Source organism: Lynx rufus, unplaced genomic scaffold (genome assembly GCF_022079265.1).
Source record: "Lynx rufus isolate CCGP_SWC_20201006 ecotype Redwood Valley unplaced genomic scaffold, mLynRuf1.p SCAF_10, whole genome shotgun sequence".
Classification (NCBI taxonomy): domain Eukaryota; kingdom Metazoa; phylum Chordata; class Mammalia; order Carnivora; family Felidae; genus Lynx; species Lynx rufus.
The window spans coordinates 87,315,876-87,522,991 of NW_025814824.1; the positions used below are offsets into that span (position 1 = coordinate 87,315,876).

At 50.7% G+C, this 207,116-nt stretch overlaps 9 protein-coding genes and 1 non-coding gene across 18 annotated transcripts; 5 read left to right on the top strand and 5 right to left on the bottom strand.

Annotated features, from left to right (window-relative positions):
- Nucleotides 1-11,917: 11,917 nt before the first annotated feature.
- Nucleotides 11,918-29,176, top strand: TBC1D13 (TBC1 domain family member 13). Of its 2 annotated transcripts, XM_047070535.1 has the most exons (12): nt 11,918-12,019; nt 12,983-13,056; nt 14,604-14,644; nt 15,226-15,287; nt 15,439-15,538; nt 16,307-16,389; nt 18,912-19,071; nt 21,943-22,153; nt 22,739-22,902; nt 24,996-25,156; nt 25,572-25,629; nt 26,494-29,176. In XM_047070535.1, exons 1-12 carry the CDS (start codon nt 11,997-11,999, stop codon nt 26,557-26,559), a joined length of 1,203 nt encoding a protein of 400 aa, XP_046926491.1. In that variant the 5' UTR covers nt 11,918-11,996; the 3' UTR covers nt 26,560-29,176. The 2 variants fall into 2 exon arrangements, with proteins under 2 accessions (XP_046926491.1, XP_046926499.1); XM_047070543.1 differs by lacking the exon at nt 26,494-29,176 and having other exon boundaries at nt 25,547-25,630.
- Nucleotides 29,177-30,428: 1,252 nt separating this feature from the next.
- Nucleotides 30,429-33,535, top strand: ENDOG (endonuclease G). Its single transcript, XM_047070584.1, has 3 exons — nt 30,429-30,947; nt 31,991-32,100; nt 33,253-33,535. Exons 1-3 carry the CDS (start codon nt 30,429-30,431, stop codon nt 33,533-33,535), a joined length of 912 nt encoding a protein of 303 aa, XP_046926540.1.
- Nucleotides 33,005-41,388, bottom strand: SPOUT1 (SPOUT domain containing methyltransferase 1). 3 transcript variants are annotated; one of them, XM_047070569.1, is made up of 13 exons: nt 40,891-41,388; nt 40,291-40,336; nt 40,180-40,213; nt 39,876-40,001; nt 37,577-37,736; nt 37,253-37,342; nt 37,083-37,132; nt 36,760-36,890; nt 35,741-35,813; nt 35,537-35,635; nt 34,986-35,088; nt 34,647-34,794; nt 33,005-33,735 (listed from the first exon to the last, which is right to left on the bottom strand). In XM_047070569.1, exons 2-13 carry the CDS (start codon nt 40,327-40,329, stop codon nt 33,601-33,603), a joined length of 1,188 nt encoding a protein of 395 aa, XP_046926525.1. In that variant the 5' UTR covers nt 40,330-40,336; nt 40,891-41,388; the 3' UTR covers nt 33,005-33,600. The 3 variants fall into 3 exon arrangements, with proteins under 3 accessions (XP_046926525.1, XP_046926511.1, XP_046926518.1); XM_047070555.1 differs by lacking the exon at nt 40,180-40,213 and having other exon boundaries at nt 40,891-41,387; XM_047070562.1 differs by lacking the exon at nt 40,891-41,388 and having other exon boundaries at nt 40,291-40,879.
- A 4,664-nt stretch (nt 41,389-46,052) lies between these two features.
- On the bottom strand, nt 46,053-80,010 carry KYAT1 (kynurenine aminotransferase 1). Of its 4 annotated transcripts, none has more exons than XM_047070604.1 (14): nt 79,734-80,010; nt 55,694-55,906; nt 54,519-54,577; nt 52,510-52,657; nt 50,238-50,387; nt 50,071-50,157; nt 49,716-49,844; nt 48,718-48,838; nt 48,297-48,373; nt 48,071-48,160; nt 47,775-47,961; nt 47,588-47,667; nt 46,743-46,829; nt 46,053-46,641 (listed from the first exon to the last, which is right to left on the bottom strand). In XM_047070604.1, exons 2-14 carry the CDS (start codon nt 55,787-55,789, stop codon nt 46,576-46,578), a joined length of 1,377 nt encoding a protein of 458 aa, XP_046926560.1. In that variant the 5' UTR covers nt 55,790-55,906; nt 79,734-80,010; the 3' UTR covers nt 46,053-46,575. The 4 variants fall into 4 exon arrangements, with proteins under 4 accessions (XP_046926560.1, XP_046926553.1, XP_046926570.1 ...); XM_047070597.1 differs by lacking the exon at nt 79,734-80,010 and adding an exon at nt 77,590-79,692; XM_047070614.1 differs by lacking the exon at nt 55,694-55,906.
- TRNAG-UCC (transfer RNA glycine (anticodon UCC)) lies at nt 47,490-47,574 on the bottom strand. The gene has a single exon. It is a non-coding gene; the product is annotated as a tRNA-Gly (tRNA).
- A 207-nt stretch (nt 80,011-80,217) lies between the features above and the next one.
- Nucleotides 80,218-109,309, top strand: LRRC8A (leucine rich repeat containing 8 VRAC subunit A). Of its 2 annotated transcripts, XM_047070634.1 has the most exons (4): nt 80,218-80,313; nt 83,505-83,611; nt 100,961-103,125; nt 108,404-109,309. In XM_047070634.1, the coding sequence occupies exons 3-4, from the start codon at nt 100,969-100,971 to the stop codon at nt 108,677-108,679; spliced, it is 2,433 nt and encodes an 810-aa protein (XP_046926590.1). In that variant the 5' UTR covers nt 80,218-80,313; nt 83,505-83,611; nt 100,961-100,968; the 3' UTR covers nt 108,680-109,309. The 2 variants fall into 2 exon arrangements, with proteins under 2 accessions (XP_046926590.1, XP_046926598.1); XM_047070642.1 differs by lacking the exon at nt 83,505-83,611.
- Nucleotides 109,310-113,715: 4,406 nt separating this feature from the next.
- On the top strand, nt 113,716-124,661 carry PHYHD1 (phytanoyl-CoA dioxygenase domain containing 1). 2 transcript variants are annotated; one of them, XM_047100219.1, is made up of 11 exons: nt 113,716-113,748; nt 116,302-116,457; nt 119,278-119,353; nt 119,494-119,541; nt 120,571-120,626; nt 120,737-120,799; nt 121,490-121,511; nt 123,022-123,150; nt 123,250-123,366; nt 124,387-124,513; nt 124,616-124,661. In XM_047100219.1, exons 1-11 carry the CDS (start codon nt 113,716-113,718, stop codon nt 124,659-124,661), a joined length of 873 nt encoding a protein of 290 aa, XP_046956175.1. The 2 variants fall into 2 exon arrangements, with proteins under 2 accessions (XP_046956175.1, XP_046956183.1); XM_047100227.1 differs by lacking the exon at nt 120,737-120,799.
- A 3,070-nt stretch (nt 124,662-127,731) lies between these two features.
- DOLK (dolichol kinase) lies at nt 127,732-129,785 on the bottom strand. The gene has a single exon (XM_047100239.1). The coding sequence runs from the start codon at nt 129,501-129,503 to the stop codon at nt 127,887-127,889; it is 1,617 nt and encodes a 538-aa protein (XP_046956195.1). The 5' UTR covers nt 129,504-129,785; the 3' UTR covers nt 127,732-127,886.
- A 118-nt stretch (nt 129,786-129,903) lies between these two features.
- On the top strand, nt 129,904-183,854 carry NUP188 (nucleoporin 188). The gene is made up of 44 exons (XM_047070655.1): nt 129,904-129,950; nt 139,710-139,764; nt 141,482-141,555; nt 144,099-144,183; nt 146,521-146,601; nt 146,903-146,947; nt 147,940-148,032; nt 148,417-148,536; nt 156,312-156,523; nt 158,027-158,141; nt 158,788-158,988; nt 160,140-160,229; nt 162,755-162,820; nt 163,785-163,904; nt 164,401-164,527; nt 165,482-165,634; nt 165,809-165,935; nt 166,144-166,231; nt 166,325-166,401; nt 166,977-167,091; nt 168,740-168,860; nt 168,987-169,053; nt 169,747-169,875; nt 170,200-170,339; nt 171,166-171,272; nt 172,931-173,137; nt 173,251-173,420; nt 174,225-174,294; nt 174,696-174,763; nt 175,191-175,386; nt 177,294-177,371; nt 177,630-177,715; nt 177,933-178,078; nt 178,387-178,568; nt 179,757-179,957; nt 180,144-180,236; nt 180,671-180,829; nt 181,048-181,185; nt 181,865-181,939; nt 182,022-182,252; nt 182,388-182,519; nt 182,786-182,859; nt 182,993-183,122; nt 183,234-183,854. The coding sequence occupies exons 1-44, from the start codon at nt 129,919-129,921 to the stop codon at nt 183,408-183,410; spliced, it is 5,253 nt and encodes a 1,750-aa protein (XP_046926611.1). The 5' UTR covers nt 129,904-129,918; the 3' UTR covers nt 183,411-183,854.
- A 10-nt stretch (nt 183,855-183,864) lies between these two features.
- Nucleotides 183,865-203,413, bottom strand: SH3GLB2 (SH3 domain containing GRB2 like, endophilin B2). The gene is made up of 11 exons (XM_047070667.1): nt 203,313-203,413; nt 199,008-199,149; nt 198,048-198,176; nt 191,514-191,647; nt 191,167-191,259; nt 188,926-188,988; nt 187,339-187,362; nt 186,750-186,839; nt 186,338-186,438; nt 185,752-185,992; nt 183,865-185,465 (listed from the first exon to the last, which is right to left on the bottom strand). The coding sequence occupies exons 1-11, from the start codon at nt 203,373-203,375 to the stop codon at nt 185,358-185,360; spliced, it is 1,188 nt and encodes a 395-aa protein (XP_046926623.1). The 5' UTR covers nt 203,376-203,413; the 3' UTR covers nt 183,865-185,357.
- Nucleotides 203,414-207,116: the final 3,703 nt, after the last annotated feature.

Here is a 207,116-nt window from a genome sequence, read left to right on the forward strand (position 1 = left end):
ATCTGGGAGTCGGCCCTGGCCCCTGCGTTTCCCTCAGTTCCAATTCCAGTCGCCAAGTCCTGGCGATCGCTCAGACCCTCTGGTTTGGAGCCCCCCTCCTCCCCCCCAGTAGTGCCCGACTCTGTCCACATCATCTCTTCCCTGGATTTCGGCGGCAGCGTCTTCACGCGCCTTCCCCTCCTTCTCCCCACAGTCCCGGAGGGGTTTTTCCCAGACTCGGAGCTGATCAGCTCACTCCCCTGCTTACAACCCTGAACGTAGATGACTGGGGTCATCTGTCAAGTGTCTCCCTCTCCAGCCTCTTGTCCCCCTCCTCTTACTTGCCCTCCCTTCCATTCTCCAATCCACACCGTTTAAAACATTTTTGGTTCTTTTAATGATTCCCCTTCTCTCCTGGGGCTCAAATAATTTCTTCCCAGCTGCACACTCTTCTCGCCGCATCTACATCCAACACAGTTCTTGCCGTATCTGGAGCCAACACACTATTTCACCTTCTGGTCTCAGGTTAGAGGCTACTTTCTTGACATGACCCCACACTCCCACACCATTCTAATGCCCTAGGTTTGCACAATTTTTTTTTCTTTTGCGTAGTACTTTTTAGTCTGTGACCATATGCGATCATGTTTGCACGATTTTGAATCCTTTGAAAAGTCTACTGATGATTTCAAATTACCAAAGTACGACATGCCTGCAAAAAAAAAAAAAAAAAAAAAAATCCAAACAGTACAGAAACACATGGTGGGGAAAAAATGAAAATCCCCATTCAAACCCTAACCCAACCCCAATTTCATTCCCTTCCCCAGAAATGACCACTCTTAACAGTTTGGTAAGTATCCCCCTTAGTCCTTTATGTATACATAAAATATGCCTGTGTATGTAAGAGCTGAAACAATGAGACTCTGAGGAGAAAATGTAGGAGTCAGTCTGTGCCTGGCAATGGTCTCTTAGATACAACAGCAAAAGCATCAGTGAAAAAAAAATACAAACAAATTGAATTTCATCAAAATTGAGAACTTTTAGGGGCACCTGGATGGCTCAGTCCATTGAGCGTCCAACTCTTGATTTCGGTTTGGTTCACGATCTCATCATGGTTCATGAGATCCAACCCTACATCAGGCTCCATGCCAACAGTGTGGAGTGTACATTCTGTCTCTCTCTCTCTCTCTCTCTCTATCAAAATAAACATTTTAAAAACATTTAAAAATGTTATGCTTCAAAGGGCAACATCAAGAAAGTAAAAAGATAATATCCACAGCATGGGAGAAGCTATCTGCAAGTCATATATCTGATAAAGTACTAATAATCCAAAATATGTAAGGAATTTGCAACAAAATAACAAAAAGGCAAATAACCCAATTTACAATAGGCAAAAGAGCTAAATAGACATTTCTCCCCCCAAATTATACAAATGGCCAGCAAGCACATGAAAAGATGCTCAACATCATTAGTCATCAAGGAAATGCAAATCAAATCCACAATGAGGGGTGCCTGAGTGGCTTAGTCAGTTGAGGGTCCAACTCCTGATTTTGACTCAGGTCATGATCCCAGGGTCATGGGATGGAACCCCGAGTTGGGCTGAACGTGGAGCCTGCTTAAGTTTATCTCTCTCTCTCTCTCTCTCTCTCTTTCTCTTTCTCTTTCTCTCTCTCTCCCCCCCTCTGCCCCTCTTCCCCACTTGCATGCTCGCTCTGTCTCTCAGATAAAAAAATAAAAACCACAGTGAGGTATAACTTCATGTTCTTAGGAGGGATGTGATCAAAGAGACAGACAGTAACAGGTATTGCTGAGGATGTAGAGAGATGGGAGCCCTGGTAAGTTGCTGATGGGAATTTCAGAAGGGTTAGCTCCTTTGGAAAACAGTTTGGCAGTTTCTTAGAAAGTTAAACAGTTACCATATGACCTAGCAAATCCTCTCCTAGGTGTATACCCAAAAGAAAATGTTCATAGCAGCATAATTCATAATAGTCAAGAAGTGGACACAACTTGGGGCGCCTGGGTGGCTCAGTCTGTTAAGCATCTGACTTCGGCTCAGGTCATGATCTCATGGGTCATGAGTTCAAGCCCCACATCAGTCTCTGTGCTGATAGCTCAGAGCCTGGAGCCTGTTTTGAATTGTGTTTCCTTCTCTCTGCCCCTCCCCTACTCACGCTCTGTCTTTCTCTCCTTCAAAAAAAAGTAAACATTTAAAGAAATATTAAAAAAAAGGAGTGGACACAACCCAACTGTCCATCAACTGGTAAATGGTAATGATATGGAATGATATGTTCATACAATGAAATATTATTTAGCAATAACAAGGAACGAGGTGTTGATATGCTACAACATAGATGGACCTTGAAAACGTGCTAAATGAAAGAAACGAGTCACAAAAGACCATACAGTGCATGAGCCTATTCATATGTTGAAATAGACAATTCTATAGAGACAGAAAGTAGATTAGTAGTTGCCTAGGGCTGAGGAGATGGGGGAAATGGGAATGACTGCCAGTGGGTACAAGGCTTCTTTATGGGGTGATGATAGAAAATAGTTATATGTGTATAACTGAATATTCTGAAAATCACTGGTAGAGGCCAAAGGAAGGCAGCCCCAAGATAGTGCACATTGGCATGAAGATTATTTTGAATTAAAAAGCAGTTGGAGGGCAGGGTGCCTGGATGGCTCAGTCATTTAAGTATCTGACTCTTGATTTCTGCTCAAGACATGATCTCATGGTTCATGAGTTCAAGCCCCATGTCAAGCTCTGCACCGACATCAGCGAGGAGCCTGCTTGGGATTCTCTCTCTCCTCTCCTGCCCCTTTCCCACTTGTGCTCTCTCTCTCTCAAAATAAATAAACTTAAAAAAAAAAGCAATGAAAGCCCAGCAGATTCAGGAAAAGCTCTATAGTTCCCCTCCCTGCCCTCAACTGCTTGAAAAGAATTGATAGAGGGCCTGCTCCAGGAAGAGAGCTATCACTATAGACAACTACACTATATTATGAGCTAGGTGTAGTAGACAGAGAGGAGCCTAGCAAGGCCCCCTTGATCAAAGTCCTCTGTGTCCCATTGTTTCTGGGTGGCCCAGCAAACACGTGTTTACCAAACATTTACTCTTTTTCATCTTCCTATGAATTAATTTTTTTCTTTTGATGTCTCAGACTCCTACCCCCCTTCTCCTTGGTTCAAAATGACATACATAGCTCCCTTTGCCTCATTGTTTTTGGAATTTCCACATCTGTGTGGATTCCTTGCATGTACAAAATGAAATCTGATTTCCTCCTGTTAATGTGTTTCATGTCAACTTGATTCTTAGTCCAGCTAGAAAGACCTTGAAGGACAGAGAAAATTCTTCCAGCCACACCGAATTGTTCATTTTATTTATTTATTTATTTATTAAAAAAAAAAAATTAGCGTTTATTTTTGAGGAGGGGGGGGGCAGAGAGAGGGAGACACAGAATCTGAAGCAGGCTCCAGGCTCTGCCTGAGCTCTCAGCACAGAGCCCGATTCAGGGCCCTAACTCATGAACCGTGAGATCACGACGTGAGCCAAAGTGGGCTGCTCAACCAACTAAGCCAGCCAGGATCCCCTGGGTGTTTGTTTGTTTGTTTGTTTGTTTGTTTGTTTTAAGTAAACTCTACACCCAACATGGGGCTCAACCTTACAACCCTGAGATCAAGAGTCCCACGCTCTACCAACTGAGCCAGTCAGGTGCCCTTGAATTGTTCACTTTAAATGTACACTCTAGGGGCACCTGGGTGGCTCAGTCAATTATGTTACCGACTTTGGCTCAGGTGACGATCTCACAAATTGTGGGTTTGTGAGTTCAAGCCCCACATCGGGCAGCACAGAGCCCGCTTCAGATCCTCTGTGTCCCTCTCTCTCTGTCCCTCCCCTGCCCTCTCTCTCAAAAATAAATACAAATAGGGGCACCTGGGTGACTCAGTCAGTTGAGCGTCCAACTTCAGCTCAGGTCATGATCTCCTGGCTCGTGAGTTTGAGCCCCGCATTGGCTCTGTGCTGACAGCTCAGAGCCTGGAGACTGCTTGGGATTCTGTGTCTCCATCTCTCTCTGCCACTCCCCAGCTCATGATCTGTCTCTCTCTCTCTCTCTCTCTCTCTCTCAAAAATAAATAAACATTAAAAATAAATAAATAAATTTACCCTATAAATGTATAGTATATTAATTATATGCCAATAAAGCTGTTAAAATGCATTTATAAACGTGTATATATAAACTCATAATGCAGGATGAATTTAAAAAATATAAATGGGGGGCGTCTGAGTGGCTCAGTAAGTTGAGTGTCTGACTCTTGTTTTGGGCTCAGGTCATGATCTCACAGTTCGTGAGATTGAACCCAGAGTGGAGATTCTCTATCTCCCTCTCTCTCTGCCCCTCCCCCATGCACTCTCGTGTTCTCTCTCTCTCTCTCTCAAAATAAATAAATAAACTTAAACAAAAAGTAAAGAAAAAAGTATAGTGGTTCCTCAAAAAATTAAAAATAAAATGGGGGCACATGGCTGGTTCAGTCCAAAGAGCATGTGACTCTTTATATCTGAGTTGTGAGTTCAAACCCCAAGTTGGGTGTAGAGATTACTTAAAAAAACAAAATCTTTAAAAATAATAAAGAAAAATAGAATGGTAATTCTACATATGGCCCAGGAACTCAACTTCTAGGTATCTGCCCCAAAGCATTGAAAACAGAGTCTTGAAGAGATATTTGTACACCCACATTCATGGTAGCATTATTTACAATAGCCAAAAAGTAGAAGCAACCCATGTTGTGGCAGATGGACGGATAAACAAAATGTGGCACATACATACAATGGAATAGTATTCAGCTTTAAAAAGGAAGGACATTGTACCTCATGCAGCAATGTGGATGAACATCAAAGACAGCACGCTAAGTGAAATAAAGCAGTCACAAAAAGATAAATACTATATGATTCCACTTACACGAGGTATCTAGAGTGGTCAAATTCATAAGACAGAGTAGAATGGGGGTTACCAGGGGCAGGGGGGAGGGGAGGAAGGAGAGAATGAGTTGTGTAGGGAGTATACAGTTTCAGTTTTGCAAGATGAAAAGAGTTCCTGAAAATATTCTCAAAACTCAATTTCAGTGAGAAAGCAGGCGATTCAATAAAAAATGGGCAATAGATTTGAACGGATAACTTTTCCAAAGAACGTATATGAATGGCAAACACATGAGAAGATACTCAACATCATTAGTCTTCAAGGAAAGGTACAGTGAAACTACAATAAGATATGGGGTGCCTGGGTGGCTCAGCCAGTTAAGTGTCCGACTTTGGCTCAGGTCATGATCTCACAGTTCGTGGGTTCAAGCCCTGCACTGGGCTCTGTGCTGACAGCTCAGAGCCTGGAGCCTGCTTCAGATTCTCTGTTTCTCTCTCTGTCTGAACCTCCCCCATTCACTCTCTGTCTGTCAAAAAATTTTTTAAAAATTACAATAAGATACCACTACCCACCTACTAGAATGTCAAAATTAAAAAGACTGACCATACTAAGTGTTGGTGAGCATGTGGTGCAACAGGGACCCTCATACACTGCTGGTGTGGGTATAAAACGACACAACCATGTTGGAAAATGGTTTGGCAATTTCTTAAAAATTCATCTAGCCATTCCATTCCAAGAAAAAAGAAAGCATATATCCTATTTTTTTTAAGTTTATTAAGTTAGCTAACATACAGTATAGGCTTGGCTTCAGGAGTAGATTCCCATGATTCATCACTTACAACACCCTGTGCTATTCCCAAACAAGTTCCCTCCTCAAGGCCCATCACCTACTTCTCTCACCCCCATCAACCCTCAGTTTGTTCTCTGGAGTTAAGACTCTTGGGGCACCTGGGTGGCTCAGTTGGTTAAGTGTCTGACTTTGGCTCAGGTCATGATCCCATGGTTTGTAGGTTTGAGTCCTGCATGAGGCTCTGTGCTGATAGAGCCTGGAGCCTGCTGCAGATTCTGCGTGTGTCTCTCTCTGCCCCTCTCCCACTTGTGTCTGTCTCTCTCAAAAATAAATATTAAAAAAAATTAATATGTATTTATTTTTGAGAGAGACACTGTGCAACAGGAGAGGGGCAGAGAGAGGGAAACACTTAATATTTATTTATTTTTGAGAGAGAGAGACAGATAAAGTGCAAGCAGGGGAGGGGCAGACAGAGAGGGAGACACAGAATCCAAAGCAGTCTCCAGGCTCTGACCTGTCAGCACAGAGCCCAATACGGGGCTCGAACCCATGGATTGAGAGATCATGACCTGAGCCAAAGTCAAATGCTTAACCAAATGGGCCACCCAGGCGCCCCTAAAAAAAATGTTATTTTAAGTCTCTTGTGGTTTGCCTCCTTCTCTGTAACTTATTTTTCCTTCCCTTCCTCTATGGTCTTCTGTTAAGTTTCTCAAATTTCACGTATGAGTGAAATGATATGATTTTTGTCTTTCTCTGACTGACTTATTTCACTTAGTACAATACCCTCCAGTTCCATCCATGTTGTAGCAAATGTCAAGATTTCATTCTTTTTCTTGGCCGAGTAGTATTCCGTTGTATATATAAACCACATCTTCTTTATCCGTTCATTAGTTGACGGACATTTGGGCTCTTTCCATAATTTGACTATTGTTGATAGAACTGCTATACACATTGGGGGTACATGTGTCCCTAAGAATCAGCCCTCCTGTACGCTTTGGATAAATTCCCAGTAGTGCTATTGCTGAGTTGTAGGGTAGTTCTATTTTTAATTTTTTGAGGAACCTCCACACTGTTTTCCAGAGCGGCTGCACCAGTTTGCATTCCCACCAACAGTGCAAGAGGGTTCCCGTTTCTCCACATCCTCGCCAACATCTATTGTTTCCTGAGTTTTTAATTTTAGCTATTCTGACCGGTGTGAGGCGGTATCTCAGTGTGGTTTTCATTTGCATTCCCCTGATGATGAGTGATTTTGAGCATCTTTTCATGTATCTGTTTACCATCTGGGTGTCTTCTTTGGAAAAGCGTCTATTCATGTCTTCTGCCCATTTCTCCACTGGATTATTTATTTTTTGGGTGTTGAGTTTGGTAAATTTCTTATAGATTTTTGAAACTAACCCCTTATCTGATATGTCATTTGCAAATATCTTCTCCCTTTCTGTCTGTTGCCTCTTAGTTTCATTGTTTCCTCTGCTGTGCAGAAGCTTTTTATCTTGATGAGGTCCCAGCACTTCATTTTGAAAGCATATATCCTTATAAAGACTCGTACATGAGTGTTCATAGTAGCTTTAGTTGTAATGGCAAAAAATCGAGACAACCCAAATGCTCATCGACAGGAAATGGGTAAACTATAGTGTATTCACAGGGCGCCTAGGTGGCTCAGTTGGTTGAGCGTTTGACTTTGGCTCAGGTCACGATCTCATGGTTTGTGAGTTCGAGCCCCGCATCAGGCTCACTGCTGCCAGTGTAGAGCCTGCTTCGGATCTTTTGTTCCCTTCTCTCTCTGCACCCCGCTTCTCTGTGCCCCTCTCCCTCTCATGCTCTTTCTCCCTTTCTCAAAAATAAATAAAACATTAAAAAAAAAACTATGATGTAGTCATATAGTGGAATCTACAAAGCAATAAAAAGGAATCAAGTGATAGGGTGCCTGGGTGGCTCAGTTGGTAAGTGTCTGACTCTTGATTTCGGCTTAGGTCACGATCTGGTGGTTCGTGACTTCAAGGCCCTCATCTGGCTCTATGCCGACAGCGTGGAACCTGCTTGGGATTCTCTCTCTCCCTCTCTGCCCCTCCCCTGCTCACTCACTCTCTCTCTCTGTCTCAAAATAAATATATAAAATTTAAAAAAAAACATTTAAAAATAAATGAATAAACTTAAAAAAAAGCAATTGAGTGCTGATACAGGCTATAATAGGCACGAATCTCAAAATAATTATGCTGAGTGACAGGAGTCAGATAAAAATGAGTATACAGTATATGCTTCCTTTTATATACAATTCTAGAAAGTGCAAACTAATTTATAGTGACAGAAAGCAGATCAGTGGTTGCCTGGGTTGGGGGTGGGGGGAGGGTAGAGTGTACCAAAAGAGGAAGAAGGGAGAAGATACAGAAGGGCAGGAAGAATCTTTTGAGGGCGAAGGATATGCTTATTATTTTAAGGATATGCTTGTTATTATTTTAAGGATATGCTTGTTATTATTTTAATTGTGGTGATAGTTTCACAATTATTTATATGTATGTGTGTATATATACACACACACACACACACACACATATATATGTCTAAACTTACATAAGGGAGCACTTGAAATTTTTTTTTAATGTTTATTTATTTTTGAGAGAGAGAGAGAGAGAGAGAGAGAGAGAGAGGTGGGAGGGGAGGGGCAGAGAGAGAGAGGGAGACACAGAATCTGAAGCAGGCTCCAGGCTCCGAGCTGTCAACACAGAGCCCGACACGGGACTTGAACTCACAAACCGTGAGATCACGACCTGAGCCAAAGTCGGACGCTTAACCGACAGAGCCACCACGCAGGCACCCCAAAGGGAGCACTTGAAATATGGGCAGCTTATGGAACATCAAATATGTCTCAAAGCTGGTAAAATTGTATAAAAATGAAACCCGTGGGGAAACTGAGTGAGGAATACAAAGGATCTCTCTGTACTATCTCTGTAGCTTCCTGCGAACCTATAGTATTTCAATATAAAAAGTTTAAAAAAGTACAAATTAAGACCAATTGCATTAGTGCTTGTCAAAGTGCTCTGGGAAAGAGCTGTACCAATTTAACTCACTTTAAAGCTGTTTGAGAGAGGGCCTGTTTTCCCACATCCTAGTGATGGCGGGCACAATAAATGCTGATTACTTTTACCCACCCAAGAGGCAATATGGTTGTTCAGAATCATACTCATCTGAGCATAAGCCCAATTTAATGGCATTTCAGGCTTTGGTGAAACATTGTTATTTCTTCTTTGAAGTGCCTGCTTATGAGCTTTACTGTCTTACCTCCTTCAGATGTTAGTTTATTTGTATTTATTTGTATTTTTTTTAATGTTTATTTACTTTTGGGGGGGAGGGAGGGGCAGAGAGAGAAGGAGATAAAGCAGGCTCCAGGCTCTGAGCTGTCGGCATAGAGCCTGACACGGGGCTAGAACTCATGGACCGAGAGATCATGACCTGAGCCGAAGTTTGATACTTAACAGACGAGCCCCCCAGGCGCCCCACATATATTTTTTTAGATATTACCTAAGAGCAGCTTTCCAGACTCCACTATTTAAAATTGCAACACCACTCCACTACCCATCTCTGCTTTATTTTTCTTTTCAGGGACTGTTCATCATCTGACTTATTTGTCTTATTTATTTACTTATTTAAGTGTCTGTCTCACTAAAATGTCACTGCTTCAAGGGCAGAGAGTTTTTAAGTTTATTTATTTTGAGAGAGAGAGAGACAGAGAGACAGAGAGACAAAGAATCCCCAAAGTAGGCTCTGAGTTGTCAGTGCAGAGCCTGACTCCGGGCTCAAACTCACCAATTGTGAGATGGTGACCTGAGCTGAAATCAAGAGTCAGATGCTTAACTGACTGAGCCACCCAGGCACCCTAAGGACAGGGATTTTTTTTTGTCTGTTTTGTCCATGTCTAAATTCCAAATACTAGAAAATACTGGCACATTGTAGGCACTCAATAAATTTCTCAAATGAATGAATGCCTACTTCCTTCCCAAGGGGGGTGTTTTTTCTTGTTGGTTTAAGAACTCTGTATATGTTAGAAAAATTAGCCTTTTATCACAGAGGGTATATATGTTTTCCCCTATTGATGCTTGCCTTTTACTTTGCCATATAGAGATTTTAAAATTTATGGGGCGCCTGGGTGGCGCAGTCGGTTAAGTGTCCGACTTCAGCCAGGTCACGATCTCACAGTCCGTGAGTTCGAGCCCCGCGTCGGGCTCTGGGCTGATGGCTCAGAGCCTGGAGCCTGTTTCCGATTCTGTGTCTCCCTCTCTCTCTGCCCCTCACCCGTTCATGCTCTGTCTCTCTCTGTCCCAAAAATAAATAAACGTTGAAAAAAAATTTAAAAAAAAATAAATAAAATTTAAGTAATTATGTATCTGTCTTATCTTTCATGGCTTCTGGGCCTTGTATTTTCCTTCTCCAAGATTATAAAAATATTTATTTTTTATTAAAAATGTTTAAAATGTTTATTTATTTTCAAAGAGAATGAGAGACAGAGTGTGAACAGGGGAGGGGCAGAGAGAGAGGGAGACACAGAGTCAGAAACAGTTTCCAGATTCCAAGCTGTCAGCACAAAGCCTGACATGGGGCTCGAACTCAGGAACCGTGAGATCATGACGTGGGCTGAAGTTGGATGCCCAACCGACTGAGCCATCCAGGTGCCCCTAAAAATTTTTAAATATATTTCTTCTAGTCCCATAGATTTTCCTATTGCAGCGCTTTAATTAATCTACAATTTATTTTTCTGTCAGATGTGAGATAGAAATAGAACTTTAGGGGTGTCTGGGTGACTTAGTTGGTTAAGCGTCTGACTTTAGATCAGGTCATGATTTCACAGTTAGTGGGTTCGAGCCCGGTGTCGAGCTCTGGCTCTGTGCTAACAGCTCAGAGCCTGGAGCCTGCTTCAGATTCTCTCTCTACCCCTCCTTGACTCGTGCTCTCTCTGTCTCTCAAAGGTGAAGAGATGTTTAAAAAAAAAAGAAAAGAACTTTTTTTTTTTTCAAATGATAAGTCAAATGTGTTTCTTGTTTTTGTTTTTTTTTTATTTATTTTTGAGACAGAGACAGAGCATGAACGGGGGAGGGTCAGAGAGAGGGAGACACAGAATCCGAAACAGGCTCCAGGCTCTGAGCTGTCAGCACAGAGCCCGACGCGGGGCTCGAACTCAAGGACCGTGAGATCATGACCTGAGCCGAAGTCGGCCGCTTAACCGACTGAGCCACCCAGGCGCCCCAAATGTGTTTTTCCTAACATATCATTTGCATTTTTCCCTGTCTCCTAACCAACATTTTAAAGGGCTGACTGATATTCTTTTTATCTGGAAAAATATTCCTTTCCTATTGTGCCATTAAGAGAGCATTTATTTATTTCTTGTATTTCATACAAGAATGTAACCTTGGTATTCTACAAAAACAGCTCAGTACCTAACACGCAGTGGGAGCAGAAATCATGGGATTAGTGAATACAGGAACAGGTACCTGTGTCCCTACTTCATGGAACAGACAAGTCTTGAGGGCGGAAGGGGAGGTTTTGAGGCTTTCCAGTCCAATGACAAAGTTTTCACCCATCAGTGGATAAATTAAAAGATAAGGACAATTATGCACTTGTGCACACAACTATGTAGAAAAAATCATTGTAAGGCTGCCAACCATCTCTTAAGAAGGATCCTGAAACCTTGGCTTTCTTTTTCTATTGTTCTCATAAAGTAAATTTCATGTTTGTCAACTCCAAAAGCCAAGGAAACACTGAACTGTAGTCCGGCTCTTCCATCTGATAGTTACTGAACCGTAGTCACTGAGCCATCTGTTTGGTGCGGGCGCTGCTGTCATAGGCGTCGAGGATTTGGAAATGAAAAGACCCGCCGGGAGGCCTGTATAGTTGAGCTAGGAAGGTCCACATTCTTGAAACAATGACGTAACCGTTTACTGCCGTCGAGGAACGGGTAAGGAAGGGGTCAAGGTGACAGGTAAACTGCATAGATATAAACTGAAGCCCAGGGAAGTGCAAAGAGTAGACACAGGGAACGGTGTACCTGGGCAAAGGTTCGTCCTCAGTCTCGCGCGCGCGTGGGCCGGGTGGAGACGGGGGCGGGGCCGCGCTCCCGGCGTCCCCGTGGCCCCGCCTCGGCAGTGGCGGGGAGGGGCGGCACGTGAGTGGGGCGGAGCCGGGCCGAGCGGGTGGGGCGGGGCGAAACGGAACGCGCGCATTCGCGGCTTCGTTTCCGGCCGGAGGCCTTTGCAGAGAGCCCCGCGTCCCTAGGGGGCGGCGGCGGCGGCGGCGGCGAGGGCAAAGGGGGGATCCGGAAGTCAACACCATGTCGAGTCTGCACAAGAGCAGGTAAGGGCCACCGGGGCCGACCCGGGCGGACCACTCCTGGCCAGGCCGCCCCCTCTGCCTTGCATGGCGGGACGCAGGTGCGGCCAGGAAGCGGGAGCCCAGTGTAGCGGGTCTCGGGCGCCCACTTTCCAACCTCATTGCTTGTGGGCCTGAGGGTGCCCGGAGCGGAGGCACCTCTTCTGCTCCCCGGTGTCACCCCATGTCTCTCCCTCATCCTGGACCCCGGGTTTCCCCCTTCCCCTGGTGTCTTCCTCATCCAGGGCCTCGATGCCCCGTTCTCCAGCTCCCCATCCCCTCCCCACCGTTTTTGTCCCCCTTGTTAATCCTCTGCCCCAGTACCGTCCCCTCCAAATGCTCCCTGTTCCCCTCGCCAGGTTTTTACATGGAATGCTGGAGAACCTGGATTCTCCAGTCTTCCTTCCCTCAGGCTCAATCCCACAGCACTGGCCAAATTTTGTTAAGTCTTCAGTTTTTCTCCAGGACTCGCTTGTTCTTTAAACCTTTTGTCCTTGCCTACTGTCTAGCCCAGAGGTCTTCTAATGGTTGTATTTTTGAGCCTGGGGAGCTGCGTGCAGGTTACATAGGTCCGTTGTCTAGGGATCACATTACTTCTGGTTCCTAGTGGCACTATGGGCTGGGCCTGGCCAGCAGGAAGTGCCCAATAAATGCCAGCTCACTAAATGTTAGAAATGTGTCTAATTTCATGGTGTTTGCTTGAGAACCTCTAGAGGAATATCTCTATGTTCCTGGGTTTGGAGGAAGAAGTGATCTGTAATTCTGTAGTTCCCCTAAGGTGCCTTTGGCCAGGACCTAGGCTGAGCTTTGCTGTCTTTATGTCCTGAAGGGGTGGGAGGAACTGGTTGAAGACTGGTGATATGAGAGCTCTGGGCTTCAGAAGTGATCACTAAGTCTGTCACTCTGGGGTTTGGATGTGCTTCATTTGCCTTCCTGTCCGACTTCTAGGATTGCAGATTTCCAGGATGTCCTGAAGGAGCCCACAATCGCTTTGGAAAAGCTTCGGGAACTCAGTTTTAGTGGTAAGCAGCAGCTCTCCACGTTCAGGGTTTCCTTAGAGCAGCATTGTGGTTAGGACGGAGGGGAAGGTGCCCAGAGCCACACCTGGTCAGTTCTAGGGCGGCCAGCCTGCCTCGTGGGGCCTTCTGCTGATTCTGGGACTCTCAGCCACCCCTGACTGCCCTGACCGCCAAGAGCAAGCCTGGGCCTTAGGATGCTTCCTGGGGTGTAAGCGGTGCTTGCTGCTGGCTGAGGGTTACTGGAGAGGATCGAATGCGGGAGCCTGGAGCGGGGAAGAGACTCGAGCCGCTTCGGGGTCTGCCTCACTCCTCAGCAAACTTCCTGTGTTGTAGAATTTGGTTAGCTGCAGAGCAGTTCCTGATTCTCTCCCAGGCTTGGGGATTACAGCTGACTCAGGCAGTGGTGAACTTTGGTTAACGGTAAAATTCTAGCCTTGAGACCCTGACTTTAAGGAGCTGAACCCCAGCAGTGTTTGACTTTGCCCTCCCTGGCATGGTTAACCTTCCAGCACAGAGATTTTTGCTTATCTTTTAAAATATCCTAAGGTGTTCTGTGTGGATTCTTGTTACTGCTCTGCCCTTGTGACTTGGTCAGCAAGGAGTTCTTGTAGTTGCTTTTCTTGTCCCCATGCAGATTCTGAGGGAGGTGGGCATCAGCTCCCACTCACGGTATTAGGGGTACCGTAGCAGCAGCTGCTTTAGTGAGGCTCCTGACAATATCGCAGGAGACGTTTGTCTTTTGTTCAAGAGTGATATTTAAACGAAGATCTTGAGGGGTCATGGGGTGTGTACTGAGCTGAAGAATCTACCAGGCCTCGGGGAAGCCATTGTGCGTTGAGTTTGGGCTGTAGAGTTAAGACAGACAGACCTGTGTTGGAGTCCCCGATTGCTCTGTCATTACGGATAGGTTTCTTTATCTGGAAGGTGAGGATGAGAGTGCTAATCTTCTCTACTTACTAGGGTTGTAATGAGGGTCAAGTGAAGTAATGTCCATAAGGCACAGAGTGCTTAGCATTTATAGCTTAGTTTATATTCCACAAATATTTACAGTGTCCCTGCTGTGTGCTGTGCCCCACGCTAGGGGCTGGGAATATAAGGCAGATTTGGTTCTTCTCTTTCGGGGGCTCACCCAGCTGTCGGTGTTACAGAGGTTAAATAAATCCGCAAACCATGTTATACAGTCCCAACTGGGCTGGATGCTATGAAGGACAGTTCATGGAGCCATTATCGTTTATAATGAGAGACCTGACTCCAACTGGGCAGAGATGGTGGTGGTGGGTAAGTGCTGCTCTGAGGAAGAAATACCAAGGGTGAGAAGGCGTTATCCTCAAAAGAACATTCCCCACAGAGGGAGCTCTGGGGTGGGGGCAGGGGTCATGGAGAGAAATACACAGGATTAGCCTGTAGTCCAATGATTTTTCTGACAGGAGATGATTCTTGAGGAAGTACTTCTCGCACTCCATTCCTTGCCCACTGGCTCTGAGGTGGAGGGCTGGGGGGGGTCTGGGGGTTCTGGCCTGGGGCGTGACTCTTGCCTGCTGTGTCCACAGGCATCCCCTGTGAGGGCGGACTTCGGTGCCTCTGCTGGAAGGTGGGTGTGCCTGGGGTGGGGTGCCTGCTCTGCCAAATGTCCTTGGGTTCCTGCATGGCCTGCCCCCGCCCTGGCCCCTTCCCCTTCTTCTGCGCGCCTTTCCTTGCTTGTCCGAGGAGACTTTTCTGGGAAGTTCTGGGTTTCTTTTCCTCTTGGCATCCCCTCCAGGATTCCCTTGGGGCAGGAACACGTAGTAGTGGCAGTGAAGCTCTCTGCTTCCTGGTCCGCACAGAGCAGTAGAAGTGATGCTTAATGGGACAGAAAGAGGCCACGCTTTGCCCAAAGCTATTAGCCGAGGTGGGAGCAGAAACCCAATGTCTTGGTTTCCAGCCTCTTGAGCTCCAGGTTTCCTTATCCTTTGCGAGGGTCTCTGTGAGGACAAGCAGAGGAAAGGGTGGGTTTGGGATAAAGTGGAGAGGAAAGGGGAGGCTACCCCCAGCCCACACCTGCACGCGTGAGTTTCAGCCCATCTGGTCTTCTGGCCTTTATTAGACATTTTTCTTGAGGCCTGTTGGCCTCCACCTACTGTCTGGGGTTGGGCGCAGGAGTCGACAGAGCTTTGTTCCTCTCCCTCTGTGCAGATTCTCTTGAACTACCTCCCCTTGGAGAGAGCCTCATGGACCTCTATTCTGGCCAAACAGAGGTGAGACCACGAGAAAGGGGGGTGACGGGAGGGCCTTCCTATCAGACAGCAGGTGGTGCTGGGCCTGCCTTGCCTCCTGTTGCTGCTTCTCTGGTCCAGGCTCCCTGGACGAGACCCTTGGGATCATCCTCTCTCCCCTTCTCTCCTGCAGGGAGCTGTATTCTCAGTTCCTGAGGGAAATGATTATCCAACCTGGCATTGCCAAGGCCAACATGGGTGTGTCCAGGGAGGATGTGACCTTTGAGGACCACGTGAGTAAGGGTCTCAGCAGGGGCCAAGGCTACAGAGTAGGGAGGGATGCAGGCTTTGGAGCCAGAAGTTCCGTCTGCCCCAGAGGACAGATGTGGCCAGTCTGGGTCCCCTCTGGACCATCCAGTACCTCCTCTCTGTGTTGGGCCGCTCAGCCCCTGGAGGCCGTCATCTCTCCCTTCTCCTTCCCAGGCGCTGGGCCTGGTCAGGAACGTAGGCCATGAATTGGGGTCTTAGTGTGTGTGTAGAACTGAGCCAAGTCCTCTGTGTGTGCTGTGTCTCCTTTCCTCCTCGCCTCTGTTCCCTGGGGAAATTTCTGTGATTTTTATAATTGAAGAGAGAGCAGGGCAGGAGTGAGAATAAATGGTCTTTCTGTGGCCTGGAGGGAGCCTCATGCTCTCCTCAGATACTGAGCCCCTCCCCTTGTGCAGAAAGTGGAGATGGATGGACCCGTCCTCCAACGTTTAGACTTGATGATTCCGAGCAAGGTGAATTAGATTCGAAGAGACCTGATAATACAACATGCGTTCATTCAACAAGCATTTAGTGAGCACCTGGTATATGCGGCATTTGAGACAGAAAGGGTGGTCCCTGCCCAGCAGGGGTGTCCTCAGAGCAGAATGTGATGTTGGAGGCTCCCCAAGTAGCTCACAGGCTGTCTCAGAGCCCCCGCTGGGCCTCTGCTCAGGCCCCCCCGCCCCCCAGACTGGAATCTGCCCCCTGGGGCCCTGGCTGGACCTGGGACAGAGCAGCTCATCCTCTCCCCTCAGCCACTCAACCCCAACCCCGACAGCCGCTGGAACACATACTTCAAGGACAACGAGGTGCTGCTGCAAATCGACAAAGACGTCCGGTAAGCAGGGCACTGGGGGTCAGGAGCTGGCCCGTGGGACTTCTGGGGGGTTTCCCAGTCCTGTCCTTTCCCTTTGCAGCCCACACCCACAGGTGGGTGTTTGAGGAACGGCTGGAGGCTGGTCTGGTAGGTGGGTCCAAGCCCCAGTGATGTCGGCCTATGAACGGGGCCATTGACCGAGTCGAGTGCCTGGCTCTCCTTTCTCCCTGCCTTAGTTTCTGTCGTGCCGCAGGTGTTTATGGGTTCATTGGATCCTTCCTGCGACAGATACTGAGATCCCACTCTATGGCGAGCTCAGTGCCGAGCTCAGGGTTGAGCATGGAATTGACAGACGTGGTCCCCTTCTTAAGGAGCTTAGAACCCGGTGGGGAGGATGGTTAGATAGTCCTTCAGCAAGATGGGTCTTCCGTGTAATTAGCATTTGTGGTCAGTGCCCTGAGGGAAGAGTTCAGGGTGCTTTAAGGGTTGGGGGGAAGCCTCGGCTGAGGTCTCAGGAGTGAGAGGCCTCGAGGGAGGAGGGAGGGAAAGACCGTGGTGGTGGGGAGCTGCCTCCGGGAAGGCCCTGAAAGCGCATGGAGGCACGTTCGAGGAGCGGTGGTGGAAGCCACACTGGAAGGAGGCGGGGGTTGGACCTTGGACTTGATCCCAAGGGCATGGGGCAGTCATGCAGAGGTTTTGAGCATAGGAGTGACAGGATCAGATGAGTGGTTTTTGAAAACTTGTGAGCCTCAGTGTGTGCCTGGGCGTGCTTTTCCGCTTGGCAGAGAGACGTGGAAACACGCTCCTGCTTCCTGTGGGGTTGGCGAGTCTGGCAGTGGGTGGGATCTCCCACAAGGCTGTGTGAGGAGCTGGAAGGGAGGCCTCCCTGCAGTGGGGCTGAGTGGTTGGAGCTGGAGATCTGCAGTCAGTTGGCCGGGTTTCAGTTCCCCTTTCACCGGGCGCCGGCCGTGTTTCCGGGCCCTCGTGGCCCCGGGCGCTGCTCCTCTGTCCGTGCTCAGCTTGTCCGGCCCCATCTTCAGATGGCCTCAGGTGGACACCCAGCCCAGTGCGGCTCAGCCAGGATGCAAAAGAGGGTCTCGCCTCCTGCATTCTCAGGGTGGAGTTGGGGCGGCCTCTGTGCACGAGGTGTCTTAACAGTTTGCGTCAAGAACCATGTCTTGAACCCGGTTCTAGAGAAACAGGTTCTGTCTCACACTGGTAGCGATTGTAGCATGTCATTCAGTGTTTCTGGGGGGGCAAGTTTGCAACGTGCTGGGTGTAAGAAGTCTGGAAAGCGTGCCTGTGCTGCAGTAACGTGCACGAGAAAAACTTTACCTGTTGAAGTGACGCGGCGATGTGGGTCCATTATATCTCAGTAAAACTGGAAATGAAACGAAACCAAACCTATGTGATCGCATCGTAGAGACTGTCTCCCACCTTGAGTTTTCTTCTCCCTCTGTCCTGGACATCTTCCTGTGTCAGCTGTATACTATCCTGTTACACAATGTGCAGCATAACCATTTTATTTAAGTTAGTTTATCAACATAACCATTTTAAACCACACTGCACTGAACACCCTATATGTATTAGATAATTTTTTTTTTTAGATAAATATTTTTGACATGGAAAGATGGTTGTGGTTAAAGAGGAGAGTTGGATTATAAGACCATAAGGACACTTAAAAAATTTTATATGTGTGTGTACCTATATGGAAATACAAATCAGAATGTGGGTATATTAGGGACACGTGGATGGCTCAGTCAGTTAAACATCTGACTCTTGGTTTTGGCTCAGGTCGTGATCTCGTGGTTGGTGGGTTCAAGCCCCACGTCGGGCTCTGTGCTGATGGCTCAGAGCCTGGAACCTGCTTCGGATTCTGTGTCTCCCTCTCTCTCTGCCCCTCCCCCGGCTGCACTCTGTTTCTCTCTGTCTCAAAAATGAATAAATGTTAAAAAAAAAAAAAAAACAACAACTAAATTCTTAAAAGTAAAATGTTACAGGGGCGTGTGGGTGGCTCAGTCAGTTGTGTTCGATTCTTGATTTTGGCTCAGGTCATGATCTTGCAGTTCATGAGTTCAAGCCCTGCATTGGGCTCTGTACTGATGGTGTGGAGCCTGCTTTAGATTCTCTGCCTCCCTCTCTCTCTCTCTACACCTCCCCTGCTTGCTTTCTATGTCTCCCCCTCCCCCAAAAATGTTACTAATTTTTTAAAATTTATTTTTTTATTCTTGAGAGAGAGAGAGAGAGGGCAGGGGAGGGGCAGAGAGAGAGAGGAAGACAGAGAATCTAAAGTGGGCTCTGCTCTGACAGCAGAGAGCCCGATGCAGGGCTCGAACTCACCAATGGTGAGATCATGACCTGAGCTGAGCCGAAGTCAGATGCTTAACCACCTGAGCCACCCAGGCGCCCCAAATGTTACTAATTTTTTAAAAAACACAAAAAATGCCTTTTGGAATAGTGGAGCACCCGGCAACAGAGTGCTGATGAAATGCTCCAAACTTTCATCCTGAGTAACAGTGCTCTCTCCTGTTCCCTCTTGACAGGAGGTTGTGCCCAGATATATCTTTCTTCCAGAGAGCCACCGAGTACCCCTGCCTCCTTATCCTGGACCCCCAGAATGAGTTTGAGACCCTTCGTAAACGGGTGGAACAGACGACGCTGAAATCGCAGACAGTGGCCCGGAACCGGAGCGGAGTCACAAATGTGAGAGCCAGCCCGGGGGCCCCAGGGACGCCCCAGGGACGCCCCGTGACAGGCTTTTCCTTCCTGCTTCCCTCGGAGCACTGACCACCGGCCATCTGCCCTGACAGCTACCCAAAGCGACCTTGGTCCTGCCAGGTCTACCTCTGGGGCTCTTCTGCAAGTCAACTATCAAAGTCTGGGGGTGTGGGGGGCCGGGGGAGGGTCCTCCCGTGTGCTGAAGGAGCAGCAGGGGAGATGGCTCTTGAAAAAGCGATTACACACTGATGAGAACGTGTGGGAGCAGTGAGGCAGTGAGGAGTTGACCTGGCTTTGGTGTCCCGGAAGACTTCCCCGAGGAGGTGACATTTCAGCTAAGAGGCCAGGAATTAGCAGGAAAGTGCGTTCCAGGTGGGGAGGAGGGCATAGTGGAGGCCTCAGGCAGGAGTGAGTATGGTGTGTTCAGGGAATAGCAGAGTCCAGCCAGGCAAGAGGGGGGCACCGCCAGAAGATGCTGGCAAGGTCAGCGGCCGTGAGGCCACCTAGGGACTCCTGAGCAATGCAGGGACGTGATTCCGGTCTGCTTTTGTGAAGGATTGCCGTGGGCAGTTGCCGTGGGGGTGTTGGAAGGGCAGGAATGGAGGATGGGAGGCGGCCGCACCATCCAGGCACAGGCAGGTGGGGGCCGGGGTGAAATGTGGGTAGACTTGAGAGATCAGGAGCTAGAATTGCTAGGGCTTGTGCTGGCCAAGTCACACGGAGGGTTTGAACCCCAGTCTTCTAGCAGATTCCTGTAACTCTGAGAAGCAGCCTGTAGCCAAATGAAGCGTATTACCTTCTTCCTGAACTTACACCTATGTTTGAGTACATGGAACTCCCGCTTTTTCCTCAAAACTTTTCATTGTCCTCCAACAGTAGAAAAATCCTTCTCTGTAACCTCCAACAGACTCGTGACATATAATACTGCAGAAGCTTTCTTTCCTCAGGTAGAATGACTGATCACATCTCTGTGTCTCTCGGATAGCAGCCATTTTCTGCAGCAGGGGTGACACGGGCAGTTAACAGCTGATCCCAGGGGCCCATGTGCCCGGGACAGAGTGACATGTGCCAGGGGGTGCAGAATGCTTGGCTGGCCACGTGGGCGACCCTACTTGCCGCTGATGTCCTGGCTACAGGGCAAGGTGCGGACCTGGCTTCACTCATTTCACTGCAGTAATTGGGGTCTGAGAGCGGAGCTCTTCCCCATTTTAGGTCTTGATCTGGTCCTGGTGGCAGAGAACCTGACCAGAAGCTGCATCCCTAGACCTCGGGACCTGCGGTTGGGCCATTTAGTTCAAGTTGAACATCTGCTTGACTTCGGGGGAAGTAACACCAGCCTCACCTTCCTGGGCCTCCACCTTCTCCCCTGTAAACTGGGCAGGATCATTTCCACCATGCTGGCTTTTGAATCACCAGGAGGTTGAAATGAGGTCACGGCTCTGCAGATTTGGGGAAGGCTGCAAGGCATTTCTCTGAGGCCTGGGCTGCAGGCTATAGAGTCAGCCAGTCTGGGCTCAAGTCCTGCTGTCATCACATAGTGCGAGACTTTGGTGAGTGACCTAACATTTCTGAGCCTCAGTTTCCTCGTCTTCAAAATGATGTTGAGCAGGCATTCTAGATTGTTCAGAGGACTTCATGGAGGAATGCTTGCAGAGCACGGTCTTGCCCATGGAAAGCCGTCAGTGAATGTTAGCGATGTGTGCGTGTGAGCGCACGTGTACACACGTGTATATGTTTGCACGTGTGTGTATGATGGGGGAGGGACTTTGTCTTCAGGATCCCGTGCTTCCCGGATGGCTTCATACGCTGGCCCTGCCTGCGTTTGCCTGCAGCTTTCTCACACAGGGAACCCCCGGCACCTGTATCTTTGCGGCGCCCCTGGGGGCTCCTGCCAGCACCGCTGTTGGAGACCTCTGCTCTGTCGCAGGAGGAACCCTCTTCAGCAGGGATCCCTCTTCTGTTTATCTCCCAACTTTTTCTTAATGAAAAATGTGAAACGTTCGCAAAAGTTGAAAGAAGAGTATGATTCCCAACTGTATACTTTCCACCTAGATTCAACAGTTGTGAATGTTCTGCCATATTTGTGGGTGTATTATATGTAGAGAGAGTAAGTTGCACACGCCCCGACCCTTCATCCGCGAGTACTCTTGTGGGCGTCTCCTGGGAAGGAGAACATCCTCCTTTGTCACCATCCTCACATACGAAGATTAACAATAATTCCACAGTAACACCCAACTTCCAGCCCGTGATCGGATGTCCTCAGTTGTGCCAAGAATATTTTAGTTATTTGACTTTGCATCCGAGACCCATTAAGGTGTATGTGTGGGATTGAGATGTTATATTTCATTAGTCTCTTGATCTCAGGGAGGCCTCCACTTCCGCCCCCCTCCCCCACAGCATTTGACTTTTTGAAGGATCTTGGCCAGTTGTCTGTTTTTGACACATTTACAGGTTTTTTAAAAAGTAAAGGATAACTTACATGTAGTAAAATGCACAGATCTCAAGTACGCAACTAGATGAACTTTTAGTTACGTATTCGCCCAGTCAAGACACTGAATGTTTCCATCATCCAGAAAGTTCCTTCACGCCCCTTCCCAGTCAGTACCCCTCACCTCAGAGGTAAGCGCTGTTCTGGTTTTTAGCACCATAAATTGGGCTTCGGCCCCGCTGCCTTGTGGAATACTCCACATTCTGGGTTTGTCTGCCTCTTTCTCCCTGTGGCGTTGGATGCGTTCCGCTGTGCTGTGTATTCCCCATAAGCTGGAAGTTGAGTCTTGCCTGAACGGCAAACATTTCTGGCGGGAACGCGTTATCTCTACCGTCGCCGCCTTACCGGCTCCTCCCCTCTTTCCCCAGATGTGCTCCCCACACAAGAACTCCACGCCCTCTTCCCTGAACGAGTATGAGGTGCTGCCCAACGGCTGCGAGGCCCACTGGGAGGTGGTGGAGCGCATCCTGTTCATCTATGCCAAGCTCAATCCTGGCATCGCTTACGTGCAGGGCATGAACGAGATCGTGGGGCCCCTCTACTATACCTTTGCCACCGACCCCAACAGCGAGTGGAAAGGTAAAAGGCCTCTTGGCTGCCCGCATCCCTCATGCGGCTCCCTAGAGAGAGGGGCCCGGGAAAGCCTGGCTAATGGGCCTTATGAGGCGCTGCGACTCGCGCCCCACCTCTGGGCCTCTTCTTCCCTCTGTCAGAGGTGAGAGGTTAGCCTGGATCATCTCTGAGGTCCTTTCCAGTTCAGGCCTTCTAGGATGTGGGGAGTGTGTTGAGCTCTCAGCGCGGGTAACAGAAGTTCTGATAAAGGAGATGACCGGTACATTCCGGAAGCTGAATGACAAGGCTTCAAGTAAATGGTTTGAAAAGTGTCCTCAGAAGAGCATGTAATCAGTTACTAAGTGAAATGCACAGTGTTGCCCGAAGGTGTGAGAAGAAAGACGAAGGTGTGAGAAGAAAGACGTGGTGTCCTTAGTCTGGGGGCGGAGCGTGGTCAAGGATAGAGGAGGGCCCGGGCCGGACCAGGAGGGTGGGCGGCCCGGAGGAGCTCAGAGGCAAAGGGGGAGACGTCGTGCACGGGAGAGGTGGGGTGCGACGCGGGAGGGCATCAGTTCCCTTGCAGCTGCCCCCCCTTCCCCCACCCATCGCCAGAGCATGCCGAGGCGGACACCTTTTTCTGCTTCACCAACCTCATGGCTGAGATCCGGGACAACTTCATCAAGAGCCTGGACGACTCACAGTGTGGCATCACCTACAAGATGGAAAAGGTGTACTCCACCTTGAAGGATAAAGACATGGAACTCTACCTGAAACTGGTGAGGACCACGGGGCCAAGGCAGACGGACGGGAAGGGGCACAGATAGCAGGCCTCCTCAGCACCCCAGGCCCGGGGCAAGTTCTGGCTTGAGTCCGGGAATGGAGAGTGGCTGCTCCCGCTGGGGAGTGCTGGTCTGAAAGCTGGGGCTCGACCGGGAGACCGAGGCAGCAGTTGACGTGGGAGCCTAGCAGGCTGGGCACGAAGAGGAAGTTGATAGGGTGCCTGTCGTGGGCCAGGCATGATGCAGTGTGTTCACTGTAGACTGAATGACTTTAGCTTGGTAGCAGTCCTCTGAGAAACAAAGTGCAAGCTTAATTTTTATTTTTATTTATTTTTAAGACGTTCATTTATTTTTGAGAGGGAAAACACAAGCGGGGGGGGGGGAGAGGGCAGAGAGAGAGAGGGAGACAGAGGGTCCGAAGCAGGCTCTGTGCTGACAGCAGCGAGCCTGATGTGGGGCTCGAACCCACGGACCGCGAGATCATGACCTGAGTCGAAGTGGGACGCTCAACTGACTGAGCCACCCAGGCGCCTCTGAACTTCATTTAAAAAAAAAATTTTTTTTTTTGGGGGGGGCGCCTGGGTGGCTCAGTCGTTAAGCGTCCCACTTCGGCTCAGGTCATGATCTCACAGTCCGTGAGTTCGAGCCCCGCGTCGGGCTCTGTGCTGACAGCTCAGAGCCTGGAGCCTGCTTCAGATTCTGTGTCTCCCTCTCTCTCTGACCTTCCCCCATTCATGCTCTGTCTCTCTCTGTCTCAAAAATAAATAAAACATTTAAAAAAAAAATTTTTTTTAATGTTTATTTTTGAGAGAGAGACAGAATGTGAGCAGGGGAGGGGCAGAGAGAGAGGGAGATACAGAATCCGAAGCAGGCTTCAGGCTCTGACCCGTCAGCACAGAGCTGTATGTGGGACGTGAGATCTCACGAACCATGAGATCATGACCTGAGCCGAAGTGGGACGCTTAACTGACTGAACCACCCAGGCGCCCCTGAACTTCATTTTTAAAAATTAAAAATAATCTAAAAAGTTCTTGGAGTGTCATTCCCCATTTATTTCGGAAAACAGTTTTGTGAAAAGAAACTATATAAAAACAATTTTGTGAACAAGAAAATACATATAAACAGATCCCTTTAAACAGATTTGGAATTATGTTTTTGTTATTTTGTAACATGGTTTTTCAGTTAGTAATACTCACTGGCTGACCAGACGGCTCATCTCTATGGGGAGTAATTGTCTTACAAGATGTTGTACGGAGAGTAAATAAATGAAATAATATATTTCACATGTGAAGTACAAGGCTGGGCTTATCATAAGTGCCCCATAATAGTCTGTCCATAAATCCAGGGTTATAATCCGTACTGCATTTAAAAAAAATTTTTTTTGGGGGGCGCCTGGGTGGCGCAGTCGGTTAAGCGTCCGACTTCAGCTCAGGTCACGATCTCGCGGTCCGTGAGTTCGAGCCCCGCGTCGGGCTCTGGGCTGATGGCTCAGAGCCTGGAGCCTGTTTCCGATTCTGTGTCTCCCTCTCTCTCTGCCCCTCCCCCATTCATGCTCTGTCTCTCTCGGTCTCAAAAATAAATAAATGTTAAACAAAAAAAAAAATTAAAAAATTTTTTTGTTTTATTATTTATTTTTGAGAGAGACAGAGACAGAATGCAAGTGGGTTGGGGCAGAGAGAGAAGGAGTCACAGAATCCGAAGCAGGCTCCAGGCTCCGAGCTGTCAGCACAGAGCCCGACGTGGGGCTCGAACTCACAAGCTGTGAGATCATGACCTGAGCTGAAGTCGGACGCCCAACCAACTGAGCCACCCAGGCGCCCCCATACTGCATTTTAAAAGAATCTGAGCCATTTGTAAATCTAGAGAGCTTACATAAAAGCACGGATTTCTGGCTCCTCTTGAAAAATCGAAGATCTGACAGCACCGGCCGGCCACAACAGCAGCCGTCCCTCTGGTTGAGCGCGGCTCTCCGGGCGGCCCCAGTGCCGTCCCGCCCCCACAGCATGCCCGGCGCAGACGCGCGGCCAGTCTGATAGGCCACATGACACTGCATGGCAGCTGACCGCCATGCCCACGCCTTGTCTCCCCAGCAAGAGCAGAACATCAAGCCCCAGTTCTTTGCCTTCCGCTGGCTGACACTGCTGCTGTCCCAGGAGTTCTTGCTGCCTGACGTCATCCGTATCTGGGACTCCCTCTTCGCCGACGACAACCGCTTCGACTTCCTCCTCCTGGTGTGCTGTGCCATGCTCATGTGAGTAGACGGCGAGCAGAGGGCCGGGGCTGCTCGTGGGGAGTGAGCCTCTGGATTTCTCGGGCGGGTGTCACACTGCGGGTGGTAAGGCGGGAGCAGGAAGGGGCCTGCTGGGCCCACGCTCGGTGGCCCAGGGCTCTAGCGCTTTGCTGCTGTGTTCTTTTTTTTTTTTTTAAAGTTTATTTATTTTGAGAGCGAGAGCGAGCATGTATGCGCATGACAGGTGAGGGGCAGAGAGAGGGAGAGAAATAGAGAGAGAGGGAGAGAGGGAGAATCCCAAGCAGGCTCTGTGCTGTGAGCGCAGAGCCTGACTCAGGGCCTGATCTCACCAACGGTGAGATTACGACCTGAGCTGAAATCAAGAGTCGGTCGCTTAACTGAGCCGCCCAGGCGCCCCTCTGCTTGTTTTCCTTAGACTGATCCGGGAGCAGCTGCTGGAAGGGGACTTCACCGTAAACATGCGGCTCCTGCAGGTAATGGGGTTCGGGGGGCCCAGCTCAGGCTCTGGTGGTGAGGCAGGTACTTACCAATCACCCACCGCTGCCAGCCGCTGTTTCAGGCTGGGGTCAGGAACAGGGCAGAAGAGTCCAGACTCCTGAGGCAGATCTGGGTTAGGATCTGGGTTTGAATTCTGGTCCTGCCACTTGAGTGGTGTCGCCTTGAGTGAATGACTTGGCGTCCCTGACCCAAATATTCTACCTGAGTTCATCTTACCCGGGGCCCGGTGGCGCCCAGTACATTGTGGTGCTTGTTGGTGAAAGCGCTGAGACCTGGGGGAGGAGGTTGGGGCGCAGTGGTTCAGAACGTAGGCTCAAGAGTAAACAGCTCTGGGTTCACATCTTTGTTCTGCTGTGGTAGTCATGTGACCCGAGCCAAGCGATCACCTCTCCAGGCCTCAGTGTCTCCAGTGCCTGGCCTGGGGTTGGTTTTCAGTAATTTGACCAGGTCTGTAAAACGGACACAGTCACAGTAACTTTCTAACCAGACTGATGAGGTGACCCACTGAGCTAATGCATGAGCAGCATCTGGTCCACGACCAGGCTCGGGATGAACGGTGCTTGGGATTCGATGGCAGGAGGGAGGGGAGGGAGGGTGGCCCGAGTCCTAAGGAAGGGGCTGTGGCACTGGTCGGTGCTGATTGGGTCGGGTAAGCTAGTGCTGCAGCGGGTGTAGCGTTAGCAAAGGTTTGGGCGACATGCAGGTGTCTTTGGCCTGTGGCCCCTGTCCCTCCAGCCCGGGGCCCAGCATGGTGACAGGGCCCAGTGGGAAGGAAGGGCATGTAGTGGTGAAAGGTGAGCTGACTTAAGAGGCATGTTGTTGACCTTTCCCCTGCCCAGGATTACCCCATCACAGATGTTTGCCAGATCCTTCAGAAAGCCAAGGAACTCCAAGACTCCAAGTAGCCTCCTGGCAAGAGGCCCAGGTTTGGGAGAGAAGACACCGACCCCTGTGCCCTGGCTTCTGGGACACGCAGAAGCCTGTGGGATCCCAGCCAGCCTGAGGGGAAACTGCAGGATTGGCCCACTCCAGGCCTCCTCACCCGGCTCCCTCCCCCTCGGCCGCTCCCGCTGGGGGCACACTGTGCCATGTTCCTTCCATGTTCCTATCCATGCAGCCCTAGCTCTCTCCCTGCTCTTCATCCTGGGGACCTTTTGCCCAGGCTGCCGAGCAAGGCTGGAGCTCATGGGGTGGTTTTCCGGGGCTGGGGCACACTGGGGGCACTGGGGGCCGGCAAGGGTCCTTCCCTGCCTCTGCTCGGCTGCTCCCTTCCTGTTCTCCTGCTCTGGTCTTCTGGGCTCTGGTCTCGGGAGGTGCTTGGCAAATGAGCCAGAAACCACTTCTTCTGGGGGTTGGTGCTTAGGCTTCTCCATGGGGAAGGTGACACTGTGAAGGAGCTAAGAAGCTGCCAGGCCCAGGTCAAACTCTCTGTCCTCTCCCCGCGAGTGTGTGTTTCTGTCTGTAGTCCTGGGTGGGCGTGTGTGTGTCTCTTCATCTCCCGGGTGTCTGCTGCTCCTGTGTGGTGTGTGTGTGTGTGTGTGTCCATGTGTATATGACGGGGGTGGGGTGTCTTTGGTCCCTCGAGGGCTCTTTCTCCTCCCCTTCTCCCTCTGCCTCTTTCACAGAGGGGATGTGTGACTCACTCTCGCTCTGTCTGCCCCTCTGTTCTTCCTCTGCCCTTCTCTCTTGGGGTGCCTTATCCCCAGCTCTTCCCCCTCCTCCCCTCCACGAACCCCAGAAACAGAATGAGGAGTCTGGCTCAGCAAAATCCCTGGGGGTCAACCTTGGCCTTTGCACCCTGTTCACATTCCCAGCCCTGGGCCCCCAGGTCGCACAGACGGGGAGGGAGTCCACAGTGCCTCAGCGCAGGGTCCTGAATTGACTCCCAACAGAAATGTTGGAAACCAAAAGCTGCTGAGAAATGATGGCCCGCAAGGCTTTGGGCCCCTTACCCTCCTTTCTGCCCAGGGGATGGAGGAAGGAGAAGAGGGAGAGCTGGGGCTTCCAGAGATTCCCCCAAAAGGCCCTTCTCTCCCAGAGGAAAAGGACCTGAAAGCGATAGTGTACCAGGGGTTGGGATCCAAGTGTTTCAGAAGAGTCGTCATTCTTGTGGCTCCCAGGTCCTAGCCCAGGGCAGTGAGTCCCATAAAGGGCAAGTGGGACCAATGGGAGTCTCCCTGGGCCAGGTGTAGCTGAGCTTAAAGGCCCTGGATCCTCTTGGTGCCGGGAGAGCCACGTCTCCCCCAGGCAGGCTGAAGGAGGTGCTGGCCCTTCCCTGGTCACCTGCTTGGGCTGTTCCCAGGATCTGGGGCAGGGACACTCGGAGCAGGAGCGGCTGGCTACTCTTGCCGCGGGGCTGTGGGAGGAGTGGGCACATTCTGACCAAGGCCCGCCCTCCTGTGAGGAGACAGGTGGTTTGGATCTGGAAGGCTGGGCGATACGGCAAGCGGCCTCCGCCTCAGACTGGCCAGCAGTGGCCCTTTTGTCCCCAAAGCCTTCCCGAGTCCGGCAGCCAGGACTTTGTGCTGCCTTCCCGGGCCCGGCTGTGGGGCCCAGGAAGAGCTGTCCCCAAGTGGCTCCTGTACCAGGCTGTACCTTGGATGCTGCTGGGACTTTACGCACTTGCCTTTTTGCCGCCACCCCTCCCAACATACAGTACTTGGGAGATTTTTTTTTACTGTATTTATTCAGACTCCTAGTTATTTATTGCAGACTGGCAAGTGCTTGGTTTGGGGATGAAGGGTGGGGCTGGGAAAGTATACAAGCAGTTGGAGGTCTTCCTGACCTTCCAAGGTCAGAGTCAGCATCCTCTCCACCTGTCTGTGGGACCTTCCTGGTTTTCCAGCAGGTTCTGGCTGGGAGGGCTCTGAGCTCTGTACTGCAACTGAGTGTAAGGGATACAACAGGGTGGGTGTCGTCTCCAGACTGCAAGACCCCAGCATGGCACAGAGACCCTGCTTCCCACCAGCCTGGCTCAGCCTCTTCCCAGAACTGGTCAGCTGGTGGTTCAGTCCCAACTTTGAGCCCTTCACAGCCTGAGGCTTGGGCCACAGCCTGGGGCCCAGCAGCCTGCTCAGGACACCTGATGCATTCCCTCTTGCCTGTCCCCCGCCTACCCTCCTGGGGCCATACTACTTGAGTCGCTGCGTCTGATTTGCCTCAGTGGCAGACTTAGGTCCAGTGCTCTTTCCTTGACCTTGGGATGGGGATCGGGAGCACAGGGACCATGTCCAGATTACACGGCGCTCCCCAGTGGGATACTGCCTGAGGAAGGGACAGGCCCTTGGTGATTTCCCCTCCCCAGATTCTCAAGGGAGGTGCCTTGAGAGCCAGCATGCCCAGGGCTTCCTGGTTGGGAGCTGCCCCCAGGACTTCGGACACTTAGAGATTGGGCTGTAAGAATTCTGCAGGTCTCACTCCAGGGTCAGAATGGAAGTCTGCTTTTGTTTTTTCATCTGTTTTATTCCTTGAATCAATGCTGTTGATGACAAGTTGTCTTTAATAAATCATGTGTTCTTTGCATTGGGCATTGGTGCTGTGACGGGCTGACACCTTTGAGGCCTCAGGGGAAATCTGAGTGGGGGTGGAGCAAGAGGCTCTTGAAAGTGGGCAGAGAACAAGGCCAGGGACCTCTTGTTGGAAGAGTCCGTTCAAGTCTTGTAGTTCAACCACCTGCAGTTTGTCGCTGAGGAAAAGGCGGGGTGCCAGGGAAGGGGGTACTGCACAGTGGATGACACAGCAAGTTCTTTTTGAGGTTGACAAAACCTCAAGAAATAATTCATAACCACAATGTAGAGACATCACTGGGAGCATGTTTGTCTTTGCTACATTGTTGTCACTTTCTGATAGTTTTGTGTACCCTCTCCCCTCTCATGTTAGGTGGTAAGCAAGTTGCTGTATGATTTTAAAATGTATTCGTGGGCTATAGAGTATTCTAGTATGCTAAGCATGTCTGAAACCCCTGTATTTTGCTTATTCCAGCCTCCATTACGAGTAATACTGTGGGGAAGTTTTCCTGTTTAAACTCCTTGCACTCCCCATTCATTTCCCCAGCTCCGTCCTCTAAGTGGGTTGAAAGGTATGAACCTTTTTAAGGCGTTTATACATACAAACTGCCCTCGGGAATCACCAGTTTCTGTTCCAACGAGCAGTTAGCGTCAGCCGCCTGCATCCTTGTCCTGACCCGGGCTGTTAAAACATTTGCCAGTGTCCTAGGACTCCTGACTTACGGTGTAATGGTTGGGAGGGTAGGTTTTGGTGTCAGGCAGACCTGGGGTCATGGCCCTGTTTCCTTGTTCTGCCAACTAGGAGCTTCCTCTCGTGAAGATTAAGTCACTTCGCGATGGAAGCTGCCGGACACTTCCTAGGCGCTAAGTGGGAGCTCCTGCGGCTCGCGCGGAGGAGGGTCCCTCGTGGCAGCCATGGGAGGGGGCGGAGCGGGGCGGGGCGGAGCCGGGCGGCGGCAGCCAGTCGCGAGCCAGGGGAGAGGTGACACGTGCCACCACCCCCCGCCACCCCCCCCCCCACCTCCTGTGCACGTCTTAAAAGGGCAAAGAAAGGACGCCAGGACTTAAGCTACGCGCCGGTCTGGCCCGCTCTGTTGGGGGCCCTGTTTCTCGAAACGTTTGTGAGTGGACGCGACCGGCATCGCACCCCTCCCTCATTCCCCTACCCGGCCCCGCCGTGGGCCCCGCAGGCCGGCGCGGCCCCTTTAAGAGGCTCGCGGGTCGGCCGCCGGAGGTCGCGGGGTGCCCCGTGGGCCGCGCTCCCCGCCATGCGGGCGCTGCGGGCCGGCTTGACCCTGGCGCTGGGCGCGGGGCTGGGCGCGGCGGCCGAGGGCTGGCGGTGGCGGCGGCGGGCGGACGCGAGGGCGGCGCCGGGGCTCCTGGGCCGGCTGCCCGTGCTGCCCGTGGCGGCGGCGGCCGAGCTGCCCGCGGTGCCCGCAAAGCCCGGGACCCCGGCGGGCGGCGGCCCCGGCGAGCTGGCCAAGTACGGGCTGCCGGGGCTGGCGCAGCTCAAGAGCCGCGAGTCGTACGTGCTGTGCTACGACCCGCGCACCCGCTGCGCGCTCTGGGTGGTCGAGCAGCTGCGGCCCGAGCGGCTCTGCGGCGACGGCGACCGACGCTCGTGCGACTTCCGCGAGGACGACTCGGTGCACGCGTACCACCGCGCCACCAACGCCGACTACCGCGGCAGCGGCTTCGACCGCGGCCACCTCGCCGCCGCCGCCAACCACCGCTGGAGCCAGAAGGCCATGGACGACACCTTCTACCTGAGCAACGTCGCGCCCCAGGTAGCGCCCGCGCCCCGACCCGCGCTCGCCTCGCCTCTCGAGCCGGGGAGCTGCCGTGTGCGCGCTCGGCTCTGGCGCCTGGCTGCTCACCCCGCGCGCCCCAGGCGGGAGGCACCGAGCACGGGGGCGCCCAGCACCCGCTCTGCAGTCTGACCCTAACTGTGGGCCTCTGGGCACCTCCCTGGGCTTCGGTTTTCTCGCAGTAGCGCCGAGGAACCGAAGACAGTGCAAACAAGAGTATTGAGCCCGCTTCCTGGTCCATGGCAAGCAGTACTATCTGTAATGAGGGAACTGAGGCACAGAGAGGCAAAGCGACTGGCCCACTGTCACACAGCAGGAGACCCTGGCAGTCTGTCTGGAGGAACCTGGGTTTTCAGCCATTGTCCCTACCCTGCCAGCCTTACAGGAGTCTAAGGAAAATAACTAGCATAGTCAGTGGTTAGCAGTCACTGTGTGCCCTGCCTCTAGGCCTGTTCCCAGCGGGGCCTGGAGACTTGACCTGGGGCTCTGCGTGAAGTCCCTGGGGTCTGAGCCTCCCTTCTGACTTCTGCTCTTTTAGGGCCGCAGTCCCCTGCTCATTTAGGACGTTGGAGAGCTCGAGGGACGGAGTCAGGAGCAATCCATGACTTCCGGCCAGGCTTTGCATGTGGTTCAAACTGGCAAAGGAGCGGGTAGGGTTGGAGAACTGGCCTTCCCATGAGCCCCTGGGGACTGGCCGGGAGGCTTGTTTCTCTGAAGAGGGAGAAGTGCCCCTTTCCTTAGCAGAGCCCTTTGCAGCTGAGAAGCATTTCTGATCCTGGGATGCTGGTTGTCCCATTCCAGACAGGGGCAGGCTGGCACCCCCCCCCCCCCCAGCTCTCTCTAGCTCCACCCTCATGGCCAGGTGGCCTCAAGGAATCTCTCCTTCCTTGAACCTCATTTTCCTCAGCATGCTTGCCCACCCCACTCCCCGCTGGACTGTCCCAGCCTGGTGTCAGTTCCCGCCCTCTGACAGTGGGGGAAGGGCTCCAGCCCCAGCCTCTGAGCCCCACGTCTCCAACCAGGTGCCCCACCTCAACCAGAATGCTTGGAACAACCTGGAAAAGTACAGCCGCAGCTTGACCCGCACCTACCAAAATGTCTATGTGTGCACAGGGCCGCTCTTCCTGCCCAGGTAAGGCTAGAGCTGGAGTGGGGGCTGGGGATGCCAGGGCCTCCCGTTCCCTAGAGGCCCCTTCCTGCCACTCTCACCGTTCAGGCTTGCCTCAGCCCCTGGGTCCACACTCAGTGCCAGGTCACGTTATCTGGTTTCTTCACAAGCCTGTCCGTTCCCTACTTTAGGCCCCCTAATTCCACTTCTACAGCCAGAGACCTGTTGGGTACCCACCTAGACCGTGTCTCCTCTGTGCATGGCACCAGGCCCCAAATCTGCCTCTGTTCCTCTCTCCTACCTCACCTCTTGCCATGTGCACCCGACTCCGTTCTACCCAGATAGAAAAGCCTTCGTCAGGTCAGGCTCTTGCCTTCGGTCTCCTCTGCTTGGAACAATCCTCCTCACCCTCCTCACCCTGGAGCCAGGGTTAGAACTCCCTCTCCCTGACCCTGAGCCTCCACTCTGGGCCCTCTGTAGCCCTGCCTCCCAGGTGGAAGGGACTGAGCTCCTCTGGGCACGCTCAGTGATTTTCCTGGCATACTGAAGATCGAGATAGAGGCAAAAGGTTACGGCAAGGCCCACAGGCCTGAAAAGGAATCCAGGGCCTATCACCTGATCTCTAGAGGAGTGGGCAAGTGACTTCAATATCCTCTCCTGTAAAATGGGGATAATAGCCACTACCTACCTCGTGGTTGCTTAGGAATCAAAGGGGGGGGGGGGATGGTCACTGCAAGTGCCTTCGACGGCCTGCTGACACGAGGAAGACCGGAAGTCACCCGGCCAGTGTTCCGGACACCAGTGCCTGTGCTGGCACAGGGGATTCAGGGCTCATGGGCCTTGCCCACTTGGTGCTCACCCTCCACAGGGGTAGGTAGAGCGTAAGCACGTGTCTGCAGGAGCGAAGGTGAATGTCCACAAGGCCCGATTCTCTGAGTAACGTTTACTGCTGTCACCCGTCCTGCCTGACCCAGTGCTGGGCACGAGGAAAATAGGGTAGGAGAGTGTTCACCCTGCAGGGAGCCTGGGGAGCCAAGAAGGGCACGGAAGCCTTGCGCTGAGGTGGCAGTCCTACAGGCTGACACAAGTTGGAAGTCAGGTCAGGGCAGCAGCCGTGGGTCCGACCAAACGCCCTGGGAGTCCTGAAAGGCCATGTGTGCCCGGCTCTGCCCACAGGACGGAGGCTGACGGGAAGTCCTATGTGAAGTATCAGGTCATCGGGAAGAACCACGTGGCGGTGCCCACCCACTTCTTCAAGGTGCTGATCCTGGAGGCCGCAGGCGGGCAAATCGAACTCCGCTCCTACGTGATGCCCAACGCTCCCGTGGACGAGGCGGTTCCGCTGGAGCGCTTCCTGGTGCCCATCGAGAGCATTGAGCGGGCTTCGGGGCTGCTCTTCGTGCCAAATATTCTGGCACGGGCAGGCAGCCTAAAGGCCGTCACTGCAGGCAGCAAGTGAAGGCCACAGCCCTGCCAGACTGCGGGGGCGGGGCTGCATTAAAGGTGGTGATTTCTGGAGGCAAGTCACGGCTGCGTCTGTCCCGGGGGAACCCCAGGAACCTCTGGCTTCCCTGCTGCTGCTTTGCTGTCGTAGGCCTGACGGGCCCCCGCCTGGGTGAGGCCAGGCTGCAGGGCGGCCAGGGAAATGAGGATGGCTTCCTGGAGAGGAAAGCAACAGGCTGGGGCCCGGGAGGCTGGAGGGAGCCCGGCCCCCAGCCTCGCAGTGCCCAACCCCCCAGGGCCTGCTGCCCTCAGCAGAGCCCCGAGGAAGTTCAGAGCAGGCTCAGCTTCACCCTGCTGATCTGACCCCGGCTGGATGCATGCCCCACCAGGGAAGGGCCTTGCCTCTCTGTTCCTCAGTGTCTCCCTCTAAAGAGAGGATGGTCAGAATAATACCTGCCTCCCAGGGTCAGGATTAGTGGAGGCGACAGGCAGTTCTCAGCCCCTGGTACAGGGTGGGTGTGGGGGGTTCCTGCTGGGAGGGTGTGGCCCCTGCAGGACCCCTGGGGACAGACTGAGGCAGTCCACCTGTGTACTCCCCACCTTTGACAGTAATGGAAGCCAAGTGCCTACAGTGTGCTGCCTGTGCTGGCCTCACAAGTGGGCCCACGGGTTCCACGGATGCTCAGGACTGAGGCTCCCAGAGCTAGCTACACACTGCGCCCCAACAGGACTGAGGTGCCAGTGAGGCCCAGTGGGAAGGACCGCCCTGCCCACCACCGTCACGCGTGAGGAAGTGCAACACAGAGAGTACAGCTGGGGAAACCGAGGCCCAGGGTGGGGGTGGCCAGGGTCTCCTGGGTCACCCAGCCTGGGAGCAGCTGGAGGGCCACGAGCACCCAGGGTTCTTGACTCCCTGCTCACTCATACGCGGTCCCTGCTGGAATCTGCTGTGGTCAGAGACTGAGGTAGTGAGGAACCCATCTCCAGGGCAGGCTGGCTCGAGACAGCCTTGAGCAGGGTGGGCGGGGGAGAGCCGCACTCCCGTTGGACACACCCCTGGCTGGTGGCAGAACCTGGAGGACAGCCTGGGGCTAGAGCGGGGAGGCAGACGGGCTCACCGGGCTCACCTCGGTTCGGATGGTGCGGCTGCCCTGGCCGGGGCACGTGTTGACATACAGATCAAAGAGGACGCTGGGTTCAGCCACCTCCAGATTGGGGTCCGCGTCCACTCCAGCTTCCAGCCCCTGGAGGCCCCCGAACACCACGAGAGCATGCCTGTGCCCATAAGAGGGGATCAGTGACTGCTCGCTGAGGCCACACTGCATGCAGCTCCCCAGAGCACTCAGTCCCCACCTCCTGGTATGCAGTAGGGGCTCGGCCCATAGAGCTCTGCACATCACCCCCCCACCCCAGACTGTTTCCAGCTCGTTCCTCCTTCCCCGGCCCCTGCCCCAGGCTATACCCACCTGAAGCTGGGAAGCTGGGCAGACGCCACATCTGAGCCTCTCTCTGATGTCCCAATGGTCAGGTCATACCCGTCCTGGAAGGGAGCCTCAGCAAACACGGCACCTGGGGGAGAGACCCACAAAGCCACTTAGCTATGTGTATATGTATACCTGGGGGAGGGATGGAGAAGGGGACTCAGGCAAGGGAGGCATGCCCAGGCCCTCCACTGTTCCTGGGAAGTCCAGGAAACCATGCCTGTGCTAGACTGGGGAAACCAAGTGGAGGGTGGGGAGGAAGGAGCTCTCAGAACTCCTATCTGTCCTTATGTCCTATTCCCAGCCCCACGGCAGACATTACTAATCGATCACAATCCTTTCTCTCAGAGGTCCTTCACAATATTCCAGGCAGCGCACTCAGGGAGACGGAGGCCCAGAGAAGGAAAGGCATTTGCCTAAGGTCACACAGTAAGGTGGTAGGACAAAGCCCCTAGTCTGCCTTTTGGGTCAGGCAAGGCTCTCTGTAGCCTCCCAGAGAGAGGCCAGATATTCAAATGAGGAAACTCCATCCTTACTGAGGCAGGAAGCCAGCCGGACTGTGTAGCCCCAGTAGAGACCGGCTTTGGTGCGAGGGTCCTGCGAAGACACGACTTTCCCCCGGTAGGTCTTGCTTTCTGCAGATGAAGCGGAGAGGCTGTGAAGATGGGGTGAGGGACAAGGAGGTGGAAGGAGGCGGCTCCGAGCCCAAATGCTGGCCACGCTGGGAACCTTCCAGATACCTGGGAGCTGCTTCTGGTTCAGCTGCACGGTCACCCGAAGTCCAGGCTCCAAGTTCTTGTCAATCTTCACCTCCTAGGGAGAAGCCAGGAGAAATGGGTGCTATTCCCCACAGGACCAGCAGGGGTCACTGCTCTCCCCGGTGTGGGGGCATGGGGGCGGGGGCTGGCCAGGTACCTAAGGGGTCCAGGTCAAACTCCATTCCCTTTCTCCGGCACCTGCGCCAGACCTGCTCACAAGAGACCATTCGTGCAAGATGACTACCCCAGGGCACTGGGCAGAGATGAATGCTCTGGGCCTGGCACAGAATAGGCAGTGTTTCGTGAGATGAGATCCCAGTCTTTGCTTTGAACAGAAGTGGCCATGCCACTTACTAGCTGTAGCAGTTTGAGCGGGCCACATAGCCTCTCCGAGCCTCGCTCTCTTCATCTGTCAATCAGGAAACTCTCCATAAACAGCAGCTACTGCTATACTGCCCAAGGCCGGGCATGAGGTAAGTGGGAGATGTGATGGAGAACAACTGATGTCTGCGTCTCATGCCAATTCTGAATTCAGGACACGGGGCACTTTCTTTCCCTTTAGACGCTTCTCGTGTTTTCTCGTTTCGTCTGTGGTCAGGGTCTGGGTCATCCTGGTCTGCTCTTTTTGTGGGGAGAGGGGACCCCACACATGGAAGTGTTTCTGCCTCTGACTCCAGGAGAATTGAGCGTAGCCAGGCGGCCCAGGGTGGGTCTGCATCCTCGCTGGAGCTGCCCCAGAGGGATTCTGGACTCGCTGCTGCAGGGTTGGGCTGGGTTGGGTTTGAGCATGAGAACTATCTCCTGTTCATTTAGTTTTCAAGAAACAGTCGATCTGTTCCTGGCTTGATCTACTGAGCCCTGTTGTGGGGCACTTCTCTGGCCGAAACCTGCATCAGTGGAGGAAGACCAGGCACAGATGCCTGGGTCCAGGGCTCCCCACTGCCTTCCATAGCCAGGGTATGTCCCCAATGTATGTCTCAACCCACCCTCCCAATTCCTACCTTCTTCATGCCACAGTTGACAAAGGACCCGTGGCCTGGCCGGGTGGGCCGGTCCACCACGATGCCTTCTCGGAACTCGGACTCCTCATCCTGACGCATGTGGTGAGGGCTGTCCAAGGGGTTCAGAAGCCCTGTGGGTAGAAGGGGTGCAAAAGCACACGGTGGTATGGAGTCCCAAGCCTCAGGTCTGCCACAGACCTGCCGCTTGCCACCACGCACAGGCCTTGCCCTGCCTGGGCCCGTTCTCCCGCCGGCACAGCAATTTCTCGGGGTCTGGGGGGTGATCCATGGGAAATGGGGGTCAGCCCCCACTCCGGCCTTACCTGCAAACTGGAGATCCTGGTGCTTGGGGAAGAACGCCTTTCTTAGGTACCTAGCAAAGAACGCAGATCTCAGAAAGTTCCCGGGGGAGGCCACCTCCTGCCTGACCTGCACCTTCACCACCCTGCCCCACCCCACCACGCGCAGGCCAGTCTGCCCTTCACCCCCTTACTGCGGACACTCCAGGTACTGCAGGATCCGGGCCAGCTGCACGCACGCCTGCCCCTTCTTGCCAACGCCCCTGAATTCACCCTCCACAGTCCTGGAGAGAGAAGGACAGGCCTTCCAGAGCCTACTGCCCTCCCTTCGAGAGCTCCTCCACCCAGTCTGACCTCTGTGGTCCCCTGCTTTGCGACTCTTCCCGCCAGATTCACTGGGGGCATTTCAGACATTTCTCTGCCCAGGCAAGCAGGAGGCAAAAAGAATGCAGCAAAGCCAGTCCTAGCGGCCCCTCCCCCCTCCCTGAGCCCGGGTGCCCTGTTGGATGGCTCCTCACTTGGCCTCTTGGCCTTCTTCATCAAACACCACAATCTCATCCACACAGAAGATGGTGCAGGCTCTGGCAATCTGGCCAGCCAGGTAGGTGCGAAGCTCCGGTGACTGGGCGTTGTCCAGGATGGAGCCTGGCAGGGCCACGCTCAGGGTGTAAGGCCGACCTGGGCAGGGGAGGGTTGTCCGTGGTCAGAGGGGCCAGGGCTGTGCTGTCCCTTCACTTCCTCTAATCCCAGGGCTCAGAGTTAGACAGTTTTCCCTCTGGGAGGAATTTTGAGGTCAGCAAATCAGATCCAACTCCCCTTTCCAGGCCTCAATCTCCCCAAGAAGAAAACAGACCCAGTGGTCTCCAAGACTCCCATGAGCAGGGCACACCCCTGGGTAAGACTGGGGAGTGGTTAGAGACATTGGCCTAAGTTCATATGTTGGCTCTGCCCCTTACCGCCTCCATTACCAGCTGTCAAATGGGGATGATAAAGAGAGCTATTATTAGCGTCTTTATATGTGTGCATTTACCCAGTAACCCTAAAAAAGTATTACCATGATACCCATAGAGACATGGAGAACCTGTGGCCCAAGGTCACACAAAAAGCAAGACAGCGAGATCTGGGTTCAGGCTGTCTAGCTCTAGAGGGACCACCATACTTTCCCTCCCGTAGTCGTCCAATGGGAGCTACAGGAGGGAACACCCATGAAGGGCTTCCCTGGTGTGTAAAACAGCTGACATGCTCAGTTTCTGTCTCCATTGTCACCGTCACCACTGGTCACCAATGGGCTTAGAGGTTATGATGTCCTAACCCTCCTGAGGTTTGGGTCTAGACGAGGAGAAAAGACACAATTTGTTAGGGTAGATCCAGATGTACCGATGTGCAAGGACACCCAGGGTTCAATGTGGGATGAGAAAAACCAGGTCCAGAAGCTCACGGATAAAGTGGTCTCACTTTATAAAACTGTATCTGTATGTTCTCTGCATATGTATAAGTGGGTACAACATAATATCTGGAGAAACTTTCACTGCAACGTTTGCTGGAATTTTTTCTTTCTTCTTTCTAGTTGTCTATATTTTTGTGGGGAGGGAGATTTTATTTTTAAGTTCATTTATCTTGAGAAAGAGAGAGAGTGAGCTTGCACAAGAGCAGGGCAGGGGCAGAGAGAGAGAAAATCCCAGGCAGGCTCTGTGCTCACAGCACAGATGTGGGGCTCGATCCCACGAACCGTGAGATCACGACCTGAGCTGAAACCAAGAGTCAGATGCTTAACCGACTGAACCACCCAGGTGCCCCAGGAAGGGAGACTGTTTTGAGCAGCTATTATTTAATGATATAAAAAGACAAATCCTTTTTTAAAGAAATCGTTTCTTTTTTAAAAATGTTCATCTTGAGAGAGAGAAAGAGAGCACGAGCATGAGGGGGGAGGGGCAGAGCAAGAGGGACAGAGGGAATCCCAAGCAGGCTCTACGCTGTCAGCACAGAGCCCTCACAGATCGTGAGATCATGACCAAAACGCAACCAAGAGTCAACTGATGCTCCACTGACTGAGCCACCCAGGCACCCCCTCTCCCCCCAAAAAACCCCCAAATTCTATTATAAAATCAAAATAAAGGACGCCTGGCTGGCTTAGTCAGTAGAGCATGCAACTCTTGATATCAGGGTGGTAAGGTCAAGCCCCACGTTGAGCATAGACCTTACTTTTAAAAAAATAAATAAATAAATCAATAAATAAAGTAAAATAAAAATAAGTAAATGAAAAACTAAATTAAAGCACACAAAGTGCTCGGTAAAAAAGTGAAAAACCACCGTCATGATGATGATGAGTTCTGGAGATAGAAAGTTATGATATGTGACACTTTCCCTCCACAGGATTTTTTTTTTTGTTTTGTTTTATAATTTTTATTTGTTACTTATTTTTTATTTTTTTAATTTTTTTTTTCAACGTTTTTTATTTATTTTGGGACAGAGAGAGACAGAGCATGAATGGGGGAGGGGCAGAGAGAGAGGGAGACACAGAATCGGAAACAGGCTCCAGGCTCCAAGCCATCAGCCCAGAGCCTGACGCGGGGCTCGAACTCACGGACCGCGAGATCGTGACCTGGCTGAAGTCGGACGCTTAACCGACTGCGCCACCCAGGCGCCCCTCCTCCACAGGATTTAAACCTACCTAAGTAGGAGGTTAGGACTCAGTTTTCCGGGTCTCTCCCAGTCTCTGGGCCTCAGTTTCTCCATCAGGACGTCTACACCCACTGGTCTCTAAGGCCCCTCCCAGACAGGACACTGGCTGCCCCGCCCAGGACCCAGCCTGCTCACCCTGGTCCTCCCTCTGTGCAGCAGCCTCTTCTTCCTGCTGGCGCTTCGCCTGTTCTTCCTGGGCCCGCTGCCGCTCCAGTTTTTTCATCAGCTTGAGGTCCTTCCACTTCTTTTTCTCCTCTTTCTCTGGATGGGAGGACATCTGGGTTGGTGGCGGGGAGAGGGCTTGGAGGGAGAGCGACGCGGAGCAGTCCGGGAGATGGTGCCGTCTCAGTAGGGCTCAGCCTGGGCTCTCCAGCGCTATTTAGTGAGCAGCCGCCCTTCTTTCCCATTTTGGGTGCTGTGGGACCCAGAGCGGACAGACCTGGTGGCTCTCCACAGGGTTCAGCAGTGCACTGCTGGAGTGGCATTGGGCAAGGTTCAGCGGATCCCCCGTCACCCACCCACCCAGCCCCCACCCAGCCCCCTTACTTACTCTGTTGCTTCCATTTTCGCCACTCGACCCTTTGGCCATGTTCACCCTGGAGAAGAAACGGGAAGAGGTATAGGAGTGAGGCTGAATGATCACAACTGGGGGGGGGGGGGCAACTTTCTGCTCCGAAGTTGCCCCCTGCCTGTAAAATGGGGGTGGTGAGGCACACCCCCCCCCCACTGCCACCCTAGGGAGAGCGTCGGGGGGAAGGGACCCGCTATACTCTAGGGCCTAATACCAGGTCTGGCACATAGTAAGCATCCAACAAGTTGTTGAATGAGGTGTCAACGGAGAGAAGACGAAACAGGCTCAGGGAAAAAGAACCTGCCTGCTGTCACTCTGGGAGTCAGAAGCGATACGCCACGAAAGGACTCGAGTTACCTGGGTTACCTGACGCTGTCCGGGCCCTGCACCCACCCTGGGTGCTCATCCAGGCAGGGGCGCACGCGGCCACGAGCATGCGGCACCTCGGGGCTTCCGGCCTCGGGTCAGCGACAAGCAGGGAACGGGAAACACGGCACTGCCCCGCCACGGGCCCCCGCGCGGCTCGTTCTCGCGCCCCCGCGCCCCGTCCTGCCCGGGACCTCACCTCCCGCCACCTACCGGGCCGCAGGGCCTCTTCTTGACACGCTCCGCCATGTTCGCCGCTCACCGTCGGCCCCGCCCCGCCAACCAGACTCACCCCTTCCGGCCACACCTCCTCCCAGCCGTCCAATCGGAGAGCCAATGGCGCGCGGGGGCGTGGCCCGGGCCTCTGCCTGCTCCGCGAGCGCTTGGGCTGGGATGAGCCCCCGCAGTGAGTTGGGGGCCGAGGTCTGGGGGCCAGTTGCGGAGGGCTCGGGGCCCAAAGGGCAGGTTGTGTAGTGCTGTCCTGGACCCGTGGACGGCTCGAGAGTCGCCCGCCGTTTCTGCACGAGCGGCACTCAAAACTCATCTTGATTTTATTCTACCTGGGGACCCTGAGGCCCAGAGCTGGAGTGTGAGTCAGAGTTGGAAATGACCTTGGAGATAATTTAATCCAACTCTTTTATAGATTCGTTCGTTTACTCTCTTTTAATTAACAGACTTGTTAAAATTTTTTTAGTTTATTAATTTTTTTTTTTTAATTTTTTTTTTTTCAACGTTTATTTATTTTTGGGACAGAGAGAGACAGAGCATGAACGGGGGAGGGGCAGAGAGAGAGGGAGACACAGAATCGGAAACAGGCTCCAGGCTCTGAGCCATCAGCCCAGAGCCCGACGCGGGGCTCGAACTCACGGACCGCGAGATCGTGACCTGGCTGAAGTCGGACGCTTAACCGACTGCGCCACCCAGGCGCCCCTAGTTTATTAATTTAAGTAAGCCCTATGCCCAATGTGGGGCTTGTACTCCCCACCTGAGGTCTAATGCTCTACCGAATGAGCCAGCTGGGCACCCATAAGAGACTTAGTTTTTTAGAGGCTTCTGAGTGGTTCAGTTGGTTAAGTGGCCGACTTCCGCTCAGGTCCTGAGCTCACGGTTCCTCCCTCCTTGGGCTCTGTGCTGACAGCTCAGACCGTGGAGCCTGCTTGGGATTCTGTCTCCTCTCTCTCTGCCCCTCCCACACTTGTGCTCTGTCTCTGTCTCTCAAAAGTAAATAAATGAAAAAAAAAAGAGAGACTTAATTTTTTAGAGCAAATGTAGGTTTACCAAAAATTGAGCACATGGTACAGAGTTCCCATATAACCCTTCTCCACCACTCATTCCCCCCATTTTAAAACAATTTTTTTTAATATTTGCTTTTGAGAGAGAGCGAGAGAGAGCGAGAACGAGAGAGCGCGTGCGCGTGCACGCGCACGGGGGAAGGGCACAGAGAGAGATACAGAATCCAAAGCAAGCTCCCAGCTCTGAGCTATCAGGACAGAGCCTGACGCAGAACTCGAACTCACAGAGCACAAGACCATGACCTGAGCCAAAGTCGGATGCTTAACTGACTGAGCCACCCAGGTACCCCTCCCCCTATTTTTAACATCTTGCATTAGTGTGTACCTTTATTACAATTAATCAACCAATACTGATGCAATATTATTAACTGAAGTCCATAGTTTAGATTAGGTTTGTATTGTACATTCTATAGGTTTTGACAAAGGCATAATGTCACATATCTACCATCACAGTATCAAACAAAATGAATTCACTACCCTAAAAACCCTGTGTTCCCCTTACCCTCCTCTAAGCCCCTTGCAACCACTAGTCTTTTTTTTTTTTTTTAATGTTTATTTCTTTTGAGAGAGAGAAGGAGAGAGCTGGGGAGGGGCAGAGAGAGAGGGTGAGAGAGAATCTCAAGCAGGCTCCACACTGTCAATGCAGAACCTGACACTGGGCTCGAACCCATGAACCGTGAGATCATGATCTGAGCCCAAATCAAGAGTGGGACCCTTAACTGACTGAGCCAACCAGGTGTCCCAACTGCTAATCTTTTTTACTGTCTCTGTAGTTTTGTCTTTTCTTTTTTTTTTAATTTTTTTTACGCTTGATCTTAGCCAAAAGGCCGAGAAGCAATATTTTTAATTTTTTTTAATGTTTATTTATTTTTGAAAGAGAGACAGAGTGAGAGGCGGAGGGGCAGAGAGAGAAGGAGTCACAGAATCCGAAGCAGGCTCCAGGCTCCGAGCTGTCAGCACAGAGCCCGACGCGGGGCTTGAACTCACGGAGTATAAGATCATGACCTGAGCTGAAGTCGTACACCTAACCGACTGAGCCACCCAGGCGCCCCATAGTTTTGTCTTTTCTAGAATGTCATAATAGTTGGAATCAGAAAGTATGTATCCTTCTCAGGCATCCTTACACGAAGCAAAATGCATTTCAGTTTCTGTCATGTTTTCTCGTGGCTTGATAACTCATTTCTTTCTGTTGCTGGAGACCATTTCGTTGCATAGATATGCCACAGTTTGTTTATCCATTCCTCTTTTGAAGGACATTTGATTGCTTCCACCGTTTCATTTTTTTTTTAATGTTTATTTATTTTTGAGACAGAGAGAGACAGAGCATGAACGGAGGAGGGTCGGAGAGAGGGAGACACAGAATCCGAAGCAGGCTTCAGGCTCTGAGCTGTCAGAAGGGCTCGAACTCACGGATTGTGAGATCATGACCTGAGCCAAAGTCGGACGCTTAACCAACTGAGCCACCCAGGCGCCCCTCACCGTTTCATTTTTCAAGTAAGCTCTAGGCCCAACATGGGGCTTGAACTCACACCCCCAATGTGGAGAGGCGTATGTTTTGGGGCGCCTAGGTGGCTCAGTCGGTTGAGTGGCCCACTTGAGCTTGGGTCATGATCTCGCGGTTCACGAAGTCGAGCCCTGCGTTGGGCTCTGTGCTGACAGCTCGGAGCCTGGAGCCTGCTTCAGATTCTGTGTCTCCCTCTCTGTCTGCCCCTCCCCTGCTCATGCTCTGTCTCTCTCTCTCTCCCAAAACTAAATAGACCATTAAAAAAAAGAAAAAAAAGTTGTATGTTTTGCCAGGTGCCCCAAGGAAAGACTAATTTCTAATTCAATGTATGTGTTGACATTACAAGGGTTGTGTTTATTCCACCATTTCCTCCCTCCACCCTCTGGTTCTGCGTCTAAGTCCGATCTGCCTCCTCAGGCTGGCTGAGGTTACTCAGTCTAAGATCTCAAACTTCTGTAGAATCACAGATTTCAGCTTTGGGCAGATTTTGGATTGGCTTGTGAGACATGGAACCTTTGGTTGGGATGGTTCTCCCCGTGAGATCCGTGGGTTTGCCCCACTGGGGACTTTCTTACCGTCAGGCTATGTATGTGCAAAGGGGCTCCAAGCCTGAGCCTCTGAGCTGGTATTCTGTGTCACGATCTTGACTTTGGAACTGTGGTAGTACTAAGAAGCCACAGCTTGGATGGAGAAGGAGGGAAGTGTATTATGTCCTAGCTCAAAATGTGTTCCAGCAGCAATTCTCTGACACCACGTGGGTGTCCTACTTTTCAATTCAATTCTGATAATAGGTACTTAGAGGTGGCACAGATCCTATAGGTTAAGGGCTCAGTCCCACAAGAATGCCCCCCACTTCAAATGCCATCAGCAAGTGGGGGCTCTAGGCTACTCATACTTCTACTTGGATGACTACAAATTTGGGCATTTCCACCATTTGCCTGGAGTTCAGTAATTCCCTGAAATGATTCATAGCACCCAGGAAGGTGCTATACTTAACAGTCACGGTTTCATTATAAAGGATACAATGTTGGGACACCTGGGTGGCTCAGTCCGTTAAGCGTCAGACTTCTGCTCAGGTCATGATCTTGTGGTTTGTGAGTTCGAGCCCCACATCAAGCTGTCTGCTGTCAGCACAGAGCCCACTTCTGATCCTCAGTACCCCTCCTGCTCTCTCTCTGCCCCTTCCCTCTCTCTCTCTCTCAAAAAAAAAAAAAAATTAAAAAAGAAATCATCTGACTCTTGATCTCAGCTCAGGTCTTAATCTCAGGGTTGTGAGTTCAAGCCCTGCATTGGGCTCTGCACGGGGCATGAAGCCTACTTTAAAAAACAAAAAACAAAACAAAGCAAAACAAAACAACAGATACAACACAGGAACAGCCAAATGGAAGAGGTACACAGAGTAAGGTCTTGGGGGAGGAAGAACTTCCATGCTCTCTCCTGATGTACCCCCCTCCCAGCTCATCAGATGTGTTCACCAACCCAGAAGTTCCTTGAGCCTCACTGATTCAGGGTTTTTATGTGGGGTTTCATTCCGTATGCACGATTCATTACATCATTGGCCAAGTGACTGAACCCAATGTTTGGTCTCTTTCTCCTCCCTCAGGAGTTAGTATTGAAAGTTCTGACCCTCTAAAGACATAGTCAAAGGGGCTTATTATGAATAATAATTACGAACAAAGGACGAGTCCTATCTCTCAGGGAATTCCAAGGGTTTTAGGAGCTCTGTGCCAGGAACCAAGGACAAACACCAAGTACATTTTATTGTATCATACATTCCCATTACGAATACATGTATCACATGAGCAGACACCTGGGCCTGCCGTGTAATGCAGCTTCAAGAGTTCCAAATGAACTCGGAGCTACCGTGACTGTGACTTCCCAGCGAGAGGCCCACGCCTGGGAGCAAATTCGCTTCTACCTTTGCCAGCTCGATGGCTTTGGGCAACTCACATCACCTCCAACGTGGCTTCCTCATTTGTAAAATACAGAGAGTAACTCCTATCCTGAAGGATTGTTTGATGAGATGGTGGGCATCTAGGCTCCCAGCACACAGGAGTACAAAACAAGAAGCTACTTCCTTCCCCTTCTGTCTAAACTCCCTGGCCCTCCTGCCCTGGACTCTGACCCCTGTGGGGTAGGACTGTATCTTCCCTGTGAGACACTCAGCTGGGGCCCCTGTCTCCCATACACATGCACGCATACCCCAGGGACACACAACCATCTGAGCCCTGGGTTCCAGGCCTGGTTTTAACTAGGTTTTGACTAACTGGTTTTGACTGGTTTTGACTACCTAACTGTGATGTCAGACAAGTCCCCAGTCTCTGCCCTTCTCTGGGCCTCAGTTTTACTCCACAAAACACATTTGTACAAAGAGGGGCTGGGAGCTAAGGTTCACTGGGTGCCTTCCTATTTTTTTTTTAATTTTTAAATAGGCTCCATGCCCAATGTGGGGCTTGAATTCACAACTTGGAGATCAAGAATCACATGCTCTGCTGACTGAGCCAGCCAGGTGCCCAAGGTGCCTTCCATGCTGACCAAGTCGATCAGCACCAGGGTGTGAAGCAGAGAGAAGCAGGAAATAAGGGTCTAAATAACTTGAAACTTTATTACGGGTGAAAGGTACCGGCTTGAGGACTCAAGCCTAGAGACCGCTTCCCAAAGTGAAGGTTAAATAAGGAAAGGGAGGGATGCTAAAGCCTTGGCTGGGGCCAGTGCAGGGCTGGGGCCAGTGCAGGGCTGGGGCCAGGGCAGGGCTGGGACTCAAGGCCAGTACCCTGTTGGACTCTGTCCACTGAGCCTCAGACAAGATTGGGAAAAATACAGAGGGGGCCCAGGACTGTATCACCCCACCCAGGGAGGAGCAGGGAGAGGCCTGGCTGGGGTACACCTCACCACCAGGACAGGAATATAGGCACTGTAGTAAAGTGCTCCCGAATCCACCAAGATCAAGAAAGAGGGCTCTGCCAGGGGGACATCCTGTGTCCCAGAGAAGGGCCCCCCCCACTCCATCTAAGCCCAACCTGGGAATGGCTGAAACCCGGACAAAGGCAGAGCCTGGCAGAGCCCGCGGGAACCAGGTGGGGCAGGGCCGAGCAGGTGGTCTCAGGGCCTGAGCTCCTTCTTCCATTTCTGCAGCTTCTCATCCATGGCCTGGAGTGTGGACTCATCCTGCACCAACACAGATCGGTCCAGCCCCTCTCCCCACACCACCAGTGGGCCGCGGGGAGCTTGAGGGGGCCCTTTTTCCCCTCAAAAACCCCGTCCTTTACCTTCACGAAACAGAAGCGGACATAGTGGTCAAAGATCTTACGATGAGGCACGCTGTAGAAGGTGGAGACCGGGATGGCCACCAAGCCCTGGGGAGGAGGAAGCCCACGTCTCAACACAGCCCCATAGCAGGGTAATCCTTGGCTCTGGGGACAGAGAGCTTCTCTCGATGGGGTGGAAAGAAGGAACATTCAGTGGAGCACCTTCCGGTGCTGGGTCAAGGTCAGAGGCAAAGAATCCCAGAGCATGGTTCTCGGTCCCTCCCGGTAGTACACAGGGAGGGGAAATGGAGAGGGGAGCATCACGTGGCAGGTTAGGGCAGAGCAAGAGAGGAAATAAAACTTAGGGTCAGAGCTCGGAGCTGGCTGAGCTCGTAGTTAACGAGCCAACTCTGCACCCACTGCACAGATGGGAAGGCTGAGGCCGAGAGAGGGCAGGGATTCCTGCCAGCCCGCACGGTGTCTTTTTGCAAATTCCAGACTCCCCATTCCTTGACATAGACACACTCCTGTACCAGGGCTGAGGGCAGAGGCTGGGCTGGATTTGGGCCCAGCCTGTAAAACCACACACAGGTGCCCTGGCAGAGCCTGGCCCACCTTGTTCTTTTTTTCTTTTAAGATGTTATTTTATTTTATTTATGTTTACTTATTTTTGAGAATGAGAGAGATAGAGCACAAGCAGGGGAGGGGCAGAGAGAGAGGGAGACACAGAATCCGAAGCGGGCTCCAGGCTCCGAGCCGTCAGCACAGAGCCCGACGCGGGGATTGAACCCACAGACCGTGAGATCTCGATCTGAGTGGAAGTCAGAAGCTTAACCGACTGAGCCACCCAGGCGTCCCAGACCCACCTTGGTTTTGATCATCCACTTGATGAAGCGTCTGTCGTAGGGCTCATCCACGTCACCAGGCAAGTCGGGCATCTTGCTCTCTGGGGGACAGAAGCCACGCTGAGCCCTGGGCAGCCTCCAGGGCCGCCTCCCCGCCCCCCCCCCCCCCCCCCCCCCCCCACCGCCCAGCCTGGCCAGTCTGGCTCACTGAAGTCTGAGATGTCTGTCATGAAGAAGTAGCTGCCCTGGGGGACCACGGGCTTCAAGCCCACAGACTGCAGGCTGCATATCATTTGGTCACGGGTGCGCTGCATGGCCTGCGGGAACCGCGCAAAGTAGCTGCTGGGTTGGCCAAAGTGAAGCTGCTCGTGCTCGAAGCTCTGGGCCACTGCCGCCTGGGGAGGGTGGACGGACAAACAGGTTGGGGCCGATCCCACCCTTGGGCCGCCTGGGGCCTGTCGTTGCTCCTCCCCCCCGCGGCGGGGGTCCCCTGCCTCTCCTCACCTGACCCTGCGTGGGACAGTGGTAGATAGAGTTCTGGTGCACTGTGCGCAGGTGTTTCATGAGGCTGTCCGGGCCCAGGACCCAGCCCACCTGGCCCAGGAACACGAGGAGGCGGTGAGGCCCTTCGGGGCCTCACCACACCCCTTCTCAGTCCCCAGGGAGGGCAGCCTCACCCGGCCTCCCAGGATCACGGCGGGCGGCGGTACCCCTACCCTCGTCGACTCACCTTCCAGCCAGTGGCGCTAAAGGTCTTGCCAGCGCTGCCAATGGTCAGGGTGCGTTCCCACATACCAGGAAGACTGGCTGCTCAAGGTCAAAGAGAGCGGCTGCTGAGCCCGGGGGGAGGGGCAGGGGAGGGGCGGTGGCTGGGCCCCGGTGGGCACGCGGGCTCGCAACACTCTGGACTCCACGTGCTAATAAGCTATTTACCGAACTTAGCGCATGTCTCATGGCAGCCCTGGAGGCGGCACCACTGTGCCACCCCGTTTTCAGAGAGGTGAGGCCGCTGCCCCAGATTACCTGACCGGTGGGGCTCCAGACCCACGGGTCCGAACTGGCCGGGCTGGCACTGACTTCCGGGTTGGGCTCCGGGGCCCAGCCACAAAAGTCCAGGGGGAAACGCGGGCACCCAGGTCGGCTTGGCTCACCGATGCTGACGTGCTGGTACCCGTCGTAGACCAGCCACTGGTAGACCTCGTCGGCGATGCAGATCACGTCATGCTGCTGGCACAGGCTGGCCACCAGCTCCAATTCCGCCTTGGAGAACACCTGTGGGGACCGACCCCGAGCCGAGAGGCCTGCTCAGAGGGATGAGGAGGTACTGCCAACCCACGGCCAAGGGCCCTTCCACCCCATCTCATTGAATCCCGGCAACTCTCACCCCGGGAGGTCTGTTGCCAGATGACGGAAAATATACATACTGGTCTCTGCACCAGGTTCCTGGCTCAGCGCTCCTAAAACCCTCGTAAATCTCTCAGTAACAAGAGCGCCAGGAGCCTATCTTGTCCTAATATTTGATCTCGGACCCCCATCCGTCCCCGACACAGGGCTCCCGAAACCCTCCCAAATTCCCAAGTGATAAGAGCACTGTTTTTTGTTCTAATGAGGCAACACCCTGGGTAGGCACCAGGGTGGCTCTGGGATGGGGCCGGTCACCAGAAAGATCTGTGATTAGAAGCTTGGGATTTTCAGCCCCATCCTGAAGGGTGGGCAGCCCTGTGGGACGGAGCCCTAACCTGCGGGACCTGACGCTACTCCAGCTGGTGTTGCAGAATTGCTGCGCGTGGGACCCCCCTCTCCCCCAGTCCGAGGTCAGAGTGTGGTAAGCACAGTGGTTGTGTGAGAGGAGAGACACCCAGTTGGAAGACTGGATTTTCCTCTACATCGGTTCCGTCACGTTCCCATTTTACCCGTGAGAAGACACTCCGAAAGGCGAGTTCACGGTCCCAGGGTCTCAGGGAGGTCATGGAGACACCCAGCCTGCCCCACTTCCCTGGGGATTCCTGCCCCTGTCCCTGGGACCTCGGTCCTCAGCTTACATTACAGGTTGACCTCCCATCTCACAGATGAAGAAACTGAGGCGCCTGACACAGCAAAGACATGAACCCAGTCTGGAGGGGCCCCCGGAAGGAGTTCTCTCAGGTACCTTTCCCACAGGGTTGTTGGGTGTGTTGAGAACTAGGGCTTTGGTATGAGAGGTAAACTTGCTGGCCAGCTCTGTGGGGTCCAGCTGCCAGTTGCTGCTGGAATCCAGTTCCCCATCCCGAGTGGGGCCCTGTAAGAGGAGGTGGGGTGTGGTGGCAATAATTACCAACATGACATTCAGCTCCAGGGATCTGACCCTCCTTCCCACAGTCCTTTTTTCCTCGGGGACTCTGGATACGCCTCCCCCATCCTGGAGAAACTGGCCTCCTTTTCTTCCTTCTCTCCCACCTCCCAGGAGCCAACACAGCACACCCCTGGGACCCCTCCGCCTCCCACACCCCAACCAGCGTCCTCACCGGCTTCAAGGTCACAAACACAGGATGACCCCCCGCCATCAACGTCATGGGTTCATAACAGTCAAAAAAGGGCTCAATGATGATGACCTAGCGAAAGGATCTGATTAGCTGGGGTCAGTACGGCCCCCGACCCTCATCCCCACCGGGCCCGAGCCTCGATCACTCACCTCGTCTCCTTCTTCCACCAGGGCCTGGAAGGCTGTGAACAGGGCCCCATAGGCACCCACAGTCACCAGCACGTTCTTGAGTGGGTCTATCTCCTGTCCCAGCAGCTTCCCAAAGAAACTTGCCAGGATCTTTGTCAGGGGTGGGTAACCCTGCCAGGACAGCAGTGGTCAGCCCCCTGGCTCGGCCTGGGCCCACCCTCCCGCTCAGCTGCATCCAGGCGGTTCTAGCACTTTCTAGCAATAGGCCTGAGGCAATGTTGGCTCAAGTTGGGTGAGTTCTTTTATCTCCCCTACCAGTGCTTGTCATCAAGCCTGTTCTGTGCGGTCCCAATGCCCAGGGCTGGCATTTGGTGGAGACCCAGACAGAGCGCGTGCCTTCGCGGAGCACAGTCCAACAGAGCCCCACAGTAGCGGCAACTCCACAATTTCAGTTTAAGAAGGACATTCGTGCCATCTGATCATCCCAGCAGCCTTGCAAGACATGATTCCCACCATTCGACTGGTAGAAAAACAGAGACTCAGAGACAGGAAATGACTTGCTCAAGGTCATGCACAGTCGAGGTGCAGGAATAGGCCTTTACATCACGGCTTTGGAAGCACCCTGCTTTGAGAGGAAGGTTGGATCTGTACGCTTGTTTGCTGAGGACACTTATAAAACACTCGAGGCTAAGCCAAGTGACTGAAACCCGCGGTCTAGAACTTAACTAAATAATCCACTAAACCAGATTTGACCACAGAAAATTTTCTGTACAGGAAAATATACCATGAGCAAAATTAAAAGACAAACATTGCAAGTTAAGAGAAGGAGGTAAGATGTTTAATATATAAAGAGCTCTTACAAAACAACAAGACAAAGATACATACCTAAACGAAAAAAATGAAGTAGGTCATGAAAGAAAAAGTGTTGATGCCCAATACACACATAATTGAGGAAAAGCAAATAAAAGCAACATTGAAAGATTGCTCTAATATTATAAGAATATAATATCAGTATTAAAAAGATTGGCAAGAGTCTAGGACAAATGGGTGGTCTCTCTACAGAACGAACTTTCCTGCCAGGTCTGTGACCAGTCTGTTGGTGGGGATGTAAGCCTTTTTGGAAGGCAATCTGACAATGTCTACCACATGTTTACATGCTTAGACCCTTTGATTCTCTAGTTTTACTTCCAGGGATCTAAGAGAAACACTCACACGGGTGTGCAGAAATATTCACTGTGCCATTGCTTATAATAGTGAGCTATCCAAGCCAGCCCATCAGTGCAGGGCTTGTTAAATAAATTATAGCACAGCTAAGCAATGGAATACCACGTGGCCATTAAAAAGAATGAGGGGGGCGCCTGGGTGGCGCAGTCGGTTAAGCGTCCGACTTCAGCCAGGTCACGATCTCGCGGTCCGTGAGTTCGAGCCCCGCGTCGGGCTCTGGGCTGATGGCTCAGAGCCTGGAGCCTGTTTCCGATTCTGTGTCTCCCTCTCTCTCTGCCCCTCCCCCGTTCATGCTCTGTCTCTCTCTGTCCCAAAAATAAATAAACGTTGAAAAATAAAAAGAATGAGGCTATGCTGGCTATTCTGACGTGGCAAGTTGCCCATGACACGATGTTTAGTGAAATAAACAGGTTACAGAATATTACAGTATATGAGTCCATTTGGATTAAAAAAATGCAAACCTCACATGTTAGGGGTGTGTGTGTGTGTGTGTGTGTGTGTGTGTGTGTGTGTTTATATAAGCACTTTAAAAAGTTAAAAAGTTTAAAAGTCTAAACACTCTTCAGCAAAGTAGCAAACTGTTGGGCGTGGTTATCTCTGAATGGTGGAGCCAGAGGGACCTTTACTCCAAGAACTGGTGGATATTTTACTCTGTGACCTTGACCAGAAGAGTTTGGACTTAGAGTCAAATCAACCAGCAGCGTGCCTTTCAGGATTCAGCTTATGTGTTACCTCCTCCAGGAAGGCTTCCCTGATCTCCCCCAGATTTCCTTGCCTTCTTTCTGCTCCCACAGTATCCTATCCTCCTCTATCACAGCGTATCAACTGCCTGTTTTCTGCTTTTGTTTGTTTGTTTAATCTGCTTTTCCCACTAGGCCATGAGGTCCCGGCTCATAGTTTTTTGTCTGCCTTTCCCTAGATCGTGAGCTGTCCCAGGGCCTGGAACACAGGAGACACTCCGTGAACACTGAACTGTGGCCACATTCAATTCCCTGGGCTCTGCCCCTTCCTCCCGGGGGCTTCCTTGAGACCTGTGTCCCGGGGCTCTGGACGGGGCTGGGAGACTCACAAATGCCCTGGTGTACTGGTTCAGCATGAAGTCGCTGCTGAGGGCGTGCCGAAATGCTTCCACAGCGAAATCTGGGGGTGGGAAGTCGGGGAAGCCTTGGCCCAAGTTCACAGCATCGCATTCACTGGCCATTTTCACAAACTCCACCCTGAGCAACAAATGGAGAGTCAGCACCTGCCCGCCTGGACCTGCTTCCAGGACAGGATGATGCACTGGGCTCATTCCAGAACAACCGGAGAGCTGGCACCTGCCCCAGCCCGAGACCTGCGTGAGGGTCCAAACCCACAGGTCCCTGATCTGAGGTCGGGTGGGCCAAGCACTGTACCAATCCCACATCTCAGCCCCCCGGGATTTCCAACTTTCCGACCAAGATCCATGGTAAGAAATGCTCACATCACAAACCCATGGAGCACAAACATGGAATCAGTATTCTCCTTCCGGTGTGGTCAATCACAGGACTCCCCAGCCTATCCTGCCCTGCCTCATCCCACTTTATTCTTTGGAAATATTTGTGTAGTCTCCGCAGGTGGATTTCACACACCATTAGTGCATCTGTCGGCACCACAGCTGGACCACCAGGCCTCCCATCAGCCACTTCTGGCCTCCGACAACCTTTCTTCTGGCCCTACCTGGTGGCCACCTCTCCAGGGAAATGGAGGGAGAGGCTGAGAGGCTGGATGAGGAGGCTGGTGTGTGGTCTGCAGGTTGGTTGGGAGCAGAGGAGTCAGGCTTGGCCGAGTTGAATTTGCATAACAATAAATAACTGTTCCATCGAAAATCCGTCCTTTTCTTCCCAGAGCCCCACAATGCCTCTGAAGATACACAGAGCTGCTGAGGCTCAGAAAGGCTAGTGACCTGCCCAGAGTCACACAGCAGCTAATAGCAGAGCTGAGAGGCAAAATCAGCTGGTGGACATTCCATGGTGATTGGGTGATGGGGACAGGGGACAGCCAGGCTCAAATGCCCTACAGAGTCCAGCTGCCCTCTGGGTTGGGTCTCTTAGGTCCTGATCCCCAGGCCACCACCCTCGGGTCAGCAGGAACCTGGGACCCTTTTTTGTCCTGACTCTCTTGGTCTCATCCTCCTAGCACCCGCCCCTCCCCTCCCCCCCCCCCACCTGCCCCATATGTACCCCCCAGGCCCGCTCCTGCTCTGCCCTGCCTTTGCATGAGACTTGACCTCTCCTGGCCTCAGTGGGGGTGTTGGGTCCAAGAGTCTGCCGGTCTGTGAGCCAGGAAAGAGTACTGCCCCCTCTCCCATCCTGCCTCCTTGTCATTTCCTCCCTCCAAGTTGGACTCTACCCTACCTGCCAAAGCCTGCGAGGCTGCCCAGCCTCCCTCAGACAGAGGACTGAAGGCGGCAGCCTTCACGAGGGGAGTTTGAAAGAAAAAACCGTCCCATGCTTTATAAAAACAACTACCAACATTTTTTTTTTTTTTTTAAGTACAGGCCAATGCCGCTGGCCAAAGGCAGGGAGGGATTAAGAAGATTCCCTACATTTTTCTTACACACCTTCCCACTGCAATCCGTTGTGTCACTAGTAACAGTGGGCACATGCTCCTTTCATATTTAGAACAAGTCAAGAAAAAAGAAATTAACCTCGGCAAATGCCCAGTAAAGAGCTGCCTGTATCTCACCTTCTCTTACTCCGTACTAAGTGTGAAATAAAATCCGTGGAAAGCCCTGAGCCGGGTGCCTGGGTAATGGCGGTAGCTTTCGTAAGGCTACATAAGGCACATGAGTCATAAGGCACATGAGTCACTGTACCTGCACCCGCACCCCCACGCCCGCCACAGCCAAGTGGGGGTGAAGCTGAGATTCGAACCCAGGTCTGCTGCTTCAAGTCTCACCTTTCACGGGCCGTGGCTGCAAATCTCACAGTCCTGGCAAGGCAGGGGGCCCTCCTGGGTTCCGCTGAGTTCCTGCAAACCCAGGGACGTCCCGCCCCGCCCCCAAGCCCCCACGCTCGACGGGACACCCGCACACCTCCCCAGCCCCGCGGAGCTCACCATGGGTCATGGTCAATCCCGTCCAGCCTGCGAGCTTGCACCCTCTTGGCCATGGTGAGCTGAAGACAGAGCGAGCAGAAGAAAGTCAGAGTGGTGGACGTGCAGATCTTTTCTGGCCACAGTCCCCGCCCCTCTGGGGGGCAGATGCAGATCCTTACTCCCCAATAGCAGGATGGGCTCCAGCCAACCCTCGCACCTGGCTCCGCCCCATCCCAACAGCCTCACTGGCCCAACCTGCCCGTCTGGACTCCTCGTGCTCTGAAATGGACCAGATTCGGACCAGATTCAGGCCGGCTGAGGAGGAGGGGCAAGAGGAAGGGGGAAGAGGGCAGGAGAAGCACAAAGGTAAAGGTGACAGCAGCAGGTTCCCTTACAGAGGTCTGGCTAAACTCAGAACAATCTTGCTGGGCTCATTGTATAGATGAGAAAATCACATTAAAAAAAAAAAATATATATATATAGGATTCAGCTTAGGTGTTACCTCCTCCAGGAAGGCTTCCCTGATCTCCCCCAGATTTCCTTGCCTTCTTTCTGCTCCCACAGTATCCCATCCTCCTCTATCACAGCATATCAATAAATATCAAATAAATAAACATTAAAATTTTTTTTAAATTTCTTAAAAAAACAGAACAAAGATGAGTTGGGGTGGCGGTGGGGGATAGAAAGTGGACTTCAGGGAAGTTTGAGGTGGGGTATGGAGTAGGGGGTGGAGGGGCATAGAGAGAGAGAGAGTACAGAAGAGGTGAATGGAGTTGAATGGGTTCAAGGAGATAAAAATAACGGGGGAACCGCGGAAACTTGGGAGGGCAAAGGCACGACCTGCAAGGATGTCAGACGGTAACTGCATAAGTGAGGAAACAGTGCCTGTTCTTGCTTGGACTTCTGCATAACGTATTCCTCGGCCAATGTCGATTGAGCGCCTACCTCGTCCCGAACCTGAACCCGGGGCTGGGCTCCGGGGATGATGGGGAGGCAGCGGCACAATGCAGACTGTTCAGATGCAAAGCTCTGAGTTCTACATTAGAGGCAAGAGCAAGAGAGGGGTCCCCAGCCAGGTTGCAGTCCAGGAAGGCTTACTGAAAGAGGAAGCTCATGCACAGCTCTGAAGCCAGGACCAGGCCAGATCTCAGGGGCCCCGGGTTAAGCGGCAAATCACACGGGGCTGGAGCACTTACAGTCTGGTGCAAGCACCGAGTGACAGAAGTTCCAGCCTTCTTTCTCTGGAGGGGCCCCATCAGCTGTAAAGAGATGGCTGCCGCATTCCTGAACATGTCTCCCAGAGCCTCGGGACACTGGCAACTTCCCCTCCAGGGGCAGAAGAGAGGGAGGAGAATGCTCTGGCCAGAAAATGGCTCTGAGCCCAGGGCGTGGGTCCCACACACACAGCTCTAACAACAACAACAACAACAACAACAACAACAACAACAACAGTAAGGGCAATTTTACTGAGTGGTCACTGTGTGAGAGGTGTGGCAACAAGTGCTTTTTTTTTTTTTTTAAAGTTTACTTATTTATTTCTTTTTTTTTTTTAATTTTTTTTTTTTAACGTTTATTTATTTTTGAGACAGAGAGAGACAGAGCATGAACAGGGGAGGGGCAGAGAGAGAGGGAGTATTTATTTCTTAAAAAAAATTTTTTTAAATGTTTACCTTTATTTTTGAGACAGAGAGAGACAGAGCATGAGCAGGGGAGAGGCAGAGAGAGAGGGAGACATAGAATCAGAAGCAGGCTCCAGGCTCTGAGCTGTCAGCACAGAGTCCGATGAGGGGCTTGAACTCGTCAACTGTGGGGTCATGACCCGAGCCGAAGTCGGACACTCAACCGACTGAGCCACCCAGGCGCCCCTAAGTTTATTTATTTATTTTGAGAGAGAGAAAGCACAAATGGGGAAGGGACAGAGAGACAGGAAGAGAGAGAGAATCCCAAGCAGGCTATGCACTGTCAGCACAGAGCCTGCTGCAGGGCTCAAACTCATAAACCGTGAGATCATGACCTGAGCCAAAGTCGGATGCTTAACCGACTGAGCCACCCAGGAGCCCCACAAGTGCTTTTTTGCATGATTATCTCTCACACCTACAACTCCTCCATCCCCAGCAGTCAGAGTGACCCTTTCAAAATGTAAATTACCTTTAATGAAAAAAAAAGATCCAGGGGAAGATCATGGATGGCCCCTAACATCACAGGGAGAGTCAACCCCACATTTTGTGCTGACTCTGAAAACACACACACCTCCTGCAAATTATTCCTGTGCTAAAACCAAATCTAAATAAGATCATGCCTTTGGATTGCTAGAACACAAGGGACAGAAGAACATGTTAAATGACACCATGGAGAGGCGATCCACAAATGACCCTGTTTCTTCAACAGATAAAGTGCAAAGGAAAAACCTATCTTGGACACGATAGGTTAAAGGAGACTTAAAGGCATACATTTAAAAAGTGAATGTCTTGAAAAGCAAGAAAAATATTGACAGACTCACTGCACAAGTTCAAAGCTTACTGAAAGGCTACTGGAACCAACAAAGGGTAGTACTAGCATAAGGACAGACATAGAAATCAACGGAATCGAATTGAGCATCCAGAAATAAAGCTCACACATTTATGGCCAATTGCCATCTGACAAGAATGGTAAGAAAATTCAGTGAGGCCAGAACAGTCTTTCAACAAATGGTACTGGACAACTGGTTATCCACAGGCAGAAGAATGAATTTGGACCCCTACCTCACACCATACACAAAACTAACTCAAAGTGGATCACAGACCTAAATATAAGAGCCCAAACTATAAAACCCCCAGAAGAAAAGAGGAGTATATCTTTGTGATATATTTTTTAAAGGAATTTTTTTAAGTTTATTTATTTTTTTTTTAATTTTTTTTTCAACGTTTTTATTTATTTTTGGGACAGAGAGAGACAGAGCATGAACGGGGGAGGGGCAGAGAGAGAGGGAGACACAGAATCGGAAACAGGCTCCAGGCTCCGAGCCATCAACCCAGAGCCTGACGCGGGGCTCGAACTCACGGACCGCGAGATCGTGACCTGGCTGAAGTCGGACGCTTAACCGACTGCGCCACCCAGGCGCCCCTTAAAGTTTATTTTGAGGGAGACAGAGACAGTGCGAGTGGGGGAGGGGAGAGAGAAAGGGAGAGAGAGAATCCCAAGCAGGCTCAGCCCCGTCAGCACAGAGCCTGACTCGGGGCTCAAACCCACGAACTGGAGATCATGACCTGAGCAGAGACAAAGAGTCAGATGCTTAACCGACTGACTCTACCCTGGTGCCCCATCTTTGTGATCTTCAGTGAGAAGACAATTTCTTAGATATAACACCAAAGACACAGGCAACAAAAGAAAAAACAGAACCAATGGATTTCATCAAAATTAAAAACTTTTGTGCCTCAAAGGATACCATCAAGAAAAGTGAAAAGACAAAAGTATGGGGGGAAAATATCTGCAAATCATAAACCTGAATTTCCCCCAAGAAGATAGATAAACAGCTAACAGGCACATGAAAAGGTGCTCAGCATCCTTAGTCACTGGGCAAAGGCCACTTTATACCACTAGAAGGCTGCTACAAATAACAAGGATAATTACAAGTGTTGTAAGGATACAGAAAGTTTATCAACTAGAAACTCAATGGCAAAACAAATGCCCTTTATTAAAAAAAAAAACGTTTTTTAATGTTTATTTTTGAAAGAGAGACAGAGGGCGAGTGGGGGAGGGGCAGAGAGCGAGAGGGAGACACAGAATCCAAATCAGGCTCCAGGCTCCGAGCTGTCAGCGCAGAGCCCGACGCGGGGCTCGAACTCACGAACTGAATTGTAAGATCATGACCCGAGCGTCAGGATGCTCAACCGGCCAAGCCGTCCAGGCACACCAGCAAAACAAGTTCCCTTTAAAGTAGGAACGAAATTCAAAGAGGTCTCTATCATCACTTCCTTCAACACCATATTGGAAGTCCTAGCTGGTGGGACAAGAAGAGGAAGTTACGTGTATAAGACCCAGAAGAAATAATACCACCACTATCTGCAAGGGCTATGGCTGACTGCACACAATGATCCAAACAAATACACAAACGCTAAAACTAACCAAAGCTCAGCAAGGTGGCTACAGTTAAGATCAAAATGCAAAAAGAAACTGCATTGCCACCCCTCCCCCAAAACACCGTCCCCGTCTCTCTTTGGCCCAACTACCAGAGGGTGCATTAAATAGTCTTGGGCACCAGGAAAAAAACCAACCAACCAACCAACCAACCAACCAATCAACCACAAGAGTCAGATAATTACAAATTTTTTTTTAAGGGCTATTTAGTTTTGAGAGAGCGCACGCAGGAGAAGGGCAGAGAGAGGGGGACAGAAGATTTGAAGCGGGCTCTGCGCTGACAGGCTGACAGCAGCGAGAGCCCGAGGTGCGCCTTGAACTCACGAACTGTGAGGTCATGACCTGAGCCAAACTCAGTTGCTCAGCCGACTGAGCCACCCAGGTGCCCCAGACAATTACAAATGTTTAAAGATGTTTCAAGAATTGGGGCGCCTGGGTGACTCAGTCGGTTAAGCACCTGACTCTTGATTTCGGTTCAGGTCACGATCTCAAAGTTGATGAGTTTGAGCCCCACGTTGGGTTCCGTGCTGACAGCACGAAGCCTGTTTGGGATCCTTTCTCCGCCTCTCTCTCCCGCTGTCCCGCTCAAGCTCCTGTTCTCTCTCAAAACAAATAAATACACTTAAAAAAAGAAAGACGCTTCGAGGATGCTGAGAAACTGGAACCCTGGCGCATTGCTTCTGGGAATGTAACATGGCAGCTGTGCCATTGTACATTTGGCTGTTTTACTGTGGAAACAGTTTGGCAGGGTCCTCCAAGTTTACACACAGACTCCCCGCATGACCCAGCAATTCTACTCCTAGGTGTAGACTCCGGAGAAATGAAAACTATGCCCACGCAAAGATTTGTACGTGCATTTTTACAGCAGCATTATTCATAACAGCCTAAAGCGGAAACCATCTGTCAGTTGGTGGACGTCAGTTGATAAACCAAATGTGGTACATCCACATGATGGACTAGAATTGGGCAAAAAAAAGGGAATGAGGTTCGGCTACAACACGGATACACCTGGACACGTTATGCTAAGTAAAAGGAGCCAGTCACAAAAGCCCACAATTTACATGATTCCGTTTGTATGAAAGAGGCAAAGCTATAGAGACAGAGTAGATCAGTGATTGCCTTGCACTGGGGGGTGGGAGTCTGAGGGTGGGAATGGGGAATGACCGCTATGGCTACTGGGTATCTCTTTGGTGCGAGGGACAAATTCTAAAACTAGACTGTGGTGTGAATATACCATAAGCCAGTGAACAGTACACTTTAAATGGTTGAATTATTTGGTATGTGTCTCGTTCTATCTCAATAAAAATTTTAAAAAATCACCAAGGTTTAGGGACACCTGGGTGGCTCAGTCGGTTGAGTGCCCGACCCTTGGTTTTGGCGCAGGTCATGGTCTCGAGGTTCGTGGGTTCGAGCCCTGCGTCGGGCTCTGCCTTGTCGATACAGAGAAGACTGCTTGGGATTCTCTCTCTCTGCCCCTCCCGTGCTCACTTGAGTGCGTGCTCGTGCTCTCTCTAAATACATAAACTAATTAATTAACTTTAAAAAAATCACCAAGGTTTAGGGGCACCTGGCTGGCGCTGTGGGTGAAGTGTGTGACTCTTGATCTTGGGGTCGTGAGTTCAAGCCCCATGTTGGGTGTAGAGATTACTTAAAAATAGGGGCGCCTGGGTGGCTCAGTCGGTTAAGCATCAGCTCAGGTCATGATCTCACAGTCTGTGAGTTCGAGCCCCGTGTGGGGCTCTGTGCTGACAGCTCAGAGCCTGGAACCTGCTTCAGGTTCTGTGTCTCCCTCCCTCTCTGCCCCTCCCCAACTTGTGCTCTGTCTCTCTCTTCTCAAAAACAAATAAACATTAAAAAATAAATAAATAAAAATAGATAAAAATCTTTAAAAAAACAAAATAGGGGCGCCTGGGTGGCTCAGTTGGTTAAGCATCTGACTCTTGGTTTCAGCTCAGGTCATGATCTCATGCTTCGTGAGTTCAAGCCGGCGTTGGGCTCTGAGATGACAGTGCAGAGCCTGCTTGGGATTCTCTCTCTCTCTCTGCCCCTCCCCCTATTGCTCTGTCTCTCTCGCTCTCTCTCTCTCTCTCTCTCAAAAATAAATAAACTTAAAAAAAACATTTGCAGTTCATGAGTTTGAGCCCCACGTTGGGCTCTGTGCTGACAGCTGGGAGCCTAGAGCCTGCTTTGCATTCTGTGTCTCCCTCTCTCTCTGCCCCTCCCCTGCTCGCACTCTCTCTCTCTCTCTCTCTCTCTCAAAAATAAATAAGCATTAAAAAAATTAAAAATGAATAAATAAAACAAAAAAAAAGGCAGTGCCCTTGTGGTGGCCACAGGAATGTCTCTCTTACTGGCCTGATTGAGGGGATGGCTGTACTCAGAAATCCATCATCCTTAGCACTAAGGCAGTGAAAGTTCCCAATACATATCCGTGGGAGAAATGTGAATATGGCCTGTACGTCAGGTGACGTCACTGGATCAATGGTCAGTTTCTTTGGGGTGATAACGAGGGCTGTTTGTGTTGGGGGGACGGATGGCATTCTTAGGAGGCACGTGAAGTATTGAGGAGTGAGGGGTCAGGATGCCTGCAACTTGCTTTCAAGAGATTCAGCAAAGACAGGCATCCACAAGGGCAGGGCAACGAGGGAGGTGTTAGCAAATGCGGTGCGCTGCGAGCGAGGGCTGACGCTAGGTGGGAGGCACGGTGTGGGTACTGCACGGTTCTTTTGCCTTTTCTGTAGATCCGACTTTTTCGGAACAGAAAGCTGAGAGGCAAAGGGGGCAGGTGTACCAACCAGACGCAGTGCGCGGGCACCTGGGAGCGCGAGCGAGGAAATGACCGTCAAGGTGCCACCCTCGCCCCCCAAGACAAGCGCTCAACAAAAACCCACTAAGGTGCTTATTCCCTTATGAATCTCTTAGGAGAGTTTGGTGACTGATTGAGAAAGTAGGGCTATAGGAGAAGGAAGAATGAGTTGAACTGGACCTCTCTGACCCAAAGATGTGGGGCTGAGAGCCAGAGAGAGAGAGAGAGAGCGCACACACTGGAAGAGTGTGGGCAGAGAACACCCCACCTCTGCTCTGGGGAAACAGAAAGAAAGAGGCTGCTTGGTTTTGAGCTAGCCACCCCAGGTTTGCCAGGTAATGGTGCCCTAGCCTCCCTTGGGACCCGGCCCCTGTCCTCTGGGAGCTGGACTAGGCTAGTTAGGACTAGTTAGTCTTCATTTCAGGCTCGAATCTGTGCCAGGCAGCAAAGGTTGGGCAGAGCACAGCGTCCTTAGCCAATGGTCCTCAGGGAGTGGGCTGTGGGACGCTGGGTGGGAATGCCACAGCGAGGCTTCACAAGACTTGTAAATATCTAGGTGCGCCTTGCTGGCTAAGTTGGTTAGGCAGCTGGCTCTAGATTTTGGCTCAAGTCATGATCTCATGGTTTGTGAGACTGAGTCCTGCATCAGGCTCTGTGCTGACAGTGTGAAGCCCGCTTGGGATTCCCTCCCTCCCTCTCTTTCTGCCTGTCCCCTAATCGCACTGTCTCTCTCTCTCTCTCTCTCTCTCTCTCTCTCTCTCTCAAAATAAATAAATAAACTTAAAAATAAAAAGACTTGTAAATATCTAGACACCTGCTGTGTGGGCTCCACTGAGGGTTCCCAAATGTTAGGGGTGGTCTGAGGGACAAACGTGAACACTGACCAGGTATTGTAGGGTATGAAGAAATCCTTCATTTGTTAGCTGTGCTAATGGTATTGGGGATTTCTTTCTTTCCTCTTAACAGTCCTCACGCTTCAGAGATGTATCCTGAAGTATTTACGACAAAATATTTGGGATTTGCTTCAAACTAATCCCAAATGATCCAGACGGTGGAAATAGGAAACGGATGGGGGGGACAGATAAAGTAAGCTGGGCCATGGATTGAGACTGGGAGGGTCAGTATACTCTACTCTCTACTTCTGTATGTATTTAAAATGTTCCCGGGGCGCCTGGGTGGCTCAGTGGGTTGAGCATATGACTTCCGCTCAGGTCATGATCTCACGGCTTGTGAGTTTCAGCCCCGCGTCAGGCTGGCTGCCGTCAGCAGAGAACCTGCTTTGGATCCTCTGTCTCCCTCTCTCTCTCTGCTTCTCCCCCACTCGCATTCTCTCTTTCAAAAATAAATAAACATTAAAAATATTAGTAATAAAAAATAAAACGTTCCACACCCACGAGGAGGAAGTCAGAGCCACAACATGGAAGGAGGCTGGGCCCCTGATGCTGGAGGAACCATCGCTTATCTCTGGATTTAGTTGGGGCTTGAGGGGAAGGTAGATCTTGCTTAAGCTGCTGTTATTTGGGGTTCTCTTTCATTCACAGCAAATTAGGCCTCACCTAATTTGATTGCTAAACCCTGTCAATCAATACCATCAGCTCCAAACCACCGAGAGCACAGCCATGACTGAAACGATAGAGTGAGGGAATGTGCACACCACGGGGCTGTGAGGTCTCAGCGAGAGGGTGTTAGAACTTATTACAGGATTTGGACTGTGGTGGAGTGATTTGGGGGAGGGTCCAGGGAAGCAGGACTTTGGTCTGGACTGGCGCTTTCAGAAGCAGGGATCACTTTACGGTTGGATATCACAAATCTTATTTGTAGGGAGGCGGGCTGGAGCGAGGCTAGCTGTCACAGGTGTAGAAGCAACCCCCCACATGTGCCAGGAGAGGGGGCGCTAGGTTTTGTGTGGCTTCGAAGACGTTCACGTTGGTCTGTGTTCAGACGTGATTACAGAATGTTCTTCCTGGATATCGATGTTCTGTGCGGTTGTCCACGTTCAAGAGAACACAAGTCCTATCTTTGGGTGCCAGGCCAGCTCCTGGATTCCAGAAGCTGCTTTTCTCTTCCTAAATCCTGGAACCAAGAATAAAATCCAAAGTCTTTACCGTCTACTAGAAGGCCCTGTTAAATCAGATGTGAGATCACCTGTCTCAGGTCACTTCTTGGCCCTGTCCCTTTCACTTGTTTTCCTCCAGCCACACTTGCCATTCCTGTCTACTTGGGTCCCTGTATCCACTCTCCTTCTAGAGCGGTGTCAGAGAACTTTCCCGGTATGGGGCCAGGGTCAATACTGTGGGCTTTGCAGGACATCCCGTCTCTGTCACAGCTCCTTAGCTCTACCGTTGCAGGGAGACAGAAGCCTTGGACAACACATACACCAATGAATGAGCTTGCGTCTCAGTAACACTGTATTGAAAAACCCTGGTGGCAGACCAGGTCCGGACTGTGGGCCCTCCTGGAATCTTGAACTCTCAGACTCGTCCACACTTAGCCTCTGGCAATTTCTCAGTCACGTTTAGGTCTTCCCACCCCTGAATGGGGCCCATGCGGAGGTTTCTGTTCTGGTTAAATTGTGATTCTCTGGATCTGCTGGTTTTTCTAATTTTGGGGGCAGTGGTTTGCCCTGTGACCTCACTTCTCTAACGGGTCTAAGGAGAGGTGTTGGTTTTTCGGTTGGTTCAGCTTTCTGCTTGTTAGGATGGAGTGATGACATCCCAAGCTCTTTCCATGTGGGACTGGAAGTCGGAAGTCCAATATAGCCTGCCTGTTCACATAACCTCGTAACTGTCAGTATAATACTCTAACTTCACTATAAAGGAGAAGTGAAGGAAAATAATTTAGAACCCAATAGTCAGGCTTGCCCACCCTAGAAGATTCCATGAAGTAGACAACTGCTTCACCTGCTTTTAAGAAGTTCAGTCTGACCAGTGCAGCTACTTAGCCTGTCCCTTCTAAACCCTGACCCAGCCCAGGCTCTTCCCTCACAGTCACCCAAAGCGTTTCTGAGCGCTGACCATCAGCTATCTGTCCAAAGGTGAGACACATCCTCCTTATGTTCTTTAATCGTCAGCTGCGTCCAGAAGCTTTAATCTTCTCGGGCCGTGCCCTGGCTTAGGGGCTGAGACTACTGTAGGGACCAGACGCTGGCAGGGCTGAGCTGCTGGGCCCCGGGCGAGGGTGGAGGGTTGAAGTGGGATGGGGAGGCAAGAGGCTGACAAGCACTCTCTCCTTCATACATCCAGCAAGTATTTCCTGACAAGCACAAAGGCACGTGTTATGGTTTGAAATGTGTCCCCTGAAAGTATGTGTTGAAGAGTCCCGAGCCCCAGTGCCTGTGAATGGAACCTTATTTGGAAATAGGGTTTTTGTAGAGGTGACCAATGTAGGATGAGGTCATACTGGACCTTAATCCAGTATGACTGGTGTCCTCAGAAGAAGGGAGAAGATGGGGCACCTGGGTGGCTCAGTCAGTTGAGTATTGGACTTTGGCTTGGGTCATGATCTCACGGGTTTGGGGGTTCGAGCCCTGCATCGGGCTCTCTGGTGTCAGCACAGAGCCCATTTTAGATCCTCAGTCCTCTCTCTGCCCCTCCTCCCTGCTCATTCTCTCTCTCTCTCTCTCTCTCATTCTCTCTCAAAAATAAACAAACATTAAAAAAAAAAATTTAAGGGGTACCTGGGTGGTTCAGTCAGTTGAGTGTCTGACTTCGGCTCAGGTCACGATCTTGTGGTTCATGAGTTCAAGCCCTGTATGGAACTTGCTGCTGTGGGCGTGGAGCCCGCTTCGGATCTTCTGTCCCCACCCCCCACCCCCACCCCGCCTCTTCCCTGCTTGCACTCTCTCTCTCAAAAATAAGTCTTGAAAAAATTTAAAAAGAAGGAGGAGAAGAAGAAGGAGGAGGAGAAGGAGGAGAAGGAGGAGGAAGAGAGGAAGAAGGAGGAGAAGGAGGAGGAGGAGGAGGAGGAGGGGATAGAAGAGACACAGACACACAAGGAAAAAGCCATGTGAGGACGGAGGCAGAGATTAGGGTGAGGCATCTTCAAGCCAAGGAACAGTATGGATTGTTGGCAACACCACAAGCTAAGAGAAAAGCACAGGACAGATTCTCCTCTAGAGCCTTCAGAGAAAGTATGGCCCTGCTGACACCTTGCTTCTGGACCTCTAGTCTCCAGAACTGTGAAAGAAAAACTTTCTGTTGTGTAAAACCACTCAGCTTGGGGTACTTTGTTTCGGTAGCTTCCGGAAACTAATGCGCTGGGGCACTAGGGGGCGCCCTGGGCACCTGCCCCATAGCTGGGAGTTTGGGAGGGCTCCCCACACAAGGGGGCATTCAAGCTGAATCCCAAAGCTGGGAAAGTGTGCCAGGCGGAGAGGATGGTGCAAAGGCCCGGGAGTGGGAGAGCGCTAGGAGATCCCAGGAGCCGAGAAGTCAGTTTGGCCAGAGTTTACTCTCTAATGTCTCAGAACTGAGTCGCTTCCCAGGGGAGCCCTGCAGGAAGTATTCCCTGATCCCTGTAGCTAAGACCCAGAGCTTGCAGCAACAAAGGGTAGTGTGATTCTTGTCCAAGGAGGGATATTCCACAGTGTGTCATACCAGGGGGAAGGTGCCAGCATGCTTCAGCCTCACTCGTCCCCGGGACATGAAGCCCATGGCCAGGTCTGAGTTCAGCGCTGTTCAGCGCTGGTCACAGTAGACGACTTGTGCCTGCCGCATGTTCTAGGGGGACCAACTGTCCTGCTTGCCCAGACTGAGGGGTTTCTCGGGACATGGGATCTTCAGTGCTAAAACTGGGAGCATCCCGGGCAAATGGGGAAGGCTGGTCTCCTTGGATTGGCCGAATGCAGGATGGATGCTCCTTTTCTGGGCCCAAGGTTCTGCTGACTCCTCTAGAAGGACCCTTGTCTGCTGTCTCCTGACCAAAATCTACGGGTGTCCAGAGGGCTGATCCTCTCTCTGACACCCTTGCCCACATCATTACACGTCTATGAATTCTGCCCTTTCTCCTAAAGTGACTACATCCAGGGGTGCCTGGGTGGCTCAGTCAGTTAAGCGTCCACCTCTTGATTTGGGCTCAGATCGTGATCTCACAGTTCGTGAGTTCGCGCCTTTCGTTGGGCTCCACATGGTCAAAGCCTGCTTGGGATTCTCTCTGCCTCTCTCTCTCTCCGCCCCTCCCTGGCTCACACTCTCTTGCTCAAAATAAATAAATAAACTTAATAAATAAATAAATAAATAAATAAATAAATAAAGTGACTACAGCTCCTTTGCCTTAAACTATGCCTTTATCATCTCACTGGATTACAGCACTGGGAATGATATTAATACAACCAGCTCTAATCTCCTGAGTGCTTACTTTGTACCAGACTCTGTGTTAAGGACTGTAGGTCATCAGACCCTTTTCTAAAATTGTTTATTTATTTATATTTGAGAGAGAGAGAAAATAAGCAGGGGAGGGGCGGGGAGAGGGAGACACAAAAGCCAAAGCAGCCTCTGTTCTGTCAGCACAGAACCCAACGTGGGGCTCAAACTCACAAACTATGAGATCGTGACCTGAGCTGACGTCAGAGGCTTAACCAGCTACGCCACCCAGGCGCTCCGATCATCCGACCCTTTTAAAGGCCCTGGAAAGAACGTGCTTTCCTCACCTCCATTAACAGGCAAAAACACGGTAATAAACATAATATAACAACTAACGCTCATATTGAGCTTCTGGAGGTCGAAGGAGGGTCCGCACCACTCACTGCCCGGTACAGGGCACAAGGTTACACTCACAAGGGAAAAGATCCCACCCAGCTCATGGCCCTTCCCCCTCCTCTGCCATAACCTCAGCCCCTCTCACCCTCTCTGGGCACTGCCTGCTCTGGGGAAAGGTGGTGTCTTGGGGTTGGAGGTGGCCAAGGCCCCCTGGCTTCACAGAGGGCAAGGAGAGCCCGTGCTGGATGAGGATGTACTTAACCAGTCTGGACGCCTCGGGGCTCGAGCTGGAAACCAGGCTCCGGCTTTCACTGCAGGGGACAGTCCTGTAGGCGGTGGTGCGTGTGTCCTGGGCGAGTCTTGGGGAATGGGAGTTAGCATCACGCTGCACCCTCTGTGGGGCAGATCTGTCCTATTGCTGCCAGACCCTTTGTGCCTGCCCGGGACTGAGCCTGGAATAGTCCCCTGCGGGGAGGAGTAGAACACAGACTTTGGTATCCCGCAGATCTTGGCCGTGTGAGCTGAGGCAAGTCACTTCACCTCTCTGAATGTCAGTCTCCTTGTGGATAAAATCAATAAAAATAAGATAATTCATGGAAAGCATTTTCCTTAGTGCCCGGCACATAAAAGATGCCCAGCAAATGATAGATATTCCTAACAGAGTGGGCGCTTAATGAATGCTCACTGGGTCACTAGTGAAACTATGACATGTGGGGCTAGATGTGTGTGAATTCACTTATGTTCATTGGCAGGGCTGACTCCTCTATCAGACCTCTGCAGAAGGCATAGTGCTCAGGACCTACCATACGTTGAGGAGCCCATGAAAGTGTTTTAATTTATTTTAAATTTTAATTTATTTTATTTTATTATTTTTAATTTTTTTAATGTTTACTTATTATTATTATTATTATTATTATTATTATTATTGAGAGAGAGAGCTAGCATGAGCAGGGGAGGGGCAGAGAGAGAGGGAGAGAGAATCCCAAGCAGGCTCGCGCCATCAGCACAGAGCTGGACACGGGACTTGATCCCACAAACCGTGAGATCATGACCTGAACCAATGTCAAGAGCCAGCCACTTAACCGAATGAGCCACCCAGGCATCCCGAGTTTTATCTTAAAATAAGGGGGGAAAAAGGGAATATAATAATGATGAACGTATAATAACAAATCCAGTCTAGATGATGTTCATTCTTTATACCTATGGTTGTAAAATACAATTTATACTTCTTTTAATGGAGAAAGGGCCCCATGAAAGTCACAATGTGACCTTGAACGTAGGTAAATTGTTTGTGGTTACGACTTCACGCGCAAATATGAGTGGCTGTATTTGAGCATGTGCACACATCTCTGTGTCTGTCTGTGAGCATGCAGGTGTAGTGGGGGCAGTTTCCAGAAACTTGAAGGGGAGGGAGAAGGCACTGAGGGTCTGATCCGAGGCCAGGAAGGGACAGGTAGCCCTGTGGGTGGCCCTCACCCAGGAACACCACCAGGTGTTCAAAGTGGTGCCCTGGGCAAGGAGAGGGTTTGAAGGACTTGTTGTTCTGGAAGATGACAGCAGGGGGCGCAAGGAACCAGCACTGCCTAGACTTCAGCCTAGTTGGCCCTGGGACTCCACACATTTGGACAGAGGGTGACCTTTGTGCCACAGGAGGGTACTGTGGCCTCACTGCACTGAGGGGGCCCACAGTGGGTCGCATGCTTGTCCGGGCCTACCGTGAGGTGGGCCTGCTGACCTTCCAGTCCAGAGTCCTCCCACTGACTGGGACAACCCAGGGACCGCCAGGGGCCTCATTCACAGGCACCTGGTGGCTCTGCAGGTGGCCTTTCTCAGGCCCCACTCGCCTCCAACTCCCCATGCCTCACCCCTCAACCTCTAGGAAGCCGACTGCTCTATAGCCCTGAGGTCTGTCCTGAGACCGAAGACCTTTTATTTACTGCACACTTTCTCTGTGCGAGGCAGCCTGCCAGAACCATCCATGTTCCATCACTTTAAAATCCATGAGAAAGGTTCCATCAAGATGTTCAGGTTACATGAAAAAGGCAGGTTGATATCAAAGCTGACTACAAAGCTTCAGTAACCAAAATAGTGTGGTACTGACTCAGACATCCAGACCAAATGACTAGAACAGAGAGCCCAGAAACAAACCTAAATATCTATAGCCAGTTGATTTTTTTTTAAACACACGTCTTTTTTTTTTTTTTTTTTAAGTAATCTCTACACTCAACGTGTGGCTTGAACTGACGACCCTGAGATCGAGTCGAATGCTCTAATGGCTGAGCCAGCCAGGCACCCCTGGTCAGCTCACTTTTGACAAGGGTGACAAAACGATTCAATGGATTCAAGAAGAAACAATCTTTGCAACAAATGTGCTACGACAGCTTGATAGCCATACACAAAAGAATGGAGTTGGACTTGAAGGGAATCAACGACCTTGACCACATTCTTGCTAGTGTCCTTTGATGCACAAGTTTCAATTTTTATGATGTCCAAACATAGAACTACCTTACAACCTAGCAATTTCACTCCTAGGTAATATACTGAAAAGAAATGAAAATCCACACTCACACAGAAACGTGTACACGAACGTCCGCAGGAGCACTGTTGATAATTATCAAAAGGTGGAAATAATCTACGTGTCCATCAGTGGATGAACGAGTACACGGTGGTATGTCCGCACAACGGAATATTATTCAGCCATAGAAAGGAACAATAGACATACCGACTCATGCAGCAGCTTGGCTGCACTTTGAAAACATACTGAGTGAAAGAAGCCAGACATAGGAGGTGACAACAGGATACGATTCTTTTCATAGGTGACATCTAGAATAGGCAAATCCATACAGTCTGAAGGAGGTCAGTAGTAAACAGGAGACAGGAGGGAGAGACGAGGAGTGATCATTTAATGGGTAGAAGTGTTTTTCTGGAGTAATGAGAAAGTTTTGAAACTAGAGAGGAGTGGAGGTTGCACACAACATCGTGAATACACTGAATGCCACTGACTTGTACACTTGAAAATGGTTGATTGTAGGTTATGTGAATTTCACTTCAATTTTTATAAAGTAGGGTGATAAAAAATAGCTGTTGAAGAACAATATAAGCCCATTTGCCTTTTTTATTTAAAACTTTTTTTTAATGCTAATTTATTTATTTTGAGAAAGAGAGAGCCAAGTATAAGCAGGGGAGGGGCAGAGAGGGGGAGGGAGAGAGAGAGAGAGAGAGAGAATACCAAGCAAGCTCCGTGTTGCCAGCCACCCTGGGATCATGACCTGAGGTGAAATTAAGAGTCAGACACAAAAAACTCAGCCACCCAGGCGCCCCTAAAGTGTTTTCTTCCTTTACAAAAATGTATCAGTGGGGTGCCTGGCTGGCTCAGTGGATCTAACATGCGACTTTTGACGTCCAGGGTCCTGAGCCCAAGCCCCATGTTGGGTGTAGAGCCTACTTTATTTTTTATTTATTTTTTTTTTAATTTTTTTTTCAACGTTTATTTATTTTTGGGACAGAGAGAGACAGAGCATGAACGGGGGAGGGGCAGAGAGAGAGGGAGACACAGAATTGGAAACAGGCTCCAGGCTCTGAGCCATCAGGCCAGAGCCTGACGCGGGGCTCGAACTCACGGAGTGCGAGATCGTGACCTGGCTGAAGTCGGACGCTTAACCGACTGCGCCACCCAGGCGCCCCGAGCCTACTTTAGAAAATGCGGGCACCCTGGTGGCTCAGTCAGTTAAGCGTCTGACTCCTGAGTTTGATCCTACGGTCATTGGATCAAGCCCCGTGTCGGGCTCTGTGCTGAGTGTGGAGCCTGCTTGGGATTCTCTCTCTCCCTCTGCCCCTCTTCCCCATTTGCAGGCTCTTTCTCTCTCTCAAAAAAATTTTTTTTGTAAAAAAAAAAAAAAATGTATCAAGCGGGTGCCTGGGTGGCTCAGTCAGTTAAGCGTCCGACTTCAGCTCAGGTCATGATTTCATGGTTCATGGGTTTGAGCCCCACGTTGGGCTCTATGCTGACAGCTCAGAACCTGGAGCCTGCTTCGGATTCTATGTCTCCCTCTCTCTCTGTCCTTCCCCTGCTCACACTCTGTCTCTGTCTCTCTCTTTCAAAAGTAAACATTAAAAATTTTTTTAAAAAAATGTATCAAGGATAATCTTTAGGGTGGCTCTCCAAAGGAAACAGAATCACTCTCTCAAAGAGATACCCATACTCCCATGTTCATTACATTATTCACAATAGCCAAGATATGGAAACATCCTATGTGTTCACTGATGGATGGATGGATAAAGAAAATGTGGTTTATGTGGGAATGCAAGCTGGTGCAGCCACTCTGGAAAACAGTATGGAGGTTCCTCAAAAAACTAAAAATAGAACTACCTTACTACCCAGCAATTGCACTACTAGGCATTTATCCAAGGGATACAGATGTGCTGTTTCGAAGGGACACATGCACCCCCATGTTTATAGCAGCACTCTCGACAATAGCCAAAGGATGGAAAGAGCCCAAATGTCCATCGATGGATGAATGGATAAAGAAGATGTGGTATATATATATATATATATATATATATATATATATATATATATGGAGTATTACTTGGCAATCAAAAAGAATGAAAACTACGTGGATGGCACTGGAGGGTATTATGCTAAGTGAAATTAGTCAGAGAAAGACAAACATCATATGACTTCACTCATATGAGGACTTTAAGAGACAAAACAGATGAACATAAGGGAAGGGAAACAAAAATAATATAAAAACAGGGAGGCGGACAGAGCGTAAGAGACTCATAAATATGGAGGACAAACAGAGGGTTACTGGAGGGGTTGTGGGGGGGGGATGGGCTAAATGGGTAAGGGGCATTAAGGAATCTACTGCTGAAATCACTGTTGCACTAGATGCTAACTAATTTGGATGTAAATTAAAAAAATAAAATTAAAAAACATTTTTTTAAAAGATAGGAAAAAATAAGAAAATAAGGTATACCATTATTATAAACACTATTCGTATTCAAACATAATCTCAACATGACAAGTCATTTGCTCAGAGAGTCCACAGTATCACAGGCAGAAAGCATGAGGTACCTGAGAAAAAAGAATACAAAGGGAGTCCTGGAGGACAGCATAATTACCCCAACTACAATGAAGAAAGAATTCATTTGTTTTATATGTGGGTGTTTAACATGAGTAAGATTTGACGATGGTTAAGGGGGAGATTCCAAGGAAAAGAAACGGCCAAAGCAAAGACATGTGGCCAGGAAATTATTAAGTTTGTACAAGGAACAGCAAGAACTTTGGGCAGAGAAACGGTAGAGAGCAGTGAGAAACAGAATTACTAAGGTTGGTCATGTTTTTGCTTGTTAGAAAACACACACACATAAAGGAAGGACACAGATTATTTTCATTGTTTTCAAATGTGATTCCTAAATGTCTTGTAACAAAACTAAAGCACCACACTACATCGTTGTCAAAAACCCAAAACATACACACATGCAAACCCACAAGTGAGGAGATGTAGAGCACTGGTTCAAATGAGTGTAATTCACCGTCCTAGTCTGACTGCAAGGAAAGAATTGAAAGCAAACGCATTCAAAATCCTTCACAGAATGCCAACAAAGGAATATTTAAAAATGGAGTTCCAGAAGCTTGTCATTTGGTGTCCTATAATGTTTTAGTGATGTGATTATCCTCAAGCATGCTATTATTATGAAACAGTAAATCTGATGTGAACTGGAAAAAAAGAGAAAGAAAATGTGGTTTATGTATATAACGGAATGTTATCCAGCCTTAAAAAAGAAGGAAGGTCTGCCGTTTGCTACAACATGAATGAATCTGGCAGGTGCGATGCTGGGTAAAGTAAGCCAAAGGCAGACACTGTGTGCAGAATCTGGGTGGGAAAAAGTTGAACTGCTGGAAACAGAGTAGAATGGTGGCTGCTGGGCTATGGGGTAAGGGGAGTGGGGAGAGGCTGATGAAAGGGTATAATCTTTGCTAAAAGATGAATGAGTTCTGCGGACCTAATATATAAATGGTGACTAGAGTTGATAATCCTACATTGTCTAATTTTTCAAAGTTTATTTATTTATTTTTAAGAGCGAGCGAGAGAGAGCAAGAGGGACAGAGAGAGAGAAGGATAGAGAGAATCCCAAGCAGGATCAATGCTGTCAACGCAGAGCCCGACGCAGGGCTTGAACCCACAGACCGTGAGATCATGACCTGAGCCAAAGTCGGTCGCTCAACCGACTGAGCCACTCAGGTGCCCCCGGCACCCCTGTATTGTACAATTTAAATTTGCTAGGAGAGTAGATCTTAAGACTTCTCACCAAGGGGGGGGGGGGGGGAGAAAAAAAGAAAGATAGCTATGTAAAGTGATGGATGTATTAATTAACTTGATTGTGGGAATAACTTCACAATATATACACATATCAAATCATCATGTATAATTTAAATGTATCACAAACTTAATAATTTTTTAATTTTAATTTTTTTGAGAGAGAGAGAGAGAGAGAGAGAGAGAGAGAGAGAGAGAGAATCCCAGGCAGGCTCCACAATCCACACAGAGCCTGACTTGGGGCTCGATCCCATGACCCTGGGACCTGAGCTGAAATCAAGAGTCGGACACTGTACCGACTGAGCCACCCAGGTCCCTCAAATGTATTACAGTTTTATTTGTCAATTATAACTCAATAAATCGGGGGGGATGAATTACTGACAGTAGTTTGAACAATGCTTGCTTTCTAGTTGTGTAACTTAGGATACGGAACAAGAATCTTTTCTCAGCATTGATGAGTGAACACACTCCTTTCTGAGTTTAGATCAACTTCAATTTTATCCCTTGTACTTCAATGTCATGAAGTATATCCGGGAGTTCCTTTAATGTGCCGGCATCACTTCCTCTGGGACACCTTCATCCTTCATCAGAGCCACATTCGTCGTCACCTATGTCGATCAATTTGCCTTCACTAAGTGTCTCTGGTTGCACATCTGGAGTTTCTGGAACAGCAACGAGCTGCTGTGTCAACATCCCCACAACAGGCTATTTCTTTTATCACCCCATTTACACTCTGCATTTCTTTGCTGCACTTTTCGTCTTTGTTGGCCGGTTCCTTCATCTGATTATCCGGTTTTGTAGCCTGTCGTCTGGGTTTATCACTGGGAGACAGAGGTCAACACGACCCCGAGCTTTGGGGTCGGTGTGTGAACTGAATACCGTGCACCGTGACCAATCAGGGTCAGGCTTTGGAAGAAGCAATGTGATTAGTCACTGACCACCAAGCACACCCGATATTGCCGTAGTCATGGGTGGACCGAAGGTTTGTACTTCATGCAACTGCTCATAGTTCATAGAACATGGCAACTGAAATCTGAATTGTGTTGTTGAGACACTGGCGTTATTTCACTGAACCGCGGTATCTGAAACCCGTTCTGCCGTGCAAAGCAAGGACAGCTTGATCATGTATGTATTTGTACAGAAGGCTGTTTCCAGGAACACCACTAAATTATTAATAGTGGCTTTCTCTGGGATTGGGTTTGGGGTCTTATAAACTTGTATACTTTTTTTTTTTTTTTTTTTTTTAACAAGGCTGTAAAGCTCTGGAATCAGACAGACCTTGGACTGAAGCCACTTACTAGCCGTGTGACTTTTTGCAAAGTATTAAACCTTTCTGAGAAGCGTGTCTTTTTTGCTTTTAAAGTTTATTTATTTATTTTGAGAGAGAGCAAGGGAGGGGCAGAGAGAGGGGGAGAGAGAGAATCCCAAGCAGGCTCTGCACTGTCAGCGCACGGAGCCCCCACGCAGGGTTCAAACTCACGAGCCGTGGGATCGTGACCTGAGCCGAGATCAAGAGTCAGAGGCTTAACTGACTGAGCCGCTCAGGCGTACCTCCCCACACACTTCTTTTTTTCTAAGAATCATTTCTGTGTAGGAACGACGGTAGCACCTGCCTCACAGAGTTGTAGCGAGAAGCCAGTGAGAGGACACAAGAAAATCGCTTAGCGCGGTGCCCGCAGAGAGTCTGTGCTCCACAAATGTCGTCATTGTTATCATCAGTCCTCAACTATTAGTCCCGTAAGCATTGTAGGCAAGGCAGGCGCTATGGCAGCACTGGGGAGGCCAGCCCCGCCTGGAGGGGAGCAGAAATGCACCAGATGACCTTTAGAACACCTTCCAGGGCCGCTCCCCCCGGCCTCTAAGGTCTCAGGCTTCCTTGCTGCCAGGCTAGGGGCTGGGTGCCAGTGGTTAGTGCCCTCCCCCAACACAGAACTCTACCAGCTTGGGCAGATCCTGGGCCACCTCTTGGCCAGCAGGTGAATGACCCCTCGGGACATGCTTCAGTGACGTGATGTCAGCCACGTGTCCCATGGGATCAGTCTTGCCAAGAAGCCCGCGTTAATACCAGATCCAAAGCCCTGGTAGCTGGCCTTTGGAGTTGGCCTGAATGCAGACAGACTCTGCAGGTTCTATGTTCTCTCCTCTTCCGAGCATACAAATTGTTTGCTTTTGTTTTTTTTGTTTGTAACTTTTTATTTTGGGTAGGCTCCATGCCCAACGTGAGGCTTGAACTCATGACCCTGAGATCAAGAGTCGCCTGCTCTACCAACCGAGCCAGCCAGGTGCCCCTAGTTTGTTTTCGCATAGACGTCTGTGCCCCTGCCCTGCATGCCCCCCAGTCTGATCTCCCTGGCAGGGTCCAGTCTCAGCCCTGCCTCGTCTCTCCCTCCGTGTCCACTTGGGCCTTCCTCTGAACTCAGAGATCACCTACTCTACATCTGACCCCTGCACTTCTGTAATCTTTTTTTTATTATTATTATTATTTTTTTTAATGTTTATTTATTTTTGAGAGAAGGAGAGAGACAGAGCATGAGTAGGGGAGGGGCAGACAGAGAGGGAGACACAGAATCCAAAGCAGGCTCCAGGCTCTGAGCTGTCAGCACAGAGCCTGATGCGGGGCTCGAACTCACAGATCGTGAGATCATGACCTGAGCCGAAGTCGGACACTTAACTGACTGAGCCACCCAGGTGCCCCAGCACTTCTGTAATCTTGAGAAAAACCTAGTAGGAAGGCACTATCATCCCTATTTTTCTCAAAGGAGAACAACAAAGGTCATTCAGCTGAGAGCCTACTTTGGGATTCAAATCTTAGGGTTCGCAGGCTTCCAAAGTCCAAAGTCTTGCCCCAAACATCCCTCTTTTCAGGAGGTGGGTATTGACCTCTGTTGGCTCTCCTGGGGACTGGAGTCATGTCCTTTGGGCTTCCATACCACATGGCAGCTTGCGAGGGCAAGCAAGGGGATTTTGGCTTGGGCCCACATCACCTAAGCCCATTCTATGCAATACAGAGAGTTGGTTTTAGTGTTTCTCAAAAGGGGCACGCTTAGTATTTGGGGTGAGTCCGTTCTCTACTGGGAAGATCTATCCGGTGTCTGGAAGGATGTTTAGCATCCTCTGGGCTCAAAACGTCAGATGCTCCCAGTTACTGAGAAAACAGAAATGATGGTGCCTCTGGAGAAGGGGCCTGGGGAAGGGGTACCGTGCCCAGGCAAGACCAGCCTGTTCCACAAACAATCCCAGAAAATGAAAGCTTGGACATGGATGGAGTGGTCCCAAGCTCCACTCTGGACCGTGCTCATTCCATGCCACAAGCCAGATCTCTAGGCTCAGTTTCCTTGTCTGTACAAGGGGATAGCCACAACGCAGTCATTCACAGAAAGCATTCAAGACAGGTCCTGGCCCACAGGACCCCCTCAATAAGAAGCTGTTGACACTGAAACAAATATGGTGTCCATGAAAATTAGTTAATCAAGCAGGGCAACAAAGTCTCATGCCAGAAAATGAATCTTGACTTTTCTTCCTCTTTCTCTCTCTCTCTCTCTCTCTCTCTCTCTCTCTCTCTCAAATCTAAAAGCAGATAATCCCTACAAGACACATGTTTCCTGAAAACTTGTTGAGTCAATGGTTCTGACCCAAGGGAAGTGACAACTTGTCTGGAGAGATCTAACAAGCACACTGACTTACACATAGTTTTCCCTAGACTTTGGAACCGGCAAAGGAGAGAGAAATGACTTCTGAAGCCCAGAGGCAGGTTTCTGGGCCAGGGGGGCTGGTGGGTGGAGACCCTGAGTAAGACAGACAGGAGGTAGCCCACCCCTTCCTCCTGGCACAGGCCCAGATCCAAAATCGAAACCTCACTCTTTAAGGTAGTTTTACACATGGGAGAAAATATATGTTTATACATTTACTTTTTTCAATTTAAAAAATTATTTTTTTTAATAAAGGAAGGGTCTTTTTTTTTTTTTTTTTTGAGTACTCCAACATGGGACTCAGACTCACAATCCTGAGATTAAGACTCCCATGCTCTACCGACTCAGCCAGCAAGGTGCCCCTCTATGTTTATATATTTAATGCCTGGCAAGAACATTAGAAACAGTCATACCAGTTCTACAGATGGAGAAACTAAGGCTCAGAGCAGGGAAATGACTTACCCAAAGTCAGAGTCCTAGAAAATCACAGAAGGACCCCAGCTGTAAATCCAGAGCTTACACTGCTGTACAGGAATGAGGAAGCAGAATGACCATCTGGTAGTTGTTTCAAGGATCCGGCAGTGCCGTCTGGCAGTGGGATGTGGCCCCACGTCAGCTGGGGCAGGAGTACCTCTCCCTCCCACCGTAGCTGGTGTGACTTTGCCCAGCTGGCTACAGAACTATACAGAACCAGGGGGGAAGGGGAGGGGTCATGGTCAGCACTCAACCTGAGAAACCAAGCGGGCTTAAGCAGCCTGGAAGACGGGAGCTCCCAGTGCTGACGCCTTTGCTCACCAGGGCAGAGTTTCTGCTTACAGCAAATTGGCCGCCGATCTGGAGGCCGGAGGAATTTGGCGGATGGGGTGGGGGTGGGGTCTGTGTGGGAGGTGAGTGTGTCCGTAAACAACTTCCTCCTTTCTATGAACTCTCCCCTGTTCCTTTGTCGCCCCCACCTGGATTATAAAATCAGGGCATCCTCCTGTTTGGAGCTGCACCAAAGGTGAAGTGTGGAGTGGAGGGTGGAAAAGCCACAGATGTGGTCCCGAGAAGGCATTCTCCAGGAGCAAGGAGTGATTCGTGCAGAAGCCAGACTGAACATTTCCAACCTGTGCGGTCTCTGATCATGTGGGTCACCACTCTGCTTGGGTCTCTAGTCTCATCGTTCCTCCCCCCGGACACCCTGCCCATCTTTCAGACACAGATTAAAAGTTACCTACTTTGAGACGCCCTCTCTGACTCCACCCGGACGGACGGAGCCAGATGCCCCCGCCACTGTACAACTACGACCTGAGCTTCCATCCACCACAGAGCTCATCAGGGACGTTAACTGCTGGGTTGTCCGTCACCCTCACTAGACTCCAGGGACAGGAACCGTGTGTCCTGTTCCCCACCAGGTCTTCAGTCTCTGGCAGCTCAACCAGAAGCGTAGGTCTCCCAAAGCATTAGTGCCTGGAGGCTGAGGGAGAGACCCAGGAGCCCCGCAACCTCTCTCAGTGAAGTGGGGGAGTCAGGCCTTGTGGGGACCCTCTTTGGGCAACTTCCTTAATTTCTCTATGCTTCACTTACTGATCTGTAAAATGGGACGGATCTGCGTGTAATGCACAGGGTAGGACAGGTGGGAGCACCGGTGGCAGGGGTGGTGGTCATGACTGTTAGCTCTATAGATGGGGACATGGAGGCTCAGGGAGGGATATGCCAGGTTCACAGCGCCCAAGATGGATGGGGGCAAGCCTTGGACTCCAGTCTGGGCTCTGGCCCCCGTGTTTCTTCTCTCCGTTCTATTCTTGTTCTACCTGCTCAGCCAGTAAATAGCCAATCAACAGTTACTGGATACTTACGGTGTGCCAGACTCCACACTGGCTGTTGTGTGGTTAATAACAAAAAAGCTTCCCGCTAAGAAGTGGGGCCTGGAGACCATGGGCATTAAGGGTAAAACCCTCCAGGGTTCAAATTCCAGCTTCTCCTCTTGCTGGCCGTGAGATATTACTAAAGTCCCTAATCTCTGAGCCTATTTCCTCCTCTCACGACAAGGGGAAAATCGGACCTTCCAGCAGGAGGGCTGAAACAGGCACTGACTCCACACTTGATGGATGCCAGCAGTTCTTATCTTACACATCATCTTACTCAAAAAATAACTAGCCTGTGCACATGCTGGTAAATTCTCCCTAACCCTTACCCAGGACTCCAGCTCTGTCCGAGGCCACCACAGTTAAAACTTCTTGTGCATCTTACCAGACGCCTGCTGCACACACCCGCAGACACGCACACTCCTTACACACGTTCTTTTACACAAACTGTAGCGGCGATCTACGCGGTTCTTTTGCCCTTTCCTGTTTTTTTAAAATCTAAGGTATCTTGGAACTCGTTCGATGTTAGTGCATATTGAACATTTTTCGTTTTAGTGGCTGCACAGCATTCCACTGTACGGATTATTTCTTAATGTGGTTGCTGTTACTATCATCAGTGTGGGATCTGCGAGGACTCGGGCTCCACAGAGCTGTGTCCCGGCTCTGCCTATAAATGACCGAGTTACCTGGGGCTCCATGCTCCCCACAGGTACTATCGCGGGGGGTGGGGGGTGAAGGATATGGGTGCAGAGGACCCACCTGGCGGGTTCCCAGCGTCCAAGTGCGGGTCAGCGTCCAGCGCGTGCAATTTATCCCCCCGGGCACCTTCAGGTTGGGTTAAGATTTCGGTGCAGCCACTCCGCCGTACCAGCAGCACCAAACGCAGTGAGTTTTCTGGCACAAACGATCTCGGAACCGGTTAACAGGTCGTCCGGCCTCGGCACCCGGCACCGGAGCAGCAGCAACGCGCAGGCACCGGTTACTCACCCCGGCCTCGGCGGCTTCACCGCTCGTCCCCCGGCGAGCCCTGAAGGTTACAGCAGTCCCTGTCCCTTTAAGGGGGCCGAGCCCGTGTTCCGCTACTTCCGCCCCAAACCAACATGGCGCCAGTAGGGAGCCGAGGGTGTGAAGGCACGGAGAGAACTCCCGTCAAAAAAATGGCGACGCCCTAGCTGCCGCGCTCGAGCCGGCGGTGACGTCACTTCCGGGGCGGAGGAGGTTGAGTGGTGCAGTGAGGGACAAACAAAAGGAGGCGCCGGAGGGGCGCAGCGGCCGGCGGCGGGACGGAGCGGCCGGGGCGCGGGGCTGCCTGCTGGGCAGCCGGACCCGACGGGACAAGGTGAGTAGGTGGGGCGGGGAAAGGGGCGCGAACTGTCACCTTTAGAAACCCACTCCTACCCGCCCCCAACCAGCTGCCCGGCCCCGGCGCCCCGGGCAGCTTGGGCTCTGCCCGCCCGGGCTGGCTCCCTGGGGGCCCCCCCCGCGGCTCAATTTGGCCCACTTCCAGGCTCCCGGGTATTCCAGGTTTCCGGGACCCCACCCTCTCCCCGGTGCCGGGGCGCGCGAGCCCCCTCCCAGGCACCCCAGTGCCTCCCTGTGCTCTACAGACCGGGAGTTTCCGCCTGGGCTCCCCCAGGTCCCCTTGTCATCCCCTGGGTTTCCCTCAGATCCTAACCCCTACACGCACACACTCCCCCCTTGCTAGAGGTTCCACCTCTGAGCTTTCTCCTTGGCAGCTTTCATTTCGTTTTCAGAGGTTTCCCCTGTTCTCTTCTCCTGGGCTCCTGGCCCCGGGACCCCTCCCTCCTTTTGATCAGGCGGGAATAGTGCCCTGACTTGGGGGGCAGGATCCCTGGCCAAGATCTTGGGCCCCCCGTGTGAACAGGGGTTTCTAGGAAGAATGGTTCAGGGTCCGAGACTCCAGGCCCTGCCCACGTCCTGTGCATCCATATGGGCCTGAGAACCAGATCTGATGCGGTCCAGGCTGGGGATCCAGCAAAGTTGGTTACCAGGCTGAAGGAGCATGGCCGAGGTGGTTGGGGTTCATGATGATTCTGCTTCTTTTATTGACTGCTTCTTCCCCTTGGTCTGGACTGTAGTGAACCAAGATTCGGCTGGTTCTCAGCTGATGCAACTACTGCCTTTTTTGGGAAGGAGGAGAGATGGTTGGGGGGGTGGTGTCCAACAGCCTTCTGATCAGGACTTGGCTGGAAGGGTGGGGCTGATCACACTCCTCTGATGCTTCTTCCCCAGTTCTACTCCAGGAAGACTTTTGAGGATGAGGTGTGAGGATGAGGAGGGAGAGAGCTTGGGAAGGGAAAGGGAATTTGGGCCTAGATTGTGGAGGAGGGATTCAGTGCAGCCGAAAGGCTCCCATGGATCTCTCCCACCTTTTCCATTAGGAGTTTCTTTAACCCCTCTGAACAGAGAGACCAGCAGTCAGACCGACTGGAGGCAGGAGGAGGAGGAGGTCTGCTATTGGCGATACTTCCTGTGGAGGGGGTGGGGGGGGGGGGTGGGAGTTTGTTCAGAGCGACTGGGCAGTGCCCATAGCTCAGTCACACTGAGCATTGCCTTCGTGAAGGTCAAGTCTTTCTCTGGCTCTCGAGGGAAGGCAATGACTTGTTCTGGAGGGCTGGAGAGATGCTGGGGCATGAATTAAGGGCCTCTGCCTCCCTGTCTTCCCGGTCTTAGTGGTGCTTTGGGGTAGAGTCTAATATCTCTCTGCCGTCCAGGGCACAGAGCAGGGGCCCAAGAAATGTTTGTGACTCTTGCCCCCAATCTCCCTCCTCCCCCAAACTCAACCATATGCTTATGTGCTCCATCCCTTGGGCACACCCACTAGGAAGCAGTTTCCTCTGCAAATTTTGAGTGGCCTTTCTGGACAGGAGAGGGTCCTGAGGACTGCCCCAGTAGGTCAGAACGTGGGGAAGTGGCTGGGCCTTGCGTTGCTATCTGGCTTGGCCTGGACCTCACCTGTAGGAGCTGGAGGGAAGGGATTGGCCTGGTTCCTGACTGCCTCTCCTGAGAGTGGCGGTGATTCCACATTTTCACATGGGGACACTGAAGCACAGGTTAATGGTCTAAGACCTCATGAGAAGTCGGGTGGCCCTAGAGCCCAGTACACCATGTCTCTATCCCTTGATTCATCCAGCCAGCCAGCCAGCTATTCCTTAGTCAGTGCCTGGCCTGGACCAGAAGTGATGCTACAGAACATAGTCCCTGGCCTCCTCTGAGCTGCAGTCTGGGAGGAGAGGCAGGCAGGAAAACGTTGATACAATGGCCAGCGTAATAATAGAAATATTACAGAGGAAGGAGGCATTAGCTCAGGGTGAATATGTTGGGAGTGTGCGGTGTGTGTTTCCTGGAAGAGGTGAGACTAGAAGAATCAGTGACAGGGAGTCCTGAGGCCTGACTTCTGGTCCGGGCTGTGCCCTGGGCAAGTGACTGGGCTGCCCAGCCTCAGTGGGTATCCTGTCCTTGAGAAGGGTGGGGTGGATTAGAGTCTGGCTTAGTGGCCTCTGTGCCTTTACAGCTCTAGGTGCTTTACTGCTAGTGGCCGTCTCCCTTGTGTGGATTTGCTGGGTTATTGACTTCTGTACCTCTCCTCTGGGTTGGAGACTGTCTTCTGCTTCTGTCCTCCCAGCATGGTGCCTAGCACTGAGTAGGTGTCTTTAAATGCTTACTGGCATAAGTGGTTAAAAGGCTCCACAGTCCCTCTTAGAGCCATTTGAGTCCCTTTGTCTGCCCGTGCACTCCCCACCTGCGCTCCCTCCTTCCTGTTAACTCCTGCATATCCTTTGGCCTTTCCCGATGGCTGGGGGCCACAGTCTCAACTCCTAGTGGTCTGGATACTCCCCCTTACCCCTACTGTAGTCTGATCACACTTCTGTTCCCACCCTGCTAACTTGTCTTTTCCAGTCTTGTGAATGGTTTTGAGCAGAGTGCCTCGCGTGTTTAGATACTCACTAAATGCTTCCTGACTAACAGGTGCTGGCTGGGTTTTGTGTATGCGTCGAACTCGTGTGTCTGGGCTGAAGCTGTGCCTTTGCCTGGACTCAGCTTGCCCCACGGGAACTCACGTCCCGTGACTTCCCACCTCCGGTCCTAGATCTAGCCAGGCAGAACCACTCAGCGTTGTCTAGATGTCGCGTTCTCTCCCTTCCAGGCGAACTTGTACTCTTTCTCCAACCTCTGCTCTTCCTTAGAAGTCAATTCAGGCGACACCTTTCCCAGGGAGCCTTCTCTGACCCCACCGGTCTGGGTCTCCATAGCTTCCGGGTACCCCCAGAAGCTTCCTCTGGGTCCCCGTAGCTTCCGGGTACCCCCAGCAGAGCCCTGGGCTCCCAAGAGCTGACTGTAATCGTTGCCTTGGCGTCTCCCAGTAGGCTGTCTGGTTCTCTCTTGTCACCCCAGAGCCCAGTCCGGGGCCTGGCACTGAGCAAGCACTCAGAAAATGTTGGCAGCACAGCAGGTAACTCTTGATAGCCACACACATCCCTGCTGACAGTAGCTCTTGCTTCCTCATAGGGAGGCAGCTTCCATGGAGCGAGAGGAATGCCAGGACCCTGCCCAGACAGACGTGGGCCAGCCTCAGCACCGACAGCCAGCACGCAGATAGCAGAACCGTCCACGGGGTAAGGACTGGGCCCCCCCCCCCCCGCCCCCCACCGCCAGGCCAGCCTCCAGTCAGGTGTCTGCCCCAGCCGAGGGGGCAAAGGGCAGTATCTCCATCTCTGCGGTCCTTTGCTATTCTTACTACGGGTCCAGGGCATCTAGGGCAAAGGTGGCAGGAGAGAGTTCTTCTTCCTCCTCCCGACTCTGTGGCCAGCTGAGGAGTATGTGGTAGCTGTACTTCAAACGCCAACATTAGGTTTCCTTGCGAACCTCTGTTTTTTGTCTCCCCCAGCCCAGATCTTGTCGGTCTGACTTGTTAACCGGACCGTCCTGTGACCACATTTCCCAAGGTGTTGTTCCGTGGAACGCCCGTACCTGTGGTCGCAGTGGTTGGATGACTCTGGGAAACAACTTGACCTTGCTGTGGGACTTCTTAGCCTTGACTGCATCGAAGGGAGCATGATGAGTCTCTGAGAGGGGGCCGGCAAGTTGCATGTTGCCACAGTTAATTGATCGCGTGGACGTCTTTGGGGACTGGGGTTCCTTGGCCCACGCTTTGGAAAACAGTTCCCAAAGGTGGGAAAGTGTGCTGGTTGGGACCCAGACTTCATAGTCTGGGATGTGGGTTTGGTGAGTGACTGTGGGCCAGCCGCTGTACCTCTCTGAGCCTCTGTTCCCTTAGCCATAAAAAGGTGATGATTTTAGTACCTCATCTTGCTTTAAATATGTTGATATAGGGAAGGCACTTAGCAGCGTGTGTCCCAGGACGTGTCTCATAACCTTAGCGGGTACGTACGTGGATAGATTGCTGTATCATTTGTAAAACGCACCCTTGTCAATGATTTCCTCTGATCATTTGGGGAAACTCAGGCAGTGGCCTTCATCCCTCGTTCATAGATGTGGGAACTAAAGCTCCAAGTGGGGAAAGTTGCCCAAGAGTTCAGGAAGGCAGGCGGGGATGTGGGGCTGGAACCAGATCCTGGAATCCTGAGCCAGGGTCCTTTGTTCTGTGCCCCGGGCCTCGCTGCATCCACCTGTCACCTCAGCTTTTTGTTAAGGAGGGCCTGGCCCTCCCCAGCCTGGATTTTAAAAGAAACAGTAATTTTTTTTTTTTTTTTTTTTTTAACTATCAGCAGAGTTGCATGTTCATTATACGTTTTTATAACACTTTGATTTTGATGTCACGGAAAGCGAAAGTCTCCCGCGATCCCATCTCCGGAGCGGTGAATGGGGAGGAGGGTATCATTCCACATGTGGTGTTACTGTTTGCTTATTTTCCCCATGTCAAGTCTTGCTAGGGCGGCTGGTTCACAGCTTGCTCTTGTTTCATTTCCTGGTTCCCGCAGGCCCTCTTTCCCAGGCCCGGTTGGATCCGCGCGCGCGCGCGCGTGTGTGTGTGTGTGTGTGTGTGTGTGTGTGTCCCCATCAGCACACCCCCACTGCCCCCATCCTCACCTTTCTGGGGTTTTGAGCTGTTAGCGCATTGACAACAGCACGAAGGGGGGTAGGAAATACCTGGTGTGTGATTTTGTGGACTCTCCTGTTTACTGAGAGGAGGTCAGCAAACCCCAGCCCTGCCCTGTAGGAGTTTCCTGTTGGTTTTGAGGAACTCTACCTCCTGGAGAGGAAGGGGAAGCCTGAGGGGAAGTTCTTCTGGCCAGGGACGAGTAGGAAGCAGCAGGTCCAACTTATCTGGGATCAGAAATCCTCCTCCGTGCCAGGGACAGCTTGGAGAGAACGGCCTGGGCTGGCCTGAGAGGTTTCGGCCTCCTCTGTCTACCTAGGGCAGGCACCAGGTTGGGGGGGTTGGAAGGGACATGCACGAATTGCTGTGTTGCCTGAGTCTGGCCCTGACTCACTGACCCTGGCAATTCCTGGGGGAAGTCTTGGTCCCTTTGGAATGCTCCTATTGGGTTTTGTTTTGTTTTTAAGATTTTATTTTGGGGGCATCTGGGTGGCTCAGTCGGTTAAGCATCCAACTTTCGGCTCAGGTCATGATCTCGCAGTCCGTGAGTTCAAGCACTGTGTGGGGCTCTGTGCCGACAGGTCAGAGCCTGGAGCCTGCTTCAGATTCTGTGTCTCCCCCTCTCTGTGCCCCTGCCCCGCTTATACTCTGCCCCTCCCTCTCTCTCTCTCTCTCAAAAATAAACATTAAAAAAATTTTTTTAAAGATTTTGTTTTTAAGTAAACTCTACACCCAACACGGGGCTCGAACTCACAACCCCAAAATCAAGAGTCACATGCTCCACCGACTGAGCCAGCCAGATGCCCCTCTCCTTTCAGGTTTTAACCTTGAGGGTGGGCAGGGGAGGAGAAGGCAGAGGGCCTGCCCTGTGACCCGGGTCTGAAGATGCTCTGTTGGGGCAGGAGGGATTTCAGGCCTGGCAGCCTGGTTTTGTGGTCTGGCAGGGTCGAGCTGGGAACGAAGTGTCCCTGACCTGGTGGCCTTCTCAGGCTCCCTGACCTGACCCTCTTCCTCACCGGGTTCCCTCCTCCTGTTCTTTCCCTGCAGTCTCTTTTCCTTCTCTCTGGAGACACTTTGGCTCCAGGAATTGGGCTGTCCGCCTTCTCCCTCGTTCTAACGGCAGGGCCTTCCTGTCCCCCAGTTGTCCCCAGTGGCCACAGTCGGAGCACTGGGTGGTATGTCGGGTCACTGCATACATATGGCAGCTCCCCGCCACGGTCTCCTCTATGAGATGGCTCCACCGTCAGAGACCACAGCTGGGACTCGAACCCGGAGCTGTTAGCTTTGGCAGCCTGTGCTCTTTCCACCCCACCTTCCGTTTTTCTTTTTCTCCAGGTTCTCAGGCTTGGAGGTACTTTAGAGCTTCCCTGGGGTAGGGGTGGGGGGGGCTTGTTGACAATGCTGTTTCCCCGGAGACCCATCGCCACACACCTGGGCAGGGGTGGGCCCAGGAATCTGCATTCTGAGGACGCTCCCAGGCTGTCGTGAGGCGGCCGGTCTGTGGACCATCCCAGGAGACACTGAGCAGGGCGATGCTTTCAGCCCTGGTCCCCACCTCTGGCAAAGGCGTCCATCTGACACCCTTGGTATAGAAGCAGGACCGAGCTGTCCTCAGCAGCGGGGATTCTAGTGACTTCCCAGAACGTGTCGGGGGGTTAACCGTCCCTTGTCTAGGATGTGTTGGGACTGAGGTTTCTAGAACGGCTTTTACTCCCAGCCGCAAACATCCCCTGCTATCTCTCCCGATGCGTTTCTGCTGCATCTCGTAGTAAGTTCTATGTTTAACTGTCTCTTGAGGGCCTAAAACCTCAAAATTAAATAGGCTGCTGCAATATAGCCTCCTGCCTGGAGCAGCCTTCCACCGGAGTAAAAGTGGCTGTAAAATTCCAGAGCTCTCACATGCCACCTGGACACCCTCAGAGGTGCCAGCACCGAACTCCGGAGTCGGCTGTTGACAAATGTTCCGGCGGGGGGCGGGGGGCGGCAGGAAGCTGGGTGCACGGGGATCCTGCACTTCACGCCTCCCCCCTGGTGCCCTGTGTTGGGATCTCTGGGGGCAGCACCCCCCTCCAGCCCAGAGAGCTGGGCCACAGGCAGCTTACCTTGGTCTCAGTCCCAGTCCCCTGGGATCTCAGCAGAAGATGTGTCTGCAGCCTCCTTTAGGTGCTCCTGCCCCCATTTTGTAACCTGTCCAGGCAGGCAGTGCTGACATTCATAGCAGATCAAGGCCCACCTCCAAGGCCCCTTTGCCACCACGGACCCTGATCTGGCATCTGGCTTCTGGGCCCAGACCCGACAGAGCAGGGCTCCTTTCTAGAGTCTCCTTAAAGTTATACCTGAGACACCAGAGGCGTCTGACTATGCTCTGCTCGGGTTCCCTGCAGAAGCCTTGATTCCATGTACCCCTCGGGAAAAGGAGGTCTTGTCTTAGGAAGCATTTCCAGGGTTCCAGGTGCTCAGGTAGGGTCAGGAGCCCCACTAGCCTTCGACACAGATTGGCGTAATGGAAAGGCAGACTGGTGGTGATCTTTCCCACCATCTTCTAGCTCTGTGGCCTTGGGCAGGTCGCTTAACCACTCTCCCATAAAGGGACTGATGAGGACGCCTCCCATAACAATAACAGCAGCTAACATTACAGAGTCTTAATACGTGGCAGGCACCGGGCCAGAAGCTTTCCACGGACTCCCTCGTTCAGTCCTCACTACAACTCACGAGCCATTTTACAGATGAGGAAACCCAGAGCCCTGGGAGGTAAGAGGACTTTCCCAAGATCACCCACTGGTGAATTGGAAAGCCACCTTCCTGGTTTTCGTGGAGATTGGGAGCCGAGGCACAGGAAGTGCTGGGCTCAGTGCTGGCACGCGGTCCCCGCCGGTAGCCGGGAGCGCTAATGCCAGCCTGGTGTGGTGAGGGGGTGGCTTGAGCCTCCAGCCTGGCCTGTTGCCTCTGTGAGTCCAGGAGCCCCAGATGGGTGTCCCTCACCTGTCACCCTTCACCCTGTAAGCTAGGCCACAGCCTTGCGAGATTGTATGAGGACAGACCTGTTTGGGAGGCCCGGCCCAAACATGAGAGCAGTTTGGAAGTGAAACTTGTTCCCTCCCCCTCCCGCCTCGACTGTCTCCCATCTTCCTTTCCCGGGAAGTGAGGGTGTGCCTTGCTCCGCAGGCTGAGTGCCAAGCCAGGCAGTGCCCCCGGCCCGCTGCTGACTCACCCCAAGTGGGTGTGGGGGCCTGGAGGGCAATGCCCTGCTCTTGAGTGGGTGGGGGCTGTGTGCACCAGATGGCGAGGTGCGACCTTTCCTCCCACTCCCAGCTCTGGGACCAGAGGAGGCCCAGGGGTGCTGACCGAGGAGCAGATCCACAGGCCCAGAGCCCTTCCGGGACAGGGCCATCGACCCACCGTCTTCCTCAGGCCTCTTGGGAAGGGCCCTTCCCCCTTCCCTGGGAGAGTGTTGGAGAGACAGCCTTTCCAAGTGTGGTACAAGGAGGGGCGCCAGCCTCCTGCCTCCCCTCTTGCCTGGGAAGCTTGCCCAGCATCTCTGTTTGGGCTTTAACAAAAGGCTCACTGTGCCCTGTTTACCCGCAGCCTGGCCGGCCTGCCACGGCTTGAGTGTGAAAGCCAAGTCTCCATAGGCCGACGCGGGGGCAGGAGCACGCTTGGGTGGTCACCCTCCGGGATGGAGAGGGCAGCACATCATTGCTTACTCCCTTCCCCCTCTGTAAGAAGCATCAGGAGGAAATCAACGACATCGGTTGATACCTAAGGGGTGGTTCTGAGAGTAAATCGCCAGCTCTCTACCTCCATCCTTTCCTGGGGTCCTGAGCCTGGGTGGGGCTCCAGAAGCTCAAGGCCCTTGAGTGTGGTCTGTGAGACGGGGGCAGGTCCTGGAGGGCTCTGGGGGGGTCTGGTTTGTACTTGGAGATGCCATTCCTTGTGGCTCAGCCCTCACCTGGGTGTCTTCCCCCACTGAGTTCCGGGAGGGTTTTCTGCAGCGACAGGTGGGTTGTGGTAGGCGTAACACCTTCCTCTGTGCCACACGGTGCATTATGTTGAGTAGTCACAGTAAGCCTCTGAGGCAGGTACGGTAATATTCCCATTTTGCAGTTGAGGAAACTGAGGCTCAGAGGCAAAGTCATTTGTCCCCAGAGTCTGAGCCGACCCAACCTGGGGTGCTGCTTCCCAGCAGTGAGGACAGCACCCCGTGGAGTGTCGGTCACCTGGGTGGGGCAGGCAGGGGTGGACCAACCTTTTCCTAACACAGTACACGGCAGGTACTTCTGGTAAACTTTTACAGTCGTCAGAAACCGCACGGTGAGGACGGCCTTCTGGTTTTCTTCCCAGGTATTTTTCCTGCTCAGAAAAGTACCAAATTTAAATAACAGAAGAGTATATGGTATAGACAACCCTCTGCTATCTGATCCGCCCTCAGACTTAACTGAATATAGTTCTATGTATAGCTCTCCAGATTTTTCTATGCATACAGTAATAAGTTAGGGATACAATTTTTTTTTAAACAAGAATAGGATCGTGCCTCTTTTGCCCTGATTTTTTTTTTAAATTGCGGTAAGATACAGAAGTAAAATTATCATCTTAACCATTTTTAAACGCACAGTTCAGTGGCATTAATGCGTTCACACCATTCTGCGGCCCTCACCCCCGTTGAGCTCCAGAACTTTTTTTCATCTTGCAAACCTGAGACTCTGTACTTGTTTTTTTGTTTGTTTGTTTTTAATATTTTTAACTTTATTTTTGAGAGAGAGAGACAGAGCACGAGCAGGGGAGGGGCAGAGAGAGGGAGACACAGAATCTGAAGCAGGCTCCAGGCTCTGAGCTATCAGCACAGAGCCCGACACGGGGCTCAAACCCACAAACGGTGAGATCATGACCTGAGGTGAAGTCAGACGCTTAACCGACTGAGCCACCCAGGCGCCCCAATTTTTTTTTTTTAATTTTTTTAACGTTTATTTATTTTTGAGACAGAGAGAGACAGAGCATGAATGGGGGAAGGTCAGAGAGAGAGGAAGACACAGAATCCGAAACAGGCTCCAGGCTCTGAGCAGTCAGCACAGAGCCCGACGCGGGGCATGAACCCACGGACCGCGAGATCATGACCTGAGCCGAAGTCGGACGCTTAACCGACTGAGCCACCCAGGCTCCCCCTGATTTTTTTTTTTTTTTTTAATACCTCTTGGACATCTTTTGGGTCACTGTGTACAGATGTATGAGGTAGGTAGCATTATTCTCAGTTTAAAAGTTTATTAATTTAATTATTTATTAAAAAAATTTTTTTACATTTATTTATTTTTGAGAAAGAGACAGAGAGAGACCGAGTGTGAGCAGGGGAGGGGCAGAGAGAGAGGGAAACACAGAATCCAAAGCAGGCTCCAGGCTCCGAGCTGTCAGCACAGAGCCCGACGTGGGGCTCGAACCCATGAACCATGAGACCATGACCTGAGCCAAAGTTGGACGCTTAACCGACTGAGCCACCCAGGCGCCCCTAATTTATTTTATTTTTGAGAGAGAGAGAGAGAGCACGTGAGTGAGTGCGTGCGAGCATGAGTCGGGCAGGGGCAGAGACGGAGAGAGACAGAGAGTCCAAAGCAGGCTCCTCACTGTCAGTGCAGAGCCTGATGCCGGACTCAGGGCCCAGACTCACAAACCACAAGATCATGACCTGAGCTGAAGTCCCATGCTTAAGCTTAACCGACTGAGCCACCCAGGCACCCCTATTCTTATTTTAAAATTGTAAACACAGAGGCTTGAGCTGATAATTTTCCCAGGGTCATGGAATGATTTCAGAGGAGAGCTGCTTTTGAACCTGTGTCTTCCCAGATCCAAAGCTGTTGCTCTCTGTGCCCTCCGCGATCTGCCTGCCACCAAGGGGGAAGATAGGGACTCTCCAGGGACAGGGATATTCCGGCCTTGCCACAGGAACCTTCCCACTTCTCCCCGCCTGCGTCTGCTGTGATGTGGAAAGGGTCTGACTGCATCCTACCCCCTTCGGCAGCTCGCTGGGCACAGGGCAGGACCAGGCAGGGGTGGTATCGCGTTCTCTAGGATCCTCAGGGACCACAGGTGAGGAGCAGGCCAGTTGGAAGGAGGATTTGAATTTGCTGCCCCAGCGGTAGGTCCAGAGCGGCCGCCTCCAGCTGAGCCTGGCAGGTGTGAGGACCAGAGAGAGGACCCGCCAGAGGGGGTAGAAACGGAGGATGATTTTGGAAAATTTTGTATGAAATAATTTAAGCACACGGAAAAGTATAAAACCAGAACAAATATCTTTGTATCCAGGACTCAGCTTTGTCGGTCCTTAATTTTTACAGTAATTATATTAGCTAGATTGTCTCTGTCTCAAATTATTTCAGACATAAGCAAAGCCTCTTCCCCGAGCCCTTTTGCTTCACCTCTCTGGATGAAATTATCTTGATTTGGGGGCTCTCCATGCACGTCTTTATAGCTTTACTACACATGGATATGTTACATTATAGAAAACCTTGCATAACGCATAACATATTATTCTGTAGCTTGTTTTTTGGCTCAGCGTTGTTTCTGAGGTCCGTTCTTGTTAGTACATGTAGGTATAGATCATTAACTCATTGCTTTAGCATTCCGTTGTACGACGGTAATGATTTATGCTTTCTCCCGTTGATGGATGGGTTGCTGCTGATTTGGGGCTGTTAGGAGCAACTCTTTAGAGAGCATTCTTGTCTGTGACTTCTCATGTGTGTAAAACAACTCCCTGAGATCTATAACTAGGAGAGAAGTCGCTGGATTGTAGGATATGTCCATCCTAACTCCTCGTCTAGGAATTCAGCATTTTTGCCAGTCGCAGGGGAATGAAGTAGCATCTGATTTGCATTCCCTGATTGGTAACGAGATTAGGAATTAATTTCATGCGTTAAATTCCATTTGCATTTTGTTCTTGTAAATTGTTTGTGTATTTTGCCGTTTTTTTTTTTTTTTCTTTTGGATTGTCTCTTTCTTGTGTTTGTAAGAGTTCTGTATTTGCCCTGGATAGTAACCTTTGGTAGTTACACACATTGTAAATATCTCTTCCAAATCTGCGCGTTCTTTTTACTTGTTTTTTATTATGTTCTTTGATATGCATGTATTTTATTTTATTTAATATTTATTTTTGAGAGAGAGAGAGAGAGAGAGAGAGAGACAGAGTGCGAGCGGGGTAGGAAAAGAGAGAGGGAGACACAGAATCCAAAGCAGGCTCCAGGCTCTGAGCTATCAGCACAGAGCCCAATGCAGAGCTCGAACTCACAAACCGTGAGGTCGTGACCTGAACCAATGTCAGACGCTTAACCGACTGAGCCACCCAGGCGCCCCTATTTTTTTTTAATTTTTTTTAATGTTTATTTACTTTTGACAGAGAGAGACAGCATGAGTGGGGGAGGGGCAGAGAGAGGGAGACAGAGAATCCGAAACAGGCTCCAGGCTCCCAGCTGTCAGCACAGAGCCCGATGCGGGGCTCGAACCCACAGACTGCAAGACCATGACCTGAGCCGAAGTTGGACGCTCAACCGACTGAGCCACCCAGGCGCCCCCAGGCGCCCCTATTTGAACTTAATGTGATCACAATATCAATCTCTTCCTCTAAGGATTTGTACTCTTTGTGATAGGAAATCCTTTCTCATCCTAAGTTGATCTCTTAGATCTTTCTTTCTTCTTTTTTTTAAAGTTTATTTATTTATTTTGGAGTGCCTGGGTGGTCTAGTCGGTTGAGCGTCTGACTTCAGCTCAGGTCACGATCTCACCACTCTGGAGTTCAAGCCCCCGCGTCAGGCTCTGTGCTGACAGCTCAGAGCCTGGAGCCTGCTTCGGATTCTGTGTCTCCCCTCCTCTCTGTCCCTCCCATGCTCATGCTCTGTCTGTTTCTCAATAATAAATAAATGTAAAAAAATTTTAAAGTTTATTTATTTTGAGAGAGCACAGGAGGGGCAGAGAGAGAGAGAGGGACAGAGAATCCCAAGCAGGCTTTGGGCTGTCAGTGCAGTCTGATGCACAGCTCCAACTCGTGAACCACCAGATCATGACCTGAGCTGAAACCAAGAGTTGGAGGCTTAACCAACTGGGCCACCCAGGTGCCCCTTTTTTTAAACACTTTCAACTTTTGGGGCACCTGAGTGGCTCAGTTTGTTGAGGGTCTGATTCTTGATTTCGGCTTGGGTCATTATCCCAGGGTTGGGGGATCGAGCCTTGCCCATGTTGGCCTCCTTGGAGCTTTTGTCTTAGGTCTTTGGTTCATTGGAATTTATTTTCATATTAAGGAAGTAGATGAGGCTATGGTTGTTTTCATGTGAGTACCTGAGAGCCAGCTCCATTCATGGACGCCCACTCTTTCCCTCGACCTGCAAAGCTAATACTCTTCATGTCTGTTTCCAGACATTTCAGGGTCTGTTTCTAGGCTCGCCCTTCTGTTCCTTTGATCCATCCATCTATCCCTACATCACAATACCACATTGGCTGAATTCCTATATCTTTGTGGTCAGTCTCCTCTCACCTTGTTCTTCCAAATTGTCTTAGCTATGCTTGATCCCTTGGAATTGTGATTTTTATTTTATTTTATTTTATTTTATTTTATTTTATTTTATTATTTTTTTACCCAAATTTTATTTTTTTTTTTTTTTTAAAAATTTTTTTTTCAACGTTTTTTATTTATTTTTGGGACAGAGAGAGACAGAGCATGAACGGGGGAGGGGCAGAGAGAGAGGGAGACACAGAATCGAAACAGGCTCCAGGCTCCGAGCCATCCGCCCAGAGCCTGACGCGGGGCTCGAACTCCCGGACCGCGAGATCGTGACCTGGCTGAAGTCGGACGCTTAACCGACTGCGCCACCCAGGCGCCCCACCCAAATTTTATTTTTATTGCTATTTTTTTTAATTGAAGTGTTGATCTTTTATTTATTTATTTTTTTAAATATATGAAATTTATTGTCAAATTGGTTTCCATACAACACCCAGTGCTCATCCCAAAAGATGCCCTTGGAATTGTGATTTAAAAAAAAAAATCTTTTCGGGGCTCCTGGCTGGCTCGGTCAGAAGAGCATGTGACTCTTGATCTCGGGGTCATGAGTTCGAACCCCACGTTGAGTGTAGAGATTACTGAAAAAAATAAACTTAAAAAAAAAAAAACACAAAAAAAACCAAACTTCATTACCTGACTAGCATAATAGAAGATAGAGGTAAGTTTGGAGTGAAAAAAGATTATAAACAGCAGTCTGATGTCACTGCCAATATGGTTCAAATGTGTGTGTTAAGTTTTATTTGTATACATAAAACTCGTAACGGAAGAATTACTCCACCACAGTTTTATTACCTACTCTTTGCAGGTAGCATACTTCTGACGTTTTTCCTCTTATCAAGTCATTGGGTGTCTTGCTCTAACAAGTTTTCATTCTTTCATAGTGTTTTATCATCTGATCATTTAATGAGTCTTTAACCAGTCACCCAGTAATGGGCATCTGGGTTGTTTCCAATTTTCCCAGGGCATAAATAATACTCTGATGAACATTCCTGTAACTGGCTTTTGTCCTGCTCTTTCGCAGACAACTGCCATCCTGCCTCCTACGGCCTCCTTCCTGAGCTCCATCCACCCAGATCGGCAGGTCTTGTCTCCACTGCTGTATTCTGGGCTCTGCACAAGGGCCCCGGATGAGTCTGGGGTGGCCTCTGTCCTGCAGGACTCCTAGCCTCCCTGGCCCCCGGCCCCTGGGTGGCCTCTTGCCCACTGCCTCCGAAGCTTTACTTGGGTGCAGCCATTGGCCTCCCACTTCACTGGTGGATGTTAACCCCTGACTTCTAGGAGGGCACAGTCTGTAGCTCAGAGTGAGGCGTCCATTCTGGAAAAGAAGTAGTCAGCCCAGAGCTCAGAGGACAGCAAGGCACATTGCCTTTTTGTCTTTTCTCAGTTCAACCTGTTCATCTTTGTCCTCTATTCAGGATCCTTTCCAAATTCTCCATCTCCAGGGGCAAAGACCTGACCTGATCTGACCCAATTCCCCACTGCCCTCCCCAAACTGCCCTCCCAGAACTTCAAAAGAACACCTGATCCCCACATGAGAACTGATTTTCTTTTTCTTCTTCTTTTTTTTAAGGCTCTGTTTCTTTTGAAGTCTACTATTTTATCAATCACAAAGATAATGCATGCTGGTAAAAAATTAGTTTCTTTTCATTCTGTTTCTTATTCCCTCTCGGAGAGGGAGCCCCTCCCCACAGTGCAGGGACTGTGGGTCAAGGGTTTATCAGAATGAGATTATATTTATTTATTTTTCTGGATCTTGCTTTTTTTCCGAAATGGTATTACATACACAGCTACTTCGTTCCATTGAAAAGGTCGCATCCTCGTTCCCGCCCACGCGGTCCAGGCCCCGCCCACAGTGGTCCAGACCCGCCCACTGTGGACCAGGCCCCACCCACGGGTGTCTCTGCCTGGTATCTGCCAGCCCTCTGGGTGGTTTTCCTCCTTCCATTTCCTTCCTTTGTGCTCCTGTTCTGTGCACTTTTCAGCCACCCCTGACTGTCTATTGAAGTCGGGGTTGCTCTGGGGGGCCAGGCCCATGTCTGGTTTAGCCGTATCCCACAGATGGGGGCACACTGAGGCTCAGAGACATGAAGGCGCCCGCCCAGGGTCACTCCACCACTCAGGACAGAGCCCAGACTAGCCCGGCCATCCCTCCAGCTCTAAGCTCACATCATGTAGCTTGGGGCTTGCTCTCCACCTGACCGATGGGCCATACACGGGCAGTTTGGGAAAACTCATTTCAGTGACTTCTGATAGTCCTGAGAGCTTGGCAGGGCATCTGTGTCCCCCGCCCCACCCCCCATTTTATGGCTGGGGAAACCAACGTGCCACGAGGGAAAGGAGTCCTGGCTCCTGGACACACTGCTCCCTCCCTGCTGGCTGCAGGCAGAGGTGGCCAGGACAAGGGGGTGTTTGGTGGCATCGGCAGCTCTAGAGCCAAGCCTTGCTGGCTGACCTCAGGGTGGGCCACAGACAGTGTGAAAGGAGGTGCCCAAGGCAGGCACAGGCCTGGGATCACATGCCCCTCGGTCCCTTGACCACCTTTTACAAGATGTGGGCATATCCACGACAGAGTCTCTGCCCCCTTTGGGACAGGGAAACAGGCCATGGGGGAGACGAGCTATTCCAGACCCCTGCCCGGAGGCGATGCAAGCTGGGGAGGGGCTCAGTGCAGGGAGGGGATGAACACACTGCCTCCAGGAACCGTCCTGGGCGGAGTGCTTTCTGTAACCGGAAACGAGATCCCCACTTCCTTAACCTGCTCCCTTTCCCTGTGGCGCCCTCCTGAGCACAGGGGTCTGCTTCCAGGTGGGATCCGCTCCACCCGGGTGGCCCCCTGGAGCTGCTGCAGGTCCGGGCTCCACTGTGGATCTGGCTCTGAAGGTGGCCTCTGTCACAGTCAGTGTGAAGTTGGGCCAATGGCTTCTCTCTCTGAGCCTCAGTTTCCCTATCTGCAAAATGGTTGTGGGGAATATCATTCAGCCTTAAAAGGGAAAGGAATTCTGACCCGTGCTAAGACACGGAAGAACTTTGAGGGCCCTGTATTAAATGGAATACGGCAGACACAAAGAGACGAATGTTGTTGCAAGTCTCTGTTCATGGAGCACCTGGGATAGTCAACTTTATAGAGACGGAAAGTAGAATGGCGATTGCCAGGGGCTGGGGGAGGGGGCAGTGGGGAGTTGGTGTTTAATGGGGACAGAGCAGACCCATGCTGGTGGTGGCTGTACGACAATGGCAGTGTATTTAATGCCACTGAATGACATACCTAAAAATGGTTAAAACAGTAAGTTCTATGTTATGTGTATATTACCACAGTGAAATTTGGAGAAAAAGAAATGGGTGTGGTGGGGGGGGGGTGCCTGACCGGCTCAGTCGGTAGAGCATGACTCTTGATCTCAGGGTCATGAGTTTAAGTCCCACGTTGGGTGTAGAGCTCACTTAAAAAAAAGAAAAAAAAAATGGGTGCTGGAACAATGTGCTCATCCTGGACTTGGCCCTGAGTCTTTAGTCTGGGAACAGGAGCTGCCCCTGTGGATGTTCAGTGCTCTTGAGTCACTGGCTCGTGGGGCGGGTCCCTGCACTGGAGATCCCTACCTGGGGCAGGGTGGGGTGTGAGGGGCTCTGTCTCCTTCCCAGGGGCCCTCAGGGTTGGGCGGAGCCTCCGCTTCCTCCCTGTCAGGATGTGCAGCCCTGCCCACATCCACCTGAAACTCGCTGCTGCCCTCCCTCCCCGCCATGCCTGGGCCCTGCCCTTCCCTGCGTCCCACTCCTGCCCCGTCCTCTCGGGCCCTCTCTTGAGACCCACTGATTTTATTGAGCACCTACTATGCGCCAAAGACTCCTGCCCTGAAGGAGCAAGACGAGGAGGTGCCTGAACCGCCTGCCTGCCCGCCCCACTCTGCGCTAAGCACTGTAAAAGCATGAAATTCTGTGGACGCTTTCCAGCAGCCCTGTGAGGTGTCTGTGCAGCCTTGCCCGGCAGATCTCAGCTCAGCCTTCTTGGCCACTGGCTTGCCCCACCCCAGCCTCAGCAAGAGCTGCTTGGGAGGGGGCTGCCCCTACCACCTAGCTGTTTGTTGTCGGGGGCCCCTGGGGCGGGCGCCCCTCCTTCGCATCCCTGGGGACTAAAGCCTGGGGTTTGGTGCCTGCACCTTCTTTCCAGATTTCTTCCAAAACCCCAGCAGAGAGGGGCAGTGCCTTGTCCAGAGTTCCACAGTGAGCTGGTGGCAGAGGTGAGGCAGAAATAGGGGGCAGCTAGAGGGTCACTCCCACGGGGCCGGGCCTGCACCGAACTCCCAGCCAGGGCCCCTGGCTCTGCACCCTGAGACTCCACGAGGCTCTTCTCAGCAGGGAGGCGGCATCTGTGTCTCCCACCACTGCCCATGAGCTCCCACTGGACACAGAGGCCCCTGAGGCGTGGACACACCTTGGGCACTTTACTCGTCCCCAGAAGGCTGAGCCAAGGGCTGGATGGCAGCGAGTTCAGGATGTGCTTGAGACCAGGTGTTTGGGGTCGGGGGCAAGCTAAGAGCCAGACATACCGGTCTGGAATGGCCTGGGCTGTTTCCTCCCTCTGTCGGCCTCCAGTTCCCTCACCTGTAAACGGAGCTGTGCACAGTTCCCACCTCAGAAGTCAGGAAGCCACATGTGCAAAGCCCTAGGACGGCAGGGCCCAGAGGCCACTCCTCACCGTGAGACCGGGTGTCCCCACTAGGCTGGCACACCCACCTCCCTCCAAAACTGTGAGTTTGCAACCACATCCTGCCTGGTCGTAAACTGCACCGCCCCCAGCGTCTGGCGTCCTGCCGTGGCCGTCTCTCTCTGGAATCTCCGGGGCAGGCTGGTGCACGCCCTCGGGCGCTCGGTCTCGGCCCCTCCTCCCTTCCCGTCCCCAGCCTTTGGGTGCCTGCCTGGATGTGGGCTTGGGGAACTGGGGAGGGAGGGACGAGTATCCGGGTCTCTTTCAGCTGGAGGCTGGCTGCGTGATTCAGCGAGCCCTCCCCGGGGTGCCCCCTCCCCAGGAGTGTGGGCGGTGTAAGGAGCCAGCCAGTCATTAGAGGCCCAGGCCTTCTTGCCAGGAGGGCTGACCCCTGGGCTGGAGCTGGTGGCCCAGGGAGGGTGGTGGTGTCTACTGGCCCCGTGGTGACCTGAGTTCTGGGAACCCCAGGGGGGCAGGGAAGCTGGACTCCCGGGTGTGGCCTCTTGGCATGGTCACGCTGACAGCAAGCCCGTGCAGCAGTGACGACCCAAGTGGGGAGGTGGAGGGACAGGCCTGGGTTCAGTCCCAGTTCTGCCCTGAGTCGTAGAGTGACCGTGGCAGGTGACTTCACTTCCCTGAGCTCAGTTCCCCCGTCTGTGGAACGAGGCCAAAGACAGGCCTGCGTGTGGGCATCGAAGGGATTCCGTGGTATGGGCTAGCCCAGTGCCTGGCACACGTCCATCTGAGTGCCCCGATTCCCTCTCAGAGTCCTGGGTTGCTTTCTTCCTGTCCTTCCCACCCGTCCTGGTGTGCCCTGGAAAGACAGGATGGAACACATTTGGCGTTTGCAGGGAGGCCCGTTTTATGAATGTTTCATTACCGTGGTCATTACTAACATTACCAACAGTCAGAATGAGGGGGGCAGTCCTGTAGTCTGGGCACCCTGGTTCGTCTCCCAAGAGAAACAGACTAGTCTGTCAAAATACAAGTACTTAAACCTTGGTTTAAAGTCTAGATTCTAGGGGCACCTGGGTGGCTCAGTCAGTTGAATGCCAGACTTCGGCTCAGGTCATGATCTCATGGTGCATGAGATCGAGCCCCGCGTTGGGCTCCTTGCTGACAGTGTGGAGTCTGCTTGGGGTTCTCTCTTCCTCTCCCTTTCTTTCTGCCTCTCTCTCTCTTTCAAAATAAGTAAACTTAAAAAAAAAATCTAGATTCTACATTGGAAAATAGGGAGTAAAATAAAATTCACAATTTTATTTTAAAAAAATATGCACAGAAAGGACTGGAAGGTTATTACGCATTGAAAAGTTAACAGTGGGTAACCCTGGCAGTGTTCTTACAAGGGATCTCTTTTTTTGTGTTTATGCTTTTTTATATTTCCCCAAGCGTTCTCTGGTGAACATAGAGTACTTTTTAAAATTTCGTTACAGTCTTGCAGACCAGTAGTTGTAAGGGCAGTGTATCTTGGCAGGGTGATTGCAGACAGCCCAAGCACAGGATTCCTTTCGCACCTTCATTTTGTTGCACTCCTCCTGTATGTCACTGGCTGGATTTCCTGAATGTGGCTTCTTACGCAGTGTTCCCCAAACTTGGCCGATCGTTAGTGTCACCAAAGTCAAGTGTAAGCTCTACCTGAGACCTGCCGAATTGAACTCTCCAGGGAGATAATATGCTGCTATTTTTAATTTCCTTATACACACACATGTAGATGCACACGGCCAGAGATGATGATAATAATAACAATAACAATAATAATAATAATAAATAATAATAATTGTTATATCATCCAGCATGCGGCAGAGATTGGTCTTGTTTTCTTGTCTTCTCTCTGCTTGGCCGCACCCCCTACTCTGTGTGTGTGTGTGTGTGTGTGTGTGTGTGTGTAAGAAAGACTCCCTTCAGGATCCAGTAGGGACATAATTACATGCATCCTCATAGAACTTTTTTGAATTTCCCTATTTGTCTTACAAAAGTGAGTTCATGGGCACCTGGGTGGCTCAGTCGGTGAAGCGTCTGACCCTTGGTTTCAGCTCAGGTCATGGTCTCACTGTGAGTTCGAGCCCTTCACTGGGCTCTGTGCTGACAATGCAGAGCCTGCTTGGGATTCTCTCTCTCTTTCTCTCCGGCCCTCCCCTGCTCACGCTGTCTCTGTCTCTCTCAAAAATAAATAAATAAACTTAAAAGAAAAAAGTGAGTTCACATCAAGCCCCCTCTTCTCCATTGGGATTTCCCACACTTGGAGGAAACCTCTTCGGGTCACTGGGGCAGCATCACGGCCCTGGTTCCAAGTGAACTGGGAGTTTTCAACAAGCCCCTCTGGTCAGTCTGATCGTCAATAGGATGCAGCCTGGGGACAGGAATTCCCAAATGGTCCTGCTGGAATGCAGGGCGAGGCCACCTTAGCCATCTGTCGGCGTGGGTCCCGACCTCAGTTCTTGGTCTTCACGTCTGCTAAGTCCGGAGACCACCTGCCTTCCCCTGTGCTGGTGTCCCAGCCGCCTGGTGGCCACATAGTTCTGGACAGGGGCTGATCGGTGGGCCACCCTGTGCGTGGCAAGGCTGTGACTCCCAGCCCGACTCAAGGTGGAATGTTGGACGATGGGTGCGCCGTCTCCTGGGTCCCAGACAGCCAGGCCGCCCTGTGGTAACCCCCTCCTGTGGGTCCCTTTCAGGTTGAACCATGATTCCAGTGACAGAGCTCCGCTACTTTGCGGACACGCAGCCAGCCTACCGGATCCTGAAGCCATGGTGGGACGTGTTCACCGACTACATCTCCATTGTCATGCTGATGATCGCGGTCTTTGGGGGCACACTGCAGGTCACCCAGGACAAGATGATCTGCCTGCCTTGTAAGTGGGTCACCAAGGACTCCTGCAACGACTCATTCCGGGGCTGGGCAGCCCCTGGCCCAGAGCCCACCTACCCCAACTCCACGGTCCTGCCGACCCCCGGCGCAGGCCCCACGGGCATCAAGTACGACCTGGACCGGCACCAGTACAACTACGTGGACGCCGTGTGCTACGAGAACCGCCTGCACTGGTTCGCCAAGTACTTCCCCTACCTGGTGCTCCTGCACACGCTCATCTTCCTGGCCTGCAGCAACTTCTGGTTCAAGTTTCCGCGCACGAGCTCGAAGCTGGAGCACTTCGTGTCTATCCTGCTCAAGTGCTTCGACTCGCCTTGGACCACACGCGCCCTGTCCGAGACGGTGGTGGAAGAGAGCGACCCCAAGCCGGCCTTCAGCAAGATGAACGGCTCCATGGACAAGAAGTCGTCGACGGTCAGCGAAGACGTGGAGGCCACCGTGCCCATGCTGCAGCGGACCAAGTCCCGGATCGAGCAGGGCATCGTGGACCGCTCGGAGACGGGCGTGCTGGACAAGAAGGAGGGCGAGCAGGCCAAGGCGCTGTTCGAGAAGGTGAAGAAGTTCCGCACCCACGTGGAGGAGGGGGACATCGTGTACCGCCTCTACATGCGGCAGACCATCATCAAGGTGGTCAAGTTCATCCTCATCATCTGCTACACCGTCTACTACGTGCACAACATCAAGTTCGACGTGGACTGCACCGTGGACATCGAGAGCCTGACGGGCTACCGCACCTACCGCTGTGCCCACCCGCTGGCCACGCTCTTCAAGATCTTGGCGTCCTTCTACATCAGCCTGGTCATCTTCTACGGCCTCATCTGCATGTACACGCTGTGGTGGATGCTGCGGCGCTCCCTCAAGAAGTACTCGTTCGAGTCCATCCGCGAGGAGAGCAGCTACAGCGACATCCCCGACGTCAAGAACGACTTCGCCTTCATGCTCCACCTCATCGACCAGTACGACCCGCTCTACTCGAAGCGCTTCGCCGTCTTCCTGTCGGAGGTGAGCGAGAACAAGCTGCGGCAGCTGAACCTCAACAACGAGTGGACGCTGGACAAGCTGCGGCAGCGGCTCACCAAGAACGCGCAGGACAAGCTGGAGCTGCACCTGTTCATGCTCAGCGGCATCCCCGACACCGTGTTCGACCTGGTGGAGCTGGAGGTGCTGAAGCTGGAGCTGATCCCGGACGTGACCATCCCTCCCAGCATCGCCCAGCTCACGGGCCTCAAGGAGCTGTGGCTGTACCACACGGCGGCCAAGATCGAGGCGCCCGCCCTGGCCTTCCTGCGCGAGAACCTGCGGGCCCTGCACATCAAGTTCACGGACATCAAGGAGATCCCGCTGTGGATCTACAGCCTGAAGACCCTGGAGGAGCTGCACCTGACGGGCAACCTGAGCGCGGAGAACAACCGCTACATCGTCATCGACGGGCTGCGCGAGCTCAAGCGCCTCAAGGTGCTGCGGCTCAAGAGCAACCTGAGCAAGCTGCCGCAGGTGGTCACCGACGTGGGCGTGCACCTGCAGAAGCTGTCCATCAACAACGAGGGCACCAAGCTCATCGTCCTCAACAGCCTCAAGAAGATGGTGAACCTGACCGAGCTGGAGCTGATCCGCTGCGACCTGGAGCGGATCCCACACTCCATCTTCAGCCTCCACAACCTGCAGGAGATCGACCTCAAGGACAACAACCTCAAGACCATCGAGGAGATCATCAGCTTCCAGCACCTGCACCGCCTCACCTGCCTTAAGCTGTGGTACAACCACATCGCCTACATCCCCATCCAGATCGGCAACCTCACCAACCTCGAGCGCCTCTATCTGAACCGCAACAAGATCGAGAAGATCCCCACCCAGCTCTTCTACTGCCGCAAGCTGCGCTACCTGGACCTCAGCCACAACAACCTGACCTTCCTCCCCGCCGATATCGGCCTCCTGCAGAACCTCCAGAACTTGGCGGTCACGGCCAACCGGGTGAGTGGCTTGGCCGTGGCTCCGCGGGGGGCCCGGCGGAGGCCTTTGGCGGAGGAGGGGGAGGTGTTCAGGAGGCTCCGTGTCTCGGGGTGGTCGGGATGGCCTGAGGCTCCTGGGCTGGCGGTCCTCCCCCGCCCCCGTGGTTCCCAGAAGCACCCGGGAGGAGCCTTGTTGGGAATACAGATTCCCGGGCCCCGGGCCAGTCCTGCCGACCTGGGCTTGGGAGCCTGTCTTTGCCATAGGATGCTGCAGAATCCTTCTGTCGGGAGGGCTGGTGTGGTAAGGTTGGGGGGGGGGGTGGTCTGTCCCTGAAGGGACCCGGGGCACGTTCCTTATAGGCAGGGGTGTGCTGGGGCAGGAGGTCCGAGGGCTGGGTTGTGGGAGGCAGGACCCAGCCTGGAGCTGGCTCTAGATCGCATTTGGAGTCGAGGGGCCAGTCTGGATCCACTGGAGACAGAAACCGTGGGTGGCTGGTGCTCACCGAGGCGAAACCGGGTGGTTTCTGCAACTCTTTGCGCTGCTCACACCCTTCCCCCTCTGTGTCTTGGGGTGGTAGAGGGCACAGTCGGGCTTGTCGCCACCTGCCTTTTTGGAGAGGAAGTTGTACAAACCATTTCAGGCCAGCAGTGTGGGAGGCGATGCCCTGGAGGGCTACAAATCGTTGGTAGCCCTGTGTGCTAGCCCCTCGCCTGCCCAGGGAAGCCCCCCACCCAAGGGCCCCTTCTCAGAGGCAGGCGGGTGGAGTTGAGGGCAGGGTGCTCCTGTGGCCCTGTGGTCAGGTCTCTGTAGTGCAAGCAAAGCCACAGCCACTGGAAGGACCTCCCCCTGCCCGCCCCTCCTGCGCACCTGCAGGAGGGTGACACATTCCTGGTCTCTGCTGACTGGCAGTGAGGCAGGTGGCGGTGGGAGCCCCAGGCCAGGAGTGCAGACTCTGGAGACCTGGTTCGGACACCATCCCTGCGCCGCCCTGTGGCCAGGGGCACAAAGCGGCCCACCCTTTGCAGGGCACGAAGCTCCCGGCAGGAGCTCTCTCATTTCAGGCAGTCCCTGAAATGCCCCTGCCCCAGGAAAGGACACACCTTCTCCAGTGTCACTCAGATTGAGGGGTCTGGGTCCCCCTCTCCTCCGCCCTAAGCCTCTCTCAGTACAAACCAACCTGACGCTTCCATAGATCAGGGGTGGTGACAAATCCTGTCTTCCTCCCCCAAATCATGACTGAGCGTACAAGGGCGAAGGTCATGTCCCAGGTTGCCTCACTGGAGAATCTGCCCCCATGGCCTGGGACAGGCCACTGATCAGGAAAATTGGACCTCTGGGAAGAAGCCACATTTGGGCAGCACCAGACAGACCCCAACACTTCCTTTAATACGTGGAGGGGGACCAAGCGGCTCCCCGAGAGCACAGTGTGGGGGCCAGATTGCCCCTGGAATTGGGTCCACTAAGGCATCTCACAACCCTTTGTCTGGGGGGTGGCGTGGGGCAGCTTGCTGGGCCCTCCTTCCTGATGGAGGGTGCAGCAGACGTCCAGCCTGGCTCGAAGTTCCATCCGCTAACCCCCGCTGCTCACCCCTAGCAGGCCTATTAGGTCGTGCCTGTTGGCTGAGGTCACCCCTCAGGAAAGGAGCTGGCGACAGGCAGACACACACGCTGTTGCTGTCCCGAGGAAGGAGACCCTCTGCAGCCCTATTTAGCACACTGTTTAATCACATCCTGTCTCCGCCCCTGGAATGCCAGAGGCCTCTGTAAAAAAATTCACTTGGGCAGGATCCTTGTCAGGCCCATCCTTTCAAGCTGGAGCCCCTCTCCTCCTCCTTTGTGAGCACCCCCCCGCCCCTGGGGCTGCAGGTGGACAGGGAGGGGTGGGTGTGACCTGGCTCAGGCCCTTAGCTGCTCTTTTCCCAGGTTTAAAGTCGTGTGAATAGACACGGAAAACTGGTGTTCATCTGTCCACAAATCCATTTATTCATTCTTTCATTGATTTGGTAAATGCTTTTCAAGCACTCCTAGCATGGGACAAGGTGCTGGGGACACAGGGACGAACAAGGCCCACTGGCTGCCCATCTGGAGCCTCCTGGGCACACACGGGAGCGGCCTCAACCCAGATTTAGGTCAGGAGGGCCTCCTGGAGGAAGGGACATGTCACCTGGCCCTGAGGACGAGGAGGAGTCCGCCAGATGAAGAGGAAAGGGGAGAGTCCAGTAGGTTCTGTCCATGGGGGAGGAGCAGCCTGAGGCCAGGATTGGTAGGAGAGTCCTGTTGTTCTTCCTTGTCTCCATCAGATCGTCCCTGTGCCCCTTGTCTGGTGACGTGGGTCTTGGCACACAGGAAACATTTGCCAGATACTGGTTGATTGAGTGGATGAAAGAACGACCTAACTTACAACTGGGAGAGACTGATCTTGCTGCAGTGTGAGGCTGTGGGTTTGAGGGACAAGATGAGCGAGGTCAAGAGCTGGCAGAAAACCCAGGTGCAGCCACCGGCGGGGGGCGGGGGGGCGACAGAGGCTGCTGCGGGTGGAGAGACATTGGCGGCAGAATCCGCAGGATGGGGCTGGATCGGATGCGGGACAAGGGGAGAGCTCCGAGTGACTCTGGGTTTCTCACTTGGCTGCCTGGGAAGATGGGCCATTGAAACGGGATGTAGAGGGAGTCACTGGTTTTCAGAGGGGAGAGTGTATGTCCCATGTTGAGGGTCTGGCGCCCCTGGGACATCCAAGGGACGTTCATATTGAGTCAGCCTGAAGCCCAGGGAATCCGCCCTGTGCCCACCCAGGCTCCTGCGTGAAGACAGGTCCTTGTCGAGATCACTGGGGAGAAGATGGAGGGAGAGAGGAGTCTGGCCCAAGCCTTTGGGGTGGAAGCGAAAGAGACCAGGCAGGAGAGTGTGGGCTTACGGCACGCGGGACAGTGGGGTGAAAGAATGGGTTCAGGTCCAATGGATTAGGAGGGACTGTTGGTGACTCTGGCCGGATAGTTTCAGGGGTGGACAGGGGCAGAAGCTAGATCACAGTGAAGCAAGAGACCGTGTTTGTCCAGATGGTTTGCTGGGAGGGGTGGAGGGCCATGGAGCAACCCCAGAGGCTTCTGGGAGGGGCTTTTTTTCAAAGACTGGCGGGACTTGAGGGCACCTCAGTGCTGATAGTGGAGCCACTGAGGTCCCTGGGCCATAGGAGAGGGCAGGATCGGGGTGATGGGAAAGGACCTCGACCCTTCAGCAGCTGAGTGACACCTCGGGAAGAAGGACAGGCCCAAGGACAGGGGTGGCTGTGGCGGGGCGCCGAGCCACTGGAGGGACCTTCCCTTTTTTCTGTGGGACGTGGAGAGAGCTCACTGGATGGGGCAGGGGTGCTCCAGGGATGCGATGTTTTAGGGAGGCAGTTCTGCACGTGAACCCCAGCTGTGTCACTCACTGGGCCAGGCCTCTCACGCTTCCCTGACCATTGAGTCGTCAGAAGAGGCCACTGTGGTGGAGAGCGGGCTCTCTGGGGGGCTCAGGTCCCCCCCAGTCCTGCCAGAGCCCGCTTCCCATCATCCCTCTGACCGTCATGTCCCTCAGCGTCAGTCCTGCTCACCTGGAAGCCACCTTGGCCCCATCCCTGACCGCTGGGCACAACGGGGGCTGGTTTGGGAGGCCTGGGGCAGGAGTCTCTTTTAAAACATCCTCAGACACAGAACATTGAAGGCGACATGCGTTTCCAGTCCTACCCTTTCATTATACAGAGGGGGAAACTGACGTACAGGGAGGGAAAGGGACTTGCCCAGGCCTACACTGGCAGGGAGCGCCGTATTTGGCACGATGGGAGCACAGCACAGGCTCCAATCAGAGGAAGCCAGGCTTACTCACATCCTCTCTTGACCTTTCTGGCTGTGCTGTCTCGGACACGTTGCATTTCGCCTCTCCAGGCCTCAGCAGGACAATGGGGATGGGGACAGAGCAGCCTCAGAGAGGTTACTGAACAGTCTTTCCGTCGTCCTCACGCGGGATCGAGTGGGGTGCCTCCTGCCCCTCGTACCTGAAGGAGGTTGTTTTGGCAAAAACAGGTTCAGTAAGAACCGTGTTTATAGCTGATTCCTCACAGAAGGGCAGGGAGGGAGGTGGCATTTGTGCGGCCTTTCCTGTGCACCTAGAGACACAGCAGGTCCCCATGTGGGCTCCACCGTTTGTTCCTTGCTCCACCGATGGTGTGGACAGATAGCAGAGGGTCATGGGTTTGAGCCCCACATCAGGCTCTCCGCTGTCAATGTGGAGCCTGATTTGGATCCTCTGTCCTCCGCCCTCTGCCGCTCCCCTGCTTGGGCCCTCGCTCGTGCTCTCTCTCTCTCTCTCTCTCAAAAACAAATAAACATTAAAAAAAAAAAAAGTATCAGTGCTCTGATCGAGCCTGGTGTGTAGGAAGTTGCATGTGGGCATTGCCCATTATTCAGATTTTGCAAAATAGGAGGGGAATGGCCAATACTGGGCTCCCGGCATTCATGGTCAGGGTGTGACTTGAGGAGGGGACTGAGGCCCAGGACAGGGAAGTGACACAGCTGGGGTCCCCACCCGTACTGGCACACTGTCTCCAGTTCTCAGCAACAGTTCAGGGCATACAATTTTCTCGGCATGCTTCTCCCTTTCCTAAATGGTCCTTTTTTTTTTTTTTTAAACGTTTATTTTTGAGAGGGAGATAGACAGCTGAGTGGGGGAGGGGCAGAGAGACAGAGAGAGGGAGACACAGAATCCGAGGCAGGCTCCAGGCTCCGAGCTGTCAGCACAGAGCCCGACGCAGGGCTCGAACCCACAAACGGTGAGATCATGACCTGAGCTGAAGTCGGACGCTCAACCGACTGAGCCACCCAGGCACCCCTCATAAATTGTTCTTAAATCAGGCAAGACCCACAGGTGAGGCCTGGACAGTGGAGGGGGTGTGGAGCGGTTAGTAGAGTAGCTGGCCTGGCTGCTGTGATGTGCGGGGGACCAGGTGCTGGGAGACAGTGGGGACCCAGGTGGCCCCCATCCTGCCCTCCCAGAGCCCACGGTCCAGGAGTGACCGGTGGCCGAGCAGCTTCCCCACGGAGGGATCGGTGCTCCTGGGGGCCGTGGGGGCCGTAGGTTCCCCGGGAGGCCGGGGAAGGCTTCCCGGAAGAGGTGAGTACGGAATGAGTCTTCAAGTACAGGTGGGAGTCAGCTGGGCTTCGGGCCGGACGATACTGGTGCCGGGGGAGCGGGGAGAAGCCTCGGCCAAGGCCCCGGGTCTGTGCTGTGCCCCTCACTCGGGCCCTCTGCTCCTCCCCTGCAGATCGAGGCACTGCCCCCGGAACTCTTCCAGTGCCGGAAGCTGCGGGCGCTGCACCTGGGCAACAACGTTCTGCAGTCACTGCCCTCCAGGGTGGGCGAGCTGACCAACCTGACCCAGATCGAGCTGCGGGGCAACCGGCTGGAGTGTCTGCCCGTGGAGCTGGGCGAGTGCCCGCTGCTCAAGCGCAGCGGCCTGGTGGTGGAGGAGGACCTGTTCAACACGTTGCCGCCCGAGGTGAAGGAGCGGCTGTGGAGGGCTGACAAGGAGCAGGCCTGAGCGCTGGCGGACGGCTGAGCACGGGGCCACCGAGGAGCCCTGGGACCCAGGGACCCAGGCACCCAGGGACAACCAGCCAGGTCTCAGCCAGGCCAGGAGCCCGGGGCTGGACGTCGGCTGGGCTGCAGCGACAGGACAGTACCTGAGGGGCTGGCCCCTTTTCTCCTTCGAGACTCATGCCCCCCAGGGCGGGCGCCTTGTCGGGGAGATCAGAGACCTAAGTCGTAGAGTGCAGTGTTTGGACAATCAGGGCCTCTTCCCTGGAGGCCATCTCTGCCGCCAAAGGCCCAGGGACACCTACTTAGCTCTTGGTATTTATTTTTCGCCACTTCCCACCCCTCCCTCCGGGTAACTTCTACATTCCCAAGAAAGTCCAGCTCAGATGGGGGAGGTGTTGAAGGAAGGGTGGGCAGTGTCCCTTTTTCTTTTTTTTGGTGATGTCACCGGCGGTACCCACCCAGACTTGAGCAGAGTGGTCCAGGGAGAACCAGCCGTGGATAGTCGCCCCCCCCCCCCCTTGGTGCGGGGGACGGGCTCTGGCGGTATGGCCCAGGGGACGGTAGGCCGCCGGGTAGAAAGGCCAGGCCTGGGGCTTGCCTCATCAGTTTTAGATTTTTTTTTTTTAAGTAAAAAAAAAAAAAAAGAAAAAGAAAAAGAAAATTTTTTTTAAAGCTTTGAAAATTGATGGTTTGGGTATTAAAAAGAAAAAAACTAAAAAAAAAAAAAAAAAAGACAGTGAAGGCCAGTGAGTTGGGGTCTCAGGGCAGGATGGCAGCTTCAGAGCAGAGCAGCAAGACACAGAATTGTATTTCCTCCCCGCCCCGGGTGCAGGCTGCCGAATGTCTTCCGAGTCTGGCGTGACCTCGGTCCAGGAGTTCTGTTTGTTCCTCTCCTCTCCCAGGACGGGGAATTTTGTTTTGTTTTGTTTTGTTTTTTGGTGTCTTGTTTTCTTTCTCCTCCATGTGTCTTGGCAGGCACTCATTTCTGTGGCTGTTGGCCAGAGGGAATGTTCTAGAGCTGCCAAGAAAGGAGGAGACTCGGGTTGGCTAATCCCCGGATGAACGGTGCTCCATCGTCCCGTCCCTCGTCTCAGTGTTAAAGAGCCAGGAGGAGCTACCTCGCCCGGACTCTGCTTTCCCACCTCACGTGTCACGACTTTGCCCAGTGCCACCACTAGCTTCAGCTGCTGACATCAGCCCTGTCACCACCTGGTCCTAAAGAAGAGACACTTGGAGGCGGGGTCGTGGGTGGGGAGGTCGCTGCTGGGAGGGTGGGCTCCCCAGGTCTTAGTTCCAGTTTCTGTCCCGGGTGCCTGGCACACACAGCCCCCTCAGCACCTGGTTGCTGGAAGCCACCTCACTTTAGATCAGTCACCGGGGTCCCCGCGTTAGAAGGGTCCCCCCCTTAGATCAATCACTTGGACACTAAGGCACGTTTTAGCGTCTCTTGTCTTTAATGATTACGTCCATTTGTCTGTCCATTTGTGTTTCCTGCGTCATATCGGCGGATGTAATCCTCAGAAATAATGCACACTAGCCTTTGACGACCATGAAGCAATCCGTTACATGAGGGTCTGAACTTGTAGACTCGGTTCAAATATCAAATAAATCTATAACAGAAAGTAGCCTTTGGAGGTCTCTGTGTCGTGGCGGGGGGTGGGGGGTGGGGGGGCTTCCCTCAGCTCTCTGAGTCCCGCTGGGCCCTGTGGACTAGTTTGTGGAACAGCCACCGATGGGCACCTAGAAGGTGGTTCACCGCCCCTCTCCCTGCCGGGGGAGACCGCAAGCCCCGTGGAGGCAGCGTCTGTTGCGTGTCTGGTGTGGCCCAGGCCGGGGATCCCACGGCCGCCCAGTCGCCTGTGGTTTGGACCTTCGTGAGCTTTGGCGGGGGAAGGCGTGGGGGCACTGGAATACTCTCCATCCTTGTCCCAGCTCTGTTATCCCTGCACAAAGCCGGACCGATCCCTTCCCTCCCAGGGCCTCCATACCCCCATCTATGCAATGGGCGTTTCCACTCTGTGCTCTCACAGGGACCCTTGTAATTCCTAACAGCCATTCCCCTGGGCTCCTCAGAGGTGGGGCGGCCAGTCACTGCAGCGAACCTGACCGGCTCCTGGCCCCTTGGGAGCCTGCTGAAGGGGCAGGGGTCAAGGACGGAGCTGCCTTCAAATCGTAGCTCTGCCATTTATCCGACGTGGGGCCACAGAGTCCTCGTTTGTAAAATCAGACTAGCGTTGGCAACCTTGCAGGACTGTTCTGAGGCTTACTGGTGACAATTATGTGGCAGGTGGAGTTTTGAACAGAGGGCCTGGCTTTTAGTGCCCAATAACTGATACTGTCCACCTGGACCAGTGAGGCTTGCGCTGGGCCGACCTGGGGACCCAGGGCAGGGGGCTTTTGGTGAAGAAGAAAGGCCATTGGATCTTAGCGATGAGGCCTTAGCTGCTGCTTGGTGGGCTGTGATCCCTTCGGAGACCCTCCTGTATCGCCACGGTGGAGGTGTTTTCCCCTCCTGTCTGGTCTGGCACCTCCCAACCCCCGCTCCCCCATCCAGCCTTGGGGCCGCCCAGCGACCCCAGAAAGAGGAGTGTTGCATCTGGAGCTGGTTAGCTTTTGGGAAAAACCACAATGCAAACCCACTTCCCAAAGCCTGAGCAGAATGAATGAACAAATCTTGGGGGGTCCATCCCCTCCTCCTCCCATCCCCCCTGGGCTCTAGGCTCCAAACCTCAGTGGTAGTCTTTCCTCTGATTACAACAGCAGTTTGGAAAACTGGGGGAAGTTCAACAATAAAATAAAAATATCCTCACATTCCACCCAGAACAGCCCCTGCTAACTTCTGGTGAACAGCTGGTAGGTACTTAGTAAATGCCAGGCCCTGTGCCAAGCTCTTCGTCAGAGGTAAAGCACCGAGCCTCCTCCTTACGAGAGGTGTTTATGTTATCCCCAAATTAAGGATGGGGAACGCAGGGCCCAGGCCTGGACTGAGATCCGGTCTGCCTCCCTGAGCTCCACTACAAGCCTTTGGTGGGGGTTCCCAGGGAAGCTGCTAGCCCAGCAGGATCGGACCCTTACAATGCTCTTGGCACATGGTCGGTGTCTGTATTTTCGGGCCACTGCATCACATGGGGCCAGGACGGTGGGGAATGCGCCCTGCCTCAAGTGAGCTCCGTCTCACCTGTATCTCCTGCATGGTTCTGTCTTCCGCCTGCCCTGCTCCCCCAGCCTGGCTCCTCAGAACCTCTTCTCCATTCTCAGGAGCCTGGCCACCCTCTCCTGGCCCTCGGGAATCGACACCAAGCCGCTATTCTCAATGCCGTGGCCCAGAAAACACGACTTGGGCCCAAGGCTCCCAAAGGCTGAGCTCATGTCCCCATGCTCACTGCCAAGACAGTCTGTCCCTTTACCATTCAGGAAAACGTCATTTCAGAGAAGTCCAGCGGCCAGCTTTCGGAAGCTGCAGCCAGAATGGCCCCATTGGCTGCAGAGCAGGTCTGGTGGGTGCTGTTCGGACGGCTGGTCTCCACAATGCCAGCCAGACTTGAGACGCCAAACGTCTGCGGCCTGGGGGGTGGGGAAGAGGAACCTAGAGCTTTTCCCTTCCTCATTCTGAAGACACAGCCCCCCACTCCATAGCCCCCTCCCCCCCTTTTCTTTTTCGGAGAATGATTTATTTAGGGGCGCCTGGGCGGCTCAGTCGTTTAAGCGTCCGACTTTGGCTCAGGTCATGATCTTCAGGTTCGTGAGTTTGAGCCCCGTGTTGGGCTCTGTGCTGACAGCTCGGAGCCTGGAGCCTGCTTCGGATTCTGTGTCTCCTCTCTGCCCCTCCCCGGCTCACACTCTGTCTCTCAAAAATGAACAGACGTTAAAAAAACAAAATGTTTCGGGCGCCTGGGTGGCTCAGTCGGTTGGGCGGCCGACTTCGGCTCAGGTCAAGATCTCGTGGTCCGTGAGTTCGAGCCCCGCGTCGGGCTCTGTGCTGACAGCTCAGAGCCTGGAGCCTGTTTCAGATTCTGTGTCTCCCTCTCTCTGACCCTCCCCCGTTCATGCTTTGTCTCTCTCTGTCTCAAAAATAAATAAACGTTAAAAAAAAATTTAAAAAAATGTTTATTTAAGTGATCTCTGCACCCAGTGTGGGGCTTGAACTCACACCCCAGAGATCAAGAGTCCAGAGATGGAGAGTTGCAAGCTCTTTGAACCGAGCCAGCCAGGAGCCCCTAGCCCCTTCTGCTAAGATTCCCTTTTATCTGCTATCCTCCTCTGAGCCATAGGCTGACCCCTACCCCCTCCTTTAATCCTCCCAAGACTAGGAGAATTTCAGAGCATCAGAGCCGGGAGGGGCCCAGATAATTCTCTGAGGACCTTTTCCACCTTTGGAAAGTAAAGCCACTTGGCCCAATCTGACCAGTCTGCCGTGCAGATCCCCCAGGCCCACCCTGCACCCCCACCCCACCCCATATTGACGCTGGTAGCCTGAGGACTTTCTAATCCTTACGTGAAGTCTAGAGAGGGGCTGACATTCATCAGAGGTCACAGTGAGTGGTGGTGGCTGGTCTGGGACTCAGGGGTCCTCCTGCCTACCCAGCTTCTTTCTTTGCCCTGACACTCCTGGAATCCAATTTCTAGGCACCTGGTAAGCAGTCACAGTAGGGTGGTTTCTGGAAAGAACCTGGGAGGGAGCTGTTAAAAACCATGAGGGAGATTGAAAAGGGCTAATCCTGGATTAACTGGGAGGATGGACCCAGGGTATTGAGCTGGGTCAGAGGCAAGGGCCCCAACCAGGCACAGAAGTGGGGGGGGGGGGGTCCAGGCTGGCCTATGTGTGCTTGGGGGAGGAGAGCTGGGATTGGGTTTCCTTTAGGTAGGCAAGAGTTAAATCCTCCGAGGCCTCCCAGGGCTCCAGCTACTGTGCCCGTCCCCACCCCCTTCTCCTTTCCTTGCCCCACCTTCACTGCCCCTCTAACCTCTGGACTTGTGTACTTTTTCTTCTCCAGCCTGGGGCACGGCGCAGCACCCAAAGGAACCTGCCTCGTCCTCATGGCCTGCCTGAGCTCCTCGCAGCTCCAGAAGGTAGGGGCCAGCAGGGTGGGGGTCCGAGAGGGTCAAGTAAGTGTTGGGGGTGCCTCTGGAACCATAGTAGACCCTGGGAACTCAATCCTACCCTCTGCCATTTTTCAGAAGAGGAAACTGAAACCCAGAGTGGTCAGTTTCCAACCAGGACCTTTAACTTCTGCGCACACAGCCGGGGGCGTCAGGGCCGCAGGACAGGGGTGTGGTGGGAATGTGTATGTGTGACCGCAACCAGAATAAAGAATAAAGATCAGCACTTGTTGGGTGATGAGCACTGGGTGTTTTGTGTAAGCAGTGAATCATGGGAACCTACCCACTGCACACAAGGTATGTTAGCTAACTTGACAGTAAATTATATCAAAAAATAAAAATAAATTTTAAAAGAAGGAATAAAGATCAGCCAGGCCAGGCCTGGGCCCTGAGAGCCGAGGAGGAAGGGCCCAAGAGCCAAGGAAGCCTGGGGCAGGATGGCAGAGTCAGGGCCCCACGTGGGGGGTGGGGTCATCCCCCTCCCCCCTCCACTGCATTTGCACAGTGTCCAACACAAAAGGCTAACCCTTGAGAATAAGAGTGACCCAGGCTTAAAAATCGTGACCCTTGTTTGTTCCTGATTACGAGAAAAATGCCGGAAGGTACCAAAAAGCTCAAAGAAGAAAATGAAAAACCACCTGTAATTTCCTATGCGGAGACTTAGTATCTTGGTATACAGGCCTAGAATCTTTAAAAGTCCATTATAATAGCTACTGCTCTGTTTTATAAAGTGGGCACTACTGGATTTGACGGTCTGACGGCCAAAGAGGGGAAAACACTCACCCAAGATCTCACAAGGGCTAAAATACTAATTTGTCTTCACCTTTTTTTTTTTTTTTTTTCCGTCTCCCAGTCTATCAGGAACATATGCCCGTGTCAGTAAATATTTTTCTGCCACGTGATTTTTGTCAGCTGTGTTGTGTTCCAGACAGATAAAACATACTTTGTTGAATGACCCTCCCTGTGCTGAGCATTTAGGTTGTTTCTGATTTATTGCTCTCATTACACAAGCCTCAGTGCATACCCCCATACAAACATCTTTGCTCCCCTATCTGCTAAGCCCCCATCCTCCTATCTCAGGAAGTTCTAGACCAAGTGTATCTGCTGGGTCACAGGGACGCACAGTTTGCTGTGGATGACCCAGTTCCCAAGGAGGAAATGTTCAGCTGGACACTGATGGGGGGGTTAAGCGTCTGTCACGTAGAGCTGCCTAGAGACAAGAGGGCCCATGGGGAGTGGTCATAAATGTCCCCGTGTCCCACACGTGGAAGCCAGAACCAGAACCGGGCATCCTTGGGGGATGTGAGGGAGGGAATGGGGAAGTCAGTGACTGGGAATCAGACACTTCACAGTGGGCTCAAGGGGTGACTTCCAACATTAAAACTTTATAATGGTCTGCAAGCAAACATGGACACGTTCTCTCTCGTCATAACCTTCTCAACAGCCACAGAACAAGAGGTCTGGAGGCAAATCTGAATAAGCTAGTTGTTTTAACTCCCCCCTGGCTGCCCACTGCATTCAGGACAAAGCCCACCTCCTTGCCTGCCCTGGCCCCCACCTCCCTCCTGTGTCCCTTCTGTCCCCACCCTCACTTTGCTCTGCCAGGGGCTTCACACATCCTGCTCCCTCGGTCTGGAATGTTCATCCTTGTTTCTCCAACTCCCATTACCTGCTGGTGCCCTTTAAATGCCACCTTCTCAGAGCTGCTGCCCTGCTCTGTCCCCCCCCTCCCCAATTTTGGTTTCCATGAGACACTTTCTGCCTTTAGCTCTTGAATCTGCCCTCTCCCTCCTTGCACGCAGCCGTTTGTGACAGCACATCCCCCTGCGTGCTGGTTTGTCTGACATCAGCCTCCTTCGGTAGACTGTAAGCTCCAGGACAGCAGGCACTGTGGCTGGCTTGCTCGTTACTGTACCTCCAGCTTTTAAAACTGTGTCTGGTACGTGGTAGATAGATGCTCAGTAAATTTCAGTTGAATGAATGAATGAGGTTGGTCCAAGCCCACTGGTGGAGGAAGGATAGGGACACCTCCCCTTCCTCCTTCCTTCATTCAAGCAACCAATACTGGGTGCTCCTCCCTGGATTTCAGACCCCATGGCTCCAGGGTGGGGTCGGGGGATGGGAAAACAGAGCCACGAACAGGGCACTGGGTCCTGCCTTCAGACAGCTTTGGGTTTGAGGGAGGGGGCCAAGCCAGTCCTCGTAAAGAGAGTTTGGGGGCACGTGGGTGGCTCAGTCGGCTAAGCGTCTGACTTCAGCTCAGGTCACGATCTCACCCTTCACGGGTTCGAGCCCCGCATCGGGCTCTGTGCTGACAGCTCGGAGCCTGGAGCCTGCTTCGGATTCTGTGTCGTCCTTTCTCTACCCCTTGCCCCACCAGAAAGAGTTTTCTGTCAAAAATAAACGAAAGAAAGAAAGAAAGAAAGAAAGAAAGAAAGAAAGAAAGAAAAGAAAGAAAGAAAGAAATGAAAAGAAAGAGCGTTTGAGGACAGGGAGAAGCTTGAATTTCCTTCCTGCCTTCAGTTTCAGGAGGATGGCTTCCTGGTGCTGGACGAATTTTTGTCAGCGGATGAATGTGTAGCCATGCAACAGAGGATTGGCGAGCTAGTGGCCAACATGGATGTCCCTCTCCACTGCCGCACGATATTTTCCACCCAGGACGAGCAGCTGAAGGTCCTGGTAGGTGTCTGGGGCATCGGATCTGTGAGCACAGGATCTGGTCTTTGATGTGGGGCTCAGTCCTCAGCCAGCAGCAGTGTGGAAGGGAGGGCCCCAAGGCCCATGGGCTTGTTCTGATAACAAATCAGGCCCTGAGCCCTCCCCGTGCCAGGCTAAGTGCCTTCCGTACATATTTCCTTCGCTTCTCACTCTGGATTTATAAGGTTGGTATTATTACCCCCATTTGACGGGTGGGGAAAATGAGGGTTGGCTCACTTGCCCCAAACCATGTTGTTAGTAATTCATGAGTGAGGATTTGAACACAGATCTGCCTGATACCACGTCCTTGCTGTTCACTGCTCTGCTGTACTTCCCCAGTAGTTCTCCTGCCACAAGGGCCTCCTTTGGGGCCAGCAACCCAGAAGGAGCCAAGCGATTCTGATGGACCTATCTTGTGTAAGCCTTATCCCCCCCAGTGAGACTAGAAACTCAGCTTCTTCACCCACCACCCCTTGTGACTTAATAGGACTCAATGCAGTTTGAGATGGGTAAGTTGAGACTCAGGGGTTCTCCCGCACAGTTTGCTTAACCCTTCGGGAGCCTGCCTGTGGTGTGGCCCTCAAGCCAAAGCTGTGGTCTGGGCCCATTAACGGGGCTCGTTCACGCTGAGGAGCTCCTGCCATCTGGTGGACATATGGGGAATTACAATGGCCGGGAGACTTGCCACCCAGGGAGTGGGGCTGGGGCACTTGAGAAGGGCAAAGGGTTACAGAATGATAATTTCCTCCAAATAGTAGGTTTCATTCGGCCACACCCCGGCCATGTAGATGGGGACAGCAGAGGTGGAGGTCCAGTGTCCAGAGACCGGTCACTCAAAAGACTCCAAGGAGTGAGGGGGCCGATCTTGTGCTCTCTAAGCTGCCTTCTGAGAATGTTCTAGAGAGCAGGGAATGGTTGGGGGGGATGGGAGAATAAAGTGTATGTATCTTGGTTTATAATGCTTGCAAAGAGCTCAGCACAGTTCCTGGGACTTGGTAAACCCTCAGTATTCACCGCTGATCTTGTCAAAGACTTTGAAATGGGCATTAAAAGGAAAAAGATCAATGAATGTCCCGTCCAGTTTTCCAACTCTGTGAGTTGTACAGAACTGATAATAATGGGGGCACCTGGCTGGTTCAGTTGGTAGCATGTGAGTTCAAGTCCCACGTTGGATGTAGAGATGACTTTAAAAAAGTAAAATAAATGAAATATTAAAAAAAAAGCTGGCAATAACGTCCACAGAAATGGGTATGAACTGGGTCCAGAAGAATGGAATCATTGCCCTGCCAATCGATCCGTTTCACATCCATTTGCAAATTCATTTCAGTATTTGTTATTGCCTATCTGTATGTGCTTCTTAGAATTCTTTGAACATCTTACCGGTTCCCTTGTGAATTAACAACTTAAGCAGAACCTTTGGCATGTTTAGCTTCATTATCTTTATTTTTTTCAGCTTATTCATTTATTTATTTAGAGAGAGTGTGGGGGAGGGCCAGAGAGAATGGGAGAGAGAGAATCCCAAGCTAATCCCAAGCTAATAGCACAGAGCCTGACGAAGGACTCAAACCCACAAACCATGAGATTATGACCTGAGCCAAAGTCAGATGCTTAACTGAGTCACCTAGGTGTCCCCATTATCTTTAATATTATTATTATCAGTTATGCTTCCCTGACTTGTTTCCCTCACCCCTGATCCTGATACGGAACACTTAAGAATGTTGGGGGAAAAAACCCATATAGTGTTCGGTGGGAAGGGCTTGAAAGGGTCAGGCAAGTCACAGCAGAGCCCCACAGGCACGCGTGAGAGCAGATGTACGCAAGTGAGGGGAGCAGGGGCAGGTGGGGGAGGGCTGTGCCACGTGGAGAACCCAGGTAGGGTGGTGGGCGCCCTCAACTCCACTTGTGCCGCCACCTAGGAAGGTAGGAGATCTATATGATGGTAGCCAAGGGTAGCTAAAACCATAAGGAAAAAAAAATCACGCATCTTCCTGAAGCACCATTTTCTTCTGATGCTAAGAAATCTAAAACATATTAACATTAACAAGGAGAGGCTGTTAAGAAAACAGAAAAAGATGAGCGATAGTTTATATTCATCAAGCAGTTAGCCACGCCCTTGCTGAGTGTTTTCCCTCGAGCAGCAGCAGTAGTAATGATAATAATAAAAGCAGATACTCATGTGGCACTTTCCATATTCCAAGGACTGTTCTAGTGCTTTATGTATGCCAATTCATAATCTCTACACCCTATGGGATACTTTTAATAACATCTATATTTTATGAGGAAACTAAGCCCAGAGAGGTTCAGTAATGTGGTAGGGGGTCACACAGCACCTCAGTGGCAGAGCTGGGATTTGAACCCAAGTATTCTAGCTCTAGGGTCTGGGCTCTCAACTACTGTAAGATTCAGCCTGTAGAGGCTGAAGTCTCCAACAATCCAGGGGAGGTCAGTTCTATTATTTCCCTTTACAGAAGAGGAAACTGAGGCATTGAAAGGCAAAAATAGGTGATCCAAGGCTACCTGGGACCCAAGGCTATTTGGTTACAGTGTCTATGTTCGGAATCATAGCATATCGAGCATAGGAATCATGTGACTTAATTAAGAGGTTTCTGAGAAATTTTATGCTTGTGGCGTCTGACAGTGCTTCGGGGCACCCGGGGTTCCTGTTCACTGTCTGTGCCTCAGTGGGCGAGTGTGAGAAGCACCAGCGGGATCTGCAGCCCTGTGGGGTTAGGAAGCATGAGTGTCCCCTTCTCTCTGACCCCGTGATGCTCTCTCAGTCCCTCTGATGTCCCCTCTCCACAGGACAACAGAGACTATTTCTGGAACAGTGGCGACAAGATTCGATTCTTCTTTGAGAAAGGCGTTTTTGATGAGAAAGGTTCGGAGCTGGGGTCCCAGAGGTGTGAGAAGGGCGGCACTGGGGTGTCTCCCCCCAGGGCTGGGTGGGCGCTGAGGCCAGCTGCCCAGGGGAGGGTGGACTCCAGCTTTTTTTGTCTTTATCTGTTCCTTGTGCTACAGGAGATTTCCTGGTCCCTCCCGAGAAATCCGTCAACAAGATTGGCCATGGTAAGCAGGCACGCCGGGAAAAGGAAACGGGGAAACTGAGGCCTGAAGAATGTAGGGGCCTAACCCAAAGCTCACAGGAAGTTAGTGGCCCGGCAAATGGCATTTGTGGCTGCAGCTCCCCTCTGGACCTGCTCTTCTGGCCTTATGACGCTAATCACATGACATTGCCACCACAGCACTGGGAGGAGGGGCCCCCAGAGCCGCACATGCAGACCCTTCAACTCTCTGCTGCCCGGCCTGGGGATGATCCAGGCCCCGGGCATGGGGGGACTCCTGGATCCCACCACTTCCTGGAGCCTCCTCGAGGAGCACCTAACATGTTGACATGGCCCCTATTCTGAGACCCAAAAATGAAGCTATGAGGCCCTCTTTTTTTTTTTTTTTTCGGGATCGTACATTATGATTTATTTTGCAGATCACTTATTTTTAAGCTTGAAGTTATATCATGGGAGCTTTGTAAAAAAAAATTGTGGCAAAATACATGTAATATAAAATTTACCATCATAACCATCTTCGTGTATACAATTCAGTGGCATTAAGTGTGCTCAGCTCTCACTCTTTGTAACAACAACAATAATAGCAGAGAGTGAGATGTCCAGGTATTCTGTGCCAGGCCCTGGCCTGGCGTTGCAAATGCATTCGCTCATCGAGCCTCGTGGTAGCCTGGGAGGCTGGGCTGGTCTTCTGGATCTGCGGCACAGAGGAGAAACTGAGGCTTATAGGAGATAAATGGTCACTCGAAGTAGCTTAGGGTAAGTAGCAGCACTGAGATTGCTACCAAGTTCCAGGCCCCTTTGAGCCAGGTCTGGAGTGGGGTTCCCAGATGGCTGGAAGGTCAAGAATAAGGTCTTGGGTGGAGTGAGGTGCAGGCATCGTGGGCCCATCCCTTGGTTATAAACAAGCAGAAAGCTTAATGTGTGCAAACGGGTGAGAAGTCCAAGTGAGGCCTGCGTCTGGGGGCCTGGGACCAGGCACAGAGGGACGTGTGGGGGCTGGGGACTGGCTGGTCAGCCCACCTCTGTCCTACAGCTCTGCATGCCCATGACCCTGTCTTCAGGAGTGTCACACACTCTCCCAAAGTGCAGGTGAGCAGAGGTGAGGGTGAGGGTGAGGGTGAGGGTGAGGGGGGTGGGCAGGTGGGTGGCCCAGATGTGAGTGAGAGTAGGCTGGAAGTCTGACCTCTGCCCCCTTCCAGGCCTTAGCCAAAAGTCTGGGCCTCCAGATGCCCGTGGTGGTGCAGAGCATGTACATCTTCAAGGTGAGCTCCCTGTCCTCCCCAGACCTCAGTTTACCCTCTGTAATGTACGCAGAGTACTCACATCAAGCCCCTCCTTACGAAGGGCCAAAAAGCTGCTTCCCTGAAGAATTACTAAGTTTTGAGGAGAACGTGCAAAATCCGTCTCCTCTGGGTGACGGCACTTTGTCGTCACTTGCCTGGCACTTTGTGCCACTTGCCTGGCACTTTGTCGGTGCTCAGTTAAAATCTGGTGGCAGGAGGCAAGGAGACCCCCAGGATTCTCTTCTCCCTTCTCTTGCCATTGAAATGCTCTGCTCCCAACTTCAAGGCCCAGCTCAATGCCACCTCCTCCAAGAAGTCTTCCAGTGTTCCCCTGGGAAGAGAGGGACCCATCGCTGACCCTGGCTGGGCTGAGAGGCTTAACCTCAGGCCTGGGCCCCAGCCCCTCTTGCTGTCCTTCCCTTCGGCTTTGTTCTTGGTAGGCACGTGTGTGTTCAGACTCAGAGCACCATGCCAGGCAGCGTGGTTTTTCTCTTTGCGGCCCTCCTGGGCCTGGCACATGGTGGGTACTCCATAGCTGGGTGCTGGTGTGAAATCCTTGGAGGTAAACACCTGTGGCCGGGTCAGAGCATCCCCCAAAACTCAGAGTGGCCCCTGCTCCCCACCCCCACCCCCGCCCCCGGCTTCACTGGCCCTTCTTTTCTCTTGTAGCAACCTCATTTTGGTGGCGAAGGTAAGCGGAGAACATGCTGTGGGGCCCAGCAAAGGCCACCGCGGGAGATCTGGGACATTAGTGGTTGGGAGGGATGGTGCTTGGGGAGATGTCCATGGGCAAGAGCCTGGGGCAGGAAGGAGAAGCTACCTTCGGTTCCTTTGTGGAATAGTTGGTTGGGAGGGTGTCCTGGGGCCCTTGGCACAGTGGTTCTCCAGCCTGGGTTCTTGAGCAATCCCTACCTGGTTAAAAATACAGATCCCAGGGTCCCAGGCCCTAAGACCGTTAGGCAGCAGGGCTGCAAAGACCTGTGAGCCTGTATTTTTTCTTTTAAGGTTACTTATTTATTTTGAGAGAGAGAGAGAGAGAGAGAGAGAGAGAGAGAGTGTGTGTGTGTGTGTGTGCGCGCGCGCGCGCGCGCGCGCGCGCGCGCACGCGTGGGGGAGGGGCGGAGGGAGACTCCCAAGCAGGCTGTGCGTGGACAGCATGGAACCTGACTCGGGGCTCTAACTCATGAACCATGAGATCACGACCTGAGCTGAAGTTGGGTGCTTAACTGAGTGAGCCACCCAGGCGCCCCTCCTGGAGGACTGATTTAACAGAGAAATTGCCCATCTAATTTCAAAGCCCTCTGGATGCATAGATACCCTTTGTGGCCTCCCTTGTGGGCGATTATCTACTTCTGCTTGAATACCTCCAGTGACAGGGGGCTCATCCCCTCACAGCCAGCCCTTTCCTTCCTCGCGTGAGCCCAAGTCAGCCTCCTTGTGACCACCGGCTCCTCCCCACCGTTCAGCCCGAGGGGCGAGCAGGCCCTCCCTGAGTTCAGCACCTGTACTTCCTTCAGTGGCCCTTCCCTCAAATGCTTTGGAGTGCCTGCCATTAGGACACCTTGCTCTGGACACTGGATTGTCCAAGTCCCTCTTCAAGTTTGGTGCTCAGCAAACACACAGTTCCCCAGGAAGGAAGGAAGGAAGGAAGGAAGGGAGACTAGCACCCACAGACTGAAGTCCTTTGTTCAGCAGCCCTCCATCCTGGCTGGGGCCCAGTATCACCCAGAGGGGGTTAAAATGTGGCTGGGGGCCAGTCACACCGCCTCTTCTCCTTTCGCGCCCAACTCCCCAGTCTCACACCAGCGGATCATCTGGTGGCTGGAGATGCTTGTCCTGGTTAAGGACAGTGACCTTAGTTGCCTGGCTGGGATCAAACAATCACAGCCACTTTGTAGCCATTAGAGCGTCCGGCCCTGTCCTAAGCACTTTTCACACGTTTTCTCGTGGGATCCTCCAGCGACTCTGTGAGGTAGGTTATTGTCGAGGCCGCTTCAAGGTTTAGAGATTGAAGTTTCAATCTAGGGCCGAAGTCTCGTGCCCTCAGTCTCTATGCCAGGAAGTGCTGGGATTCCAACCGACCACGGGAAGGCTCGGGCTGCAGGGCTCTGAGAGCACCAGGGAGCGGGGAACGAGGCCAAGGTGAGGTGGGCCAGGTTCCTCACGCCCGGGGCGGGGGGGGGCGGGGGGTGCTGCTGCAGTCACTCCTCACCAGGACGCCACCTTCCTGTACACGGAGCCCCTGGGCCGGCTGCTGGGCATATGGATAGCACTGGAGGATGCCACGCTGGAGAATGGCTGCCTCTGGTTCATCCCGGGCTCCCACACCAGTAAGGACACCGGTCTCGCCCTGCCCACTCGTATCCCACCCCCGATGGCAGACAGACTTGGAGAAAAAGAGAGGCTAAAGGCTCCCCCTTGACCTGCAGGTGGGGTGTCCAGAAGGCTGATCCGGGCCCCTGCTGGCTCGATACCTGTCACCAGCTTCCTTGGGTCTGAGCCTGCCCGGGATAACAGCCTCTTTGTGCCCACACCAGTGCGGAGAGGTAGGTGGGATGCCGGCGGCAGGGTGGCAGGCTCTGGGGCCACGCCTGTGGGTCTGTGCTTGCTCTGACCACCCAGCTCACCCGAGGGCTGTGAAGCCACAGAATGGGAGGCCGGGCTGGACAGGTACTGGGAAGTCTCAAAGTTGCCTGATTTAACAGCAAGGCCTCGCAGGGTGCCGGGCTGGCTCAGTTGGAAAAGCATGCTACTCTTTATTTTTTTTTTTTTAAACGTTTATTCATTTTTGAGAGACAGAGAGAGACAGAGCGCGAGCAGGGGAGGGGCAGAGAGAGAGGGAGACACAGAATCTGAAGCAGGCTCCAGGCTCCAAGCTGTCAGCACAGAGCCTGATGCGGGGCTCAAACTCACTGACCGCGAGATCATGCCCTGAGCTGAAGTCGGGACGCCTAACCGACTGAGCCACCCAGGTGCCCCAAGAGCATGCTACTCTTGATCTTGGGGTCATGAGTTCGAGCCCCATGTGGGTGCAGAGATGACCTAACGAAAGAAAACTTCAAAACGGAACGAACCAAAACAGCATGGCCTCCCAGATCAGGCTAGCATCTAGACCCTGCAACTTTCGGGCTGTCTCTTGGGGCAAATGACTGAACCTCTCTGAGCCTCAGTTTCCCCAAATGTAAAGCGGGGAAGTCCGTGAGATGGATGACGTATAGATGATGTGGGACACAGTAGATGCTGACCAGATGCCGCTGTTCCTGTTAGAATAGGGAAAGGAGACGTCCAGCCCGGCATCTGCTCGCAAGGTCCCAGCTGACGGGCACAGTACAGACGCTTCTGCCTGGTCCTGCGAACACCACAGAAGGGGACACCCTTGCCAAGGCTTGCCGAGGGCACCGGGTCACAGCAGAAGGGACTTGATCCCAGGGGAGCCTCCGACCCTGGGGCAGGCTGCAGGGCCCCGAGTTTTCAGGAACGGGAATGGGGATGAACGGGCCACAGAGTCACTAGAGGGAGGAGCACCCTTTGTCCCCTCTCCTGACCTGCTGCTGCATTCCCGCCAGGGGCCCTCATCCTAATCCACGGAGAGGTGGTGCACAAGAGCGAGCAGAACCTCTCGGACCGCTCACGCCATGCCTACACTTTCCACCTCATGGAGGCCTTGGGCACCGTCTGGAGCCCGGAGAACTGGTAGGTGGCAGGGTGTGTGTGTGCCCTGGACAGGCTCCTCAAGAGGTCCTGGAGGCCGGGAGCAGTGACTCTGGCACCTCAAGGTTCTCTCTGTCTCCTCAGGCTCCAGCCAACAGCTGAGCTCCCCTTTCCCCCCCTGTATACCTAAACATCCTCTCGGGGCCGGGCCCGGTCTGTCCGGGCGAAGCTGCAGCCGGGCAAGCACCAGCACCTCGCCCCCCTGCCCAGCTGCGAAGGGGACGTCGAGTCTCTCCTCCGGTGCTTTCCCCCTGCCAGGGTCTGTGCCCCTCGGGCCTGCAGACAGGCAGGCGAGAGGTGGCAGGCGGGCAGCAGGAGCCTGCACCGCATGGCTTTCCGGAGACCTCTGTCTCCTCTTCCTCTCCCCTGCCCCAACCCAACCTCCCCCTGGAGGCAGCCTGTTACTACGAAAGGGTTCTGGCTGCTTCTCTGCCGGCTTCCCACTGTTCTCTCCTCTCAGAGGGAATTCTGATTATTACGGTGCAGGACGTTCAATAAAAGCGACTTCTGAATACAGCTTCTCGATCCTTCTTTCCCAAACAGCCTCGCTTTCAAGATGAGAGCCCTGCTGAAAATCATCCCAGGTACCCCAGCCCCGCCCGGTGAGAGGTCTGCATGATTTCAACAACCGTAACATTTAGTGGGCGTTCATGCGCCAGGAGCTGCACGCGCTTTATCTGTGTCCCCACGGCTCCCAGTTAGGTGCTCTTCCCGTCGGCACTTAGAGACGAAGAAGCTGACACCAGGGGTGGGAAGTTTAACTGACCTGCGGTCGTGCCGCTGTCCGGTGGTTCAGCGAGGTCAGCCTGATCCAGAGCCCGTGCTTCTGACCTCTGTGCTCCCCAAGACTCCTTGCTGGGGGAGGGGAGAAGACCAGGGCTAGGACTCCAGCCCCAGGTTCTGGTCCTGGCTCTGTGACCAACTTGTTTTCTGGTCTCAGGCCAGGCCCTTCTTCTCTCTGGGCCCCATGTGCCACTTGTGCAGTCAACGGGGCCAGGTTAGGCCTCCACGGTCCTTCTTGCTGGGAATGCTTGGCGGGCACGTAGACTTTCCGCAGGAGCAACTGTCAAACCCAGACCCGGCCCCGCCGGGGTCTGGGCCAGAGGCTGCAAACTGGGGCCACCGGCTGATTCTACACTGCAGATGTGTTTCTGTCTGGGCCTCAGTGTTGTGGGGTTTTTTTTTTTTAATTTTTTTTTCAACGTTTATTTCTTTTTGGGACAGAGAGAGACAGAGCATGAACGGGGGAGGGGCAGAGAGAGAGGGAGACACAGAATCGGAAACAGGCTCCAGGCTCTGAGCCATCAGCCCAGAGCCCGACACGGGGCTCGAACTCACGGACCGCGAGATCGTGACCTGGCTGAAGTCGGACGCTTAACCGACTGCGCCACCCAGGCGCCCCTGTTTTTTTTTTTTAAACAACTTTTTTAAAATTGGGAGGTTTCACCTAACAGCGCACGTTTCTAAGCTTCCTTGAACGAGGTCAGTAACATTGGGCTTATGGTAGAGCATGGAGATGCCCAGGCAGAGCCGCCTCCTTGGAGGTGCCTGTGGTCCTCACTTCCCACGTCCTCCACTGCGTTACCTGCCTGGCCTTGGCAGCCGTATGAATTTGTGACCCTACTTTTCAGCCCCCCGCTCTGAATTCATGGGCAAACCGAGGCCCGGGGAGGGGGGACAGAGCCCTTCCCTAAGGCCACCCAGGGAGTCAGTGAGGCAAAGCTCTTCCCTGGCGTCTTGCTGCCTCTTTTAGCAAGCAGAAGGGAGCCCGAGAGAACGGAAGGGTTTGCGAAGTCTCCTTTGAGCCCCAAAGGAATGTCCTAACACTTTCCTCTGAGGGACAGGGCTTGGCAGGGATCCCCAGCCCTCAGCACAAGCTTGCTACAGCTGTGCTTCTTGGTGGGCCAAAGTTCGCGTGTCTTCCAGCCAGGCCCCTCCCTGTTGGGCTGGGTGAGAAGCGAGAACCCTGTCCAGCCTTGAGCAACTCGCTATGCTATCTTCCCACTGATGGGAACCGTTCACCCACGCGGCAAATGTCCACTGGGTTCCCCCTACAATGCCAGGCTCTGGCGGCACGCGGGGATGTGGTGGGGAGCCTGGACTCTGCCCTCACAGACAGCGAGCATCCGGTGTGGGCCCCACAGCAGAGCCCCAAGCAGAACTCTCGGTAAACCCTGCCAGTCCCCGGTCTCTCGTTTGTTACCGAGAGAAGAAACACAGGTCTGGACATGACTGGAGTGTGGGAGGGTCTCAGGAGGGCCCCTCTGATAAGGACCATGGGCCGTCCAACCTGTCCTTCGTCAGCAACGCTCAGCCAGGCAGCAGAGGCTGCGAGGCAAGGGTGGAGCAGGCTGCAACAGGAAGTCAGCCCCGGCCCGATACTCTTCCTCCAGCCCTTCCAGGCCTGCTACAAGACGATCTCACCTCTCGCCTTCAGCGCTTTCTAGGCCCAAGTGAAGAAAGCACATGGGCTTGGCTATTTCCTCTTGGCTTCTCCTCCAAATGTAGGCAGGGGAATAAGGTCACTCTGGTCTCCAAGTACAGCCCATAAAACCTCTTGGCTTGCCTGCCGTTTTGCTGGGACGAGGACTGGCCTTGGGTAATAATGACACTCTCCCTTACTATTTGTTCATTATGGACGGGCTGTGGGCTGGACCCTTCACACATCTCACCTCACAGCACCCCGTGAGGTGCAGGCTCTTCCTGTTGCCATCTTGCAGACAGGAGCACTGAGGCCCGGAGTGGGTAAAATAGTGTAGCCAAGGACTCTGACCAGATTAGTTTGACTCCAGAACCTGAAGTGGTAACCTTTACACTCTATCGCGTCCAGCATCCAGGATCACAAGGTGAGGTAGGGCGGGCGGGGGGGGGGGGGGCGGCTAGAATACACACAAGTTCTTTGTGTTGTTGTGCTATCCTTTAAACCTTGTTTTCTGGGGCACCTGGGTGGCTCAGTCGGTTAAGCGTCCGACTTTGACTCAGGTCATGATCTCACTGTTGGTGGGTTCGAGCCCCGTGTCGAGCTCTGTGCTGACAGCTCGGAGCCTGGAACCTGCTTCAGATTGTGTCTCCCTCTCTCTCTCTGCCCCTCCCCTGCTTGTGCTGTCTCTTTCTCTCTCAAAAATAAATAAACATTAAAAAAAAAAGAGTCATTTTCTTAAAAAAAAAAGACTTTCTTTTTAAATATCAGCAAAACTAAAACCAGGAGAGCTCTGACTTTTATTTTGAATCTGAATGAACTGAAAAATCCAATGTGCTTCTCACCCCTTGGCTCTTCATGCCCAAGTGGCTGGCTGCTGTGGGGACCCCTCATCCTCCCCATGTCCCTGTTTCCTCCATTGCTGCTGCACAGCAGCTAGGCCATCAGCAGTATCAGCAAGTAGAGAGGCAACAGGAGATTGTCTATCTGCGTCGTGTATGCTTCTAGGAGGGACACGATGCTGATAGAGCCCAAAATCCAAGCATAGCTGTAGTTTAGGTCCACTCCACTGTCAAAGATTAAGATCAGAGCTACAGAAATGATCTGCGCAAATACAGAGGTCACGGTCCCCTCAAAAGTCTTTTTGGTTCCAGGCCAGTGGATTTCCCCCATGGTGCTGCCGAAGATAGAGGCCACAGTGTCGCCCACACCCACAGCCAAGACCCCTGCGTAGGGAACCAGGGCCCTTGCTCCCCCCAAGCTACCCTTCTGTGTGCAGGGTCTGGGGACCAGCCAAATGGGAAGAGACATGCCCAGGAGCAGGTAGATATGTGTCAGGATGAGTGGTCCACTGTCTCGTTCATCCAGGAAAAGGGACAGGAGGCTCCTCAGGGTGTGGCCCAGGGGCTTGATGCGGAAATAGCGCACGTACTCCAGGAAGATGAAGACTGCCAGACAGATAGTGGCAGCTACGTAGAGCAGTGTCCGGTCAAAGAGGATACCTGGGATGTAGGTGGCCACCACGATGAAGTGGAAATACTTCCGGGCAATGGTGGGGGCCTGGTGCTTCTTGGACTCAGAGGACGACCGCTTGGCATTCTGGTAAAATACCACCAGGCAGGCTAAGGTGGCCAGCAGAGACCAGTAGACTAGGAGGTAGATGCGGGTCTCTGTTTGGAAGAGGAATTGAAGAAGCCAGAGCAGGGGGTTCTTGCGGATGAGCCGGTGCAGCCAGGGCAGGACCACACCAAGGCCCAGCACACAGGTCATGAGGTGGAAGAAGACGGAGGAAGCCCAGGTACCTGAGTCCATGAAGACAAAGAGAGTGCTGAAGAAGATGCCCATAAGCACCATGCCTACCACCACCACCAGCAGGAAGAAATCCACTGGGTCACCCTGGCTTTCCACCACAGTCAGAGAGCGTTTGATGAGCTGGTTGAGCATGAAGCTGATGCCACCCAATACCAGCAGTGCCTCCCCAGGGGTAAAGCAGCGGGGCAGCAGGTACAGAAGGATCATGTTGAGGTACACGAAGATCAGCAGGACCTCCAAGACCTCTATCACCTCGCCCACACTCAGTGAGTGCTTCATGATGTAAATGATGACACCTCCAGCCAAGCCCGAGATGACACAAGTGTTGGTGGGCACTGGGCGGGTGATGCCCAGGGCCAATACTGAAGAGAAGAGGGCCACTGCCATGCCAGTGGCTGCCACCACAATTCCAAAGCGCTCAAAGTACGTGTTCCCCACAGACTGGCATCGCTCCTTCATGACCAGTCCGAGTAAAGGCATAACCATCGATGCCGGCAGCAGGCCGCTGTTTGCAGACATTCGGAACTGGAAGACAGCGCTTCCCTGCTGTAGCAGCCGATCCCACTTGTACTGGACGTAGAAGGCCTGCACCGCGAGGGCCACGGCACACCACGAGTATCGGTCCCACACCGCTGCGTGGATGCTGAGCACCACTGCGAACACTACTGCTGCCTCTGCCAGCACCGACCCGCTCAGCGGAGCGCCGGTCCCCGAGGCCGGGGGAGCGTACTCTCGGGTCATGTCTCTAGACCTGGGGCCCCGGGGAAACCGGGGTGACTAGCGACGTCTTGGCTTCTGGGTCCTTCAAGCCCTGCCAGGCCGACAGCGACAGCTTCACACAGCCAGCACCTTCTCTCTCCGTTCTCCAGCGGCGAGGAGGGAAGCTCCACTGGGGGCAGGCCACTCTCTGAGGCTTGATAATTGGCGCCCAGGCACCCTCCAGTGCTTCCCACTTAGGGCACAGACGCTGCCACTTGGCCGCTTTCTCTACAGCCTCGGGGGCCCTCGCCGCAGGTTCCTCACCTCTCTGGGCGTCGCCATCTTGACCCCGCCCTCCGTCACGTGACGAAGAGCACCGCCCACAGCCCGGCCGGAGGCGAACGGTCACGTGGGCAAGGCGTCTGGGGGCGGGGCTGGGGCGCGCGCGCGCGCGAAGATGGCGGCGGCCGCCGGCGGGCCGTGTGTGAGGTGCGGAGCGGGCCGAGTCGGCGGGGGTGGCTGTGAGGCGCGGGGTCTGAGTCGAGCGGCAGCCGGGCGGGACTTGCGGGCGAGCTGTGGCCGCGGTAGCGGGGCGAAGCCCGGCTAGGTGGACGGGCGCCGAGACCGGGAGGCGGTTACGTCCAGACGGTCCTCGCGCGCGGGGATCTGAGGCGACTTCTCCGAGACGGGGCCGGTGCCTCACCCCCTTCCCTCAGCGCCGGCCTCGCGTCTCCTCACCCAGTCGCTTTCCCTTCCTCCTCTCTCCCCACGGGCGCGTTCCTCGGCTCACCGCCCCTCCCCTCCCCCCCCGCCCCGCGCTTCCTCGTCTGGCGTGACGCTCCCTCGAGGCGCGACGGGGCGCTTCGCGGTCGCCCGGGGGAGTCCCCACCCACCCCCGTGCCCGCCGCAGCCTCCCCCCGTGCCCGCCGCAGCCTCGGGTGCCCCGCTCCGGCGACGTTCCCGGGTTCCTCCATGTGCTCGTTAGGAGGTCTGTTCCGGGGGTCGCCGAGCCACCTCCCTGCGGTCTCTGCCCTCTTTCTCCGCGCAGCCTTTCATCCATCCATCCATTCATTTTCTGGTGCCTTGACTCCGCCAGCCGACGGGCCCAAACCCTTGAAGAGGTCCCGGGCACCGTCCTGGACTTTGGGGACGCGAAGATGAAATGTTAGAAAGGAGGAGACCGTTCTTACTTTGGAAGAGCGCTTGCTTGCTGGCGCCAGACCCGGGCCCAGCGCTTGCGAAGCGTCATCTCCTTGGAGTCGAGGCCGGGAGGCAGCTTCTCCCTTACAGACGACTCGCGGATCCGAGGACTTTCGCCGAGGGGTAAAGGGAGGATTCACACCGAAGGCGGCCCCACTCCGAAGCCTGAACCAGATCGCCACACCTCCAGCTTCCACGTTCCCGCTCGAAGCGTCTTCCGGCCGGCCCTGCCATCCCCCGGCCTAAAATTCAGCATCCCTGTCACTTACTGTGCCCACACGCTGTCCCCACTTTTTTTGGGGGGGGCGGGGTCTTCTGTACTGCTGTATCCTCGACACCCAGACGAGCATGTACTCGACACTCAGTAAATACTACAAACGTTGCCCATCTTCTCGGATATCACTTCCTTCCCCTCTCAGCTCTTAGTGAAGATTTTCTTCTTCTTCGGAGCTTTCTTTTTTTGTACATATGTATTATTATTACAGTTACTGTATCTTCATTATCGTACGTATATTTGTTATTATGCATGTAGGTGTAATTATTAGTAGCTTATTCATTTTGAGAGAGAGGGTGCAAATGAGTGAGGGGCAGAGAGAGAGAAGCTGGGCTCACCCGAAGCGGGGCTCGAGCTCTCGAACTGTGTGAGATTACCACCTGAGCGGAAGTCCGATGCTTCACCAGCCGAGCCGCCCAGGAGCCCCTTTGGAGCTCTTCCGTGACTCCTTCTGAACTTTGTGAGGATGAGTTTGCCTTTTCCTCCTTAGCTCTTTCCTCTGGCAGCATTGCGGTCGCGGCGCCTGCCTTTCCTTTTCTTTATTTCACAGTCGTCGTGGAGGTTGGGTAGAGTTTAGCTCCTGCCAGGTAAGGCCCCCTCCTCAGTGAACGCGAACAAGGCAAGGAAAGGGTTTGGTCTGCCTGAGAGATGCTTCGGTCGTCCTGGGGAACCTACCAGACTCAGACCTGAAGATGGAAGGAATGACGCTCGGGTTTCTAAGCAGTGCTTCGCCCAGGGCGTGTGTTAAAGTAATCTTTCCCTTTTCTGCTGGAAAGCGCGTTACAACAGTTGGAATTCTACTGAGCAGCAGCCTTCTGCTTGAAATGCCTGGAGGTCTGGACTAAGAGAAAACTTAAATTCTCTTCCCGGTGCCTGCTGATTTGTAAGTGACCTCAGTCTGCTTTACCCTTTAGGCCTGTTTCTCCAAATGTGAGTCCTTTTCAGAGCAGTATTGAGGTGGCTCTGAAGCCTGTAGGAGAATCTTTGTGTATGTTGATAGGAGCTGGCACTAGCCAGAAATAGAGTAATACGCCCCCATCACTGAATGTTTTGGGAAGGTCACTCAGGGTTTGGCAGACAGTTTGAATATTGGCATTTTAAGGTATCTCTTGTGTTCGTCGGTTAGTGTGTTCGTAAAAGTCTGAGCGGTGTGCGTGTGCTAAGAAAACACAGCAACTGTGGTTCGAAAAGCTTGTCCTGGGAAGCTTACATCTCCGTTCACATGACAGGTGTGTACCTCATCTGTGGAGTCCAGGCATCCAGGGACAGTGGCCACTTTTATTTATTATCGCTGTGGAATATCGTTCTCAATATAGTTCTCAAAAGAACTATGTCGGAGTAGGTTGGTTGTGTCTCAGTTTTCTACCAAAAGGACTCAGTCGTAGAGGCTCTTCTTCCTAACCTAGTAGCTTTCACCCAGAGGTTTCCAACCACATGGATCTCTCTAGGGAAGATAATTTCCAGTTTCCATGGACTCCAGCTCTTTGAGGAATGGAGTTCTATGTTGTCTGCGAGAACATTGGGCCGAAAGTCAATGAACTTTTTTATTTTTATTTATTTACTTTTTTTATTTTAGAGATGGAGAGAGTGCGAGCAGGGGAGAAGGGCAGAGGGAGAAGTAGAGAATCTTAAGCAGGCCCTACACTTAGCATGGAGCCTGACATGGGGCTTGATCCCACAACCCTGGGATCATGACCTGAGCCAAAATGAAGAGTCTGATGCTCCACTGACTGAGCCACCCAGGCGCCCCTCAGTACATTTTTAAAACTTTAACTTTGAGGCAAGGTATTTAGTTTCTGTGCTTTGGTTTCTCCTCCAAGTACTTAGCTCAGACTTATTTATTGTGAAAATAGGTGAGAGACACTACAGTACATATTTTGTTTCTTTTTATTATTATTCTCAAGTTAACATACAGTGTAGTCTTGGCTTCAGGAATTTTTTTTTTTTTAACATTTATTTATTTTTGAGAGAGAGAGAGATAGAGCATGCACGGGGGAGGGACAGAGAGAGAGAGGGAGACACAGAAGCCGAAGCAGGCTCCAGGCTCTGAGCTGTCAGCATAGAGCCCGATGCGGGGCTTGAACTCATGAACTGTGAGATCATGACCTGAGCCGAAGTGGGACGCTTAACTGACTCAGCCACCCAGATGCCCCAGGAATATTTTGTTTCTTGAAAACATATATAGAAGATGTCTCCCTGAGGCTTTGGATTAGACATCACGGTTCTGGCCATGGCTGTTGTGTCTTGAGAATTACCTGCTAAACCTTAAGGTTCCAATTTGAGGTGAAGTCTTGCATTGATTCCTGAATAAATTCCCAGTGATCTCTCTCTTCCCTGACTGTTTTCTGTTTTACTTCTGTGGTTATATTCCTTTGTAGTGTCTAATTGTTAGGATCATGCTTTTTGTTACTTTCTACTTTCTCGCTGATTGTATAATGTGTGCTTAACGTCCTTTGTCATTCCCAACGCTAAACTTAATAAGGATCATGAGGGTCTTAGATTCATTTGTATCTTCATTATTCGTAGGCTGGAAAATGTGTAGGAATCAAGGAACCAGAGACATTTGTTTCCACAAGGATTTCCTTCCTGATAAACTACCGTTTTCTCCTTTATTCTCCTTTCTCTTGGCATGTCTACATATAATTTTGGTTTTCTAATTTTTCTGTTCCACTTAGACTGTAGGCATTGCAGGTCGAGAAGGGACTCGTCATTCTTTCTTTGATACTAATTCATGAGCATGTTGTGGGTTTTTTTTTTTTTCACCTAAGAATTTATTATTTTATTTTATTTTTTAAAATACTTTATTTATTTTTGAGAGAGAGCGAGCCCGCGTGCACAAGCAGGGGGAAGGGCAGAGAGAGAGGAGGACAGGATCAGAAGCCAGCTCCACGCTGACAGCAGGGGGTCCAGTGTTGGGCTTGAACTCATGAACCTGAGCCAAAGTCTGACACTCAGCTGACTGAGCCACCCAGGCACCCCTATTTATTATTATTATTTTTTCCTATTTATTATTTTAAATAGGCTCCAAGCCTGCCCATCCTGCCCATCGTGGTGCTTGAACTCATGACCCTGAGACTAAGATTTACATGCTCTACCATCTGAGCCAGCCAGGCACCCCATCAGCATGGTTGTTTTTTTCCCCCCCAGCATGTATTTTTTGAGCCTCTCCTCTGTACCAGCGACCGTGTTAAGGGTATGTGTTGCCATTGTAGAAAAGAAAGCGTCTCCTCAGCCTTTGCTTGTTGTAGGATGAATCTTGAGTGCAACTTGAAGCAGTGAATGTAATGTAATGATTAAACTCTGGAATTATGCAAACCTGGGTTCAAGCCGTAGCTCCAAGCCCTGGATCTATTATATGTTAGCTTTGTGACACTAGACAAATTATTTAAGTATTCTTAGGCCTTAATTTCCTGAGGAAATAATGGGGATAATAACAGTATCAGCTTCATAAGTGAGTTGTCAGTAAGTTGTCAATAAGACAGGGTGTTAAATGCTTAATACAGTGTCTGTATACTATAAATGCTTAGTGTTGGGTATTCTTTTTATCAAAAACTATCAGTAGACATTATTATTTTTGACATCTTCTTATTTTTTTAATGTTTTTATTTTTGAGAGAGAGTGTGAGCAGGGGAGGGACAGAGAGAGGGAGACAGAGGATCCAAAGTGGGCTGTATGCTGACAGCAGCTAGCCCAATGCGGGGCTTAACTCACCAACCGTGAGATCATGACCTGAGCCGAAGTCCGATGCTCAACAGACTGAGTCACCCAGGCACCCCTATTTTTGACGTAACAAAAGGAACGTGACGTGGTTTTGCCAATTAAAAAAATTTTTTTTGCCAATAAAATTTTAATTTCTAAAGGAACACTTTTTTTTTTTTGAGTAGCAAGTGTAAAAGTTACTGCTTTAGTCTAGGACAGTGCTCTCTAATCTTGTTTAGTTAACAGACTCTTCCTCTCCCCCCTTCTCTCTGCCAAAAAAAGGCTAATACTATATATCAAACATAAAAGGCAGATAGGGTCTGTACTGACCGGTCTTTTACCTGCTCCTCTGAAATAAATTGATACCCTAGAGCAGTGGTGATTTAGGAATTCATTTGTGTGGTCATTTTAAAATGTAGATTTCCCATGCCTGTCCTTTGAGAAACAGTAGCTCTAAGTTGTGACCAGGATTCTGTGGTACTGCTGTGTTGTTCCCAGGTGATTTTGTTGTATGTGATCTGAGTATCAAGTACGAGTTGAGAAATACTCTTACAGGACATTTTATTTAAAAAAAAAAAAAGGCGGGGCTGCTGGATAGCTCTGTTGTTTAAGCTTCTGACTCTTGATTTCTGCTCAGGTTATGATCCCACAGTCATGAGGTCATGAGGGCTCTTAGCTGGGAGTGGAACTTGCTTAAGATTTTCTGTCTGTCTGTCTGTCTCTCTCACTCTCAGGAAAAAAAAAAAAGGGGGTGCCTGACTGGCTCAGTTGTTATAACATGTGACTCTTGATCACCAGGTCGTGAATTTGAGCCCCATGTTGGGTGTAGAGATTACTTAAAAATAAAATCTTTTTTTTTTTTTAAAGCAAAAACTACAGATTTTGGTGTAACCAAAACCCACAGCTTGACTTTGACAAAACAAGGAATTCTAGGCCCTGGCAGCAGGGCTTCATAGTGTGGGCACTACATAGTGTGGGCAGTGGTCTTTGGAGTTTCTTCTGGGAATCATTGCTACCTCTGTAGCTAGGGACTTAAGTTCTGAAAGCAAATGTGGATAAATGAAAGCTCAGTGATGCCCAGGCTTTTTGAAATTGGAAGATGAATGATCAAGAGTGATTTGATTTATTAGCTCAGGCATACAAATGCCTTCAATTAATGATAAGTTTCTTTCTGTTAATTTTGATGTACTGTCAGCCCTATTGTTAGCTATGTGTTATATAGTAGGTATCTAATCCATTCTGTGTAAATCAGAAGGTATCCTATGTAAAGTTCAAGTGTATGCTGTTTTTTGATTTTTGAGAGAGAAGGGGGGAGGGGCAGAGGAAAAGAGAGAATCTTTTTTTTTTTTTATTTTGAGAGAGAGAGAGAGAGATAGCACCTGTGTGTGGGGGAGGAGCAGCGAGAGAAGGAGAGAGAGAGAATCCCAAGCACCATCAGTGCGGAGCCCAACAAACACATGAATCTCAAGATGATGACCTGAGCCGAAACCAAGAGTTGGTTACTTAACTGACTGGGCACCCAGGTGCCCCTACTCAGACCTTTAATTTTTTTTTTTTTAATGTTTATTTATTTTTGAGAGAGAGACAGAGTGTGAGTGGGGGAAGAACAGAGAGAGAGGGAGATACAGAATCTGAAGCAGGCTCCAGGCTTTGAGCTGTCAGCACAGAGCCCGATGCAGGGCTTGAACTCACGAACCGCGAGATCATGACCTGAGCTGAAGTCGGATGCTTACCGACTGAGCCACCCAGGTGCCTCAGACCTTCAATTTTTTTATTTCTTTTTTAAAGTTTATTTATTTTGACAGAGAGAGAGAGAGAGAGGGAGAGAGAATGAATCCCAAGCAGGCTCCGCACTGCCAATTCAGAGCCAGATGCGGGACTGGAACCCATGAACTGTGAGATCGTGACCTGATCCAAAGCCAGTTTTTGAATAGTGAATGCTGTAATGCTCTTGTCATCAGATAAATGATTACTGATTTGACAGTGCAGCTCTGGGAGTTGGTGTCTATTAATTCAGCAGAACTGAAGTTTTCTTACAAGCATTAACCCTTAGAAAGGAGATTTATAATTTTAGGTTTTAAACCTCTTTGATGGGAAAATCCTGAAAGACAATTTTTTTAAAAGATTTTTAAGTAATCTACACCCAACATAGGACTTGAACTCACCACCCTGAGATCAAGAGTGCACACTCCACTGACTGAGCCAGCCAGACATACCCTGAGAGACAATTTTTTTTAAATTTTATTTATTTATTCATTTATTTTAGAGAGAGAACGAACAGGGAGAGGGAGAGAGAATCTTAAGCAGGCTCCACCCTTATTGTCGACCGTGATGCGGGGCTTGATCCCATGACCCTGGAATCATGACCTGAGCCAAAATCAGAGTCGAAGGCTCAACTGTTTAAGCCACCCAGGCACCCCTTATGTATGTATGTATGTATTTATTCATTCATTCATTCATTTGTATTGTTTAACGTTTATTATTTTAGAGAGAGTGAGATTGAATGGGGGAAGAGCAGAGAGAGAGCAAGAAAGAGAATCCCAAGCAGGCCCCGCACTGCCAGCCTGGAGCCTGACACGGAGTTTGAACTCATGAACTCATGAACCATAAGGTCATAACCTGAGCTGATATTAAGAGTCGGACGCTTGGGGCACCTGGGTGGCTCAGTCAGTTGACCAGCCGACCTTGGCTCAGGTCATGATCTCGCGGTTCTTGAGTTTGAGCCCCAAGTTAGGCTCTGTGCTGGCAGCTTGGAACCTGGAGCCTGCTTCGGATTCTGCGTCTTCCTCTCTCTCTGCCCCTCCTCCGCTTGTGCTCTGTCTCTCTCTCAAAAATAAACATTTAAAAAAAAGAGTTGGAAGCTTAACCGACTGAGCCACCCAGGTGCCCCTTATTTACTTTTAAGAGAGAGAGAGTGCGAGCAAGGGAGAGGCAGAAAAAAGAGGGAGAGAGAGCGAGAATCCCAAGCAGGCTCCGCACTGTCAGCATGGAGTCTAATGTGAAACTCCATCCTATGAACCATGAAATCATGACCTGAACTGAAATCAAAAGTCAGGTGCTTAACTGACTGAGCCACCCAGGTGCCCCTCCTTAAATAAAATCTTAAAAAAAAAAAAGAGGAAACAGCAAAACTAAAAGGCAACTGACGGAATGGGAGAAGATATTTGCAAACAACATATCAGATAGAGGGTTAGTATCCAAAATCTATAAAGAACTTACCAAACTCAACACCCAAAAAACAAATAATCCAGTGAAGAAATGGACAAAAGACATGAATAGACACTTCTCCAAAGAAGACATCCAGGTGGCCAACTGACACATGAAAAAATGCTCAACATCACTCATCATCAGGGAAATAGAAATCAAAACAAAACCACAATGAGATACCACCTGACATCTGTCAGAATGGCTAACATTAACAACTCAGGCAACAACAGATGTTGGCAAGGATGCGGAGAAAGAGGCTCTCTTTTGCCCTGCTGGTGGGAATGCAAACTGGGGCAGCCACTCTGGAAAACAGTATGGAGGTTCTTCAAAAAATTAAAAATAGAACTATCCTACAACCCAGCAATTGCACTACTAGGTATTTATCCAAGGGACACAGGTATGCTGTTTCAAAGGGGCACATGCACCCCATGTTTATAGCAGCACTATCAACAATAGCCAAAGTATGGAAGAGCCCAAGTGTCCATCAATAGATGAATGGATAAAGAAGATGTGGTGTGTGTGTGTGTATGCGTATCCAGTGGAGTATTATTCAGCAATCAAAAAGAATGAAATCTTGCCATTTGCAACTACGTGGATGAAACTAGAGGGTATTATGCTAAGTGACATTAGTCAGAGAAAGACAAATACCGTATGACTTCACTTGTATGAGGACTTTAAGATACAAAACAGATGAACATAAGGGAAGGGAGGCAAAAACAAAAACAGGGAGGGGAACAAAACAAGAGTCTCTTAAATATGGAGAACAAACTGAAGGTTACTGGAGGGATTGTGGGAGGGGGGTGGGGCTAAATGGGTAAGCGCCATTAAGGAAATATATTCCTGAAATCATTGTTGCACTATATACTAACTAACTTGGATGTAAATTTAAAAAATTAATAAAATGGTAAAAAAAAAATTCTGGAAGTCATGGGCGGCTTGAAATTAGTCCTTTTTTATTTTTTATTAAAAAAATTTTTTTAATGTTTATTTTTGGGAAAGAGAGAGCACGAGTAAGCTTGGGGGAGGGCAGAGATAGAGGTAGACACAGAGTCAGAACTAGGCACCAGGTTCTGAGCTGTCAGCACAGAGCCTGATGCAGGGCTTGAACTCACAAACTGTGACATCATGACCTGAGCTGAAGTTAGACACTTAACTGACTGAGCTATGTAGGCGCCACGATATACTCCTTTTCTAGATTCTCCTTATTTGTCACTACATTTTAATGAGAGGGGAGGAAGTAGAAATAAAATGCTGCATTGAGGCGGTGCCTTAGCATAGAAGATGTAAGATAATTCACTAATTTTTATATTTCATTCTAAAATAATACATTTTTGCATACTTTAATACCTCTGAAATTGCAATGCATTTTATTATTGATAGAACATAAATAATTATGTATCCTTCAATTAATGGCATCTTAAATGCATTAAAATGTGGTGGCCATTCTCATTTTTAATAGTACCTGCTTGGTTTAGGTTATATGTTAGTTTCTTAATTTCTACTTTGAACATCAAACTTATAAGAAAAATAGAATAGGATTAATGTCTAGAATTTCATCAAATTGCTTTATACATTGAGTTTCCTGATTTCAGAGAATAGATGAGATACTGTGAGACAGCTTAGTCAAATTTGTATTCTCTGAAAGTGCAGGGGCACCTGGGTGGCTTAGTCAGTTGAACGTTCGACTTCGGCTCAGGTCATGATTTCACAGTTTGTGAGTTAGAGCTCTGTGTCAGGTTCACTGCTGTCAGCTCAGCCCACTTTAGATCCTCTGTCCTCCCCCTCTCTACCCTCCCCCACCCCAAATAAATAAAACATTAAAAAAAAATAAAAGTGCAAAATTACCTCTGCTTTCTGTCATTTTTCAGGAGCAGCAGGGAACTGTGGACAATTCTGCTTGGAAGGTCAGCTCTGAGAGAGCTGGTAAGTGCTGGTATTCTTGGGTGGATTCTGTAGTTTTTGTATAGCTTATATTACAAAGAGCCCCTGAAATTGCCTTCTCTTTGAAGGAGGAAGTAAACACATTTTTTTTATTCCTATATCTTTGTAAACATTATGCATTCCCTGCTTCTCTGTGCTGAAATGTGGTGTGTTTAATAGCCTATCTGCTGAAGTTTTCTAAATCTCTACCTTTCTTTGTCCTTTAGTGATTCCTTACCTAAAAAGATACCATGGCTGGCTGCTCAGGGTTGGAGTACAAATACCTTTCTGCTACTTCAGGGCTAAGGAAGATTCTCAGGCTTTTTCTCTGTCTCATACTTTCCTTGCCTTTTTTTCCTTTTCCATGTAGCTAGCTCCTTAGGTCACAGAGGCTATGGTATCTAGGATATTTCCAAGTATATAATCAGTAAAGCACAGTTCTTCATGTTAATCCTTGAGTGGCCTTAACTTGTGAGGGTAAAGCATTAAGATGGTATTTAATTATCACTGTTGTTATTGTGGTAATTAACATAATGAATGTCACACCTTTTTTTGAGCCTTAACATTTTTTTTTTTTTTAAGTAGGCTCCGTGTCCAATGTGGGGCTTGAACTCATGACCTTGACATCAAGAGTCATGGGGCACCTGGGTGGTTCAGTCATTTGAATGTCTGACTTTAGTTTTGGCTCTGGTCATGATCTCACAATTTGTGGGTTAGGGCCCTGCATTGGGCTCTGTGCTGACAGCGTGGAGCCTCTTTGGATTCTCTCTCTCCCTCTCTCTCTGCTACTCCCCTGCTCTCTCTGTCTCTCAAAATAAATAAACAAACTTAGAAAAAGAGTCACATGCTCTACTGTCTGAGCCAGCCTGGCACCTCTAGAGCCTTAACATTAAAAAAAAAAAAATGTTTTTTTAGCGTTTATTTATTTTTGAGAAAGAGACAGTGCGAGCTGGGGAGGGGCAGAGAGAGAGGGGGACACAGAATTTGAAGCAGGCTCCAGGCTCCGAGCTGTCAGCACAGAGCCAGACGTGGGGCTCGAACTCAAGAACCGTGAGATCATGACCTGAGGTGAAGTCAGACGCTTAATCATCTGAGCCATCCAGGCAGCCCTAGAGCTTTAACATTTTGATATGCTTTCATCTGATAATTCTACTTCTAGGAACATATCTTACAAGAAAGAAATCCTGAAAAAATTTTTGTATACAAAGCTCTTTACCATAGCATTATCTATATTAAGTAATCACAGCTTAAGTATATCTAACGTTAGAGACATGGTAAATAAATTATTAGCTAGCTACTTGATAAAATATCATGCAACCACTAGAAAGGACATTAAAAAATTTTTCTTTATTGTTTATTTATTTTTATAAGACAGAGACAGCATGAGCAGGGGAGAGGCAGAGAGAGGGAGACACAGAATCTGAAACAGGCCCCAGGCTCTGAGCTATAAGCACAGAGTTCGATGTGAGGCTTGAACTCATGAGCCGTGAGATCATGACCTGAGCCGAAGTCAGACGCTTAACCGACTGAGCCACTCAGGCACCCCAGAAAGCTAGTTTATCAAGATTTTCATAATAAGATTAAATCATTGTTAGAATGTTAAGCAAGGGAAAGGAGGCTACATAATTCTCTATCCAAAATGATTTCAGCTGTGGGGAGAAGCGTATTAAAAAGACCAGGAATGTGTAAATCCCTGTATAATTTCTTTGTTCTTTTCCAGAATCAGATTGAGGCAGAACTGAATAAACATTGGCAGCGGCTCTTAGAGGGGCTGTCCTACTATAAACCTCCCAGGTATGGCTATTCCATGCGTCTGGCTAGAGTAATTCCACTGAGGAAGCTGGGGTAGAGAAACTCTTCCTGTACGATTTGGTGATGTTGCTGGGTTAGGTAGATTACAGAGAATACAAATTGGTTACCAGTGGAAAAGAGTCAGGCACATTTGTACTGTCTGTTGAAAGGGAAATTCCTTTTAGAAATACAACCTTGCCGAATGCAGTTATATAAGCCTAGTGCCTAGGGCTAGAGAGTCATTAACTCGTCAGTGAATAGTTCTAATATTTATCTCGTTCCACCATGTTTGTGTGAAGTATTGTCAGCACCAAGTGCCAGGATAGGGCAGTGGACAGTGACAGTAGTAGCTGACCACTTAGGATGTTTATTAGGTACCATCTGTTACTCTTGGCACTTAGCAGAAGTTCTTTAATCCTTATAACAGCTCTTTAAGATAGCTACTGTTTTTATTCTTTGCTTGAATATATAGATTTTTTTTTTCCTCTGGGCAATGAAAAACAACAGCAATCAAATATAAATTAGTTTTAAAAAAGAAGAGAGTACACCTTGTAGGATTAGACTCTTGTACCTTAATTCCTAGTCCAGATTGCATTCTGTTATGCGTCGGAGTTCCCAAGCCACCCTCATTTCCTTTCTACTTCTGAACATCTGATTTTGTTTTTACATTACTTTCCATCTTCATTTTCTTAGGTTAGTGAAGAACTTTCTTTTTTTGTTGTCGTTCATTACCCCTTCCCCCATACTTATTTGAAGTAACTCCCAGACGTCGTGTTGTTTTATCTGTAACTTCTGTGTGTCCAAAATATATGGACTTAAAAAAAAAGAAGCTAATCACTATATTATCACCTATAGGTACTTTTATTATTATTGTTTCCATTTTACAGATGGGGAAACTGAGGCACAAAGAGGTTAAGTAACTTGCCCAAGGTCACACAGCTAGTAAGTTTAGAACCAGGATTTGAACCTGGCAGTCTTACTCCAGTGTCTGTGTTCTTAATCCTCATTCTGTGTTGCCTCTTTCAGAACTTACTGTTTAACCTTATAGTAGCCTTTGTGTTGTGGATTTCCTGTGAAATGTGAGAGTCTATAAAAAAATCAAATCCAACAACAACATGCTTGTAGTTTACAGAATGGGCATTTGTGGCATTACTTTCTTTTTTTAAAGACAAAAGTTTCTTTGTCAGTAGCATGAGATTTGAGGTCTGACAGACTTTTTTTTTTTTTTTAAACGTCAGCCTTTATTTGAATTTAACTTTTTTTTTCCCTTTAATGTCTTTTTTCTGTTCTAGGATCCAATTCAGGATCCCACGTTGCATTTAGTTGTCATGTCTCCTTAGCTCTTAGATGTGACAGCATCTCAGTCGTTCCTTAATTTTCATCATCTTGAATAGTTTTGAGGAGGACTGGTCAAGTATTTTGTAGAATGCCCTCAATTTGGATTTGTCTCATGTTTTTCTCATTATTAGATTGGAGTTGTGGGTTTTTGGGAAGAATGCACAGAAATGAAGTACCATTCTTATCATAACAGAGGATGTGGTAATCCACATGAAATCACTGGTGATGGTGATCTTGCTCATTTGGGCAAGGTAGTATTTGCCAAGTTTCTCTTCTGTCAAGTCATTGTTTTTCCTTTCCCTACTCTGTTTTAGAAGTGGGTCACTAAGCATAGCCCACTTTCTAGCTGGGGGTATAGTGGAATTAAATTCTACTTCCTGAAGGAAGTAGCATCTATATATATTATTTGGACCTCTTCTCTAAAGTAGGTTTTTTCCTTCTCTGTATTAATTTATTTATTTACATGGGCACATGTATATTTATTTTATACTTTGTTTTAGCTTTGGTCACTGGGAGTTCTTTCAGGTTGGCTTCTATGTAATCTTGACATTTTCCATCCTTTTTTTTTCCTGAATTATTTTCTGACATCACAAGATGCTCCAGGCTCATCTTTTATTTTCCCCGCCCCAGCTGTAGAGTTAGTTGTTTCTCTAAGGAGTCTTGGTAACTTTTATTAGATAATGGTATGAGGAAAAAAAAGAAAAGATAATGGTATGAGAAACCAAGATCTGGGTGCTGGGTGTGCTCACTGCTACTGGGGTGCTATAGCTTCTAGGCCCTCTCAGCTAGGCAATATGTATTTGTATACTAACAGACCTGGTTTTAAATTTCACCTTCACTTTTTATTAGCTGTGGGATTTTTGGTAAGTTATTTATTCTTTCTGAGTATTAGTAATTCCACTTGTAAAATGGGGATAGTAATATCTCCCTTTCAGGATAGTTGTAAGGATCAAGAATAATACAACTTAATATATCCACATTTATTATTATAACTGTAATTTGTAACAGACACTTACTGTATTTATCATTTAGGCATAAGTAGTTCTGTGTTATAAAATGTGTAGAGATGAAGTTGTGGTTGTGTGTATATTTTGTAGGCACCTAAAGGGCAAGAAAAGGTCTGTTGTAAACATATCTTTAAGCATTTTTGTTTAAAATCCTGAGAGGGTCATTGAGAATGAGGAAATGATTCATTGTTCTTTTCATAGTCCAAATTCAGCTGAAAAAGTGAAAGCTAATAAAGATGTGGCTTCACCATTGAAGGAACTGGGTTTAAGAATCAGCAAGTTTTTGGTGAGTAAAAATTAGCACTGGCTCAATTTACTACCTGCACTGCAGATGTCCATTGTTTTGTTGTTAGTGATTGTTAGTGAAAATTCAGTGTATTTCTGTTTTGGAGATTAAATTGAGCATACTATGTTTCAAATATATTCAAGTTGCAACTCTTCTTGCTAAAAAGCTACAAATTAAGTTGCCAGACCTGTTTACTATATATATATACACGTTTACCATATGTGTATATGTTTACTATACACACACACACACACACACACACACACACACACGCACACACATGCACACACATGCATGCACGCACTGGAGTTTTCTTCAGCATGCGTGTGGTGATCCTTAAATTGACTAGATTGTATTTAAAATTTTTTTTAATGTTTCTTTTTATTTTTGAGACAGAGAGAGACAGAGCATGAGTGGGGGAGGGGCAGAGAGAGAGGGAGACACAGATTCCGAAGCAGGCTCCAGGCTCTGAGCTGTCAGCACAGAGCCTGATGCGGGGTTCAAACTCACGGGCTGTGAGATCATGACCTGAGCTGAAGTCTGTTGCTTAACTGACTGAGCCACCCAGGCACCCTGAGATTATATTTAAATATGTAGCTGTTTCTTTTTATTTTCTTTCTTTTTTTAATGTTTACTTTTGAGACAGAGAGCATGTGGGGGAGGGGCAGAGAGAAAGAGGGAGACAGAATCTGCACAGGCTGCACGCTGTCAGCACAACACCAGGGCTCAACCCACGAACTGTGAGGTGGTGACCTGAGCCCAAGTTGAAAGCTCACTTGACTCAGCTACCCAGGCACCCCTCTTTTTTTATTTTGGAAACGCAGATCATGCCTGCTACTATATTAACTGTTTGGTAGATATGCACAATTGTTTCTGATGTTGTAAATTTGATCGTCATGTAAATTACATGTCAGTCACTGGCTTCTTTTTCTTCTATTTGGGGTAAATTTATCATCTTTTATGAAATCTTTTAAAAGGATTTTTGTGGGGCGCCTGGGTGGCGCAGTCGGTTAAGCGTCCGACTTCAGCCAGGTCACGATCTCGCGGTCCGTGAGTTCGAGCCCCGCGTCAGGCTCTGGGCTGATGGCTCGGAGCCTGGAGCCTGTTTCCGATTCTGTGTCTCCCTCTCTCTCTGCCCCTCCCCCGTTCATGCTCTGCCTCTCTCTGTCCCAAAAATAAATAAACGTTGAAAAAAAAAATAATAAAAAAAAAATAAAAGGATTTTTGTTTAGGTATTTTGTCCATAGCACCATTTACAGTGTTTTCCAGTTATGTGTCTTTTACCACTGATTGACAACTTGGCTGCTTAAATATAGCGTTATATTTGAAACATGATTTTTAAAAACCTAGTCTAAAATAGATCAAAACATTAGGTGTACATTGTTTTACAACCAGTATCTGTAAGCTGAGAAGCAGTACTGATGTGTCCAGTGTCAGGAGGAGTGGTTAAACCTGTTGCTGTTTATGCCCACCATTCACACAGCCCTCTACCTGTTTCATCTATTTGTATGTGTTCTGAATACTCTTGATAGATTTTAAACTAGTAGTGGGCAGTCACTGTCTCTTCCCTAGTGTGCTCATTATAATAAATGCGCCATTATAATACTTACAGATATAAAACATAAAGCTCTCAAACACACTCCTCCTTGAGACTGACGGCTTGAGGGAGGAAGTGGAGAGAAGAGAGAGGAAATGAGGTTTTTGTGATTTCTTCAGTCTCTTTTCCCTTCCTCTTTTCCTCATCTATCAATCACAGACCTATCTTCGTTCTTGTTGAGTGACCTGTGCACATTCAAGCAGTATTCTGTCATGGAAATCCCTGTCTGGTAACACACCCTCACATTTCAACTTTTTACCAAATTTCACCAAACACTTGGACTATTTCATTTTTGTCAGCTCACCATTGATAACAGAGTATAGGTTATTCTGTCCTTGTGACAAAATAAATAACTAACCAAAATTCTGTTGACCTGAAGTAGTTTTCATTGACTGCAAATCAAAGGATGGGGCAGTACCTGGTTGTCGTTCATCTGAGAGGGAGACATGTCATGCCTTTGGAAGCAGGAATGTCTGCCTGTACTTCAGTTTCCACAACTTGCTCCAAAGGAGCAAGGAGCAAGGATTTACTATGAACCTGGGCCTCTCTTTTCACCCCGACAGCATGTGCATCAATACCTGAGTTTATTCTGTGTTAAAAAAAAAAAAAAGCTTTTTATTTATTCAAGTTCTAGAGGATATTTATTCATTCTAGAGGATAAGCCTTTAGGACGTTGTGCATCCTTTGTGTGTTTTCTGAGCTGACGTGGCTGTTCCTCACTTACGGCCTCTGTATTTCAGGGTCTTGACGAAGAACAGAGTGTGCAGTTGCTCCAGTGTTACCTTCAAGAGGATTATAGAGGTACTCGGGACTCACTAAAGGTTTGTAGTTATGCCCAGCTGCTTTCTCCTGCCTTTGTCCTTTTCCTTGGTGTTAGGTGTTGAAGGGTTTTGGTAGTGGTTCTTTGCAGCAGGTAGGTGGTCAGATTCTACATATGAGGAAGTGGAGTCGAGGGGAGGGGGCGGGGATTTGAGTACACATTTGGATACGTGTAGGTAAAAAATGTGTCCAGAAATGAATGGGCAGTTATAATCTTGAAGGGTGAGGTGAAGATGTTTATCTTTTTCTTTGTTAATTGAGCTTTGCTTATACGATGGCTTCTTGACTTCTTTTTTCCTTCAGACGGTACTGCAAGACGAGAGGCAGAGCCAGGCCTTAATCCTGAAGGTTAGTGGTAGTCACTGCTTTCATTCTTTGATGTGAAATTGGGTGATGGCTTCTTGACCTTGTTCTCCTGGGCATTGCTGGCTTTTGAGTGTTTTGTTGGGGAAGCATTGAGGCCTCAGTGAAGTAGCTTAGTAACTCACTGTGAAACAAGAGGCTTTTATCCACTGGACCCAGCTGAGACCTTTTCGAAAGGAGATTCTTTGGTTACTGGGGATGAAAACTGGTTCATGCGTAGTTTTCCTCTCAGTCTAAATGCAAGAATATTAATTTATATTTTTTTATTCCTTTATCTCCTCGTACCCCCCAAATCAACCTTCACATTGAGGATGTCACATAAAGTGGAATTTGACTGTGACTTCTGAAGTGGTTTCCTATTTTTGGTGTTTATTGAGAATAAGTACATTAGTAACAAACAGTTAGGACATATACGAGGGTTATTTTTATATTTGTTTTCATTTATTTGGCCTGTCAGTTACAGCATTGTGTGTTATTTGAAAGCTCTGAGAAGTCATGCTAGAAAACTTGTTTATATTTTTATAGAATTTCTTTTATCTTGAGGGACTTGACTTTTGTCCTATTTCATGAAGTTCTTTTGCTTTCTTTTGGCCTAACACAAACTTTCCATTTCTGTGATTGCTTGTAGAAGTCAGACTTTTCCATTCATATCTTTTTTTTTTTTTTTTTTTAGTGTTTATTCATTTTTGAGACAGAGGGAGACAGCATGAGCGGGGGAGGGGCAGAGAGAGAGGGAGACACAGAATCTGAAACAGGCTCCAGGCTCTGAGCTGCCATCACAGAGCCCAAAGCGGGGCTCAAACTCACGAACCACGAGATCATGACCTGAGTGAAGTGGTCGGATGCTTAACTGACTGAGCCACCCAGGCGCCCCTTCCATTCATATCTTTAAGTGATCTTCTTATCAATAAATTTAAAATTGAGTGTCTTCTGTGTAAAGGTCAGTAAATGATTTTGCATCTTTGGGTTCTTCCCAGATTGCAGATTATTACTATGAAGAAAGAACCTGTATTCTTCGTTGTGTCTTACACCTTCTCACTTATTTCCAAGATGAAAGACACCCCTATAGGGTAAGCCCATTTAGTCCTCTTGGTTTTTCTTTATGCTATAAAATTCAATACTTTTATTTTTTCATTATTTATTTATTTATTATTATTTTTTTTTAATGCTTGTTTATTTTTGAGAGAAACAGAGTGTGAGCAGGGGAGTGGCAGAGACAGAATCTGAAGCAGGCTCCAGGCTCTGAGCTGTCAGCACAGAGCCCGATGTGGAGCTTGAACCCATGGGCCACGAGATCGTGACCTGAGCTGAAGTCGGACGCTTAACTGAGCCACCCAGGCGCCCCTAAAATTCAATACTTTTGAAAAATGTTATATTATTCATATTCGCATTCATTTGAGTATTAACCTTTTACTGTAGGTATAAGTTACTCTGAGGGTTTGTTTTTTTTTAAGGTTGAATATGCAGACTGTGTTGATAAATTGGAGAAGGAACTAGTTACAAAATACAGACAGCAGTTCGAAGAGCTTTATAAAACTGAAGCACCAACTTGGGAGACACATGGAAACCTCATGGTATGTGGTTACTGGGCCCTCCTGTAACTCTTATAAGAATGGTATACCCTTGTGTATAGAGCTCTAAGTTAAATTATTCATTTATTAACTTATAACATTTAGAGATTATCTTTCTTCCAAAAAGTTTAAATATGTCATGGATCAAAATATTGATGACTCTAAGTAATGGTACTTAATTCTGGGCATTTTCACTTGACTTTGTCTATTCAGTTAATTTACTTTCTGTTCTTACCTAAAATCTTCCCTTAGTTGTTAATGGAACTCTAAATTCAAGATTTCATCCTCTTTATTATCATTATCTGTTAAGTATGTGACACTAGTCTATTTTATCCTAAATCATAAAGCATTTATAAATTAGAACATGATCTTTTTTGTTTTGAAAATAATACATGGTTATTAAAACAACGTAACCAAAACATGGATAGTAACTACTGAAAATATTTAATAGTGGTAAAGGGCCCATTTACAATAGCCATAAAAGCATAAATTTCTCAGGAATAAGCATGCAGCCATCCAAAATCTAACTGAAGAGAACTTTAAAATTCTATAAAGGGTATAAAAAAGTCATAACTGAATGGAGAAACACACTGCATTCTTGAATATAAAGACAGCACCATAAAAGTGTCAGTTTTTCTTATATAAACCTATAATTTTATTTATTTTTAATATTTAAAAATATTTGTTTTTGAGAGCACACATGAGTGGGGGAGGGGCAGAAACAGAGAGGGAGACACAGAATCTGAAGCAAGCTCCAGGCTCTGAGCTGTCAGCATGGAGTCTGACATGGGGCTTGAACTCATGAGCTGTGAGATCATGACCTGAGCTGATGTCGGACGCTTAACTGACTGAGCCACCCAGGCACCCCAACCTATAAATTTAGTGTAATCCCTACAAACAAACAAACAAACAAATACAAATAAGTGTTTGTTTTGCCTTTTATTTTGGAACTGAACGAGCTGATTCTAAAAGTCATATGAAAAATAAGTAAGAATAGTCAGGAAATTTTTGAAAAAGGAAAATTACTTTTGTTAGATAATTACCATTACAGTAATTTAAAGCATGGCATTGACATATGAATAAATGGACTTATAAATAGAGCATAATAGAACATCTGGCTATAGACCCAAATGCTGAGTTAGCATATGATAAAGGTGGCATTTCAATCAGTGGGAAATGTTGTATTTTTCAATAAATGGTGTTGAACTACCGGATAGCCTTGGGGAGGAAAAATAAACTCTATCTTCTATCTTCTACCAAAAGAAAATCACGTAGATGATTTAAATTGAAAAAAAATATACATATATTAAATTGAAAAAAAAAACTATAGGGGTGCCTGGCTGGCTCAGTTGGTGGAACATGTGAATCTTGCTCGGGGTCATGAGTTCGAGCCCCACATTGGGCATATAGTTTACTTAAAAAAAAAAAATTAACTATAAACGTATTAGAAAGAAAACATGGGAGGTGGGTTTTGTTCTCATGTTTTGTTTTGGAGTGGAGAAGACTTTTTAAAGTAAAATTCAGAAGCCATAAAAGAAAAATAATTATAAACATCAAATCAAAAACTTGCAAGGAAGAAAAGTCAAAAACAAAAATAGCACAGTAAACAAAGTCAAGACAAACTCATATTGGGTTCTTAAAATAGAAAGAACTCTAAATCACTAAGACTCAATAGAAAAACAGGGCAAGGCAATGAACAAATTCATGTGGCAACACTCTTGCCCATGGGATGGGATAATGGGTGCTCATATTTTGCTGTATAAACAGTCCTTTTTTAATGGAAAATATTATGAAAATACTTAAAAATTGAAAGGCACATATTTCTTGACCTAGCAGTTCTAGTTTTTTTTTTTTTCTTTAATGTTTATTTTTGAGAGAGAGAGAGAGAGAGAGAGAGAGAGAGCGAGCAGGGGAGGGGCAGAGAGAGAGGGAGACAGGATCTGAAGCAGGCTCCATGCTGACAGCAGAGAGCTTGATGCATGGCTTAAACTCACAAGCCATGGGATCGTGACCTGAGCCGAAGTTGGATGCTTAACCAACTGAGCCACCCAGGTGCCCCTTAGCAGTTCCACTTTAAGAGTTTATCCTATAAATACATCCATACGTGTGTGAAACGACTTGTGTAATGACAAATTGGTAGCATCCCCCACCCCCCAGCTCTATTCAGGTATAATTTCCATCCAATAAAATTCACTGATTTTAAGTGTATGGTTTTGACAATTGTATGTAGTTGTATGCATGTCAGTATATCGAATATTTCTGTCTCCTCTAGAAAGTTTATGGTCAATCTGTGACCTCTGGCCCCAGACAACTACTAATCTGCTTTCCGTTACTATAGTTTTTTGTTTTTTGTTTTTAAACATTTGTAGGTGTCACTGTTAATATAATTTTGCCTTTTCTAGAATTTCATGTAAATAGAACCACATAATATATACAGAGTCTTTTCTGTTTGGCTTCTTTCACTAACATACTGTTTGTGAGATTTATCCAGGTCATATTCATGTAATAATACTTCATTCCTACTTGTGGTTGAATGTTATTTCATTATATGGATATATACCACATTTTGTTTATCCATTTATCATTTGGTACATATTTGAGTTCTGTTTTTTGGCAGTAATGAGTAATGTGCAGTGAACATTAACATGCAGGTCTTTTTATGGATAGGACGTAGGTTTTCATTTCTCTTGGATAAATAAATATCTGGGAGTTGGGTTGTTGGGTCACATTGTAAGTGTGTATTTTTGTCTTTATAAGGTATCGACAAACTGCTTTCCATAGGGTCTGTACAATTTTCCGTTCTTTTTTTTTTTTTTTTTTTTTTTAAGTTTTAAAAGTTATTTTGAGAGAGAGTGAGCATGTGTGTGCAAGCAGGGGAGGGGCAGAGAGAGAGAGAGGGAGAGACAGAACCCCGGGCAGGCTCCATGTAGTCAGCACAGAGCCCGATGCGGGGCTCCATCTCACAAACTGTGAGATCATGGTCTGAGTTGGAATCAAGAGGTGGACACTTAACCGGCTGAGCTACCCAGGCGCTGCTACCATTTTCCATTTGTCACAGCATTTTTGAGAACTCATTCTCTTCCATATCTACACCAACACTTGGTAAGGTCAGTGATTTTAATTTAATTTAATTTAATTTAATTTAATTTAATTTAATTTAATTTATTTATTTTTTAAATATATGAAATTTATTGTCATATTGGTTTCCATACAACACCCAGTGCTCATCCCAACAGGTGCCCTCCTCAATACCCATCACCCACCCTCCCCTCCCTTCCACCCCCCATCAGCCCTCAGTTTGTTCTCAGTTTTTAAGAGTCTCTTATGCTTTGGCTCTCTGATTTTAATTTTAAACATCTAATAGATATGTGGTGGTATCTCATTGTGGTTTTAATTTGTGTTTCCCACATGACTAGTGATGTTGAGCATCTTTTTACATGCTTATTTGCCTATATTTTTGTTGAAGTGTTTATCCAATCTTTGCTCCCATGGTCTTACTGGGTTATTTGTCTTACTGAATTTTAAGAGTTCTCAATGTAGGAGCGCCCAGGTGGCTCAGTCAGTTGGGCGTCTGACTTCGGCTCAGGTCATGATCTCACGATTCATGGGTTTGAGCCCCACATTGGGTTCTGTGCTGACAACTCAGAGCCTGGAGCCTGCTTCAGAATCTGTGTCTGCCTCTCTCTTTGCCCCACCCCTGCTTATGCTCACTCGCTTTCTCTCAAAAATAAATAAATAAATAAACATAAAGAAAAAGTTCTCGATGTATTCTGAAGACAAGCCATTTGACAGGTAAATGTTTTACAAATATTTTCTCTCACTTTATGGCTTTCTTTCTTTTTCTTTTTCCTTTTTTTTTCACCTAAACTGTCTTAAGACCAAACTTAAATTTTGATAAAATCTGTTTTATCAGTCTCTTTCTCTTCGGATTCTTGCCTTTTGGGCCTTGTTTCAAGAACTCTCTGCTTAGGGGCACTTGGGTGGCTCAGTCAGCTGAGCATCTGACTGCCTCTTGGTTTCAGCTCAGGTCATGATCTCACGGTTTGTGGGATCAAGCCCCAAGTGGGGCTGAGTGCTGATAGCGAGGAGCCTGCTTGGGATTCTCTCTCTCTTCTCTTCCTCTCTCTCTGTCTCTTAAATAAACTTAAAAAACAATCTTTGCTTAACCTAATGTCACATTTTATTTGTTTTCTTTTAGAAGTGTAATATTTTTAGCACATTTATTTACTTCAGTAATTACTTTTTAGTTAATTTTAGTGTATGGTGTTGAGGTAAGGGATGGGATTAATTTTTTTCCCCCATACAGAGATCTTCTCCCAGTGCCATTTATTGAAAAGACTTGTCTTTTCCCATTGGATTATCTTGGCATCTTTGTAAACAAATCAATTGATCATAAAATGTGTATCTACCTCTGATGCATTGAACTCTACATCTGTCTTTACATTAATATCACACTGTCTTGATTAAGATAGTTTTATTAGTAAATCTTTTTTTTTTTTTTTTTAATTTTTTTTTCAACATTTATTTATTTTTGGGACAGAGAGAGACAGAGCATGAACGGGGGAGGGGCAGAGAGAGAGGGAGACACAGAATCGGAAACAGGCTCCAGGCTCCGAGCCATCAGCCCAGAGCCTGACGCGGGGCTCGAACTCACGGACCGCGAGATCGTGACCTGGCTGAAGTCGGACGCTTAACCGACTGCGCCACCCAGGCGCCCCTTATTAGTAAATCTTAAAATTAGGTAGTGTAATTCTTTCAACCTCATTCTTTTTAATAATGTTTTGACTATTCTAGGTCCTTTACTTTTCCACAGCAACTTTAGAATTAGCTTGTCTCTTTCTTCCCAAAAAAAATGCTTTCTAGGATTTTAGTCAGAATTTTGTTGACTCCATAAATCAATTTGAGGAGAATTGCCGTCTTAATAATGTTATTAAGTCTTCTGATCCATGAACCGCGTATATCTCTTCATTTAGTATATCTTGTTTAATATACCTAAGTAAGGTTTTATTTTCAGTATTCACATATTACACATTTTTTGTTAAATTTATTCTTAAATATTTTATTTTAAAATATTTCTGAAAAATATTTTTTTGTAAATATTTTCCTTTAATCTTTTTTAATTTTTATTTTCTTAATTTTAGAGAGAGTGTACAAGCGGGGGAGGGAGCAGAGGGACAGAGAGAGTGAATCTTAAGAAGGCTCCATGCTCAGCGTGCAGCCTGACATGGGGCTCAATCTCACAACTGGAACATCATGACCTGAGCTGAAATCAAGAGTGAGATGCTTGGGGTGCCTGAGTGGCTCAGTCAGTTAAGTGTCTGACTTCGGCTCAGGTAACCATCTCATGGTTTGTGAGTTTGAGTCCTGAATCTGGGCTTTCTGCTGTCAGCACGGAGCCTCCTTTAGATCCTTTGTCCTCTCTCTCTTTCTCTCTCTGCCCCTCCCCTGCTCATGTGCGTGTGTGCCTGCTCACTCTATGAAAAATAAATAAGCATTAAAAAAAGAGAGAATGGGGCACTTAACCGACTGAGCCACCCAGGTGCCACATTCTTTTCCTAATTTTTAAGATAGAAACTTAGAGGGGCGCCTGGGTGGCTCAGTCGGTTAAGCGTCTGACTTCGGCTCAGGTCATGATCTCGCAGTCTGTGAGTTTGAGCCCCACGTCGGGCTCTGGGCTGACAGCTCAGAGCCTGGAGCCTGTTTCAGATTCTGTGTCTCCCTCTCTCTCTGACCCTCCCCCGTTCATGCTCTGTCTCTCCCTGTCTCAAAAATAAATAAACATTAAAAAAAAAAATTAAAAAAAAAAAGAAACTTAGAGAACAGATTTTAGAACATTCCTAATAAATAACTATAAATGTTGCTTTAAGTATTGCTTTTTGCCATATCCTAAAAATTTGGTATGTTGGATTGTCACTGTCATTCAGTTCAAAATAGTTTCTAATTTCCCTTGTGATTTCCTTTGACCCTTGTATTATTTAGAGTGTGTTGTTTAATTTCCAAACATTGGATGTTTTCTTAGATATCTTATTGATTTTTAATTTGACTCCATTATGATCAAAGAACATATTTTGTATCATTTTGATCTTTTTATTTTTTTTAATAACTTTATTTTTTGTTTTAGAGAGAGGACATGAGTGAGCGAGCAGCAGGGGGGGGGGGGAGGAGAGAAAGAGAGAGTCCCATGTAGGCTCTGCACTGTCAGCGAGGAGCCCAAAGTGGGCCCAAGCTCACCCGAAGAGGGACTCGAACACAAGAACTGTGAGATGACCTTAGCCAAAGTCGGATGCTTAACCGACTGAGCCACCCAGATGCCCCCATTTTGGTCTTTTAAAATTTACTGTCCCGTGGGTTATGGCCCATTATATGACATATCTTGGTGAATGTACCACAAACACATAAAAGAATGTGTATTTGGAAGTAGTTGGGTATGATTGTGCAAAATACCAGTCAGGTCAAGATTATTTAGTTCTGTGGTTTTGCCAGTTTTTTTTGTCTGGTCTGTCAGTTGTACATTGGTTTTATTTATTTATTTTAATTTTTTGGAGTCAACAATTATTATAGTTGACTATATTTTCTACTCTGTGTTTATTCCCATGACTTATTCATTCCATAACTGGATGCCTGTATCTACCACTCCCCTCACCCATTTTGCCCATCTCCCCAACCCCTCCCCTCTGGCAACCATCAGTTTGTCTCTGTATTTACAGGTCTCATTCTGCTTTTTGTATGTTTCTTCTTCATTTGTTTTGTTTCTTAGTTTCCAGATATGAGTGAAATCACATGGTATGTGTCTTTCTCTAACTTATTTCACTCAGCATAGTGCCTTCTGGGTCCATCCATGTTGTGGCAAGTGGCAAGATCTCATCCTTTTTGTGGCTTTGTAGTGTTCCATTGCATGTGCACACGCATGAGTGTGTGTGTACCACATCTATCATCTAAGAAGGACACTTAGTTTGCTTCTATATCTTGGCTATCGTAAATAACGCTGCAGTAAACATAGGGGTGCATGTATCTTTTTCAATTAGTGTTTGCATTTTCTTTGGGTAAATACCCAGCAGTGGAATTATTGTATCATACGGTATTTTGTGTTTTTTTAATATTTTGAGGAAACTTGATACTATTTTCCACAGTGGCTGCACCAATTTGGATTCCCACCAACAGTGCACAAGGGTTTGTTTTTCCCCACATCTTCACCAACACTTGTTTGTACATCCAAGGGAGCTGGGTAAAATAAATTATGGCCAAACAAACAAATAAATATGGCATTTCCATGTGGTGGAGTGCTGTGCAACTTTAAAAAATGATGAGGGGACTGATAATGAAAAATAAGAAAATTCTTAATGTACTATTAGAGGAAATAATCTTTAAGACACATTGTTAAGTGAAAAGAGGAAGGTGCGGAATAGTTTGTATAGTGTATTTGGTTTAGAGATGGATGGTTGGATGCATAGGTAGGTAGGTGGGTAGACAGACTGTAGAATGAAAGAAGGAGTGTGTGGCATATTACTGGAAGGAAAGACAAAAACCTCTGACAGTGGTTGCCTCTAGGGACAGGTTTGGATGACTGGGCAGTGGGAATTGTAGGGAGGCACACTTTTTGGTGTCGCTTCCAAAATCTTTTTCTGTAATCTTTTAATAGATCCTTAATATTTAACAAAGAGGGAGACTTTTTTTTTTTACTCTATTCTTATAAATGTATTATCTAATAAAAGTAACTTTAAAATGTTTTATGTTTTAAAACCTGACTTTATTTTTCCCATTTTTCCTTCATTGTGCAGACTGAGCGCCAGGTATCTCGCTGGTTTGTTCAGTGCCTTCGGGAACAGTCCATGCTGCTAGAAATTATTTTCCTTTATTATGCATACTTTGAGATGGCACCTAGTGACCTGTTGGCATTAACCAAGATGTTTAAGGAGCAAGGATTTGGTAGTAGGCAGACCAACAGGCACCTGGTGGATGAGACCATGGACCCTTTCGTGGATAGGATTGGGTAAGTCTGTTGAACTTGTGCAGTGTTTAGAACATTGATATTCTAGTTCCTGTGAATGGGTGAGGGGAGAGTCTAGATGCGCTTTTCACTTAGTGGGTAGGGAAACAGATGGGTGTGCTTCACGTTCCCAGTCTTACAGGGAGTAAAGACTGAGACTGAGAGGGACGTGTTTTCTCAAAATACGTATTCCATTCTCATCTTTTACTATCTTCACTTAAGAGGTTCATCTAGTCAACAAAAAATGTAGTGAGTGTCAATGGTAGGCCAGTGCAAATGCTAAGAAGACAGTGACAAGGCAGATGTGTCCCCTGCCCTCTTTGAAGTCCTCATCTACGGACTTTGAATTTTATGGCAGTGAATAGAGCCACATCTTTTTTTCATATGTATGAAAATACATTGTTGATGTTTTTTGACATAAATGGTATATGCTTTTACAACTAAATTTTCCACATAACTAGATGTCCTGGAACTCTTTCATCTCAGGATGTTCTTCTTAGCTGCTGCATATTAATACATGGTATGGATGTTTATTTCATGGTTCACTAATGGTAGGCAGTTAGCTATTTTGCACATTCCAAATAATGCTTATAAAGAACATTCTTTACAAGCCTCTCTGTGCATCTGGATGAGTACAACTCTAAAATAAAGATCTAGAAATGTAATTGTTGGGTTGAAGGGTATGTGCCTTTGTATTATAAAATATCTGTTGCCAAATTGTTTTCCACAAAGCCTGTACCAATTTACACTTCCACCGACAGTGGGAGGAGAGAACCAGTTTCCCCACAACCTTGCAAACCCTTGATATTATCTATCGCCCCCCTCAGTTTGATCCCTTTGGTGCACTGATTTGCTTTCCTCGGGTTATCCGTGATGTGGAGCCTTTTCTTAACCTGCTCTTGGTACAACCTCTGGGGTGAGCTGCCTGTTTGCATCTGTGTCAGTGAGGAGGAGATTCAGCTGCATTTAACAAAAAGGATGATGTTATCGTGGTTAGAATGGATATATATCCCCGTTTTGAGGCCTGTTTCCTCTGTGAACAAAGATACACACCTGAGTCGTGAGATGGTTTATCTGGGTCAGATGTAATTGGTGGCTATAGAAACTTCCAGTCCTGGATCTGTGCTTTGGCAGGCACAAGCCCCACGTGACTGTCAGGAACTTTAAATGTGGCTGGTCGAGGGACTCCTGGCTGGCTTGGTCGGTGGAGCATGTGACTCTTGATCTTGGGGTCAGTCATGAGTTCGAGCCCCACGTTGGGTGTAGAGGTTACTTAAATAAAACTTAAAAAAAAAATGTGGCTGGTCAAACTGAGGTGTGCTGGAAGTGTAAAATACATACTGAGTTTAGAAGACTTAGTATGAAAAAAAAAAGCACAAAAACCCATTAATAATTTTTTTTGAAAAAAATAATTTTTTTGATATTAAAGCATCTTGCATTTCACCTTATTCTCCTTCAAGGTTCAAAGTGGCACATGTGACATCATGATACCATTTTCCTTTCCAGCTACTTCAGTGCCCTTATCCTGGTGGAAGGCATGGATATTGAATCCTTGCATAAGTGTGCTTTGGATGACAGAAGAGAACTGCACCAGTTTGCCCAGGACGGGCTTATTTGTCAGGTGAACTTGGAATAGCTGCATTTCTCTTTGAAGACAGTTTAGAGTTAGGAGTATGTTTTTAACCCTTCAACTGTACTGCCCCTTGAAATTTTCCTTGTGGAATTAGAGGTCCTACATTGTTAAGAAGTTAACTGGATCTGGAAGAAATCTCAGGTTTTGGTGATAGTTGCTATCACATAGGTGATTGTCGAATCTGTGAGAATGAGTGGAGTCACTCAGAGAGATGGCATCAGGAAAAAAAGAGGCCCAAGGACAGAACCTTGGGGTGCGTCTTCATTTATGGAGCTTGTGCAGGAAGATCAAAGGGAAAGCACGTTGAGATGCGATGGTTAGATACAAAATGGGGAAAGATCAGAAAAAGTTAAAGAAGGATTGGGAAATTTTCTAAAGAAAGTTCCACTTGAACATGTATTTTACAACGTTACATTCGACTACTTACAGTCAGAAGAAACGAAGTGTGGGCACAGGGAAGAGTAGCGGAAGGGTTTATTAGTGAGGTGGCTGGGGGGGTGGGGAGGAGTACGTACCCAAATGGGGCAAGGGGCCACTGGGCAGTTGTAAGACTTACTGCATGTGACAGAGGGTCCCATCTGGGGCTCTGACCCTTTGTTTTAGCGACACAGATTTTGTTTTTTCTTTTCATCAGGACATGGACCGTTTGATGTTGACCTTCGGGGACATTCCACACCATGCCCCAGTGCTTTTGGCCTGGGCTCTTCTCCGTCACACCCTGCATCCAGAAGAGACCAGCAGCGTTGTCCGAAAGATAGGCGGCACAGCCATCCAGCTGAACGTATTTCAGTACTTGACCCGACTGCTCCGCTCGCTGGCCAGTGGGGGAAATGATGTGAGGCTCGGGCTGTTGGTATTTGAGCAGATGAGCAGAGAGCAGGGGAGAAGCTCGTTCATGAATCATGATAGTAGTAATGATAATTGTAGTAGTGACGTGGATAATGATGGTGGTGTTTCCAACTCTGTAGAGCATCTGCTATGACTAGACACTGTGCTTAGCGCTTTCTTAAATTTAAAAATTTTTTTTTCAACGTTTATTTATTTTTGGGACAGAGAGAGACAGAGCATGAACGGGGGAGGGGCAGAGAGAGAGGGAGACACAGAATCGGAAACAGGTTCCAGGCTCCGAGCCATCAGCTCAGAGCCTGACGCGGGGCTCGAACTCACGGATCACGAGATCGTGACCTGGCTGAAGTCGGACGCTTAACCGACTGCGCCACCCAGGCGCCCCTGCTTAGCGCTTTCTATACGTTACTTTATTTCATCCTTATAACGCTTATTTGCACTAGGAATTTTCATCCTGTTTTACATATTAAGAAGTTGAGACTCAGGGAGATGTAATTTGTTCACAAGAACAATAACCACCAACTAGTGGTAGATACAGTTTGAACCCACAGTGTCTGACTCTGCCTGCCAGTATAGGATACTATGCCAGTACGGTAATCTGGAAGATAGCTTTGGCCATTTTGACTGGAAAAATCTTTTTTGGGGAGCTTCGTCATTCAACTGTAGCAGGATGTATTAGCCGTTCTCTTGAGGCTAGTGTTTGGGCTTAATTTCAGAGGCACTGTTGTCAGCTTGTTCTGACACACTAACAGGAAACCTCGGCCGGCAGGCACCACTGGTTGGCATTGGTTCATTTATCTTGGTGATAGTTCAGCCTGCTGCATTCATACCAGCGCATAGATAGAGACCCTTTATCCTCTTTTCTAGACTGGGTGTGGTTTTCTTCCCCACAAAACTGATCATTTTGAGAATGGTTCCTTTTCCGATTGTATTCTTGGCTATGTTGTAATATTTATGGTTCCTGCTTTTTCATTTCTCCCCCTCGCCTTCCTGATCTTGGAACTAAATCGGAAGAATTATAAAGCCTTGGATTCTCTTCCATTTGTTTATAGAGACCTGATTAATGTGCTAGGATTATGCCAAAGCTGCGGGGGAAGACTTGTTATTCAGAATTGTTCACTGACTCCTTTGCCATTGCAGTGTACCACCAGCACCGCGTGCATGTGTGTGTATGGACTGCTCTCTTTCGTTCTCACCTCGCTGGAGCTGCACACACTGGGCAACCAGCAGGTTAGTACCTGGTTCTTGTGAGACTTTCTGGCATTGCAGTCATGTCCCTAAGATACCCCTTTGGAGCTGATACAGCACACACCCACATACCTCTGGTGTTCACTTGTTTATTGCTGTTTCTTCGCATTTATTGTATTATATATGATACATATGAATGATAGAAAAATCAGAAGGTGCTGATAAAAAGAAAAAAGTATAATCCCACCACACAGGACAACTTCTGTTAATATTATGATGCGTTCTCTTCTAAACATTTTCTGCATATATGTGTTAAAAATATAACCATTTGTCTCTAAAACTGGAATCACAACGTACATACTGCTTTGTAATCTCATTTTGGAATGGTGCATCAGTCCCAAACATCTGTGGGTGCTAATAAAATATTCTTCTACGATATTTTTAAAACCTGAAACATTTCAGGGGCACCTGGGTGGCTCAGTCAGTTGAGCATCCGACTTCGGCTCAGGTCATGATCTCATGGTTTGTGAGTTCGAGCCCCACGTCGGGCTCTGTGCTGACAGCTCAGAACTTGGAGCCTGCTTCCAATTCTGTCTCCCCCCTCTCTCTGCCCCTCCACCACTCGTGCTCTGTCTCTCTCAAAAACTAAATAAACATTAAAAAAACCAAAACCCTGAAACATTTCAAACTTCAGACTCCTAAACAATCTTATTACCAGCTTCCAAATTATCAACTCACAGCAGATCTTGGTGCTCTTTCCCTCCTTGATTATTTTGAAGCACATCCCTGACATAAGTTTCATCTATGAATTTTCGATGAACCAGAAGAGGAGTTAGTAAAACTTTACAACCAGTACCATAACTAACAAGCTGTATCTTTAAAAAAAAATTTTTTTAAACGTTTATTTTTGAGAGACAGAGAGAGACAGAGAATGAGCAGGAGAGGAACAGAGAGAGGGAGACGCAGAATCCGAAGCAGGCTCCAGGCTCCGAGCTGTCAGCACAGAGCCCAACACGGGGCTCGAATCCACAAACCGTGAGATCATGACCTGAGCTGAAGTCGGACGCTTAACCGACTGAGCCACCCAGGTGCCCCTGTATCTTTAAATATCAAGTCAGAATTTAAATGTCTAGTTAACTCGTAAATGTCATAAATTTGTTATAAGTTTGTGTGTTTGGATCAGGATCTAAATAAATAAGGTCCACATGTTATGGGTTGGTAACTCTGTCAAGTTTTAGTCACCTGTGCTTTGCACTGTAGTGGACCCAAGCCACATCATTGTCTAGATAATGATGGTTTAGATCCATTAGTTCCTTAGGAGTTACAAAATGGCACTATTCTATCTTATTTTTTGGTTGGAACATGGCTATAAAAAATTTGTTTCAGAGTATATGCAAATATTAAGTTGTTATGTTGTACACCTAAAACTAATGTAATATGTCAGTTATACCTCAAATAATTTTTGTTCTCACTACTATCCGATACGCTGGTATAGAGTACTGTGCTTGCTTGTTTTCCTATATTTACTAATTTTCCCTACCCTCCTGTAAAGGTGGCTAATGAGGTTTCTAAGTTTTTATATGTCATGGTGAACTCATGGGTATAAATGTGTTAGCTCTGTTTTAATCTAATGCTGTTACTATTCTTAGGCTCAAATTACCCATCTTTGGCCAGTAAGAACTCTTTCAGAAGAGCCCCTCTATCTGTCCTGCACTGCTCTTATGTATTTTGATAGCTCTGTTGCTTTCGGGTATGACACACTGTTGTAGGATTATCTTACAAGATTCTCACCCTGGAATCCGCCATTTCTCTAAGGAAGCCTGGTTCCTTTCAGTGGAGAGTGCTGTTTGAGGAGTTCTTTATAACTGTCTTTGTATTCATTTTTTTAATGACTTGTTTTGGAAATTGAAGGAATTGGTGAAGTTGCAGAAACTGAAAATTTATTATCATTAGAAAAGAAATTGGTGTTCATTGGAGGACTCCATTTCCAAAGTTCCAGGGGCATAGCATGAGCTTTGCATCCTTTGCCAAAATTCTGGTCCCATGTGGACCTCAATGTACGTAGTGGGAGGACTGGTATTAACATACCAAGGATGTGAGAGTCCTAGCACTTGGGTTTTTTAAAGAAATCATTCTCAGTGTGTGCCAGGCTCTGTGCTAGGTGCTGAGGGTTAAAAAATTGAAGAGCCACTCTTGCCCTCTAGGAGAACAGTTCAGCCTAGCCTAGTTGCACCTCACCTTTACTAGCACCTTAATGTTTACAGTTTACAGTCCGCTTCTGTACACATTGTCCTCTTCCGTCCTCAGAGCGGTGCTATGAGGCAGATAATACTGTCGCCATTTTATAGCTAAAGATTTTGAAGTTCAGAGAGGTTCACTTGTCTAACACCATACAATAGGCATAATGTGCACCCTAGATGGGGTGTAATCTTTTTAAACCCACAGTTCTTTCTGACCTAGTATGTGGAAATATTGTTGATGTTTTGATTTGAACAGAGATACAGTAAAAGAGATATGACTGCGTCAGCTACAGAAACTAAGCTATTTTCTTCCCCGTCCCCCAACAGGATGTAATTGACACAGCATGTGAAGTCCTGGCAGATCCTTCTCTTCCAGAACTATTCTGGGGAACAGTAAGTGTGTCAGAGGGAATTATGCTATAAGATATTCTAGTAGCAAAACAATTGATCAAGCACTTAGTTTGTGATTGGTCTCATATTAAGCGTTGATGTCATTTTGTATTTACTCTTTACGAAAATCTATAAAGTAGATAGAATTATAAATCACCATTTTGCATATGAGGAAAGGTGATGCTTAGAGATATGAAGTGACTTGCCTAAGGTTACACAGCTAGATGAACAGCCAGCCTCAGGAAGCAGTTCTGGCTGACTTCAGTCTGTAGTCTGTGTTATTAACCAGCATGTTCTGTATCCTACCCAGCAAGTCTTTTTTCACATTGTTAGTCTCAGTCACCAGTAGTGCTGTAAGTCTTGAACATGCGTCTGAGTTGTCAGAATATTGTTAACAAGTTAGATAAGAATTTGGCTTCAGAGAGAACAGCTTCTCACCAGTACATAGGCTTAGAATTAATACGAGTCTGAAGCCCTAGGGTCCAGCTGATGAATAAATCTGTTCTCTCTTGTACTGTGGCCTGACTGATATGCTTCTAGGTCTTATCCTCTTCTTCCTGAGTCACTGTCGTCTCGAACAGTGTTTCTGGGAGAGGGTGGCCTGAAACAATATTTAGATTAAGGATCTGTTACTTGTGTGTGGTGGCCAAATGCTAACATGTTGTTGGCCGCTTTTCACATTATTCAAAACATCTCCTGCAATGGCGGATAGCATTGTCTTCCTGTTGGGAGGACGGCCAGGAAAAGGTCACTGGAGGCAGTGGTATTCTCTTTTCAGGTCCTGATAAATCTGATGTTGAAAGCCTTTCTCAGTGAAATTCTGGAAATCTTCAATTGTTAGGGAGGGGTGATGTCTGCCCGGAGGAAAGGACTGTTTTTAGATTTTCTTATGATTGCTGGGCAGTTCGGAGATGTGTTAATTCACGGATGGTGTTGAAGGTCAGTGACCTCTCTTCTTCCACCACAGGAGCCAACCTCTGGGCTCGGGATCATTCTGGACAGTGTATGTGGGATGTTTCCCCATCTCCTCTCCCCACTCCTGCAGTTGCTACGAGCCCTCGTATCAGGAAAGTCCACTGCCAAAAAGGTAGGTTGTTCATTTAGATGCTTGATTTCAGACTGTGGGAGAGGTTTTGGGGGATGCCACTGCCACGGCAAAAATTAGTCTGAGGTTGAATGAACAGTGCCAGAGACAGTGCTTAAGTTCTCTTAAATTAAGTACCTATTGCAGACACTGAGTGAGACATAGTATAAAGTTCCTTACTGTCTCATCGGAAGAGAATAACAATAGATACAAGGAAGAAATAGCTGATACAGCCATACGGTAAATGTCATTTGAGTAGTAAAGACCTACTGTTGAGGAGAGCCAGCAGTCTGTGGAGTGAGGGGCCTTGAGCTAAGTGTTAAAGGGTGCTGAGGGTTGGCAAGGAGCGTAGAGGCAATTCTAAGAAGAGTCACGGTGGCAGGTTTGTGAGAAGTTTGAGAGTCAGACACAGTCTGACCGAAAGAGCAGAACAGATGTGGGACCCCTTGCATGTCCCCGAGGTAAGCGTGCGGCTGGATTTTTTTCTGTGTGTTGGCAGGTGTATAGTTTCTTGGATAAGATGTCTTTCTACAATGAACTTTACAAGCACAAGCCCCATGATGTGATCTCCCACGAAGATGGAACTCTCTGGCGGAGGCAAACGTCCAAACTCCTTTACCCTCTTGGTAAGATGGAGACCCTCCCTGGCTCAGTAGCCACCTCTCCTCAGCTTCTGTTTAGACCTCAGCACTACTGTTTGAGCCATTTCATGCTCGTTGCCTTTAAAGCAGCTCCTCTCCACTGTGCTCGTTGAGGAATTATTAGTCTATTTCTCAGTTTTTTGTATCATTAGATTGACCTGAGCCGAAATCAAGAGTCAGCCCAACTGACTGAGCCACCCAGGCACCCCAGATTATTTTATTTAAAAAATAATGGGTGTTCATTGTAAAGAGAAACAGCACAGATAGACACTTTACAAAGTTCATCTGTTCAGGCTTGTCCGTCAGATAGTCAGTGTTGAGCTGGTATGTGTCCCTGTGCACACCGTACACTCTCCTAGATTGATTCTGCAACTCGTTTTTCTTATATGTGGATCTGACTCGTTATCTTTTAGTAACTACAGAATTATTCTAGATATTCCATAATTTTGTATCTTTTTCCTTCTAGAGGACATGTAGGCTATGTTGGGTTTTGGTCACTACAAACAATGCTCCTTTGGGTACTTGTACTTTATATATGGATATTTTTATTTTTAGTACATAGAGTCCTCAAACCGGGGTTGTCTGATAAAAGGGTATATACGAGAATAATTTTGTGGGGTAGAAGGGTATATTACAATAACAATTTTAAATGGGTAAAAGGGTATATATACAGTAACAATTTGAAATACATGTCAGCAACAGATGAAATAGATCAACAAAATGTGTTATATATTTACAGTGTGATATTATTGAGCCTTGAAAAGAAAGGGAATTCTGACACATGTGCTACACATGGTTGACCCCAGCACAGCAGTGTTAGCTAGTGGGACGAGAGTCTGTCCATTTCTGTGTGATTAAATGTTGTTGTCTGATGTAGGAGTCGCTTTTTCCTATTGTATCGCTGGATATTAGACTAATTTCTCTTCCTCTCTTCCTTAGGGGGTCAGACCAACCTTCGCATACCTCAGGGCACAGTAGGCCAGGTAGTGCTGGACGACAGGGCTTACCTGGTACGCTGGGAGTACTCTTACAGTAGCTGGACCCTCTTTACCTGCGAGATTGAAATGCTGTTGCATGTTGTTTCCACTGCAGGTGAGGTCAGCTTGGGGGGACATGACTGTGGGGAAGAAAAACAGACATGCTTAGAATTGGGGGACAGAGAATCTCAGGATAAAATTCAGAACCGTCCAGACTGGGATCCGCGTAGTGTTTATCTGGGAGACTGTTCAGTAATCTTAAAGGAATTGTTGCTCTCTTTCCCTTCAGATGTGATCCAGCACTGCCAGCGGGTCAGACCCATCATTGATCTGGTCCATAAGGTCATCAGCACAGATCTGTCCATAGCAGACTGTCTCTTGCCCATCACATCCCGTATCTACATGCTGCTACAGCGGTAAGCATCAGCTCACACACACCTCAGGTTAAAGTCCGCATCTGTGCCTCTGTGGGAAGCCCTGGTGTGATACTATCCCCAGCTGAGGGTTTTCCTATTTTTCCATCCCTACTGAGAGGAGAGACTTGGGCAGAGAGAGCTGGAAAATATCTGTGATGGAACACGTTGTATTCATTTCACTGAGTAGAGTACACTATTCTCCAACTAGGCTAACGACAGTAATCTCTCCACCGGTGGATGTCATTGCTTCTTGTGTCAATTGCTTGACTGTTTTGGCTGCCCGGAACCCTGCAAAGGTGAGACACACCAAGTCTTCAAAATAGCCAAAAAATGTTGCACTTGGTGTATACCTGAAGACACATGGACATTGAGCTCTTTTCCCTTCTCAGGTCTGGACTGATCTTCGTCACACAGGCTTTTTACCATTCGTGGCCCACCAGGCCTCCAGCATGAGTCAGATGATTAGGTGAGCCAGGTCTTGGGTTGGGTAGAGCGTATTCCCCGGGAGTACCATATACATTTTGGGTCCAGGCTAGCTACATTACTTTTAAAGAAGCTTCCCTGTGCAGTATTTCTCATCCAGCAGCAACCACCTTAGGTACATGGGAATTAATTTTCCAGGTTGGAGAATACAGAGCTGTCTGGATCCAGAGACGTGGCTTCCCTTTCCTCAGCTGTAGTCACTCTATACTTTTCCTTGTTTCATGGCTTTTTGAACTTGCGTGGTAGGACAATTATTTATACATAGACTCCATTTTCCTACTTCAGCATTTGCTCCTTGCCTTCTCTTGCTTATTAGACAACAATGTTTTCCTGATGTTTATTTGATTTTTTGAATTTTAAAGCTCTTGAGATTGTACATTAATAAAGTACTCTCTTAGTGTTCATCTTGGGTATAAAACAGCCTAGATTTGCTTCATTCTTTTGAGAGCTTTCCTATGTTAGGTCCAGGCTATCTAGATAATAAGAATGCTCTGTGATGAGTTTCTTGAAACCTTGAGATTGCCCGTCCTGATTCACTCTGCCTCTGTTTTTCCCCAGTGCGGAGGGGATGAATGCTGGAGGGTATGGAAACCTCTTGATGAATAGTGAGCAGCCCCAGGGCGAGTACGGAGTCACTGTTGCCTTTCTACGCTTGATCACCACTCTTGTCAAGGTAAACGCTGGTCAGATGGAAATATCTGAAATAGTTTCTCTTCTACCGTAGTCATTGTCTTTGGGCACAGCAGTTGTCCTGACGTTATAGTGTTAACAGTTTCTGTGTATTGAGTATTTACTATGTGCCAGATTCTATAGCAGGTACTTTATCTGTGTTAATTAATTAATTAAAAATTTAAAGTTTGTTTATTTTTAGACCGAGAGCGAGAGCGAGAGCGAGAGCGAGAGAGAGAGAGAGAGAGAGAGAGAGAGCGCACATTGGGATAGGGGCAGAGAGAGGCAGAGAGAGAGAATCCCTTCCCAAGCAGGTTCCGCACTGTCAGTGCAGAGCCCCATGTGGGGCTCGAAATCACAAACTATGAAACATGACGAGCCGAAATCAAGAGTTGGAAGCTTAACTGACTTAGCCATGCAGGCGCCCCTGTGTAATTTATTTAATATTCAGAGGCAGGATGGTATGATGTGGTTAGTCAAGCTATTTTCATCGTAGCCCAGGGCAATACATATGTTTTATATCTAGGCCCGATATCCGTGTGTGTATGTACGTACTTCTGAAGCAAAGTTTCACAATTCAGCACTTCTCTGACAACGCAAAAGGCACTCTGGTATTTTCTAATAAGCTGATTTCACAATCCACTAATGGATTACAACTCAGTTTGAAAAATACTGTTGTAGCATAGATTTTGGAGTCAGACAAAATTAGGTGTACATGTCAGGTTGACCACTTACTAACTGTGTTGGGCTTGGGCAAACATGGAATTTCTTAGAACCTTTGTAAAAAATGAGTAATAACATGGTCTCTACTCCTTGGAGTTGTTGAGAGGGCCACACATGAGAAGCACTCAGCCAACTTTTCTGCCTGCGAGAATCAATGAATGAATGCTTGAAAAGGCAGAAACGGTCCAGAGATAGGGATATAGCTATAGATGTTTATACGTAAGTAAAGAATTCCCATTTTTAAGGTGAGGAAGCTGACTTTTAGGACAAAGAATTGTGAGTGTGAGAGCTCCTTTCCAGTGTCCCAGAGATAGGGTGGAGGTTAGGCGAATGTCTGGCATCATGATAGTGAAATCAACACTCTCCATTGCTAACAGTCCTACGTCCTTCATGTTCATGGTTGGTACCTCCCTCTGCCAGATTTAACCTTCTTCTCTCTCCTTCACGTAGGTGCCTTCTGTGACATTGAGACATTGTCTTTTTAGTCTTTTTCTCTATTTCAAAGAAATCCATAGCTTGGACCCAGTTGAACTAGAGTGTTCTGATTTTTTTTTCTCTCTTACTGACAGCCAGGGTTTGCCTAGATTTCCTTTGGACCTGTAGTTTTTTGTTTTTTTTTTTTTTTTTTTTTTTTCAACGTTTTTTTATTTATTTTTGGGACAGAGAGAGACAGAGCATGAACGGGGGAGGGGCAGAGAGAGAGGGAGACACAGAATCGGAAACAGGCTCCAGGCTCCGAGCCATCAGCCCAGAGCCTGACGCGGGGCTCGAACTCACGGACCGCGAGATCGTGACCTGGCTGAAGTCGGACGCTTAACCGACTGCGCCACCCAGGCGCCCCAAATGGACCTGTAGTTTTAGAGTTAAATCTGTGATAGCTGAATGACTTCCTTAAATGGTTTAAGTCCTTACAGCATGGTTTCTCATAGGGACAGCTTGGGAGTACCCAGAGCCAAGGGCTGGCGCCCTGTGTCATGTTTGTGCTGAAGGAGATGCTTCCTGGCTACCACAAGTGGCGCTACAACACCCATGGTGTGAGGGAACAGATTGGTAAGGGACACGCGGGCAGGGAAGCCTGAGCCACTCCTGCCTCCCTGGAGATCTTATCTTTCCCTTTGTTGGGATGAGGGTCATCACACAAGGCCACTTCATTCCTGTGTCTTTTCCGGAGTCCAGGTTGCCTGATCCTGGAGTTGATTCATGCAATACTGAACCTGTGCCATGAGGCAGACCTGCACAGCAGGTATGAGGGGGTGATTGCTTGAACCGGGTACTCTTGGACGCTGCCGCTCCCCAAGGGAAGACATGGGCGGGCTTCTGCTCATCCTTTCAGAAAACTCAGCTGGGTTGAACCCAGAGCTCAGTACTCTGGAGGTTCTCATTTGCTCTCCACTGGACTGTATCCTTTCTCCCTGTGAGTCGAGAAGAGCAAATGAAATGGGGATGAGATTGTTCCCAATGACACACACACATACATATACACAAATTATTTTTTAACGATCTTTACAAAAGTTACACATGTTCATTAGGAAAATAGTGAAAATGCCCTTCCTAAACCTGTTTCCAGAGATGACTAGGAAGTTCGTGTGTATTCTACTAGGTGTTTTCCTTTGCTTGTACTAACTGCTCCATAATTTTATTTCCATGCCACTTCATATAGATCTGTCTTGTTTTAGTGGTACCATGCGTTCCATTGTATGAATTAATCATGACTCAATTCAGTAGATATATCCATTAATCGTTGGGACATTTAGATAACTTCTCTGGGTTGTTTTTAAGATCAAGTCTACTTAAGGAAAGTGACCAGAGTGTGTTCATCTGACACAGAGCTGATGTGTACCACTGATGTCCAGTTGGTTAGGTTTGGATAGTGCCCTTCTCTTGCAGTAATAAACTTCACAGCTCCCTGGTGACTCAGAACATGTCTGTCTTGCAGTCACAGCCCCAGCCTGCAGTCTCTCTGCATCTGCAGCCTGGCCTACACAGAAGCGGGACAGACAGTCATCAATATCATGGGCATCGGTGTGGACACCATCGACATGGTGATGGCTGCTCAGCCCCGCAGGTGGGGCTCCCTCTCCCCTTCCCCTTTTATCTTAGTGTGCCTGCATGTCCTGAGAACTCCAGTGTGAGTTAATGTGCAGTAGCTTTTTAAAGACAGCCTTATTTCCCCTAGGATGTAGCCTGTATATAATCTAGTGGCTGCTGCGTAGACTGGCACATAGCAAAGGGAGTTGATTGCTCCTCCTCTCTCCTAGTTTGGACTGGGGCCTCTAACAGAAGCTGTTGAACTCTGGGATTATTGTTGGAATCTAATTCATGAGAGCACATATGTTGCGAATGAAGTCATGTTGTCTGAATCAACTTTGGTTTCCATTTGGCACCCTAGTGATGGGGCAGAGGGCCAGGGGCAGGGCCAGCTGCTGATCAAGACAGTGAAACTGGCATTCTCCGTCACCAACAATGTTATTCGGCTGAAACCTCCTTCTAATGTGGTGTCCCCCCTGGAACAGGCTCTCACACAGCATGGTATGTATTGCTCTTGCGAACAGCAGTGCTTCTGCCCACAAGTACGTACTTCAGGCTATGTTGTTAGAGGCCAGCAGTATTTTCTGACTAATTCCTGGAGGGAGTTTGGGAATGATCACCAGTCCCCATCCCGGACTTAGAAGCGAGAGGGCTGGAATGTCCTTCATTTCTGCCTCCTGTTGATGACGGGATAATAGTTAAGAACCCGTGTTCAAAGTCAGACTGCCTTGGCTCACATTTTGGCTTTAATCTGCTATGTTACCTTGGGCACATTATTGAACAACTCTGCCTCAGGGGATAATAGTAATACCTACCTTACACAATTACGACGGAGGTAAGATTACTACGTGTAAATCATGGAGGGAAGTTCTTGGTACCTGTTAAGTATTAACTGTTTTATTCTTTGACCTTACACTACTCATTTAATACCTTTGGGACCCTGTTTCCTCATTTTCAAGTAGGTGTTTAGATAATGCCTAGGACCTATTCTTAACTATCATTTTGAGATTTTGATGATTCTTGCAGTTCAATGTGACGTCTTTTTTTAACCTGTTTGTTAAGAGACTGTTTTGTTTTGTTTTGTTTTCCAAAATGTCTCTCTTTCTGCTCTTAATGAATTGGATTGGGCTGTTTATCTCCAAATCCTGCATATCCCCTTGGCTACTGAAAAAAGAGAATGGTATGGCCACCTGGATTCGCTCTGGCCCTCCCAAGTACTTGAGGGTAGTAAATTCCCTCACGTGCGTGAGCCTTTTTGAATAGCAGCCTCTCTTAGGAGCTTGAATCAGGCACATTGGTGTCTCAGCTGTTTCCTGTACTTCTTCAGGTGCCCATGGGAACAACCTCATTGCTGTTCTTGCCAAATACATCTACCACAAACATGATCCTGCTTTGCCACGTCTTGCCATCCAGCTGTTGAAACGTCTGGCCACGGTAGGATCCCACTTAATCAGCCAAAGCCCCAGAAAACTGACTTTGTGCATGAGACCACCCCTGCCTTATCTCAGGAGAAACAGCTAGCTTGGACTTAGCCCTGACTTTTACAGTGACCCAGCCATGTACACACCACACAAATTGTGTTGCTGTCCACACCACACCTAAATTGTGGTTTGTGAGGGGTTTTTTTTTTTTCCTGATTACAAAAGACATGCATACTCATTTTTACATATTTAAACGTTACAGGTAAATGTAGCATAGAAAGTTAAGGTCCACTCTGATCCCTTCGTTCCAAGACTCCCTATGAGCAGATTGGTATGCATTGATCCACATTTCTTTTTATCTGTGCTTTTGTATTGAAGGATGTTTGCTGTGCTCTTCTGTTCTTTACAAAAGTAGAATTGCACCGTCCATACTGTTTTGTGACTGGCTTTTTTCACTGGACCACAGATCTTACAGTCTTTCCATGTGGGCACATTTGGCCTACTTTATTGTCTTTAATGCTTGCACGATGAGCCACAGAATGAATGTATCCTGATTTATTTGGGCTATTTTTTTTTTTTTTTTTTTTTTTGTCTTTCACTATTACAAGCAGTGCTGCAGTGAACATTGTTGTCCATAGAACGCCATGAACTTTTGTTTTCAATTCCTGAATATTAGTTATTAGTGAACATTTTAATTTTTGTAGACATTTCTAAATTGGCCTCTATAAAGGATTGTATTAAAAAAATTTTTTTAAAGGGGGTGGGATGCCTGGGTGGCTCAGTTAAGTGTCTGACTTCAGCTCAGGTCATGATCTCACAGTTCGTGAATTCGAGCCCCACGTCGGGCTCTGTGCTGACAGCTCAGAGCCTGGATTCGGTTTCTGTGTCTCCCTCTCTCTCTGCCCTTGCCCTGCTTGCACTCTGTGTCTCTCTCTCAAAAATGAATAAACATTAAAAAAAATTTTTTTTTTAATTAAAGGATTGTAGCAGTTTATATTCCCCCCTTTTTCCTAATTTTTTTTCTAAATGTTTGTTTTTGAGAGAGACAGAGCACGAGTGGGGCAGGGGCAGAGAGGGAGACACAGAATTCGAGGCAGGCCCCAGGCTCTGAGCTATCAGCACAGAGCCTGACAAGGGGCTCGAAATCACGGACCAGACCGCGAGATCATGACCTGAGCTGATGTCGGACGGTTAACTGACTGAGCCACCCAGGCTCACCCCCCCTTCCCTGCTTTTTTTTAATGTAATCTCTACCCCCATCATGTGGCTTGAATTCATGATCCCGAGATTAGGAGTTGACACTCTACCAACTGAGCCAGCCAGGTGCCTCGACAGTTTATACTCCTAACACCAAGTCTTAACATCCTTGCCAGAGTGGCCCTGTCAGTCTTTTAATCTTTGCTAATCTAATAGGCAAACCGGTATTACCTCATTTTTTACTTTGCATTTATCGTTATTATTGTGTATCTTTTATGTTGATTACCATTTCTTTTGTGAATCACTGGGCATTTTGTACCATAGTTTGAAGCAATGTCCCTTTTAACCCACTGCCACATACTTGGATGTTTCCCTTTGTGCCCATTTTCTGAGAGTTCTCTGGCACCCTTCTGCAGGAGCTCGTTGAGGTTTTTCTGGAAGTAGAGCTCTAAGTCTGTGTTTGGTCTCTACCAGGTGGCCCCAATGTCAGTGTACGCCTGCCTGGGCAATGATGCGGCTGCCATTCGAGATGCCTTCCTGACCCGACTGCAGAGCAAGATTGAGGACATGCGCATCAAAGTCATGATTCTGGAGTTCCTCACAGTTGCAGTAGAGACTCAGCCAGGCCTCATTGAACTGTTTCTGAATCTGGAGGTGAAGGATGGCAGCGATGGCTCCAAGGTGAGCCCGCACCTGGGATGAAGCTGGGGGGCGGCCCCTTGGGAGGTGGGTGCAGGCCCCACGGGTGCGCTTGCTGGCAGTGGCCAGGGCCTGAACTCTCGCCCCTCTTGCAGGAATTCAGCCTTGGGGTATGGAGCTGTCTCCACGCCGTGCTGGAGCTGATCGATTCCCAGCAGCAGGACCGCTATTGGTGTCCGCCCCTGCTGCATCGTGCGGCCATTGCCTTTCTGCATGCCCTGTGGCAGGACCGGCGGGACAGTGCCATGCTGGTCCTCAGAACTAAGTAAGTCTGGCTCCAGGAGGTATTTACTTTCAAGGCTTGTGTCTGTAAAATGGGAGTAACAATACTTCATACTTCAGAGGTTTGTTGTGACAGCTCACTTAGCATATGTGTAGAAAGTGCTAGGAGCCTGGTTCACTGTGCAGGAACTTCACTCTTAGTCATTGTCGTCTTATGCTGCTGCCAGCAGGTGTCATCTTTATTCTAGGGCAGAGGCGTGTTTACCTTAGGGTGCCCACCTTTTCCTGCCTTTTGTATTCCTGCCTTCTGCTGACTCCTTCAGACCCACTATTCTTGAGAAACGCCTTCCGATGAGTGACTTGTTCCAGCCCTTGAACTGAATGAGACCCCTGCTCTCTAGGACCCTATTTGCTGAATGAGACCCCTGCTCCCTAGAACCCTGTTCGCTGAATGAGTCCCCTGCTCTCTAGAGCCCTGTTCACACAAAGGGAAGGAACATTAAAAAGGCAAACCATGGGAATCTGCGTCCTTATTCCCCTCCCTCTCTCTTCCTTCTGGGGCTGCGGGACATGTGCAGCGGCACAGATCATGAGAATTTTTACCATTCAACTCTAGAATATACATATAACATATGATTGTGTTTCTTAACGGGAAAGCATAATTGTATCTATGGAACTCTTTATATTTACGTAGGAGCAGGTCACCTGTGAGACACATGTTAAGACTGGGCAGGTAACTTGGGTGTTAGGACTTGGGTGTGCAAGGAACCACTCAAGGCAGGTGGACAGAACTTCAGGAAGGACTGCCTGAGAGAAAGGATGATTTCCAAATGTATTTTTCTTTCAGACCCAAATTCTGGGAGAACTTAACCAGTCCACTGTTTGGAACCCTTTCTCCTCCCTCAGAAACATCTGAGGTAAGCTGGGGTGAAGGGTAGGATGGTGACGGAAAGTCTCAGGGAGGACAGGCTGGGCTGTGAGAGGCTGAGGTGTAGAAAATGATATCTCCCCTAATTAAGCAACCAGAGTGTTTTCTTCACTGGAAACTTCTTTCTCAGAGGAGTGCCTGCTTCCTCTCCCTGTGATGTCTTGCTTGGGAAGGAAAGTGGCATGCCCTGCTCTGTGTTGATGGCTCGGTGGTCTTCTCCGCTCGCTGGGAGACACTGTGGACCTGACACTGCAGATGCCCATTCACGTTCGATAGGGACTGTGCTTCCTTGTTTTCCAAGTATCAGGTCCCTGCTCTGTTCCCTCATGGGGGCCACCAGGGAAGAGGTTCTCCTCGTGATTGGTATCTGCTCTGCTCTCCCCTCCACAGCCCAGCGTCCTGGAAACCTGTGCCCTCATCATGAAGATAATTTGCTTGGAAATATACTATGTAGTTAAGTGAGTCCTTTCCCCTTTTGAGATTTGAATTAAAGGTTTGGGGTGGGGGTGTGGTGGCCTGCCATTGGGTGCATGGCTCTTTGAGCCAAGGCAGAGGAGAGAGCTGGTTTGGAGCCATTTATGGAGGGCCGCTGAGTTGTGTCCCTGGCCAGTCCATTGATGGCATTTATGATTGTCAGAGAGAGTTATTGTGAAGCAAACTCCATGTGCCTGGGATTTCATGGAGGAGGAATCCTGGAAAAGGCCTCAACCTAACCCATTATGTTGAGCAAGAAGTATGAACCCCACACAGTGGAGGTGACTGGAGCCGTCTGCCTTTAAGCCCAAGTGAGGTCGCTTTCTCTGCCTCGACAAGGGTCTGTGCCCATCACATTTATGTCCGCTTTCAAAACCTAATCATAGGTTTTATTTTTTCTTGACACCCTAGGGGCTCTTTAGATCAGTCTTTAAAAGATACACTTAAGAAATTTTCCAGCGAGAAACGCTTTGCCTACTGGTCAGGATATGTCAAGTCATTGGCAGTTCACACAGCAGACACGGAGGGCAGCAGCTGCACCTCCCTGGTAGAGTATCAGATGCTCGTCTCCGCCTGGAGGATGCTCCTCATCATCGCCACCAGTCATGTAAGAGCCTCTGGGGGGCGGGGGGGGCGGGGGCCGGGTTTTGCTTTGGTGTCCTAGCAACCGTGTGCTGGGATGCCTGACGGATACACCCCTTGGGATGAAGAACAAATCAGGGATTTTTTCCTGAGCTAAAATGTAACAGTTCTGTGCTGGTAGATGGGGGGCTGCTGTGGGGTGTTTAGGGTGTTGGGTTCAAGAGACCTTGAAGGAAAATGCAGAGAAGTAATTTAAAACATTCATAAAACAATAGCATCCATAAAAGCCTCCTGTAGCTGCCCTTGTGGCCCTGAACAGGTCTCAGAGGCCCCGTTCCTTCGTCTGCCTCTCACGCACACGTAGAGTCACCTTCTTAGGCACATTCCCTGTCGACACTAGGTAAATATTTGTAGACTGGTCAACAGACAGCTGTGACTGCTGTGGCAGCACCTTCTCTAGGGTTCTAGAAACTGCATTTCCTGGTTTTAGAAAAAGAGCAGAGGCCATTGTCTCTGCACTGTGTATCTACTGAGAGTTGGTTTTTAGACAAAGTTAGCATTTAAGAATTCGCATTTCTCCTTTGCGTGCGTGCGTGTGTTTTCACACTGCACCGTCCTGTTGTGCAATAAGGGCTTAGTTTTGAATTGTTTTTCCCTGGGGAATCCAGATTACTATCTTTGCTTCATTAGTAACTACAACTTGGTAGATGTCCCTTGTTCCAAGCATACTCTTATGTCTTCCATGAGTGATGTGTTCCCAGTGCCTGACTGGCCACGACTTTGGGACTTTTCTGCATCACATTGGCTGTAGACTCCTGAGACTGCAGACACACCAGAAGGCTCAGCCATCTTTGGAGCGTGATTGATTCCTCAGTGGATAGCCTGTGTGTCACTTGCCTTTTAGGCCCTAGCTAGGCAACAGGTGTTTTGTTTTGTTTTAATTAAAGTATAGTTGATATATAATGTTCTGTTAGTTTCAGGTGGACATCGTGATGTTTCCGTATTTTCATACACAGTAAGATGATTCCCATGCTAAGTCTAGTTACTGTCTCTTAAACATACAAGGCCATTACAGTGTTATTAACTATATTTCCTATATTGTACGCCATAGGCAGTAGTTCATGGATCATAGCTCTGAAAATCCTGCTACCTCTTTTTTCTTAGGAAAACTATCTGATTAAGTGTAGGATACTGACCATTCACTTACTCATTTAACAGATATTAACGGAATGTTCCCCATATGTCAGGCACCCAGGGATACAGCAGTGAACAAGGCAGAGAAGGTCTTTGATCTCCTGGAGAGTGGCCCACGAGGGAGGCAAATTGTAAACAAATCCATAAAGAAAAACAGTTCGAGATTGTGATAATTCACTATGAAGGAGATAATCAGGATGTTGTGGTAGTGAGTGCTTAAGTAGGAGCAGTCAGGAAGGCCTTCTCTGAGGAGGTGTCATCCAAACTGAGACCTGATGTGCAAAGGAGCGTTCCAGGTGGAGAGCCTGTGGAAGAGAGTAGTCTAGGCTCATGGTGTCACATGTGTGAGGGTCCAGAGCAGGAAAGAGTGTGGTATGGTTTAAGCAGGAAGAAGAAGTCCTACTAGTAGGCCTGGAATAGGCTGAGCACGAGTGGTGATACCGAAATCAGTTGGACTAGATCCCGTGGGGCCTCTTAGGCCTTGTTGTAAGGCGTTTGTATTTCTAGTGCACTGGGAAGCCGTTGAAGGGTCTGAGAAGAGGGGTGTTGTCAGGAGGAGGTGGTGAACCTGACCCGATTTTGACCATGTCTAAGGGTGGACAGAGAAACAACCGGGCAATAATTAGGAAGACCGTGACTAACCAATGACTAATTGCCTGACAGAGGACCCTACGTCTTGTGGCTTTTGTAGTCTGGGGAATTTTCCCAAATGACATTTTTCTCCCTGTTCCTTTGCAGGCAGAGGTAATGCACCTGACTGACCCTGCAGTGCGTCGCCAGCTCTTTCTTGACGTGCTTGATGGGACCAAAGCATTAGTAAGTGTGTCTGGGAGGTTCCTCATTCTTCCTAGGGAGAAGGTCTCACAAACGTCAGGGCAAGGGGCTCAGTCGGCCTCGGAGGCCTGAGGCCACAGTGCCGAGCCGTGGTCTCTCCCACGGGCCCGCCCCTGTCAGCTCGCTGCTGGGAAAGAAGGGCATGAGTCTGAAAGGTGCCCTTCGGGTGGGGCTCGAATCTCCCAGCCACGTCAGCTCGCAGGAAGCCTGACTTCTGACTGGTCTGCTGTCTCCCCTCAGCTCCTGGTCCCCACCTCAGTGAACTGCCTCCGCCTCGGATCCATGATGTGCACTCTGCTGCTTATCCTCCTCCGGCAGTGGAAGAGGTGAGCACCGTGCCAGGGGAGGGGGCCTGCTCACTCCTCCTTACCGGCCCTTCGCTTTCCCGAAGGGGAGAAAATGGGTGTGAGACGGGCTCGCTTCCCATCGCTAGCAAACAGGGGGAGGCAGGCTGCCCGGTGGGCACCTCTGAATCAGAGCTAGGGCACTCTGTGGCCTTTATTTGGCATGTGTTCTTCCTTCTCTGCCCCGTATTGTTGCTAGGGAGTTAGGTTCTGTGGATGAAATCCTTGGGCCCTTGACGGAGATCCTGGAGGGAGTGCTACAGGCAGACCAGCAACTCATGGAGAAGACCAAGGCCAAGGTGTTCTCAGCATTCATCACAGTGTTGCAGATGAAGGAGATGAGAGGTGAGGAGCAGAGGGGAGAGGGGGCAGCGGTCCCCTGGCTCCACTGGCAGCTGGTCTGGCGGGGCTTCATCTGGTTTCCAGCCACACATTTTTGCTTTGCGGTTTGAGCTGTCAGTCTTGGAATGCCTGTCTTCCAGAAAACTTTTTCTCCCCCATCTGTCTACTTCCTGCTCCCCACGCGGGTGGATCCTCTCTCAGCAGCATACATTCCCCTGTGCCTGCCTGGGGAGGGAACCTCGGTGTGCAGCAGCGAGAGTTGACATGGTGAGTGAGCATCACCGTGTCCCCTCCCTGCCTGTGCTCTGCAGTGAGTGACATCCCCCAGTACTCCCAGCTGGTGCTGAATGTCTGTGAGACCCTCCAGGAAGAGGTAATTGCTCTCTTCGACCAGACCCGCCATAGTCTGGCGTCAGGTGGTGCGACAGAGGACAAGGACAGCATGGAGACTGATGACTGCTCGAGGCCCCGGCACAAGGACCAGCGTGATGGGGTGAGGGAGTGCCCTGGGGAGTAGGTTGTCCTGCCCACGCACATCCAGCAAGTGCCAACTGCCTTGCCTGCCCTGTGCCAGGCCCTCAGGGTGATTAGTGAATGAGACATGTAGTCACTGCACTGGAAGAGTTTATAGCCTAGTGGAGAACATGAACAAATCAGAGCCCATGCAGAGATGTGTCGGAATTCCATCGTGGCAAGTCCCATGCAGGAGAAACACTGGGAGAACGTGTGGCTTGGGGTTCTCACCTAATCTAGGGATTCCACGAGATAGCACCCTTTCAGCCATAATTTAAAGCATTGATAGAGTCAGGCAGGTAAAGGGAGCGAGGAAGACTTGGGAGTGAGAACAGGGTGGTTTGCTGTGGTACGAGTCCCCTGGCGGCCAGAGGACAGGCTGTGGTGAGCGAAGAAGCAGTGAGAGGCTGGAGAGCTGGGGGCTGGATGACTGGCAGCCTTAGCAGGGTCTTTGATGTGGGTTTCAAGTGAAAGAAGAAAGGACTCAAGGATTTAAGCAAGGGAGAGAAATGTGGAAAGATCTCCCTGGACGCAGCATAGAAGAGTGTTTTTCAAACTGGGTGATGACTTGTTAGTGGGTCTTGAGATGAACTCATTTGGTTATAACCAGCATTTTTTTTTTTTTTTAACAAAGGAGGATAAAGAATAAAAGAAAATATCTGTGCTTTATTGGTGGGGGGAAGGGTAGGAAAATACATCAACGTGTGTATACGGGGACACAGCATAAAAAGTATTTATTCTTGTGCGTCATGGTCAAAAGTAAGTTTGAAAAGCCACCGGTATGAAGAATTGATTGGAGAGGGTCCAGGAGAGCGAAGGACCGTTCAGGAGGCGGGTGCAGTGGTGCAGCAAGACGGGTAGAATTGGGCGCAGTGAGCAGGTGTGAGTCGGGAAGCTTGAGAGGTAGTGGGGGAGGGAGGAGTCTAGAACTGTCTCTGGGGGGTGGTATGTTAGCTTGGGGGGAGTGCTGTGCCCCGTTAGGGGGTGTGGGTACAGCCAGGTTGGGAGAGACTCCACGTTTCCATCAAGCTCACTTGGGAGATGTGTCTGACCGAGTGAGGGCTGGGGCAGCCTGGCGCAGGGCTGCCTGTTGTTGTCCTCCCCCCTCATCCCCGCCCTTGCACTGCTTCCTTCCCTCTTGCCTATCTTTGCCCCTGGGCCCCAGCAGGTGTGTGTCCTGGGCCTGCACCTGGCCAAGGAGCTGTGTGAGGTGGACGAAGACGGTGACTCATGGCTCCAGGTGACTCGCAGGCTCCCCATCCTGCCAACCCTCCTCACCACTCTGGAGGTGAGCCTTCGCATGAAGCAGAACCTGCATTTCACCGAGGCATCATTGCACCTGCTCCTCACTCTGGCTCGCACCCAGCAGGTAGGAGGCCAGCCCGGGTGCAGGAGGGAGCCTCCTTGCTTGTGTTGGGTGGGTTCCAGCACAGCCTGTGATTCTCCCAGGAGCTCTGGTCTGCCTTGAGAGCTCGGCTGCCCCTGGGCAGGAGACAGATTCCAGGAGTGGTGGGGCCGGGTAAGTTCCATCTCATTCCAGGTCTTTCCCTCCCAGGGAGCCACAGCAGTAGCTGGGGCTGGCATCACCCAGAGCATTTGTCTGCCCCTCCTGAGCGTGTACCAGCTTAGCTCCAATGGGACAGTGCAGGTGAGTGCCAGTGACTCGCCAGGACCCCTGGATTGGCCAGACTGCAATTTGAGGGGAAAAGTGTCCCTGTCCTTGATCTTTCACACACCCTGGGAGTTGCTCTTTAATGGCTTGTCTGATGCACTGATGGTATAGACTCCTCACTGCCCCCATACTGATTTCTAGTAAGAGAAGTTCATATGGCTAGTTAATGGCAGACCTGAGTCTAGAACCTGGGATTCTTTTGTATCTGCCTGGTGCTCTTTCCTCGTAATCCCTGGCCTCGGACCCCCTGTGGCCCTGCCGGTCACCAGGCAGTGGCTGTGCCCTTTCTAGGTTTTCTCTTCCGAGCAGCCAGGCTGCCTTAGCTGCCGTGTTGCACGGAGGTCCCGCTACACCTGTCAGCTGGATTCGTTGGTGCCGTGTCCTGATCTCATCTGCTGTCTGTATCTTAGACGCCTAGCACCTCTCGGAAGTCTCTGGATGCCCCCTCTTGGCCGGGGGTCTACCGCCTCTCCATGTCCTTGATGGAGCGGCTCCTCAAAACTCTGCGCTACAACTTCCTGACCGAGGCCCTGGACTTCGTGGGTGTTCACCAGGAGCGGACCTTACAGGTGAGGGGCTGCCAGCATCATAGGAGCTCAGGGGGCTCAGGGTATTAGGGGGGTCTGGGCCATTCAGGACCATTCAGAAACTTCTGAGCCTAGAAGAGTCTGATGTGCCATCACCTCAGCATTTGTGGGTCCAGAACCTGTCCTCCCAATGGGAGGGTGAAGAGCAGGCAGGTCAGGTCCCTGTTTCACTCCATCCATCCTTGTCACTCCCCTCTCAGTGCCTCAGTGCGGTGAGGACAGTACAGAGTCTGGCGTGCCTGGAGGAGGCAGACCACACTGTGGGCTTCATTCTGCAGCTCTCCAACTTCATGAAGGAATGGCACTTCCACCTGCCTCAGCTTATGCGAGATGTCCAGGTGGGTCCTTGGACATGGTTCCTTGCAAGGGGTCTGGGGAAGTGCTTGGGCATGGGGTGGTGGGCACTGGGGTACCTCTGGTGAATAGCAGGCACTTGGAACGTGGGCATTTCGCTTTGTGAACACGGGGTTTGGTTTCTCCGTGTTGCTTTCCCTGGAGCTAAAGTTTTCCTTATATATAAATATATATAAAGGGCAGCCTTGTAGCTTAAGAACTTGGGCTCAGTTGGATGGATGTTGGTTCACATCCCTTAGGAACAGGCCTGAAGCTTGAGACCAGCGGGGCCAGGGTCTGGGGAGTAGGGAGAGAACAGGTCCTGGAGCCAGACAGGCATCCATCATTTGTGTGACCTTGGCCACGTTACTCCGCTATTTCTGAAGGTTTTTCTTCTGTAAAATGGGAAAATGATCCCTATCTTATTTCTTTACTGAAGAACTGATCTTAGACATTGAGCTAGGTGGTGGCACGGCACAGGGTGCAGGGAAAGATCCCAGGCATCCCTTGCCCCAGTCCGGAGTCGGGCATACTCTGTGGCTGTAAGATTTGCAGCTCGAGAACACAGGGAGGTGAGCATTGTAGGAGCTGAGAGGAAGCGCACTGGGACTCTGAGGGGGGCCTGCTTGGTGGGGCCGCTGCTGAGAGCTCCCTGCCCCCGCCCCACGTCTGTGTCTGCTGCAGGTAAACCTGGGCTACCTGTGCCAGGCCTGCACCTCCCTCCTGCACAGCCGCAAGATGCTGCAGCACTGCTTGCAGGTAACCGCCCTCCCTGCCGGGCTGCCCGCGGGGCCTCGTGCCAGCTTCTCTGGACTCCACCTCCATTTCTTGTCTCCCTCAGAACAAAAACGGGGACGGCATCCCCTCGGCTGTCGCCCCCCGAGTTCAGCGGCTGCCCGCTGCTGCCGCTGCCGCCCCCTCCTGTTCTTCTAAGCAGCCCGCTGCTGACACAGAGGCCTCGGAGCAGCGAGCCTTACACACGGTCCAGTACGGACTTCTCAAGATCCTTAGCAGGACCCTGGCGGCCCTGCGCCACTTCACCCCAGACGTCTGCCAAATCCTGCTGGATCAGGTACGAGCCGCCCCCTGTGCCATGCCACCAGCTGCCCAGCGGTGAGCTGCAGAGGCTCTCCTGTGCTCTGCTCTACCCTTAAGAGCCGTCTGGGGTCCTAGTTGGGCTCCACATTGCTCCTGTCTTGCCTTGCAGTCCCTGGACCTTGCTGAATACAACTTCCTCTTTGCCCTGAGCTTCACCACTCCCACCTTTGACTCAGAAGTGGCCCCCTCCTTCGGGACCCTTCTGGCCACGGTGAATGTGGCCCTAAACATGCTTGGAGAGGTAAGTTGGGTGCTGTCAGACTCTGGCCTCTCAACCCCAGTCTTCCCCCCGATCTCCCGTGGCGTAACTGTGGCCTCCAGCACGTCAGCCTGCCTGAGCCTGGTCCTTTTCCTGAGCGAGCTGGCGGGACCTCGCCGGGAGGAGCACTGTGGGGGCTGAGTGAGTAGCTGGCCAACTGCTAGTGCAGGGCCGCCAAGTCCGAGGCTCGCAGGGAGCCACACCTGTTACTGTCACTTTCTCTTCTCACCCTGTGTTTCTTCCTCCAGCTGGACAAGAAAAAGGAGCCCCTCACCCAGGCCGTGGGGCTCAGCACACAGGCGGAAGGGACCAGAACGCTGAAGTAAGAAAGCCCCTCTTCTGGAATTTGATCTGGGGTCAGGGCAGCTGTGGGTCAGCCCTCCTCCTGGCTCGGCGGTGCACCCCGTCCCTGCCGACTCGGCTGTCTGCAACGGGGCCCCCTGCCCTCTCCCCAGGTCCCTCCTGATGTTCACCATGGAAAACTGCTTCTACCTGCTCATCTCCCAGGCCGTGCGCTACCTTAGGGACCCGGCCGTACATCCCCGGGACAAGCAACGGATGAAACAGGAGCTCAGCTCGGAGTTGGTACAGATGGGTAGAGGGCTCTGACCAGGGGCGCTGGTGGGGACGAGCCTGTGGGTTCCCACTCGGCCCCCCGTCTCGCGGGGCCCTCATCTATTACCTTTTCTTTCACAGAGCACGCTGCTCTCCAGCCTCTCACGCTACTTCCGCCGGGGAGGCCCCAGCTCCCCCGCTGCCGGCGTCCTCCCCTCGCCTCAGGGCAAGTCCACCTCGCTCTCCAAGGCCAGCCCGGAGAGCCAGGAGCCTCTGATCCAGCTAGTGCAGGCCTTCGTGCGGCACGTGCAAAGATAGGGTGGGGGGGGGGCCCGCCCGCCCTGCTCCGGCAGCCTGCACCACAGTCCCGGGCAGCGGGGGTGCTGCGGGCCGGCCCTGCGGCCCGTGTGGACTGAGAGCGGCACCTGTCGCCTCCCCCCAGGGCAGCCACGACTCCAGCCGCCCACCCACTGGCATTATTTTTATAATAGATCAAGAGGTCCACGGCCAGGTGGGAGCCATGAGTCTGCCGCGCTCACGCCCTCAACTTCAGAATGTCCCAGGGTGTGGTACTTCCCTTAAGCATCCCCCCCCCCCCGCCCTTGCACTTGACCCCGGCCCAGTAGAGGCCAGGAGCCGGTGTCAAATGCAACCAGGATAGGCTGTGTGCACGGCTCTGAAGATGTTTTCCATGCTCTGTTCTTGCAGTTTTTGGTAATACTGTGGTCTATTTATACAAATATTAAAAATACTGTTTATAGATAGCTGTGTGATGTGCCTTCAGGGCCTGGAGACGAGCACCCGGCGCTCAGCACCAAGCAAGTCTTCCTTGGCCAGGTGCCTGGGAGCAGCGGAGTGGAGATTTGGGGAAGCAGAGGAGCCGGGCGGACACTTTAATTTTCCCTTCCCCGGCCCGCCCGGCTCTCGTCCCCACCACACCTCACCCCTGACGCACGCGCTCCGTTTACCCGCTGGCTGCGCTTCCCACAGGTGTAGCCTCGCTTGAAGTTCACTCCTTCCTATTTACAGCTCTGTGCCCCTGCCTCCCCTGCCCCTGCCTTCAGAAGCCCGGGCTGTGGGCCTGCCAGCCTCTGGCCTCCTCAGGACCTAATCACGAGAGTGCTGGGCTCGGTGCTTAATCTGACACCTGGCTTGCAGGCCAGAGCCACCACTTGAAGTTTCTAGAATCAGACTGACCTGGGCTAGAGTCCCTGCACGGCTGCTTGCCAGTTACAGAACCTTGAGGAGGTGACTCTTTCTGATCTCTTCTTCCCTCCTCTGTGAGGACAACATGAGAACACGTGAACGGGCGAGGCTCAGTGGCCGGCCACAGGAAGCACTGGCAGCCGGCAGTTACCAGCTGAAACCCTCATGCAAATTTTAGTCCGCTCCACGGCCCAAATTTATGAAAGTTCTCCTTAGGGATAAAATGTCTCTTAATGCAGCCTCAAGTGCAGGAAGAGTAGTCCCATCCGAGCAGCACAGGCCCTGTGGGAGAAAGCGAGGCCCGTGAAGGAAGGAGGAGGAAGCTGGCAGGTGAATGCTTGCTTCCCTTTCCCACCCTCCAGGCCAGCCCGTGGGGTCCGCAGCCCGATAGGAGCCCAGGCAACATGCCCGTGAAGGATGATTTATTGTTTGTCACTGGCTCTACAGCAAGCAGACAGGCAGAGTAAAAAGGTCAGTTAAAAAGTGAGTGTGGAGAGGTGCAGGCTGCAGCCACCGAACTTGGCTTGAGCGGTCTTGAGGGGGTAGGGGAGGGGAGCACCCAGGAGATGCCACTCCGGCCAGGCGCCCCTCGCTCCAGTCCACCCAGAGGGGCCGGCGCCCGTCCCCAGGCCCGCCGCAGACCTGCCCACCTTCCCCCCGCTGCTGCTTTTGGCAACCAAAAGGCAGGTGCTCTCTTGCCAAGGGTGTGCCCCGGGCCACTGCAGGCCTAGCGCTCCGACCCCCGCGGGGAGCCGAGGTGCCTGGGGCGGCACTGCAGCCAGCCGCCCCTCCTCAGCAGGAGCAGGGGGGACCGCAGAGCTGGGGAGCTCCGTGGATGCAGACAGCGCCGGGGGCTCCAGAAGCAGGGCTGGGGGAGGGGCTGGGACCATTCAGCCTCTGGGGCCCCCTCACAGCTGGACGACCGGGGACGTGGACGGAATGGGGCTGATCTCCCCACCCCGAGCAGCTGAGTCACCGACAGACAGGTGGTGGGGCTGCACACGTCCTCTCCCACCCGGGCCAGAACCGGGGGGGGGGGGGGGGCCTGGAGGGGCCTGCTTAGCTGAGCAGTTCCAAGTAGGTGACCGGGACCTTGCCCTTCTTGTTGCCTCTCTCGCCAATGAGCCAGTCAGGGTCCATGCCGGGCAGGCTGTAGACGGTGATGAGCTGAAGAGGGCAGAGGGAAGGTCACACCCGAGCAGGGGCAGAACCGGCGTGGGGACGGGGTTGCCACAGTCTCGTGACACACAGGCATCTGTACGTCCAGAGACCGGAACTCACCTGCTCTACCTAGAGCCTGCTTCCTCAGAGCTGGAGCTGCCTCCACTTACCCCCCAGCTCCACCCCCAGGGCCCCTCAGAGACTTGGAGGCAGTGGTTGGGGGGCTCCCCGTTCGGGTTCCCTGATGCTCTTGGGCCCGCCCTCTGCCCCACCCCTGTGGCACCAGGCCTACCTCATCAGCCAGCAGGGCCAACTCGCTGCTGTCAGCCGCCTCGTAGTCGTAGAGCACCCGGGCCTTCCGGGTCCCGCTGGCAGGTGGGCTCACCTCCTCCAGGCGGAGAGCAGCCTCCCCTGGAGGGGCCAGGCCAGCCACAGAGGGCCCCACGGGCATAGTGGCCGCGGCGGTGGTAGGTGAGCTGCTGCTGAGGGGCGGGGAGGTGGGCTCCGTGGTGCCCACGAAGGTGCCTGGGAATCTGAACAGGTGCAACATCTCAGCTGGGGGCCACGTCCCCACGGGAGTCCCACGCGTCCCACCAAAACCCGCCTGGGCCTGCTGCCGCTACTTACATGGCTCCCTGGGAGCTGGCAGCGTGAGGGGAAAAGCAAGGCAAGGGGAAACGTGAGATGCACCGCCCAGTCCCTGCCATCCTCCCACCCGGGCGTTCTCGAGAGACCGCGCTCAGAGGTCAAGGCCCACCACCTCACTGTTGTCCAGGGGGGTGTGATGCCCCCGACACAAGGTTCAGCCCTCTACCCGCCCTGTGTGTCGTAGGGCTTTCTGAGCTTAGGCCTGGGAGCCAGGGGACCCCAGTGGGCACCTGCCCAGCTGTTTCTGTAAGTCCAGCATGTGGCGGTAGCACTGCGCGTAGTAAGTCGTCTGGGACTCCACGAACTCATGGAGGCAGCGAAGGTGGTTCACCTGCAGGGAGGAGAGCGGTGCCCGTGGTGAGCGGGGTGAGCGGTGGCCCGGGAGGTGAGATGTTCCCTCCCCCACCCCGCTCCCTGCTGCCCCCCTGGAGCAGGGGGGAGGGCCATCCAGCCTTTGGCACTTGCTCTGTGGCACCTGGAACAGAGCTCAAGTTCCACCCTCGGGACCATGGGCTCCAGCGCTGCCCCTCACCACCTGCTTCTGAGATCCAACTTCATCGCCCGCCTCGGTGTGGACCGCTTGGGGGGGGGGGAGGGGCAGGAAGACGGGACGATGGAAGGGCGACACGGGGCAGGACTCACGTGAGTGCTGCTGATTCCCTCCAGCAGGAGCCGGGTCACTTCTGCCTGCCGGTCAAACTCGGTCTGGGCCACTCGGAGCTCCTGCTCGGCCTGGGAAGGGCACAGTGTGAGAATGTAGGACAGCAGCAGTGGCCCCCGCCGTCCTTCCTGCCACCCCTTCCCGCGGCCCCGACGCCCACCAGGAGCAGCCCTGTTCTACTCTGGATGCAGATGGCACTTCCCCCTGGGGACACAGACAGACCTCTTGGAGGCAGGGGTGCACTTCTCAGGCCTGGAGCCCTGGCCCCTGGGGCAGCCATAACCCTGCTGGGACCCCTCTGGACCTATGCTGTGACCGGTGGCCAGAGACAGACCCACGGGTGTTTGGCTAGGACCTCTGACACCCGGTACCTCGCCACCCGACAGCGCCACTCCCGTGTGCCCAGAGGGACTGTGGGGGCAGTCCCCCACAGAGGGGAAGCGATACCCTCACAGTGGCCCCGACCCAGGACAGAACCCAGAACTAGAAACCAATCTGACCCCTCCCCCCTCCCAACCTGCTTCAAGCCTCTGCTCGCGAGCCTCCCGAGCCTCCCGAGCCCAGACTCACCTTGTCCACCTCATCATTCCAGAGCTTCAGTGACCGCAACAGGACCGCGCAGCAGGGGAGGGAGGGGGCACCGGTCAGCGGGGGAGTAGAGGGAGGAGAGCTGAACCCCAGAGCCCGCGTCCTGCCCCAGCTCCCCGAGAGCCCACCTCTTCCCACCCCATACCCGTAACCCAACCAGGAGCTGAGGCGGGGACGTGGCCTGGTGAGAGCAGGGGCGCGGACAACCACGGTCCAGTCCAACATGCCGCATGCAGGGAAGGTGGGGCACAGCCAGCTGGGAAGTCCTGCCGGGGTCTCTCCTACAGCGTAAGCCCCCGGGCTCTGACGGGAGACCGAGCGTCCCCCGTCCCACCCTGACACTCAGCTAAGGCTGGTGGGCTGGGACGCAGGACCGTGTGACCCTAGGCCAGTCACTGAACCTTTCTGTCCTTCTGCAGAGAAAGGCAGCCTCGTGCCCGAGTCACACTGGGGTTCAATGGCAAAAGAAAAAAACAGGGCGGTCTCCACCCTCCAGGATATTCCTCCTTCCACTCGGCCCAGGAAAGGGGGCAGGAAGTGTCATCCAGAGTCTAAAGAAGAAAGACCCCCCTCCCCCCGCCACGACTTAGGAGACCCATTTCTCCTGCCCAGTGTGGGAGGTCTATCCTAAGATGATAACCTGAAAGCAAGACAAGGTTAGCTCTGTGGACCGAGGTGTCCCGCCACAGTGCCACTGAGAAAACCAAAACGTGGGGAGCGGCCCCCACGCGTGTGTATAGAGGGCACCCAGCAAGAGGGGCCTGGTGGAGTGAACCGGGGCCCCCGCCCCAGGGGAACGATGGCCCAGCCACCGCATGAGTGCACAGACACTGGCGGCAACATGCAGGGACAGAGGTGAAGGAGAGCCAGCGGGTCTGTGCCACGGCGTGCCGCCCAGGGCAGAAATGGAAGGTGGGAGAAAAAGGCAGAAGAGGCACAGCCACCTGTGGTGGCCACAGGTACGATGGGACGGACGTGGGTGGCCCATGCTCCAAACTACAGGTAAACACCTAGTAGCCGGACGAAGCGGTGAAGAAGAGATCCCACGACAACGGAACCCTTCGCGACCCCACCCTGCCCACCTCCTTCCTTCTATCCTCGGCCCGCCGGCCCGCTCCCTCGGGGCCCCCCACTCTCCCTGCTCGTTCTCTGGGCCTCTCCTCGCTGCCACGACACCGTGTCAGAGAGGCAGAACAGCACCACCCTCGTCTCCAGTCCCGGGTCTGTGAACCCATGGCGGGCCGGCGGGGGCGGTGGGGGGGGGGGGGGGGGAGGGGCAGACCTCAGGGCCCCGGCGGGGGGGGGGGGGGGGGATGGATCCGCTGCCCCGCAGCTCCCTGTGCCGTCCGGTGCGGCTGGCCCGGCCTCCACCTCCAGCAGGGCGCACAGGGAAGCGAGGCCAGCACCGTGGGCGCAGGGGGGCAGGCAGGGGGCCCGAGGCGGGGCTGCGGCCCTCCAGTCCTCCCGGCTCTCAGGACATGCCCTGTGCTCCTGCTGCTGTGCTGTGTGGCTGCCCCGTGCCGGGGGGGCGGGCGCAGGGAGGCCGGGCGGCCGGGGTGGGGCGCTTACCGCGGAGGCGCTGGCCGAGAGAATGTAATTACGAGGTCTAGTCTCCTGAAAGTCAGGCACCGTCTGGCGGGAAGAGGTCACGGGGGAAGGGGGTCAAGTGGGGCCGGGCGCCGCCCCAGAATCTCCCACAAGGAGAGGCCAGGAGCCCCGGCCCAAGGGACGGGAGGCTGCAGACACATACCACGTGGACCCCTCTCCCTGCTCCAACCTCCTGGGGGCGAGGTGGGCGTAGGGACGCGGAGAGTCAGACAAAGACCAAGTGGGTGGTCACGCTGGGCGCCCAGGAGAGCAGATGCCAGGGAGCCTCCGGGTGAGTCGCAGACTGGGCCTGGCCCCCTCCTCCCCGGACCCCCGTCTCACTCAGATGCCCCGGCTGGAGCCACAGCCCTCCAGACAAAACCCGTCTCCCACCCCAGCTTCCTCAGGCCCAGGATCTCCACACAGCACCTCTCTCGCTCCTGCAGCAAGGACCGGGCCCCTCCCCCACAACAAGATGGACACGTGGATGCATGGATGGACAGGGTGACAGGCTTCCCCCATTTGCAAAAAGCTGACTCAGGCTCCAGTGCCTGGCGTCCCCCTAAGCCAGAGGCTACGCGTGGCAGAGGCTCTGGTGGGGAGACCAGCTGCTTGCAAAATGCCCAGGATGTGTCCCCTGGGCCAGCCACGGCACTGCGGCCCGAGGCTGGGACGGGCAAACCAGAAGCAGCACAGCACGTGGGACAGGTATACTCACATCTCCCTCACACTGAGCCAAGTTACCCAAAGCAGAACGGAAAGGAACAAAAACAAAGAGTTAGTGAGTCCACAGCGCAGGCGGGAGCAGGCCCCCCCGGGCCCCGGCGGGAGGGGACAGCAGGTGGTGGGCGGGCAGTTGACCCTGCCCTCCAGAAGGAGTCCTGCTATGCGCGCGCGTGCGCACACGTGTGTGTGTGTGTGTGTGTGTGTGTGTGTGTGTGTGTGTGTGTGTTTAGGGGGTGGGGTGAGGGTGTGACCTGCCAGCCTCCAGTCCTCTGGGACGCTCGCCATAGCTGGGCTGCCCAGGGCCTGGCTCTGCGGAGGGTATCCTGGTCTGACCCAAAGGCTGGAGGTTGTCCAGGCCGGACAACTGGAGAAGGGGTCCTGCCGCTCCAGTGACTAAGGAAAGGCTCCCCTGGCCTGACTGATGGAGGATGAGCTTGTTCTGGCCAAGGTACTCCAGAGAGACGGTCTAGCCCTGGGTGATGGGGAGACTGTCCTGTCCAGGTGACTTAGAGAGGTCAACCTTGTGGCCACACGTCATCCTACCCAACCACAGCGGGACTCCAGTGGCTGAGACCTGCCTCTGATCTGGCCCCACACACCTGGATGAGTGAGACCCTGCCCTTGGCTATCCCCAGAGGCAGTGCAGGCCCGGGCTCCATGGTCCCCAGTGGCCACACTGTGGGAGGGGAACGCAAGGAGGGTTTGGGGCTAGAACCCTCACGGGCAGCTGAGAGCTGGGCAGGCACAGGTGGTGGTACCCCTGGCCTTCCCTGGACCTGGGAGTTCCCTCCTCAGAGTGCAAGGTGGCCTCTAGGCCCCCGTACCCCCAAGTAGCCCGGCATGCCAGGAGTATGCTCGCCCTCAGGCCCACTCTCCCCACCCTGGCCTTGCCCTGGTCAAACTGCGCCACGCCGCGTCCACTGGCCTGGCCAGGCTGGGCAGGCCTCAGTGAGCCGAGAGTAAACAGAGAACCGTGAGGTCCCGGCCCGACCCCGTGTCATGGGGCTAACCTGAAAGGGTCCTCGGTCATGCCTCTGAGAAGGTGGCCCTGAGGAGGGCCCTGAGAAGGTGGGTGGTCTAGCTCCGGGGTTCACACCATCAGGGCACCCCCGGACCAGCACTGGAGCAGCGGGCAGGGGAGTTAGTAAGGGGGAGCCATGCCCGGGCAGAGCCGGGGGACAGAGCCGAGCATCCGGGGAGGGCAGGGCAGGGCCATGCGAGAAACTCCCAACTGGTTGTCTGTCTGGGGAGGCTGTGGCATGCCCTCAGGCCACCCCGTAAATGTCTGCCCTGGGACCCAGAGCTCTGGGCCGCCAGGGTTCCCTTGTAGGGGCAGAGAGGCGTGACCCAAAGCGGTCAGCCAGGACCGGCGCCCCCCGAGCCAGGCCTCTCCAGGCAGGGACAGGGAAGAAAGGTCATGCCAAACATCAGGTCCCTTCACCCTCCCTGGCTCCAAACAGAGCTGGGCAGGGGCAGGAGACCGGCAGGGACACGTACCGTGGCTTTGGCTTCTGCAGCCTTGGCCTTCTTCAGCCGCGCTTTGCAGGCATCCAAGTCCAGACGGCGGTTTTGGAGAAGACGTCTCTCCTTCTGTGGGGCAGGGGAAAGGGAAGAGTGAGACCCCGGGCAGCCTTGGGAGATCCCACTGGGCCATCTGGTCCACATGGGGAAACTGAGGCCCAGACAGGGGAGGTCACCCACTATGGCACTCGGCCCACAGGAGCCACGTCTGAGGAGGTCCCGGAGTGCCGGCTTCCCGACACGGGAGGAGAGCCTACGCCCAGCAGCTCGGAGGAGAAGGAAGCCACGGCTCCCAGGAAGCAGAGTGGCCCCCGGTCTCTCACCGAAATTGTCTTCCAGTCCCCTTCCAGGAAGTTGCGCAGAGGCGTGAGGAAGTTGATGGATGCTGTGTGGATGAAGTCCCTCTCCGCGGCTCCCAGGCGCTTTTCAGCTTCTGCCACCTTGATCAGCGTCTTCCCTGAGTAAATGGAGTTTCAGGGTGAGGGAGAGGCGCAGGCTGCTGCGACCCCCAGGAGCAGGGGAGAGGCCGGACAGAGGCGTGCCGAGGAGCCATGAGCAAGTATGCCCAGCACGGAACGGCTGGCTGGGGAAAACGTGGGAGCAGCCTACGTACCCATCATCTGGGGACTGACAAGTAAATAGCGGGGCGTCCAGAGCACGGAGCACTACATTACAAACAGGGGGTAGGAGTGGGACTTCCAGAACAGAGAAAGGAGCTCGACGAATCCCGTTCCCAAAAAGCAATGACAAAAAGTGGACTCGGGGCGCCCGGGTGGCTCAGTCGGTTGAGCGTCTGACTTCGGCTCAGGTCAGGATCTCGTGGTTGGTGGGTTCGAGCCCCACTGAGCCTCGTGTCGGGTTCTCTGCTGTCAGCGCGGAGCCCTCTTGGGATCCTCTGTCCCCCTTGCTCTCTGCCCCTCCCCCGCTCGCTGTTTCTCTCTCAAAAAAAAAAAAAAAAAGTAGACACAATTGTCAAAAGCAAACATTTCTGGACTCTGGAAATTGGCCATAGGCAAATAAACTGAGAATATTTACTCAAGAGCTACCGGACCTTACTAAGAACAGTGGGAGCCTGTGGCTTTCTAGCCTGGGAGGACTCCCATCTCCTCGGCAGCCTCACTGCTAGGTGGGCAGGGGTGGGGGGGTTGGGGAAGGTAGTGGGATTAGGGCCGAATGGATTTGGGCTGGAGCACAGAGAAATCCACGGGACGCTGTCAAGAACAATAGCAATCTCAACGGTAAATAATTGGGAAAGGCCAACATTACAGCTGACTTGAACAGGGAACACTGGTTGCAACAGACCTGCCAGAAATTTATCAGGAGCTCTGGAAACAAGATAGCCGTTTGGGCCTTGACGAACTCCCAGATATCTCTGGTGGTCTGGAAGGCTATACCTGTGTGTGTGCAGCAGACTCAGAATGGAGAGAACCCTACTCATCCCTGGCCAAACAGGAGGCTCTACACACAAAGTAAAAGCCGGTCAGATGTGTAAACTGCTTGAATTTCAAATGTGTTCCCCAATACAGCCATAAATTCATCAGTAAAGCCTTAATGGTGCAAGATGTTTAAGCGCAACCTCTGACCATCACTGCCTGACGACTAACATACGCTAACCCAGGAGCAAACCCCAGGACGCTTGGCTTAAAAATAAAAAGAATGCCTTAAAAAAATGTGAAAGCAGCAGCCTCATACTGGAAGGAAGACCGACTCGAAACAACCAGCTCGGGCGAGTTTCTAAACAAACAAAGCAATAACAACCCCCAAGTGATTCAGAATCCACAGCTACTCTATTATCTAAAATGTCCAGATCAGGTCATGATCTTATGGCTCGTGGGTTCGAGCCCCACATCGGGCTCCCTGCTGTCAGCGCAGAGCCTGCTTCAGATCCTCTGTCTCCCTCTCTCTCTGCCCCTCCCCGACTCTCTCTCTCAAAAAAAAAAAAAAAAAAAATTAAAATTTTTGTAGATGTCCAGATTTCAGCAAAACACTCTAAGACATGCAAAGAAATAGGTAAGTATGGGCAATACACAGAAGAAAAAAGCAATCAGTAGTCACGGAGTCTCTAAGGAGACTCAGACGTTAGATTTAGCGAAGACTCCTAAGAGGCTACAGGCTATGTGTGTATATATACATATACATATATATATATATACACATTTTTTAAAAATATTTATTTTTGAGAGAAAGAGAGAGAGACAGAGTGTGAGCAAATAGGGGCAGAGAGGGGGACACAGAATCTGAAGCAGGTTCCAGGCTCCAAGCTGTCAGCACAGAGCCCCATGTGGGCTCGAACTCATGAACCACGAGATCATGACCTGAGCCGACATCAGATACTCAACCAACTGAGCCACCCAGGTGCATGTATATATATATGTATATGTATATATATATATATATACATATATATATACACATACACACACACACACATATATATACATATATATATATATATAAAACGCATATGTATATGTGTGTATATACATATATATATAACATGTGCATATATATGTATATATATTTAATGCTTAAAGAAAAATGTGATGGCAATGACGACTCATATAAACATCAAGAAAGAGATAAAAACTATTAAAAAGAAAACTCCGGAGTTAAAAAGCACCACAACTGATATACAGAATCTACCAGAAGGGCTCAACAGCAAGTCCAAGCTAGCCAAAGGAGAAATCAGCAACTTCAAAGACAGATCAACAGAGAGGATCTAATCTGAAGCACGCAAAGAAAAACGAGTGAATAACAATGAACAGAATCTCAAAGACCTACAGGACACCATGAAACAAACCAACATATGAGCAGTGGGAGAGAAGAAGAGGACAGAAGGGGATAGAAAAAATATTTGAAGAAATAATTGCAGAAAATGTCCTGATTTTGACGGAAAACATTCATGTCCATATCCAAGCAACTCAACAAACCCCAAATAGGATGAATACAATAAGGTGGACCGTTAACCGCGGGGACGCCTCAGTCAAGCTGCTGAAAGCCAAAGACAAAAAATCTTAAAAACAGCAAGAGAGGAGCCACTCATCACATACAAGGGAGCCACAATGAGATGAACACATGACTTCTCATCAGAATGGGTGTCTGGCTGGCTTGGCTGCAAAAGCGAGTGACTCTTGATCTCAGGGTCATGAGTTTGAGCCTCACGGTGGGTGTAGAGATTACTTAAATTTAAAAAAAGAAAAGAAAAGGGGCGCCTGGGTGGCTCAGTCGGTTGGGCGGCCGACTTCGGCTCAGGTCAAGATCTCGCGGTCCGTGAGTTCGAGCCCCGCGTCGGGCTCTGTGCTGACAGCTCGGAGCCTGGAGCCTGTTTCAGATTCTGTGTCTCCCTCTCTCTGACCCTCCCCCGTTCATGCTCTGTCTCTCTCTGTCTCAAAAATAAATAAACGTTAAGAAAAAAAAAACTAAAAAAAAAAAAGAAAAGAAAAAAGAAACAATGGAGGCCAGACAGCAGTGAAATGATATTCCAAGTGATAAAATGAAAAAACTCTCATCCATCCAAGAATTCTACGTATAGCAAGACTGTCCTCCAAAAGTGAACATAGGGGCGCCTGGGTGGCTCAGTCGGTTAGGCGTCTGACTTCAGCTCAGGTCATGATCTCGTGGTCCATGAGTTCGAGCCCCGTGTCAGGCTCTGTGCTGACAGCTCAGCCTGGAGCCTGCTTCGGATTCTGTGTCTCCCTCTCTCTCTGCCCCTCCCCTGCCTCTGTCTCTCTCACAAACATTTAAAAAAAATTAAAAAAAAAAAAAGTGAACATAAAATAAAGACATTCCCAAATTAACAAGACTGAGAGAATACATTGCTAGGCAACCTGCTACAGAATACTTCACGTTCAAAGGTAATAACACCAGATGGTGGTAACTTGAACCCACATAAAGCAATAGAGACAACCAATAAAGGGAATTACATCAGCAAATATAAAAAAGAATACATATTTTTTCTCTTTTCTTAACTGATTTAAAAGACAACTGTATAAAACAATAACTATACGGGGCACCCGGGTGGCTCAGTGGGTTGAGCGTCCTACTTTGGCTTCGGTCATGATCTCACAGCTTGTGAGTTCAAACCCTGCATCAGGCTCTGTGCCGACAGCTCAGAGCCTGGAGCCTGCTTCAGATTCTGTGTCTTCCTCTCTCTGCCCCTCCCCCAATGGCACTGTGTCTCTCAAAAACAGGAACAACAACAAAACAATAACACTATATTATTGGGTTTATACAAAACAGAGATGAAATTTATATGATAATAGCACAAAGGAAGAAGGGAGGGGGATGGAGTTATACTGGAGCAAAGTTTCTATATTTACTGGAATTAAGTCAATATTCTGAAGCCAACCGCAATAAGTTAAATTACACACTGTAAAACCACTAAGAAAAGCTTTTTGTTAAAAAGCAACAAAGAAATTAAAATGCTACACTTGGAAATTTCTATTTAACATGACAGAAGGAGTAAAGGAGGAACATATGAACAAAAATGACCTGAGACAGAGAAAATAATAAGAAGATGGCATCTGTAAATCCAACCACATCAATAATTACATTAAATATAAATGGATTAAACACTCCAATCAAAGGATGGTCAGACTGAATTATTTTTAAATCAAAATATATGCTGTCTATAAAAGATAGACTTTAGGTTTAAATATGTAAATAGATTGAAAATAAAAGGAGAGAAAAAGATATATTATGTAAACAATAACCATAAGAGAACAGGAGTGGGTGAACTACTATTGGATAAAATGGACTTTAAGACAAATGTGACCAAATTAAAAAAAAAAAAAAAAAAGACAAATATGGCCAGAGACAAAGACCAGTATTTTACAATGATAAAAGAGCCCGTTCAGGGGCACCTGGGTGGCTTGGTCGGTTAAGCGTCTGACTTCGGCTCAGGTCATGATCTCATGGTCCGTGAGTTCGAGCCCCGCGTCGGGCTCTGTGCTGGCGGCTTGGAGCCTGGAGCCTGTTTCAGATTCTGTGTCTCCCTCTCTTTCTGCCCCTCCCCTGTTCATGCTCTGTTTTTCTCTGTCTCAAAAATAAATAAATGTTAAAAAAAATTAAAAAAAAAAAAAAGAGCCCATTCATCAGGGAGATATAACAACAATAAACATACAGACCTAACAACAGAGCTCCAAAAATACATGAAGCAAACACTGACAGACAGAAGCCAGAAACAGACAATTAAACAGAAATAGTTGGGAGACTTCAGCACTTCCCAATAATGTACAGAACAAGACAAAATCAGCAAGCACACAGAAGACTTGAACAACACCATGAACCAATTTAGTCTGTCATCTCTGGAACACTCCACCCCACAACAACATAACATACAAACTTCTTAAGTGAACACCAACAATCTCCAGGAGAGACTGCAGACTAAGCCAAGTCTTAATAAATGTAAAAGGATTAAAATCATACAAAGCATGTTCTCTGACCTGAGCGAAATCAGAAACCAACAACAGAAGGAAACTTGGAAAATCCACCAGTATTTGGAAATTAACCACCACCTGCACACAGCCACTTTGAAAAAGTTTGGTAATTTTCTAAAAAGTTAAACATAAGTTTACCATGTGACCTAACAAGTCCACTCCTAGGTATATATGTCCAGGAGAAGTGAAAACCTATGTCCTCACAAAGTTCTATATGCAAACGTTCATAAGGAAACAAACCAAATGTCTATCAAATGGTGAATGGATAAAGAAAATGTGGCCTAGCCATACAATAGAAAACTATCCAACAATTACAAGGAGTGAAATCTTTTTTTTTTTTTAATTTTTTAAATGTTTAATTTTGAGAGAGAGAGTGAGAGAGGCAGGGGCAGAGAGAGAAGGAGACCCAGAATCTGAAGCAGGTTCCAGGCTCTGAGCTGTCAGCACAGAGCCTGACTTGGGGCTCAAACCCACAAACTGTTAGATCATGATCTGAGCCGAAGTCACGCGCTTAACCGGCTGAGCCACCCAGGCACCCCCACGGAGTGAAATCTTTAAACATGTTGTTACAACAAGGATGAACCTCAGAGACATTACGCTCGGGAAAAGAAGCCAGATGCAAAACGCGACACAACGTCTGATTCCATTTATGTGAAATGTTCAGAAAAAGCAAGTTTACAGACACACAGTGCACATTAGCAGTTGGCAGGGGATGGGACTGGGGACCGAGTCTAAGTAGACATGGCACTTTTTGCAGGTGACAGAAATGTTCTTTAAATCGGATTGGGGGGATGTTTGCACAAGTCTAAATTTACTAAAAATCATTGCATTACACATTTAAAACAGGTGCATTTTATGGTATGTAAATTATACCGCAATAAAACTTTAAAAGTTAAAAAAAAAAAAGAGATCGAGGTGGCTCTATAAGCGCCACAGTGAAGAGGTATCTAAAACAATGCCAAGTTTAAAAATCAGGCCGCAGAATGGGACACACAGTATGATCCCATTAAAAAATGCGCTCAAACCAAAACTGGTTGAGAGACACTTCCATTTTTCACTCCATTTTCATTTCCGTTGAGGTTTTTACAAGTAGAATGAACACAGGTATTATTTGTGTACTTTAAAAAAGACAGAGAAAGAGGGGCGCCTGGGTGGCTCAGTCGGCTGAGCGTCTGACTTTGGCCCAGGTCATGATCTCGCGGTCCGTGAGTTCAAGCCCCGCGTCGGGCTCCGTGCTGACAGCTCGAGAGTCTGGAGCCTCCTTTGGATCCTGTGTCTCCCTCTCAAAAATAAATAAACATTAAAAAAATTTTTTTTTAATAAAAAAAAGTAAAAAAGGGAAAGCAGGGAAGGGAGAGACAGGGAAAGTCGAGAGCAAGAGACCATGACCCCTGACCCTGGCTATGGGGCTTGGCTCACCATAGGGCGTGGTGGGCCCCAGCTCACTAGCCGCCTCTGCCATGTACTGTGCCAGCAGCTCCCCATTGGTGACCCGCGAGGGCACCTTCCTGTCCAGCTTCTCATACAGGAACTCCTCCACTCGGGCACCTGCAGGGAGACAGCAGCCAAAGCCACAGGGCTCTTCAGTACAACCCGAGGACAGAAGCCGCGGCGACAGCAACAGACGCAGCGCAGGGCCTGCCCACGGGGTGCCTGGCCTGGTGACTTGCAGAATGTTCTTCCTGGTGCCTACCTCAACCCTGTGACACTGGCACTCAACCTCGTAGGACCCCTCACTCTGGCGAGGAGGAAGCCACAACTCAGAGATGCGACATGCCCGCCCCAGGTCCCATGGCTGGGGGTGACCGGCCCAAAGTCAAGGCCCATTCATTTCTCTCTCAGGACAATATGGATTTATAGAACCTAACACATATATGGACAGGGCCCTGGTGCTGGCTCCAGAAAGCCCTCGAGACACTCAGTCGTGTAGCAGACTTACAGGCAGACAAGCATCATGACCCCAAGACACCCCACCCTCCCCTTGGGCTCTCCTGGCCTTTTGCTTGTGCTCACTCCTTGCTCATGCTCGCAGCAGACTCTGGGCAAGCCCTCTTCCATCTCTGGGCCTCGCTGCCCTCTCAAAAGACCCGGCTCGTGTTTTTCCTACCTCTTCTCCCAAGCGTGTTTTAGTTTCAAGCATTTCTTCAACTCCTCTGTGAACAACTTAACACTTCTGCTGCCCCAGAGAGTGCATCCTGGAGCCCACCACTGAGTCTGCTGATTTCTTTAACTGCCCACCCCCCACCCACCAGCAGGCCTCAGAAGCCCCAGCAACCAAATTCCACCTGCCGCCCAGTCCCGCCCGCGTGGTCTCTGCAGCCCCGGCCTCCCGCCAGTGGCTTTCCGCCCCTCGCCCGGGACCACCCCGGGCCCACTCACTAGGGTTCGGCTGCAGCAGCACCTCTGTCTGCCGCAGGATTTTCTCGGTCCAGTTCTTGGTGCTGTCTGCCCGGGCCAGAAGGTTTTCAAAGTGGGCATCCAGCTCAGTCTTCTCTGCCTGGCCGAATTTCTCTTCTGTGAACTGTGTGGGGAGGATTGAGAGAGGTGGGGAGGACTCAGAAGCGGGGAAGGGAGGACTGCCCCTGCCCCACCCTTCTACACCTCCCCCACCGGCTAGAACCAGGCCCAAGGTTAAGAAATTTGCTCTGCCCCTGACCTGTTCTGTGACCTTGATCAAGTTACAACCCTGTTCTGTGCTTCAGTTTGCCCTTCTGTAAAATTAGGTTGGACCAGAGTTCGGGGATCGTGGCTTCTTCTAGAAATCCAATGAACGCTATAGACTCCCTCTATCCCCCGCCAACAAAAATGCACATTTGCAGAAAATCTGGCACATAACTTGGAGGGAATCAGAAGTCCTTGGGAGCCTAGTTCTGGGGGTCCTCCTAATCCAACTCTGAAGGAAAGCACTTGGTAGCAGGTGCACAGGGAATAAATGGGGCCTGAAGCAAAGTCTGGGGTTATCTTAGGGCTCCGTAGGGGGCTGGGAGCCACCGGGGAGGGAGTGCCAGGGGACGAGTGGGAGGAACCCAGGTCCCAGAATCAGAGGGACCGGATTCCAGTCTCCGTTCTACCACTGAAGAGTTGCGTGACCTTGGGCAAGTGGCTTTGCCTCTCTGGCATCAGTTTCCAGAGCTGAAAAATGAGCAAAATAAATAACAGCAGCTCCCTCACAGCTGAAATAGGATGAAATAAGAAAGATGTGGGTAAGACATGAAGGCCATGGTCTGGCGGGGAGTCGGTGTTCGGTGTTAAGGTGCTGCTGTGTAGAGCTGGTGGACGGAGAGGAGGCTGGGACTGAAAGGGAGTGTATGTGGGCAGGACAGCCACATGGCTGGCCTCTGGTTGCCCGGTGAGTGGACGGGGAACACCACTGGCCCATCAGAGCCAACTGCCTGGGCACACACGGGGCCCAGAGAGCTCAGCAGCCCCGCCTCAAGGCCAGGCAAGAACCAGGATGTCACATGGTCAGAGCCACCAGAAGCTGTGTAGGCCGCACAGGAACAACCAGCAACCGGCCCACGTCCTGGCCCCTCTTATCGAGAAGGCCATCTCCAGCCAGGAGAAGGAGCCTGCTCAAGGTCATGGCCAAACAACAAAAGGGCTCAGACCGCAGGAGTAAGATCAGTAGTAACGGCAATAGATACTGTTGGCCACATCTACAGCCCAACCCGGGGCTAAGTAAGCCACCAATGACCCACCTCCGGTAGCCCTCCAAGGCAGATGGGTCGAGTTTTCCCACGTCACAGATGATGCCACCGAGGCTAAGCAAGGGCTCAAGGCAGGGCCATCATGGGCTGGGAGTCTGGAGGCCCTTCCCAGACTACTTAGCAGGATAAATCACCCAGAGGCCAAGGAAAGCTCCAGCCCAGCCGCAGAGAGCCACTGCTGAGGAGAGAGTCGGCTCTAGCTTGGCAGCCATCAATTATGCAACAGGGCTTGGGTTTCTCCCTGCAGGGCTGGGTGGGCCATGCTTATGGCCCGCAGCTCCCCACCTGGGAACCGGCTGCTCCCCCCCCTCCACCCCCCCCCCCCGTCTCCTCCCACCTCTCCCCACACTGGGGCCTCCCAGAGCCAGGCCCTGAGCAGGCCTCCCCTCACCCAGCCCCTTGAGGGGTAGCGTCAGCCCCACTTTCCAGATGAGCAAACCAAGGCTTAGAAAGGCAAAACCACCCTCCGGTCCTCGGTTCCCCACCCTGGCAAACGGAGATAACAGGCCCAGTCTCACGGAATATTTTGGAAACACACAGCACCGGCCTAATGTCAGCGGCTGCCGTCACCACCATGAATAAAAGGCCCCATTCACGTCCCTCCTCGGAGCTACCTAAGAACCCCCTCACCCCAATGGCACCAATCACCCTAGTTTAGGCGACCATGTCACCCAAATGCGTGCCTCAGCATAACTGCTGCTTACCGAGGTTAGCGGCAGCCACTCCCCACTGAGCCACGGGGTGCCCATCCCTCACACCCCACATCTGCGCAGGTTCAAATTCCTACTGGGCTTTTCCCAACCTCCTGGGCACCCATCCCACTTCCACTGCCCGCTCTCACCCGCACTAGCATCTTACTCGAACATGCTCTAGGTTTTCCTGCCTTGTTCCCGGCCCCCCGGGGCCAACTTCACAAACCCCTCCTGACTTCCAAGGCACGGTTCGGGGACCAGGAAGCCATCCCGGAATCACCCATGCAAAAGGGATCCTGCTCTCTCCCAGGACCTAGCTCCTGTTCCCTACTGGCTGGGGGTGAGGCAAGGCTCTTAAAGGTGTCCCCGGCACACGGAGGGACCGACAGCTTTCCCAGCATGCCCTGGGACATGGCAAGGTGGCACCTATGCAGAGAAGCTGCCCACACGTTGATATGAAAGACCCCCCGTCCATCCCTCCTGTCTGACTGACTCCTATCCCAGCACAGGCTGACCTCAGTGGGTCCCCCAAGGGTCCTCTCCTACCCAGGTCACATTTCGAGCCTCTCTCTCCTTTGGCCTGCTACCCCTGCCCCATCCCTACAAAAACAAAGAGCCTCTTGCTTTAGGGGCCGATGTCTGCAGAGTCCGAGGCTGCTTCCTGCAAGATGGCAGCCTCAAGGGTGGGCGTGCATAGCCAGAGAAAGCCTCTATTTATAAAGCTCCCAGCTCCCTCCTCCACCCGGGAGTCGGGAGCCTGGGCGCTGGCTCCCACTCCAGTATGGGCGACCCGGCGGGCCTGCCCCCACCAGGAGAAGTGAGGCCACGGGGCGCAAGCCTCCCCACACCCCAGGCTCTGCAGGCCCTGGCCAGGTCAGGTGCCAGGGGAAACTGGCAGATCAGGTTCTTCCCAGATGTGGAGATAGAGTGGTTGCCATATCAACACTGGGGAGGATTCCCCACCTTCCAGATGAGCTGGGGATAACCAAGGAGTTCCGGGGTCCTAGCATCCCCACTCGGGCTGGGGTCACCTGCTGGGCTGGAAACAGCAAGCAGCAAATCCTCGCTGGGCCACTAATCCTCAATGGGACACGGGATATGGTGCTTTCTAGTAAACATGGGCACATGGGTTTCCAAGAGACTCTCTGGGGCTGGGCTTCTCCAGAGAACCGACAGCAGCAAGGACAAACAACAGAACTTGTTCCCAGAGCACTGCGACAGGCCAAGCCCCAAGTCTGCAGCCACCCCTGGAGGCAGACTGGTGCTAACACCCGACTGACAGGAGGGGACATGGAGGCTCTGAGGTAAGTGACTTGCCCAAGGTCACATGCCACACAGGTGCAATACTAACTACATTACTACCACCAGTAAGCTTGCCTTTGGTGAGTACGTACGGGCAGGGTACCACGGAACCCTCACGACCATCCTGGGAGGGATTGCTAATCCCGTTTTTCAGGTTGAAAAACTGAGGCTAAGAAATGAAGCCCCTTCCTCAAGGTCACAAGAGGGGGAGCATCCATGCCCATAGCTGACTCTAGGTTTTCCTCAATACTGCCTCAGTTTCTCTCCTGGCCCCGGAATGGACAGAACTTCTTCCAATTCCGGCATCACCGGCCTGGACAGCTTCCCAAGGAGGGAACCCAGCCAGACCTCAGCCCTTTCCCCATCCCCCAGGCTTAGAGAAATAAGAGAAACAGGCCTCCCATGGAGCAGAAAGGAAATAATCCCAACCGTCTTGGCTTCCGGACTGACTATCCAAGCGTGTAATGGGGACCTGAGGGAATCAGTACCACCAGGCCATTGCACAGGTACAGAGACTGAGGCTCAGGGAAGGGGTCGTGGCGGGTGCACGGTCCTTGGGCCTGGGACTCAGGCTTCCAAGCGCCTGCCAGAGTCACTGCTGGGCAAGGGCGGGGAGGCAGGAGCCTCCCGGTGCTCTCTCCCCTCCTGGGACGGGCGCCACGGAAGCCGGATAACCCAGCCAGTCGAAACAGTAAATCCTGATACCTCGCCCCAGGCAGCAGAATCGAGGCCCGGCTCGGTCCCCGGCCCTGGACAACGCTGAGGGTGCGGCCAGAGTGGCCAGACGCCACGGGCTCTTTCTCTCTTCTGAGCGGCGCAGTAGTAGGGGGGAGGGGGGGAGGGTATCCCCGCTGCGGGGAATCAGGTGGCAGCCCGAGGGGCTTCTCCTGCGCCCCCCGTCTCTACTGAAGGGGCGCTCCCGGCCCGCCCCACATCCGGGCTCCGAGAGCCGGCCGCGCGAGGCCCAGGGCGCACGGCCTCACCTGCACCGCCCGGGTGAAGAAGATGCCCGCGTCCGATGCCAGCTTCTTCATGTTGAAGTCCATGGCGCGCCGCACGACCGGCCGCGCCCGGCCCGAGCGCAGCCTGGCCGCCCCCTGCCCGCCGCCGTCGGCCCGCACCCCGCCCACCTGCTGCCGGTACCGCCGCCCTCAGCTCGCCCGCCTGCCCGCAGCCGCCGCCACCGAGCTAGCCAGAGCGCGCAGGGCGGGGCGCGGGCCGCGGGGGAGGAGCCAGCCGGGGTGCGCGGGGCGGTGAGCGGGCCCTGGGGGAGGAGCCAGCCGGGGTGCGCGGGGCGGGGAGCGGGCCGCGGGGGAGGAGCCAGCCGGGGTGCGCGGGGCGGGGAGCGGCCCGCGGGGGAGGAGCCAGACGGGGTACGCGAGGCGGGGAGCGGGCCGCGGGGGAGGAGCCAGACGGGGCGTGCGGGGCGGGGAGTGGGCCGCGGGGGAGGAGCCAGACGGGGCGTGCGGGGCGGGGCGGGGCGCGGGCCAGGGGGTGGAGCCTTAGGAGCGGCCCTGCTGGACGCCGCCAGGTTTGCTGCGGCTGGCTGCTGCCCCCTGCGGCCTCCGACTGCCATCTGACTGGCCTCTCTCCGTTCCTTGTCCCACAGCCCCTTGCCCCTTTGTTCCTCTTCATCACCCCTTGACCATTCGCAGCCCACTCATCTACTAGGCCCCGTAGCTTCCTATCTCTCTGCCTCTTTTGCTCTGGGTCTCTCTATGCAGCCCACCCCGCCACCACCACCACCTTGACCTTTCTAGTCCTCTTCCTCTGCCCCTGACCTTGGTGGCACGAAGTGATGAAGTTTTGGGGTGATGGTGGGATGGTCCAGAGCCCACGGCCAAGAAAGAATTCTTGAAGACATCTTTGGTGCAAAAAGGTGATTTTATTAAAGCATAGGGACAGGACCCGTGGGCAGAAGAGCTGCACTGGGGTCATGAGGGGTAACTCTCAGGTTGGGAGGGGGTTAGGGATAGAGTAATTCTCTAAGGAATTTTAGAAGAAAGGTTTCCAGGACCTTGAAGGGAGAGCTGTTGCTAGGAAAAGGCCATTCATTACCCTTTATTAAAACCTCAGGCATGAGACCCTTCAGATGTATATCAGACGGCCCTAAGCTTGGAGCATGATTGCCTACATATATCTTAGGGGAGTTGAGACACAGGAAGTTGCCAAAGGAATTGTTATATGTTAACGTAGGCTTACAGGATCTGTGAGGTTGGGATAATGTTAAACTAAGATTCTCTTTTGCCCCTGGGCAAAATGTCATCATCGAAGTACCTGAACTCCTAGAGGGAAGTCACTCTGCCGGTTTCAAGGACTTGTCAATGGGCTATAGGCAGCGAGGGAATTTAATTTTTATTTGCCTTAGTTTCCCACATTACCATGGCAAGCACTTAAACCCCTTTCCTTTGTTCTTGGGTAGCCAGGAGTGTCTGTGGAATGTCACACATATTCCACCTGGCAGTGGGGGGTGCTGTTAGCCTGTACTTTGCCCTCAGCTTGGACCTGAGCCAGGGGACAGGCTAGCTGGGGGCTCCTCTGGTTGTTAACCAAAAGCCTTCTGGTTCACCAAAGTTGGGTGAGGGTTTGCGAAGGGGTTGTGTGGGAGGGAGGAGAGGTGGGGGAGGCTTGGGTTCTGTCAAGGTAGAGGAATGGGCTGCCCTTGGGGCATGGACACTTGCTGATCATGAACCTCCCTCCTCACAGCACCTGGGGGATGGCCTACAGTTACATCCTTCTTTTCACGGGACACAGAAGAGGGCTTATTACCTGTCTCTGCCTCTCCTTGCTTTCTACCTCTAGGCTTCATCTTTTAATGCAGTGGAGAGCTCTGTTTCTGGTGCTGTCTCCTCCCTGGCTCCATCCTTTTGGATGCCTGGCTTGTTTATCGCCATATACTAACCCCAGGTCCCCATCACCTCCCCAGCCTGTCTCTGCAGGGTGAGCTCAGTCACCTATGGTTTTGTTCAAAATCCAGACCCCAGTCTCACTCCCAGACTGGTTCTCTTAGCATGCATGAGGCTCAGGCAGGGGGAGTTTGGAAAAGCTTTCTGGTGATTTAATATGCACCCATTTAATGTGTCTGTGTTATGGTCTATTTGGAGCCATCACTAGGTGTTTTTATTCATCTGTACTGATCCTTCACTTATTTACCAGGGTCTGTCCATAGCAGTCTGTATCATTCATCAAATCAGCATTCATTGACTCTATCATCTTCAACAGCCGTATATCAATATAGTTATATATTCATTCATTCAATAACTCACATTGAGCACTGTTAAAAAAAAAAGTAATCATGGTACTTGTTAAAGATGGTAAGGAAGACTTAATTCAAGAGAGACTACTGCAGTGGGGGTTTTGCAATAGGGGAGGGAAATCAGGCTCAACTCTGAACACAATAAGGGGTGGGGGAGGCGAGTGGAGATTTATAGCCAAAGAGCTGGGAGGGGGCCAGTGGATGGAAAACGACTGAGTGGAAACGTCCAGGGGGCACCTGGGTGGCTCAACTGATTAAGCATCCAACTCTTGGTTTCAGTTCAGGTCATGATCTTATGGTGAGATGGGGCCCTGTGATGAGTTCTGAGTCGGGCTCTGCGCTGACGCTGATGGGGCGGAGCTTGCTTGGGATTGGCTCTTTCCCCCACCGCCCCTCCCCCACTCATTTTCTTTCTCCCTCTGTCTCTCAAAAAAAAAAAAAAAAAAAGACAAAAAAGAAAAAGAAAAGAGACGTCAAAGTTAGAGGGATTCTCTCTGAAGGCAGGCCAAGATATTGAGGGTGGAGAGTGAGGAGTTTGTTTAAATATGGAGGGTGATCAGATATCACACATGGGGAATTCTTGCTAAAACTGAATTGTACAAGGACATAGATGGAAGTCCAAGGTCGGCCTGGTTGAGGAGAGGGCTCAGAGGAGCGTGACTCAGGTTTGGTCAAGGGGAAAGTCTTTGTCAGCCACACACTGTTCTAGGCACCAGGGATGCAGCAGTAAACAAAACAAGTAAATGAATATACAACATGTCAGGTGATGAGTCCTGGGAGGCAAAACACAACAGGGTAAAGGGGAAATAGGGTGAGGTACCTGGCTGGTTGAGTTGGTAGCTCATGTGAGTCTTGATCTAGGGTTTGCGAGTTTGAGCCCCATGTTGGGCATAGAGCCTATTAAAAATAATTAAATAAATTAATTAATAAAGGGGAGAGAGAGTGAGACCGTAGGCAGTAGTTATTACTTATACCTGTCCCAGTCTATATGCTTCATCTATTTATCTAGGTTTACAGTTGGCTATAACAGTTTTCTTTATAGCAATGGCCCAAGTGTCCTGAGACCATGCCAGGTCCAGCACTAAGCACTTTTAAGTGAATAATCACCCGGAATGGTCATAACAGTTCAGAAACCATCCTCCTCATTTCAGGGGGTGAGGAAAGTGAGGTTTAAAGAAGTTGTGATTTGCACAAAGTCACAAGGACCAAGAGTGGCAGGTTTAAACCAGAACCCAGGCATTCCAAATGTGGAGACTACTCTTCTTTGCTCTGGCTGCCTCTTCCTTGGCTCATTGGATGCCAGGTTCTCTCCTGCCTCGGGGTCACAGCCTATGCTGTTCCATCGTCTCCTTTCTACCCAGCTAATTCTTGCTCATCCTTCAGGTCTGCATTTGAACATCCCTTTCTCTCAGGAGTCTCTCACCTCCCCCTGCAAGCCCAGGAGTCTCCTCAGTACCCCCTCATTCTTGTGTTTCTCCCACCAGAGCAACTATCACACAGATTGTAATTAAGTATCTGCTTCCTGTACACT

What these genes read in the sequence shown, in the direction of transcription:
- TBC1D13 (XM_047070535.1), top strand. Translation starts at nt 11,997, where the DNA reads ATGTCGAGTCTGCACAAGAGCAG. An exon ending in ATGTGACCTTTGAGGACCAC is followed by an intron (nt 15,539 to 16,306) that starts GTGAGTAAGGGT and finishes CTCTCCCCTCAG; the next exon opens with CCACTCAACCCCAACCCCGA. An exon ending in GTGTGCTGTGCCATGCTCAT is followed by an intron (nt 25,157 to 25,571) that starts GTGAGTAGACGG and finishes TGTTTTCCTTAG; the next exon opens with ACTGATCCGGGAGCAGCTGC.
- ENDOG (XM_047070584.1), top strand. Translation starts at nt 30,429, where the DNA reads ATGCGGGCGCTGCGGGCCGGCTTGACCCTGGCGCTGGGCGCGGGGCTG. An exon ending in TGAGCAACGTCGCGCCCCAG is followed by an intron (nt 30,948 to 31,990) that starts GTAGCGCCCGCG and finishes GTCTCCAACCAG; the next exon opens with GTGCCCCACCTCAACCAGAA. An exon ending in GGGCCGCTCTTCCTGCCCAG is followed by an intron (nt 32,101 to 33,252) that starts GTAAGGCTAGAG and finishes CTCTGCCCACAG; the next exon opens with GACGGAGGCTGACGGGAAGT.
- SPOUT1 (XM_047070555.1), bottom strand. Translation starts at nt 40,926, where the DNA reads ATGGCGGAGCGTGTCAAGAAGAGGCCCTGCGGCCCG. An exon ending in CCGGCTGGCTTCCTGCCTCA is followed by an intron (nt 35,089 to 35,536) that starts GTAAGGATGGAG and finishes TCTCTCCCCCAG; the next exon opens with GTGCCGTGTTTGCTGAGGCT. An exon ending in GCCGCACCATCCGAACCGAG is followed by an intron (nt 33,736 to 34,646) that starts GTGAGCCCGGTG and finishes TTTCCTCTCCAG; the next exon opens with GAAGCCATCCTCATTTCCCT.
- KYAT1 (XM_047070604.1), bottom strand. Translation starts at nt 55,789, where the DNA reads ATGTTCAGGAATGCGGCAGCCATCTCTTTACAGCTGATGGGGCCCCTC. An exon ending in CTCGGTGCTTGCACCAGACT is followed by an intron (nt 54,578 to 55,693) that starts GTAAGTGCTCCA and finishes CTCTGTCTTCAG; the next exon opens with CTCACCATGGCCAAGAGGGT. An exon ending in TCCGCTTCTGTTTCGTGAAG is followed by an intron (nt 46,642 to 46,742) that starts GTAAAGGACGGG and finishes GTGTTGGTGCAG; the next exon opens with GATGAGTCCACACTCCAGGC.
- LRRC8A (XM_047070634.1), top strand. Translation starts at nt 100,969, where the DNA reads ATGATTCCAGTGACAGAGCTCCGCTACTTTGCGGACACGCAGCCAGCC. An exon ending in TGGCGGTCACGGCCAACCGG is followed by an intron (nt 103,126 to 108,403) that starts GTGAGTGGCTTG and finishes CCTCCCCTGCAG; the next exon opens with ATCGAGGCACTGCCCCCGGA.
- PHYHD1 (XM_047100219.1), top strand. Translation starts at nt 113,716, where the DNA reads ATGGCCTGCCTGAGCTCCTCGCAGCTCCAGAAG. An exon ending in CGTCAACAAGATTGGCCATG is followed by an intron (nt 119,542 to 120,570) that starts GTAAGCAGGCAC and finishes TCTGTCCTACAG; the next exon opens with CTCTGCATGCCCATGACCCT. An exon ending in CATCCCGGGCTCCCACACCA is followed by an intron (nt 123,151 to 123,249) that starts GTAAGGACACCG and finishes CTTGACCTGCAG; the next exon opens with GTGGGGTGTCCAGAAGGCTG.
- DOLK (XM_047100239.1), bottom strand. Translation starts at nt 129,503, where the DNA reads ATGACCCGAGAGTACGCTCCCCCGGCCTCGGGGACCGGCGCTCCGCTG.
- NUP188 (XM_047070655.1), top strand. Translation starts at nt 129,919, where the DNA reads ATGGCGGCGGCCGCCGGCGGGCCGTGTGTGAG. An exon ending in GCCGGCGGGCCGTGTGTGAG is followed by an intron (nt 129,951 to 139,709) that starts GTGCGGAGCGGG and finishes GTCATTTTTCAG; the next exon opens with GAGCAGCAGGGAACTGTGGA. An exon ending in TCCTACTATAAACCTCCCAG is followed by an intron (nt 141,556 to 144,098) that starts GTATGGCTATTC and finishes TTCTTTTCATAG; the next exon opens with TCCAAATTCAGCTGAAAAAG.
- SH3GLB2 (XM_047070667.1), bottom strand. Translation starts at nt 203,375, where the DNA reads ATGGACTTCAACATGAAGAAGCTGGCATCGGACGCGGGCATCTTCTTC. An exon ending in TCTCGGCCAGCGCCTCCGCG is followed by an intron (nt 187,363 to 188,925) that starts GTAAGCGCCCCA and finishes CGGTCACTGAAG; the next exon opens with CTCTGGAATGATGAGGTGGA. An exon ending in AGGGAATCAGCAGCACTCAC is followed by an intron (nt 186,439 to 186,749) that starts GTGAGTCCTGCC and finishes TCCTCCCTGCAG; the next exon opens with GTGAACCACCTTCGCTGCCT.